Source organism: Xyrauchen texanus, chromosome 17 (genome assembly GCF_025860055.1).
Source record: "Xyrauchen texanus isolate HMW12.3.18 chromosome 17, RBS_HiC_50CHRs, whole genome shotgun sequence".
NCBI classification, from domain to species: domain Eukaryota; kingdom Metazoa; phylum Chordata; class Actinopteri; order Cypriniformes; family Catostomidae; genus Xyrauchen; species Xyrauchen texanus.
The window spans coordinates 10015410-10303767 of record NC_068292.1 but is presented as its reverse complement, the minus strand read 5'-3'; the positions used below and the strand labels follow the sequence as shown (position 1 = coordinate 10303767).

General features: G+C 42.0%; 1 protein-coding gene across 1 annotated transcript; it reads left to right on the top strand.

Annotated features, from left to right (window-relative positions):
- Positions 1-101308: 101308 nt before the first annotated feature.
- On the top strand, positions 101309-116130 carry LOC127657614 (uncharacterized). The gene is made up of 6 exons (XM_052146491.1): positions 101309-101357; positions 107058-108683; positions 109393-110028; positions 111702-111930; positions 112275-112789; positions 116042-116130. The coding sequence occupies exons 1-6, from the start codon at positions 101309-101311 to the stop codon at positions 116128-116130; spliced, it is 3144 nt and encodes a 1047-aa protein (XP_052002451.1).
- The last annotated feature ends 172228 nt before the right edge of the window (positions 116131-288358 follow it).

Sequence of the window (288358 nt, the reverse complement as noted above, 5' to 3'; positions counted from 1 at the left end):
GTCTCTGCCTGGCAACAGATTATGATAGACAATGCTGGGATGGAGAGCTCTTTGATCATTAAGGAGGAGATGGTCCAGCGAGTGTTTGAGAGGACTAACATACAGAAAAGCCCGGGGCCGGATAACATTGGAGGCAGAGTGCTGAAGCACTGTGCGGCCCAATTAAGTGGAATTTTTTGTTACCTCTTCCAGCGCTCAATGGACACCCAGGTGGTTCCACTGCTTTGGAAAACAGCAGTTGTGACCCCCCTTCCCAAAGTCTCCCACCCATCCTCACCCAAGGATTATAGGCCCATCGCCCTCAACTCTCTTTTAGTTAAATCACTTGAGCGGATCATTAAAACACACATCATGAACTCTTGTAGACACGCCCTTGACCCTCTACAATTTGCCTATAGATTTGGGAGGGGGACGGACGATGCCATTGTAGTGCTTTTAAATTATCTGTATAAACACCTGGAAGGTTGTAAAACACATGCTCGCGTTTTATTTGCTGACTTTTCATCTGCATTCAATACAATCCACCCACAAATTTTAGCAAACAGACTTGGAGACAATTTCCAGCTAAACTCAAAACTAATTAAATGGATCTTGGATTTCCTGAGTGGGCGGCCACAACGAGTATGGGTGGGGAACACATTATCTGGGGTCCGCTTCACTTCAATTGGGATACCACAAGGTAGCGTCTTGTCACCACTACTATATATATTGTACACTGACTGTTGTCGCAGTAGTTATCAAGGACGCCATATAATTAAATTTGCAGATGATACTGCTGTGATTAGTTTACTGGAGCAAGATGAAACTGAACATGGTCCAGTGTTGCATGAATTTTTTTTTGATTTTAGACATAGGGCGCCCTCACCCACTATGACTCTGATAAAAGGAGAGGAGATAGAGATGGTGACGGAGTACAAATATCTCGGTCTTATCATTGACCATAAGTTATCATGGGATAAATGTGCTGATGCCGTTTTTAAAAAGGGCCAACAACGTTTGTATTTTCTTAGGAAACGTAATTATTTTAATGTTGATAACAAAATTCTGACTTTTTTTTTTATAAGTCTTTTATTGAGAGTATTCTCTCTTACTGTATATTATGCTGGTATGGACATTCAAAAATTACCCATAGGAACAAATTGGGGAAGATTGTTAAAACCTGTGGAAAAATCATTGGTAAACAACAGGTAGACCTGTACAAACTATATCTGACCAGATTGGCACAGAAGGCAGACAAGGTTTGTATGGATACATCCCATCCACTTTCAGTGGAGTTCAAGCCGCTCCCTTCTGGTCGTAGATATAGATACCCGAAGGTTAGAACAAATCGAGCAAAAAACTCATTCATTCCTATGGCAATAACCCAATCAAATAAGGTGGGGGGAGGGGTATGATTGGAGAATATATGTGAAGTAATGTGAAGTGGTTTTATTTATTTATTTTATTTATTTATGACATTGTGCATGTGGATAATGTTTGTGTTGTGGATTATGTGTCAATATGCCTGTATTGTACAACAAATTGCCTTTCGGGGACATTAAAGTTTTCTAAGTCTAAGTCTAAGTCATGGCATCATGTCTTATTAAAAGAGTCTAGCAAAAAATGGAAATGTACTGGCTTAAAATTGGCAAATTCCCTGAGCGCACGTGTATTACTCTTTCTTTTAAGGGTTATATATATAAATATTTGAAACTGACTAGAGTAATATTGATGATATTAGCTTATATTGTTTATTAAAACAGCTGTTTTCCACCCCTGGTGTTGAGAGTTTGAATCCAGGGTGTGCTGATTGACTCCAGCCAGGTCTCTTAAGCAACCAAATTGGCCCGGTTGCTAGGGAGGAAAGAGTCACATGGGGTAGCCTCCTGTGGCCGCGATAAGGGGTTCTCGCTCTCAGTGGGGCATGTGGTAATTTGTGCGTGGATCGCGGAGAGTAGCATGAGCCTCCACATCACGTGAGTCTCTGCGGTGTCATACAAAGTGAGCCACGTGATAAGATGCATGGATTGACTGTCACAGAAGTGGAGGCAACTGAGAATTGTCCTCCACCACCCAGATTGAGGCGAGTAATCGCGCCACCATGAGGACCTAGTAAGTAGTGGGTATTGGGAATTCGAAAATTGGGGAGAAAAAGGGAGAAAAATATATAAATAAAAAAATATATAAATTAAAATCAGCTGTTTTGAGGGAGTCACATAACACCATGCAAGGTTTGGATGTGTGTACAACGAGCTCTGCGCAATTTGTTCGTTTTAATACTTTTTGTGTCATAAACTAGTGAGATTCGATACACCCTGTTCTAGAACTGTCCTATGAAGGCAATATGTCAAAGAATTAAAAATGATTGGGCTCTGGAGGCATTAAAATACACCTACATTCTCAAGCTGAATCTAGTGAGCAACAGGCCTTGGACCAGGGACACAATTTGGATGGTGCAGTGAATGAGATTCAGCGTCAACTGTCGAACATGTCGGTAATGCTGACTAAGGTCATTGCAGACTTGGAGGATCTTGCTGTAATACGTCGATCACTGCCATGGAATACGCTAATAACCCGCTAGTGACCAAGGTGGACTTGGAATGTATTTGGGAAAAGTTGGAAGACCTTGAGAATCATAACCGGCGAAACAACGTTTGAATTGTTGGAATTCCTGAGCGAGCAGAGAGTCAGAATATGGTGGAATTTCTGAATGGGCTTTTTCCGAGTCTGCTTGACATAACAGGCAAACCTGTATGCTGAAAAGCACTGATTTAATACTTTAAGTTCTGACTGTTATCAGTGAAGCTGTGTCTGCCAAGTGAAAAGACTTGCTGAAAAGCACCTTTTTAAGTTAACCTTGGAGAATAAAACACAATTATGTGTACTGCAACCCTGCTTCCTTCTTACTAAAACCTGCAACACTGGTGCTGAAACCCAAGAACTGGGAAGAAGGTTGGTCACCATGGACACCTCACTGCTGGGCGAAGTCATCCACGCCTTGGCTACCTTCCAAGAGACCATCAAGCTCTCCTCGCTCAACGATGCCGCTTCCAGGAGCTCCTCCAAGCTCAGGCCGAGGATCGGCAGGCCTTACGGAGCTGGTTAGCTCCAGGTGGATCCTCCGCTGCGACCCCGGAGACAGCGATGAAGCCGCAACTCCTGCTCACAAAAATGGGCCCCCAGGACAATCTGGAGGCATTCGTGAGCCTGTTCGAGCAGTCCGGTTGGCCGCGAACCCAATGGATCCCTGCTTTCCGGGGAGGCAAAGCTCGCGCCGCAGCAACTACCTGCTGAGGACTGCCTGGACTACACAAAACAGAAGACAGCTGTCCTGCAATGGGTTGGCCGCACACCGTAACAACACCACCAGCGGTTCCGATCCCTTACCCTGAGTGAAAGGGTTAGTTCACCCAAAAATGAAAATTATCCCATAATTTACTCACCATCAAGCCATCCTAGGTGTATATGACTTTCTTCTGTCAGCCAAACTCAATCAGTGTTATATAAAAAAATATCCTGGCTCTTCCAAGCATTATAATCGGAATGAATGGTACCTTAGATTATCCATCCATCCATCCATCCATCCATCAAAAAAGTAATCCAAATGGCTCCAGGGGTTTAATAAAGGCCTTCTAAAGCGAAATGATACATTTTTGAAAGAAAAATATCCATATTTCTAACTTTATAAACTATAATCACAGGCTTCCGGAAACGGCCGTCCACGCATTCACTGCCTTCCTCTATCCTCTGTGCTTCCGCGTTTGTCACTTCTCAACGGATCTTATACTATGCCTACGTCATATGCTGGAACTCGTCTCTCTCATGAACGCGCAGATGGCCGTTACCGGAATCCAGTGATTATAGTTTAGAAAGTTATAAAATTATGAGATCATTAAAATTTTTGGATGAACTAACCATTGAAGCCATCCGCACATTTGCATTTGCCCAGCAGCTTCATGATGCCTGCCGGAAATGGATGCTAGATGAGGAAGGCAGCGGCGTGGAAGACGTCATCGAACTGATTGTGCTGGAGCAGCTAATCGTTCGCCTGCCCTGAAGAACTGCAGAATGGGTCGAGTGCCATTGCCCCACGTCAGTGGATGACACCGTCCAGCTGACCGAAGCACACATGGCGGCCTACCCAGAAGCCGGCAAGCAGCAGTCCAGATCTCTCTGTTTCCCTCTTGCTACTCCTCTCCCTCTCCTTCCTCTCGCCCTATACCCGCTTCCTGAAAAAGGGGAGTGTTTCCACCCAAACCGGCACCCCGCCTCCACGGGCTGCACTTTGTGCTGGCCCCCTCCCCTACCCCTCTCAATCGTCCTACTTGCATTATGTTTCCACCACCATGAGTGCAGTCGGGGAGCCTGGGCCAGTCAGTTGGAGTTGCGGGGAGCCGGGATACATCTAAGACCGGTGTCTGGTAATGGAGGTGGGAAAGTGGATCCGGGTCCCGACACGCCACAGACTACCCCTGATTGAGCAGGGATGTACCACAAACCGGTAAGAATTAAGGGGCGTACATACCAAGCCCTGGTGTATTCGGGTTGAATACACTTTTAGTGTTAGAAAGGTCATATGCGAGGAGGCGTGAATTAACATAAAAATTTATATGTTTCACACCTGAGGAGACAAAGAACCTTCTTTAAACGCAGCCTACACTATATGCTTTGTCCCCACGGAATTGAATAGCGATATTCATGAACATCCCCATGCACACACCTCCCCAGATAGCAAAAAATATCCGCACGGCTTCTTTTTGCCGCCGTCCCTAAGCTGTCGGCTATAGGTGCGTCCCACTGGCGGGGATGAAACGTTTGCCACCGAATGCGTCACTCCCATTTCTTGCGAGATGCCGCCCGCGAAAAGCTGGCGGGCCGCCCGCTTCATTTTCTCTGGCGGTTGCCCTGGGCTGATCGACCGCGGGCGGCTGGCGGCAAGCCGCTTTGAAATATAAGGATTTCCCCAGATAGCAATAAGTCGGCGGGCCGCTGGCGGTGCTCCGGCGGCAGTAGAAGCGGCAGAATGGCGATATCGCAAACACGTTTGACGGCGCACCGCCGGCGGCAGCCGCTTTTTAAAAGCGGCAGCCGCCTTCCTACCGCCTTCGTTCCGCGGCCGGCCTGCTGGCTATCCGACGTTCCGCCACCGTTATATCGAAGGCGGACCGTCGGAGGCAAACGTTTTTTTCTAGCGATCTGCCGCCGCTTATTGTATATATATATATATTTTTTTTTGTATATATATATATATATATATATATATATATATATATATATTTATAGCATGCAGTTTATCAAGAATAATGATTGATCAAACCAGACAAATTTCCATTTGGCGTTTTAATTCCACATTTCAAAGTACAGTAACTGTCATTGAAACAAGATGTCAGATCACTCAAATATAAATAACAGAAAAATACAAACATTCTATATATACACACACACACACACACACACACACACACACACTAAAGAACATGCAGGTTTCCAATTCAATTTTGGTAAAAAATTTTAAATTTTTTTTAAAAACACTATTGTAACACTTACAATAATTGTTAATAATATAAAGAGGTCAGCTCTGGGATGAAAAGAATTACCAGTAAACATAAGCAATGAGGATATTTCGTACCAAATAAAGTGCAGGATACCAAATAAATTGAGGTATAACATCATATTTACAAGTCATTTCTAACAATAGGTTAAGTGGTAATAATTTAGAGTAAAGCTCTGGAGTAGAATATACCATTATAACTGCAATGCTGACCTGTGGCACAAGGATTTACAAGCTATATTTAACAATAGAATAACAGTTAAGCACTGTGACGGAATGAAAGTAGAATTTTTGGTACTAGTTAATGTGCAATATCAAATATCAGGCATGAAATAGGATTTACAAACTATAATAGAATCGATTAAGCACTGACGGAATGAAATAAGCCAATACTAAAGTCACGGTAAGTAGAATATTTGATACCAGATAATGTGCAAATATCATGTATTAGATGTATAATCTAGGATTTACAAGCTATATTTAAAAATTGAATAGTTAAGCACTGTAACAATGAAATAAGCAGCAAATTGTATATGAAATAATTGAGATCTTTGGTATCAAGGAATGTGCAGGATAACAGGTATAATATACATTTTGACATTCAACTTACACATGACAACAAGTGGGAATAAATATAATTAACAGCAGAAAATCTGGCTGTAGAGAACACAGCAAATCAGAATGTCTGGAGTGGTTGGGGACTGCGTGGCGTAGTGGGCTAAGAATCACCGGTTTTCCCCGACCTCCAGAATGAGGCAGTGCAAATTGGCATATCTTCAGTGATTCCTCGTGATTCCTCTGACACTTTTAGCAGGCTTTTTTAGGGGTCTTGATGTTACTGACTGCAGGATAAAGAAAGGGTTCCAGTTGTCAGTGATGCTGGGGTGTCAGTAGTCAGCCTAGGTTTAAGGGGTCGGCTGTGGGTCCTTCTCAGCTGTGCGGTGCCTTTTTCCACCTTCATGTTCAGATGCTCCTTTCAGGTAACGCGTAACGTGTGCCGATTTCGTTTATAACGCCATAGGGTAATCTAAAAAGTAAAATTAAGATCGTACACTGCATATTCTACAGTCTGAATCCACAGCCTGTCACATTTTAAATTTATGAGAAGCTTCAGAGAAATGTAATTTGTAACATGTTTTTTTTTGTATTTTCAGCTTCGGTTTTTGGCAATCAAATGTGGGAGGGACCTAAAGACAACCGTGTGGCGAATGCTTCAGAGTATCTTCTCTAATCACCTTTCCATCAATACAACCTGGACTGGTGTAGGGGATAAAGCATGTTTTAGAGACATGTTCCTGAACACCATTGTTCAAAGTAAGTTGGATATTTTTTTATATTTAAGTAGATGTGTATGACCTTATGCCATTCAAATGGAATGACAGATCTTTATTTTCTACAGGAGCCATCCGGAAGAACCCGGCAACCCAGGATGCCACTGATGAGGCGATCCAGGTTAACGTTACGCGTTATCTGAAAGGAGCATCTGAACATGAAGGTGGAAAAAGGCGCCGCACAGCTGAGAAGGACCCACAGCCGACCCCTTAAACCTAGGCTGACTACTGACACCCCAGCATCACTGACAACTGGAACCCTTTCTTTATCCTGCAGTCAGTAACATCAAGACCCCTAAAAAAGCCTGCTAAAAGTGTCAGACTACACTCATCCAATCCACACTGTTCACTGTGGAAATTGCTCATTTTTTTTTTTTTTCTCTTGTGACCCTGCTTTGAGGGCAGCTCTTGGATGAATATGGGATGGTTTGTCCTTTTATACAGGCGCACGAGGAATCACTGAAGATATGCCAATTTGCACTGCCTCATTCTGGAGGTCGGGGAAAACCGGTGATTCTTAGCCCACTACGCCACGCAGTCCCCAACCTCTCCAGACATACTGATTGGCTGTGTTCTCTACAGCCAGATTTTCTGCTGTGAATTATATTTCTTCCCACTTGTTGTCATATGTAAGTTGAATGTCAAAATGTATATTATACCTGTTATCCTGCACATTCCTTGATACCAAAGAGCTCAATTATTTCATATACAATTTGCTGCTTATTTCATTGTTACAGTGCTTAACTATTCTATTTTTTAAATATAGCTTGTAAATCCTAGATTATACATCTAATACTTGATATTTGCACATTATCTGGTATCAAATATTCTACTTACCGTGACTTTAGTATTGGCTTATTTCATTCCGTCAGTGCTTAACGATTCTATTATAGTTTGTAAATCCTATTTCATACCTCTGATACTTGATATTGCACATTAACTAGTACCAAAAATTCTACTTTCATTCCGTCACAGTGCTTAACTGTTATTCTATTGTTAAATATAGCTTGTAAATCCTTGTGCCACAGGTCAGCATTGCAGTTATAATGGTATATTCTACTCCAGAGCTTTACTCTAAATTATTACCACTTAACCTATTGTTAGAAATGACTTGTAAATATGATGTTATACCTCAATTTATTTGGTATCCTGCACTTTCTTTGGTACGAAATATCCTCATTGCTTATGTTTACTGGTAATTCTTTTCATCCCAGAGCTGACCTCTTTATATTATTAACAATTATTGTAAGTGTTACAATAGTGTTTTAAAAAAATAAATAATAATTTTTTACCAAAATTGAATTGGAAACCTGCATGTTCTTTTGTGTGTGTGTGTGTGTGTGTGTGTGTGTGTGTGTATATAATGTTTGTATTTTTCTGTTATTTATATTTCAGTGATCTGACATCATGTCAGATTTTGTTACTGTTTGTTTGCATTTGCTGTTGCACTACACAATAGAAACAGGAAAATGCAACAAAATGAAACTTACATCAATCAATATTTACTGTGCCAGGAACAGATAGTAAAATATTTAAAAACAATATATAGAAATATAATAAACTTATATGTATATATACAGTGAGGAAAATAAGTATTTGAACACCCTGCTATTTTGCAAGTTCTCCCACTTGGAAATCATGGAGGGGTCTGAAATTGTCATCGTAGGTGCATGTCCACTGTGAGAGACATAATCTAAAAAAAAAATCCAGAAATCACAATGTATGATTTTTTAACTATTTATTTGTATGATACAGCTGCAAATAAGTATTTGAACACCTGTCTATCAGCTAGAATTCTGACCCTCAAAGACCTGTTAGTCTGCCTTTAAAATGTCCACCTCCACTCCATTTATTATCCTAAATTAGATGCACCTGTTTGAGGTCGTTAGCTGCATAAAGACACCTGTCCACCCCATACAATCAGTAAGAATCCAACTACTAACATGGCCAAGACCAAAGAGCTGTCCAAAGACACTAGAGACAAAATTGTACACCTACACAAGGCTGGAAAGGGCTACAGGGAAATTGCCAAGCAGCTTGGTGAAAAAAGGTCCACTGTTGGAGCAATCATTAGAAAATGGAAGAAGCTAAACATGACTGTCAATCTCCCTCGGACTGGGGCTCCATGCAAGATCTCACCTCGTGGGGTCTCAATGATCCTAAGAAAGGTGAGAAATCAGCCCAGAACTACACGGGAGGAGCTGGTCAATGACCTGAAAAGAGCTGGGACCACCGTTTCCAAGGTTACTGTTGGTAATACACTAAGACGTCATGGTTTGAAATCATGCATGGCACGGAAGTTTCCCTGCTTAAACCAGCACATGTCAAGGCCCGTCTTAAGTTTGCCAATGACCATTTGGATGATCCAGAGGAGTCATGGGAGAAAGTCATGTGGTCAGATGAGACCAAAATAGAACTTTTTGGTCATAATTCCACTAACCGTGTTTGGAGGAAGAAGAATGATGAGTACCATCCCAAGAACACCATCCCTACTGTGAAGCATGGGGGTGGTAGCATCATGCTTTGGGGGTGTTTTTCTGCACATGGGACAGGGCTGACTGCACTGTATTAAGGAGAGGATGACCGGGGCCATGTATTGCGAGATTTTGGGGAACAACCTCCTTCCCTCAGTTAGAGCATTGAAGATGGGTCGAGGCTGGGTCTTCCAACATGACAATGACCCGAAGCACACAGCCAGGATAACCAAGGAGTGGCTCTGTAAGAAGCATATCAAGGTCCTGGCGTGGCCTAGCCAATCTCCAGACCTAAACCCAATAGAGAATCTTTGGAGGGAGCTCAAACTCCGTGTTTCTCAGCGACAGCCCAGAAACCTGACTGATCTAGAGAAGATCTGTGTGGAGGAGTGGGCCAAAATCCCTCCTGCAGTGTGTGCAAACCTGGTGAAAAACTACAGGAAAAGTTTGACCTCTGTAATTGCAAACAAAGGCTACTGTACCAAATATTAACATTGATTTTCTCAGGTGTTCAAATACTTATTTGCAGCTGTATCATACAAATAAATAGTTAAAAAATCATACATTGTGATTTCTGGATTTTTTTTTAGATTATGTCTCTCACAGTGGACATGCACCTACGATGACAATTTCAGACCCCTCCATGATTTCGAAGTGGGAGAACTTGCAAAATAGCAGGGTGTTCAAATACTTATTTTCCTCACTGTATCATGTCAACAAAAAGCTTTTATTGATGGCTAGCTGAACTTAATTAAACAAACAAAAAAATAAGGTCTTGAAGTAATGAACAACAACAACAACTAAAAAAAGCTTTTAAGTAGATAGACTGCTGCTTTTAGGTGTAATATATGCTATAAAACTGCCTGCAAAAAACAACCTTAGCAACCATATCTTCTCTTTCAGCTATTATGTCACTGGAGTGTGTAATCAATTCAATTGCCACTATCAATCATTTGCTATTATATGTATCCTAATTTTAATTTTTTTTGTCCCGCCTTCCACCCCACCTCTTTGGAGGACAACTTTATTTTTATTTAAATCAAACAGATTGGTTGTAAATGTAGTGGAAAGACGGGTATATATTAGAACATACAGGACAATAACATGTTTCAAAACAGACAATCGTTAGGGAAAAGATGAAAAATAAAATAACAAACAAATAAACAAAATAGTACATATGTATGTATGTATGAATGGATGTGTGCATAAGATTGGGTGGGTGTGGATGTTAACAATTTAAAGAGAGAGATAAAAGGGGGGCAAAATGAAACTACAGCATTGCTAATTCAAATAATAAGCTAAGAGATAAAAAGAGAGTAATGGAGAAGGAAGGGGAAATTATTTGTCTGTGAATGTGCTTATTGGGTATGATGTATTATATTATTTTGGAATTGGATGTTATTGCTGGGGTCTGTGGATATGTACGTGGCTTTGGTCTTGGTGTGGATTTGATTTGAAAGCGGTTAAAAATATATCCCATGTTTCATTAAAGGCTGATATATTGCTTGTTTTGTAAGTGGTTATTTTTTCTTTTGAGATATATTCTGTGAGTAGATTAATCCAGTGAGTGATGTGACAAGAATTCTTGGATTCCCAGTTTTGAAAGATTACTTTCTTGATGACAGTTATAGAAATGAGTAGTTGTTTTTTATATTTATTTGGTAGATTAATTTGTGTAGTATCCCCCAGTAGACATAGTGATGAGGACAATGGAATTCTGCAGCCCAAGATCTGAGAAAGTCTTTTAATTACTGCCGTCCAGAGGGTGTGAATTGGTTGGCAGGTCAGTGTGTCATGGAGGTAATTATCTGTGTTACCTAAAGTGCATTTTGAATAAATACCTGTATCGGCCAGTCCCATTTTAAACATTTTGTCTTGGGTGATGTGTGTTCTGTGGATAGTTTTATATTGTATGAGTTACAAGTTTGTGTTGGTGGTCATTGAGAAAGTATTATTGCAGATTTGTGTCCAGATTTCAGAGTTGGGAGAGACAGCTACATAATTTTCCCATTTTGTAGTTGGGAATGTTATGGAAATATCTATGTATAATATATGTATCCTAATTCTATTTTAACATGTGTTCTTGAAGCCTTGTCCTAGGTCGGAACTTATGATGTAGAACTAATGGGTATGCTGTTAAAAAAGAATTGCTTTCATTTTAATGCTCACATGTTGCTGTTCAGAAACAGCAAGGCATTTACCCTAGCAGTGCTAAGGAAGGTCCGACGATTCTCCAACGTGCGACCAGAGATGCTGAAAGCTGACTCACAACTCACACTTGATGCAGTCACACAAAGTATTTTTCTTGCCAGTCGGGCCATTGATGGCAACATATTTTGGTTGTGTTTCCAAAAAGTAATGATGTCTCTATCATTCTGCATTGTGGGCTTGTGCTGCAATTATCCAGTTTGTCGGGCCCTGTGTAAAGTTCAGCATTCTCTATGTCAGCCCACTGAATTTTGGCCAGGGCAGCACACCAAGCTTTTCGTGCTGTCCCTAAACTATTTGTACATCCAGAAGTCCTATGCACCTATTAAATAGAACAGAATAGAATAGAATAGAATAATCCAATAACACAACACTTATTAATAATAATAATATACAAAACTTTTTATATAGCACTTTAAAAAAACAGTTCCAAAGTGCATCACATATAGGATACAATACACACACAAATACAAATATACACGCATGCCTACATACATATTCAGGCAATGAGTTATAAATATTAGACTACATCTCACCTGCGTTTCAGTATCCTGAGTGGTACTGGATCAGCTTGGGTGAATTGGCAATGGGTCATCAGCGTGGTTTTCCAGAGGGCCACTGAGTTAATTGTTGGATAGTTTGAGCCACTGAGCTCTTCAGTTGCCTGCTTAAAAGGCTGCAGGAATTGGACAAGCAGCTGAAGAATGTCTTTGGATATGTAACTCATGCGATACATCTCTCCTCGTTCAAGCAAAATGGACTGCATGTCTTCAAATGCATCAAGCACAGATTTGACCATCTCCAGTTTAGTATTCCATCTTGTTTCACATTCATTTCAAAGACTGTTTGAGTGTTTAAAGATTGTTGTCATGGTCTTGCTTTGCTCAATATAGGCTCTAACATGTTTGCAGTTCTTCCTCCTCTCCATGATCATTCTCTTCATCACCTTCCTTAGACTTCTTGAAGGTGTGCTTCAGAACTGTATTCAGTATATGTGCTATAAAGCTGTTGTGCACCTATTGGCAGAGCGCTGCCTGCACAGTCTGTTAATCTCATTTGGGGTCAGACCAAATTCACTCTTGTGCAGTCTTTAGGTTTAAGGCAATTTTCTTTGCCCTGACTGGAAATGCACATGTTCATATGACCCTACTATTAAACTCCCAGTTGTCATCTATATAATGCAATGTGATACAGGTGTAACTGACCTTCCTATGATCATCTGTCCTCATGTCTGTGGATGCTCCACATGCCAGGCTATGCTTTCCTAACTGTTGGTAAGAGCTCTGCCCTGAGACTTTCATATTTTGTGTAAAACGTGGTACCGTCACACCAGATGGAAGAAGGTCCTTCACATTACACTGACCATGTGTTGTTCCCGTGTCTAGTATTTTCTGCCCTAACTCAGTGAAAGTGGGTGTTTCAAACATGCTAAAGGCTCTTAAATCCTTTGCGCAGTCTTTTGTGCATTTTTCCAAAATAGCTTCCTTTGGAACTGAACCCACTCTAACAAATGACGGCACTTTTGGATCAAAACATTTTTTCCACATGACCTAGTGTGCTTTAAAAGATGCAACGTGCCTGTCTTTACCGAGTCAAACTTTAACAATGCGTCACACGTTATACACTTAACGGCGCTTACTTTTTTCTCGTCTTTGTTGTAGGATATTTGGTACTGATGAATTTAGACAGGAACCGTTAATGTGCCCGCATTCTCACACCGTTATATGTAAGGGTATTTGGTATGCTAAATTTAGAAGGGAATTTAGGGTCTTGAAATATGTGAACTATGAACTAAACTAAACTGTCCTTATTGTACATTATTAGGTAATGAAATGTATCATGGAATTCGTCGCATTCAGCAACCATTATAAATATCTACATTATTTGTCTGAATACATTCTCCACCATTAAAATCGTAATACAACATCTCATTGTATCCGCTCACAATTTCTACTGCAAGGAATAAGCTTTAATACGTGAATTATGATTAATTCACTTATTGGAGTGAAATTATTCTCATGGCTTATTGAAAATAATATCACACATATTTAGGTACAGCTTTGAAGCAAAATCTTTTAGAAACAGGGATGAGATTATTTATCAAAATATACCACAGTCATTCATCTTTGAATACAGACAAACTTTATTGCTATTCTAAACATAAATATAATCTAACACATATATATATACACAAGATGATAACACAAGGTGAGAAGAGTGACAGAATATGAAATAAATTATCAATACAGTGAAAACTTTATGGTGTCTGTTGACAATGCCTTAAGAACCATTTATCCTTCTTTGAGTCTACATCGATTTGCTATCAGATTACCCAAATTATTTAACTAATACACCAGCACTTTGAGCACAATATTGGAGATGTACTTGCGTGTTGTGGTGTTTCGTTGCGTTGTGTTGCTTGGTTCTTGGCTCTAGGTCAAAAGTTTGTTACGTCAATGTTTTGGACCTCTGTAAGACCATATAGTTATTGTCTGTATGAATGATAAGGGTGGCTTTGAAGTGATTCCTTCTCATGGGTGTGTAAACCATAGAAAGTCAGAGGCTTCCTTGGACCTCACATGACATGGATCTGGTTCCAACGAGATCCAGAGGAGACCACGAGGGAAGAGTCAGAGTGAAGTCTGAGTAGTCAGCGGAGCAGAAGAGACGAGCAGAGCCTGAAGACAGAAGAGGAAGAGCGCATGTTCTTCCTGTTTGGAAACATTTGAACTGAAATTGGCTGCATCCCCAAAGGTGTCCAGCGCCAATCAAAAGTGACTTTACAGAGTCACATGGTCAACTGGGTTGTCTTTTCCGATAGTTGATTAATGGTCCTTTGTTTCAGTTTCTTACAAATCTCCCACTCAAAAATAGTGCATATTTAATCATGAACTTTTATATCTTGAGAATGGTACAAGAGACATGATATTCGTTGTCATCAGCTTCGTCCATGGAACTAAGCTAGAATTTGCATACCAAATTTGACATTCTTTCATTCATATTTGTACGTGTAGGTAACAAAACGTGAAAATCCCTGGTTACAAATCATACTGGTTAATTCCTTGGTTATACAACATGGATAAAACATTACACACATTTTAAAGAGGTACATCAGGCTATAATCATTCATTTGTTATACAAGTTATCACAGTGCAAAGCAATTGTCAGAATTACCTAGCAAGCCTAGGTATTGTATAAATCGTGAATTTAAATGCATTCTGTAAATTTTTGAAGGTTAAATCGGTAAAGTACTGTGACTTTGTGTAGAATGTTACTGGATTAAGATGAAAAGGTTAGGTTTTTCCTAGATTCAAATAATTTCGTTTCAATTCTTCTGCATGTATAATACTACATTGTCCACAATATGCATGAAGGAGGCCCAGACAGAAGAGGTGCCGGTAGGTTAACCTCTTTATATTCATTTTCTTTTAGCTTTTACTTCACGTCAGTCAAGAAGGTATCCATCACTTTGTGCTTGAGTCCACTCAGCATCTGACGGCTTCGAGTTCACGCTTTTTTTTTTATAACCGTATTTCCCAGCTCACACTATCTCATCCTAATTTTACAAAACACACACAGCACTTCCACATCATGATCCATCATCATTGGTTGTCTGACTCAATCTGATCATGGCCGGGTCTTCTCAGATCGACTCTGGTATTTCACACAATGTTAAACAGACCCGGGACCCGGAGTACAAGAATGGGACCCGACCCGGCTGACCATTTAAAATATGGACCCGAACCCGTAGGGGAACCGGGTCGGGACCCGGATCCTCGGGTTCAGGTGGACCCGTGAAGACCTCTACCAGGAATTCGCAGGGAAGTGCGCAGATGGTGTGTGGCATGTCGTGAATGTCAGTTGGTTAATCCACCGGCCACCCCAAGAATGCCATTGTGCCCATTAACATTAATCAAGTCCCCCTTCGAAAGAATTGGTATGGACCTCGTTAGGCCAATAGAGCAATCAGCATGCAGATATCAGTTTGTATTAGTTCTGGTGGATTATGCAATGTGATATCCAGAAGCAATGCTTTTATGCCACATCTCAGCACGCAGTATTGTGAAGGCACTCTTCAAAACTTTCTCCCGGGTGGGGATTCCGAAGGAAATCCTCACAGATCAAGGCACAACATTTATGTCACGTACACTACATGAACTTTATGAATTGCTGGGGATTAAATCAATTCGCACCAGCGTTTACCACCCGCAAACTGATGGGCTGGTTAAACTATTTAATCAAACCCTAAAAATATGATTTGTAAGTTTGTACACAAGGATGCTAGAAACTGGGACAAATGGCTAGAACCCCTAATATTTGCAGAGAGGTCCAGCAAGCCTCCACTGGGTTTTCCCCCTTCGAGCTCCTGTATCGATGTCAGCCCCACGGTGTAATTGACTTCATATGGGAGGTGTGGGAGAAAGGACCTTCCTGAAGCAAAAATGAAATTCAGTTTGTCCTTAATCTTTGAGCAAAGCTACACACACTAGGGTGGTTGTCACATGAACATTTGCTCCAAGCTCAAAAGAGACAAAGCAGGCTCTACAATGAGGGTGCCAAGCTACAGGAATTTGCACCGGGAGACAAATTTATTTTATTACTACCCACTTGGAGCTTGAATTTACTCACCAATGGCAAGGGCCCTTTGAGGTTACACGGCGAGTCGGAGATCTCCATTATGAGGTTAAACGAACGGATAGAGGTGGAGCACGTCAAATTTACCACCTTAACCTCCTTAAATTATGGAGAGAGGTGGTCCCCATGTCCATAGTGATGGTAGTTCCGGCGAGGGCGGAGTTCAGGCCAGAGGTGAAGATCAAAACTGATTCATTCACCCCTGTCCCTTGTCGAGACCACCTCTCACCGTCCCAACTCGCATGGGATGACCAAGTTGCTAAAGGAATTTGCGGACATGTTCTCTCCTCTTCCCGGTCATACAAACATCATACAACACCATAACAACGTACCGCTTGCCTGAACACAAGAAAAAAGTGATTCGGGACGAATTAGAGGCAATGCTCCAGATGGGGTAATATAAGAATCGTACAGTGATTGGGCCATCCCGGTTGTTCTTGTACCTAAGAGCGATGAGTCAGTCAGGTTCTGTGTGGATTACCGGAAAGTCAACATTGTGTCTAAATCTGATGCATACCCAATACCCCAAACTGCTCAATCGGTTGGGTCTAGCACAATTTTATTCGACACTGGATTTAACAAAGGGCTATTGGCAGAAACTGCATTTTCCACACTGTTTGGATTACACCATTTCATCACTCTTCCAGTTTGGTTTGTTCGGGGTTCCCGCCATATTCCAGTGCTACATGGTTAAGATTCTCTGGCCGCATGCTGCACATGCTGCTGCCTATTTGGACAACATCATTATATACAGTAACGACTGGCAGAGGCATATACAGCACCTAAGAGCCGCCATGGGGTCGCTGAGGCAGGCGGGCCTCACGGCAAACCTGAAGTGTGCAATTGTATGGGTGAAAGTATGGTATCTGGGTTTCCACTTGGGTCATGGGTAGGTATGGCCAGCAGAGAGAGAGAGAGAGAGAGAGAGAGTCTGGCACAAGCAAGGCCATGGTACTCCTGAAGCAAAGAGCTGAGCAAAGAAATCCTCACCAATCAGGGCACAACCTTCATGTCACGAACACTAAGCAAGCTTTACGAATTATTGGGCATTAAGTTAATCGCACCAGCATTTACCATCCACAAACAGATGGCCTGGTGGAGCGATTTAATAAAACCCTTAAGAACATGAATCGTAAGTTTGTGCACAAGGATGTTAGAAATTGGGACAATCCCCTGTTATTTGCAGTATGAGAGGTCCCGCAAGCCTCTAATGGGTTTATCCCATTCAAACTGCTGTATGGGCAGTGCCCATGTGGCGTGCTTGATGTCATATGCGAAGCTTGGGAGGAGGGACCTTCAACCAGTAAAAATTAAATTCAATACTCCACACTTTGGGGCATCTAACACAGGAGAAATTGCTCCAAGCTCTAGAATGACAGAGCCAACTGTATAACAGGGGAACTCGGCTGCAGGAATTTGCACAGGGAGATAAGGTACTTGTATTACTCCCTACATCAAGCTCCAAATTACACACCAAGTGGCAAGGACCCTTTGAGGTCATGTGCGAGTGGGGGATCTTGATTATTAAGTTAAACGAACCTATAGAGGGTGCGCATGTCATATATATCCTAGTTCCTAAGAGCGAAAGGTCTGTATGGTTCTGTGTGGATTATAAAAAAGTCCTGATTTCTAAATTTTATGCATACCCAATGCCTCGCGTTGATGAGTTGCTCGATCTGTTCGGCACTGCTTGAATTTATTTGACACTGGATTTGACAAAGGGTTATTGGCAGACATTATCATTTACAGTAATGATTGGCAGCGGCACATGCAGCATCTGAGGGCTGTTCTAAGAGCAGGACTCACAGCAAACCACAAGAAGTGGGCGATTGAGCGGGTAGAGGTATGGTATCTGGGGTTCCACTAGGGCCACGGGCAGGTGCGTCTCCAAATTGACAAGACTGCAGCAATTGCGACCTGTCCAAGGCCCAAAACCAAAAAGGGGGTGAGACAGTTCCTGGGGCTAGCTGGCTATTATAGGAGATTCGTGCCTAATTATGTGGATGTCACCAGCCCGCTGACTGATCTCACTAAAAAGGGAGCTTCAGACCAGGTCCAGTAAACGGAGCAGTGTCAACAGGCATTCACGCAGGTTTGCGGGAGGCTGCTTTTACATTCACTCAATTTCTCCCTAACTTTTGTCTTGCAGACAGACAACTTCAGACAGAGGGCTGGGGGTCATGCTCTCACAGATGGTGGAGGGGGAGAGCTTGCGGCTAATGTACAGCACCAAGCATTCCTCCCCTCCACCACCTGCAAGATTACGGCCCCCAGCCCTCTGTAGAAAAGGAGGTTCTCGCCGTCAAGTGGGCAGTCCTCACTCTCTGCTACTACCTGTTGGGTTGGGCCTTCACCCTCTGCTCGGATCACGCCCCACTCCAATGGCTTCACCGCATGAAAGATACCAATGCGCGGATCACCCATTGGTATCTGGCTCTTCAGCCATTTATGTTCAAGTTGGTCCACAGACAGGGAGTGCAGATAGCTGTCATGACTTCTCTTCTAGAAATGGGGATACATGGCAGCAGAGGCATGGTCAAGCGTCTGTCCGGAGAGAGAGAAAGTGGTAAGGGCAATTGTACCTGAGCTAGATCATTTTTAACATTCTAATTCAAGTGAGCATAGGGAGAGCGACATATGCCACCATGCAACAGCCATGCCACCAGGAGAGAGAGAGATAGTCAGGCACAAGCACGGCCACGGTGCTCCTGAAGTTGAAGCTGTTTAATCTGTTTAGTTTGTGAAGCTGATGTGTTGAAGTTACTACGTTCTTGTGAAGCTGATGTGTTTGTTTGACTACCTGTGGCCAATTCAAAATCCTACCTATGCCAGGAGAAATCCTGCTTCCCTGTGTTTATTTCCCTTCTGCAGTTGAGTTGTCCCACATACCTTTTTAAGTAAAACACACACATGGATTGCAACCCCAGCTCCCGCTTCCTTCTTACTGAAACATGCTACAGTCCCCAACAAGCATTGTCCTTCATAGAGTCAATGGAATGAGTAAGTCTTTGTGTGGTGCTTGCGTTGCAGCCGAGTGCACCTGACTCTTTGAAAATGTACTTGACCGTCCAAGGAAACTGTGTGCCTTTTTTGTTTCTATTTGTGTTGGTTCCACCTAGCGGCTGGAGTTTGTTTTGTTGAGCATTTTTTGCAGGACATTGGAGGGATTAGGTCATCTGCTGCACTCATGTAACAGCCAGGCTCACTGAACACTCGTTTGACTGCCCGAGGAAATGAACGGCTTTTTTTTGTGCTGGTTCTGCTAGTGGCTGTACATTGTTTTGTGGAGGAACACACCTTCGGGACAGTTATGTGGATGAATCTACACGTTCTTTGTGTTTATTCTGCCTATTGGCTATAGTTTGTTTTATAGATTTTCTTCTGTTATGTCTCACAAAATTTGTATATAACACTGGACTTGAGCAATCCATGTGATAGGGGCTCTCATAGCCATACATTGGTTGTTTGAGTTTATAAGTATGGATGCCGGTTGACACTGTCGTGGGTGCTGTTAATGCGCACGTTTTTTTTCTGTTTGTTTGGTTCTGGGGAAGTTCAGGCTTTGATTGTTGCCCTAATGTTGGAATGTGGTCTTTATAATTTTGTTTTTGACACATAATAATTTTTTTCCTAATATGTCAAATGTTAATATACTGTAAGTGGATTGTCTCTCTCCATGTGGAATGTGAATGGGTTGGGGCACCCCATGAAAAGAAGGTAGGTAATTTATTTTCTTAAACAATAAGCTGCTGGCACCCCTCATGATATAATATTGGGAGTCCTTTATCACAGTGAAGCATAAGTGTGTAAGCCCATTAGAGCAACATTGACGCTTCACAGGTCTTACAGATATATGGATACCTTTGAGCCCATCTGGTAGGGACTATACAGGGCTCCAGACTAAAAAAAATAATAAAGGAGCCATTGGCTCCAGACCTGAAACATTAAGGAGCAAAATGGCTGTTTTTAGTTGCCAACTCACAGAATTGCTCAATTTAGATTGCTGTTCAGGAACAACATAGAAATCAGAAGACAGCTGATAACCCATTAATCTAAGGTTTAATAAACAGTATACAGTACATAATTGAGAAGATAAGTTGCATTCCATTTTGTCTCATAAATGTTCATACCCCTTTCATAATTTATACAAATATAAGAGATACAAGATTTCTTTATTTAATACTGCTCTTCACAATCTACATTACAGATAATAACAAAGTATGCATACTGTAGTTTGTTGTCTTCTTGAGCATCAATTAATGTTTTCCCTCAATTGACCGAAGTGTGAAAAGCTTGATCTTATATATATAGACACACAATTGAAGTCAGAAGTTTACATACACTTTGTGGTTGAAGTCACCACTCCACAGATTTAATATTAGCAAACTATATATTTGGCAAGACTTTTAGGTCTTTTTAAAAAAAAAAAATTCTCAAGTTCTCAGGATACAGAGTCAACTCTTTATCTACTTTGTGCATGACATGAGTACTTTTTCCAAAAATTGTTTACTTTTAATTGACTATATCACAAGTCCAGTGGGTCAGAAATTTATATACACAAGTTAACTGTGCCTTTAAGCAGCTTGGAAAATTCCAGAAAATGATGTCAAGCCTTTGGACAATTAGCCAATTAGTTTATGAAAGGAGGTGTACTGAATTGGAGGTGTACCTGTGGATGTATTTTAAGGCCTCCCTTCAAACAGAGTGCCTCTTTGTGGACACCCAAAAGTCTGGTTCATCCTTGGGAGCAATTTCTAAATGCCTGAAGCTACAACGTTCATCTGTACAAACAATAGTATGCAATTATAAACAACATGGGACCACGCAGACATCGAAAAGTGCAAATCAATCCCAGATCAACAGCAAAAGACCTTGTGAAGATGCTGGAGGAAGCAGATAGACAAGTATCTATATCCATAATAAAACAAGTCCTACACTCACCTAAAGGATTATTAGGAACACCATACTAATACTGTGTTTGACCCCCTTTCGCCTTCAGAACTGCCTTAATTCTACGTGGCATTGATTCAACAAGGTGCTGAAAGCATTCTTTAGAAATGTTGGCCCATATTGATAGGATAGCATCTTGCAGTTGATGGAGATTTGTGAGATGCACATCCAGGGCACGAAGCTCCCGTTCCACCACATCCCAAAGATGCTCTATTGGGTTGAGATCTGGTGACTGTGGGGGCCATTTAAGTACAGTGAACTCATTGTCATGTTCAAGAAACCAATTTGAAATGATTCGAGCTTTGTGACATGGTGCATTATCTTGCTGGAAGTAGCCATCAGAGGATGGGTACATGGTGGCCATAAAGGGATGGACATGGTCAGAAAAAATGCTCAGGTAGGCCGTGGCATTTAAACGATGCCCAATTGGCACTAAGGGGCCTAAAGTGTGCCAAGAAAACATCCCCCACACCATTACACCACCACCACCAGCCTGCACAGTGGTAACAAGGCATGATGGATCCATGTTCTCATTCTGTTTATGCCAAATCCTGACTCTACCATCTGAATGTCTCAACAGAAATCAAGACTCATCAGACCAGGCAACATTTTTCCAGTCTTCAACTGTCCAATTTTGGTGAGCTCTTGCAAATTGTAGCCTCTTTTTCCTATTTGTAGTGGAGATGAGTGGTACCCGGTGGGGTCTTCTGCTGTTGTAGCCCATCCGCCTCAGCTTTGCTGCATACCTCGGTTGTAACGAGTGGTTATTTCAGGCAAAGTTGCTCTTCTATCAGCTTGAATCAGTCGGCCCATTCTCCTCTGACCTCTAGCATCAACAAGGCATTTTCGCCCACAGGACTGCCGCATACTGGATGTTTTTCCCTTTTCACACCATTCTTTGTAAACCCTAGAAATGGTTGTGCGTGAAAATCCCAGTAACTGAGCAGATTGTGAAATACTCAGACCGGCCCGTCTGGCACCAACAACCATGCCACGCTCAAAATGGCTTAAATCACCTTTCTTTCCCATTCTGACATTCAGTTTGGAGTTCAGGAGATTGTCTTGACCAGGACCACACCCCTAAATGCATTGAAGCAACTGCCATGTGATTGGTTGATTAGATAATTGCATTAAAGAGAAACTGAACATGTGTTCCTAATAATCCTTTAGGTGAGTGTATATCGACATAACCTGATATGGTGCTCAGCAATTAAGAATCCAATGCTCCAAAACCACAATAAAAAAGCCAGACTACAGTTTGCATGTGCACATGGGGACAAAGATCTTACTTTTTGGAGAAATGTCCTCTTGTCTGATGAAACAAAAATGTGAAGAATGACCATTGTTATGTTTGGAGGAAAAAGGGAGAGTGTAACACAGTTAAAGGATGGGCAAGGAGGAGGCGAGAACCGGCTTGTCAACATAAATGATAATTTAATTAAACTCAAAACCATAAGCACACAAACATAAACACACATGACGGACATGCCCGTAATTCTCTCTCTCTCGAACCATCGTCACCGGCCGCCTTTATCCCTCGCGTGCCTCATCAGGCCGATTGGGGACCAGGCGCACGATATTACGCCCCGGCCCGGCCCCCCTCCGCTCCACACTCCTCCCGGCATTATCTCAGGCCGGGGTGCCACCGGCATGACGTACACCCCCTCCTATCCCTGGGGCGGGGTGTATCTTGCATCCCGCGTGGTCATCCCCGCCTTCCTCACCCTGGGAGGAGACAAGAGGGGAAGAAAACAACAACAAAAAAATAGGCGAGGGAAAAGGCCAACACGGTGCGAAAGAGAGAGAGGAGAGAGAAAAAGCTCACTCACCGGTTCTCTGATGTACCGTCGAGTGGTCCTCGAACACTCCTCCACACTCAGGCGGACAACAGCCGCTCCAACCCTGGGCGAACCGGAGTGAAACCTTCGACCCCCAGAACGCGCCTCTGATTTTCTGGCAGCAAATGGGGACACTCCTCCGCCCCTGGCAGCGGCTCCCTCACTCCAGGCGATCGGGTTATCCAGTCCCCACTTGCTCCGCGGACGACGGCTGTTCCCCGCATCCGGGCGGTCGGGCTACTCCGTCACCCGGCAGATGGCAGCGGCGCTCCCCAGGGTGGACGGCAGTGTCGAGGACTCTGCGACGGGCATCCCTCCTCCTTCCCGGGGATCGGCACCAGTGTAACATGGGCAAGGAGGAGGCGAGAACCGGCTTGTCAACATAAATGATAATTTAATGAAACTCAAAACCATAAGCACACAAGCATAAACACACATGACGGACATGCCCGTAATTCTCTCTCTCTCTCGATGGAGGCCCTCTGGCTGCTTTTTCTGCCGCTCTCCCCGTGCTCACTGAAATTAGAGACAGGTGTTAGACATCATTTAGCTCAGGTGTAAGCGTCCTTACCGCTTTTCTCTCCCGGACGGGCGCTTGACCACGCCCCCGCTGCCACAGAGAGGCTTGCAAGCCGAAGATCACCATCCCAACCATGACGTACAGGGGTGGCAGCATCATGTTGTGGGGGTTATTTGCTGTAGGAGGGACTGGTGCACTTCACAAAATAGATGGCATCATGAGGAAGGAATTATATGGATATACTGATGTAACATCTCAAGACATCAGCAAATAAGTTAAAGCTTGGTCGCAAATGGGTCTTTGGACAATGACCCTAAGCATTAGGAATGAACTGATACCACTTTTTCTCTTCCGATCTGATTTCGATATAAGAAATTTCAGTATCGGCCGATACCGATCCTGATCCAATACCAGTTTTGTTTTTTTTGCATAATCAGTTTAGAATATATTGACATTATTGTGTGGAACTAATTGGGAGTACTCTTTAATACGTAAATAAACACAAACCTCAACTACACATTATTTCAATATAAATGTTTAGCTTATTAAGAAACATTTTATTATTAACTATATATATCCATATATAATGGACTTTGGGCACAATACTGGAGATGTACTTGCATGTTGTCGTGTTTCCTTGTGTTCTTTTGTGTTGCTTGGTTCTTGGCTCTTGGTCAAAAGTTTGTTCCGTTTATGTTTTGGGCTTCTGTTAGATTGTATAGTTATTGTCTGTATGAATGATGAGTTTGGCTTTGAAGCGAGGCCTTCTCTGAACCGTAGAGATTGAGAGGCTTCCTCAGAACTTCGAGTCATGAGCTTCTTTGGACCTCACATGGAATGGATCTGGTTCTGACGAGAACCAGAGGAGACCACGAGGGAAGAGTCAGAGTGAAGTCTGAGCAGTCAGAAGAGCAGAAGAAGATGATAGAGAAAAGAGAGAGAGTTCTTCCTGTTTTGGAAACATTTGAACTTAAATTGGCCGCATCCCCAAAGGTGTCCTGCGCCAATCAGAAGTGACTTTTCAGAGTCACAAGGTCGACTGGGCTGTCCTTTCCAACGGTTGATTTTATGGTCCTTTGTTTCGGAGTCATACAAATTTCCTGCTCAAAAATAGTGCATGTTTTAATTATTAACTTTTATATCTTGCAAATGGTACAAGAGGCATGATATTGTAACGGTTACCCTGTCTTGTTTCACTGTTCCCTTTTGTTTACCATTTTCATCACTTTTTGCATTCCTTAGTTTTCACTTTTGTCCCTTATGTAACTCCATAGTCTCTTTGTTTGCGTTCGTGTTTTCCGTCATTGCTTTCACCTGTCCCTCGTTAACTTGCCACTTGCCTCTGTTTCTTCCCTCGTTATCTTGTTTGGTGTTCTGTTTGTTCATTGGTCCCTTAGTTCTATGTTCATGTATATATATCCTGGTTTTTGGTTTAGTCCCTGTCTTTCGTTGATTGTATGTGACGTTTCATGTCCGTGCCTATGTTACTCCGTGTCATTCATGTTCGCTCGTGGTTACCCTGTTCCCTGTCTGTTCCGTCCGAGGTCACCCTGCTGTCTGTCGTTTCAGGTTTACCTTGCCCACTGTGGATGTTCTCTGCCCAGTCACTCCTGCACCCCTCTTGTGTTAAATCCAGTATTTCTAGTTTGTGTTTTTCACATCGTGGATCTTTTCATTTGTTCCTGAGTTTGTTTACTTTGTGTTATCACAAATAAACTGCGTTTGGATCCTAAACCCCTGTCTGCCTTCTCCTGCTTCCCGCAGTCATTACAGAACGAAAGACCAAACAATGGATCCAGCGGTTCTCCGGGCAAGCTGCCACCTCCTGGACCTAAAGCAAGGAAGCCGCCCGGTGGAGGATCACGTTAGGGACTTCCTGATCCTAGCGTGTGCCACCGACTTGCCTGACTCTTCCCTGGTGGTATTTTTTAAGAATGGCCTGTCCGTTTCGCTCAGGGAGCGATTGCCACTGGCAACATGTGGCTGGACGCTCCGTGATTTCGTGGCGGAGACGCTGCTGGTATGCGGCTCGCCAACCCCTCCGGTCAGTGAGGAAACCCCCACGCCTGTCGCCGTCAACGAGCCAGCACGGCCAACTTCGTCCGCCCAAAGCCTGCCACTGTCAGTGAGCCAGAGCCCACGCCTGCCACGGTCAGCGAGCCAGAGCCCACGCCTGCCACGGTCAGCAAGCCAGAGCCCACGCCTGCCACGGTCAGCAAGCCAGAGCCCACGCATGCCACGGTCAGCGAGCCAGAGCCCACGCCTGCCTCGGTCAGAGAGCCAGCGCCTGTAGCCTCTACCGTCCCAGAGCCAGCGCCTGTAGCCTCTACCGTCCAAGACCCAACACCTCCCAAATCTCTCAAGTCTTCCAGGGGCCCTCCTCTTGAGCCTTCCAGGGCTCTGCCTCCTGAGCCTCCCAGGGCTCCGCCTCTCAAGCCTACCAGGGCCCCGCCTCCAGAGCCTCCTATGGCTCCACCTCCCGAGCCTCCTAGGGCTCTTCTCCCCGAGCCTCCTACGGCTCCGCCTCCAGAGCCTCCTACGGCTCTGTTCCCAGAGACTCCAGAACCTCCCAGAGCTTCGCCTCTGGAGCCTCCTGCGGTGCCACCGCCCTCGGCTCCACCTCCTGAGCCATCCTCGGCTCCGTGTCCTGGGCCTTCCTCAGCTCCGTCTCCTGAGCCTCCTACGGCTTCGCCTCCTGAGCCTCCAGAGCCTCCCTCAGCTCCGCCTCCTGAGACTCCCGAGTCCCCTACGGCTCCGCCTCCAGAACCTTCCAGGCCCCTGCCTCTAAAGCATCCTACGGGGCCACCTCCAGGGCCTTCCAGGGCTCCGCCTCTAGAGCCTCCTACGGCGCCACCTTCCTCGGCTCCACCTCCAGAGCCTCCCTCAGCTTCGCCTCCTGCGCTTCCAGAGCCTCCCTCAGCTCTGCCTCCTGCTCCTCCAGAGCTTTCCATGGGTCCACCTCCCTTGGCTCCGCCTCCTGGGCCTCCAGAACCTCCCACAGCTTCGTCTCCAGAGCCCCTCTCAGCTCCGCCTCCGGGACCTGTCCCTGTCCTGAGGCTGCCTCCCAGGCCTCCTGGACCTGTCCCTGTCCGATGGCCACCTCCCAGGTCCCCTGAACCGGCCTTTGCCTTGTGGCCAGCTCCCGGGCCACCCAAACCTGTCCCCTTAGTGTGGCCTTCTCCCAGGGCCCCTGACCTAATCCCTGTCCTGTGGCCTCCTGACCCTATTCCCGACCTGTGGCCTCCTCCCAGGCCTCCTGACCCAGTCCCTGTCCTGTGGCCTCCTCCCAGGCCTCCTGACCCTGTTCCCGTCCTGTGGCCGCCTTCCAGGCCTCCTGACCCAGTCCCTGTCCTGTGGCCTCCTCCCAGGCCCCCTGAACCGGCCCCTGCTCTGCGGCCATCTCCCAGTCCACCTAAACCCGCCCCTACCCGGTGGAAGCTCCCCAGGCCACCCGACCTGTTTCCCAGCACACACCCCCAGAGACTGCTTATCTGCCCTCTCGCCCTCCTTGGTCTGTCTCCGTGTCCCTTGTGCCCCCCGTGGACTGCCTGTCTGCCCCTCGTTGCCCCCAGGACTGCCTGTCTGCCCCTCGTTGCCCCCTGGACTGCCTGTCTGCCCTTTGTGCCCCCAGTCATTGGTCATTTGTTCTTCCTGTTTTTTGTTTTTGTTGATCGTCTGGTATCCGATCCTTGAGGGGGGGCTATGTAACGGTTACCCTGTCTTGTTTCACTGTTCCCTCTTGTTTACCGTTTTCGTCACTTTTTGCATTCCTTAGTTTTCACTTTTGTCCCTTATGTAACTCCATAGTCTCTTTGTTTGCGTTCGTGTTTTCCGTCATTGCTTTCACCTGTCCCTCGTTAACTTGCCACTTGCCTCTGTTTCTTCCCTCGTTATCTTGTTTGGTGTTCTGTTTATTCATTGGCCCCTTAGTTCTATGTTCATGTATATATATCCTGGTTTTTGGTTTAGTCCCTGTCTTTCGTTGATTGTATGTGACGTTTCATGTCCGTGCCTATGTTACTCCGTGTCATTCATGTTCGCTCGTGGTTACGCTGTTCCCTGTCTGTTCCGTCCGAGGTTACCCTGCTGTCTGTCATTTCAGGTTTACCCTGCCCACTGTGGATGTTCTCTGCCCAGTCACTCCTGCACCCCTCCTGTGTTAAATCCAGTATTTCTAGTTTGTGTTTTTCCCATCGTGGATCTTTTCATTTGTTCCTGAGTTTGTTTACTTTGTGTTATCACGAATAAACTGCGTTTGGATCCTAAACCCCTGTCTGCCTTCTCCTGCTTCCCGCAGTCATTACAGATATCAAATCAAATCACTTTATTGTCACACTACTATGTACACAAGTGCAACAGAAGGTGAAAGTCTTGTGTGCAGTTCCGAGCAACATCGCAGTCATGACAGTGACGAGACATATACCAATTTACAATAAACAACATATTTACACAACACAATTTACATATCAAATGTACATATACTTACACAATACAATACTAATATAAATGTACAGTAAACAATACACACAATATAGAATACACATACAATAAAAATAAAAATAAATGAGAGATCAAGTGTTCAAAAGTCTGATCGCTTGGGGGAAGAAGTTGTCATGAAGTCGGCTGGTGTTGTCCTGATGCTGCAATACCGCCTGTCTGATGGTAGCAGTGAGAGCAGCCCATGACTCGGGTGGCTGGAGTCTCTGATGATCCTCTGAACTTTTTTCACACACCGTCTGTTATAGATGTCCTGTTGGGAGGGAAGCTCACCTCTGATGATGTTTCTGGCAGTTTGCACCACCCTTTGCAGGTCTTTGCAGTTGTGGGCTGTGCTATTGTCCTTTGGAAATCAAATTACAAATGTTTGTAGAACAGCATTCTTCCACCTAAGAAATATTGCTAAATTAAGGCATATGCTCTCGGTTGCTGATGCCGAAAAACTAATTAATGCGTTCATGACCTCAAGACTAGATTATTGTAATGCATTACTGGGAGGATGTCCAGCAAGATCAATAAATAAACTTCAATTGGTTCAAAATGCAGCAGCCAGAGTGCTGACGAGAACCAAGAAATATGATCAAATTAGCCCCATTTTATCATCGTTACATTGGCTACCTGTTAAATTCTGTATTGATTTTAAAATTCTGTTAACTACGTACAAAGCTTTGAATGGTCTAGCTCCGCAGTACTTAAGTGATCTTCTACCACGCTATATTCCAACACGTTCATTAAGATCGCAAAATTCTGGCCTATTAATAGTTCCTAGAATATCAAAATCCACTAAAGGAGGAAGATCCTTTTCATATTTGGCTCCTAAACTATGGAATAGTCTCCCAAACACTGTTCGAGATGCAGACACACTCTCTCAGATTAAGTCTAGACTAAAGACTCATCTATTTAGCCAGGCATACACCTAATTTATCCTCCAACCCACAATTAGGCTGCTTTAGTTGGGTCTGCCAGAACCAGAAACCAGAAACATTGAGCATGATCTCTAACTCTGCAATAAATTAAATGGCATCTACGCTTACATCTTTTTATTTGTTTCCCTGTCTCAATCTCGGGACTCCTATCCTGAGGTCACCAGAACCGGCTGGATCCAGCACCATTCCTGCTTCATGTTGGACTCCACTGCCACATGTCGCAGAATGATGATGACTAAATGCAGCCGGTGCCAGCCAAACATCACTTCAATCTATTATGACGGACTTCAGAGGATGAAATGATGCCAACTCCAACCTGCATCACCTCGGCCTATTTATGGACTACGATCTTGAAATGAAATGCTTAGACTAACTATTGCCAACAAAAGCCTTCATCAGCCAATTAACAAGGACAATTGCATCTATGTGAACTTCTGCAATTAATCAAGATGGACTTCAAAGACTTTGGTCATTAATCTTACAGTTCAAACACAATCAATGTTTAATCACTGACCCTTAACACTTAGTTTAATAATTTTAAACCATGATTTTACCTATACATAATTAATATTTACATTACATTCATAATGTTAGCCAGAGGGGAACTGGCCCGCACAGTGAGTCTGGTTTCTCCCAAGGTTATTTTTCTCCATTAATCTACATCTTATGGAGTTTTGTGTTCCTTGCCACAGTCGCCTACAGCTTGCTCACTGGGGTTATTAATACAATTATCATTTAATTATTTGTAAACACTATTAAAAATCGTATTTTATCTAAATTACACAATGAAGATTAATCGACTTTATAGACATTACAGTTTTATCGTCTGTTAATGCTGATATTCTGTAAAGCTGCTTTGAAACGATGTGTGTTGTGAAAGGCGCTATACAAATAAAATTGACTTGACTTGACTATTGCTGTACCAGGCGGTGATGCAGCCAGTCATGATGCTCTCTACAGTACTGGTGTATAACTGTGTGAGGGTGTGTTGGTTCATTCCAAACTTCCTCAGCCGTCTCAAGAAGAAGAGGTGCTGGTGAGCCTTCTTCACAACGGCCTCAGTGTGGACGGACCATGTGAGTTCCTCAGTAATGTGGACACCGAGGAACTTGAAGCTGCTGACTCTCTCCACCGGTGCTCCATTAATGGTGATGGGGCTGTGTTCTCTGTCTTTCTTCCTGAAGTCCACTACAAGCTCCTTGGTTTTACTGACGTTGAGGGAGAGGTTGTGCTCCAGACATCAGCATGTCAGTGTGTTCACCTCCTCTCTGTAGGCTGTTTCATCATTGTCAGTGAGCAGACCTACCACTGTCGTATCGTCAGCAAACTTAATGATGGCATTGGAGCTATGTGTTGCCACACAGTCATGTGTGTACAGGGAATACAGGAGATGGCTGAGAACACAGTGTTGAGGGTCAGTGATGAGGAGATATTGCTGCCCATTCTAACCACCTGACGTTTGCCTGACAGGAAGTCCAGGATCCAGCTGCACAGCGAGCTGTTAAAGCCCAGAGCCCGGAGTTTCTCATCAAGCTTGGAGGGCACTATGGTGTTGAATGCTAAACTGTAGTCTAAAAACAGCATTCTCACATTTGTGTTCCTTTTTCCAGGTGTGAGAGAGCAGTGGGTATTGTAGATGCAATGGCATCATCAGTGGAGCGGTTGTTGCAGTAGGCCAACTGCAATGGGTCCAAAGAGGTGGGCAGCACAGAGCAGATGTGATCTCTGATTTACCTCTCAAAGCATTTGCTGATGATGGGGGTCAGAGAAACAGGACACCAGTCATTCAGGCAAGTGATTTTGGCTTGCTTCGGTACAGGCATAATGGTTGACTTTTTGAAGCATGTGGGGACTACAGACTGGGAGAGGGACAGGTTGAAAATATCCGTAAAAACACCAGCCAGTTGGTTCACGCACGCTCTGATGACGCGGCCCGGAATGCTGTCTGGACCCGCGGCTTTACGGATGTTCACCCGTCGGAAGGATCGGGTTACATCCACAACAGAGATTGAGAGTGAACCAACCTCTGTAGCATCGGCCGTGAGTGCTCTCTCCACGAGGGCAGTGTTATTGTCCTCAAAACGAGCATAAAATGTGTTAAGCTCATCCGGGAGAGAGTCAGTGGTCTTGAACTGTCCTTCAATTTTGTGCCTGTACTGGCGTTTGACTGCACTGATAGAGTTATGGAGGGCATACTGTAGCTGGCTTGTTCACGCTCCTCCGCGTTCCCGGAATTAAAAGCGGAGGTCCGCCCATTAAGTGCCGCATGAACATCGCCGTTAACCTATGGTTTCTGGTTGATCAAAACAGTGATCAAAACAGTCTTGTAGCGCAGAGTCTGATTGGTCCGACCAGCACTGGATTGGTGTCTTCAGCATTCTCTATGTAACCAAGCAAACTGTTGCATACCAAATTTGACATTCTTTCATGACTATTATACGTGTAGGTAACAAAACATGAAAATCCCTCGTTACAAATCAGACTGGTTAAATCCTTGATTATACAACATGGATAAAACATTACACACATTTTCAAGAGGTACATCAGCATATAATCAATAATTTGTCAGTTATACAAGTTACCACAGTTCAAAGCAATTGTCAGAATTACCTAGCAAGTCTAGGTATTGTATAAATAGTGGATTTAAATGCATTCTGTACATTTTAGAAGGTTAAATCAGTAAAGTACTGTGACTGTGTAAAATGTTCCTGGATTAAGATGAAATATGTTAGTATTAGGGTCATGCAAATCTGATGGTCTTTTGGAATCCTTTCAAGGAAAAGTCTGCTTTAACTCTATGTGGAAGTTCAGAAGGTCATGCTGAGGGGCCTTTCTGACCATGACCCTTTTTGCTTTGAATTATGGTGTTTAGAATGGCTTGACCATTTTATTGTCCAAAGACAGGCCTTCAGTAGGAAGTTGATGCTTGGTCCGTTAATTTATGATGTTGAGTAATTCCAGGATTAAAATGGTTGTTTTTCCTAGATTCAAATCATGTTGTTTCAATTCTTCTGCATGTATAAAACTACATATGTTATAATGTCAGTTCAATTCACGTCTGATGTAATTATAGCATTAAAAACATGTTAATCAAAATATGTAGTATTTGTGTACATTTTATTTATTATACATGTTGCCTGCCATACAGAGAGACAATAGATCAGGCATAACCTGTATGCTTGCCTTTGAGTCACTCATATAATAGTAAATAAGTATTGTTACATATTTTGATGATCTGTGAAAAAAAAAATCTAATTACTGTTTGCTTGACCAACATGGGTGATGTGTTAAATCTTAGAATCTTTACAATGCATATACAGTTAATCTGCTGAAAAATATGAAGTGTCCCGTTTTCATAACTTGTTATAATTTAATCAATATTATGATTATATTGATTATGATTATTTACTGTACACCAAGGGTGGCACGGTGGCTCAGTGGGTAGCACTGTTGCCTCACAGCAAGGATTAGGTCCCCAGTTTGAGTCCCAGCCCACCCAGGGCCTCCCCGTGTTTGTGTGGGTTTCCTCCAGGTGCTTTGGTTTCCTCCACAGTCCAAAAACATGCAACATAAAAAAGCAGATGCTTACAAAAAGCTAAACTAATCAAAATACTATATGACATGATCACTAATCAGTGGATACAATGCATAGATTTGAGGTAGTGTCACATTTTCTCTAAGGGGGCTTTCACTCTTGAGTGCGTTTGTTCCCGGTGCCCCCCGCAGCATTGGTTTGGTTTCACACTCACTTGATTCTATTGAACCCCGGTCCATTTGTGTTCATCTTACTTCACACAAACACGCATGTGAACACAATGCGACTCAACATACTTTTTGTTTTTTTAGTCCATTATGCACAGCAGAGAGTATGCCAACTGCGTATATGCACTTCATGGCGTAACTCATCAGATGTCCAGGGGAAAATACTGTTTTTTAAGAGACAGCTGATTGTAAGGAATTCCTTTGCATCTTTGTTTACACTGCATGCTTACGCTCGTGTCCAAGGTGAAGTTATCGCCTATAACCTATATATAGTATTTATATATAATATTTATAAGGTGTATAGATAGATAGACAGACAGTTTGTATTGTGGTTGATTGTACTTGCATGTCATTGTGGTGTCATTACTTTTTTGGGACTTTCAGGAATGTGTGGATCCTCGTGTGTTGTCGAAACTAATGATACCATCCGCATAACATCTTTCACATTACCAAATTTTCATGTGAACCGTGCTCTGTTTCGAACTAAACTGCCAGTGTGAAAGCACCCTAAGAAATCTATTTTGTCATGCTGGGGTACGTCAATCACAGTTGTTAAGGTCTGTGTTGATGCACGCATTGTTCCATTTTGGAAGAGGTACTAAGGTTCTAAATTCATTCTCTATAGAGACAGAGCAAACAAATGTCTATCTAGGCACATTCTTCCGGCCTTGTGCAACAAAGCGCTCATCACATCGATCCACTGATTGTAGTATAAAAGGCTCTGGACTGCATATAAACAAAAGACAACCACCCTAGAGATGATTTCAAATAACCATTGTCCTCCTTGAACTGGAAGGTAAAGGACAGCAGCTCTTAACCAGTGCTGGCCTGACCAGAAAAAAGAAATATATCAACTAGGGTCCTTTGAATATCCTATATCAGACTTCTTCTAGAATCTAGAACCATAAATTGTCTCAAAGCATTAAAGCAATGAAAATATTTGCTATCAGGACTCTTCCTTATACAAAAGCTGGAGTAGCAACCATTTCCATCTAGATATCCTAACACAAACATTCTCTATTAAGCCCCACATGTTTTTTTTTCTTCAACTTTACCAAGGTACACTCCTAAGCATTTAAATCCTGTCTTTCCCCACTGAATGTTTTCTAGAATTTAAGGTAAATTTCTCTCTTTAAAGTCATATTACAACACCTCTGCTTTTTGCCAGTTATGTCAAGCTGATGATGCTCTCTCATAAACTCTCAGAGCATCCTTTGAATAATTGTTTTCTGTATGTTCACAGAAATATCATCTGCATAAGCTGAAGGTTTACTGGCTTCAGCTCTTATACTCCCACTAAATACCTGTTAGATTTTTCCTTAATAAAAAAAAGGAAAGGTTCTATTGCTAGGCTGTAAAATTGATGCGGGTGTATGACTTCAATCCTCTTAAGCACAAGCTTCTCTTGGCACCTGCTGATGAAGCTCCCATTGTTTCCAGTGGTGCCCGCAGCCATATGCCCGTACACACTTTGCGTACATTCAGTGGCACCTGTAAAAAAAAAATTCCATCTCTTAATTTAAAATTTAATATAATATGAAGTATTACAATCACGTTGATTAAAATACACAGAACAAAAAGTACCCCTGTAAAGGTACATAACAATTCATGGTACGCCACTTTAAGGACATTATGGTACATTCATTATGGTAATGTCTAGGGAAGCACCTGGATCGGCTCCGATACTGAAGCTTTTAGATGGATCCAAATCCGATACTGTGTGTTAGTCATGTTTGTTACTGTCAAGCTCCAAAAATGACATAAAAGAACCATTTAAACATCATTAAAGTAGTTAATAGTTAACTTGTGCATTTTATTCAAAGCCACTTGAAGACATGCAATAGCTCTGTGAATCATAAAAGGCTGTGTTTAATAAGTAAATATATAAAATGCACATGAAGCTCCAGTGCATTAACGAATGGCACTGCTCTGTTTACACCCACACTCAAGGCTATTTTTAGCCTTCACGTGGTGCGCAATATTTGAGCGCTACTCAGATGAAGATGCTCAAAAGTTCGGTTCAGTAATAATATGCATTTAGAATGGCACTGGAGGTGCTTTTTTTTTTTTTTTTTTACCAGAATTTGAATAAGAAGCTAATTAAATTATACTGTGAACTTGCCTATAAACAGAAACACTTACAGGACTTCCTGGAGAGTTCAGAATGTCAAAATAAAAGTGTTAGGGTTTAAAAGTAAAAGGTGCATGTAAAGATGTATGACAAGCAAGGAGGGAATGAAGACGTAGAGCTTTTCTCAATCAGGTTTTTTAATGGCCACAGCAAAGCTTACAATTTAAATATTCTTGGCAACAAACAGACTTCACAGTTATACATAAAGATTTCTTTGCACGCCAACACTGGATTGACGCGTCACTCTCTCCCCGTCTGGAGGTTCTGTGGCTGTTTTTATGCCACTCTCCCCATGCTCACTGAAATTAGAGACAGGTGTTAGACATAATTTGGCTCAGGTGCAAGCGCCCTTACCGCTTTCTCCCCCGGACGGGCGCTTGACCACGCCCCTGCTGCCACATACCCCCACCACCCAACTCAGGCCGGGGCACCATCCGGCCTGCCTACCACTTCCCCCCCATTTCTGGAAAGGAAGTCAGCAACAGCTATCTGCACCCCCGGTCTGCGGACCACCTCGAATTTAAAGGGCTGGAGGGCCAGATACCAACGGTTGATCCGGGTGTTAGTATCCTTCATGCGGTGGAGCCATTGGAATGGGAGGTAATCCGAGCAGAGAGTGAAGGCCCGCCCCAGCAGGTAATATCGGAGCATAAGGATCGCCCACTTGATGGCTAGACACTCCTTCTCTACAGTGCTGTACTTGGTCTCCCAATCATGATGTATAATCCACCAGGACTAATCCAAAGCAATGTCCGCGTGCTGTCCATTCTAATGGGGACCTCGACCAGTGGAAGGGGGTGCAATGGCGTTTTTGGGGTGGCCAGTGGGTTTACCAGCTGACACTCACCGCACACCACCTGCGTACGTCGCCACCAATGCCCGGCCAATAAAAACGGGCTATCAGATGGAGTAGTGTCTTCCTTTCCCCTAGGTGATTGTGATGGGATTATAATGAGCCTCCTGGAAAAGCATTTCCCGGCGGCTCCATGGGATCAAAAGCTGGGTTGCTTCCTCTTTTGTATGAGTGTCCTGCATCACTCTATACAACCGCTCATTTATAATTGTGAAGTAGGAATATGAAAGTGCGACACCTGGGCGGAGTTGTTGACCATCAATTACTCTCACTTGGTCAAAAGCGTGCTTGAGGGTTTCGCCTTGCGACTGCTCCAGAAGGAAATCACCTTCAGGGAACCCCCTGAGGATGGGCGGGGCTGCAGCCTCACTCCCCCTCACGTCATCCCGACGTGGAGCTGACGAAGACGGCCCTGGCTCCGCCTCTCCCACGAGAGAGTCGAACATAACACATCTACTTGCTTCCATGCAGGACCCATCTGCGCACATTCCCTTTAATACCTTTTTAAATTCAGGCCAATTAGTTCCCAAAATCAGCGGATGGGTGAGACGGGAACTAACCGTGGCCTCCACTCTATGCTTTGTTCCACGAAATTTAATTGCAAGGGTCACCACAGGGTATTAGGTGAACATCCCCATGCACACACTTCACCCTCACCGTTTTATGTGTACCCGATGTCCCATGTTGAACCAAGTGTTGGTGGATAGTGGTTTGATTCCAACCGGTGTCCACCAATGCTTGGTAAGTACCCCCCTTGATTCTTACCGGTATCCGGTACGCTCCGGCTCGATCGGGGGCAGCCTGCGGGGTGTCGGGGATCCGGACCACCGCCCCCAGCTCCATCACAGGGCATTGATCCCGGAAGTGCCCCGGGTCCCCGCAGTTCCAGCAAGCCGGCCAAGATGCCACGACCCCACCTGTGACTTCCACCTGAGGGGGAGGGCGGCGAGATGCTGTAGAGGCGGGGGTCGTCCACTGCCTTGCGCGGGGCAGGAACGGGCTCGTGGGAGAGGCGGAGCCAGGGCCATCTTCGTCAGCTCCACGTTGGGATGACGTGAGGGGGAGTGAGGCTGCAGCCCCGCCCATCCTCAGGGGGTTCCCTGAAGGGGATTTCCTTCTGGAGCAGTCGCAAGGCGAAACCCTCAAGCACGCTTTTGACCAAGTGAGAGTAATTGATGGTCAACAACTCCACCCAGGTGTCGCACTTTCATATTCCTACTTCACAATTAGAAATGAGCGGTTGTATAGAGTGACGCAGGACCAACTGCTCCAGCACCACCTGGTCTATCACTCCCTCACCGTCAGGATTCCCTGCCAGCAGCCATTTCCGGCATGCGTCTCGGAGCCGCTGCGAGAAAGCAAACGGGCGATCGTCTTTCCCCAGCTTCAAAGACCGGAACAGCTGGCGATACTGCTCCGGACTGTGACCCACACGCTGCAGGAAAGCTTTCTTTAGGTCCGCGTAGGATAAGAGATTAGCCACCGGCAACTGTTGGGCCGCAAGTTGTGATTCGCCGGACAGTAGCGGAAGGAGCCTCGCCGCCCATTGTTCGCGCAGCCAGCCCCAGATCTCCGCCGTCCTCCCAAAGAGATCAATAAAGGCCTCCGCATCATCTTCCGCCCCCATTTTCAGAAGCGTGGGGGGGGGGATCGCGTACCGGTCCTCTGATTGAGCCCACAGGATTTCGAAAAAACACCGGTCCTGGTCTTGGCACAGCTCAATCAGGGATTGTTAGTGCGTCTGATATAAGCTGGCAAGGGACTGGAGGATGTCGGCCAACTGGGAAGGCTCCATGGGGTGTACTTCAACCTAGTTCAAACCAGGGTTTCTGCACCAGTGTAAAGATGTATGACAAGCAAGGAGGGAACGAAGATGTAGAGCTCTTCTCAATCAGGTTTTTTAATGGCCCCTAATCGACTGTTCATTAGTAGTTACTCAATAGTTATTTCTCCTGAAGCTTAATTAGTAGATAATTAAAAATAGTTCATCAGGAGGCATGACTGAATTCAATAGTTATTGATTAGCTAATTGTTACTTAACACAACTATAAAATGCTATTACATACTGATTAGTTAACACATCTTCCTTAGTAGTTAATAGTAGTGACTTAAGTGTTAATGAAGAATTGACTATTAGTTCTGCAGTAATTCCTTATTAGTTATGCATTAAGTAAGATAAAGTATTCTAAAGTGTTACCGAACTTTCTACAAAGAGCCAAAGAACAAAGCAACACAAGTACATCTCCAGACTTTGCTGAAAGTGCTGGTGTCTCTTTAATATAATATGAGTTACCCAATTGCAAATCGAGTCAGGCTGAATTAAGTATCAATGTTTCCCAAGGCATTGTCTATAGACTCCGTAAAGTTCATTTTCTCTGTATTGATCATTTCCAGTCAAACTACCCTGCTCACTTTACTCATTAACCTGTTTCATTTTTGTATGTGCTAGATAAATATATAATTTAGGTATGTTTAGATTAACAATAAAGTCTTGTTTGTATTCAAAGATAATTTGACTAGTATATTTTGATAATCTCGTCCCTTGATTTTTTTCAAAAATCTGGTTTTAAAGACATACCTAAAATAATTGTGATATTATTTTCAATAAGCCATAAGAATAATATTGCTCCAATAAATAAATCATAATTCCCTTATTAAAGCTAATTCCTTACAATAGAAATTGTAAGCAGATATAATGAGCCATTGTATTACATTTTAATGGTGGAGAATTTTATTCAGACAAATAATCCAATTATTTGTCATTTATCTTTTTTATAATGGTTGTCAAACGCGACTAATTCCGTTATTATTCCGTCGGGCACCTTAATCTGTACCGTGTACATTTATACAACCAAAATATCCTACATTAATGGTGTAGACATGCTGACAGTTAAATTTAATTCCTAACACACATACTGTTCCCTACATGATTGAATGCTGCAGACATTTTTTTTGGACCAAATCCTATGCAAAGGCAGGGACGGGAAGTGGTACGTGGACGTGGACTCCTCTGCCCAATACTCGGTGCATGAGGATTTCTAAAAAAATATTTCCCACATCAGATACCACAAGTGAAACCTTAATACATCTTCTGCTAAATAGGCTAAAAGATTTGGGTTTGGATCCCACCCATATAGTATTCATCCATCCATCCATCCATCCATCGTCAACCGCTTATCCTGTGTACAGGGTCGCGGGGGGCTGGAGCCTATCCCAGCTAACATTGGGCGAAAGGCGGGGGACACCCTGGACAGGTCGCCAGTCCATCGCAGCCCATATAGTATTATTAATATTAATTAATACAGATGCAACAGCACGACACGGTACAAAAATAATGACTTTACAGCTCTCAAAAGATTAAACTCAACGAAACAAATGGTACAGAGTGCCTTCAATGTTGTATCTTGCAATAAAACCCTCTTAAAGAGACAGTAACCATTTTGGCCTTTAGCCAGCACATTGACATTCCAAGTAAAAAAAAGTACAAATGTGTTATTTTTAGTATTTTATTTCACTCTTAAGTTGTAAAATGCCAAGTTTCTGAATGGCATGTAAAAATTTTAAAACAATCACTCAACCTTCATTGTTTCACTGGATCTGTTGCTATTTTAATTATCTAAAATACAAAGCACTGATCAATTCAAGTGGGAGCCTGTACATCTTAAAATAATTTTAGTGAGAAACAGATCAACATTTATTTTTTAGTACTATAAATTGTCCTCCCTGCACAAAATCACAAAAAAACAGAAGAAGAACTCTTAAGAGAGAAGAGCGCTTATGTGAGTATAACACTTATTTTACTTTTAGTAAAATATTACTTAATTATAGATCTGTTTCTCACCGCTTCTCATTGACTTCATTTGAATGGACCTACAGAGCTGAAATATTCTTCTAAACATCTTCATTCATGTTCTGCAGTAGAAAGTCATACACATCTGGGATGGCATGAGGGTGAGGAAATGATCAAATATCCCTTTAACATTCACTTAAACAACACATACAATGAAGTCTTATGACTAAGTGAAAATCGTAGTGGATGCCGTATGTGGTATAATGACATGGAGAGCTTAAATAATTTTCAAATAATTGCAAATATTTCATATTTCTGCTGTGATCTTGTTTTATTGTTATCATCGAGTTCCAGTCCCGGTTCAAGGTTCGGGCTTTCTCAAGCCAACTTCAAAGTTTATTAACTTTATTCACTAGACTTTAAACTGTTATACATGCATTTAAAGCCTGATTTAAAATGCTTTGAGTGATTTAAGCATGTGTTAAATGCATAAAATGTGCATATTAAGGTGATATATTCTGAAGCATATGGGTATGCTAATGCCCTGTTTGTATTTTCATTTAACATTAGCCTCTACCGTATTTCGTTGAATCATATTTATTTTTTGTGTTTCATTACCATATTTAATTTTCTATATGTTATTTATACTTTTTCACACACACACACACACATATATATATATATATATATATATATATATATATATATATATATATATATATATATATATATATATATATATTGCCCCATCGACCACTGTCTTTTATCTTTTTTGGTGTAATTAGCTGTCACAATAAAACCCCTAAAAATATTTTTGTATCCTTTGTTGTTTCTTTACAACCCACCAACTACATGCATAATAATTTGCCAGCACCTAATTGGCAGAATCACTGCCCTCATCATGTCCTTTTAATGCGAGCTCCTGACAACCAAGCAAAGATGTTACATTAATGACAGACAACATTTTTCATGTTATAATTAATATAATAAGTCAGCTTTGTATGGTTTGACTGCAAAAATATTAAATATCTTTATCTTGTGCAATGTATGCCACAAGCACCAGCGGCATAATTATTGTGAATGAGCCTGACAAAGCAGTGCTGCTCTCAGTGCATTCGTTCTGACACATGTCACATGACTACCATTGAAAATGAATGTCTACCCGTGTACCGCCTAATGTGCCCTTCACACAATCCGTTACAGGCGCCGTCCTGTGGGTGCTCAGGATCTTACACTCACAGGGAAAGTCTACATCCATCATTCATCTGTTCATCCATCTATCATTCATTCATTAATTCATTCACATGTTAAGCTTCCTGAGGTGTGAGAAACAATGTTCATGAATGCATCTGCAGTTCTGCTCTGTGGCCTGTGTGACAGATCAGTCACATAAAGATGTCAGATATACTCGTCTACTCTGTGAGATCTTGTTATATCCTTTACAAACATCTATTTTTCATTTACACTTGACTCAGACTGCCCAGGCAGAAAATACATTTCTACACAAATCTTGCATACAGTATTAATGGTCTCAGCAGTGTTGGGCAAGCTATTCTAAAAATGTAGCTAGATAAGCTACCAACTACTCAACAGAAAAAGTTGTTAAGCTAAGATAAAAGCTCTACTTCAGAAAAAGTAGCAAGTTACACTACATGTTACATACCAAAAGTAGCTTGCTACATTTAAGCTACTTTTTTTAACTGCAGATGCACAGAGCTTACAGTCATAGACAAAGCTCCTAAAAGACATATTCACATGACGTTTATTAAAGCCTTGGTACAGTAAAAACAAACAAACATGTAAATTCATATTTATACATGCTACCTATGCAAACTTATGTGTTCAACATGTAAAGTCACTATTTTGACATTTTATTTTTCATATTTATACTACTACCTGTAAAAACCCATATCAATTTAAACATAATTCAAATAAATTTACATACAATATACTATTCATCTTATCCTGTAATTCTGTGTATAGCTGCTGTATTTACTGGAAGCTTTTGTTAAGAGGCCAAATTCCTTTTGGACTGCAACTAGAGTTATCTTTATTTTCCATGTTATAAAATACTTTGTGAACTTGTTGACAAGTGAGAGCATGCGCCAAATGATTCCTTCAGATTGAATAACGAACCAATTCGGACCGCTTTCCTATCACATGTGACCAATTAATTATAAAGAACCGACTCAAATGAGCATTTGTGATCGGACATCTTTAGTTCTGATTCAAAACTGACATTAGTAAACACCGGGTACAAGGCATGGTGTATCAACGCTATGCCACTACCATGTCAAAAATATAGCGTCACAACTAAAAAGCTACTTGATTTAAAAACTAGTGAAGCTACTGTCTTGCTACTCAGAAATCTAGTAAAGCTAAAAAGCTACTGTCCATCACTGGGTCTTAGTGATATACAGCCTGCACAGACTGAAAACAACGTGATGAGTTAACACTGAACACAAATGCTGAACGCTCATCAGATGTGTGTATTCATTCTCTGGACATGAAAGACTGAATAAACTCAAAACTATACATTTATAATACATCATAAAGCATTACACACATTTTTTTGTGTCGTTTCACCCAAGCACATTTATAAGACAACCCACCCTGCAAAAACTAATTTCAAGGATGTCTGATAAACACATCTTTATAGATATCTGTGGAGAATATTCATTAATTATGCATGAATTAATCTTGTAGTATTAATAAAAAAAATTATCCTTTTGGTTATTATCACTTGCTCAAACAGGTGTTATGAAGAAGTGATAAAAACTTCTCCTTGGGGAAGTGGAAATGATGATGTAGATGATGGTAGCATTTGAGACGTCAATCCGCGCATCTTATCAAGTGGCTTGTTGAGCTTGTTACCGTGGAGACGTAGCGTGTGTGTGGTGGCTCACGCTATTCTATGCGGCATCCATGCACAACTCACCTCGCCCCCACAGAGAGCGAGAACAACACTATAGTGACCACGAGGAGGTTAACCCAATAGGACTTATCTGATGTATAATATTCCCTCCAAGTCTGATCCACACCTCGATCTGTTGAGGGGGTGAATAGTTAAGTAATGGATTGCCTACTCGGGCTATGCCATCAGTGATGAAGGTGCTCGCACCGAAGAATCAACTTGGGTGTTACGCGAGGTGGACAGGCCTTGTAGGAACCCTGAAAATATCTGGTCAAGTGTGCTCCAATGAAGACTGCCATGGTATCTTTTGGCTACAACTCGGCATGTCATGACATTGGTGAAGACAGTACAGCAGCGGAGCAGTCGCAAGTCACTCTAAAGAGCTGTATGGTTCTCATCTTGGGATCACTTCCGGCCATCTTGCTGCGCCAGCAACCTCCAGCCTGCACGTCTCAGTTTCTTACAATTCCACTCTCCACCCATTCAAATCCCCATCATATTTTCTTGATGCACTTTGCAAAATTTCTACCCAATCTCAATCCTTTTTTGGAGCATATGCATTGAAGAAAATAAATGTAAACTGTTTAATGATTTAAATCATTTATGTCCCGCCTTGCCATAGATGACGAGGTGAAAACGGGGGTTGAAAAAATAGAAGAAAATGTTTTTTTGGCATTGATGCAGCTCTTCGTTTTTAATTAATATATATATATATATATATATATATATATATATATATATATATATATATATATATACTGTATATTTTTTATTTTGCATTACAAAAATTATAGCATAAGTTATTTACATTTTTTTAATATACAGTATATATGTGTACTTCAATAACCTTTAAATACATACGGTCTGAAATTTCGCTCCATTTGCCATTCCAGCTGCAACCCCGAAATCTTCACTATGGCAAGCACCTGAAGCAGTGTCAAGAAATGACAGGTAATTAGGTGGACTCGCAGAACAGGCATAGTCATCCAAAATGAAATATGGCGTGAACACACACTGAGTTTTTCAGCATTTCATATCCGCGTGAACACGACCACTGAAGCGCACCCATGATGTGGGCTTGATAAAGGTAAGGGTAAAAGGTGATGGAGCATTTCAATATAAACAATGGTTCCATTCACTCCAAACACCACACAACATTATGACAAGCACTATAAGTGAACTGACCAGGACTATCTTTTCTCCCCTACTGCTAGACAAAAACGGTAAAGCATTAAACAAATTCTTCATATTGGGGAGTCACGTGAAACCATTGAGACACCCTGATACGTAACTGTTCTAGGAAGACAATATGTCAAAAAAATCTAAATCCTCAAGCTCTGGAGATATTAAAATACACTTATGTGCTCGGGACGATTCCCTGGAGCAACAGACCAAAAGCCCAGGACTCAATTCGGATGGTGAACTGAAAGAATTCCGACATGAATTGATGATTATGTCTGCCATATTAAAAAAATTGGTTAGTTCTTCCTGAAATACGTCGATCGATCACTTCCATGGAGACAGAATTCACGGAGTTGGTTACAAAATTGTCGGAGGTTGAGAGACAGTTCGATTATCAGGAGTCATTGGAGAGAGAATTTTCTGCTAATCCGCTAGCGACCAAGATAGATGTGGAAAGCATTTTGGAAAATATGTAAAATATATATAAATATATATTTTTTATTATTATAATGTTATTTATTTTGTTTTTTATATGTGTGTATGTATATGTATATATGTGCGTATGTGTATCTATGTATGTATGTATGTATGTGTATTTATTGCCTCACAAAATTTGTGCACCAGACTTGAGCAATCCGATGGCAAAGTTGTCGCGGGGGCTGTCGTAGGTGTACATGGACTTTTTGAGTTAACAGGGATTGACGCTGTGGGGGGGTTTGGGGTTTGATTGTTGCACTAATGTTGGAATGTGGTCTTTTTATTATCTTAAATGTCTTACTATTTATATTTTAGATTATATCAAATTGTCAAATGTTAATATGAGTGGGCTATCTTTCCCCATATGGAATGTGAATGGATTGGGACACCCCATAAAATAAAAGAAGGTTATTTATTTTCCTAAGCATTATAAATATGATATATAATTTCATTCCTCACAGGAAGCTGAAACATTTGGGAAGATATGGGGTGGGCATGTTTTCTTTAGTGCTTGCTCAAGTAAGAGCAGGGGAGTCATTACATTGAAAAGTAAACATCTACAATTCAGGGGATCAGGGCTTTTTTATTGATCTTGAAGGGATGTTGCAAGCCACTGGCACTCATATTATATTGGGAGGAGACTTTAAACTTTTGATGGACTCAGTCCTTGATTATAGTGAAGCAAAAGTATAAGCCCCAAAGAGCAACATTGTCACTTCACGGATGTGTAAAAATCTTGGTCTTGCAGATATTTGCCGACTTTTGAACCCATCTGGTAAAGACTACACATTCTTTTCATCAGTCCATAAGATTTATTCTAGAATAGTTTTTTTTAAAAATCTAAATCCCTTATTTCATCTGTTGTGGATTGCTTAATTGGAAACATCTTAGTCTCAGATCATGCCCTGGTGAGTTTAGAAGTGTTGCCACATATGTAGAAAATAAATCATATAGTTGGTGATTTAAAGTATCTCTTTTGCAAAATCCTGATTTCCAACAAACATTAAACACTGAAAATCAATGTTTATACGGACACCAACTGGTCCTCAGTATCTTCTGTTGGTGTGGCTTGGGAGACGCTTAAGGCGGTTCTTAGGTTTCGGATCATACAGTATGCCTCATTCACCAAAAAATCCAAAGCACGAGAACTCGTGGAACTGGAAGAGAATATTAAAAGTGCAGAGGCAGAGCTTAATGTTATCTGATGGCCTCAGAGAATTGACCCGATTGAAATACAGATATAATACTATTTTGTCGTGGAAAATTTAGTTTTGGTTATTCAGGGCAAGACAGTCAACATTGAGTCAGGGGACAAATGTGGGAAGCTTTTGGCTAGATATATAAAGCAGAGAGATTTTTGTTTACCATTCCCTCAGTGAAATCTGCTGGTGGTGAAATTCTTACCCCGGCCATTGATATTAATAATGCCTTTGAAGTGTTCTATCTTGATCATATTGGTCTACTGATGAAGATATTAGAAACTTTGTAGAACCATTAGATCTACCTAAATTGCCCTAGGCTCTGGGGCCAGATGGTTTTGCCGCTGTATTTTTTAGATCTTATGATACAGAACTGGCTCCACTTTTTGATACGGAATCATTAAATAAAGGAAAACTTCCACCAACCACGCCACAAGCCCGGAGCAGTCTGATTCTTAAAAAGGACAAAGATCCAAGTGTAAAAGTTACCATCTAATTTCCCTGATCTAGTTAGAAGTAAATCATTTTGTCAAAACTTTTGGCCAACCAATTAAGTAAAGTTATGACATCTCTTATACATATAGATCAGGTGAGATTTATTCAGGGCCATAGCTCTTCTGATAAAATTAGGCGTTTCATCAATATCATGCGGTCATTGGCGAATGATCAGTCTCCGGTCGCTGCCATCTCAATTGACACTAAAAAGGTGTTTGATATGGTAGAATGGGATTATCATTTTAAGATTTTGAAAATGTATGGGTTTGGGAGTACATTTATTGGTTGGATTAAGTTACTTTACAGACACCCTATTGCTGCAGTACAAACAAATTGATTAATTTCAGATTATTTTACTCTGGATAGGGGCACTTGGCAGGGTTACAAAGTCAATTGGTCTAAATCCGCTAAACCTACCCAATATTTGGTTTTATTATTATGCGTTCGGTCTCAGCCATTTGGCTCATTGGTCGCTTCCACCTGAAAGAGCCCCTCCTTGGTTCTGTATTGAACAGGAAGTTCTTGCTCCTATTTTGCCATTGCAACGCCTTTCTATCAGTCTAACCAGAGAAGTTAAATCGCACCCCGTTATTTTGCATTTGCACTCGGTATGGACAAAAGTGCCAGAGTGTTTAATTCGGATATTCATCTAAATGTTGCCTCGAGCTTATGGCTAAACCCTACACTATGTATTACAAAATCGTCTTTCTGCTCGACAGACTGGATTACGAGGAGGGTTAATACACTCAGTGACCTGTATGAGAGTGGCATATTGAGATCTTTTGAAAATGTTATTAAATATCTCAATTCTATAGGTATTTACAGCTGCACCACCTGCTCTGCATTGTTTTTTGGAGTAGCTCACACCCCCCCTAAGTGGCAGATACTCTGGAAGTGGTGATTACTGCCTTTGTAAAAGGTCATGAGGCATCAGTGTATTATGCCCTGTTAATTCAGAGTCTGGGTGACGAAGCTACAACTTCTCTCAAGAGAGTATTGGAAAGATTTAAATTTGGGATTGAAGGAGGGAGTGTGGGCTAGGATTCTAAAAACATCAAGTCTATATCTAGAGATGCAAGGCTGTGTCTGATGCAATTTAAGATTTTACATAAATTCTATTGGACCCCCTCTAGATTGTATAGACTTGGTCTCAAAGACACACCCATCTCAGAAGATGGGGACATAACCCACGTTTTTTGTGGGTGTGTAAAGATTAAAGATTCAGGCAAGTAATCCTTAGGGGATGGAAATCAGCTGGAGTGCCCTCATTTCTGGAGTGGTGTGCGGAGATGGGCAGGGTGGCGGCTTTTGAGGGGATGGTTTGTAGAAGGCACCCTAGTGAAAAAAAGTATACTTTATTGTATTTTAAATATATAATTTTTTTCAGTTGTATATTGCAAATATACTTACCAAAATTTTACTAACTTTAAATATATTTAAAGTATATTAGCATCATGCTTTTACCAATTTTCACAATACAACTTTTAACACACTTTAAAATAATTGTACTTTAGTATATTATCTAAAAATATATTTTTGCTAAATATACTTGAAGTGAAAATTCAGTTTATTTTTTAAAAGTGTATTTATTTGCACTTTATTTAAAATATATGTTAGTATATTACGCAAGTGTAACTATGAGCATTTCAGCAAGAAAAAATAACAATGCGTATTTCGTGTGTGGCAGCTGTTCCAAAAATTATTATTTTTTGCTTGATTCTTTCTATCAGCGTTCTTTTAATTTAAAAGCAAGGTTGGTGTAACTGCCTCCCATCTGGAGTTTATATTATATATTTTTAATAGATCCTGCAATTTTTTGGTACCTATAGTAATAGTAGTTTGGAGGCGGAAATATTTTTAACCAAATTTAATCCAAATTTTGAGTTTTTGAAAATGTTGCTGACATTTTCGAATACATAGCTCCCATAACTAACTAACTGACTACTCAAAATGTTCAAGACTGGCCGTTCAGTGCGCATGCGCACCTGACGGCATTTCCCCTCCCACACACAGCGCAGAAGCACATGGACTGAGGATTTGACGCTTCTTCGGTAAATGCAAGGTAATATATTTTTATTTAAACCTCAATTTCTGCTTTATTTGTTTAATACTCTTAATAATTTACAGAGCTTTTTGTACTTTGTTGTTTTCATGCTGTTTTGTGTGACGTATTAGCTCATGTTAAGAACTTTCACAAACACGTTATTCACTACGCGTTATTCTGAGGTACTTTTCAATTGAGTTTATCAGCGAGTCTTTAGTAGACCCCATCGCCGCCACCTCTTCAAGTAGAGTATTATTATCATTATTAGTATTATGCATCTTATTTAATGCAAATCAGCACAGAAACTTCAGCAGGCTTTGTTTTTAATACTTTCTATTTTAGTCATTGTCCAACATTGTAAGTGGCCCACAATTTCAAGAAACATATGCATCTGATTTTGTTTCTTTTACTTTTGAGTGATGGATTAACTATTATTATTATTATTTGTAGAGTACCAGATGATGACCTGCTATGCAGTGGAAATGTAAGTTCTGCATTTACACATGAGTGTCCATGTCATTCTATGTATTAAAAGTATTTTTATAAAAAATCAATTTCCAATCAAAACTTGAGGAATGTATGGGCTGTTGAGAAATCTATGGACAATTTGATTTGAGTGGAAAATAAGTTCTTCAAGAAAGTGATCCGTGTTGCACAAAATTTAAAATATGTCCCCTTAATGCTGGCCAAGAAGCATCAAATGGCAATTGCCTATCACATGGATGCCATTTTTTTTTTTCAAGCCAAGAGTACAAAGGACAGAGTGTGTAGTTCACGTGTCACAGACTTTTCTGACATTGTTTATGAATATCTGCAGCTGTGGATTCCTAATTGTAGTACCACACTCGTTTCATCCAGTGTTTACATTGATAGCATTAAGTACTGCCCAGACATGGAGGTTTCAGTTGGATGTTGTTCAAGTTTGCCCAAGTTCATGCAGATTGAGAAAATCTTGGCAATCAACACTGACATAATGTTCCTCTGCAAACCACAGACTGCATGGTTGAGCATTTGCGCTCTTATGAGTTGTGCAGTTTGCATTCACTGCAAGTTGTTCAGCCTTCTCTAATAAATGACCCCTAACCTTTGGCAGCTTATAATATCCTTTTTTCTTTGTTTTGTAATTTTAGGAAATTTTAGGAAATCAGGGAAGAACACTTGATGAAATTATGCATCATGTTGACTCAAGGTATTTCTTTGTGATTGTCATCTTTAAATCATGATTTGGCTATGATTGTTACCCTCACATCTACCTGTATCTACTTTTTCATAGTCATCTGATGTAACACATGTTTGCACTGCAGTGCTTCAGGGTCTTCCAATCCTCTTGGGGATGACCCAGAGGAATTTTTCAGGATGAGTTTCGTAAGTATTTTTATCGCCGTTTATACTTCTGATTTGTGACATTGGTGATTTTAAATTAAATTGATGCAATAAAATATACTGTAAATTCAAATCTGTGTTCTTAAAGGGTTAGTTCACCCAACAATTTATTATTTAAAAAAAATTATCCCATAATTTACGCACCCTCAAGCCAATCGCTACACAATCGGTATCTCTTCCAAGCTTAAAAATGGGATTGAATGGTACCTTCGATTTTGAAGCCCAAAAAAGCGCATCCATCCATTAAAAAAATCATCCATACAGCTCTAGGGGGTTAATAAAGGCCTTCCAAAGCGAAGTGATGCATTTTTGTAAGAAAAATATCGATATTTATAACTTTATGAACTGTAATAACTGGCTTCTGGTCACGGCCGTTCACTGGCTTTCTCTATCCGCTGCGCTTTCGCATTTGTCACCGGAGCTTATGCTACGCCTACTTCATACGCCGGAACTCGACTCTCTTGTGAGCGTGCGGACGGTGTTACGGGATGCCAGTGATAATAGTTTATAAAGTTATAATAAGGATATGTTTCTTAAAAAAACGCATCACTTCAGAAGGCCTTGATTAACCCCCTGGAGTCGTATGGATTACTTCTATGATGGATGGATGTGCTTTTTTGGGCTTCAAAATTTAAGGTTCCATTCACTCCCATTATAAAGCTTGGAAGAGTCAGGATATTTTTTAATATAACTCTGTGTTTGACTGAAAGAAGAAAGTCATATACACCTAGAATTGCTTGAATTGGTGAATAAATTTTTGGTGAACTAGCCCTTTAATAATTCAGATGTAATAATGTAAAAGTACAATAAAGTATTCCATTGAACTTGTGATTTTCCAAGTCCTCTGAATACATGCAATATGATACAGTAAACTAGAAAACAAAGTTTAAAGGAATAGTTCACCCACAAATTATACTTCACCCTTATGATGAGTGATTTCATCAATGTCTTTTGAAACAATATGTTCTCTGTTTTGTAACTCTGTAAATCTTGTCCTCTCTCTCATGATTTAAAGCTTGATTACATTTCCTTGTGCTTGATGTTTGCATTGAGCACTGTACACCTGCTGTGGTTAACAAAAATTAATGAAGTTTAAAGTTTTGGTTAATGAACAGCCCATGGTCACTAGAATATATCCAGCACTGAACAGAAATTCACACTTCCTATTTTTCATTCTCTTATAGGATTCAGATGTTGATGCAGGCATTTCTGTCTTTTAAGGGTCTCCAAACCCTTAAAAATGGTCTTTTAAGCGGAACTTGTTTCTGGCATATTTTGCTGTAATTGCAGTTCAGTTTAAGAATCTTTCCAAAGACACATGCAGGTTTTTCCAAATTGTAAAGGCACTTTTTCTTTTTTTTTTTTTTTATTAAATAAATGCTCTATACCTTGTTTATGGTCCAGATATTATGTTGTCAAGCAGCAGAGTGCGGCAAGTGGTCGAAGTCTTGCGAACAGATTGTTTTTTTTATTGTTGTAACCCGCACAAGAAGAGACAGTCACAATGTAGATGAAAACTGCTTTTATTAAGAGCAGGCAAAAGTACAATAGGGAAAATCCAGAAGAAGAGTAGTCAAGGGGAGAGTAAGGTCGAAGCCGGGGAATCAGGATAAGGCAAAGGGGCAAATCTACAAATAGAGTGGTCGAGGAAAGCGTAAGGTCGAAGCCGGGTAATCAGAATCAGAATAGCGAGTAATACTAACAGGTAGAATAAACAGGGGAGCTAGGGGAACACTAGAGCTGGCAAAGTGAAGGGGTAACTAAACAATAACCAACACGAGTGAGACGAAAGTGTCGTGATAAATATAGGGGAACAAACGAGCGGTGCAGGTGAAACGAATAACTAGGTGATGGGATGAGTGCAGGTGTATACAATGAAGGGGTGATTGAGACGAGTGCAGGTGTATTCAATACTCTGGCGATTGGGAGCGGGCATGTGAGCCCGAGGGGGGAGATTGGGAACGAGCATGTGAGCTCGAGGAAGCAGAACGAGCGTGTGAGCTCGAGGGAGCAGAACGAGCGTGTGAGCTCGAGGGAGCAGAACGAGCGTGTGAGCTCGAGGGAGCGGGGCGAACCGAAGGAGCGGGGTTCGTTACAATTGTGTTGTTCTTAGAGTTTCAGCTGTTTATTACGCAAATAAACAGTTGAGAATTTCAAACTTAAGTGTGTTATTTGAACTAGAAAAATTATGTTCAGTTTACTTAAAAGAGAATGTGGAAACCAATTGCACGTAGTATTTTAAGTGTACACCACTTAAAATGATACAGTAAACTCATGTTGAGATTAGTGGTATTTCAGATGTAAAGTGAACAAATTGTATTAAATTTAAGTTAATTGACTTAATAGAGTAATCTACTAATAAATAATTTGTAAGGTTACTAATTAATTTATAGAACATTAACAAAAATTTAAGTTAACTACAAATTTACTATGAAGTTTAATAACAAGTTGACATTACTTGCATAGGAACATTAATATAACTTCATTTTAGTAAGTTTTCTTTGCAGAAATAAGGCAATAGGTTTCCTTAATTTTTAAGTAAACTGAACATGTACAATTTTACAGTATATGAAGGTAACACATTTAAAATACTGTCTTGTATAAGACGATGTAATGTTTAAACTGTATTGTACAAAGTATGGCTAAGTAATAACAGTTTGATATTGAAGACAAAGTGTGCAATTTGTAGAATTTTGAATAAGCCAAAGGTGTTACGGAGCATATACTTTTCACTCAAATATAATACACTTATGGTATATTGTTTGTATGTTTCGAATACACTTGCAATTCATTTGTAATGTACTTGTAACACAAATAAAGTATACTTTAATATCACTAATCAAGCATGGAATTACCCTACACTGGCATATACTTAAAGTATACTTGAAGTTGTTCCAATTTAGTACACAAAAGTACACTAAATACACTTAAAGTTTTGTTTTACTACAATTTAAATACATCTAAAATATACTTAGTACAAAATTAGTTGTTTGAAAATAGCACTCTTCAAGTTAACTAATTTAACACAATTGAAGCATACTTAAATTAGTCTGGCTTCAAGTATACTTAGCATATTTTTTAGTATACTTAGGGCAAGACAGGATTATTTAATAAAAAATGGGGTAGGTATTTGTATTTTGTGGAGGGCTCTCGGGGGGAGACGTTAGAGGGAGATGGGCAATATTGAATGTGTGTGTAAGTTCTTATTGCTATTTATTTTTCTTTTTTTTTTCCTGTTGATTTATTGTTTATTTTGTGTCATTATTGGTTTGATGTCAGGCCACTGGGGTGTGTGTTTGTGTTGGGTGGGATTGTTCGGAGGGAAGGATTTAGGTTTATGTAATGTGATTCCATGTTTCCTGTGATGTTTTTGGATTTGTCATTGCAATCAATAAAATGTGCAAAAAAAAAATAAACAAGGAGAGCTAAATCGCCTGCTAAGACTGGCACTGTAATATCAGCATCAGGTAAGGTACTCACCTTAATTTCTCCGCTCAATTAATTATTGTTATAATTATATAATTCACAGACAAGTCTTGTTTATTTCAGTTGGTTTATTATAAGCAGCAACTTCCATAAACTCATGTGATGTTTCTCAATAGGGATTTTATAATACGTCATATATAATGTATTATTAATACATTAAATCAATAACTTAAATATCAATATATAATTATTTTACATTTATTTTAAAAAGAAGTAGTTTTAAATTTAAATTTATAAAGTTTAAAACATAAGTTATCTGTGAAAGATCTGACATACAGGAAAAAATCTGACAAAACACCACCATCATTATCATCATCATTATTATAATCATCATTGTCAGTTTCCTCATCAGTTAATTCTGAAGGCACTGCCACTTTCAATGGAACTATCCCTCCACTTTCCAATTCAGCAGTAGAGTTCAAAACATCCATATTATTAACCCTCATCTGGCCTACAGTCTCTGAACTGCATCAATCTGCTCAGACACCAGTTCCTCACCATCTCAGTCACCAGCCACAACAGTATCAGCAGAGACAACAGTTGCATTCTCAATAGTATTCTGAGTTTGTCAATCACCAAAATTCTCTTCATTGTTAGGCGACTGAGCCTCTTACCATTCCTTCTTTCACAGCGTTTGAATTCTCATTATCAGTGTTGGGGGTAACATGTTAAAAGTAATGGATTACATATTCAAATAATTTTTTTCAAAAAACAAGTAAAGCAACACAATATTTTTATTCGACCATAATATCTGAGTTACTTTTAAAATAAAGTTAATTGTTGATTTTGTACACTTCTTTCCCCGTATTGCGAGTAAAAAGTGTGCAAACTTCGAGGAGGAGATGTAGTGCATGATGGGCATTGTAGTTCTAGGGAGTGTGAGCGAGGCTTACCTAACAGAGATGCATAGACAATGAAGACAATGAATCATAAATAAATAATGTGTGTGAATTATGTGTATTGTAGTTCTAAAGAGTATGAGCCATGCTTATCAGCGATGGGTAGAGCACAACAAGCCTTTTTTTAGCCCACCCTGAGATTTGTGTTTTAAAACTGCTAAATATTGCTGGTAAAGGAATGTAAATCTGAATGCTTTGGTGGAATCCAGTTGTACTCATCATTTGCAGTAGTGAATTTGTTGTGCGCTGGAGCTTACGTGAGCAGCCGTCATAAACTATGCCTTTGTTATGACAATCAAATCAAGAGTTAAGAAATGTGTCCTCATAAGTGAAAGTGGTAAGTGAAACTTAGTTTTTTTAATGATTGATTAATGTACGCTGCATTTAAAATTGTGTAAACACATTTTCGTGGTATAATATAGCAAAAGCATAAGCCTCAGTATATACTCAGTATATAAGTCTGCAATAGTGCACTGTTCTCTACAGCCTTGTAATTCATTGTATTTTTCTAGGCATGTTGTATTTTTAATAGGCCTATTTTTGATAAAAAACATTATGGGTCACTAGAATCACTTGGGCATAGAAAGTGGTTATAGGTCTAGTGTAACTAATGTGATCATGTTTGATTATTCACACAGCTTACCTGTGTCTTCACCAGTGAGAGCATCAATCTCTTGCATAGGCCTACAACTGGGTACTGGCTCTGCTTCTGACACTAAAATAAAATCATATTTCTCACCACAAATTCTCCCCTTTTTACAAAGCTTTCTGATCAAGTCAAGTCAATTTAATTAATGTAGTGCTGAATCATCTGGTATCATTAATTATGTCAGGGCATTTTTCATTGAGCAGGTGTACACAATAATAGGGCTGCAACTAACGATTATTTTGATAATTGATTAATCTAACGATTATTAGACTATTCGGCGATTTTTGCAATGATTAATCATTAGCTCTTAACCGATTATTCAGCTTGTGTCCTTACTTAAAAGGTTGAATTAAACGTGCTTACTAACAATAAAGAGGACAAAATCATCTTTTAAAAATATCTCTAAATGACATTTACTGAATTGAAAGGAAGAAAAACTTTTTATTAAGTTTGATTCAGTAAAGAAATTCACTGCAAAAAAACTATTACTATCAAGTGTTTTTGGCATGTTTTCCATTTAAAATAGTCTAAAAATCTTAAAACAAGATACATTTACTTGAGAAGCAACATACATATTTATCTTAAATATACAGTAAGTGTATTTTGTATATTAGTGTATTTTTTCACGGACAAAATACACTTTTTCAAGGTATATTCTCTAAAAGCAAGTCTAAATATCTTGTATGCTGCTTCTCAGGTGAATTAATCTTTTTTTTAAAGGATTATTATATATTTTTAAATATTTGTATTTTTAATATTATATTCAACATTCTCAAATAAAAAAAATTCTGAGTTTGTAGTTAACGACAACACCTGCTTCCGTATAATTGGAACTTTAATAAAGCTATAACGCATTAAATATATCTGCATTTAAGATGTAACACCAGGGTGTTTCCTTTAAAGTCCTTCGGCTCCACTTATTCCACAACGAGTTTGCTTCTGTATTTACTTATTGGATATTTTTGTATTATTCCCCAATACTTTGTGATCTACATCACCTGAAGCTGTTTGGAAAGTTTAGAGTGCCTCTGGACGGTGATCTGTGTAATTCATCCTCAGTCAGACTCAGGCGTGTACGGCAGTGCTGCTCTCGCGCGTCATCATTACACTTTATTGTGATCTCATTTTACATTTAATGATATCAAACGACAAATTATTGTCGACGTTGTCGATAACGCGACTAATCTTTTCAGCTCTACACCATACTATTCATTAAATTCCTTCTTCTAATTCTTATATTCACTCAATGAACAATAGAGGCTGCTGCTGCTGCTGAAGAACTACAAGTAAAAGTTTGATACATAAACATGAACGGTGGTTTGCAGACAACATTGTTTGCACGGCCGCTAGCATCTTGCACTGCTTCTAACTAGCTTATCGTTAGCTTACTGGCCTTCTCATCGTCTTCATTTGGTCCGCTGGTGAAAAAGCTGCTCAGTTTTGTACATTTGGCTGCATCAGTTTGAAGAGCTTTCTTTTTTTAATCTTGCCTTTTCAGCGCCGCCTTTGCGCTTTCTAATGTCAAATTTAGCCTATATCCTCCATCAACCACAACCACCACTGACTGAAGTTTACAAGTGACAATTTTTTTTTTAAGCAAGGTGCAGCTGTCGGGGGAGTCGAAAGATAATTACGTCTTTAACCTGCAGGCTGCACACTGGGAGTGTGCTGTGAAAAAATTATAAATAAAAAGAGTGGGGCTGAGGTGAAATAAAAAATTAAAAAGAGTGGGCTGCTGTGAGTGCAGGCAGCCTAGGGACAGTATCCATATTTCAACCCAGTGCCATGACAACACCGGCCCTCGCGGCCAATAAAAGAGACCGGCCCACCGGGAATTCTCCCAGTGCTCACGATTAGCCAATCCTGATTAGCCTGAGCATGAGCCTCCACATGCTGTGAGTCTCTGCAGTGTCATGCACAGCGAGCCACATAATTAGATGCGTGTATTGACTGTCTCAGAAGTGTCCTCCACCACCCGGATTGAGGTGAGTAACCGCATCACCACGAGGACCTGTTAAGTAGGGGGAATAAGCCATTCCAAATTGGGGAGAAAAGGGGATGAAATAAAAATAAATAAGAATAAGAATAAAAAATACCATAGAAACATTCCATTACACAATTTTACAATGAAATTAAATTTCAGAAATCAATTGCATGATTTACAAGTCTAAAATAGGAATATTCTATAATTATTTTTTTCTATATAAAAACACTCTACATGATCTACACATCTCCTTCTACTTTTTTTTGTTCTTGTACACCAATTTCTGCTAATTTTGCATCACCAAATATAAGGTTGAGTTGCACATCTTGTTTATTTTTCACAGAATATTTCTGACCAAAATAAACAATGCATGATTAAACTTGCCTCTAATCTGTTGGCACCAAGACTCCACTGTAAATGTAAATGTAAAATTGTATTTAAGTAGTAATCATTGTTTATGTTCGGCAACATTATAACCATAGAAATATTGCAAAAAACCAAAAGAACATATTATTGTACTGCAAATACATTGTCAGCATTATCAAATCAACATAATGCAGTTGAACAAATACAAATAAATGTGTGTGTTAGTGTTGGGTAAATTGCTCTATAAAAGTAATTAATTACATCTTCTACAGTGTAATTAGATTACTAATTACACTGTCTGCAAAGAAATTGCATTACTTATTACTAATTACTTTCTAAAACACTTATCAATCTTATTTTTTATCGATCAGATGAAAAATATTAGGATAGACATGAAAATGTTATTTTAATACTTTCAAATAAATCACATAAAATGAAAAAAATTATTCATGAAGTGGTCAAAGAATTTAAGGGGGCAGCGTTACATTAGAAAACATACATTTTAACATTAGACGTTAAATTTATATTTTAAATTCACTACTGTTTTATATAGAATTGTTCTATAGTCTATAAAGTAATTAACACAATTATATCAGAAGTAACTAATTAAATTACTGAAAAATTAAGAGTAATCATTTACTTTTTCCAATGAAAAAGTAATTTAATTACAGTAATTGATTACTTAGTAATGCATTACACCCAACACTGGTGTGTATGTGCATGCACTACACACAGTTTTGGAAGTATGTTCAGGTCTGTGTATCAGTGAAGCTATCTTTAGTGGTGAAAAGAATGGTTCTACCTCATTGATAACTTGGCATAGAATGAGTAACCTTTGCTAGGCGCGGCACACAAGAGACTACGTAATGATCTGAGATGTCATCGCTCTGCGGCTGAATTGCTTTATTATCAACATCAACTCAATATGTTAGAATTAAGTCTAGCATATGATTATGGTGACGAGTTGGTCCTGTCACATTTTGTCTGACCCCAAGAGAGTTGAGAACATTGATAAGTGCTAATCCCAGTGTATCGTTTTCATTTTCTATGTGAATGTTGATGTCACCAACAAGTAGTTACTGTGCTCTATCCACAGTAACTACTTGATCTGATAGAAAATCAGCAAATTCTCTAAAGAAATTAGAATATGGCTAAGGTGGTCTACATACTGCAGCAATAGCAAAAGAAAAGATAATTTTTATTTATATCTGATGTAACATAACGCATTATCAGTTCAAAATAATAAAACATATATCCTGACCTCTGAGTAACACCAAAAACATAACTGTAAATTCTAGCAACACCACCTCCTAGACCCTTCAGGCAAGGCTTATGTTTATAAAAATAACCTGGGGAAGTAGACTCATTTAAACTAATATTTCCATCCGGTATAAGCCAGGTTTCAGTCAAACAGCTTTGGATGAAAGCGATATAATGTTTAGTAGTTCTACCTTTTATATGATGCTTATCTTCAATATTTTTGTTATTTTCAAGTTTGACCTCGATCAATTTTTTCAAACTGACTTAATCAGTGTTTTGTGTTTGGTAGTTCGGGGAGCACAGTCTCTAAATAATGTATAGGCGATACTGCTACAGAGCCCAAGACTTGGTTTAAAACTCATCCTATCCCAAGTGATTATTTTCTCTCTAGGCCTTGAAGGATCCACCTGCCTACTACATACTCTATGTATATTGTATTTGTATGGCACATGTAAAAAAGTAAAAAAATAATAATAAATAAAATAAAAAAAACAGTATTTGTAGACATGTCCATTCTAGCAGTATTTAGTAGGGCTGAGCGATATATCTAATTTTTACATTGTAGTAGTGCTGAGCGATAAATCAAATAATTTCATTATAATCACAATGATCTTGCTGCCGACAGAATATGTCAAAATGATTTCCCAATTGTGCATCATTAGCCTAATTTCACATCAAATTTAATATCAAAAGCACAATGTGGTCAAATGTGATTTAATTATTTTAATACAAGGCCTTTGTGGTTCAGACTGAACACACAAGTTCACACATAGGGCTCATGATATGCCATTGTTAGTGCTTTCAGATCAGTTCACTTGCATGGTGGAAGAAAAGTTCTTCAGCATCATTTAAGCTTTTCCCAATATTTGTAACTGCTGTAAGTTATACAAATAGAAAGACAACTCATTCAAGAAGGATGCAGTTACTGTGCAAAATAAAGTAATGTCATGTATACCTCTGACACACAATGTTTTTATACATGCAGAAAAGGTGGTATTTGTCATGTTTTTGTGGCAGGAAAGTGAGTAGGTATATTTAAACTTTTTGAATATACGTACTATTATTTGATATTGTGATTTATTAAAATTAAAACAGAAACACTTACGCATGACATCATATCCTGTGCGTTTCAGTGTCTGAAATAATTTTGCATGCTCTAAGTCCAGGTGGCTGCTCACTCATCATGGTCTTTCGCTTTAATGGGTTGACCAGGAGAGCAGTGTTTTCAGATCAAATTCATTTTCACCTTTCTGGGCCTCTGAGTCACACTGCTTTTCTTTTAAGGCAGTGTTGACAGCCCCAATCTCCTTCATGTGGGGTTTGTTCCATATGCTTGACCCCTGGTCATGTGCATCTGGTGCGGTCACTGTGTTGGACGAATTTGTATGATATTGAATAATGTGCCAGCTATTCAATGTCATGTGAAACAAGGATTCTCCGTCTCAGTAGCAAATAGCAAAGCAGGAGATTTTAAACTGTAAATTCTGTAAAGTCAGATTTACATTCTGATTTTCTGAATGTAATTGTAATTCAACAACTATCGAAACCAAGGTGTCATTTTACAGGACATGAGTGAATGGGAATCAAAGCATTCAAAGCAGCTTAGGTGTTCCACACAATTCTGTGCTCAGCAGAGATATCTTAATGATCTCATTAATGGGTACATACATTTAGTGCAAACAAACATACAGTGGATGGACGGATATGGAGGAATGTAAACCCTTTTTTTATGTACAATTTTAGGAACAAACAAATGTTTAGGTTTATCTTAATACAATATTGAATTAAAAGATTGATTTTACTGTATTTATAATAAATGGGATTAAATATTGATAAATGGAAATTAAATATATTTAACTTAATCAAATTTATGTAATGCATTAGACACTGAAAGAGTACACAAATACAAATTGCATGGTATCAAATGCATATTTTGGTATTTATTCTAGTGCACACACCCTGAAACCTGCAACATAGATGAAAGAAAAAACATAACCACACATACAAACATGTATACACACATATACATTGCATGCTTAAAAATGCCTATTTTGGTATTCATACACAAACATTATTACACACAATTACACACTCTGAAACATGCATCATACATGAAAGAAAAAACACAACCACACATACACGTTGCATGCTTACAGATGCATATTTTGGTATTCGTACTCAAATATTATTACACACACACACACACACACGGAGCAATGCCAGCCAGTCCTCAGTAACCACAAGTGCCCTTTTTCCTGGCACTACCAATTTTCAGCTGTTGTGTCTAGACCACAGGAAATACATCATTATGGTTGTTTACAACTAAGAGGAACTTTGAGCAGAAAAGATTCTCTGATCAAAATGCGTACATACAAAGCCTGTATGCGTCTTTAACCCTGTGAAGATTGTTGTTTCTGCAATCCAATTACTTTGGATTGTATAACATGTTCACGGATTGCCCTGATACAGTATGTAGTTAAAGTGATTTCAGTCAAACTGTGAAAAACTTTGAGAAAGTGGATCACCCAGAGAGAGAGAGAGAGAGAGGTTGAACAAAATCTTTTTATATAGCATTAATTATTTTCCATTAACATCAAATGTTTCACAAAATCAGTTTACAATCCTAAAAATGCCTTTCAATTCAGTTCAAAATTATCCTTCTATTACATCATCCTAAACCTCACATAAAACATATTGTAAACTGAACAATTACCTTTTTATTCTTTTATTATTATTTATTATTATCTTATTTTTCCAAGTCTTCCATATAGCCATCTTGGGTGATCCCAACAGGAAACTTTAACTTACAACAACAACTTAAACGTTCTCCTTTCATGGAAGTTATGCTTTGGCTAACTGATAAAACATTAATGAGAATTTTTCACTCATGCTTACTAAATTCCTTTAAAAAACGACCTCTCAACCTCACACAATGAATAAACAAATGGTCAACAGTCTCTTTCACAAAAGGGAAAGTCTCTCCCCCATTGCTTCAGATGCACCCACATGTCTGTTTGTAGCTATAAAACTATGGATCAGTATCCACTGTAAATCTGCTGCACATTTCTCATTGTTAGGTTTGTACAGAGATCTCCAGCATTCTCCAAAGTCTGGTCAAACACTTTAGACCACCTCCAAGCTTTGTCTCTTCTCAGCCTAATGAGACACTTTAAAACAAATAATGTATAGTTATGGAGTTTTAAATGACAAAATTGTATCTCCATTTTCTTGGTTATCCTCCTGTGCAGCTGCAGAAACATATTGATAGAAGTCTATAGTTTATCCCCAGCCCTGCAAAGGCTGACATTTTAACATTCCTGTCAATGCTGCATGAACTTCCAACACTTGATCCAGGAGTCGTAAGGAACAAAACCTTGTATTCAGCTCAAGCAAATATGCTGTTTTCTATCCATTTCCATCTCTAAGATGCTCAATCTTAATGCATCTTAATGCTTTGATCAGACAATTCCTTATGCTACTTTAAGACAATGTTTTAATTTGAATAAACTAATTACACCCCTAATCTTCATATTTTCTGCCTGTAGTCAAAAGGTGTAAATTGGACTTCTTATGTCTACCAGGCTTTGCCCGCTTGTTGCGTTGGCAGACACAATGCAGATCCAGGAATCCAGTGCTGTCCCGACCAGTGCCAACCCCCAACTCTTCTTTGGATATCTTTTACAACATTGTCAGGTTTCTATGTTATTTATAAACAAGTCTCTACTACTCTAGAATAGCTCTGGTAATGGCCATTTCCATTTAGACAACTTAGCTGACACCTTATCCAGCATTCCTTCTCAGTTCTTCTTTCTATAACTGTCTACACACAAAAACACTCCTAGAAATTTGATACCGTCCCTTCTCAAGTGTAGTCCCCTAGGAAGTTGAGGAGGCCAATTATTTTCCCAAGGACCCACAATAAATCCCTCTCTTTTCATCTAATTTACTTTAGCAGAAGAGGCTTATTCATATCTAAACTCCTACAGAGTGTTCAGATATCCTACTGCCCAGTAATATAAATACTGACATCATCGGCACAAGTCTATCCAGAACAGCTCATAGGGTCTATGGGGTTTACAGACACTGTGATCTCCTGAAACCAGAAAATTCTTTAAATCACTTCTCAGTTTGCACAAAAGAGGCTCAATTGCTAGGCTATAGTGATGCCCTGATAGAGGGCTCCCCTGCTGAATACCTCTCCTAAAGGCACTGGGCAATTCAAACCACTCCCCATTTTGAGAAGTACTGAAGTCCCTGTACAGAACAGCCATATCCATGGAATGAAAGTTTTTCCAAAGTCAACTGCTTTGGCAATCATGACTCTCACAATCAAAAGCTTTCTGTTGATCAATAGATAAAAAAGCCTATATTACAATCACTGATAATATAACATCTCTTATTAAAACTGATATCCATACATACCCCTTTTCCACTGATGGTTCCATGGTTTGGTAGTGGGTTCCTGGGCAGGTGTGAATTGTCTAAATGTTACGCACATTTCCACCACAGAAAAGGCTGTTCCAGGGCCAAAAACTGGTTCCGCACCAGCTCCGTATGCTTGCTGGTCTCCACACAGGAACCAATTATGTCATGGGGTGGAAGGCAGGATAATGTTTCGTCACCAGGTAAAGTTTTCCCAAACAACAATAATAGCTACTGTCTGCAGCTAGGAGTACTTCTTCAATCAATTACAACAATAAAAAAAAAAAACATAAAATTATCACACATCAAAAATGTTAAGTGAATGCTGACAAAACAAGCATTCTACTTGCGATTTGGTCTTTTCAAAGATCAAAGTTAAACAAGAGAGGCTGCAAAGGGAAAAAAAATTAGAATGAAGATACAGCACAAAATGATGCACACCACTTCAATTGATCAAATCATAAACAAATTGAAAAAAAAAACATAAGGGAGTACAGGGACCATAAGAAGGACCTAAGCAAAAGTGACAGTGGACAGAGCAACAATGTTGTGGACTGAATCACTAGAGTCCTTAGCAGCTGATCTCTGTTAGTTTTATTTCATTTGCCAACTTTGTTAGCTTTCTTTACACGGTTCCTTACACATCTTATTTTGTGCATTGTTTTGTTCAGTAAGGAGATTTTTTACCTGCTACTCACTAAGTTTGGGCTTTCTGTTAAGTAAACCTGTGGGATTCTCAATCAAGACGTAAACATAATATTATATGCTATGACAAAAATCCAAATATAACCTGCTGGTATGCCAATGTTTATAATAATTCTATTGATACAGTTTATAGAACTTAGCAGGTTAAGTCATATTTCAAAGAAAATAATGTATTAACTGTCGTCTTTAGCATATATGTCATCTCTGACAATCTATTGAACAATGTAATAACATTAGATTGCATCAAGTTTAAATATGTCCTCTAAAACAAGAGTACAAATACTGTGACTTGTCATGTTTGTTTGTGGGCAGGTAGTCAAGTGTGCTGGTCGCTTCGTTCAGGAGTGGGTTTGGTTATTAGCAATAATTAATAATTATCAAAGATAATTATGAATTATAATTATCAATAGAACTTTGATTAGAATCAACATTAAGTATTAATCCTTAAAATCAACAATTATCAAAGAAAACGTCTCGGGTTACATGTGTAACCCTTGTTCCCTGAAAAAAGCGGAACGAGATGCTGCGCTTTTGCTAAGCGCTAGGGGGAACAATCCTAGTTGTGACCGAGCTGTGAATAATGTGTGTAACACGTTAATGAACATTGACCAGAATTTATAGCCTCGGCTGATGTAATCATTAGATGCACCTGAGGCCAGGCTATAAATGGATACGTCACCAGGTGTTGTCAGATACTTCTTTTTGAAGAGCAGTCCTGGGACGTCCCAGGCAAAGAAGTAAAGCATCTTGTTCCGCTTCTTTCAGGGAACAAGGGTTACACATGTAACCCGAGACGTTCCCTTTACAAAAAGCTTCACTATGATGCTGCGCTTTTGCTAAGCGCTATGGGGAACACAATACCCATGCCGCCGCACTGGGGGCTGTCTGGACCCCTACAGATGTGCAGTGTACTCACAAAAATGCGAGAGGTCTCAGACATGAGCTTGAAATGTCGACTCAAGGGCATAAGAGCCCGGAGTAGCATAAACATCTAAACCATAAAATTTTGATGAATGTGTGCGGATAGGACCAGCCTGCTGCATCACAAACTTGTTCAGGCATGAGCGGAGATGTCGACTCAAGGGCATAAGAGCCCGGAGTGGCAGAACAATGAATGTGTGCGGAGAGGACAACCTGCCGCATCACAAACTTGCTGCAAAGGGAAACCTCTAGCCAAGGTTTTAGAGGTGGAGAGCCCTCTGGTAGAGTGCGCCCTAAAACCTACTGGCGAAGCTTGACCGCGCGCCTCGTAGGCCCGGGCAATAATGAGGATGCCTCTTAGAGGGCACTCCGCCCACCAAGCCATAGCAAACCGCAGTGGCCATATAGAACCTGGCAGTGGTGAGGCAGGTGCCTGCTGACAGTTCTTTCTACAGAAAATCCAGAACTAAAGCAAACAGGCAGTTAGCTGGTTCTGTAAGATGAACTTTATGCTATGTCTGCGTCACCACGATCAGCCCCACCCCGAGGGGGGGGGGGGCTGGGTGACTTGGGGAGAAGTAGAGGAGACATTGCGCGAAGAGGCGAAGAAAGCTTCTGCACTGAAAAATCTACCCAGATCAGTTCCAAGTGGAGGGAGCCCTAGCACTTTAAATGGTCTCGATAACCTCAAGATAAAACCCTGTGAACCTCATTTGGTACCCTTACGGGCCAGACATGAATGGTTTCACAATTCGGGCCAAGGATGAGAAGGTCCTCCGTGTTCGGAATCGCCAAAGGCTAGCCGTCGAGGAGAGGTATTAACTCCGAGAAACATATCCTGTTCGGCCAACACAGCGCCATTAAAAGGAGGCAAGACCCTTTCTGGTGAACACTGCCAAGACTCCCGGGAGCAGAGAAACCGGGGAAAGAAATGCATACAGATGCATTCTGGGTCATGTATGTGTCTTAACGTCCAGACCCAAGGGGGCTGGGTGATTTCAGGGAGAAGTAGAGGAGACATTGTGCTATTCATAGAAGCAAAGAGGTCCTCTTCTGCCCTAAGATCTCACCCAAACTTGTTCCAAGTGGAAAAAGCCTGGCATTTAAAAAGGTCTCGATAACCTCAGGAGAGAGCCCTGTGTCCTTCAGTTGGTACCCTTAGGGGCCAAACATGAAAGATTCCACAATTCGGGGCAGGGATGAAATATTGCCCTGTGCCTGAGATAGAAGATCCTTCCTGTTCGGTATCGCCCAAGGCAAGCCATCGAGGGAAGAGATTAGCTCCGAGAACCAAGCCCTGTTCGGCCAGCGCGGTGCTATCAGTAAGAGGCAAAAACCCTTGCTGGCAAACTCTGGGCAACTACTACCTTAGGGTGGAGTTCTTAACTCCCCCGTTGGTATTTTCTGTCTGGACAGTAAATCTGCTCCCACATATGGGCATCCAGGGATATAACTGACCTGAGTGACAGGAGCTTGCCCTGGGCCCTAAGGAGAATCCGACACGTCAGAAATACAGCTGACAAGAACGTGGGTCTCCTTGATGATTTATGTAAGAGGCTACCGCTGTATTGTCCACCAGCACCAAGATATGGCAGCCTCAGGAGGAGGTATTTCAGGGCCAGAAATACAGCCATCAACCCGAGACAGTGACTGTGACAACCGAGCTGACGACCCTCCTATCCCCTTAAGCCGGACGACCACTTAAGGCCGCTACCCTGCCCGTAAGGGACGCGTCTGTTGTTAGCAGCCTGCGACAACAAGACGCACCTAGAGTGGGACCCAAGGCAGAAAACCGGGGTCTGAACCACATAGAAAGGGAACGAAGCCTGAGGCGCGTAACCCTTTTTAGCCTAGGGGTGTTGACCCTTGGAAGAAATCCCCTGGCTTTGGGCCACACCAAAAATGGTCTCATGAGCAGAAGGTCCAGAGGGATCACCGAGGACGCGGTCGCCCTGAGACCTAGAAATCGTTGATACTGATAACAGTGCAACCTTGACCTAGCCTGACTTTGCTCAGGGTGATCTGAATGGACTCAATCCTAGCGGGAGACAGTTGTGCCCACATTGTGATTGAACTCCATACGATGCCCCGATAGACTGTGTTCTGAGTGGGAGAGAGGATGCTTTTCTTGCCGTTGAGCCTCAACCCCAGAGAAACAGATGAGCTAAGACGATATCCCTGTGCTGAACTGCCAGTTCCTGGCAACGGTCACTGTTGGAAGAGAGAGTGGGATTGGTTACACAAGCTTCTCCCACTATAATCCATTCATTGTGATGGTATGTCTCAGATGCTAAGTCCTGCGGTGATGGGTGCAGGTGGAGGATACCACTGGGAGCACTTAGTCATAGTCCTGCATGTAGGCGGCCTGGGTGTGATGGTCGTTTGATGCTGACCTGGAACGATTGTAACCTTCCATATCCTGCCCTTGAGACAGAGCAGTCCTTTTTAGGGACGGTGCTGCTCTCTTCCATGGAAGAAGGGGATAGAAATGGTTCCTCAAACATCGCTCGTTTCGGCCTCTATTCACATCGTAGGAGCACCAACAACAACTGTGACGAGATCTGTCATGTCGACAGCTCAGACCATGATAAAATCTGCAAATATTAACCCTATAAAGCAATGCGTATCATATTTCATAAACAATTTTATAAAAAATCTGCATCATCAAAATTATAAATATTTAGCTGAAACCCTGTTGTATGCAATGTGTTAGATGTCTACTGCCTCCTGGTGAAAGTTTCTGTACTTCTGGAAGTAGAAGACCTTGAAAAATGTTTGCCTAAAATGATTGCCTTCATATTTTTATTCACATGTCTTTTTTAGGTGAAATCTCTGCTGATTTTGTTCAAATAAAAGTAACAATAATGTTTATTAACCCTTAGAGAGAGAGCGAGAGAGAGATCTTGTGGCACTCTTCACTCAAGAGAAGCTTCACAGCTGCATTGAAAACCAGCACTATTTACCCCCAGGTAAGATTTGACCCGAACATAATAGGTGTAGGCAAAAAGATTATAAGCATTAAATAGATTAAATATAAACAAAACCTAAAAAACTATGTTTTACATATTCATTTTGGTAATGTTGAGGATAACCCAAAAGCATTTTAACCAAACTTAAGACTAAGTATAATAAAAATTACCCAAATATAACTAGGGATTCAACAATACCACATTTTCTCTTCCGATTACGATATCGGAAATCTCAGTATCGGCCAATACTGATCCGATACCAGTATTGTTGTTTTGCATAATCAGTTTAGAAAATATTTACATTATTGTGTGGAACTAATTGGGTGTGCTCTTTAATATGTAAAGAAACACAAACCTCTAACTACAGATTAATTCAATATAAATGTATAGCTTATTAAGAAACACTTTATTATTATCTAGTTTACTGGATAATATAGCAGTAATTCCAAAATTAACAGTAATTCCAGTCTTCAAGTCTAGAGGTAGAATTTTTTTTTTTCAACTTGTATCTGGATGGGAAAGGATTCAGATCTCTTTTTGTGTTCAATTTGGTTATAAGATATCAGCTCACTTTTCATTCACACAGTTATTTTTTGGAACCCATTCAATTTAAAAATTATTTTAAAAGTTATTGATAATTAATATATTATAATAGTAATAAATCTCAATAGTGCACCTTTAATTTTAAACCCCTCACTCTTTTATATCTTTTAAATGGCACGACTGTACTCTGTAAAGGGTGGATTCTGTCGCTGGCCTGTAGCTGTGTTTTACCATGTCTTGGATCTGGCTGAAATTAATGCACAAATTCTGTACAAACAGTGCATGAACATAACTACCAGATCAAGAATAAATTGCTTTCTACTGATGAAGGAGCTTTGGGTGCATCAAAAATGGCAAAGGCAGTGGCTGTAGTATCACAGAAACACCTTTTTCCTCTAACCCCTTCCCTGCCTGCCAAAAGGAGACAAGGTCAAGTCGGCAGATGTTCAGGGAACAAAACTTTTGAGACCTGCCAGGCATTTAAGCGACTAGTCTGTGGCACATGCTCCAAGAAGCCACCAAAGGTGTGTTTGGAATGTTGACAAAGTTGGTCGGTTTGGAAAATGACGCATGACGCGTTCATTGAGGGGGAGTGCACTCTAGATATCGGCTATCGGTTTAGTATACTAGCACATAGCACTAATATAGCACTAATATATTATTTTTTAAGTTATTGTTTTTTATCAGGTTTTTTTTCCTCTTTTTTTCGGGTAGAATATATCAAAATCAGATCAAATCAAATCAAATCAAATCAAATCACTTTATTGTCACACTACTGTGTACACAAGTGCTGTTCCGAATAACATAGCAGTACCATTTACAATAAACAACATATTTACACAACACAATTTACATAACAAATGTACACATACTTACACAACACAATATACAATGTACAGTAAACAATACACACAATATAGAATACACATACAATACAAATAAAAAATAAGGGTGAGGGTATATAAAATATATATATAGTAGTTGAATTGGGGAGAACATATTTGACAGTCCAGTGTGAGATTATAGATTAATAAAGTGCAGTGCTAATTATTGATCCTGATAAATCAAGTGTTCAAAAGTCTTATTGCTTGGGGGAAGAAGCTATCATGTAGCCGGCTGGTGCGGGTCCTGATGCTGCGATACCGCCTGCCTGATGGAAGCAGTGAGAGCAGCCCATGACTCGGGTGGCTGGAGTCTCTGATGATCCTCCAAGCTTTTTTCACACACCGCCTGTTATAGATGTCCTGGAGGGAGGGAAGCTCACCTCCGATTATGTTTCTGGCAGTTCGCACCACCCTTTGCAGGTCTTTGCAGTTGTGAGCGGTGCTATTGCCGTACCAGGCGGTGATGCAGCCAGTCAGGATGCTCTCTACAGTGCTGGTGTAGAACCGTGTGAGGATGTGGTGGTTCATTCCAAACTTCCTCAGCCGTCTCAGGAAGAAGAGGTGCTGGTGAGCCTTCTTCACAACGGCCTCAGTGTGAACGGACCATGTGAGTTCCTCAGTGATGTGGACACCGAGGAACTTGAAACTGCTGACTCTCTCCACCGGTGCTCCATTAATGGTGATGGGGCTGTGTTCTCTGTCTTTCCTCCTGAAGTCCACTACAAGCTCCTTGGTCTTACTGACGTTGAGGGAGATGTTGTGCTCCTGACACCAGCATGTCAGAGTGTGCACCTCCTCTCTGTAGGCAGTTTCATCATGGTCAGTGATCAGACCTACCACTGTCATATCGTCAGCAAACTTAATGATGGCATTGGAGCTATGTGTTGCCACACAGTCATGTGTGTATAGGGAATACAGGAGTGGGCTGAGAACACAGCCCTGCGGGGCTCCAGTGTTGAGGGTCAGTGATGAGATGTTGCTGCCCATTCTAACCACCTGACGTCTGCCTGACAGGAAATCCAGAATCCAGCTGCACAGTGAGCTGTTTAAGCCCATAGCCTGGAGTTTCTCATCAAGCTTGGAGGGCACTATGGTGTTGAATGCTGAGCTGTAGTCTACAAACAGCATTCTCACATATGTGTTCCTTTTTTCCAGATAGGAGAGAGCAGTGTGTGTTGTAGATGGTACTAGAAAATCACTTCCCATTATATCAAACACTGTTGAAATATATTTGGTTAGACAAATAAAGCTTAACATTGTCTATGGGTTTGTTTTTGAGCCACAGAATGCAATAGACTGACATGTCTTAAGGTCAATATAAGGTCAAAAATGGCAAAAAACAAACAAACTAATCAGTCAATCGTTGTTTTGAAGAATGAAGGCTATACAATTCTTGAAATTTTATACAAAGGTGTACACTACAGTCTTCAAAGACCAAGGACAACTGGCTCTAACAAGGACAGAAAGTGATGCGGAAGGCCAGATGTACAACTAAACAAGAGGATAAGTACATCAGAGTCTAGTTTGAGAATTAGGCACCTTACATGTCCTCAGCTGACAGCTTCATTGAACTCTACACGCTGAACACTAGTTTCATGTACAGTACAACATTAAAGAGAAGACTCATGGGTGCAGGCCTTATGGGAAGAATTGCAAAGAGAAAAACGAAAAGAAAAGGTTAGAGTGGGCAAAGAAACAGACATTGGACAACAGATAATTGGAAAAGAGTGTTATGGATCTTAACCCCATTGAGCTTTTGTGGCATCAGCTAGACTGTAAGGTGCATGAGAAGTGCCCTACAAGACAGCCACATCTATGGCAAGTGCTACAGGAAGCGTGGGGTGAAATGTCACAAAATAACAACTAGAAAGCCAAGGACCTGCAAAGCTGTCATTGCTGCGCGTGGGGGATTTTTTTTAATGAAAACTCTTTGAAGTAGTTTAAGAAGTTCTGATAAAATCATTCAAATTGTAATGGCAATTTTTCACGTTATTAATATCCTATACCATGTGATCAGTTGAATGCCACTTTGGTAAATAAAAGTACCAATTTCTTTCCATAGAGCAAAATCTGTACATTACTCCAAACTTTTGGCCGCAAATATATATATGTATATATTCATCCAGATCAGTCACAACATAAAACCACCTGCCTAATATTGTCTAGGTCCCTCTTGTGCTGCCATAACAGAGCCAACCCGCATGTCAGAATAGCATTCTGATATGATAATCTTCTCACCACAATTGTACAGATCGGTTAGAGTTACTGTAGACTTTATCAGTTCGAACCAGTCTGGCCATTCTTGGTGGTCCTCTCTCATCAACAAGGCGTTTCCATCCACAGAACTGACCCTCACTGGATGTTTTTTTTTGTTTATGGCACCATTCAGAGTAAATTCTAGAGATTGTTTAGTGTGAAAATCCCAGGAGATCAGCAGTTACAGAAATATTCAAACCAGCCTGTCTGGCCACTCTGGCATTAATCCCAGATTGGTGGAGTGTTGCAGTGATGGTTGTCCTTCTGCAAGTTTCTCCCATCTCCACACATGATTTTTGGAGCTCAACCAGAGTGACCATCAGATTCTTGGTCATCTCTCTTACCAAGGCTCTTCTCCACTGATTGCTCAGTTTAGCTGGGCAGCCAGCTCTAGTAAAAGTCCTTATTGTTCCAAACTTCTTCCATTTAAGAATTATGGAGGCAACTCTGCTCTTGGGAACCTTCAGCACAGCCAACATTTGTAGCCTTCCCCAGATCTGTGCCTCAAAAATATCCTGTCTTTGAGCTTTGCAGCCAGATCCTTTGAACTCATGGGTTAGTTTTTGCTCTGATATGCATTTTCAGCTGTGAAACTTTATATAGACAGGTGTGTGAGTTGGTACAACAATTGCAGTCTGAAAATGCCAGGCTTAGAGAAGAAACCACTCAAAGAGTGGCAGCTGCCCCTGCTCATAATTTGTTGGAGAGTCCTTCCTCTGTGCCTATTCCATTGACTAATTCTCTACCAACTCCTGTGTCTATGCTGTCTCTTCCTGTGGTAACCGAGCGATACGTTTATGTCCCAAGAGAAAGAAAGTGTCCTTGTTTTTCAGGCAAGGCTTTCCAGGATTCTTTGAGAGTAGAGGACTGGATAGAGGAGGTACATAGCTCTTTGACCTTACGCCATATGTCAGATATTTAACAAGCTTTTTTTGTCTTTGATTTATTGGAATTTGAGGCAAAGGCTGAGATGAAGTTTAGGGCCCCTGTAGAATGAAATACATCAGAAAATATTTTTTCCATCCTTCAGGAAAACAATGGTTGTTCTAAATCTTACATAGGGCTACATACTAAGTTCTTTCAATGAAAACGTAGGGAGAATCGCTGTGAGAATATTCTCATGCCCTTATGTCTCTTATTGAAGCAGTTAAGCGAATAGATCCACAATGTTTTGCTATTTCTGATTCTGTGCTTAGGAATCAGTTCATCAAACATGCTAGGGGTAACATGTTGAGACGAGAGTTAAAGCGACGGGTACATATGGACCCCTCTGTCTCCTCCTTAGATATTCGTACTGAAGCTATCCAGTGGGTAGAAGGAGAATGCATTGTTAGTCAAAGGCCCCGTGTTTGTGTTAAAGAATTGCCTTCATAAACAACAAGCACAATTAGATACCATTATGAGACATTTTGAACTTCTAGTGTTTCATAAGAGGTATGATGTTCGTACACGTTGCACTACCAGCCAGATAGTAAACCTATATGTATTCGTTGCAATAAACCAGGTCATATTGATAGGTTTTGCAATGTAGATTTAAAGTCATCTCAAGGGTGTTGCTAGAAGGGACAGTCCACAAAGTTCAAGCCAGTCCATTGTTACAGCTAGATCTACAGTTGATCAATCGGAAAACTAGAACCCGCCGGAGCGGGTGTCCAGGCATCGGAAGGGGAGTTTTCGGGCTATAAAAGACATGGTACTAAGCTTATAGGGAATTGTCCTACAGTGGAAATTATACCTGTAGCTTGTTTGCTAGACACCGGTTCCATGGTGACCACTATTACTGAACAGTTTTTTTAACATCTTCAGCCAGCTTTGGGAACAGAGTAGCTTGTTTGCTAGACAACGGTTCCATGGTGACCACTATTACTGAACAGTTTTTTTTTACATCTTCAGCCAGCTTTGGGAACAGAGTTGCAGTCTTGTAACTGGTTAAAGTTAAAGTATGCTAATGGTCTCACTATCACATATTTGGGTTACTTGTAGGTAGATGTCCAAGTATTGGGTAGATTGCTTCTTAGTAGTGAAGAATCCAGTGGGAGTGCGGGGTCAGGGGCAGTATAGCCGAATTCCCGGCTTGTTGGGAATGAATGTGATCAATCAGTGTTATCAAGAGTTATTTATACAGCATGGAGATTCATATATACAGCATGGAGATGCTTTGTTTCAATCTCCAGGCATACAAGCTTCAGAAAAATAATGGAAGAAGGCACTGGCGTAATGCAGACAGCTTGACCGTGTCCGGGACACAGGGTTAGTTGGTCGTGTGTGGGTTCGTCCTGGACCTGCTGATCTGGTTCCAGCTGGTACTCTAAAGTTTGTTTCTGCTATTTGTCACACTGGGTTAGGATCTACATTTTCTTCAGGTTTGTTGGAGCCTTTGCTGCTGGAGAATTGTCACTTACCCTGTGATTTGATTATATCTTCTGCCTTTCTGCTAGTAACCCAGGGGAGGTTTACATCTTCAGCCAGCTTTGGGAACAGAGTTGCAGTCTTGTAACTGGTTAAAGTTAAAGTATGCTAATGGTCTCACTATCACATATTTGGGTTACTTGTAGGTAGATGTCCAAGTATTGGGTAGATTGCTTCTTAGTAGTGAAGAATCCAGTGGGAGTGCGGGGTCAGGGGCAGTATAGCCGAATTCCCGGCTTGTTGGGAATGAATGTGATCAATCAGTGTTATCAAGAGTTATTTATACAGCATGGAGATTCATATATACAGCATGGAGATGCTTTGTTTCAATCTCCAGGCATACAAGCTTCAGAAAAATAATGGAAGAAGGCACTGGCGTAATGCAGACAGCTTGACCGTGTCCGGGACACAGGGTTAGTTGGTCGTGTGTGGGTTCGTCCTGGACCTGCTGATCTGGTTCCAGCTGGTACTCTAAAGTTTGTTTCTGCTATTTGTCACACTGGGTTAGGATCTACATTTTCTTCAGGTTTGTTGGAGCCTTTGCTGCTGGAGAATTGTCACTTACCCTGTGATTTGATTATATCTTCTGCCTTTCTGCTAGTAACTCAGGGGAGGTTGGAAGTACCTGTCGTAAATGTAGGTACTCAGGATGGTTGGATTCGGCCTAAGGTAGTTCTTGGAGAATTACATCTAGTTACATTGCAGCCAACAACACAACTAGAGTTCAATTCACAGAGATCCACTGGAGAGCAGGTAGCTATAGTTCAAGCTGTGGCAGTAGAAGAATTCCCTTCAGTGGATTCACAGTTAGTTTGGCCTAATTTGTCTTCACAGGAAGAATTGGAGGCCCGAAATGTTCTTGAGAGGTATAAGGACATCTTTAGTCATAGGGAAGGTGATTCGGGCTGTACTACTTTGGTCGAGCATACAATACCTTTGCTGGATAACACTCCAGAGCAACAGCGTTATCGTAGGTTACTTCCTCAGTACGATCATGTAAAGATGCATATTCAAGAATCGAGGTAGATCAAGGGATAGTAAAGCAAAGTTGCAGTCCATATGCTTCTCCAATTGTCATTGTGCAAAAGAAGGATGGTTCAATTAGGCTGTGTGTAGACTATCGACAGCTGAATTTGAGAACTCGTAAGGATGCTTTTCCTCTCCCATGGATTGAGGAATCCTTGGACACTTTGGCTGGGGCTAGGTTGTTCAGCACCTTGGATCTAGCTAGTGGATACAACCAGGTTCCCGTAGCCAGTCAAGATCAGGAGAAGACTGTGTTTTGCACTCTCTTTGGGCTTGAGTTTACTAGGATACCCTTTGGGTTGTGCCCAGGTACCTTTCAGCGCCTTATGGAAAGGATATTTGGTGACCAGCGAATTCATGCTCTGCTTTTATAGCTTGATAATATAGTGGTCTTTTCAACTTCCTTCCAGCAGCACTTGGAGAGGTTACAAATGGTGTTGGGACATCACCAGCAATACCACTTGAAATTGAAGCTTCAAAAGTGCCATCTGTTCCAGACTGAGGTGAAATATCTGGGGCATATTATTTCAGCAGAGGGGATAGCTACTGACCCTGAAAAGGTTAGTGTCATTGCCCAGTGGCGATGGCCTACTAATGTGATGGAATTGCATTCCTTTTTAGGTTTTGCTTCATATTATCATCGATTCGTTGAAGGGCGAAGTTGGTGGGAGCTTTGCAAGGTGGTAGGAAGCCTTTTCTTAGAACTCCAGTCTCCTTTGAACAACATTGGATGGATAATTGTGAGAGAGCCTTTGTGACCCTTAAAGAGAAGTTGGTGCATACACCGGTGTTGGGGTATGCAGTCTTTGCGAAACCTTTTATTTTTGAAATTGACGTGAGTCACCGTGGTCTTGGAGCAGTTTTGTCTCAAGATCAGGGGGGACAGATTAGGCCTATAAAATTTGCAAGTAGAAGTTTGCACCCCCTGAAACCAATGTCAAATTATAGCTTGAAATAATTGGAGCTTTTGCCTTTAAAATGTAGAACAGTCCTGGGCTTCTCAGCTGGGTTCTCAGCTGGCTCTTTTTGACTTCAAACTTCGGTATCGACCAAGGACAGCTAATCATAATGTGGACACATTGTTACGCCTTCCCTCACCCACTAGGAGTAGTCAGATGATAAGTAATGCTGGGACTATAGTTCCAGCTGAGGTGATTGTCAAATCCTGATGTTCTTAGAGCCTCAGCTGTAAATGCAGTACTGATGCGAGAGAAAGGTGATCTCTCTGCACTGCAGGTTTCTGATCCGGTGATTCTTGAAACACTGGAGGAGGGGAACACCACCCTCGAAGGGAGAAGTAGCCCAGGGTCCTGAAGGTCTTAGGGAGTTAGTTAGGCAGTGGCCTCCGATTAGGAAGGATAAAGGATTATTCTATAGAAAAGTACAGCTTCCACCCGTAGGAGAGACTGTCTTGCAGCTACAGTATTACTTCCTAATGCTTTGCGGGCTGAGGTTCTTAACAACATGCACAATAATCACGGCCATCAGGGTGTTGAGCGAACCATGACCTTGCTAAGGGAAAGATGTTATTGGCCAGGAATGTGGAAGGATGTTAAACATTGGTGTAGCGGATATGAGCAGTGTGTACTGGCTAAGGCCATCCAGCCTAAATTTCGCACCTATATGGGAAGTCTTACTGTATCAAGACCTTTAGAAATCATCGCCATTGATTACACTCTCATGGAACGAGCTAGTAATGGTCAGGAGAATGTTTTGGTGGTGACTGATGTGTTCTCCAAATTTACCCAATCCTTTGCCACCTCAGATCAGAGAGCAAGGACGGTGGCTAAAATACTTGTAGAAAAGTGGTTTTGTGTGTATGGTGTACCCAAGCGTATACAATCTGACCAAGTCTGTAGCTTTGAGAGTGAGTTGTTTAAGTTTAGTTTAGTTTATTGTAGGTGTCATCCTTTGGGGCGAAATAAGATCCAAGATGCATGGGCTTCTAACGTGTCTGAAGTCGTGGAATGTAAAGATGGCCTTGGGAATGTGTATGAAGTGTGACGTTGAGATGGTGCAGGTCCTTCTAAGTGCCTTCATAGATCTGATTTAAAGCCGGTCCCTACTTCACATGTCAGCAGGGCTTCAGTGGCTGAGGAAGGAGTAGAGGAGGAGATTGAGTCTAAGGAAAATGATGGATTGGTTGTGGAATCACTGTTTCCCACAAAAGTGCTTTAGGTCAGATAAGTGAAGGACAAATTGAAAGGGGAATACAAGGTCAGGTAGATTGTGTAAGGGGACTGAGGACCAGAATCTGGCTACATCAGGTGAAAGTTTGGCTTCACCTGAAACTACAGGGAGGGGGTGGGGGGGGTTGTCTGCTGTAATTGGTAGTGGATTATGTAGAGGGGATATGATCCCTCCCTCAGTTAGGCGTACTACACGTCCCACTTCTGGATGTCACTCAAACCCATTTCGGTTACCTCAAGGGTTGGGTCCTAGTGATGTGGTGGTGTATTCTCATTTTACTGGATTTAGACCTTGTCTAAAGTAGTAGTTATGAGGTATTCACCGGGACAGTGAATTTTTTCAAATAGGGGTATGTGTAGTGGGTACGTTTATTTATTTTTAGGGGACGTCATGGCAAAATGTGTATTACATAACTTCCGCCCAAATGAGTTAAAGGTGTGAGACACGCATATGGTTGTTTGGCATTGTACTAGTGTGAGTGTAGAGAGCTGCTGCACATCATCGTTCTTCCCTGTTCATGCTGCTGATAATAACCGGGTAGGTCATTTGATTTATTATGTGCAAAAAGCAGAGTGTTGTTGTTCTTGAGCATGTATGTTTTGTTTTTGTTGTAGTAACAAATCTGACATTGCGGTCACCGATTGGGAGCTTTACGTCTTGTATCGTTGTTGCTTCTCTGTTCATGTTGCTGATAATACCCTGGTAGGTCAGTTGATTTATTATGTGCCATAAGCAGTGCGTTGTTTGTTTTAAGCGTGTGTTCTGGTTGTTTCGTTGTAGTAACAAACTAGGCAGTGTGGTCGCTGAACTTGTGATATGATGTTGTCAGTCTAACATAGGAAACATTGTGAAGGTAATTGAATGTTTTATGTGTTTTTCTATATTTTGTAAAAAAGAACAATTAACTGAAATGTATGGTCTAAATGCAATTTGTATATTTTAATAGTATATGAATGTAGGTGTATTTAAAGGTGTAATGGTGTTTTGGCAGATTTACCTGGGAGCTGATTGTATACTAGACCACTGTTTTTCCCATTAATCAAAGTTTATGTATAATTGTGTTTTAGTTTTCTTTATTTTCATTTGGCCACCTTAGGGAACCTTATACTTGGGGGGTCAGTATCCCAGCTATTAGGTTGTGGTGTGATGCAGTGATAACACTATCCATTGATTTGTTTGATGGCTGTGTATTATATTGCACGTGTGGACTTATGTCACAAGTTTTGTGGATGTACTTGAAATAGACTGTTACCTCAGTCTAAGACTTTCAGTCCAAGTGAATCAATCTGGTCCCCTTATCGCTGCCATTTTTGCTTGTGTTTTGTTAATAGGTTGATGTTGTCGTTTATGTCTGGTTGTGTAATTTTAAGAATTGTTTTTTAAAGAAATAAAGAGACCGTGTATTGCAGCAATGCCCATATTCATTTAGTTGAATAACTTGCACAGGTCTACTACCCTATTGGTTATAGACGGGCGGGTAATACCCGGTTACACTTAATTACCGAAATAATCGATAGTGACAGCCCCAATAGGATGTATCTTGAAAGAAAAGTGCATGAAAGTAAAACCCCAAATTTAAAAACATACCATAATTTAACTTAGTTAAATATACAGTCTTTATTGTACAAAGCCGTTTTTATAACTTTCACAAAACCTGTTCTGCTTGTGTACTTATTTTAAGTAGGGCTGTCAATTTAACATGTTAATTCAGTCCAATTAATTTAATAAAATATTATGTGCAAAAACATTAACACAATTATTCATGTCCCTGGACTGTAATAAGGAAAATTTCAACCATCTGAGCAATTTAAGCTTGAAGTACCACCAGTTTTCAGCTAAACTCCAGCTGTATAGGCAGCATGCAGCTGTACAGACAATAAAAACCGCAAGAAGAGATGCATATGGACCCTTTTCACATATGTGGGTGTGCAGAGCAGTAGAAGAAACATAGTTGGGTAAACTTGCATGTCGGTGAATGTAATACATGTAAAACAAATGTAATTTTTGCAGACCCGTTTGCTCCAACAGCAAAAGAAAATATCAACGATTTCAGCTATAATGGGTTTTCAAAGAAGGATATAATAATAACAAATAATATTTTGTAATTGTTTTATTTTTAAATACTGGCTACTATCCTTCCAGCAACAATAAAATCATGCAGCTTTGTAGTGTTGTCACAGTACCACAATTTCAGTAGTCGGTAACAATACCACAGACAGACAGACAGACAGACAAACATACAGAAACACACGCATACACACACACATATATACACACTGTATATATACACATACGGTACATATATATACATACACACATATGTGTGTGTGTGAATATATATATATATATATATATATTAGGGCTGTCAATCGATTACAAATTTTAATAGAATTAATTACATGGTTTCCCAATTAATTAATCGTGATTAATCGCATATACAATTATTTGCTGAGAAAGCCCCTCATATAACAATAACTCAATAAATAATGAATATACATATTTATATCAATATATAATTATACATAGTTATCTTTAAATATTAAAAAATGTATATATACACTCACCTAAAGGATTATTAGGAACACCATACTAATACTGTGTTTGACCCCCTTTCGCCTTCAGAACTGCCTTAATTCTACATGGCATTGATTCAACAATGTGCTGAAAGCATTCTTTAGAAATGTTGGCCCATATTGATAGGATAGCATCTTGCAGTTGATGGAGATTTGTGGGATGCACATCCAGGGCACGAAGCTCCCGTTCCACCACATCCCAAAGATGCTCTATTGGGTTGAGATCTGGTGACTGTGGGGGCCATTTTAGTATAGTGAACTCATTGTCATGTTCAAGAAACCAATTTGAAATGATTCGAGCTTTGTGACATGGTGCATTATCCTGCTGGAAGTAGCCATCAGAGGATGGGTACATGGTGGCCATAAAGGGATGGACATGGTCAGAAACAATGCTCAGGTAGGCCGTGACATTTAAATGATGCCCAATTGGCACTAAGGGGCCTAAAGTGTGCCAAGAAAACATCCCCCACACCATTACACCACCACCAGCAGCCTGCACAGTGGTAACAAGGCATGATGGATCCATGTTCTCATTCTGTTTATGCCAAATTCTGACTCTACCATCTGAATGTCTCAACAGAAATCGAGACTCATCAGACCAGGCAACATTTTTCTAGTCTTCAACTGTCCAATTTTGGTGAGCTCTTGCAAATTCTAGCCTCTTTTTCCTATTTGTAGTGGAGAAGAGTGGTACCCGGTGGGGTCTTCTGCTGTTGTAGCCCATCAGCCTCAAGGTTGTGCGTGTTGTGGCTTCACAAATACTTTGCTGCATACCTCGGTTGTAACGAGTGGTTATTTCAGGCAAAGTTGCTCTTCTATCAGCTTGAATCAGTCAGCCCATTCTCCTCTGACCTCTAGCATCAACAAGGCATTTTCGCCCACAGGACTGCCGCATACTGGATGTTTTTCCCTTTTCACACCATTCTTTGTAAACCCTAGAAATGGTTGTGCGTGAAAATCCCAGTAACTGAGCAGATTGTGAAATACTCAGACCGGCCCGTCTGGCACCAACAACCATGCCACACTCAAAATTGCTTAAATCACCTTTCTTTCCCATTCTGACATTCAGTTTGGAGTTCAGGAGATTGTCTTGACCAGGACCACACCCCTAAATGCATTGAAGCAACTGCCATGTGAATGGTTGATTAGATAATTGCATTAATGAGAAATTGAACAGGTGTTCCTAATAATCCTTTAGGTGAGTATATATATATTGCTGTTGCTTAAAGTCCCTATTATTTTGTTTCCATTCCATTCTGTAAACTCCTTTAAGGACAACTCACTTAATTTCTTTACTTTTTACTCCCATCCAGAGATGCCTGTGGTTATATTAGAGGAGAATGTACAGGAGGCAAATATTTGGTTAAGTCAGACGGGGTATATTAGATGCTGCTTCTAATTCTTTGTTTTCCGAGTAGAGTGAGTAACATAAGAAGAAAGCTTTTCTGGCATATTTTTTTTTTATATCTCAAAAGCAAAAAAGCCAATTTCGGACTTTAGTGCCATTCTCAATTTCTCAGCTTCTTCAGAACACAACAACTGATGCTCTTCGCATGCGCATTTATTCAGATTGACGAAAATGAGTGCATGAAAACTAAATTATCATTTAATTATTTTTAAACACTATTAAAAATCGTATTTTATCTAAATTACACAATGATGATTAATCGACTTTATAGACATTACAGTTTTATCGTCTGTTAATGCTGATATTCTGTAAAGCTGCTTTGAAACGATGTGTGTTGTGAAAGGCGCTATACAAATAAAATTAACTTGACTTGACTTGACTTGTAAACATAGCCAGTGTGATCAGATCATGACTGTAACCACATTCGGAGTTGGTTTCACAAACGGAATCTGACCACATTCAAAGGTGTAAAGGCAAATGTGTTTTCATTATACAGATACAACAAAGCAAGTAACTAATTATGTGAGGAGGTTTCTCTACAGTCTTCCATTGTTAAATTGCTGTGTTGTGTGTTCTTTCCTTTTTCCTGTTAATTCAGCCATCACAATGTGAAGAACACAACAGACACTGCCATCTTGCACACTTGTCACCCAAACAATGAACAAAATATTTCATGTCTCTCCTCAAATCCCCATGCTTGCGTTTCTCTCATGTTTTGTCGTCATGCACGTCACACGTGAAACCAGACTTCACTTGCGCAGCATGCGAGCTGATGAATATCATTACATTTGCTTGAGTGACTCGAAATGTAGCTTTTCTGGCTGACCAAAAAATTATATGAGGGAAATCCCTGACTGTTAAAACTGATAGAATGCATTTTAATTATCCATTAGTGTTTTTAAAATTTGCTAAAACACTTTTCAGTTACCACAGCCTCTGATGTAATATTTAAGTAGCATTTTGCATGGGTAACTTTGATTGGATCTCAATCCAATCACAGTGGAGACTAGGGCATAATTTATGTCTTAAATTATATCTCTATTTTTCAGCCTATTTACGATATTCAATATATATCTCAATAATTATGTATTTGCTCTAAAATTGCTCAAATGTTGTTGTTGTTTTTTTAATCAGAGGAATCACAATTCCGATGGCTTTCCAAACATTTTATACATTGCCATTGTAGCAAAGAAGATTCAGTATTTTAAAGACATGGAAAATATAATAATTCATTTTTCATTAAATAAACAAGTGAGAATGAAATTTAATAAATCATTTTCATTGGTATGCACTTTATATTTATATTTCATATACAATGATACATAGTAGATTATTAAAAAGCACTATTTACCTTCAAATGTTTTTACTAATATATTGTGAGAATGAACAAGGTGTGCTTCAACTTATTTTTTAAACTCCAGGTGAAAATTGCATAATACTTATTAAAATTATTACTGTGGGGCACATCAGGATTATTATTATAATATAATGCTGAATTATCATTAGGGTTCAAGCCCCTTAATTGTTTTGGATTAATAGCCTTTTTATGACATAGCCTAGGTGGGAGCAAGTCACGAGCAAGTCTCAAGTCTAAACCATTAAGTCTGGAGTCAAGATAGTATGCCCAGATAGTACTTAAGCAGTTTGAGAACAGTGCCACATACATGATAAAAATTCTAATAACTAGAAATCTTTAGTTATTTTAAAATAAATGTTTTTTTATGATTGATAGTTTACTTTTTCTCTATCCTCATACTCTGTTCATCAGACTCTAACAAAAAACATGTCACAAAGCTTCTTTTGCTGCTCTTGGTGCTGATAATTGGCTTGACCCTGGTATCGTTGCTTGCAGCTATATTTATTATACTGATAATTAGATTTGCGTTATACAAAAGTCATATATTTCTGTCCTGTTTACTTCACCTTCACCTGTGACTTATTTTGACACCGAAAGTGCGGTCGTATTTACTTCAACTTTACAGAAAAGGACATTTCGATACAGAAAAGGCAATACGTGCGTCCCAAACCGCAAACTTCTACACTACTTTACATCATTTTGAAGTGCAAGTAGTATGTTTACACAAAAATTTTTACAAAAAGAAGTGTACAAGTACCCGGATGATGCACTTTTTCAAGTCAAAACAGAGTGTGGAATGTTGGACACTTCACGCACTCAGCACTCGTGGCTTGCCGTACATAGTGGAAGGAGCAGTGTTACTGGCAGCACGATGGTGATTTGACAAAACAATTGTAAATAGTGGAGAATGACAACTAGCAAAATTTCTGTGAAGACAGCACCTTATAAAAGTGAGTTAAATGCTTTACCACCATACCACATGTGAATATGTATATTATTGAGATATAAGTGTTGAAATAAGGGTGGGTAGCGTGCTAAAGCTAGCGGCAACACAATGTTTGGATTTGAAATGTCACTTCCATCAGCTGTTAAACAGCGAAAGCTTCCGTGTAGTAAAAATGTTTAGTGTTCCATTTGGGACGATAATACACTTTGAAAATTCATACACTACATGGCTGAGTGCATAGTAAATTTTGTAAGTGTAGTATATAGTGTGTCATTTGGGACACAGCTACAGTGTATTTGACAGTTTACAAAAAAATTTCCCACATTTCCTGAAATGCTGTACTCTCCTATTCTATTATACAGTGCTGCTTTTGTAGATTTGTATATTATCAAAGATATCAAATCACTTTGTCACACGAACATATACACAAGTGCAACAGTAGGTGAATGTCTTATGTGCACTCATGACAGTGACGAGACATATACCAATTTACAATAAACAACATATTTACAAAACACAATTTACATATATAATGTACACATAATTGCACTACACAATAAGAATATACAATGTACAGTAAACAATACACACAATATAGAATACACATAAAATCAAAATAAAAAAATAAAGAGTATATATAAAAAATATATATATATATATATATATAAAACGCCTGTTATAGGTGTCCTGGAGGGAGGGAAGCTCACCTCCGATTATGTTTCTGGCAGTTCGCACCACCCTTTGCAGGTCTTTGCAGTTGTGGGCGGTGCTATTGCTGTACCAGGTGGTGATGCAGCCAGTCAGGATGCTCTCTACTGTACTGGTGTAGAACCGTGTGAGGATGTGGTGATTCATTCTAAACTTCCTCAGCCGTCTCAGGAAGAAGAGGCACTGGTGAGCCTTATTCACAACGGCCTCAGTGTGGACGGACCATGTGAGTTCCTCAGTGATGTGGACACAGAGGAACTTGAAACTGCTGACTCTCTCCACTGGTGCTCCATTAATGGTGATGGGGCTGTGTACTCTGCCTTTCCTCCTGAAATCCACTACAAACTCCATGGTCTTACTGATGTTGAGGGAGAGGTTGTGCTCCTGACACCAGCATGACAGAGTGTGCACCTCCTCTCTGTAGGGGGTTTCATCATTTTCAGTGATAAGACCTACCACCATCGTATCATCAGCAAACTTAATGATGGCATTGGAGCTTTGTGTTGCCACACAGTCATGTGTGTATAGGAATAAAGGAGTGGGCTGAGAACATAGCCCTTAGGGGCTCCAGTGTTGAGGGTCAGTGATGAGATGTTGCTGCCCATTCTAACCACCTGATGTCTGCCTGACAGGAAGTCCAGGATCCAGTTGCACAGGAAGCTTTTTAAGCCCAGAGCCCGGAGTTTCACATCAAGCTTGGTGGGCACTATGGTGTTAAATGCTGAGCAGTAATCTACAAACAGCATTCTCACATATGTGTTCCTTTTTTCCAGGTGGGAGAGAGCAGTGTGTATTGTAGATGCAATGGCATCATCAGTGGAGCAGTTGTTGTAGTAGGCAAACTGCAATGGTCCAGAGAGGTAGGCAGCACAGAGCAGATGTGATCTCTGATCAGCCTCTCAAAGTATTTGCTGATGATGGGGGTCAGAGCAACAGGACGGCAGTCTTTTAAACAAGACTTGATTGCTTTTGTACAGGCACAATGGTGGACGTTTTGAAGCATGTGGGGACTATAGACAGGGAGAGGGATAGGTTGAAAATGTCCATAAAAACACCAGCCAGTTGGTTCATACACACTCCGATGACACGTCTCGGTATGCCGTCTGGATCCGCGGCTTTACGGATGTTCACCCATCGGAAGGATCGGGTTACATCCGCTACAGAGACGGAGAGTGAACCAACCTCTGTAGCATCGGCCGCGAGTGCTCTCTCTGCGAGGGCGGTGTTATTTTCCTCAAACGAGCATATCGAGCATCCGGGAGAGAGGCAGCGGTGTTCACGGTGGAGTTATTCCCTTTGTAGTCCGTCATGTTAATTCCCTGCTACATACTTCTAGAGTCGGTGGTGTTGAACTGTCCTTCAATTTTGTGCCTGTACTGGTGTTTGGCTGCTCTGATAGTGTTCTCGGAATTAAAAGCGGAGGTCCGCGCATTAAGTGCCGCGCGAAAATCGCCGTTAACCCATGGTTTCTGGTTGGGGTAGATCCTTATTGTTTTTGTCGGAACAACATCCTCTATGCACTTCCTGATGAAACATATTACGCTATCAGCGTAAACCACAATATCGTCATCAGAGGCGGACCGGAACATCTCTCAGTCCGCGTGATCAAAACAGTCTTGTAGCATAGAGTCTGATTGGTCCGACCAGCACTGGATCGTTCTAAGGGTGGGTGCTTCCTGTTTCAGTTTCTGCCTGTAAGCAGGCAGAAGCAGAACGGAAGAGTGGTCTGATTTGCCAAATAGTGGGTGGGATTTGTAGCCATCCCGGAAAGGAGAATAACAATGGTCCAAAACCCAGTCCCCTCGTGTGTTGAAGCTGATGTGTTTGTGGTATTTTGGTGCGATTGTTTTAAAATTGGCTTTGTTAAAGTCCCCGGAGGTCTTTCGCTCTGTCCGCTCGGTGCATGGAGAACTGGAATCATGGCCGAATCTGGAATCTCCGCAGACATCCAAGTTTCCGTAAGGCAGATAACGCAGCAGTCCCTCGTCTCTTGTCGGAAAGAGATCCGCACTCTCAGCTTGCAGATCTTGTTGTCCAGAGACTGAACATTTGACAGTAGTATACTGAGTAGCAGAGGTTGATTTGCGTGATGTCTTACTCGGATGAGAACGTCGGCTCTTTTTCCCCTTTTCCTTCTGCGTTTCCGTGGCCGGGCAGCCCAGACAAAGGGCTCCGCTGGCGTGTTTGTAAACAGCGGGTCGGCATTGAGGAATTTGAAGTCCGGTTTTCGGTGTGTAATTGCAGACCCAATGTCCAAAAACGTTTGTCTGTCGTATACAATAAGGCAGACAACATCCAAGACAAAAAACCGTACACAAAACAAACAATAAACTGCAGTGTTATGTCGGAGCTCATAACGCAGCAGCCATACTCGGCGCCATATTGAGTCCAATTATTATCTTGTAGTGGTTACATATTTTTAGAACTGCATGAATGCTTGAACTTGCTTAACTTTGATTTCACAATGCACGTGAACTGATCTGAGAGTGCTGCGATGCGTATGCACACAGGTCAGCGCGTCACTGGTTTGTTCCGATTCACACACAGACCATGTTTAGCAGTCTTTAAATCACAGCTTTAAATCACAGACCAACTCATCATTTTGATGTTATTTTGATTAATTGTGCAGCCCTGAATGATTGTGAAAGTAGTCATTTAATTAGTGCTCATTATGAAACTTAAATGGCCAAATGAAAGCACATTCAATTTGTGATAATCACGACATTGGTCAATTTGACATCATCAGCTTAATTATCTAGATTATATCACTAATAGTGTTGTCAAAAGTACTGGTACTTCGGTACCAAGTCAGTAATAAAATAAAAAACAAAATGCCGGTGTTTGTGCAGTACCGAGCCTCAACTTAATTCAACTTGTCTGACAGACACACAACTGCTTTTAAATGCTCACTCGCATTGTTACTCCTTTTACACTGAAATGCACAATTCATCAAATTAAAATCATGATATGTCCTAGTGTGATTATTAAACTGCTATCTTAGCTCTGCATTCGAGCTGCATGAGCTTTAAAGGAATGTGGGAAGCAGACAGCTCATGCACTAGAAACTACACCGACAATCATTCATGTTGTAAGAGAAAAAAAAACTACTCAAGAGTAAAAGAATAGCTTTTTAAAAGTACTCATGAGTAGTGAGTTTGAGAACAGAGTTGCAAAACCTATGCCCCATTATAATGAACACTGTATGGCAACTTTTAAAATACATCACTTATTTATGATAAACACTACATGAATCTGATTCCAAAAAATAAAAGGGAGACATAACAGAAATTAAAAGATTTTACATTTATTTTAAATACAATGATCACCATTTTAACAATTACATTTAAATCAGTTCATGTGTAAGGTCTCAATTTCCCTTAATGCCGACAGAGCGATATTGTTGAGCATAAAACATGTTCAAACAATGCAAAGAATGCAAAAAAATGCTAAATAAGCAGGATTGTCTCGGAGTGACACATGACAAGAAATGCTGTTGCGATTGCAGAAACACACTTTATTATAATTTTTAAGAACAGACAAAAGAAAGCCATCAATGCTTGTGTCTGATTCACTGTTTGTTCAGAGGTGTGCAACGGGACCCTGTCTGTGGAACAAGCCCATTTAAAGAGTTATCACACCTTTTTCTCTGAAAACTGTTTGGAAGAATAATGTTGTCTATGAGAATGCTGCACATGATCACTGATCATCTCGTGAGGAGCAGTTTGCTCTTACACATTGTGAACGCAACTCTGCAGGTTCAGTAGGTATCTTTGTATTAAAGAAACAAAGGCTAAAATTATTCAATCAAAATGTTCACGTGAACCTAAAATTGAGTTCTATATTGTATCTTTGTATTAAAGAAACAAAGGCTAAAATTATTAAATCAAAATGTTCACGTGAACCTAAAATTGAGTTCTATATTATTTTCTTTAGGCAGCATTAACTGTATTAACAAACGCAATAAAAACACATTCAATAAGAACACATATTTGGCAGCATTTATGGGGAACACAATGGAATTTATAAAGCTTATTTATTATGATGATTATTATAATTATTTTACAGTTATAATTGTCTTTAGTTCTTAATTTGTATGCTGTTTGTAATTTTTCACCTGGTGTTGTTGACGTATGCTTGCGTGATAGCAAATGGGACCATTGGAGATGGTAAATGTTTGTATTTGAGGAGGTGGTTTTATATATAGGGGCTCCAGCCCCCCGCGACCCTGTACACAGGATAAGCGGTTGACGATGGATGGATGGATGGATGGTTATATATAGGATTCTTTAATCACTTCCTTTTTTAATTGCTTTTTTCATTTGTTTAAAGTGCAATTTGAATTTAGAATTGAAGTTTTTCGTGTTTCAATATATTAATAACATTTTTAAAACAAAAATCAATCAAGCAAAAATATTCACCATGTAATCGGATATAGCGATATTTTAAAAGCAATTATCATTAAAATATTTTTTTACATATCGCTCAGCCCAAAAGTGAAGTTACAGTTTTCATGAACAATTGTAAAATGAAGTAATTATATGTAGACCCACACAAACACGTGTACTCATTTCCATATACAACATGTTACCTATTAATGTTTGCATATTTGTTTGTTTTTGAGTAGTCTATGTGCAATATACATTTTATTTTATTTAAAAACATTATTGAAAATAGTAAATTATTCGTTTGTGATATGGCTCTTTCAAAAAAAATGCATCAACCAAATTTTTAATAATTGTCTCCTAAGTTAAAAAAGGTTCTTAACCCCTGCTATATACGGAGGTAAGATGAAAAGAAAATGCCATCAAAACGTTTCTGAAGACAGTCAGTTCCCTTCAGAGATACATTTATATTAAATAAAGGTATTGTATTCAAGGGGTTTAGTTAAAGACTTCAGAAGTCATAATCACTATGACAGCACATGGATTTCGTCATGAGTCATTGTGACAAAAACTTCCAGTTATGTTTTTATATTGCCAACAAGTGGTCTTTAAATCGACTAAAGGAGTGCATTCAAAAACACATTACCATATTTTTGTTGTGATATCGAAATTGGTATGAAGAATCTAGAAATTTCACTGGATTCAGTACCGACTACTGAAATATTAGTATCGTGACAACACTTATCTCTAATATTCAATATATCCCCCAGCCCTAGTAGAGACGGATTTGACTACAGAATATGCAGATACTATCCAGATATGAAATGCATGTTCATGCAATGTGTAAATGAGTGTGTCACAAATCTGCCTTAGACTCCCACTGAAGCAGATTGAACTCTGATGGACATAATCATGCAGATTACATCAATTAAATGAACATTGCATGCCATTGCACACTTTTGTTACCTACAATATTGAACTATGACGATCCTTATCTGAACTGAGAGATCATGTGCAATTTGATTAACATGCCACTGTGCAATTTAAGTGCATGCATGCTTACCGTGTGGTCTTAAGGCATTCAACTCTGGTAGAAATTACTGTAGTAGCAGTGGAGAATATAGTAAAGATAGCCTCAAACCGCTGCTCTTATTCATTCCGGCAAAGCAAATGTTCTGCAAACTTGCTCAAATGCCTCTTGGTGCTCAATATAGGTAATTTTATTCTTTGTTAGTCATAGGCCCATCCAAAGCAAAATGCTACTGGCAGTAGTATTCTGAAATTAAAATGGTCAGTTGTTAAATATGACAGGTGTATACTGCTATACTATAAATCAATTTGACATATTTTGAATGTATATATAAAAAATATAAAAAATAAAGAATTCTCATTGTACGTTGTATGTTTAACACCAGCTAACATTTGTTTCAAATGCTGCCTTCATGTGCTATCGGAATTATCGTAAAGACTAGTTTCCCCCTCGGAAGTTACACATAAATGACCCCTCAAGTCATAATTACAACTGGGAAACTCAAGAGATAATTTGATACCAGATTTTCCGACTGTTCTAAACTTTCAGCATGGAGGAAAGTATAGTCTCTGTAGTGAATGACAGGTTTTGTTTATTTTTCTAAATACGGCTAATTGTTAGGGCTTGCCATTTTGGTCAATTTCATTTATGTATATCAGCAACCATTCTATGCAAGTGGCAGTGGCAGATTTAGGCATGGACAACATGGGCAGTCACCCAGGGTCAAGTCAAGTGGTTTTTATTGTCGTTTCAACCATATACAGTTAGTACAGTACACAGCAAAAGGAGACAACGTTCCTCCAGGACCATGGTGCTACATAAAAACAACAAAGGACCAACACAGGACCACATGAGACAACACAACGAAATAAAATACCTATATAAAAAAACCTACATATACCTATATAAAGTGCACGTGCAAACATGTGCAAAAAGTACGGGACAGTACAACAAATTTCTGACAATGAACAGGACAATAGACAGTGCAGCGCCGACCAGTACTCAGTAGTGCAAAAAGATGACAGTTTCTAAAATGTAAACATAACATACTATGAGATAATGTTCTATGCACATAGCAGTTATTGAGGTAGCAGACAGTTATAAAGTGACAGTAATTAAAGTGCAACTCAGGACACGTGTGTGTCAAACCAGTCTCTGAGTACTGAGGAGTCTGATGGCTTGGGGGAAGAAGCTGTTACACAGTCTGGCCGTGAGGGCCCGAATGCTTCGGTACCTCTTGCCAGACGGGAGGAGGGTAAAGAGTTTGTGTGAGGGGTGTGTGGGGTCATCCACAATGCTGGTTGCTTTGCGGATACAGTGTTTTTTGGAAATGTCTTTGATGGAGGGAAGAGAGACCCCAATGATCTTCTCAGCTGTCCTCACTATCCTCTGCAGGGCTTTGCGGTCCGAAACGGTGCAAGTCCTAAACCAGGCAGTGATGCAGCTGCTCAGGATGCTCTCAATAGTCCCTCTATAGAATGTAGTGAGGATGGGGGTTGGGAGATGTGCTTTCCACAGCCTTCGAAGAAAGTAGAGACGCTGCTGGGCTTTCTTGGTGATAGAGCTGGTGTTGAGGGACCAGGTGAGGTTCTCCGCCAAGTGAACACCAAGGAATTTGGTGCTTTTGACGATCTCCACAGAGGAGCCGTCGATGTTCAGCGGAGTGTGTTCACCTTGTGCTCTCCTAAAGTCAACAACCATCTCTTTTGTTTTGTCGACATTCAGGGACAGGTTGTTGGCTCTACACCAGTTCGTCAGCCGCTGCACCTCGTCTCTGTATGCTGACTCGTCGTTCTTGCTGATGAGACCCACCACGGTCGTGTCATCGGCGAACTTGATGATGTGATTCGAGCTGTGCATTGCTGCACAGTCGTGAGTCAGCAGAGTGAACAGCAGTGGACTGAGCACACAGCCCTGGGGGCCCCAGTGCTCAGTGTGGTGGTGGTGGAGATGCTGTTCCCGATCTGGACTGACTGAGGTCTCCCAGTCAGGAAGTCCAGGATCCAGTTGCAGAGGGAGGTGTCCAGGCCCAGCAGGTTCAGCTTTCCAATCAGGTGCTGGGGAATGATTGTGTTGAATGCTGAGCTGAAATCTATGAACAGCATTCGAACGTATGAGTCCTTATTGTCTAGGTGGGTGAGGGCCAGATGGAGGGTTGTGGTGATGGCATCCTCCGTTGAACGGTTTGAACGATACGCAAACTGCAGTGGGTCTAGTGAGGGGCAGCTGGGTCTTAATCTGCCTCATGACGAGCCTCTCGAAGCACTTCATGATGATGGGTGTAAGTGCGACGGGACGGTAGTCGTTGAGGCAGGACACTGAAGACTTCTTTGGCATGGGGATGATGGTGGTGGCCTTGAAGCACGTTGGAACGACGGCGCTGCTCAGAGAGATGTTGAAGATGTCAGTAAGAACATCTGCTAGCTGGTCTGCACATCCTCTGAGCACTCTGCCAGGAATGTTGTCTGGTCCAGCAGCCTTCCGTGGGTTGACTCTACGTAGAGTTTTCCTCACATCTGCCGTGGTAAGACAGAGCACCTGGTCGTTGGGAGGAGGGGTGGACTTCCTCGCCATCACGTCGTTCTGCACTTCAAATCGAGCGTAGAAGTCGTTCAGCGCATCTAGAAGGGAGGCATCTTTGTCACAGGCAACTGATGTTGTCCTGTAGTTGGTGATGGCCTGGATGCCCTGCCACATGCGCCGCGTGTCACCGCTGTCCTGGAAGTGACTGTGGATTCTCTGGGCGTGTGCGCGCTTTGCCTCTCTGATTGCCCGTGACAGTTTGGCCCTAGCTGTTCTTAGGGCTGCCTTATCGCCTGCTCTGAAGGCGGAGTCTCGGGACCTCAGCAGCGTGCGTACCTCCGCAGTCATCCACGGCTTCTGGTTGGAGCGTGTGGTGATGGTCTTGGAGAAAGTGACATCATCAATGCACTTGCTGATGTAGCTGGTCACTGATGCTGTGTATTCCTCCAAGTTGGTAGAATCGCCATATGTTGCAGCCTCCCTGAACATGTGCCAGTCAGTACACTCAAAACAGTCCTGAAGAGCAGAGATGGCTCCTGCTGGCCAGGTTTTCACCTGCTTCTGAAGCGGTTTTGTGCGTCTGACGAGCGGTCTGTATGCTGGAATTAACATAACAGAGATGTGGTCTGAGTAGCCGAGGTGGGGGCGGGGCTCCACCCGGTACGTGCCTGGGATGTTTGTGTAAACAAGATCAAGCGCGTTTGCCCCTCTCGTTGCAAAGTCCACATACTGATGGAATTTAGGGAGCACTGTCTTGAGATTTGCATGGTTGAAATCTCCGGCGACAATAAACAGTCCGTCGGTACCAAGTTCTGCAGTTCGCTCATAGCCCCATACAGTTCACAGAGCGCTGGGGGGAATGTAAACTCCGGTTATGCAAACAGTGGTGAATTCCCATGGTAGATAAAAAGGTCTGCATCTAACAGTCACAAGCTCCAACAGCGATGAACAGTAACTAGAGACTAGCATAGAGTTCTTGCACCATTCCGTGTTGATGTAAACACACAAGCCACCACCGCGAGTCTTACCGCAGAGAGCTGTATTTCTGTCGGCACGAAACGAGGCGAGCCCGTCTAGCTGAATGGCGCATCCGGAACTCTGTCACTGAGCCACGCCTCCGTGAAAACAAAGACGCAGCAGTCTCTAAACTCACGCCGCGTAGCCTGCTGGAGTCGGATATAGTCCAGTTTATTGTCCAGGGAGCAAACATTTGAGAGCAGGATAGACGGAGAGCCGGCCGGCTAGGGTTTGTTTTTAGCCTAGCATGGACCCCCGCCCTCTTCCGCGCTTCGCTCTCGCACACCGCCTACGACGCCCTCTCCCCGCCACCGGCATCAGGCGACGCCGAGGGCTGGAGGCCTGGTCTCCGCAGCAAGCCGAGTACGCGTAGCGCCTCATGCAGGTCATCATGCAGCTTGGTTTTTGCATGAGTCTTATATTTCAGTAGTGTCTGGCGATGGTAGACACGAACACCGGTTGCTCCGATGTCCATGTGTTGCAAAAGTCGGGCTTTTTTTAAAAAATAGCACCATTGTGGATCCGGAGTGGCCGCTGCGTGCTACCGCGCCGCCATCTTGGATCAGATGGGTGGCAAGGGTGGCATCTTGCGGTGGGTGGCACGAGGCGGCAAAGTTACTTGCTATGTACAGGCTTAAAAAAAGTTTGTCAGGAACACCTGAAGGAATACAGCCCACATTTGATTTAGGAAAAAACTTGAAAACCTGTAAAGTTCAGCCACATTGTCTGGGCTACATAAGATAAAGAGGGTCAGATGCTAAGTGTGGGGTGATGAAGTGTGAAAATAAAGAAATCAAACAATGAAATGTAATTCAACTGAAGTGTATTAACAATATATACTGTATATACAATGAACAAAAGACTTTACAAAATATGCAAATGTATCTCGGTCTATACAAGGATTAGAGTCTCTTTACTGAACCCCACAGTTCTTGAGAGTCCAAGTGCAATTCTAAGTGTTCAGTACAAAGTGTTTACTAGTGCTGTGAATTCCAACGGTGTTAAAATCCACTAGAAGCATACTCCACAACAAAAGACATGCAAGCTCATTGACCAAACACAAGCAAGAGTAGTAAACCATGCTGCTGCCTTATATACAATGGTATGGTAATAAACACTTCCTACTTCCTGTCACGTGACCTCCAGGGACAGGAAGTTAAAGTTTTAACATTTTAAAACCAGGAGTTAAATAGAAAACAGAAGCTTGTAAAAACAATATATAAATCACTAGTACATTTTAAATATATTTTTTATACATAGCATTAATATTAAAACATATTCCTTATGTGGCTTTGCTACCAACTTTTGTGCTTTTAAAAACACATTCGCTTCATCACTGTGATGTAGTTAACTAGCTACACAGGATAATCTGCAGAATATACATGTACCTTACAGTATATTGAAGTATTTTGCAAGAGAGGGCCTTTAAATATTTTTTTATTTTTAATTCTGCATGTTTAGACTCACATTAACCAATACAGGATTTGTTTTGGTTGTCTGTGTTTATGAGTCTTTTTTAACTAACTTAACCAGTAGGACTTCCTGGGTCATCCAGCTTTATCTTTTTGGTGTACAGCATGGTTCTTTTGGTTCACAGCTAGACCAGCACCGAACCAGCATGGACCACCATTCATGGTAGTGTAGCAGGGTACGGCCGGTCGAGGATAGATAGGGCGGCGGCACCAGCCGAGGGGGGAAGCTCGCTGCCGATGCCGCCACGAAAGCGACAATAAAAGAGCAGACTACACCACCCTGTATTTAACAGGGAAATAATAACCCAAATTGAAAAGGGCACACAGGTTTGTTGTTTCAAGACAAGAGGGCAAGAGATGTGAATACCAAAGTACAAAATATTTTATTCATCTATACAGATTAATCATAATGGGCACTGAATGCTCATTTCGTCCTTTAAAAGTGTATTAAAATTATGAGTACCACAATCAGCTGTGTGGTTTGTAGTAGGCTTCACACACCCATTAAACATATACACTGACGCAAAAGGCTGAGGCTTACCAGGAGCAGCAAGGCCAGCCGGGGGCAGCAATTCCCCGATAAAGACACGTTGCCCCTAAGTGTACACTCTCTCTCACACACACACACACACACACACACACACACAAACACAGGTGAGTCAGATGTAGACACACAGCACTCCACTGGTGAAAGGGGCACTACCACCATTTAGCGCAGGGAACAGCTAACCCCCTGCACTGGGCCTTCAGCTCCTGAGAACACAGAAGAGAAAATTAACTAAATACACGTAAAAAACAAAAAGACAAACTAATTTTCAACATACAACACATGTCGGTGAAGGCAGAGATAATGACAAGTCACCATAACAGAACCAACTTCACACAAACAATAACAAATTAAAATGGTTTCAATAAATACAAAATAACACCATCTCCAAACTCTAATGATCTCTGGGGCTCAGGATACACACAGAGGATGGATCTCACTTCTCTGTGAGGGAGTAAACAGCACTTCTGAAGCCAGAGACAGAGTTGATAATGTAAACATACAAAACAAAAATATATAACAAAACAGAAAACAAAACAGAAGCGTAGTTCAGCCCTGCAGCTTCAATCCAGACAGACACCTTCTGGTGAGCAGATTAGATCATCTATAGAAGAACAAACAATTAAACATGAAATCCACATGAGTTTCACTCACCATCATATTTAAGGCATTCACTTACCAAAAGTGTTGAAGCTACAGCCATAATTACAGCCGCACACACACACGGCTGTATGGAACAGCTGACTGAAGGAAGGCAGCAATTGGCCAGCGGAGCTCCATACGAGCCTCGTGCAAACAAACGCTGAATCACATATAACGAAACTAACATTAACACAAGGTACCAGAGCCAGGCAGTTAGCCTAACGTTGAACATGAAAACAATCAATGACGACAACACATACCTATTGAGCGGAAACGCCCAATACCGGAAAAAAGGGGGAGGTCATTAGACCATGACGCGCATATACCCCAGGAATGCCGCATAATACAAAATCGCATTAAAAAGTTAATATTATGCATAACCGGGAAAATCACGGTTACACACAAATTACAACATTAGGAAGGGGGAAACTGCTACAAGACATTAGTCTGTCTCACTACAGTAGTATAAGCTGGTCTTCTCTGAAGAGGTGAATAAGGGTCTTGGCTGGTATGAAATGCTATTCAAGAGCTCGTCTGCTGCATGGGCTTATTTCAGAGAACTCTCAAACAGGAATGGGGACCTTCATCTTTTTCTTTGAAAGTCTGAAAGTCTCCCCTCTTTTCTGCGAGCCAAGACAACAGTAGCCTGCCATCATCAATAATACAGCTTTTATTTCATTTCTATTTTTTTAGTAATAATAATAATAATAATATTAATATTATAAATAAACACATTTTATAATTGTAAATGGTTTTATAGTGCACCTTTGTCTTCTTGTTATGCTCAGCTACACAGGAAAAAGAGGATTAAGCAGAGGAGCAAAGGAGACCAAACAGAAATTATTATTGATTTAATCACATAATCAGCAGCCAGCACCTCAGGCCCAGATAGTAAATCCATAATAGCCTCTCCACGTAACCAGCCCAACAAATTTACCATCAAAGCCATTTGCGCACAAACTCTAAACACCGGAGCCAAGGGTCACCTTCAGCGCTTGAGAAAATATCGACAAAGCCAATACTTCAATGTGTTTAGCACTTATCGATCAACAATAAATATTTGTAAGGAAAAAACTAAAACAAATACTGCAATCTTACAAAAGCAGTGTGGTGTTCAAACCTCAGCAGGGGCGGAAGGGGCACTTATATTTTTTTGAACGTGTAGTACCTAAATATTAAAAGGACTTCAGTATTGATCTGTTTCTCACCCTCACCTTTCATATCGCTTCTGAAGACATGGATTTAAGCACTGGATTTGTATGGGTTACATTTCTGTCGCCTTTATTTGCTTTTTGGAGTGTCAAAATATTGGTCACTATTCACTTGCATTGTATGGACCTACAGAGCTGAAATAGTCTTCTAAACATTTTTGTTTGTGTTGTGCAGAAGACAGAAATTCATACACATCTGGGATGGCATGAGGGTGAGTAAATGATGAGAGAATCTTCATTATTGGGTCAACAATCCCTTTAAATTGGAAAGCACACAAATTAGGCTTATTCTTTAAATGTCAGCTAATGTTACTATATTGATCCAACGTTTGAAGAGAACAACATACCAATCAATAATCAATGTGTCGATATTTTATGATATTCCTTGTCTGATGGCTTATTCATTTGAAAAAAAGTAAACTGGTTTTAGCTAAATCAGACCATCCCATATTTTACAGGATGCCTACTGAAGGGGCCTCACAACAGTTTATGGACTCAAGATGGCAACGAGTATGGCTGCTGCATTGCGAGCTCCGACACAACACAGCAGTTTATTGTTTGTTTTGTTTACAGTTTTTAGTTTTTTTGTCCTGGATGTTGTCTGCCTTATTGCATATAATAGACAAATGCTTTTGGACTTCAAATTCCTCAATGCTGACCCGCTGTTTACAAACACGCCAGCGGAGCCCTTTGTCTGGGCTGCATGGCCACGGAAACACAGAAGGAAAAGGGGAAAATGAGCCGCCGTTCTCTTCCGAGTAAGACGTCAGGCAAATCGACCCTCGCTACCCAGTATACTACTGGCAAACGTTCAGTCTCTGGACAACAACCTCTGCGAGCTGAGAGCACGGATCTCTTTCCGACGAGGGATTGCTGCGTTATCTGCCTTACAGAAACCTGGATGTCTGCGGAGATTCCAGACTCGGACATCAAACCCGCGGGGTTCTCCGTGCACTGAGCGGACAGAGCGAAAGACCTCTCAGGTAAAAGCAGAGGTGGTGGTGTATGTTTTATGATCAAAAAATCATGGTGTGATCAGAGGAACGTACATTTTATTAAGTCTTTCTGCTCTCCTGATCTGAAATTTCTCATGCTTCTGTGTCGACCATTCTGGCTACCAAGGGAATTCATAGCAGTCATTATCACAGCTGTGTACATCCCCCCCAACAAGCCAACACAGACCGGGCACTCAAGGAACTGTTATGCGAGCATAAGTGAGCAGGAAACTGCGCACCCTGAGGCCACGTTCATTGTTACCGGGAACTTTAACAAAGCCAATTTTAAAACAATCACACCAAAATACCACCAACACATCAGCTTCAATACACGAGGGGACCGGGTTTTGGACCATTGCTATTCTCCTTTCCGGGATGGCTACAAATCCCTCCCCCACCCACCATTTGGCAAATCAGACCACTCTTCCGTTCTGCTTCTGCCCACTTACAGGCAGAAACTAAAACAGGAAGCACCCACCCTCAGAACGATCCAGTGCTGGTTGGACCAATCAGACTCTATTCTCAATCAGATGTTCCGGTCCGCATCTGATGACTACATCGAGGTTTACGCTGATAGCGTAACGTATTTCATCAGGAAGTGCGTAGAGGACGTTGTTCCAACCAAAACAATATGGATCTACCCCAACCAGAAACCATGGGTTAACGGCGATATTCATGCGGCACTTAATCCGCAGACCTCCGCTTTTAATTCCGGGAACGCGGAGGAGCATAAACAAGCCAGTTATGCCCTCCCATACAGGCACAAAATTGAAGGACAGTTCAACACCACTGACTCTAGAAGTATGTGGCAGGGAATTAACATCATCACAGACTACAAGGGAATAAAAACTCTGCCATGAACACCGCTGCCTCTCTCCCGGATGAGCTTAATAAATGTTATGCTCCTTTCGAGGACAATAACACCGTCCTCGTGGAGAGAGGTTGGTTCGCTCTCTGTCACTGTTGCGGATGTAACCCCATCCTTCCGACGGGTGAACATCCGTAAAGCCGCGGGTCCAGACGACATTCCGGGCTGTGTCATCAGAGCATGCCCAAACCAACTGGCTGGTGTTTTTACAAACATTTTCAACCTGTCCCTCTCCCTGTCTGTAGTCCCCACATGCTTCAAAACTTCCACCATTGTGCCTGTACAAAAGTATTAAAAATCACTTGTTTAAATGACTGGCGTCCTGTTGCTCTGACCCCCATCATCAGCAAATGCTTTGAGAGGCTAATCAGAGATCACATCTGCTCTGTGCTGCCCACCTCTCTGGACCCATTGCAGTTTGACTACCACAACAACCGCTCCACTGATGATGCCATTTCATCTACAATACACACTGCTCTCTCCCACCAGCAAAAAAGAACACATATGTGAGAATGCTGTTTGTAGACTACAGCTCAGCATTCAACACCATAGTGCCCTCCAAGCTTGATGAGAAACTCCGACGCTGTGCAGCTGGATCCTGGACTTCCTGTCAGGCTAACATCACTAACATCCTCATCACTAACCCTCAACACTAGAGGCCCGCAGGGCTGTGTTCTCAGCCCACTCCTGTATTCCCTGTACACACATGACTGTGTGGCAACACATAGCTCCAATACACAGCCACACTTCTGTAGGTATACAGTTTATACGCTGGTAGAATGAACATTGCTATATCGATAAATATAAGCAAAATACAGCTATGTGCAGGAACGATTTCTCTCCTATCTTGATATTTGAGATTCAAGCATTGCAAAATCCTCTTTGAAACAACAATAACAAATGTTTAGTGTTAGGTTACTTACTTTTGTGAACATAAAGCTTCCCCAATAAAAACTATTCATTAAAAACTAAAAAGAGTAATTCCATATCTCTGGAAAACTAAATAAAAGAACACACAAGAGTGCTAAAAACTCAAATGGAACACACCCATTTGTGGACTTTGCGAGAATGTACAAATGAGACCGCAAGTCCACATGAAGTATGCCATATGAGACAGGGCCAGTGTCACCAGAGCACTGGTTACAATTAGCAAAGGAACCAGGGACAACACAAAAACCCTAAAACAGTATTTCAAAATAAAAGTCACAACCTCCTAAAATTGTGAATTTTAAATATAACCAAGCTATAGAAATTATGATTTCTTTTTTAAATCAAATAGTTTATGTTTCTAGGTGTGTTGGTTATTCATGTTTCTGAGACATTACAGACATTGGAGCTGCCTAAATAAAAGCACAAATAACACACTATAGAAATAAACATTATTTGACTCGGTTTGACTTTTATGTTACAATGTTTAGTTTTTTTTACTTTGGCAACAAAATCTCAATGTTCTTTCTTTGCACTGTCAACTAAACAAAGTAATGGCCAGCATTGTCTCTAAATGACATCAATGTGATAATGCACAGTGAATAAAGAATTTCTAGAGGAAAAATAGTCCTATGGTCCTCGTCTGTGGTCATTGTGTTTAAGAGTGTGTCGTTTCCCGATAAATCTATGACATTTTAAAAATGATATATCAGATGAAATTAGCGACTCTTGCTTTTTTTACTTTTGACTCAAACAGGTTTCCATTTAAAAACTTAATGAGGTTTCTTACCTAGGAAGGTTTGTTGGCTTTTCACCCAAAGACAAAATCTGCTGTGATCAGCACCATGTTGTTTTGTCACATGACTCTGTATGTCAAAAGTTTAACCCTTTACTGACAGCTCAGATTGTCCTGAAAGGAGGTGAAAGGAGGAAGTGGGAAACGTGAGGCTTCAACTGAAATTGTTTGTCTTTAATAATGTGCAAGTTTTTCATCTTCAACATAAACAGACAACTTTGGCGGCTGAAGCGTGTCTATATCTCTCCGTACGAACACCTGACCATGCCGCCACATACCCCCACCGCCCAACTCAGGCCGGAGCGCCTGACTATCACCCCCCCCCCCATTTCAGGAGAGGAAGTCTGTGACAGCCATAGGTCCCCCGGCCTGTGGACCATCTCGAACTTAAATGGCTGAAGAGTCAGATACCACCGGGTGATCCGCACATTGGTAGCAGGGCGTGATCTGAACTGAGGGTGAAGGCGTGCCCTAACAGTGAGTGAGGACAGCCCACTTGATGGCCAGACAGTGGTGCTGTATTTAGTCTACAGCATATACAGCACCGGCCTTTCCTCCCCCTCCACCACCTGCGAAAGCACCACCGCCAGCCCCCGTCTTAAGTGTCCATCTGTAAAATGAAAGGGAGAGAGAAATCAGTTGAAAGTAAAAGTGGTCTGCCACAAAGTGCAGCCTTCACCTGCGTAAATGTCTGTTGACACTGCTCCAAATCAGGTCTGGAGCTCCCTTTTTAGTGAGATCAGTCAGCAGGCTGGTGATGTCCGAGTATTTAGGCACAAACCTTCTATAATAGCCAGCCAGCCCCAACTGTCTCACCAACTTTTTGGTCTTGGGTCTTGGGCAGGTTGCAATTGCTGCGGTCTTATAAATTTGGGGATGCACCTGCCCATGACCCAATTGGAACCCCAGATACTGTACTTCCACCCACCCAATTGCACACTTCTTGGGGTTTGCCATGAGTCCCGCTCATCGCAGCGACCTCAAAACATCCCTCAGATGCTGCACATAAACCGAGTATGGTCTGAGGACCATAAGGTGCTGAAACCGTTTTTTCATGAGACATTAAGGGGACATTAAGGAGATCTGCAAATTACCCTTTGTCAAATCCAGTGTCAAGTAAAAGCGAGCGGTGCCTAACCGATCAAGCAACTCACCAATACAAGGCATTGGGTATGCATCAAATTTAGACACCGCATTGACTTTCCTATAATTCACACAGAACCGTACTGACCCGTTGCTCTTTGTGACTAGAACGTCCAGGCTGGACCAGTCACTGTGGGATTCTTCTATTACTCCCATATCAAGCATTGAATCTAATTCTTCCCAAACTAAATTTTCTTGTGCTCGGGAAGCCGGTAAGCATGGCTATGTACAACTACCCTGGGCATAGTTTGGAGGTAGTATTTTATGAGGTTTGTCGACCAGGCAGAGGCGAGAACACGTCTGCAAATACTTTTTGCAACATGGCAACCTCTGTGACTAGGCAATCATCAGCTGACATTCACTGCATGCCAAACACCACTTCTGAGCAAATAACACAAATGCCCGGCCAATAGAAATAGGCCATTAGTCGGTTTAGTGTCTTTTCTTGCCCTAAGTGACCTGCCATTGGATTAGAATTAACCTTCTAGAATTCTCGACAGCTCTGCGGTATTAACAATTGGGTTGCCTCCTCTATTGTCTGAATGTCCTGCTTCATTTGATACAACCGATCCTTGATAATTGAAAAATACAGATATGAAAGTGCAGCATTTGGCTTGAGCTTCAGACCATCAATAACTTACATTTGGTCATAGGCATGCCTAAGGGTATCGTCTCTCGACTGGTCAAGAGGAAAATCCCCCACGGTAAATCCTCAAAGGATGGGAGGGGCCAAAGCCCCTCTGCGCCTCTGGGGAACCGGCATTGGCTGTAAAAAAGGGACAGAGTGAGAGGGGAGAGAGAGTGGGAGGGCTCTTTCACCCTCTGATATGCCGACATATAGTCCTCAGCCAGTTGGACAGCCTCCTCCAGCGACGCTGGGTTGTGGCACTGGACCCACTCCACCATTCATTTTCGGCAGATGACAGATAAGCTGCTGTATGTGTGTGTGTGTTATATATATATATATATAAATAAAAGTTTGCACAGTCTTCATGGTTCCAAAAATTTGTGCGCGAACCCAAAGAGACCTGGAAATGTACTACTCGAACCGGACCTGTCTATTATTTGAAAGCTGGGACACGGACCTGGCCAGGAGACACAGACCCGATCAAAACCGATTTCACTTTATATGCTGTGACGCATATAATCCATCCTTCTTGCCAATAAAGTTGGTAAAATACGTCCAGGTTTTCTGTGATTCCTCTCTTGCTGATTGAAACAGCATAGCTAATCTACTCATTATTTCAGCTTCAAAAGTCCACTTGTTGTCATGGTGACAGATGACACATGCAACTTGTTTAAAATCAGCTTTGCAGTTTTTTTGTATCATGCATAATATAACTTTGACTGTTTGCCCATTTGAACTATAATAACGTTTGCTCGTTCACTGCCTCTGGCTCTTAGCTCGTTGTGGCTCCACTCTGTTTTTCGCATTATTTCCTGGCCTGCACTTTCTCATCCTAATTTTACAATGTTGCAAGTTACAACACACACACAGCACCATCATCATCAGCGCTGTCTGATCATAGCCGGGTCTTTTTGGATCGACTCGGGTATTACACATAATGTTAAACAGACCCGGGACCCAAAGCAATAGAATGGGACCCGATCCCGATCCGTACGAGTCCTGGGTCAGGTCTCGGGTTAGGGTGGACACATGAAGACTAGTTGACAATAACTAATGTAGTAAACACTGTCAGCCTGAGGTCAACTCCATGCTAACTAAATGATTTATAAAATGGTGGAAATATAGCAAGTGTAGAGTGAAGTGGCTCTGTGCTCAAAAAACAAATTGGCTCAAATGTATTTTGAAAAAGATGACACAAATGCTATGGTGACCAGCCATATATGCAAATTCATCTTTAAATAAAACAGAAATACTAGTGCTATCCATAATAATTAAAAAAAGGCACCCACAGTCACTAGCTAGTGATTACTGATAGCGCAGAATGTGTTACATTTAAATATTTTCCATAGAATAAAATATAATAAAATAAACATAAAATAACTAGATAAAAAAATCAGATGCCATAAAATATTTTTTACACTACTACTCAATTTACAGTTCTCAGTCATTAATGAAAAACTCTCATTTGGCTGACATTTTGTGCTTGTCACATTTAGTATTGATAGTATGTGAATAAAGATGTAGAGTTTTTTCCTCTTAACATGGCCAAACATGTGTGCTGATTTTTTTTTGCCACTAACACATTAGTGCCAGCTTTACAGGTCACATACAAAGGTTGCCATACTCATTTGTGAAATCACAAATTATTTTCTGTGTTGCCTCAAAAGATGTGCATTTAACAGTTTCTCAAAGTGAATATTGAATTTTAATGTAGAAAAACAGACTGACAGACAGACAGACTCCATGAGAGCTATGAAGACGGAATTGTTTACCAAAAGGTTGCGCCTCATTGGCTGCTGGATATTGGCTCCTAATTAGGGTTTTCTGAACAAGCCAGAATCATGTCCACTCCGCTTTCATCTAATCTCTACTCTTTCAAAAAAAAAAAAAAAAAAACTAATGAGATAATTTACACCTCATTAACATAGCCTGTAATGTCTGTGCATTTATCATAATGATTGCTTATCATTTCACTTTGCATTATTATCTCCTCTAATGAAACTGCTCACATAACTGTCAAGAGAGCTTTAATTGGTGATATAAAATCACAGACAGTTGGCGGTTATGTGTGTGAAGATTTAATTTGCATTAGGTGACACCCTCCCAATGTAAATTATAACTTGCCTGTGTTCAACACACCATGTTTCAACAAGACGTACTGCACATTCAGACCAAAATAGGAGAGAACTTCCTTATAGAAAACTTCTGCAAACTCACAATAATTTCAGAAGTTAACTCAGAGTTTCAGAAACACACACAGAAGGCATGTGTTCAGTGTGTGTTTTCTGGACTGGGACTAATGGTAGTCATATGAGAAGTCCTTTATCCGACAGACATGGCTGTCGAGCTGATCCATTTGAGACCAGCGCGAAGTGTGAAAGGCCGTTCATCCCATATTGCATTTTTCTGCTTTATGAACTAGCGTGAACACTCATAACCACAGTCTCTAATATAGGATAAAATGCATTAAGTCCAATGACTGGTCCGACAGGGACAGGCCATGCCTGACTAGAGCTGGGAGAGTGAGGTGGGCTTGGCTGGCTTAGAGGGGCTTAGACTGGGATATTCTCCACCCTTCTTCCCTCACGATAGCTGGCTGCTAATTGTGGTGTGTGCACTGTGAGGTGAGCAGTGGAAGGGCTTCTCGAAATTAAAATCTCACTAGCGTGTCAGATCGGCCCACCAGAAATGCAAGAGCTCACTGCTCACTCCACTTTGACCCCAGCTAAACTCACACGCTGCATCCGCATCCATAATAATTTTTGTCTTGTTGAATTTCTCTTCTGCTTTCCCTGTGAAAATGCATTATGCAATATCAGAGCAGTTTATATGACCCTGAGTGTGGTCTAATGGACACAGATCTACAGTATACTAAACATCCCCTACAAACACGAACAAATGAAGTGGGGGGTTAACCCACTGTAATATGATAACTGTCCCATCAATTGCCCCTGTCGTATGCTAATAGACTTCTCGGCAAGTGCCCGGGGCTGCTGTACTTATTTATGAGTAATAATCGGCTTTAGGCTGAACGCACTCAACCCCGAGAGTGTGAGTGCCAGAGATTAATGCCTCTTACACTCTGCAGCTCTGAAATTGCCCATCTCTCATGGCATGAAATGAGAGATTTATGTAAACAGTGCTGTGTGCATTTTTGTTTGCGTGTTTGTCAGGTCCACCTATCAACATGCTAATCATTAAAGTAAAGACAAATCTGATCAAGCTGTGAGAGGCTGTCATTAAATTCAGGATATTTCCTTTCATTACAAACATACATACTCTGAGCATTGATCATCAGTGCCCTTTAACGGACTCAAATATTATTACTTAAATATATTTTATTTTAATTAAATATGTGTAATCCTGTCAGTTCTTTTGAAAAATACTAATAAATGTGTTAGGCCATGTAATAAATCACATGCTGGATTTAACCAGGCTTCCCTCGATATTTAGGCACAGATCACAAAATGTTATATGCAAAATTTTAAATTTTACACAGATTGTTCTATTTTTACGCAGTGCGATTAAAGCTTTCGTGCAAGTGTAACGGAACCAGCTCACGCAACAACCGGGCTTCCCTCTATATTGCGGCACATCGACCTCAAAACTGATATTACCCATTTAAATTCTAGTGAGACTGTGGCAGCGGGGCGTGGTCAAGCGCCCGTCCGGGAGAGAAAAGCGGTAAGGGCGCTTACACCTGACCTAAATTAAGCCTAACACCTGTGTTTAATTGCAGTAATGTGAGGAGAGCGGATAAAAACAGCAGCCACAGCACATTGAAGGGAGAGAACCCGACACGAAGGCCAAGAAGCTGCCGTGTTAAGATTGTGTGTAACCTCTTTGATTTATAATTAAAAAGAAACCTTACCTGAAATCGGTCGTTGTTTCCGTCCTTTCCTCAGTGGAAAACGCTACAGAGACTTTTCAAGTTTAAAGCGCTATGGAGGAAGTCAAGTCGAACCTCTCAAACAGTTGGCAGCTCTGACATGCCAAACAGCACTGAGGAGGAAAAGAGCAACATTGTGTTATGCTCTATTTTTTTTTCCATTATACATCAACACCTTTACAAAATTGTTTCACGAGTAAAAGTAACTGTTGTATTTTTACAAAATGCAATATAAAATAATCGATTGGTAGAATAAGACAACATCAACGGTGGCAGTTGTAGTTACATTTTCTAAATGTGTTTCGGCTAGTATTTTTTCATAATTACTATATTTAGGGTTCAAGCCCGAAGGGCTAGAAACCTATTGTATTTGTAAGGATTTGTATTATTATTATTATTATTATTATTCTGCCCTAAAACTGGTTGTGCAGAGCAAACCGTAAGTCGTAGAGAGCTGAAACTTTGAGAGAAGGTATTCCCCCAGAACACAACAGCGTATCAAAAGTTCCGGCCCGATAGCGCTATAGTGATCATGTTTACATTTTGGCCCATAAATCCGAAACCATTTGTCGCACACTCAATCACAGATTTAATTTCTGACTTAATTTCGCGTTAATTTTTATAATTTGAAAAACCTACTTTGTATGTCCGATTCAAGATATAAGGAATTGTCTGGCATCGTCCATGTTGTACGTATTGACCAATATCTACCAAACAAAAAGGCCAAATGTTACGAAACTTGATAAACATAGACAACAGGACATTCTGAGGATGCACGCAAAGTTGCAAAACGTTTCACCTATAGGGGGCACTACAACTAAATGCTAATAACTCCGCAACCGTATGATCAATGAAGTTGAAAATTGGTTTGTGTCTTGTAGGAGCCAAAGGCTAACATATACTACAATATCAGTCGGACAAATAAAAAAACATGGCCACCAGCAGCCAATCAATTTTCAGCAGCTAATAACATCCAATCTGAATGGCGATCATTACGAAACTTGAGATATTTGTACACAGTGTTAGAATGAAGTTTTATGAAAATCAGCCACAATTTGGTGCTATAACAAGGACATTTACGTTTTCACCAATAACTCCACAACTGAGTTGAATAATCTCAAAATAAATTTTTACTAATGGCATTTTATAAAATGTTTCCGCTATTCTAATTTTCTAAAAAAGCTACTTTTTCTAACTTCTCCTAGGCCGTATATCTGATTCTCAAAAAATTGGTGTGTTTCTACAATAAACCCTCCTGACGAAAAGTTATCAAAGGAATTTTGACTCGTCAAAGCGTTGCGAAGATATTAAGCCAACGAATTGGTCAGGAGTCATCCGTTTTGGGCATATTGACCAATATCTGCCAAACGAAAAGGCCAAATGTTACGAAACTTGATACACATGTACAACAACACATTTTGAGTCTGCATACAAAATTGCAAAAACATTAGCTTATAGGAGGCGCTACAACAAAAAAAATGCTCATAACTCTGCAACTGTATTATCAATGAAGTTGAAAATTTGTAAGCTTCTTGTAGGGGCCAAATGCTTACATATTCTACAATATGACTCAGACAAATAAAAAAAAACATGGCCGCCTGCTGTCAATAGTTTTCAGCAAATTGGCTGTATAAATGGTGTGTAAATTATTGTACATTATTCAAACTTTTCTGCTATTGTGAACTACATCTAGGACTCCCTAGGTCAATAATTATCAAAGAAAAGTTTAACTTTAGTTATTTATTTAGGTATTTAGGGGTTGCATTTATCATGTGGGTTTGACCAAGTGTATCCAAAAGCCTATTTAATCCTAAAATAAATATTCTTACTTCTAAAACCCACTCAAGAGTCAGGTTCCCCTTCTGCCTCTCACCCGCACTATCACAGTTCAAGCTCTCAACAGCCAAGCGCTTCACACCATTTCATTCACCACTGGACCCATCACACTCAGTGTATCTGGCAACCACACTGAAACCATCTCCTTCTATATTCTGGACTCCCCCCTCGCATCCATTGTTTTAGGACACTCCTGGCTCATTAAACACAATCCCAAGATAGACTGGCGGCAGAGATCAGTATCAGAGTGGAGCAGTAAATGTCATGAGTCCTGTCTTGTGTCTGCTTGTCCGTTTGTTTCTGTCTCTTCGTTTCAGGAGGAAGCAGTGGATTTGTCAAACGTGCCCACGGAGTACCTAGACCTGAAGGAAGTGTTCAGTAAGTCTCGTGCTGCTTCCCTCCCTCCGCATCGTCCCTATGACTGTACTATAGAGTTACTGCCAGGTACGTCTCCGCCTAAGGGCAAGTTATATTCACTTTCTGTTCCAGAAAGAGAGGCTATGGAGAAATATATTTCTGATTCTCTAGCAGCGGGGTTCATCCGTCCTTCCTCTTCTCCAGCGGGGGCGGGGTTCTTTTTTGTGGGGAAGAAGGACGGATCCCTGCGACCTTGTATTGACTACCGGGGGCTGAACAGCATCACGGTAAAGAATACTTATCCTTTGCCACTGATGTCTTCAGCCTTCGAGAGGTTGCAGGGAGCGTCGATCTTCACAAAATTGGATTTACGTAATGCTTATCATTTGGTCCGCATTAGGAAGGGGGATGAATGGAAGACTGCTTTTAATACCCCCAGGGGGCACTTTGAATACTTGGTCATGCCTTTCAGCTTGTCCAACTCCCCAGCAGTCTTCCAGGCACTCGTCAATGACGTGCTGCGAGATATGGTCGACCAGTTCATGTATGTCTACCTGGATGACATTTTGATTTTTTCTTCTTCTCTCCAGGAACACGTGCAGCACGTTCGACGAGTGCTTCAGAGGCTTTTGGAGAATGGGCTTTTTGTCAAGGCGGAGAAATGCGCTTTTCATGCACAGTCGGTTCCTTTCTTAGGGTACATTGTGTCGTCAGAGGGGATGCGTATGGATCCTGAGAAGGTTAAGGCTGTGGTGGATTGGCCAAGTCCGGATTCCCGTAAGGCCCTACAGAGGTTTCTGGGGTTCGCCAATTTTTACCGGCGGTTTATTCGCAATTTCAGCCAACTAGCCTCGCCTCTGATCGCCTTGACCTCTCCCAGAACTACGTTCAGGTGGTCAGACGCAGCTGAGGCTGCGTTTGCCAAACTGAAAGGCCGCTTTGTTTCAGCCCCCATCCTGGTTACCCCTGATTTTTCACGTCAGTTCGTGGTGGAGGTCGATGCGTCAGAGGTGGGGGTAGGTGCAGTGTTATCCCAACGTTCTCCTTCTGACGACAGAATGCATCCGTGCGCGTTTTTGTCTCACCGTTTGTCACCCGCCGAACGTAATTATGATATTGGTAATAGAGAGTTGTTGGCAGTCAAGTTAGCGTTGGAGGAATGGCGTCACTGGTTAGAAGGGTCGGGGGTACCCTTTATCGTCTGGACCGACCATAAGAATCTGGAATACATTAGAACCGCTAAAAGATTGAACTCTAGGCAGGCTCGGTGGGCACTTTTTTTCGGACATTTTCGGACATTTACTCTCTCGTACCGCCCGGGTTCCAAGAACATCAAACCTGATTCTTTATCACGCATTTTTGACCATTCCGATCGCCCGTCTACTCCCGAGTGCATTTTTCCAGAGACCTTAATTATCTCTACACTCACATGGGAGGTCGAATCGAAGGTCAAGACGGCCTTACAAGGGTAACGCCTCCGGTCGGCTGTCCACCGAACCGTTTATTCGTGCCGGAGGGATTATGGTCCGACGTCATTCAGTGGGGGCATTGTTCCAATGTGGCCTGTCACCCAGGAGTTAGTCGCACTACATCTTTAGTCAAACAACGATTTTGGTGGCCACGTATGGCTCGCGACGTTCACAGTTTTGTTTTGGCTTGCTCAGTTTGTGCCACTGGTAAGACCTCCAATCGACCCCCAGACGGGCTCCTCCAACCGCTGCCGGTCCCTTCGAGACCCTGGTCCCATATCGTGCTAGATTTCGTCACCGCCCTCCCACCCTCTCAGGGTAACACGGTAGTTTTGACCGTGGTGGACCGGTTCTCGAAGGCGGCCCACTTCATTCCCTTGCCCAAATTACCCTCAGCTAAGGAGACAGTGGTTACAGTCCTCAACCACGTCTTTCGGCTACATGGCCTCCCGAAGGATGTGGTTTCCGACAGAGGACCCCAGTTTGTGTCCAAATTTTGGCAAGAGTTTTGTAGATTACTGGGTGTGACTGTTAGTCTGTCCTCAGGGTTTCATCCCCAGAGCAATGGTCAAACAGAGAGCGCCAACCAGGATCTGGAGAGAGCGTTGCGATGTCTGGTCTCCAAGAATCCTTCCTCATGGAGCCAACAACTGTCAATGGTGGAGTACGCCCACAATTCGTTACCAGTATCATCCACGGGCCACCAATTTTTCCTAGTCTGGAGTCCGAAGTCGCGGTCTCCTCCGCTCACGCTTTCGTCCAGAGGTGTCGTCACACTTGGACTAGAGTCCGTGAGACTCTACTCCAAGCGGGAGCGCGCACCAAGGCCAAGGCCGATCGCCACCGGTCGAGACCTCCCGTATACGTCGTCGGTTCCAAAGTGTGGCTTTCTACCAAGAACATTCCTCTCCGCTCCATTTCTAATAAACTTGCTCCCAAATTCATTGGCCCGTTCACTGTCACCAAGATCATTTGTCCGGTGGCAGTCCACCTCAATCTTCCTCCAGTGTACAGGAGAATTCATCCCGTGTTTCATGTATCCAAAATCAAACCCGTATTTCATTCTCGCATTAATCCGCCAGCCCCGGTTCCCCCACCGCCGCGACTCGTAGAAGGGGAACCCACTTATTCGGTTGACCGTATTCTGGACTCTAGGCGGAGGGGACGCGGAATCCAGTACTTGGTGGACTGGGAAGGTTACGGTCCGGAGGAGAGAAGTTGGGTGCCTGCTAGAGACATCCTGGATCATTCCCTTATTGATGATTACAATCGACAGGTAAGGGAGTCTGGGGACGCCAGGAGGCGTCCTTAGGAGGGGGGGTACGGTCACGATTCCTGAATTCGCTGTTTCTTTCATGTCCCGTGTTATTGTTGTTCTGTGTGTGTGAGCGTGTGTTAGTGGGCGTTACCGCTCGTTCCATTGATCAGCGTGCCAGCTGATCTAATTCCCTGCACCAGCTGCTGCCTATTTATTCATATGCATTTATACTCATCTCAATCTCCTCTCTTTGTCAGATCGTTGGTTTGATGTCCTCAGTGTTTGTCCGTTGTATGCCTGTCCGCTATCATTCTGATTCGTGTTCCTGTTCGGTGTCTGCATGGTTCGTCTCATCTGGATATTCACCTGCACAGGATTCACTCCTTCACTCTTCACCAGCCCCCCCCCCCCGTATTTCTGAACTGTTTTGTGTATTCTGACCTCCCATATTAAAGGAGTTACTTGCATTCTTGCTTCCGCCGTATTCCTGTGACAATATTAGGGCTGTCAATTGAATAAAAATTGTAATGGAATTAATTACATGGTGTCCCAATTAATTAATCGCGATTAATCGCACATACATATTTGCTGAGAAAGCCCCTCATATAAAAATAATTCAATATGTAATGATGAAATAATTATACATATTTATCTTTAAATATTTAAAAATTATATATATATATGTATGTTGCCTGGTCTGATGAGTCTTGATTTCTGTTGAGACATTCAGATGGTAGAGTCAGAATTTGGCGTAAACAGAATGAGAACATGGATCCATCATGCCTTGTTACCACTGTGCAGGCTGGTGGTGGTGGTAATTGGGCATCGTTTAAATGCCACGGCCTACCTGAGCATTGTTTCTGACCATGTCCATCCCTTTATGGCCACCATGTACCCATCCTCTGATGGCTACTTCCAGCAGGATAATGCACCATGTCACAAAGCTCGAATCATTTCAAATTGGTTTCTTGAACATGACAATGAGTTCACTGTACTAAAATGGCCCCCACAGTCACCAGATCTCAACCCAATAGAGCATCTTTGGGATGTGGTGGAACAGGAGCTTCGTGCCCTGGATGTGCATCCCACAAATCTCCATCAACTGCAAGATGCTATCCTATCAATATGGGCCAACATTTCTAAAGAATGCTTTCAGCACCTTGTTGAATCAATGCCACGTAGAATTAAGGCAGTTCTGAAGGCGAAAGGGGGTCAAACACAGTATTAGTATGGTGTTCCTAATAATCCTTTAGGTGAGTGTGTATATATATAAATATATATAAAAAAAATGGCGCCGCAGACGGCCGCCTCTGGATTACACTCTGTAGTGTTTTTCGTGTTTTTGTTTATTAACGCTGTTTTCTGCCGTCCCTCTCTGGACTTTCAACTGCTCATACTATTCCACCGCTCTTTATCGAACCCGGAACTTTCCCGGAGTTATTAGTTGGAGGAGACGCTGGCCCATTGACACCCTGTCAACCCCCATCTCTGACCCCTCATCTACACTCAAGATCTGTGAAGAAGGTGTGAGCCACCTCTTCCAAAGGCAGAATATCAGGAAGGCTCCTGGCCCTGACGGTGTGTCACCATTCTGCTTGAAAATCTGTGCAGACCAACTGGCCCCCATCATCACACAGATCTTTAACAGATCACTGGAGCTGTGTGAAGTTCCAGCCTGCTTCAAACGCTCCACAATCATCCCGGTCCCCAAAAAACCCTCCATCTCTGGACTAAATGACTACAGGCCTGTCGCCCTGACATCTGTAGTCATGAAATCCTTTGAAAGACTGATTTTGGCCCACCTGAAGGACATTACAGGCCCCTTGCTGGGCCCCCTGCAGTTTGCCTACAGGGCTAACAGATCAGTAGATGATGCAGTCAACTTGGGACTGCATTACATTCTGCAACACCTCGACACTCCAGGGACATATGCAAGGATCCTGTTCATAGACTTTAGCTCGGCGTTCAACACCATCATCCCAGACATCCTCAGCACCAAACTCACCCAGCTCACTGTGCCGCCTCCACCTGTCAGTGGATCACAAACTTTCTGACTGAAAGGAGTCAGCAGGTGAGACTGCAAAACATCACATCCAGCATCCGGACTATCAGCACTGGCGCCCCCCAGGGGTGTGTGCTCTCCCCACTGCTCTTCTCCCTCTACACCAATGACTGCTCCTCAAGAGACCCATCTGACAAACTCCTGAAGTTCGCTGACAACACAACTGTCATCGGCCTCATCCGGGACGGTGATGAGTCGGCCTTCAGATGGGAGGTTGATCAGCTGGCTCTCTGGTGTGGTCAGAACAACCTGGAGCTTAACAAGCTCAAAACTGTGGAGATAACCGTGGACTTCAGGAGGAGCCCCCCCACTCAGCCCCCCATCACCATACTCAACAGCCCTGTGTCTGCTGTGGAATCCTTCAGGTTTCTGGGTTCCACTATATTCCAGGACCTGAAGTGGGAGCCCAACACTGACACCATCATCAAGAAGGCCCAGCAGAGGATGTACTTCCTGCTCAACCTACCTACGGAGCTGCTGATACACTTTTACACAGCCATCATCCAGTCAGTTCTCTGCACCTCCATCACTGTCTGGTTTGGATCTGCCACCAAAAAGGACAGGAGCAGACTACAACGGACAGTCAAGACTGCAGAAAAGATCATTGGTGATCATCTGCCAAACGCTGACTCTAGTGGTTTGAAGGGGGTCTCAACCAGACCCTCCAGGGCTATTGCTAAGTCCCATGAAGAGGTCCTGTACCTAGCAGGAGGCCACAGTCGCATGGCTCCACGAATGAAGCGTGCGAGTCTTTCCTGCAGAAAGTCCAGAACTGAAGTTATCTGGTAGTTAACTGGATCTGCATTACGTGCACTGCACCATCATTCAAAGACACCCCATTTATTGACGTAACTTCTAGTAGAGGGAAACACATACAGGCACATTCTGGGCCATGAAGTAGGGGAGACATTGCTGAGTTTGTTTGTTGAGGCGAAGAGGTCCACTTCTGCCCTGTAAAATCTCACCGAGATTTGTTCCAAGTTGAGGGAGCCTTAGCACTTAAAATGGTCTCGATAACCTCAGGAGAAAGCTCTGTGTCCCTCAGCTGGCCAAACATGAAGGTTCCACAATTCGGGCTGGGGATGAAATATTGTTCCCTGTGCCGGAGACAGAAGGTCCCTCCTGTCCAGAATCTCCCAAGGTGAGCCGTCCAGGAGAGATATTATCTCCGAGAACCATACCCTGTTCGGCCAGCGCGGCGATATCAGTAAGAGGCAAGACCCTTGCTGGCGAACTCTGGCCAAGACTCCCGGAAGAAGAGAAACCGGGGGGGAAATCATACAGGTGCATTCTGGGCCATGTATGTCCCATCGCGTCCAGACCCCAAGGGGGGATGGGTGACTTAGAGAGAAGTAGAGAGGACATTGCTGTGTCTATTAGGAGGCAAAGAGGTCCACTTCTGCTCTTGTAAAATCTCAACCAGATTTGTTCCACTACCTCAGGGTGGAGTTCCCACTTCCCCATCTGTATTTTCTGTCTGGACAGTAAATCTGCTCCCATTCAGGCATCCAGGGATACAAGCTGCTCTGATTAACAGGAGCTTGCCCTGGGCCCAAAGGAGAATCTGCCGTGCCAGTCTGTTCAGCTGGCGTGAACGTAGACCTCCTAGATGGTTTATGCAAGAGACTACCGCAGTGTTTTCAACCCGCACCAAGACATGGCAGCCTCTGGAGGAAGTATTTCAGGGCCAGAAATACAGCCATCAACTCGAGACTGTTAATGTGACAATCGAGCTGAGGACCCTCCCATTCCCCTTGAGCTGGACAACCACTTAAGACCGCTACCCAGCCCGTCAGGGAGGCGTCTGTCATTAGCAACATGCGACGACAAGACGCACCTAGAGTGGGACCCAAGGTAAGAAACCGGGGTCTGAACCACATAGAAAGGGAACGAAGCGCACGGCGCGTAACCCTTATTTGCCTTAGAGGGACTAGCCCTTGGCCTGCATCGTGATCGAATTCCATATAACCCCCAGATAGGTGATTTCCTGAGTGGGAGAGAGTCTCAGACCCAGAGAAACCAGACAATATCCCTGTGCTGAACTGCCAGTTCTTGAGACTGTGCTAGAACCTCAGGAACTTCCTGTGCTGTGGTAGAATTTCTATATGGAAATATGCGTCAATGAGATCGATTGTGACCAGCCAATCGTGATGTTGGATTTGAGACATGACCGTCTTGACGGTTAGCGTCTTGAACTTGAACACCCTGACTGAGCGATTCAAGCCTCGAAGATCTAAGATCGGACGCAACCCCCCACCCTTCTCGGGAACCAGGAAGTATTTGCTGTAATAACCTGACTCTCTCTTTGGTAGGGAAGCACGTTCTATGGTCCCTTTGACAAAGAGATTTTGTAGTTCTTTCCACAGTAGACATGCCTGTTTTACGGTAGTGGAGACCATGGCATTGAAACACGGAGGGCGGTGAGCGAATTTAATTCTGTATCCTTTTTCTACTGTTCTTAGGACCCACAGAGAAATACCTGGTAGAAGTTTCCACGCTGAGATGGGCATTAATTTTGACACTTCCTGTTGAGGGGATGAAGGGTGTTCCGCATCCTGGACTAAGGCAGGAAGCAACGGTACACCCAACTTTTTGTTGGAAGCCTCTAACTCCCGAAACACCAGATGCGGCAGGAATGGAGAGGTTTCGTGGAGGTACCGGGAGGGCCGAAGTGGATGATACACGCACTACCCCCACAAGGCTGGGCGCAAGACCGTCAGGGTTTCTTCCTCTTAGAAATTACTCCCCTGAGGGCTTGCTTTGGGGGCTGTCCCCAGTCTTTACGAGGGGGAGCACGACTCACCATGCTTTGTTTCTGAGCCTCCCTTTTAGCAGGACCGGGGCGAGTCTGGGTGGCTGACAGCCTCGCCCCCTGAGATTCGGCGAGGAAAAAACTGCCCAAATGCTTCCTCGTGGCTTTTTGCCTCCTGGAACCTGGAGATAACTGTATTTATAGCATCTACAAACAGGCCAGAACACGAAACCGGGCATCAATGAGGAAAACTTTGTCCTTATCTCTGATGCCCGAAGGTTGGAGCCATAGGTGTCTCTCTCTGTGCTAACTAAAGCAATGGCACGGGCTGTCTGCTTGGTTGCACGGAGAGATAGATCCGTGGCTCGACAAAGCTCAGAGAAAGCTTCATCATTGAGCGAGGTACCCGCACTCAGGTCCTTCAGCAGATCAGCCTGACCTGCTGCTTGTTAACCTTCCCCACTAGCGTGGATGTAAATCGTTCTCTGTAAATCGTTGGAAGCATACAGAGAAAAATTAAGGCTCAGTCTGTCAAATTCAACACAATCTCCAACGACACTGCTCAGCTATTATGAATGAAACTACGCCGCATTTTTAAAAATAGACTTTGGAGATGGGCTCGTTTTGTTTATATGACTCTAATATATAAGATAATATACAGTTTTACAACATGAATGCTGCTCAGATTGCATAGTTTGTCGAAGAACGACGACGAAGGATAATTCTTCCAGGCGAGATCTCATGTATCAATATTTCTCAGATTTATCAATTTTATGGACAAAAAGTGCTAGTGGATGTTATACAATGAACCTTTGTCATGGACAATTGACCCAAGTGTGGTGAATTGGATTCATCTGGCAATCGCGATTTCATAATAAAGGTATGTGTTATGAACGCCGGTGAAGGCGCCCCTCCTACCGGCCACCGGAGATCGGTCTCACCCGAGTATTGACTAGTTAAACTCCATTTCCCATAAACCCACATACCTGACATGATTATTGCTTCAGCTGACTGTCATTATCTCCCCTCTATTTAACCAGTGTCTTCATGTTCATTCATTGCGAAGTCTTGTTTTGCCCCGGCAGCATTTCTGAGCGTTATTCCTATGATTCCTGATTCTCTGTGTTCTGACCCAAGTCTGTTTACCCGTTTACGCCTGTCTGCCGCCTGTATTCACTGACCTCACGCCTGTCCCGCTACTATTGTTTGTTTACTGCCTGCCCTGACTCTCTGCCTGTTGACTACGATCCTGCCTGTCTGCATATACCTGTCTGCCTGCCTATTACCTTGCCTGTACCTTACGTTGCTTCCTAATAAATCGCAAATGGATCCCAATCAACCTGAGTCATCATTACAGAAGACTTCGCCACTTACCGATCCAGCGATCTTCTCTCGGGTGACGGAGGAACTGTCCGCTCAAGCAATCCAGCTGGCAACGCATCAACATCAGCTCAGCCATCTCACCTCGCTGATGGAGGAAGCCATGAGGTCCATACAGGCTCTGCACCAACCTGCACCTGAGTCCTTGCCCGCAACTTCTCAACCCAGTCAAATGACCACCACGCTGTCTCAATACGGTGCAGCCGCTAGCCCTCGTCTAGCCTTCCCCGAAAAGTTTGACGGCACTCCCTCTAAATGCAAAGGCTTTGTGATGCAGTGTACTATTTTCTTGAAGCAACAACCTGCTCACTACCCCTCTGACGAGAGTAAAGTCCTCTTGGTGTGCTCTTTGCTCACGGGAAGAGCTCTGGAATGGGCTACAGCTGTTTGGACCAATCAGGGTTTACACCGCGTCACGTTCGATTCTTTCATTCAACGCTTATCCGAGGTGTTTGATCATCCTGAGTGCGGTAAAAGCGCCGGTGAACAATTGCTCTCACTTCGTCAAGGAAGTCGGACAGCGGCAGACTTTGCGCTGTCATTCTGCACTCTTGCCACGCAAACTGTGTGGGTGGAAGACACACTTAAACTCCTCTTCTGCCAGGGCTTGAACATTGAGGTGCAATCCGAGTTGGCGTGCCGCGACGAGGGCATTTCGCTGGACCAATTTATCATGCTGGCCATTCGTATCGATAATCTCATCCGTTCCAGACGCCCAGCTCTATGGTCCAAACCCACGCTTTCAGTAACCCAACCCAGTGAGGAGCCAGAGGCCATGCAAATCGGCCGCACACACCTCTCTCAGGAGGAGCGAGAACGCCGCATTGCCAACCACCTCTGCCTTTACTGCGGTCAAGCTGGACACCTAAGAGCCACCTGCCCTGCACGACCAGCACGTGAGCAACGTGAGGTGAGTCTGCTAATTTCCTCTACATTTTCCATTACCAGCTTTGAAGTGCCCGTAAGGCTCATTCATCTAAGAACTGATTTTAATATCGATGCCATGATTGACTCAGGAGCAGCAGGCAATTTCATTGATGAAACTCTAGTGAAACGATATAAAATTCCTCTCATTCCCTGTAATCCCCCTTTGGCAGTGGCGGCGTTAGATGGACGTCCCTCGGGATCTGGATGAGTGCTTTACACCACCAGCGACATCACCTTACAGGTTGGGGTGTTGCACTCAGAGACTACCCAGTTTTTTGTCATTCACTCACCTCACAACCCAGTCATTCTCGGCCTTCCATGGCTACAAGAGCACAATCCGTTAATTTCCTGGCAGAATAATCAGATCATGCGGTGGGGCACCGATTGCTTGCACAAATGCTTAAAAACCATTATTCCTACCTCTGTGGGGGTTACTCGGACCCAGAAAGAGCCTGTTGAAACCCCCTCAATTCCCTCTGAATACTCCGACTTAAGTGAAGCTTTTAGTAAAGCCAGGGCATCTCAACTGCCGCCCCATCGCGACAACGACTGCGCCATCGAGCTTTTAACTGGCTCCACACCACCCCGAGGCAGGATTTTCCCACTATCAGAACCAGAATCACACGCTATGAACTCATATGTTAAGGAGGAGCTAGCTAAGGGTTTCATCCGCCCGTCCACCTCACCTGCAGCCGCCGGGTTCTTTTTCGTGGGCAAGAAAGATGGGACCCTCCGTCCCTGTATTGATTATCGTGGTTTGAACGACGTCACAGTCAAGTTCCGTTACCCACTACCCTTAGTTCCCTCTGCCCTTGAACAATTAAGAACAGCTAAAATCTACAATCTAATCCGCATTCGGGAGGGGGACGAATGGAAGACTGCCTTCTCCACCACTAGTGGGCACTATGAGTACCTCGTGATGCCGTTCGGATTATCTAACAGCCCCTCCGTATTCCAGTCTTTCATTAATGACGTCTTTAGAGACATGCTGAACCGGTGTCTGATAGTGTACATTGATGACATCTTAATCTACTCAAACTCTCTCGAAGAACACATCGTGCAGGTCAGAGCAGTTCTTAAATGACTCATCAAACACCAGTTGTATGCCAAGGCCGAGAAATGCGAGTTCCACCTGTCGTCAGTTGCCTTTCTTGGTTACATCATCAGCCCAGAGGGGTGGCTATGGATGACAGTAAGGTGCACGCCGTCCTGAAGTGGCCACAACCGACCACTGTGAAGGAACTACAACGCTTTCTTGGGTTCGCCAATTTCTATCACAGATTTATCAGAAACTTCAGCACCGTCGCCGCACCACTCACTGCCTTGGTTAAAGGGGGGCACACCCAACTTCAGTGGACCACCGACGCATTCCGAGCTTTCAGCCAGCTAAAAGAACGCTTCACCTCAGCCCCAATTCTCCATAATCCAGACCCTAACATCCCCTTCGTGGTAGAGGTTGATGCTTCCAATACCGGTATTGGCGCCATTCTCTCCCAACGTCAGGGCAGCCCTCCTAAGATGTTCCCGTGTGCCTTCTATTCACGCAAACTATCTCCTGCCGAACAAAACTATGATGTGGGTAACCGTGAACTTCTGGCCATGAAGTCAGCTCTGGAGGAGTGGCGTCACTGGCTTGAGGGGGCTAGACACCCATTCCTAGTTCTTACTGACCACCGCAACCAGGAATACCTATGCTCCGCCAAGAGGCTCAATCCCAGACAAGCCAGATGGGCCCTGTTTTTTACTCGTTTCGACTTCTCCATTTCTTATCTCCCCGGCTCAAAAAATGTCAAGGCCGACTCGCTCTCCCGCCAGTATGACCTCTCGCCTCAGCATTCAGTCTCCGAACCCATCATCCCACCCACCCTGATTGTAGCCCCGGTCCTGTGGGACATTATGTCAGAAATTTCCCAGGCCAATACTAATAATCCCACCCCGCCAGGATGTCCACCAGACCGTGTGTATGTTCCGCTCAGCTTGAGGGAGAAGGTAATTCGTTGGGTGCACTCCTCCACGAACTCTGGACACCCCGGTATCACCTCTACCACACGCCTGCTCAGGAATCGGTTTTGGTGGGAAACTCTGCAGGACGACACGTCCATATTCGTGAACAATTGCCACACCTGTAATAAGGCTAAGACCCCTAAACAACTCCCAGCAGGCTTACTCCAACCTCTCCCTATTCCTCGACGACCCTGGTCCCACATCGCCGTGGATTTCGTGACTGACCTACCAGTTTCACAAGGGCACACCACTATCCTAACCATCGTAGACCGGTTCTCCAAGGCATGCCGCCTAATCTCCCTAGCCAAACTCCCATCTGCTTTCGAGACAGCAGAACAGCTCTTCCACTATGTCTTCCGCTATTATGGGCTCCCCGAAGATATCGTCTCAGACCGGGGTCCTCAGTTCACCTCTAAGTTGTGGACCGCCTTCTTCCGTCTTCTTAACGTTAACATCAGCCTCACTTCAGGTTACCATCCCCAATCCAATGGTCAAACTGAACGACTCAACCAAGAGATCACCAAGTTCCTACGCATGTACTGCCAAAATAACCAAACCGACTGGAGTCGCTTTCTCCCTTGGGCTGAGTATGCCCAGAATTCCATCCTCAAACCTTCCACCAAGTTAACTCCATTTCAGTGTGTGTTAGGGTATCAACCCCTTTGTTTCCCTGGTCCGGTGAACCATCCGAGGTCCCCTCTGTGAACAGCTGGATTCAACGCAGCGAGGCGGTTTGGGACCAGGCTCACGTCCACCTGCAACGAGCCCTGGACAGTTCTAGGGGACAAGCCAACAGACATCGTCACCCTTGCCCTGACTATGGTCCCGGACAGTGGGTCTGGCTCTCCACTCGTGACCTTCGGCTCCGCTTACCTTGCAAGAAACTCAGTCCCAGGTATGTGGGTCCCTTCAAAATCATTAAAAAAATTAATCCTGTATCATTTCGGCTCCAACTACCAGCTAATTATCGTATTTCTCCCACTTTTCATGTCTCGTTGCTGAAACCGGCCGGTGGTCCGGGGTCTGAGGAGGTGGAGACGAACCCTGCCCCCCCCCATTACTGTGGACGGTGAGGAGGCTTTGCTGGTTCGAGGTTTGCTGGACTCCAGACGTCTCCGAGGTCAAATCCAGTACCTGGTGGACTGGGAGGGGTACGGTCCGGAGAAGAGATCCTGGGTCCGAGCCAACGATATTCTCGATCCCAACCTCATCTCAGATTTCCACAGGAACAACCCGGAAAAACCGGCCCCTCGGCCTCGAGGGAGACCCCGACGTCGGTCGCATCCTCGCTTCAGGAGCCGCTCACAGGGGGGGCTCTGTTATGAACGCCAGTGAAGGCGCCCCTCCTACCGGCCACCGGAGATCGGTCTCACCCGAGTATTGACTAGTTAAACTCCATTTCCCATAAACCCACATACCTGGCATGATTATTGCTTCAGCTGACTGTCATTATCTCCCCTCTATTTAAACAGTGTCTTCATGTTCATTCATTGCGAAGTCTTGTTTTGCCCCGGCAGCATTTCTGAGCGTTATTCCTATGATTCCTGATTCTCTGTGTTCTGACCCAAGTCTGTTTACCCGTTTACGCCTGTCTGCCACCTGTATTCACTGACCTCACGCCTGTCCCGCTACTATTGTTTGTTTACTGCCTGCCCTGACTCTCTGCCTGTTGACTACGATCCTGCCTGTCTGCATATACCTGTCTGCCTGCCTATTACCTTGCCTGTACCTTACATTGCTTCCTAATAAATCGCAAATGGATCCCAATCAACCTGAGTCATCATTACAGTATGAAGTCCCGTTTTGATATTGCATCTTTTCATTTGTACTCCTGGCACAAATAAACAAATTGCTGTTTCTGGAGCATTGCTATCATGAAACAGAGAGCACATATCGATGTTGAAACCTTAAACCTTTGAAAAGATGTATAAATTGTAAACATTAATTACATATATAGACGGTAAATATATATTAAACGTAAGCAGAGTGACGTCACTCCGGATTGCGAACAAATGCGTATCAACAGGTTTAAATATGCCCTTCTCTTTGTGTGTTATTCCTGGGTGCGATCGCTATCTCTCACCTTAAGATGGCCACGATCGTCTTTTGTGCCTGGGCATTGCCCAAGCGGAGACATCCTTCGTGGATGCGTCATGACCTCAGTGCAAGGACATGACCATGGCAACGTTGTGGTCACGACTCACTTTCCGCCTCGTCCTTCTACCTACGGGTATGAGGCCAGCGTGGCTAGCACTGGGGGCGATTTGGGGACCCCAATGGGACCACCTCCGCCGGGTTATTCGCCAGGGACCTCCCATTCCTCAGCACGCTCATTTGCTCTGTTTAGGCTTCCGGATGAGTGCACCAGCTCGTCTCAGGGTGAGTTCAACCTCTTGTTCGGTGCCCACGTAGGTGATGAGCTCTCACCTTGGAGAGCGGGCTCGTCCAGTCAGAAGCAAAAGCCTCGGCCGGGATTTCCCCCTTCGGGTGAGGTCGCCCAGTCACAAGCTGGCGCGTAAATGATGGACGTACTTTCTCGGGCAGCTGCAAGCATCGGGCTAGAGTGGACTACTCCACTCTCCCCTGAAGCCTTGCGGCTCGATGATTGGTTCCTGAGCCCACAGAGCGTTCACAGCCACGCCCCGCCACAGTTCCTTTCTTCCCAGAAGTAAATGAGGAGCTGACAAGATTGTGAACGGCACCTTTTTCTGCCTGATCCAAATATTTTTTTATGCTCCCCCGCCTTCACTACCCTCAATGGTGTGGCGGCCAAGGGCTACTCGGCAATGACCCCAGTGGATAAAGCGCTTGCGGTGCACCTATGTCCGCAAAGTGCTGCCACTTGGCGCGGGGGCCCGGTGCTCCCATCTAGAACCTGTAGGTTTATGTCATCCCTGGTGGCCAAAGCCTATGTTGCCGCTGGACAAGCCGCCTCCGCCCTACACCCATGGCTCTCCTGCAAGACCACCAAGCAAATGCACTGAAAGAGCTGCATGAGGGTAGTTCCGCCGCAGAATTGATGCAGGAATTGCTGTCGGCGACCAACCTTGCCCTCCGGGAGATGAAGGTCTATCGGGCAGGCGATGTTCACCATGTTGGTCCAGGAGTCCCACCATTCTCTCAACCTGGTCGAGATGAGAGAGGTCGACAAGGCACGGTTTCTAATACCCCATTTCCCAGGCTGGCCTATTCTATGACACCGTCGAGGAATATGCCCAGCAGTTCTCGGCAGTGAAGCAGAAGACGCAGACCATCAAACACCTTAAGACCCCGGACCCCAGCTGCTTGTCGCCAAGGGCCTCCCCCTGCAGTGGCTGCACCGGCATCTCTGCGGCCAACCCCCATGGCCCCGCACCGGCGTCGAGCCTGCAGCAGGAAGCAGACGCCAACCATCTCACGGCCGGTCGCCAAGAAGGCTTCGAAGCGCCCCAGAGACGGGCGACCCAGGGACCAGGAGACCTGCTGTTACAAAGCTGTTGAACAGACCACTCCATCCCCCAGTGGAGGGCCGGTAGGAGAAACTTTTGTTCCTTTTTCATTTAATTTCGCTGCATGCTCCAGTAGCTGCGGTACCCAAAATTTTAACAAAAGAGAGGTTTCCTTATTCCCTGGGTGACATAATGGGTATGTATGGCCGTCATTATGACCACCGTCCACCATTCCTTTTTGGCAGGTTCGGCACTCCAGCTGTGGTCCCCCCGCCCCTGCGCACCCATCTGTGGCACAAACTTTCCCACGCCCAGATGGTTTCGACGGACCATGGGGACAAGGTACCTCCTCCCCCCTCGACCGATCCGCTGGTGGGTATCAGGAGTCAGGTAAGTGCTTCAATGCCTCATGACTCAGCTTAGCTCAAGCCCCACCAATGTGGCCTCTCTGGCTACACCCCGCCGCGAGGCTCCACCTGCCAGTACATCCGTCGAGATTGCCCCCTTGGTTCCCTTCACCTGGAACTTGGACGCGTGGCTTGCGCCTGTATGCCTTGAAGTGGCGTCTGTTTAATAAGTGGTGTTCTTCCCAACGTGAAGACCCCCAGAGGTGCACAGTCAGATTGGTGCTTTCCTTCCTGCAGGAGAGGTTGGAGGGACGGCTGTCCCCCTCCACCTTGAAGGTGTATGTAGCCGCTATAGCAGCACACCATGACACAGGTGTCCTGTACGTCCTAATAATCAGGTTCCTGAGAGGCACCAGGAAGTTGAATCCCCCCAGACCATGCCTCATTCCCTCATGGGACCTCTCTGTAGTCCTTTGGGGTCTACAGGGAGCCCCCTTTGAGCTTAAGGCACTCTTTTAAAAAACTGCCCTCCTGACTACGCTCACTTCCGTCAAGAGCCTGGAAGCGTGCTCTGTCAGCGAAATGTGCGTGGAGTTTGGTCCGGGCTACTCTCACATGATCCTGAGACCCCGACCGGGCTATGTGCCAAGGTTCCCATGACCCATTCAGGGATCAGGTGGTGAACCTGCAAGCGTTGCCTTAGGAGGAGGCAGACCCAGCCTTGATGTTGATGTGTCCGGTGCGCGCTTTATGCATCTATTTGGACTGTACGCAGAGCTTTAGAGTCTCTGAGCAGCTCTTTGTCTGCTTTGTTGGACAGCGGAAAGGAAGTGTTTGATTCCAAGCAGAGGATCGCCCAATGGATCATTGACACCATAGCTATGGCATACCATGCTCAGCACGTGCCGCCTCCTGCAGGGCTACAAGCCCATTCTACCAAGAATGTGGCAGCCTCCTGGGCCCTGACCAGTGGCACCTCTATAACAGACATTTGCAGAGTAGCGGGCTGGGCAACACCCAACACATTTGCGAGGTTCAATCTCCAAGTTGAGCCGGTTTCGTCCTGTGTCTTAGCTGGAAAGAAACATGTAAGTCCGGGACAGTTGGCCGGGTGTATCGCTTGCGCATACTGCCTTTCACCTCCACTGAGTTGAAGATGTGCGCTGTTGACACCCAGTAGTGTTCATAAGATATGTTGCCTGGAGGACTTCCTCCTAGCCCTGTGGCAGACAAGTTTGCGGAGAAAATCGCTGCCAGCTAATTACATGTGCTAACTAAGCCCTGTACACGGGTTGGTGCTCCGTATGTGCTGGGTCCCCGTAGGTAACCCCATGCAACTTATATCTTCTGCTAAATCGTTAAACTGTGTCTTCCATGGGCAGAGGGCCCCAGTCACCATATTTGTAGAAACTCCTCCCCATTGGGTAGGACCTACTATGGGACTTCTCCACATGACTCACTTCCAATGAAAATGTGTTCGCAAGACCATGTGACGTATTTCCATTCAAAATAACCCACTCTCTCTGGACGGGGTGTGGTCTCTGCGGTGTCTTCCCCTTGGGAGTGACCTCCCAACGTGGACACAGATGGTCCCAGTCAGTTGAAAAATGTTCACTCTTTTCGGGGAGAAAAACGAAAAAAGAGGGAAAAGGCACGACTGGGCTAGCCTGCCCCTATTCTTTCTTTGGGCAGTCGACTTGCCCGAATGGCTGTTCGACGCTCATAACAGCGTAGGGGGATGTTACGTGTCTTCCTGGTGCGCTGGCTACGAAGCACACAGAAGTCTGCCCATCTTGCACTGCCAGTTCACAGTCCAGCTAGTTGTGGCATTTTTGTAGGGGACCCCTAGTGTCACTTCATCGACACAAAGTCGAGTCCTGGTTATTTCCGTAACCTCCATTCCCTGATGGAGGGAATGAGACGTTGTGTTCCTCCTACCACAACGCTGGACTACCTGCTGAAATGGCCGAATGAGCAGTATGCACGCCCCTCCTTTATACCCATATGTTTGGGGGAGTGGCATGCAAATACCACTTTCCAAATCCCATTATAAAATATCAGAAGGTGTGTCGGGCTCACTTCATCGAGTGAGACACAACGACTCGTTCCCTCCTTCAGGGAATGGAGGTTACAGAAGTAACCAGGACATTATTTACTCACTGTTTACTCATCATGATATCCCAAGTGTGTATGACTTTCTTTCTTCACCAGAACACATTTGAAGAAAATAGAAAATATCTTCCTTAAAATGCAAGTGAATGGAGGTTTTTTGAAGGTCCAAAAATCACAGACAATTAGCATAAACGTCATCCATACAACTCCAGGTGTTTAATGTCTCACGATCACTTTTGGTGTGAAAAAGATACACTTTTAAGTACTTTTTAACTATAATCCAACGCTTCAGTGGAGTCCAAGCGGGCTCTTGTGTGACATATTTGCATTGCCATGGATACCAAGGTAATCTCACATTCTCCACTCAGTTGAGACATCCAGGATAAGCACAGTAACACACCATTGTGAGTAAAGAAACAGATAATAACAGATCTAAACCAAAATCAATCAGTGTTCCTCCTTCTCATTTGTAAACAGCACAGCTCTTCCAGCTGTGATGCAAGTGCGTCAGTTCTCGTGTGTTTCAAATGCCAATGCAATTACATCACATGCGAGTACCACTGCCAAACAGAAGCATGATTTAGAGTTTAAAAAAGTACTTACATATTTCTCTTTTTAGCACCAAAATGATCATGGCGCTTTAGAAGACATTAATTTAACCACTGGAGTCGTGTAGATGAAGTTTATGCTGTCTGTCTGTGAATTTCTTAGCTTTAAATGACAAATCTCCATTCACTTGCATTTTAAGTTCCTACTGAGCTAAGATATTATCCTATTTTTCTTCAAATGTGTTCAGGTGAAGAAAGAAAGTCATACACACCCGGGATGTCATGAGGGTGAGTAAATAATGAGATAATCTTGATTTTTGGATTAACTATCCCTTTAAATCCATGTTTCTAGATCTGTTGAGGCTATTCGTTTTTTCATAAATACTATAGTTTATTTTTTAGAAGGACTATCTACATTGACCAAACCTTAGTTATGAGGAGCCATCTATGGTCTTACCTGTTATGGCCTTATTATTACCAATGCCACTATTAAACATGGAAGAACAATGGTAAACAATCATAAGAGCAAGTCCTGTACAAGTTTTAATAAAGGGGTTTAAAGTCTGGACTTCCATGAATTATGGACAAAGTTTTCCTCCTGTTCTATCTTGTTCTGACTTGTTATGTTTGCTTTCATATATTCCAAGAGATAACTTAAATCACTATGCCTATGTTTTATATGTATGTGTGTGTGTGTGTGTGTGTGTGTGAGGGATATCCTCGGCTAGGTGTGCGTTAAATTATTTTAAATGCACGACATGGAGGCAAAGAACCACCCGACGTTAAATGCATTTAATATAGTTTAACGCACACCTGGCTGTGGATTATCCTACTTCTAACTAGGTAATTTTAATATATATATTTTTTGCAGTGCAAATTTTGACTGGAAATAAAAAAATAACAGTTAATTTTATCTAAGGGTCATTAGATCTACAGCTCTACCTATTGAGACACAGAGACAAAGTAGCGCGGCAACACACATGTAAAAAATATTTTAGCGATAATTGGCATAAAAAATATTGTGATATCAGATTACATTGTTATTTTTTAATTTTTACATGAACAATTTTAAAAAAAATGTAACTTTATTGATTTTGCTTTAAAAATGTAATTAATTTACTGAAACACAAAAACATAAACAAAAGACATTTCTAAATTAAAATTGCACTTTAAATGAAAACAAAGTGACCAAAAAAAATATTTAATATTTAACCACCTCCCCAAGTCCAAACATATATTGTCTCCAACAGCTCCATTTGCATTAGGAATCCATCAAAAACAACAGATGGAAAATTACTAATAGCCTACAGATTATGAACTAAAGACAATTATACATTTAAAGATAATAATTATAAATTATAAATATTCTGTAATAAATTACCAAAATAATGCTGCCAAATGTGTGACTTATCGAATTTATGTTTGTATTACATTTTGGTAATACAGTTAATGCTGTAAGAAAATAAAATTAAACTCAATATTAGGTACAAGGTGAACATGTCTTGTATTATTTTATGATTTAATCACTTTTGTCAAGTCGTCATTTTTATTTGTATAGTGCTTTTCACACACATCTTTTATATAAATGTTGTTTAATTGCCCTCTGGCTAAACATGAATAGTCAAGTCATTTTTATTTGTATAGCGCTTTTAACATCACACATCGTTTCAAAGAAGCTTTACAGAAATGTGTGCATTAACAACATTGTTTACTATAATATCTATACAGTCTTAGAGTGATCATTGTGTAGTTTGAATAAATACGATTGTAAATTGTATATAAAAATGTATTAATTCAATAAGAATTGTATTTAGAACCCCTGTGAGCAAGCTGAAGGTAACTGTGGCAATGTACACAAAACTCCATTAGATGTTGGTTAATTGGAGTAAAATAACCTTGGGATAAACCATCCTCACTTTTGGGGCCAGTTCCCCTCTGGCTAAAAAAACATAAATATAATGCCAATATTAGTTATTTGTGTGCAGTCATGGTTTCAAATTTGTAGATTAAATAAGTGTTAAGGTCCAGTGTTTAAAAATGTTTTTTTTTTTTTTTATGAACTGTAAGGTTAATGTTAATGTCTTTGAAGTCCATCCTGGATTAACTGCTAAAGTTCACTTAGATGCATTGTCCTTTGTTAGTTGGATGATGAAGGGTTTTGTTGGCAATTAAATGATAGTCTATGTATTCCATTTCAAGAGAGCGGTCCATCAATAGACAAAGGTGATGCAGGCAGAGATCAATGAGGTGCATCGCAGTTCAACCGGCAGGTAATTTCGGTGAGGTTCGGTGGGGTCCATCCTGTATCCAAGTTTCAGGCAGTGGCATATGAATGTCTTACATTTGCAGTTGGCATCAGTTCATCCTCTGAAGTCAAAAGTCTGAAGCGTGTCTGTAGTTTGTCTTCATCACTCAGTGACACCTAGCTGTGGAGTCTGACACCAAGCAGGAACTGAGCTGGAGGGCTCTGGTAACCTGGGGGGGGATTCTCTTTTTTCAATTTGGAATGGCCAATTCCAAATGCATGATGGCCTCTTGACTTGCCTCAATCCGGGTGACGGAGGAGAAATCTCAGCTGCCTCTGCATCTGAGACCATCAACCCGTGCATCATATCTCGTGGCTTGTTGAGCGTGTTACCGTGGAGATATAGCGCATGTGGAGGCTTCACACCATCCACGTGACATCCACACACAACTCACCACGCGCCCCACCAAGAGCGAACGACATTATAGTGATCACGAGGAGGTTACCCCATGTGACTCTACCCTCCCTGGCAACCAGGCCAATTTGGTTGCTTAGGAGACCTGGCTGGAGTCATTAAGCACACCCTGGGATTGGAACAAGTGATTGGTAGCAAGCGACTTTACTACTGAGCTACCCAGGCCCCCACAAATAGATTAATATTAGCGTAGATGCCATTCAATTTTATGCACAGTTATAGATCATGATAGATGTTTCTGGTTCTGGCAGACCTAACTAAAGCATCCTAATTAAAAAGATGAGTCTTTAGTCTAGATTTAAACTGAGAGAGTGTGTCTGCATCCCATACAGTGTTAGGGAGACTATTCCATTGTTTAGGAGTCAAATATGAAAAGGATCTACCTCCTTTTGTAGATTTTGATATTCTTGGAATTACTAACAAGCCAGAATTTTGTGATTGTAATGAACGTGATGGAATATAGCTTGTCAGAAGGTCACTTAAGTAATGTGGAGCTAGACTATTCAAAGCCTAATAGGTAGTTAACATAATTTTAAATTAATACGAAATTAAACAGGTAACTAATGTACGATGATAAAATTGGGCTAATATCATCATATTTCTTGGTTGTAGTCAGCACTCTGGCAGCTCGATTTTGAACCATTTGAAGTTTATTTATTGAACTTGCTGGGCATACTCCCAGTAATACATTACAATAATCTAGTCTTGAGGTCATGAATGCAGGAATTAGTTTTTCGGCATGTTCGGCATGTATGTGTCGTAACTTAGCAATATGTCTGAGGTGGAAGAATGCTGTTCTACAAACATTGGAAATTTTATTTTCAAAGGACAGATTGGTATCAAATATAATGTAGGAGCCATTTGTATTAACTTGTATTTCTTTAGTTGTGTGCCCTCTGCAGGTGAGGTGAGGTGAGGCCTTAAAAGCCCAGTTGTTGCTTGTTGAGGGGTGTTCTGCTGGGAGCACACGGTCTTTAGACCTTCACCTTTGTTTGTGTGCTGGATGTTTGTTTAATTTGTTGTTTGGCAAACATTGCATTTTTCTTTCAATTCAATTTGTTGCTTCAAGAAATGAATAAACAGCATGGAATTCAACTTAAACCTTGTGGACAATGGATTATAAACAAAGGAAGAGTCTAAAATCACTCAGCAGACCCAAGGAGTGACCAAATGGACAATTTGTTTAAGGATGGTCACTACCATAGTCTAAAGACCTGGCTCTTGAAGCACTCGGATTTGGAATTATTTGGATTATCTTGGACTGAGTGCAAGAGAGAGAACTAAACGCTGATGATGTCGGAGCACACTGCATAGTGCGGTATGTAAAGTTTAATATTGTATTTCAAGCAATCAACAAGCTGAATGAAAAGGATTTTAAGGAATTCGTTTGAAGTGGGTTTAAACGTAATTTAGAAGCACAATTGGAATGATTTTGTCAAAAAAAAGCAAGCATGATAAATTTTACACATGCTGCGCCATAGAGTTTATTGAACAACCTGCTTCGGCCAGTATTAGCTTTTTATTTTTATTACAAGTTTAAAGTTTTTTCCGACTTGATACAAATGCCTGTTGAAACCACTGATAAAGAAAATATGGAACGTCAGGATTTGAGTAGCCATGAAGACTCTCCAAAAATCATGAAGGAAATTAATCAGATGCGTGCAAACAGAAAAATAAGATTAGCACAGCTAACACGTACAACGAACATAATTAAAGAATTGTTGGAAGATGAAATGAACAGCCATGAAGTAAGACAAAATTTGGCGAAATACAGAAAATTACTAAATGAATTCAAGGATGCGCATGAGGCTTTCCAGAGTTTATTGAGTGATGATGAGCTTAACAATGATAACGAAAAAGAGTATCAGCCAAAAATGCATGCAATTCAAGATTTTCTGTCATGTGTAACTTCCTGGTTGTTGAAATCCTCAGTAACGAAAGATATTGAAGATGGTGTCACTCCAGCCGACAGCGTTTCTGCAGTGTCTCGTAGATCAAGAGGGAGCTCACGAAGTTCATGCTCATCAGCCTTAATAGCGGCGGAGGCGGAACAAGCGGCTCTAAAGGCAAAGTATGCTGCGCTAAAGAAGAAGCATGTATTAGAGGAGAAAGAGCAGATGCTCAACCTGCAGAAGGAGCAAATAAAAAAGCAAAAGGAAGCATTGGAAAAAGTGGCTGAATTGTCAGCTGCTACTGCTAGAATCAGTGTTTTGAAAGAAGTAGATTCACTGGTAGATCCTGCCGATGGAATGAATGAATATTTTGAAAATGGTCAGGAAGCCTCTGTTTTGAAAACCTTCCAAACAACTCAAGATGAAGTAGTAAAGGATAAAATGGAGATCCTAAGTGTGCGTCCCAAAGTGCCCTTTTCCACAAAGGATTCAATGGTCCCAAAGCTTAAGGATTCTCAAGGGATATCAAGTTAGGCCCAGACATTTTTTATCCAAGCTCAGTCATGCCTGCACAAATAGAAACTCACACTGTCCGTGCAGACACACATAAACCTGTATACAGTTTTGAACAAGCATCTGAATCTGACATGCAGCATCATCCATCTCTTGGGAAAACTCATGCAAGAAAGGGAGAAAAACCCTCAGTGAAGCCAACACCTTTGCAAGGCACAACACTGTATAATATCCTACAAAAGCAAAATGATATCACATCTTTTCTTGTCAAACAGACACTTTTCTCATCTTTGCCTCCCAAGGAAGTGAAAGTGTTTGATGGAATTTAGAGCATTTATGAGATCGTATGAACATGTAATGCAAAATTGACAATGCTCAAGACTGACTGCATTTACTAGAGCAGTACACCAGGGGGCAACCTAAAGAGCTCATTAAAACTTGCCTTCATGTGGATCCTGTAAGGGGTTATCAAAGAGCCAAAACCCTTCTCAAAGAACATTTTGGTAATGAATTTAAGATCTCTAATGCTTACATAGAAAAGGACTTGTCTTGGCCAGCCATCAAACCAGAAGATCCAAAGGCTTTGCAATCATTTGCTCTGTACCTTAGAGGATGCTGTAATGTCATGGAGGAGATGTCATTCATGGAAGAGTAGGATCTTGCTTCCAATCTAAGGTTTCTGATATACAAGTTGCCTTACAAACTTGGAGAAAGATGGCGAACAGTCGTCTACGACCTACAAGACAGAGGAAATTACAAGGCCAGATTTTGTGACCTTGTCAGGTTCATTTAAAAGCAAGTCAAAATATTGAACCAACCCGGTGTTTGGTAATATACAAGATCTTACAAGCCGAAACATAACTAACCCTAAGTCTGGTGTAAAATTTTTTAAGCCAAAATCCTCCAGCAGCTTTGCTACCAGTGTGGACAGTATAATGAAATTCACTGAAAGTCCACAAAGTGAAATTATGAACTCCAAGGTGCCTGTCTGCTTATTTTGCTCAAATGAGAATTTATTGGATATGTGTTCTCAGTTTGAAATGAAACCACACATAAATAAACTCCAATTCATTAAGGAAAAAGGAATATGTTTTGGGTGTCTAGTTCAAGGTCACATGAGTAAGACCTGCACAAAACGCCAAACATCTACAATCTGCAATCAAAACCACCCCACAGTACTACACATAAGAAAAGCAGACAAAGGAACAATAACTGTGAATATCCGGAAACCACACCCTGACTGTGACAAACAAGCAGTTTCGTCAAACACTTGTGGTCATATTGGGGCCGGTGAACAGGAAGGCATATTAGCAATCATGCCTGTGAAAGTGAAAGCAAGCAAAGGAAACAAAGTAATACAAACGTATGCATTTCTGGATCCTGGCAGTTCTGCCACGTTCTGCACCACAACTGTCATGAATCAACTTGGCATGACTGCAAAAAGAACCAACATTTTACTGCGAACCACAAATCAAGAAATGACAATGGTTAGTAATATGGTATCTGGTTTGGAGGTGAGTGCACAACTTCATTAGTCTTTCAGGTGCGTATACACAAACTTCCATGCCTGTCAGTAGATGCAACATTCCAACCCATAATGAATGATCAAAGTGACTTATCTGAAAAGAGTGTCTCTTCCCATCATTGATGCAGATGTTGGCCTATTAATTGGCACTAATGCTTCAAAAGTTCTAGAACATTAGGAGATCATCAACAGCCAGGGAAATTTTAAGTAAGGACTTTGCTTGGATGGGTAGTCAATGGTCCACTAAGAGGAAACAGCCATGTATGTGATGCCACTACTTCTGTTCAAGCCAATCGGCTATCACTGGTAAGTCTGCATGACTTAATGGTATCACAATATAACACTGACTTCATTGAGAAAGCATATGAAGAGGTCAAAGAAATGTCTGTGGAGGACAAGCAATTCATGAAAAATGTTGATGATTCTGCCAAAATTGTAAACGGATATTACAAGCTCAAATTACCCTTCAAGAAAGATGACGTCTCACTACCAAATAACTGACAAGTTGCAGAGCAACGTCTTGAGAGTCTAAAGAGGAAGTTAAAAATAAACCCTGTGCTTCATGAGGGATACACCAGCTTCCTTACTGACGTTATTAATAAAGAATTTGCAGAAATCGTACCAAAGCAACAGCTGAATGTAGAAGGTGGCAAAGTTTGGTATCTACCTCACCATGGAGTATACCATCCAAAGAAAAAGAAGTTAAGAGTAGTTTTTGATTGTGGAGCATCATTCAAGGGTACCTCTCTTAATTCAAATTTGCTGCAAGGTCCTTATCTTACAAATAGACTCACAGGAGTGTTAATGAGATTCCGGCAAGAACCAATTGGTTTGATGGGAGCCACTGAATCAATGTTTCACCAAGTCAAAGTATCAGAGGAACACGTTGACTTCTTAAGATTTCTGTGGTGGCCAGGAGGTGATGTATGTCTTACTCCCATAGAGTACCGCATGACTGTACATATTTTTGGAGCCGTATCCTCACCTAGCTGTGCAAGTTTTGCACTTAGAAAAACAGCTGAAGACAATAAGCAATATTACAGGCCTGAAGTGATGGACATGATCTTATCTAACTTCTATGTGGATGACTGTTTGAAGTCTGTAGCCACAGAAGAGGAAGCAATATTGCTTATCAAGGAATTGACAGCTGCTTGTAAAAGAGGAGGATTTCATTTTTCCAAATGGATAAGCAACAGTCGATTGGTGTTGTCCAGCATCCCAGAACCTGATCAAGCCAAGGAGATAAGAAACCTACACCTGGACCAAGACAAACTTCCAATATAATGAGCACTCGGAGTACAATGGTGCATGGAAAGTGATGAATTAATATTCAATGTCACAATCCAGCCACAACCTAACACCAGACGAGGAATGCTGTCCACTGTAAGTTCCATTTATGACCCTCTAGGATTTCTTGCTCCTTTTACTCTATCAACTAAGCTGTTGCTGCAAGAACTTTGCAGAATGAATGTTGGTTGGGATGAGAAGATACCAAAGAGCCTAGGTGATAAGTGGATTAAATGAAAAAATGATCTTAGGCAAATAACCAATTTCCAAGTAAGAAGATGCATAAAATCCAAGCACTTTGGCACTCAAACACAAGCACAACTTCACCACTTTTCAGATGCAAGCGAGCAAGGGTATGGAATTGTAAGCTATTTGAGACCTGTAAATGAACATAATGCAGCGCACGTTACCTTTCTGATGGGGAAATCTAGGGTAGCCCCTCTGAAAAAGATAACAATTCCCAGACTTGAGCTATCTGCAGTGGTTCTAGTCACTAAAGTAGACAAGATAATCAAATCCGAGTTGCAGTTGAACTTGGAAAGTTCTATTTTTTGGACAGACAGTGAATCTGTGCTAAAATATATAGCCAATGATCATACAAGATTCCATACCTTCATGGCAAACAGAGTCTCCTTGATCAGAGAAGCAACAGAACTGTCACAATGGAAACTTGTAGATTCAAAGACCAATCCTGCTGATGAAGCCTCCAGAGGTCAGAAGGCAGAAAAGTTTATACAAAACAAAAGATAGATTTATGGTCCAGATATCCTTTGGAGAACAGAGCGGGATTGGCCCTCCGTAGCACATATAGAAACCCACTACCTGTCTGACGAGGATCCCAAGATTAAAAAAAGGCAAACCGTAAATGTAATTGTGAAAGACAAAATTAACGCTACAGACAAACTGATGTTTAATTAAATTTTTCAAGTTGGACTAAGCTCAAAGTCACAGTAGCCTGGTACCTGAACCTCAAAGAAACCTTGAGATGCTTGGCTTTCAAAAGAAAAGATCTACTGCCCACAATCAGTCCTTCAAAACCAGTTACACGAATCATGGAAAAAGAAATACAGCAAAATGTGAACCATGCTGGGCAGGCAAAGCTTAAATGTTTCAGACTTGGAGATGGCTGAACAGTCTATAATCAAGTACATTAAAAAAAAGCACTTTGCAAAAGAAATTACCATGTTGAAATCTAACATCAGGAAGGCAAGTACCATTTACAAGCTTGATCCATTTATAAAGATTGTTCTTCGAGTGGGAGGGCGTCTATCCAAAGCAGCTCTTCCTGAGGAGGTTAAGTATCCTGTTATATTGCCTAAACATAATCACGTATCTACACTAATTCTCAGGCACATTCATGAGAAATTGGGGCACGCAGGAAAGAAATCACATGCTCTCTGAACTTCGCAAGAGATTTTGGATCATCAATGCCAATTCTGCTACCCGTAAAATAATGGCTGATTGTATTGTGTGCAGAAGAAACAGAGCAAAAATAGGACAGCAGAAGATGGCTGATTTACCGCAGGAAAGATTGGTTGCTGATTTACCCCCTTTCACCAATGTGGGCGTGGATTATTTTGGGCCTATAGACATAAAAAGAGGTTGAGCCACAGTCAAACGTTATGGAGTATTGTTCACTTGAATGACCAGTAGAGCTGTACATTTGGAAGTCTCTCATTCACTTGATACAGACTCGTGCATCCAGGCCATTAGGCGTTTCATCTGTAGAAGAGGCTAAGTAAAACACATAAGGTCCGATAATGGCACAAACTTCGTGGGTGCAGAGAGAGAAATGAGAGAGGCCTTTGCTCTTCTCAATCAAAATCACGTTCAAAAGGTTTTACTTCATCGTGGAATAGGCTGGAGTTTTAATCCCCCAGGAGCATCTCACCATGGAGGAGTATGGGAGCGCCTGATAAGATCAACTAGACAAGTACTTCACTCGGTTTTAAAACAGCAAGATTTGACTGAAGAAGGACTGCAAACCTTGTTTTGTGAAGTAGAGGCTATTTTGAATTGTCGCCCAATAACTACTGTCTCTTATGACCCTCAGGATTTGGAGCCTCTCTCGCCAAACCATATTCTACTTTTGAAATCTCAACCCATAGTTTCACCTGGATTATTTGACAATGCAGACTTGTACATAAGACGCCGTTGGAGGCAAGTACAGTACATTGCAAATATATTTAGGAAACGCTGGATTCATGAATTTTTGCCTCTAATGCAAGAAAGACAAAAATGGAACAAACAAAGAAAGAACTTTGCAGTTGGTAATGTGGTATTGGTGGTAGACTCCACTGCCCCTCGTGGCTCTTGGATCCTAGGAAGAACTGAGGAGGTCATGCCTGATAGAAATGGACTGGTATGCTCTGTCAAGGTAAAAACACAGACCAGCATCCTCGAAAGACCCATTACCAAGATATGTCTACTACTAGAAAGTTCAAAATAAGTATTCATTTAATTTGTATTCATATATATACACTGTTTATGGCGTGGGTATACAAAGGCTCCTTTTGATACATTTTGTAATTGTTTTGGTTATATTCCAAATAAAATTAGGGGCCGGTTTTGTTGGAGCCATTTATTATTATTTTTTTATTAACTTTAACACACTTAGTTGTGTGCCCTCTGCAGGTGAGGTGAGGCCTTAAAAGCCCAGGTGTTGCTTGTTGAGGGGTGGCCTGCTGGGAGCACACGGTCTTTAGACCTTCACCTTTGTTTGTGTGCTGGATGTTTGTTTAATTTTTTGTTTTGCAAACATTGCATTTTTCTTTCAATTCAATTTGTTGCTTCAAGAAATGAATAAACAGCATGGAATCAATCAATCAATCAATCAAATTTTATTTGTAGAGCGCCTTACAACAGCCAAAAGTTGCACAAGGCGCTTTCCAGTAAAAACATCAATAGACAACAGTATATAAAAAACATAAGTGTACATAAAAATAGCAATCGAGTCAAGTCGGAGGCTACGTGTTAAAAGCTTGTCTAAATAGATGTGTTTTCAACTGCGATTTAAAAACACTCAACATGGTGATACTTCGTAAGTGTGGTTGAAGTGCGTTCCACAGTTTTGGGCCTTGAACGGCAAATGACCGACCTCCAAACTTTATATATTTAAACTTTGGAATCACCAGAGAGGTGTGTCAGAGGAGCGCGAGGTTCTGGCTGGTTGGTGGACCGTTAGTAATTCTGTGAGATAGGCCGGGGCCAAACCATTAATGGCCTTGAACACGAACAGCAGGACCTTATACTCCACCCTAAACCGCACCAGGAGCCAGTGGAGCGAGCGGAGGATCGGGGTGATATGTGAGCGTTTGGTGGCATTGCTGAGGAGATGTGCTGCTGCGTTTTGTACCAGTTGAAGCCTATTGAGAAGTGATTGATTAAATCCAATGTAGAGGGCATTGCAGTAGTCTATCCTCGAACTGATGAAGGCATGAATGGCTTTTTCAAGGTCAGCTCTGGACAGAAATGGTTTGACCTTACTCAGGAGCCTTAACTGGTAAAAGCTCGCCTTCACAACTGCACTAATCTGTTTATCGTACTGCATACCTTTGTCAAAAATAACTCCCAGGTTACGCACATTGGGTGCAAACTGAGGTGTTAGAGGACCAAAACTGAGAGACCTATTGGATGAGTCCGGATTGAACAGAATGTACTCAGTCTTTCCTTCATTCAGATGAAGGAAATTCTGGGAAAGCCACTGTTTGATGTCCTGAAGGCAGTTATGCAGAGGATCCAGTGCAGAACGATTGCTCAGAATCACAGGATGGTAGATCTGGAGGTCGTCAGCATAGAAATGGAAATGAACATTGTGATTGGAAATGAGTTTACCAAGTGGCAGCATATACAGTGAAAATAGAATCGGACCGAGAATGGATCCTTGAGGCACACCGGAAGACAGAGGGGCAGCTGAGGAGGAAAAGTCATTAAGCATAACTGAAAAGGTTCTGTTAGTGAGATAAGAAGAGAACCAATTGAGCACCGCGCCCTGCAGACCGACAACATGTTGAAGATGGGAGATAAGAATGGCATGATCCATGGTGTCAAATGCAGCGGTCAGATCCAGTAACACCAAAACCACAGAGCTTTTACAGTCCAGTGCTCCAAGAATGTCATTATGGACCCTCAATAGTGCCGATTCTGTGCTATGTCTAGACCTGAAACCGGACTGAAATTTATCACCAATGACGTGCAGTTGGAGATGAGACTGAAGCTGAGAGAAAACCAGCTTCTCCATCAACTTGGACAGAAATGACAGGTGAGATATTGGACGGAAGTTGGAAAGTATGGCGGGATCAAGGTTGGGTTTCTTGAGCAGCGGTCTAACAATGGCGTGTTTGAGAGCAGCGGGCACAGTGCCCAAACTAAGACAGGTGTTTATGAAGGAGACGAGGAAGGGACCTATGATGTCAATAACCTCCTTCAAAATCTTAGCAGGAACAGCATCTAGAGTGCAGGTGGTAGGCTTCAACTCATGGACAGCTTTTTTGAGGTCCACAAGAGAAACAGCCTCAAAGTTCTCCAGCACACATTGCGCCGCTCGGGTGGACATGGCAACAGCAGGGTCTTGTGTGATGGTTTGCCTGACAGACAAAACCTTGTCCAAAAAGTATTGTTTAAATGCATTGCATGTATTTGCAGATACATCATTCAAAGCAACAGACTTTTTTAATTGGATACTTTCTTACTCTTACTCAAGTAATTATTTATGTTCGTACTTTTACTTCTACTTGAGTAATAACTTTTTTGAAGTAATTTTACTTTTACTTGAGTACAGTTTTTGGCTACTCTACCCACCTCTGCACAGTATACTGTGTATATACTGTATATATACATATTTCAAACCCACTTGTCTGATGGAGCATAATACTTCTGTCTAGTTTATGTCAGTTTGATGATAAATATTTAAATTCTGAAGAAATAATGACACATGTCTTCTTCCACTTGCTCATTTTCAGTTTTATATATAAAAGAATCATTCATCAATCACAAGTGCCATGCCAGAGAATGAGAATGTGCTGCATGTATTATCTCTTACTCATGATTAACTGTATAATGTAACTGTATGAGGTTATAGAGCAATGTGTGTTTTTTGATTGTTTATTGAAATGGAATGACCTCAAAAATATATAAAAAAATATAAGGATAGACATGAAACTGTTATTTTAATACTTTCAAATAAATCACATAAAATCAAATAAATTATTCATGAACTGGCCAAAGAATTTAAAGGGGCAGTGTTAAATTAGAAAATACTAATTTTAACATTAGATGTTACATTTTTATTTTAAATTCACTATTATTTTATATAGAATTGTTATACAGTTTTTAACATAATCACATCATAAGTAACTAATTAAATTACTGTACAATTAAGAGTAATCCCTTACTTTTCAATGAAAAAGTCATTTAATTACATTAATTAATTACTTAGTAATGCATTACACCCAACACTGGACATTTGCCATTTAGGAACTTTGAATATTGTCACGTTTTAGCTGAAGCAATCGGCCTGGGAAAGGGTTTTATAAATGACACATGCCTGAGAGGGAAACAAAGCTGTGTTTGTGTGCCTCTAACACCCACACTCACAAAAAGCTTATTCTGAAAAACAAACAAACAAATAAAAAAAACTCTAGAGCAACAATCTGCCTCTAAATGTGTACAATCTAGTGCAGGATAGTGATGTGGGAGGAATACATATGCCTTCAGCGATACAGCTAATGTGCAATAAATCCACAAAAGGGGCTTGAGTGTTGCAAATGAGTGGAGCAAAGCCCCTCTTATTACAAGCATCTTCTCTCTTACAGTGCAGAGTAGGGGAAAAAACTGCTCTCTCCACTTACACTTTTGAAATTTTAAACCTGCACCTCACTCCCTTTTAGAAAACTTAAGGCAAGAGCGATGAGGAATTTCTTTATTAAAGGAGAATAAGGTCACAAGTGTGTGCTGTAGAAGTTTTTTTCCATGGTTGAAAGGAAGTGTGGGAAAAGCTGTGTTGGCAAAGGAAACGGGTCAGCACTGAGCCCCCACACATCTCGAAGCCATGACACCAGGTGTCTGGAACACTCAAAGGATGCTCTTATTCATGGATCGGACCAGAGTATTAAACCACAAAATTTGCAACTGAATGCTGATATAATCCTTGAAATATATTGCTACATTAAGAGAGCTCGCCCATTAACAGAACAACTAGGCCTTTGTCTCAGGCTTTATGTATATTTATCAAGAATGCTGGGCTCTGAATGGGCCAGGGGAGTGTGTGTCTGTGTGTTTGTGAGGGGGGAGGGGGCTTCCCAACTGTTTACATGTTAATTTCAAACTTAACAGCCCTTGTCCTGCCCTATTTGTACATAGAATGCTAATAATTTTTCTTCACCCTTTAAAACGTACTCTTTTTTTTTCACTGGTTGTTTTTTCACACTTGGCCATAAATATGCAAATGTACATGTGTGAGTGTGTATTGGGAGAGAGCTTAGCATTAATAACGTGAAAGTCTAGAGGAATTCCACGACTTGAACTTCAGACTAAAAGACTCTTTTTGTTGATTTTTCTCCCAGAATAGTTTATTTTGAACAACAAAAGAATGTCATGAAACGTTCACCCTCACATTCAAACAAACATCTGAGTGCTTTACCTGAGCAGGTGCTTTGAGCAGACTGTCTAGCAAGCCAGAGAAAAGACAAACTTTAGAAGAAAAGAAGTGAAGCATAGAAGCATAGAACACAAAAACAAGGACAAAGACGACAAATTACTAAATGTTCTTCTCTCAGTGATGAACACCATAGCAGCAGCTGAGGGATGTAGAGTGGAATGATGGTTATAAAATTGTGCACACTTTCTCTTTGTAGTGCAGCAACACCAGATTTTTGATGTCTCCTTAGCATAAACAAATTTGACTACATTTTTAACATTAAAATGAAAGCAAAGCAAGGCATATTTGTAGGTTACAGAACCACATTCAAGGCTGATGAGAGCACTCATTGAGTGAAGATGAACACCTGGACCACAGCATTCTCTTGATTTTAATAGTCCCCTTTATCCTCACTACATTTTCTGTGACGATAAAGGCTTTTTTAAAATAAATGTCTCTTTTGAGAGGAATGCTTTAGAGTTTTTCCTTTCTCTTTGCTGAATTCATCTCTGTTTCATAAGAGCACATACATGCAGCATTGATTTACTTTTCACGCTCAAAAGAATTGCTGTATATATGACAAATATAAAAGTATGTTAATTTATTAACTGTCAGTGTCATCTTCAAGTGCCTTTATATGGTTTTGCGGTAGCACCATTCAAAGTTTTTTTTTTTAATTATATTTTGACCTGTTGCTGCCTGTAGTTTGTAGTTCTTATCAGTGAGAGAGCATTATTATCACAGCCTAAAGTAACTCTATTTCTCACCCTTCTTCTTCTTTACTCTAGTTCAATGCTTTCAACAAATAGTTCACCCTCAAATAAAACTTTTGTCTCCTTTTGTCACAAAGAATGTATGAAGAAACTTCACTCAATGACAATAGTGAACATGTTTATCAAGCTTCAAAGACAACCAAAAATAAATAAATAAAAATTGCACACACCTCTCACCAACTATTCCTACTCATATATGATACCTTTGTGTCAGGAAAAGACCAAAATGTCATTATTCACTATATAATCTTCTACACCGTAGCGCTCAAATCTCATTTGAGTTATATGGTAGTCAACATTGTGTAAGGAACAGACCAAAATGTTTAATGTAAAAGCTATTGTATGGCTGCAGAAGATTTTAAATATAGTACACAAGTCGTACTTTCTGGCAGTGGCATCAGTTCACCAAAAGCCAAGGTATGGCAAGTTCTGATGACGTCATCCAATCTTACTACATCACAGACAGCATCAACTATAGTCCCCCTTATTTTCATTAATTCCTGACAATTAATATGTGCTGCAGCAGTCAACCACAAATATCACATTAAAACACCTTGTAAAGGAGTTTAATGGAAAGGAGGAAGCGATTACCGGCCCGGCGATATAAACAATATTTTAATGATTAACTTAAACAAAAGACAAACACACACACATGACGGACATGTCCGTAAACAATCTCTCTCTCGTCGCACCACTGTCCGCAATCGACCTTTATCCCTCTCTCAGAGGCTTAATTAGCCTGATTAGGAACCCGGTGTATATAATCACAACCCGGCCCCGCCTTCCGCCCTGTCAGACACATATATACACACCTTATATGGTTCCATTGTTTACAAACATTGCAGTGCATGAATATAGTTTCATTGTATACAAACATTGCAGCGCATGTATATAAAGTTGTGGCAGAAAGCTGGCAAACTGTTTGATAGATTAGACAGCTAGTGCTAGTTAGATAATGTAGAAAAAAGTCATTTTTATTTGTATAGCGCCTTTCACAACACACATCACTTTAAAGTAGCTTTACAGAAGATTAGGCATTAACAGAAGATAAAACTGTAATATCTATAATGTCTTAGAATCATCGTTGTGTAGTTTGATAAAATATGATTGTGAATTGTGTTTTAAAATAAGTAATTAAATAATAATAGTATTTATAACCCCAGTGAGAAAGCCAAAGTTTACTGAGGCAAGGAAAACAAATCTCCATAAGATGTTGGTTAATGGAGAAAAATAACCCTGGGCAAAACCAGACTCACTGTGGGGGCCAGTTCCCCTTTGGCTAACATCCTGAATATAATGCCAATATTACTTCTGTATAGTGCACGTCATGGTCTCTATGAGATATCTAGGTGATACAGTCTCTATGCATTGTAGTGTATGTGACCTGTGTGAAATCTCAAAGCAGCTAGCAGACCTTTGGATTAACCAGTTTGTCTGCTTCCTGACCTGGGTCCCAGTTAGTCAAATACTATCATTATTAAGTCTACCCCAAAAACACTTTCCATTGTCTATAAATCCTATTTTATTCTTCAGACACCACTCAGACATCCAGCCATTCAGTGACACTAATCTACTATAACCATAACCGAATTCATGGCATCACCAGAAGGCGAAACCAGGGCATCGAGGAGGAAAACTTTGTCCTTATCTCTGATGCCCGACAGGTTCAGCCATAAGTGTCTCTCAGTGCTGACCAAGGCAGCCATAGACCGGCCTATGGTTGGTCGCGCGGAGAGACGGATCTGTGGCTCGACGAAGCTCTGAGAAAGCCTCCTTGTCGACCGTGGTGCCCGAACTCAGGTCCTTCAACAGGTCAGCCTGGTAAGCCTGTAACACTGCCATAGTGTGCAGGGCAGCACCAGCCTGACCTGCTGCCTGATAAACCTTCCCCACAAGCGTAGAGGGTGTCCTGCATGGCTTTGTGGGGAGAGTAGGTCTTTTTGGACTACGATCCTGAAATGAAATGCTTAGACTAACAATTGCCAACAAAAGCCTTCATCAGCCAATTAACAAGGACAATTGCATCTATGTGAACTTCTGCAATTAATCAAGATGGACTTCAAAGACTTTGGTCATTAATCTTACAGTTCAAACACAATCTATGTTTAATCAATGACCCTTATCACTTAGTTTAATAATTTTAAACCATGATTTTACCTATACATAATTAATATTTACATTACATTCATAATGTTAGCCAGAGGGGAACTTGCCCCCACAGTGAGTCTGGTTTCTCCCAAGGTTATTTTTCTCCATTAATCTACATCTTATGGAGTATTGCCACAGTCGCCTACAGCTTGCTCACTGGGGTTATTAATACAATTATCATTTAATTATTTATAAACACTATTAAAATGATTATTTTATCTAAATTACACAATGATGATTAATCGACTTTATAGACATTACAGTTCTTATCGTCTGTTAATGCTAATATTCTGTAAAGCTGCTTTGAAACGATGTGTGTTGTGAAAGGCGCTATACAAATAAAATTGACTTGACTTGACTTGACTTTTTAGCGATGATGCCGAGCCAGGCGAGAGATAACCCACAAGTGTCTCTTCTAACGGTGGCATCACTGAATACACCCATGCCTCAGCACCCATGATAGTCAAATATGTCAACGTCGAGGGCACAAAGACACGGGAAGTATACATTTTCCTCCATGAACGAGAGAGCTCGTCATGGAGGTCATCAAAGAAGGGAAGGGACTGATGAGGCGTTCCCTTCCTTTGGCCACCAGACAGAATTCTGTCCTCCAGTTTGGAGCGCTTGGGGGTCTCTTGTTCGCATGGCCAGTCTAACTGAAGCCTGGCCACTGCACGAGTAACCATCTCGAGTAATTCCTTCGTTGCTTTATTATCATGCACAGAATGCTTAGAGGTGGGTAGCTTGAAGTCCGCAGACTCAAGAAATTCATGGTCCCCCTCATGAACCGAAGAGGCACTGGAGCGTGCTTCAGGATCACAGGAGGACCAGCTGGATCTGGAGAGAGAGCGAGGGATAGAGATGGACCCAGATCCATACGAGAGCCCCACGATGTAAGGGTGGGTGCTGTCTCTCGGAAGTAAGCAAGACCAGTGCGAAGCATTTTGACTGAGAACAGATCGTAATGCTCGCAACAGCCCCGCCCCAACGCAAGAGCAGCATGCTCTTCCCCCAAACACACAAAATAAAACTGGTGTGTGTCCCTCTCAGCCATAGAGCATAAACATGGGAACACACACCGCTTGCTTTGTTTATCAGTCATTCTTTTTCTTCTTCTTTTTTTTTTTAAAGCTCCTAACAGAGGAAAGTAGAAAGTTCTGACAGTCAAGAAGCACAACACACACAGAATGATCTGAAGACAAAAGATCTGACGATGCACCTGTGGCGCATCTATTTTGTAGCCCCTTTACCTGCGCATCCTGATGATGTCACCGGCGGAGGCTATACATTTTGTCAATTTCATTGACGTGTTGCACACATATTCACAGCTGGTCACTCAATTTGACCTGCGCATCTTGATGATGTCACCGGCGGAGACTATACATTTTGTCAATTTCATTGACGTGTTGCACACATATTCACAGCTGGTCACTCAAAAGACGTTCCCAAAATCAGCGCAGCATCAAAATGTAGCTTTTTGATAGGGAACAGGAACATTACCCTCATGCCTTCGACATTCCAGCATGGGTTTGGTGGCATGAATGAGGCTCAACCATGAAGACAGATAAGTCTTCCCCAAAGGAGCTTATATTTTACAACCCCGATTCCGAAAAAGCTGGGACAGTAAGAAAAATGCTAATAAAAACACAAATTATTTGTAAATTATACTCCACCTTTGCTATATTGAAAGCACTACAACTACACATTACATGAAGTTTTACCATGTGAATTCTTCCAATAACATTTATTAAGCATTGCGGCACTGAAAACACAAGTTTGTTAAGTTTAAAAAGTAGAATTTTCCCCCATTCATCATTTATGCAGGTCTTCAGCAGCTCAATTGTACATGGTCTTCATTGCCATATGGTGTGCTTCATAATGCGCCACACATTCTCAGGTCAAGACTGCAGACAGGCCAATCTAGTACCCACACTCTCTGCTTACACAGCCATGCACTAATAATCTGGGCAGTGTATGCTTTGAAGTTGTCCTGCTGGAAAATGCAGGGAAGTCCCTGGAAAAGACAGTGCTGGATGGCAGTATATGTTGCTCCAAAATTCTGTCATATCTGTCTACATTAATAGTACCCTCACAGATGTGTGAGTTACCCATGCCATAGGCACTGACACATCCTTGGCCCATACAGATACTGGCTTTTGACAGTGGTTGATTACAGCTTGGATGGTTCTTTTGACCCTGAGAACATGATGGCTGTGTTTTTCAAAAACTTGAAATGTAAACTCATCGGACCAAAAAACATGGTTGAACTGTCCCTCTTTACATCTAAGAAGAGACCGAACCCTGAAATGTTGGTAGCGCTTCTGTACAGTGTTGATGTATGGCTTATGCTTTGTATAGTTAAGTCTTGCATCTGTGGATACAGCGGCAAGTGGTGTTGGCCGACAAAAGTTTACTTAAGTAATCCCAAACCCATGTTCATGAGATCCATTACAGATGAATGACGTCCGAGGGATCGGACATCATGCACATTCATAAGTGGTTTTCATCTTGCCCTTTACTCTCCAAGATTTTATCAGATTCCTGGAAACATTTAAATATATTGTGCACTGTAGAGGGTGAAATGCCCAAAATCCTTTCAATTTGTCTTTGGGGAACATCGTTCCCAAAGTGCTGGATTATTTGTTGAAGCATCTGTTGGCAAACTGACATGTCTCGAATGATCCTTGCTCTTGGAGGACAAGGCTGTTTATGGAGGCTCCTTATATACTATGACATGATTGCCACACCTGTTAATGTCACGATTCACTGTTGTCTGCCTTGTGTTTTGCCTCTGTCATCAGTTCCCCGTGGACTACACTTCCCATAATTCCCTGCCCTCATAACTGCCATCTGTCTTCTATTGTCCTTACCTTTGTTTAATTTACTCATTAGTCTTTTTGTATATAATGCCCTGTTGGTTGCTTGTTCTTTGTCAGTTGTTGAATGTATCTAGACCAACCGTGTTTTGCCCGTGCCCTTCGTGGATGTTTTCTCCTGTTTATGTAATTGTTTCCCATCGTGGGTGTTTTATTTGTCCCTGTGTTTACCTGTTATTTTGTACTTGTTTATTTATTTTCATTAAACTCATTTGCCGCACCTAGATCCAGCTCCTGAACTTCCTTCCTATACGTTACAGTTAAACATCTCCTTTTTCACATCGCCTTGTTATTTCAACTTTTCAAATTGTTATTAGTCTTATACTGCTCCTGTATCAACTTTTTTGGAGTGAGATTAGAAATGACTGTACAACTGTAGTTTTCAATAAAGCAAAGGGTGAATGTAATTGACAAATCACTCCTTTTTGTTTTTATTAACATTTTTCATTCTGTCCCAACTTTTTTTTTTAATTGGGGTTGTATATCAACATCCATCTTGGTTGATCTGATTACAAATGCTTAGCCAAGACAGTTACCTGGTATTAATATGGGCTTCAAATGCATCTGCAGTGACAACTTGTAATTCGAGTTTTCTTGGGGAGGGTCTCAAACAGCGATAAGGCACCTTCAATCACTGTGGTCCAGCCACAAAGATCCATGTTCTACTAATAAAGAAGTAACTAGCTGGCAAAGCTAACAACCTTTATTTTGTCATGTTTTAACCCCAACACATCTTACAGTGGTTAATATTACGTGAAAAGGGGGTCCTTTACTGTGTGATCTCCTGAGGCAGATGTTAATACCTGCAAATAGACTTTGTAAGACTCCTAACATACCTATGAGCTGGAATAAAAAAATAGCTGGAATTTCTCACCATTCACACTTACCTACCATTAGATATTTCACTTTTGCATTTTGAGCTGTTAGCACTAAATTACTTTGACAGAAAAAAAACACATAAATGCTGGACAATAATATTTTGAAGAGCATTTCTTACACATTTTCATAGCATGGAGTTTTTAGATAAAGGACCCATAAGACAAAGCTGTAGGAACATGTATAAAATACTGTTTGTATTATTCTCCCTGTAATTATGATTCTAATATTGACACTCTAAACAAAGTAGCAATTTTATTGACTGATGTGTGAGAATAAGGCCATCGTCTACAAAAGAGACTGAGATAGTGTTTGCTATTGTAAGAGATATAAAACTGTGCTGTGAGAAGCCAGAAATTATTGTGCATGATTTCATAACCGCATTAGTACCATCACCTGAATTATGTGCAGCCCACTATGTTCAAATATCATAACTTGATGTGTGAAAGCTCTCATACAAACCTCCTTACAATGCTCCCCAAAATTACCATTTGTGCAACATTGCAAATGCGTTATAACAATTAGCCATGTTCGTATGCAGAAATTAATTGAGATTGAGACACAGGAGATGGGACACCAGAACAAAAGGCGGCTTTTTGTGGCATCTTTTGTCTGACAGGGATAATTAGATATATGAAATTGAAATTCCTCTGTGGGGGGTCGTGTTGACAAAGCTGTTTTTGTAGTGTTCGGACACGGCCTGATCCTTTTGTGTGTGGGTTTATGCTGCTGTGTTTCCTACCCTTTCTGAAAGCTAAAAGCATTTACACACACAAGCACACACACACACACACACACACACTGGTGCATACTTATGAGGACTCTCCATTGACATAATGATTTTTATACTGTATGAACTATAGACTATATCCTCTAAACCTACCCCTAAGCCTAACCCTCACAAGAAAACTTTCTGCATTTTTAAATAAAAAATAAAAGAAAAAAACATTGTTTAGTATGTTTTTAAGTGATTTGAATTATGGGGATATTAGAAATGTCCTCATAAACCACATTTATTGCATAATACCCTTGTAATTACCAGTTTGTGACCTAAAAAACTGTCCTTGTGAACCACCCAAAACACCTTACCCACATACACAGAGAGAGGTTTGTTTTTCTAAGTGAACATCTCATACACTTCCACTGATTTCATAGTAGGCTAATGATATTTTCTATTTCCTAACCCTACCCCTAAACCTATGAATGTATCTCATAACTCGAGAGCTTGCATATTTGGATTTGAGTAGTGATGGGTCGTTCACGAGTCGGCTCTAAGAGTGAACATTGGGAGCCGGCTCACGTATCAGAAGAGCAGAATCTATTTATAAAAATATATAAGATATGAATAATCAAAAGAATTCAATGAATAGAACTAACTAATTCAAAGAACGAAAAAATAAATAAAATAATATAGGCCTAAATACTCAAGCGCACACACATTCGTTCTGACTGTCTGCTCAGACTAAGAGCCTCGCCTGTTGTTCCTGTCAATCAGACATGCAGTGTCAACCAATGAACCAAAGATGCGTGATGGAGGGCGGAGCCAACTTACTATGTTGTTCAGATTCTATTCATTTTGAATGGTTACATTTATATGCATTTTGTTTATATACATTAAAAAGTTATACTTTAAATGCACATGTGAAATAGCATTCTTATTTTTTTACATTTATTTCAATTTGTGGGATGCTGCAGTTTTGCAAATTGTTATTCATTTTTCTTTGATATGGTACAATATTCTATTATGCTGTTCAGACTGTATTAGTTTTGAATGGTTAGATTTATATGCACTTTGATGTTTACAATAAAAAGTTATAATTTAAATGCAAATTTTTAACTGCATTCTTTTTAATAATTTTTATAAACAATGTGTCAATTATAAAACATTTGTAAATACATTGTGGTTAAGGTAGAGTATTATTTAATTTAATACTTTAATTAAAATTATAGTAAAACTTTCGCAAACTGTTTGACTTGGAAAAAAAAAAATACAAAACATATATTTTTTAAAGAGACGTATGGGAGCCAAAAGAGACGTCTCTTTTTTGTAAGCTGAGCCGAACGAGCCGGCTCACTGAAAAGAGACAGAATGCCCATCACTTGATTTGAGAACTTGTGCAATAAATATTTGTACTCATAAGTTGAAATTTACTCTTACAGAACCGATGTGAAAAATGTAATAATTGTTTTTTTACATTTTAAGTTGAATGTTGCAATCTGTACTCACAGACAATAATTCAAAGCTTGTGTTTTGAATTCACAATTGCAGACAAGCAGTCAGAAATGTGTAAAATGACATTCACATAAATAAAACTACAGACACACTTGTATTACACATAAATTTTTGTACTTTAATTCATTTTCGCAGTACAACCACAAATTGGCACTTAAAACCTCTGAAATCTGGCACTGCAGCTTCAAACCTTCATGCCTTGACTTTTGCGGAAAAACCTGTAGCAAAACTCACTTGTGCACTTGTAAATACTGATGCGAGACAGCAAGACCAGTGTTCTGCAGGGGAGGGGTCAATTAAGTTTTTTTGATTGACGCCTAGCCAATGAAATTGGACATTTTTGTACACGATGATATCACACCACAATGCCAGCCAGCCAGTGTTACGGATCAATTGGGGATCATGTTAAATGGGGATGTGTGCGTGCACGTGAATAATTTCACTTGCCTTTTAAGCAGATTCGTTCAATGTGAATTGCCAAGGAGCAAAGAAAAGACGTTTTGCACTTTGTAAAAAAATATTGGTAAGATTATGTGACAGGGCGGAGGGCGGGGCCGTGATTATACACAACCGGTCCCTTATAAGGCTAATTAAGCCTCCGAGAGGGATAAAGGCCGATTGTGGACGGTGGTGCGACGAGAGAGAGATTGTTTACAGACATGTCCGTCATGTGTGTGTGTTTGTCTTTTGTTTAAGTTAACCATTAAAATATTGTTTATATTGCCAGGCCGGTTCTCGCCTCCTCCTTTCCATTGAACTGCTTTACACATTATTAACCAGCTTTGTTTAATTGATGTCTGTTCTAATGAATTTTAGTTAGTTTAAGAGCGATTTTAACGGTTTCACAGGGTAACATCTGGTTTCCCGTGTTAACGTGGGGCTTTGTTTTGAATGGGAACTGATGATTACAGAGCATTAAAGCATCATGGGCTAATATGTGTCAATAATATACTTTCAGCTGCACTATGGCATGACATCATCAGGTAAATAAACGTCCCATTTCATTGGCTAGGCATCAACAAATAAAACAATTCACTGACCCCTCCCTCTCCCCAGCTAAACACTGGTCTTGCTCTCTCGCATCAGTATTTAAAAGTGAGTTTTGCTTGAGGTTTTTTGCAAAAGTAGTTGCAATAGTTAAGGCGTGAAGATTTAAAGTTTTTGATTTGCAAGGTTGTAAGTGACAATTTATAGTTGTACTGCGAAAATGAATTAAAGTACAAAAGTTAATGTGTAATACAAGTTTGTGTCTGTAGTTGTATTTATGTGAAAGTCATTTTACACATTTCTGACTACTTATCTGCAATTGTGAATTCAGAACACAAAGCTTTGAACTATTGACTGTTAGTGCATATTGCAACATTCAACTTCACATTTTTATTTTTACACATTTTCACATTGGTGCTGTGACTGTAAATTTAAATTTCAGGTAAAAATTATGTATTTTTTGTGTTATTGTCTCTCCTTTTTCTACCCAATTTGGAATGCCCAATTCCCATTGTGCTCTAAGTCCTCATGGTGGCGTAGGGCCTCGCCTCAATCCGGGTGGCGGAGGACAAATCTCAGTTGCCTCCGCAACTGAGACTGTCAATCCACGCATCTTATCACGTGGCTTGTTGAGCGTGTTACTGTGGAGACGTAGCACGCGGAGGCTTCACGCTATTCTCCACGCATCCACGCACAACAATTGTACATATCTGTCTGCAACAGCTTTAAGCGAACTTGTTTATTTTCTGTAAAAAAAAATCCTGAGTTGGAATCACCATCTCCCGCTTCCTCATTTTGACCCAAATATGAATGTCTGCTACATGCACATACATAGATTTTCCAAAACAAACTAATATTTCTTTATTTAATTTTGCACAATTAAACTTAAAGTCAGCATGTTATGGAAGTTGCGACTGACTTTACTTCAGTATCGTTACGTATTTCCAATTTAAACGGTATATTGAATGAGAAAAAATAGAGGGAGGGGCTGGATTTTATCCACTGGGAATTGATTGGATCTAGAAATGAAGGCATTCCATACAGAAATGGAGGCAGATTTGAACGCAAGTTTACAACCAGTTGTGGAGGACTACTCACCGCCTGACACACCACAAGCAATTGATTTCGATTGGGAAGAAGTTTATTTGTGTGGAGGTTTTCTAGGATTTTTAATTTGAAAGGGTTATTTTTTTTAAACTGGGACCGGAAGGGGAAGTGAGTGAAACAAGCGGGAGCGCGAGTGAAGCGGGAAGTGAAGGAGGGAAAAAAAGTTTTCTCTTGACTTCTTAACTTTTACATGGACAACATTTGACAAGTGTCAAGGTGAGCTGATGAGAAGCTGGACCGAGCTTGTGCTGTCGTGAGTTTTAGCAGAGCATGATTGCTGTGGATCTGAACTGCACGTCTGTGTGATACGAAGAGGGGCATTGCTCATCATGCTTGCTGAGACGCTGTGTTGACCTGAGTGTTTGTCTGCGATTGAAGGGAGCTGAGGTACTGTGAGTTTTCTTCATTGTTGTTTAACTACAGTTGACATCTGGAAGAAATACATGGACAAAATGGATAAAAATCCTTGCACGTCATTTTGACATATTAGTGCCGCTGTGTGGACGCAAACGGCATTGCGAACTCTTTGACACTTTTTCTTTCGACAGTATTTTCCTTGCTATTTTGAGTATTCAGCCATTGCCCTGGGAATATATTTTTTTTACACTTAGCAGTGTTTCCATTTGATGATTTGGAAATCCTGCATAAACTTACTGAACTGGTAACAGAGTTTTGTTTGTAATGAATCGGCATTACTGTGTTTTTTTCCTTGGAAAAATCTGCCTTGTCTATTGGAAATGCTCACGAGGATGATTTTTTTTTATTTTCACTGAACTGTTCATCTTTTGTTTGAAAGGGAAAAGTCTTGCTGTTGTTGAACAGGTCGCTGTTAGTTGATCTGATTACCCTGCTTTATCTGGACAGTCCAACGCCAGCCCAGTTCTGCAGTGAGATAAAATTCAAATCTTGGGTTGTCAATCTAACTCAGGTATGTTGATTGGCATGAGTAAAAGTATTTGTTGTGAAATGCAACATTTATTGTGTACTGTTGAGTGAACTGGGTCTCATTTGTCTATTCTGTTGTTTTTGTGTTTTTGTTTTAAGTATTACTGCAGAAAGAAAAGAGCATGAACAAAAACTTGAAGCTAAAATAAGCTTTATTTCTTTGTTTGTATGTGGAATCACAAGTGAGGTGAAACAAGGGTTTATTTCTGGTTCTCATTACTATTCTTTGTTTTATTTTTATTTTATTGAACATTAAGAAAAATAAATCTAAAACTTCTGTCATCTTGGAGTAGGGGCATTCCTCCTGTCTTGTAGGCTGGTAGAGGGGAAGAGGGGTTAATTAATTTCATCACACTCTGAGAAGCTACAATGTACACTTTTTTAGTCCTGGAGCCTCCTCCTCTCCAGTCGTTGCTAAAAAAGAAAACAGATTATCAAGGCAGATAAAAACATACTTCGATAATAAGTACATTAATTAATCATACTAGGAGTGGGGACTTATATTGGAGGACTAGGAAAATTACAGGATCTATTGCAGAAGAAATACTAATAACTAATTGTTATTTTCTATTAGTGCTGCAACCTTTATTCAATTAACCTGTGTTTAATTAATGTGTTTTGGCAAGGTTTTAAAAAAGGTGCATTGCTTAGTCAGTAGCCTAAAACTATGTCTAAATATATAACTGCCAGATAATGCAGCTAGCAATGAAAACCGTTTCTGACAAGCTTGCTAGCTAGTTTAACTTACCGTCAAACTTCCTGAGGTACAATGGTGTACAAACCCCATTTTGTGTTCTGTCCAATCTTTGAAGCATTTATAGGTGAAATGCTTTGAACACAACAGCGACCTCTCCCTCCTTCTTCGAAATGCAAAAAATCAAGCCATCGGGCATGCAACCATGGTATTTGGGGTATTGGGAAAAGGGTTTTGGGAGAGCCACAACCTAAAATGCACCACCTCGCCACTTCTGCTTGTTACGTGTCTTTTTTACTCGCTGTCAAATCTCAAAGCAGACTGCCGATTGGAGAGTAGTGGTTAAAGGATGTTCTGCCCAAGCCGTCAAATTGATGTCATCAGAGAAGGAATTTAATTCCTGAGAGTGGATTAACTTGCACAGATAATTTGTTCACCACAAGACTAGTAATGTACGCAAACAAAGTAAATAGGGTCCATTTTGATGATAAACACTTTTGTGCAAAATTTTGCATATATTACTTTTTGTTTGTTTAATTTTCCTATTAAAAGTATATATATATATATATATATATATATATATATATATATATATATATATTAAGACATTCTCTGTGACAAAACACTATGGCATGAATCCACTTTAGTCTAGTCTATATGTGTCGTTGTCTGCGAATAGTCCTGTATGTGTTTGACAGGGAAGTCTTGTATAGGGAAATGAATCTCGCTCTGATACCACTGTGTTTTAAATGCAATTATAAATTTTCAGTTGTCACCACTTATAAATGTATTTATTTATTTTTACACGAGAAAGAGATTTACATTTTCAGTCTGAAAAGTTTGTATAAGAATGAATATACAGTTTGTTTAAAAATTATGTATAAGTGAACAACAATGTGTAATCAAATGACATAATAAATAATAAAATGCTAACTCTTAAAGCATAATTATGCTTTAAGAGTTTAATCTTTAATGCTTTAATCACCTGATTGTTGTATTTCAGCATGAAGGAAACTTTTCTGTAGTATTTGTACCCCTGCTGAGGATGGACAAGGCTCTTTTTATCAATTGCCCTACTCCACCCATTTCTCCAAAACAGATCACCTGTGTCATGTTTAAATGTGTTTTTGTTCATGTTATGTTTTCAAGCCTTTTATTTTTAAATTAGTTTATTTCCTGTCCCTGTTTCTGGTCATGTGTCCTTGTCATGTGATTTCCTGTTCCCCTCATTTGTTCCTGTTATTGTGAGTATCTGGGGCACATTCAGCCCCAACAAAACATAGCAAAACATTTATTTAAACAGAAACGGTGGTGCTTTGAACACCCTGTTGTGTTATGCAAGCATTGCAACTATGGCAGCTGAGAAGGCCATTCGTTCTTTTCGAAGAATTTTCGGAGCCTGATGAAATCGGTTAAAATACGTGTTTAGTACTACAAAATACACTCGATGCTACAGTCACTGATCTTGCCATCCAGAATAGCAGAGAACATCCCAAGTGAGAGAAGGGATATGTGGAAACTGTGGTTCCTAATTATAGTGATCCAACATTTGCCTCGCATTTCAGGATGACAAGGAAAACATTTCTTCTAATACTTCAACTGTTGCATACACCAAGCTGCAGTGGACACATTTGTAAAGGACTTTGGTTGGATCCATTGTGCACACTGCCTTTTCAGAAAATGTACCTCTTTATCCCGGCAGTCTGGTGCAGATACGGATCAAATTTAAGAATCTTAGCTACACTGTGCCATGTGCCTAATGGTAAACGCATAATGGTAAAAAAGCAAGTTGGGCACACCTAATCCTCCTTTGTCCACTGGCCTCTGCAGCTTTCTCAGGTTCATCCTAGGGCGATTATTATTCCATAAAAATTGATTACAAAGTTGATCAAATTGTTTGAAATAGCGCAAAGGAATTCGGACTGGCATAGCCTGTAGCAAGTAATTGAATTTCGGAGCACAAATCATTTTAATGACGTTTGCCTTCCCCCACATAGAGAGATACAATGGAGACCGCCGCTCTAAGTCAGCCCTCAGTTTGTCCAGTAGGGGGTCAAAGTTTGTTTTAATCAGATCCGTCAATATGGGGGGGGGAATGTTAAACCAAGATATTTAATGCCTTTCTTAGGCCAGGCAAAAGTGCCTGACTGGAAGAGGGATTTGGGACAATATAGAGTGAGAGGAAGAGCCTCAGATTTTGTCCAGTTGACTTTATAGCCCGAAATGGATGAGAACTTGTCAATAATTTTGAATAGTGATTCAAGAGATTGTTCGGGATCTGTGACAAACAAAAGGATATCGTCTGCATACATCATCAATTTATGACATTTTTCACCGATTTGTATGCCTGGAAATGCAGATTCTTTACGTATAGCAACAGCTAGCAGTTCAAGTGCAACTGCAAAAAGTAGAGGAGAGAGAGGGTCTCCCTGCCTTGTGCCACTTTCCAGTTCAAATGGGAGGGAGATGATACCGTTAGTAAGCACTGACGCTGAGGGATGAGTATATATGAGCCTAATCCAAGCTATGAACTTTTTGCCGAAGCCAAAACATTCAAGGGTGGAGAGCAGATAATGCCACTCCACCCTGTCAAACGCCTTTTCGGCGTCCAGCGAGATAGCAGCCATGGGAGAGGCATTATCCTGAGTGGCCCACATAATATCAAGAAGTCTTCTGATGTTGTCAGCCGAGGAGCGTGAACGCATAAAGCCGACCTGGTCAGGATGGATCAAGGAGGTTATTACCTTGTCCAGACGGTTAGCTACAATTTTAGATAGTATTTTACTGTCACAGGAGGTCAAACTAATAGGCCTAAAATTCTTACAGTCTAGAGGGTCTTTTCCTTCCTTCAAGATAAGGGTGATAATGGCCTCGGATAATGAGGGAGGGAGTTTACCCTTCTCGAAAGCTTCATTATAGGTGTCTAAGAGTAATGGTGCAAGTTCCTCAGCATAAGCTTTATAAAACTCAGCTGTAAAGCCATCTAAACCTGGTGCTTTACTTGAAGGAAGGTGTTTAATAACATCCCTTATCTCCTCAATAGTAACAGGTGATTCAAGACGTTCGAGCTGGTCCCCCGACAACACCGGCAGATCAAGAGTTGACAGAAAAGATGTAATGTCCTCCCTGTCCCCCCCTGCCTCTGAAGTATAGAGTTTTACATAAAAGTCAGGACAGACCCATTGTCCCTCCTAATAGCAGGAATAGTACTCATTGCTTCTTTTTGTTTAATGTACCTGGCAAGTAGTCTATCAGCCTTATCACCCTCCTCAAAGTATTTCTGCCTTGCCCGAAAGAGAGAGAATTCTGCCCTCTGGGTCATAATTGAATTAAAATCATATTTTAGTCTAGTCAACCTGGTAAGATTTTCAGAGGACATATTTTTTTTAAAGTTAGATTCTGCCGTTATGATCTGTTTTTCAAGCTCCTGGAGCTTAGTATTGTTTTCCTTCTTCCTGAATGACGAGTATTGAATTATGTGGCCTCTCAAAAAGGCTTTCAAAGCCTCCCATGCTACCTCTGCTGACGGAGCCGTTGGGAGATTGGTCTCTATATAGAGGTTGATTTGTGATCTAAGTGATTCCTTAAAGGTCTCATCTAATAGAAGGCTAGAGTTTAGTCTCCATCTAGTTGACCTAGCCGGCTTATTACAGGACAGAATATGGAGAAATATTGGACTATGGTCTGAAATAATTATATTACCAATGTCACTCGCCCCCATAGCTGATACCAGCGAATGAGACACCAAAAAAAAATCTATTCTGGAAAACGAGCTATGTGGTGAAGAGAAGAATATAAAATCTCTCGAAGATGGGTTTTGTAGCCGCCAAATGTCTACTAGACCGGATGCTTTGGACATATCTTTGAGCACCAGTGGTGCGGACAGATGGAGAGCTACGATCTAATATAGGGTCCATTACCTCATTAAAATCCACCCCCATGATAATTGGATAGTCTCCCATATCATTTAGTTTCTTCTCAAGTAGCCCAAAAAATGCTGGATCGTCTCTATTTGGGGCGTACACATTCGCAAGTATAATACTATTTCCCTGGATCTCACAAAGCATCAACAGTATTCTCCCTTCCTCATCTGCACTCTCTTTTAAGCATTTAAATTGTAGCCGCTTGTTAACTAGAGTAGCCACTCCTCTGCTCTTGCTACTGCCACAGGCAGCCGCCACAAATCCCACCCAATCACCCTCCGGAGCTTTTGAGATTCTTGTGGTAATAAGTGGGTCTCCTGCATAAATACCACATCACATTTTTTAGATCTAATGAAAGTTAATACCTTCCTCTTCTTCACTATGTTGTGGAGGCCTCTGACGTTCCAGCTCATAAGTTTCAACCCTTTTGTACTACTAGCTGAAATATTGTAAAATGAGTGTTAAACAAGTTTTGCTGTACTATCCAAACTGACTTATTTATGAATAACATTACTAAATAATAAAGAGACAAAAAACACATTAAATTTAAACATACAGATAACAAAAGCAACGAAAACGCATCTGTACAGCCAGACGCAAACACTAATCTCAGTTTGGTCCGTGACTCTCTAACTTAAAGACGCTATGACCGTGCCCCACCCACCCTGCACCTGTTGTCCTGCCCAGAATCAGGCAGTAACAACCACCCAACCTCCTACCTGCCCGACACGAACGTAACCATTAACCTTATAATAACAAAGAGGAAGATATTTCAAACTTAGACAACGAGTTACACATTAAACAGAAGTCTGCATAAAGAAAAAAACCGATTGTGTGACCCATGACGCCCCTATGCATAAACCAGAAAATGGGCGAACATTGAAAGAACAAGGCTTGGGCTGCCTCACCAATAAAGCCTCACTTTACACCATGAAATTAAGCAGCAGTGTTGCCTTGCACAATAAAGTGATTTTACTAACCTCCAGGTGAGTCCTCTCTTGATTGAAATGAGAAAAAAAAAAAAAAAAAAAAGGGATAAAAAATAAATAAAAAATAACATAAACAACGCACGAAGAGACCCTGAACTGGTCTACAGAAACAACCTCTGAATACCCCCACAGAACAAGGATCCAACAACCCACCACTTGTCCATATAGTCTGTAAAGGATCGGTGATATTCTTTGTATGACCAGATAACATTGTCCATTTGTCAGAAAAAAAAAAAATAAAAAAATAAAAAAATATATATATATATATATATATATATATATATATATATATATATATATATATATATATATATACATGATAATAATAATATCCTTTTTTTCTTTCCCTCCTTTTAAATATGTATATATAATTAAAAAATAATAATATAACATATATATATTCAAAATAAATAAATAATAATAAATAAAAAATAAAATAAAAAAGAGTGCGAGTGCACCTGTGTTCATGCGCGTCCGAGCTAGTGATAGACCCACTGAAAGGCTCAGCCCTCTCATGAGGGGAAACAAACCAAACCTCCCCGTGAATCAAGTCCTTTAAGGAGTTTTTTTTCCTTCTCTTTTCCCTCTCCCCTCCCTTTTTTTAAATTACAATTCAGCGCCAATAATTAAACCTCCTGACATAATGAGTGAGAGAAAATAATAATAAACAAAAAATAAACAAAGGATCAGAGGACCCGCCATTAGTCCATATAGCCAGAAAACCTCCAGAAATATTATCCACTTATGCTCAGACAAAAAAGAAGACGACGAAATGTCTGTTTGAAAGTCAAAAATGGAACATTTAGTGGATTCATCTTTACCCTCATACACTCCGGGACCAAAGGAAGACCAACAGAAAAAGAATCCGCAAAGGGCTCAGCCCCCCACAATTTAAGGCCATGATACTGTGGCACGAAATACCATTACACCAAAACACAGTAACGCCGAGTTAACCAAGGGAATGAATGTAAGCCAGGGCTTTTTTATGGTCATCAAATCGGCGGGGGCCCTGCGCTGATCTCACGGTGAGCACTGCCAGGTAATCAAGAGAAAATCTTGTGCGTTTTTCATGGAGCATCTTCTTACACTTGTTGAACTTTATGCGCTTCTCATTAACCAACTTGGAATAGTCGGTGAAGACCATTATACGATGCTCCTTCCAGGTAACTTTACCCATCTTGCGTGCAGCCTCCGCGATGCGGTTTCGGTCCCGGAATCTGAGAAATCTGGCGATGATGGGTCTTGCTGGCGAGGGATGTTCCGGACCTGAGCTCTTGTGCAATCCTCCAATCCTGTGCGCTCTGTCAATTTCCAGTCCTCCGGGGAAATCGAGGTTCAGGATCTCCGGTAAAACTTTTATGAGGAATGACAAGGTGTCTCCGTCCTCAGAAAACCCGATGAACCGTAAATTATTCCTTCGCTCCCGATTCTCAATGTCGTCCAGTTTTTGGCGGAGGGCTTCCACCTCTGTAACTGTGGCTGGAGGGTTCGCCTGCTGTCTCTCATTAGCCTCCTCGAGGAAGCCCAAACGGCTCTCGACTTGAGAAATTCAATTTGTAATTTCAGCAAGTTTGCTATCTGTAGCACTTGTTGTCACCCATATAGCCTCCAGCTTCTTGTCGTGGGCGTCTGACTTTTCCAGGATTAATGCAGTAAGTTTAGCAAACTCTTTGGCTACATTACCGGGGATGGTGCTAGCGTCCGGTTCATCAGCGCTGGGCTCGTCATGAGGCTGCGGTTTCTTTTGGTTAGCTTGTCTAGCGTTAGCCACTTCGTTAGCCTTCGTTCCACCCGAGCCAGTTCTCGGAGGATTAGTGGTACTTCTGGTATTGTTTGGCATTATTGTCAAATAACTTCAACTTTTCATATGGTAACTCACATAACGTTGGACTCTTTGTCAAGTTTTAAAGTTAATATCATGCTGGGATGGGCGCAGCTCTTCCTCACGCAGCCATTCTCGTCAACCACGTCACGTGACTCCAAATACATTGAGAATTGAGTATGCAGTAAATACTGTACATTGATAAATAAAATGTCTGTTTCTGAAGTGTTATGACATGTTGTTGTTTTTTTTTAAAATCTGAATAAAATATTTTTTTTATGACAATGACAATTTTTATGACAGTGTGTAAACTGCTGCTTAGTGTGTACAACATGAATGCTTTTCTGAGTGATTCTGACAAAATTTGCTTTTGGTTTTTCAGCATATAGTGTGTTTTTCCTTGAGTGTTTTTTACTAGATTTTGGAAATGTGGTATTCTATAATGGGCTTTGTGTATGTAATTTGAGGAAATGGGTCTATGATTCTGTGAAATGTGTGTATCCAATTTAAAAAAATAAATAAAAAGCTGTAATAGCTGACACTATGGGATCTCCTTCCAGGAGTGATTATCTCTGAAGCCTGCATGGAAAGTTTTTTCAAGATGGCGTTTCGCAAATATTTCCCTCTATGTGAGAGATATATCCCTCTTTCTGATGTGCACAAGCACTGTTTTATTTGCCTTTATACAGGCCAAGCAACACTTGTACACTAGTTTGCTAATTGCTAATTGCTAATTACACTAATTGCTAATTGCTGTGAGCTCATGAAATGTAAGATGCTTTGCTCTATGCTCGTTTTCTTTCTGAAAGCTGACACTGGTCCCCTCTTCTCCCAATATCTGACCTCTGTGGCTGCCTATGAACCACATGAGGGGGTAAGGGAGGACAGAATACAGAGATATTGAAGATGATTTGTCAGAAGCTCAGGCCTTGTGTCTCTCTTCTCAATTTTAAGCAGCTTCGCCTGTTCAGTTCCCCACTGACTATTGGCATGCATGGTGAGACCATGTTCAGTGAAGGTGATGACAGGGGGATGCTATATCATTGGTGGCCTCTGAGCTAGAGGTCTGCAAGGGACTGCATTATCTCAAAATAGCATTAACAGAAAAATAAAAACGTTATTTGTGTACACTTGTTGTCTATTTGCATGGCGTTTGCCCTATGTAGAAAACAATGTGGGGTTGCAGGAACGGGAGCTGACAAGAACAAAATTTTCCATCCCATTTACGCCCGCTCCCACAAATTTCTATCCCGCAACGAATGCTCCCACTGAATTTGACTCGATGTTCAACCCTCAGTGATTTTGTTCTTGTCAGCTTAAAAATTTAGTCCATGAACAAAGGGGGAAACTAAACTTCTTGATCTTAACTGAAGGTGAGGGAAAAAACACGAGGCAGTTCATGACAAAAATCCTCAGATGAAGTGCGGACTCCGATGAATGTTTGTATTTTGAAGAGAGACTTGATCCAGCCGAGGATACAATTTCGGATGAGTAAGTCATTTAGTTTTACATACTTATTAGTTGACATGCTATTTTATATAAACATGTACATATTTTACTAGTGGGACTGTTTCCAGACTTGCCAGCCAGGATTCAGAGTATTGAAATTTGAAATATGTCTCCTAATAAGCAAGATTTAGTTACATTTAAATGCTGTTTCGGCTAAAGCAGGCATTTCAATTGTATGCTGTATGATATAAATATGATATGTAAAATGATATAAAATAATATGAATGTTTAGATTATATTTTATCTAGTGTTTATGCTGCCTCATTATCATCAACGAAGCTTGCTTGCAAATATCTGTTCAGGTGTAAATGTGTCAAATGTGAGGTAAATATGCCCATATTAGAAAATCAGCATATTATAATGATTTCTGAAGGATCATGTGACACAGAAGACTGCAGTAATGATGCTGAAAATACAGCTTTGATCACAAATTGCATTTTACAATACATTAAAATAGAAAACTGTTCTTGTTGAGAGGTGACAACTAAACAGTTATTGAACTGAACTGAAGGTGAGGGAAAAACACGAGGCAGTTCATTACAATAACATGAAATAAACATGATGTACTGTTATAAAATCACAGATTTGTGAGTTTTCATCAAACAGGAGGTGTCAGAATAAACCCCTTGGTATTGGCATACTACAATACTACTCCTATTTCTACCATAGACCGACATGGCAGAAGTAGTAAGAGTTATTTGTGAAATATGCCAGCATGTGTGCCAGCTGGCTGCTCTCAGATTCGCTCGCAGTACTTTGATGGCATACGCGGTGGTGGTGCCATTTCAAGTTGGACAAAATTTCGAACAGGCAAGTCCAGTTAGTGTCCGGTTAGTGTCTTCTTTTTTCTTTATCAATGCCAAATAAAGCCTTAAAGATTTCTCCCAAGATTATCTTTCTCCATAAACTAACATCTCATGGATTTCTTTCTTTGACAAAATAAACAACCAAAGGCAAGCCTGTAATCTAACATCTGTTAACATAGTGACAGTGACTAGGGATGACACGATTATGCGGTTTCACTATTAACCGTGATTAAAAATGTCACAGTTTATTAAACCGCAAGATTTTAGAATCTGCAGTTAAAAACAGTTAAATGTTTTATTTACACATGGCAAAAAATATTATGTATATAATATATAAATATATAATATAAAATAGTATTTTGGTGTGGAGTTTTTTGGTCTTTTTTGCTTGTGCTTGGGTGGTTAGAACAGCTGTTACTATGATTAAAGATGGTGGCCACGTGGTGCTTGGCCAGGTGTCGTGGAGTGAATGTGAAACACTCAGTTATGGGATGCAGATAAGCTGTGTTGTGTCTCTTATTATATACCTTCTATTTATTTATTGTTGTAGTGGTTTCAACTCAGTTCACTGATGACTTAGTGATTTTTTTGTGTATCAGATGACCCCTCCCACCTTTTCAATATGGGGCACCAGTTAAGAATACAATTTTTAACAATTTAAGAACACTCCCAAAAGAGCTGTTTGATCATTTGAATTTATATAAACTAGAGGGAGTTGGTCAGCTGATTTATCTGAAGGATAGGAAACCCCCACAATGCAATCAGAGTTACGAGCTAAATTCAACATCTGAAATGCGTAAGGGTTTAGGGGTTCAGAGTGTAAAATTGTTCAGGGATGCCCAGTTATAGTCTTCATAGGGGAAGAGCTAACTAACTAGATTCATTGCACATACTTTAATGAGAGATTGAAGTAATCTGGTTTAGCTCGACTCGCAAGGTGCATTGTGGGATTGACACTGGAGCGAAGCAAGTGTGGACAGCGGCTGAAAGCACCAGAAAAAGTCGAAAATGTTTGGCTTTATGCAAATGAGGAACTGAAACTGCCAGGCGTCAGTCACTTTGAGCTGAATGCAATGACGTCTGTCATAGGTCCTTCAAAATCTGCTGATAATGAGTTCAAACAGACTTCAAATGATGACTGCAAGCATTATTTTTGTAAAAAGCAAATGTGTAAAAAAAATCAACACTGGGCTTTGGGAAATAAAGCTGGCATCTTTCCAACTGTAATCACACAATATAAACACTGATAGACAATACACACTCACTTTACTACTACAAAAATGCCTGAAAGCGCCAGCTCCCAAGAGTTGTGAGCGATGTTGAGTGTCCGCTCCTTATGACATGTCCAGACACTATCTGCAGAATCAGCTTCAATTGCTATTTAACAGAATATTAAATAACAGGCCATTGGCCCTCTTTATGTGCACTTAAGGAAATAGCATATTCCAGAAGGCTGCAGAAGGATTCTAGAACTGTTTAAGGGACATTAGAAGAAAGCTGTTTAACACACCTACATTTCTGCCAGAGAACATGGCTTAAAATCATGCAATGAAGCTGCGTTCTTACTGGTTAAGAGTGGACATGTGTAGGAGCGCTGGGGAAATCCTGGCGCATAATGCAAGAGAGGAAACCCCTAGGATAGCAGCGCAAGTTTGCAACAAGTTGCAAAGTAATTTAAAACAGCAGAAATTGTGGAACATCTGGGAATAAGCTTAAGCAACGGAGAACAAAAATGGTGAGTTTGTGAATTGATTCGTTTAATTGTCATATTAATAGTTCTTCCATCATACAAGAAATAAAGCATATTATTTATTATTGTTTACTCCTTCTTTGATATGGAAATTATCACATATGTTATATAGCAAATAATCCAATTAAACAATAACATCAATACACTAAATATATAGTACTGTGCAAATGTTTTAGGCACTTGTGAAAAATGTTGCATAGTGAGGAGGTCTTCAAAAATAATTACATAAATAGTTTTCATTTATCACTTAATGTCATACAAAGTCCAGAAAACATAAAAAAGCTAAATCAATATTTGACGTGACCACCTTTCCCTTTAAAACAGCACCAATTCTCCTAGGTACACCTGGACACAGTTTTTCTTGGATGTTGACAGATATGATGTTCCAAGCTTCTTGGAGAATTTGCCACAGTCCTTCTATCTATTTAGGCTGTCTCAATTGCTTCTGTCTCTTCAGGTAATCATAGACTGACATGATGTTCAGTGGGGGGCTTTGTGGGGGCCATGACATTTGTTGCAGTGCTCCCTGTTCTTCTATTCTAATCTTTTCTATTTGCAAAATTAATGTTTGTGAGTCTAATATTTATGTTTCATATTGACACACTAAAGCTGAAGATATAAATAACCATCTTAAGACAAATGATTTCGTGAAACATCTTACGTGTATGTGCTTTAGCACAGACTTTTGCACAGTCCTGTATATATATATTAGCCTATTTTTAAGAAACACGTTTAAATATCAGAACAATAATTTATAATAAGTTATAAGTAATTAAAAAATGTATGATAATAAAACTTATATATATATATATATTTTTTTTTTTTTTAATTTTTTTTTTCACACAGCATGAGTGTCATTTCGGTTATAGAATGCAGTCCCTGATAGCACACGTACAAACAGTTTTTATCACTCAAATACAGGACAAACAAAAGTATTCTGCTGCTGTATGAATGTGGCCAAAGTGTCTCCTTATATAGACAATTAAATATGACTCATCCTGTGCCAGAGGCCCACATTTCACTTCTGTTTGTTCTGTCAGGTTTCTGTGGCAAGTGAGGTGCAGGGAAAAGAAATTAACACTTATACTTATTAAACTTACATAGATCTATCTGTGGTGATTGAATGGATTTACGATATATAATTAGAAAGGGGTTTATTTTGAAGCATATTATGTTATTATCCATAAAATTCTACATAACATATGGAAACAACAAACACACTGTTAATGTCTAAAGATTTTCATGATTTTCCTTGATTTTTATTTGATAACAACAACAACAACAAAAATCAATAAACTAGTGCTGCATTGCACTAGTGCTGTTACATGCAAGAACAGCACAGATTATAGGCTTTCTCTCATGACATAAGAAAGCCGCGACCGCAATGCTGTCATGGCTATGTTTTCGCACTGAGAACATAGACCATTCATAAAACGCTGCCTGCGTGTAATCGCAGCCCAGGCACGCAAGGCAGCTTTTATGACCGTCAGAGGAGGGGAGAAATCAACCGCAACCAGAATCTACACAGAGGCGGAAACACGTCTTTAAAAAGACGCGTCCTGAAAAGGACGTTCAATGCCAGCTGTGTATTTGAGAGAAAATAACTCTTTTAACTGCGCTGTCGATGCGCCTAGGGGCAAACTGCACTGCCGTGCAGAGAAGCAGAAAGCCTCGGGTGGCGGAGCCGTGGAAGGCGACGCCTCGGAAGGCTCAGGAGGCGGAGCCGAGGGCGATTCAGGAGACGGAGCCGTGGGAGGCGGTACCATGGAAGGCTCTGGAGGCTCAGGAGGCAGAGCTGAGGGAGACTCAGGAGGCGGAGCCAAGGAAGGCTTGGGTGGCGAAGTCGAGGGAGGTGGCACCGTAGGAGGCTCTAGAGGCGGGGCCCTGGAGGGCTCTGGAGGCGGAGCTGAGGGAGGTGGTGCCATAGGAGGCTCTAGAGGCAGAGGCCTGGAAGGCTCTGGAGGTGGAGCCGAGGGAGGTGGCGCCGTAGGAGGCTCTAGAGGCGGAGCCCTGGAAGGCTCTGGAGGCGGAGCCGTAAGAGGCTTGGGAGGCCTAGCCATGGGAGGCTCGGGAAGCGGAGCCCTGGGAGGCTCTGGAGGCGGAGCCGTGGGAGGCTCAGGAGGCGGAGCCCTGGGAGGCTCGGGAAGCAGAGCCCCGGGAGGCTCGAGAGGCGGAGCCGTGGAAGGCTCAGGAATTGAAGCCATGGGAGGCTCGAGGGACGGAGCCCTGGGTGGTGGAGCCCTGGGAAGCTCGGGAGGCGGAGCCCTGGGAGGCTCGAGAGGCGAAGCCCTGGGAGGCAGAGCCGTGGAAGGCTCAGGAATTGAAGCCATGGGAGGCTCGAGGGGCGGAGCCGAGGAAGGCTCGAGGGGCAGAGCCCTGGATGGCTCGAGAGGAGGAGCCCTGGGAGGTCCGAGAGGCGGAGCCCTGGGAGGCTCGAGAGGTGGTGGCTCTTGGACGGTCCTGGCTACAGGCGCTGGCTCTGGGATGGTCGAGGCTACTGGCACTGGCTCTGGGATGGTCGAGGCTACAGGCGCTGGCTCTGGGACGGTCGAGGCTACAGGCGCTGGCTCTGGGATGTTCGAGGCTGCAGGCACTGGCTCACCAACTTTCAGGGCTGCAGGCATTGGCTGGTTGGCCGTGGCAGGCGGAGGCTGGAGAGCAGAGGTCTTTCCTTTTCTCCTCCTCCTCCAGGCGGACGAGCCTGGAAAGCTGGATCACTGACCGTGGCTGGCATGGGCTCAGGCTCACTGACCGTGGCTGGCGTGGGCTCAGGCTCGCTGACCGTGGCTGGCGTGGGCTCTGGCTCGCAGACCGTGGCTGGCGTGGGCTCTGGTTCGCTGACCGTGGCAGGCGTTGGCTCTGGGTCCTGACCGTGGCAGGTGTGAGCTGGGGAGCGGATGCCGTGGACTCGGCTCCTCCTCTTCCGGGCGGACGAAGTTGGCAGCGCTGACTCGTTAACCAAGGCAGGCGTGGGGGTTGGCTTGTTGGCAGGTGGGACAGGCGTGAAAGGACGAGCCATGGATGACTGGAGGGTCACCACTGTGGGAGGAGGGGCAGGGTCCTCCTCAACAACGCCCACAGTGAACGGCGAGCCGCATGCCAGCAGAGTCTCCTCCACGAAATCGCGGAGCGTCCAGCCGCGTGTCCCGGTGGCAACCGCTCCTTGAGCGAACGGGTCAGGTTGTCCCGGGAAGAAAAACACCAGGGAGGAGTCTGGGACATCCAGACAAAACAAACAGGAACAAATGAAACATCCACGGTGGGAAAACAAAACATGAAAAAACATCAAAAGAATAAACAGGCTGGGGAAACGGACAAAGGTAACATAGAAACATCTGAAACATTCACATTCAGTGAAACATACAACGATCAACAAGGAGTGGAGAAACAGCAGGGTTTAAATACACAGGAGACATGATGATAACAAACGACAATCAGGTGAGAACAATGACACAGGGCTGGCAGTGATGAGGGCCGGGAATTGTGGGAAGTGTAGTTTTTGACAAAGACTAGTGAAACACAGGGCAGACAACAAGGGAATTGTGACAGTGATTATGTACTGTTGTCCTAGCGACCCTGATTCAGTTCCGCCTTTTGTCCCACGTTTTATTTCCATCCGATTTCCTGTATACACTCTTAATATTTATTTTAGTACGACTTACAATAATAAATAAATGTTGATTTCAATCTCAGTTATTTGGTCAGGTTGAATGTTCGTGAGTGCAGAGAAGTGTCTGATCGGGAGGCGGAGTCTGTCACTTGCACTTGGTCCCTTCCTCTTACTCTCAGCGTTACTTTTTTGTAGAATACATCACTGTATTACTATCATAATATTGTCGTAACCATGTTTTTTGGCATAAGCCATAGTTTTAATGCAATTAACCATGGTGTTACTACAGTAATATGGTGGTAATACAGTAACCATGGTTCATTTCCTGGTTAATATAATTTTACAACAAAATACCATGGTGAAAGCATGCTTACTGTAGTAAAACCTAAGTGAAGGTTAGGGTTAAGTTTAGGGGTGTGGGTTGTTGTAGGTTGTCTGTAAGACTCTAAATAAACACAATAAACATGCTGCAATGATGCCCAAATACTCTATATTAGTATTTAAATATGGGAGAAAATAGTATCTCACACCAGGGTGCAAATTGTATCTACTGTACCACTATTTGCAGCAGGGTTGGGGTGCAAATAACATCTTCAACTATTTGCACTGGGGTGTAAATAGCATCTGCCTTACTTTTATGCTGGCTTTATATGATTTTTGGAGATTCAAAGTCCTGGCTACAATTCACTTGCATTGTATGGACCAACAAAGCTGAGATATTCTTTTAAATATAAATATAAATTAACTATCCCTTTAAAAGCTTTAAAGCATCCTAAATTTGTTTCTGCCTTTTTCGTCACAGCTCAGGATAGTTAATAGTGAAGGGCAAAGGAGTGTGAACGATCAGCGTTGTCATGATTTTCATAAGGCTCCAGAGTGATTAGTCACATGACAATTGAAAAATACCTGAGTGCCTATGAGCAAGATGGCAGCATGCCTGGTCACATCCTTAATCCAGAATGACCTGCACTAGCCAAGCAACAGCCTTAGAGATGAATGGGAATGCTTTTGTATAGCTCTGTTTGGTTTGAGCTAACATGACTTCAACATTTCTGTTGTCTCTGGATGGATATACGAGAGCTGTCAGTAATTGGTGATGTTGTAATGTCACATGTCTGTCTGTTTAGACTTCCTCTCTCAGTCTAGACACTCACACAATCACTTGTTTTTCTGCTGGTTTGAGTCTAAAATCTAGTGAAAGTTATGTATTTAAGGAAGTTCAACATTGTTGCTTTCTGTTGAATTAATTCAGACATTAAGAAATCTTATTGTAGTTAAAATAAGAACAGACAAATACTCAAATGCTCACTTCTGCTTTCTAAAACTCTAGATTTGACCCAGCCTCTCTGAATTAGTGTGTCTTTAGCTGTTTTTTACTGTTAAGAAGAAGAGTGCTGTTCTTTTACTCCCACATAGCAAAGTTTTTTGGTAAAACCCCGGTCCACAAAACCAATTTTCCCTTAATCCACATACAGCGAAGTGTAACAGCAGTTGGACGGCCCAAACCCAGTTTGCAGACAAGGACCACATATATGCCAAATCTCAACTAATCAAAAGTTCTTAACAGACCTGCACTGGGTAAGAAAAACTATCAAAACAGTTACTGAGTCTTAGTATTTACCCCCACATATATTATCTTTCAAATCATTCAAATGTGTACATGTCGAATAAATCACTAATCCTAAACAAATTTTAATAAATAAATAATAATTAAAAAAAAAAATATATATATATATATATATATATATATATATATATATATATATATATATATATATATATATATATATATATATTACATACAATTTTAAATAATATATAAATATAATATGTATAGAAACTTCTTGCCCAGTGCAAGGCTTTTAATAAGCTTTTGATCTGTTGAGATTTAGCTGGGCCATAAAAACATTGTGGTGGCTGTAAATCAGATAATTTCTCAAATGAACACTAAAAATGTATTTGGTTTATGTATGTATGTATATTACGGCAATGTATAGTCAGGACATCAAGAACGTGAAAAATTACTATTGCTACTTCAAAGAGTAGGACGTGAAGCAATGACAGCTTTGCAGATTCTTGGCATTCTAGCTGTTATTTTGTCCAGATACTCAGGCGACATTTCACCCCACACTTCCTGTAGCACTTGCCGTAGATGTGCCGTCTTGTCAGGCACTTCTCACACAGCCTTACAGTCTAGCTGATCCCACAAAAGCTCAATGGGGTTAATTATCTGTTGTCCAATGTCTGTGTTTCTTTGTCCACTTAAACCTTCTCTTTGTTTTTCTGTTTCAAAAGTTGCTTTTTCTTTGCAATTCTTCCCATAAGGCATGCACCCCCGAGTCTTCTCTTTACTGTTATACATTAAACTGGTGTTGAGCAGGTAGAATTCCACAGAGCTGTCAGCTGACATGTGAAGCATCTATTTCTCAAACTAGAGACTCTGATGTACTTATTCTCTTGTTTACATTTACATTTATTCATTTGGCAGACGCTTTTATCCAAAGCGAGTCATCTTAAGGAGACAGTGGTACAAAAAGTGCCATATTACAAAGTTTCACTATCATCATAATTGTATACAAAACAGATTTAAGTGCAACAAGAAATGTAAATAATTATATATATTTTTCCTTTTTTTTTTTTGTGACCGGTAAAGTGCTTTTGGAAAAGATGTGTTTTTAGCAATTTTTTTGAAGATAGAGAGTGCGTTAGCTTCCCGGATTGTGTTGGGAAGGTCATTCCACCACCGTGGTATGATGAAACTGAATGTCCGGGAAAGTGTTTTGGTGCCTCTTTGTTTTGGTACGACAAGGCGACGTTCCTTAGCCGACCGCAGGCTTCTGGTGGGAACGTAGCTCTGCATAAATGTTTTTAGGTATGCTGGAGCAGACCCATTGACTGTTTTGTATGCCTGCATCAGGGCCTTGAATTTAGTACGTGCATGAACCGGCAGCCACTGGAGAGAGACAAAGAGTGGTGTAACATGTGCTCTCTTAGGTTCATTAAAGACCAGACGTGCTGCTGCATTCTGGATCATTTGGAGAGGTCTAATAGCACATGCAGGGAGGCCTGCGATGAGAGCGTTACAGTAGTCCAGTCTAGTTATGACAAGTGACTGAACGAGCAGTTGTGTGGCATGTACAGAGAGGAAGGGTCTTATCTTCCTGATATTGTAGAGTGTAAATCTACATGATCTTGCAGTCTTTGAAATGTGGTCATTGAAATTTAGCTCATCATCAATGGTTACCCCTAGATTTCTGACCGTTTTGGAAAGTGAAACTGTAGTTGGACCCAGCAGCATGGTGATGTTGTGTTCAACAGCAGGGTTGGCTGGAAAGACAAGGAGTTCGGTCTTGGCTGGGTTGAGTTGAAGGTGGTGTTCCTTCATCCAGGCTGAGATGTCTGCCAGACAGGCAGCGATTCGAGCGGTCACTGTGGTGTCGTTGGGCTGGAAAGACAAGTAGAGTTGCGTGTCATCAGCGTAGCAGTGGTAAGAGAAACCATGTGACTGGATGATGGGTCCCAGTGATGTTGTGTATATGGAGAAGAGAAGTGGCCCAACACTGATCCCTGAGGTACCCCAGTAAGTAACTGATGTGGCTTGGATACCTCCCCTTTCCAGGCTATCTCAAAGGACCTTTCTGAGAGGTAAGAGTTGAACCAGTCAAGCACAGTTCCAGTGATGCCCAGTTTAAAGAGGGTGGAGAGTAGGATCTGATGGTTGACTGTGTCAAAGGCAGCAGAAAGGTCCAGCAGAATCAGAACGGATGATCTGGATTCAGCTTTCGCCTGTCTCAGTGACTCAGTGACAGACAGCAGGGCAGTCTCAGTGGAGTGTCCACTTTTGAAGCCTGACTGATTGTCATCCAGCAGCTTGTTTTGTGAGAGATAGGCAGAGATCTGATTGAAAACTGCCCTTTCAAGTGTTTTTGCCATGAATGGGATGAGAGAGACTGGTCTGTAGTGTTCTATCTGTGTGGGGTTAAGTGCAGGTTTTTTCAGCAGTGGGGTTACTCGAGCCTGCTTAAATGTAGTGGGAAAAGTGCCTGCAAGAAAGGATGTGTTAATTATGTGCATAAGTGCCGGTAGGATGGACGAAGAGATGGCCTGGAGAAGGTGTGATGGAATGGGGTCAAGGGAACAGGTTGTGGGGTGGTTGGAGAGGAGGAGTTTAGAGACCTCAGTGTCAGTTAAAGGAGAGAACATAGATAAAGAACTCTTGCATACAGGAGCCAGGTGTTTGACAGGGTGTGGTGCAGTGAATGTATTGCTGATGGCTGTAACCTTATTAGTAAAAATGTGGCGAAGATATCTGCTGTCAGTGATGTGTCAGGTGGTGGAGGGGGAGGGCAGAGAAGTGTGTTGAATGTTCTAAACAAGCTACGAGTGTCTGTGGTGCTGTTGATCTTGGTCTGGTAATATGAAGTTTTTGCAGTTTTAACGTTATCTGTAAAAGTTGCAAGCAGAAGCTGATATTTACCTAGATCAGCTTGATCTTTAGATTTCCGCCATCTCCTCTCAGCTGCCCTGAGATCAGTCCGATGTTCACGAAGGACGTCAGACAGCCAGGGGCTGGGTTTAGCTGTTCATCTGGCCTTCCACATCTCTTTCTGTCCTTGTTAGAGCCAGTTGTCCTTTGTCTTTGAAGACAAAGTGTACACCTTTGTATGAAATATTTGTATTCAAAAGCATTGTATATATCAAAACAATGATTGACTGACAAGTTTCTAGAGAAAGCTGTTTCTTTTTTGCCATTTGTGACCTTATATTGACCTTAAGACATGCCAGACTATTGCATACTGTGGCAACTCAAAAACAAACACAAAGACAGTGTTAAGCTTCATTTAACAAACAAAATAGATTTCAGGGTTTGATATAATGACACGTGATTTTCTAGTACCAAATTACCATGATTACGGAAGAATAAGGTGTTGGAGTGATGGGTGCTGGAAATGGGCCTGTCTAGATTTGATCAAAAATGACTTTTTTTTTAAATAGTGATGGTGCTGTTTTTTTACATCAGTAATGTCCTGACTTTTTCAATAACTGTCCCAAAAGTGAAAGTATGGTATTTGAGGTATTTAAAAAAAACAATACCAGGGGCTAAAGGCCCCTATTAAACACATTGTTTTTTTAAGTGGTTCAAATAGATTTGTTATGAAAAATGTCCAAAGTGGGCTCACATTGACTCCAATGTGACTCCAATTACAATGGAGATTAATTTGTTTATTGAATAATTTAGATGTAATAAAATGACAAATTTGTTTGGAAATAACAGGAAATTGCTGTCTTTTTCATTTTGTTACTCAAAAACACATCTTGGTGTCTCAAAATAGTTTGCATTAGTTGACAAATTGTGCCCTATAACTATTGCCCTTGTATCCACACAATATCATGTTAAACCCCCAAGGTGCCTTTTACCCCAAGTGAGTGAGCCGTTTACCCCTAGTGTGTGGTAAAAGTCTCCTTCACCACTTTTTTTTAACTGATTTTAACAACCTTTTGTTATTATTTATTTTCACACGAATTATGTTGCTCCATCAATATTCAATAAATTGAAATATATTTTTTTTAGCTTGATACATCAAGTAATTTGATTTGTATAGCACTTTTCACAACACTTTTCAGTTTCAAGAAATATTGCTGTGGCATGGGGGGCATGGTCATGTGTGGGCCAAGGGAAGGAATGAAGGCCTGGGCCGGTCTGCTGGAGCTGTTGGGAAGCCAGACACAGTCAGGATCAGTGTCCGGTGATGGAGGTGGGGACATTGGTCCGGAACCTTGACGCTCCACAGGCCGCTCCCAATCGGGCAGGGGTGTATCATATACCGGTAAGAGTAAAAGGGGATACACATCAAACTTTGGTGGATAGGGGTTTTTCTCAAACCTCGATCCAAGGCAGTGCATTGGATGAGAATAAGCGGGTGAGGGTGAGGCATGTGCATGGTGACCTTCACAAGTATCCAGCGGTTACCACTGAGGTACGTTTCAGGGGAAAATGTAGAGTTGAGGCTGCGGTTAATTCCAGCCTCACCCATCCACTAATTCTGGGGACCAATTGGCCTGGTTTTAAAAATGTATTGAGGGTAATGTGTGTGGATGGGTCCTGCAAAATAGTGTTGCAGTGTGTTACGTGTGATGCTATGGTGGGGAGGCAGTGCCAGTGCCGTCGATGTCTGCTCCGCATCCTGATGACGCAGGTGGGGTAATTCCCATACTCAGGGGTATCCCTGAGGGGGATTTCCTTCTGGAGCAGTCGCATGATGAGTCCCTCAAACACGCCTTCAACCAGGTGAAATTGATGGTCAACAGCTCTGGCTTGATGTTACGCTCACATAAATGTACTTTACTATTATTAAAGAGTGGTCGTATTGAATGATGCAGGACACTCAGACCAATGAGAATACAGTGCAGCTATTAGTACAAAAGAGCCGCCGGGAAACACTCTTCCAGGCGCTCAATATATCCCAATGGCTGGTCACTTAGATCATGAAAAAACTTTGAACTGTATAATGGCCCATTTTTTTTTATCCGGGCATTCATGGCGATGTATGCAAATGGTGTGTGGTCTGCCGTGAATGCCAGTTGGTGAATCCATCGGCCACCCTAAAAGCGCCACTGTACCCTTTGCCATTGACCGAGGTCCCCTTTGAGAGAATTGGCATGGACCTCATCGAGCCATTAGAGTGGACTGCATGTGGGCATCACTTTGTATTAGTTCTGATGGAATATGCAACGCGAAATCCAGAAGCAGTGCCTCATCGCAACATCTCAGCACGTAGTTTTGCGGAGGCACTTTTCAAAATTATCTCCTGAGTGGGGATTCCAAAGGAAATCCTCACTGATCAAGGCACAACATTCATGTCATGATCACTATGCAAACTGTATAGGCATTAAGTCGATTCACACCAGTTTTTAGCACATGCAAACCGATGGGTTGGTCGAGCGCTGCGGCAGGCGGGACTCACGGCCAACCAAAGGAATTCCACAGTTGGGTGGGTGGAAGTATCTGGAGTGACTTGGATCATGGGCAGGTGAGTCCACAGGTTAACAAAACTGCAGCGATCACATCCTGCTCGGTGCCCAAAACTAAAATGTAGGTACGGCAGTTTTTGGGGCTGGCTGGCTACAACCGGAAGTTTGTGTCGAAACTTTGATCGATTCTCTTCGCCGAAATGACACAACCAGTGCATTCTGCGATAAAAAATGAGCTTGAAAATACTTTGTCTCCAGTGAATACCACACTGGAGCAAGTGAAGTCTTACTACGAATTACACGACGAACGCATTTGTGGGGTTGAAGATAACCTAAGTGAATACAGTGACCGTCTGGTGAGTGCTGAGACTGCCAGAGCAGCATTGCAGGGTGAGAACACGTCGTTGAAAAGGAAGTTAGATGACCTGGACAATCGGTCACGGAGATCCAACTTGAGAGTGGTCGGCATCCCTGAAAATTTGGAAGGTTCTGACCCTGTTCAATTCATGACTGAGTTTTTCCATGAGGTACTGGGGCAGATTTATTCTCGGGATCTCTCCTGCTTTCCCGTGCACACAGAATAGGAGCTAAACTAACCGATGAAAGCCAGCGTTCGAGACCAAGAGTATTCCTGGTTCACTTTCACTACATTAAGGATAAACATTGCGTCAGTAGACAGAGGCTAGTCTTCCGTGGAAGTTGTGTGTTCTTCCATGAAGCTTTCAGCACTGAGCTGGGGAGAAAACGAGCAGTGTTCAGGAATGTTTAATCCCTGCACTATGAGAAAGGGATCAGGTTCGGCCTATTGTACCTTGCCTGGCTCCAGGTCACCCATAAAGGTAAAAAACACTATTTTGACTCACCAGAGGCAGTCAAAGAGTTTTACGACTTGCACTGGGGAGAACAATGACAGGATAAATGACTTCACAGACAACATACTTTCATGTAACCTAATGCTGGCGCTGTTAATGTTAATCTACTGTATCGAGGTAGCCTGCTGAAATTGTTTTGGTCACTGCATCTCATTTAGTTTACCTTACAGTCTTATATAGGCTATGGAACTTGAGTAGGACTGTGATATGCTGACTATGAAGCCTACTTTCAATCAGCAGAAAGTAATGTTTTTTATTTAAATGCAAAACTGATTTAGTATTTAGCTAGAAGGCCTGTCCTTTGAAGGTGGTACAAATGTACATGTTCTAGGAAGAGAGCCACCCTCGATAAAAATGTAAGTTTTAGTTGCACAGGGAGTGATTTTGGAAGTTTTCAGTTGTGCAATGCCTGCAATCATCTTCAGTTGGGGAAGAAGATCTAGGTTTTGGGGGGTATATGTTAATTCTTGTCCTTTTAAGAAGATAAAGGGGTGTTCTAGGGAATCACCATGGCAGCTTATTTTATTTAATGTTATGAATGGACCGTTTTTAGTTTTTCTCACTGTCTGTTCTAAAACGCAGCATATACTTTCATTGTTAATAAGTCTTTCAATGTGTCCAACATAGATGACACTGATGAAGGCCATCCTGTGAAGTTTATATCTTGGAATGTCAAGGGGCTTAATGGTCCTATAAAAGTTTTTTTCTCACCTAAAACAATTAAAACCGGATATATTACTTTTACAAGAAACACATCTCAGATTGGAGGATCATAATAGGATTAGTCAGATCTTTCATTCCAGATTTACTAACAGGTCCAGAGGTGTGGCTATATAAGTTGCCAAAAGTACTCAAATTACACCCTCTAATGTCATTAGTGACCCCAATGGCCATTTTCTCATAATTTTTGGTTCCCTTTTTCAGAAGCCTGTTATACTTGGGAATGTTTATGCCCCTAACTGGGACGATGTCCACTTCGCAAACAAGATATTGTCACTAATACCCAATCTAAATACTCACCAGTTAATTTTCTCAGGATACTTGAATTGTACTATTGATCCATTGCTCGACATGTCCACTCCCAAGCAAATATCTTCTGGTATGGCCAAATCCTTTTCACTTTTCATGCAACAGAGTGGTTGTGTAGATCCTTGGAGTGCTATGAACCCACTCAGTAAGCAATTCTGTTTTTTTCTCCTTTTCCCGATTAGACTATTTCTATATAGATAGCTCCTTTATTTCAATGATTAAATGGATTGAATATACCGCTATTGTTATATCTGATCACTCACCTGTGTTATTGGATCTGGGCTTTCCCTTAAACATCAGAGAATGACCCCCATGGAGATTTGACCCACTTCTGCTTTCTAGTGAGGAATTTTGTAGTTTTATCTCAACTAACAGAGATACATTGTTGGCGATTAATGAAACTGATTCTGTAAGGGAAACCTTAAAAGAGGTCATACGAGGTCAGGTAATATCCTATAGATTGTATGTAAGTAAGGAACATAAGAAGAAAATTCAAGCTCTAACGCAGTCCATTTTAGAATTGGATAGGAAATATTCAGGGACTTCCTCTGCTAAATGATATAAGGAGCGGGCTGATTTGCAAGCGAAATTAAATTATCTCACTACCAAAAAATCAGAACAACTCATTCTTAAGACACGTGGTCTCTACTATGAATATGGTGACAATTCAAGCCAGTTAATGGCTCACCAATTGAAAGGTCAAGCGCATCTCGACTTATACCCCTGATAAAAGATACCCATCAAAACATCACAAGTAAGCCAAAAGAAATTAATAATATTTTTAAAAACTTTTATTAATCTCTTTACACTTCTGAATTTCCCTCTTATACAACAGATATGGAACATTACTTAGATCGTTTGGAAATACCAACTCTTAATTCTGAGGCAGCAGAAAATTTAGATCAAGCCCTCACGCAAGACGAGTTTAAAAATTCCATACTGGCAATAAAGAGCAGTAAATCCCCAGGCCCTGATGGCTACCCAACTGAATTTTATAAGAAATTTAAATAGGAGCTCACACCAATTCTTATGTAAATATTTCAGGAATCCCTGAAAAATGGTTCCTTACCCCCCACCCTTTCACAGGCATCCATCTACCTTCTTCTTAAAAAAGATAAGGATCTGACCCAGTGTGGATCTTATCACCCCATCTCACTTTTGAACATAGATGTAAAAAATGTGCTTAAGTATTAGCATGCCGCCTAGAGTGCTCTAGGCGGCATGCTAATACTTCTCCCTAAAATAATTTGATGACCAAACAGGTTTTATTAAAAAATCACCATTCTTTCTCTAATGTTCAGCAGCTGGCTGATATAGTTTATTTGCCCAGTGCTTCTCCGTGTTCTCTGGACGCGGAGAAGGCATTTGATCGAGTGGAATGGTCTTACTTGATTCATGTTTTGAAGAGATTTGGATTTGGTAATATATTTATGGAATGGGTTAAGCTCTTATACCATTCACCTTTACTCCTTTACTCTAGATCTGATTATATCCCACTAACACGAGGTACCCGCCAGGGCTGCCCATTGTGCCCCCTTCTTTTCGCCATTGCAATTGAGCCACTCTCTATTGCACTTAAATCAACATCTCTATTTCAGGGCATTAGGAGGGGGGACATGGAACATTGTGTATCTTTATATGCTGTTGACCTCCTGCTTTATATTAATGACCCTGTGGCTAGTGGTCCCAGAATTATGTAACTTTTAAATCAGTTTGGAGCTTTCTCCAGTTATAAATACAATTTTCAAAAAAGCATATGCTTCCCCATTAACGACTCAGCTCTACATATTCAACCAGGATTGTTTCCCTTTCCCTTATCTCGAGATGGTTTCAAATATGAAAGCTGACTTTGAAAGATGGCACAGTTTACCACTTACCATGGCAGGGAAAGTACAATCAGTGAAGATGACAATACTTCCCATATTTCTTTATTTATTACAATGCCTGCTGGTATTCTTACCCTAGTAATTTTTTTAATCAGTTAATCAATCTATAACCTCATTTATTTGGGGAAATAAGTTTCCGAGGGTTAATAAGACCATTCTCCAAAGAGATTGCAAGGTGGGTGGATTAAATCTTCCAAGCTTTATCCATTACTATTGGGCATCCAACATACAAAAAATATTATTTTGGCTCCATCGACCAGATACAAACTGGTGTCTACTTGAGGCACAGTTTTGCCACTCCACGTTTCTCTTAGCTTTAGTGTATTCCACCTTGACAGTGCAGCTCTCTAGATTTACATCCAATCCTGTTGTGTTGTCCACTCTCAAAATCTTCAATTAATTTTGCTGTCACTATAAGCTCACATCAGCGTCGGTTCTGGGCCCTATTTATAGGAACCATCTATTCTGCCCCTCAACACTCGACTCAACATTTAGACAATGGGGCTTGAATGGCCTCATATACATTAAAGATCTATATACGGATAACTTATATGACAGTTTTGATAATCTGTGTAGACGGTATAACCTTCCCCATAGTTTTTTTAAGTACCTACAGATGCGCCACTTTGTTAGGAGAAAATTTGCTCCTTTTCCTGATCTCCCACCTGTCATAGTGTTGGACAAACTTACTCTCACCTTTGTGAATAAAGGACTGATCTTTTGTGAACACACTAGCTGCCAAGGGGTGTATGGGAAGGGTGGGTGAGGGTAACCTTATTCTTGTTTAAAAAAACTGTACTGTTTAATGTAACCTGTACTGTGTAATTCCTTAATAAATATATATATATAAAAAAAGAAATGGGATGCACCTGAGCTAAATTTCAAGTGTCATAGCAAAGGGTCTAATGTCAATACTTAATTGTTGACTTATGTCAGTATTATATTTATATTATATATTTTGTTTTAATTTTAATACATTTGCAAAGTTATTAAAAATCAGTATTTTGCTTTGACATTATGGGGTATGGAGTATAGATTGATGTGAAAATAAAAGAAGCATTTTAGCATTTTATATATATATATACTGTAGATTTCTGCAAACTTCTGTGTTTCTACCAGACTATTGGGGTGCAAATCCCTGCTCTGTGTGGCAGGTGCTATTACCCACGGAGTGCAACAATGATAGATGCTTAAACACTTGTGCCTTAGGTTCTCTGATGGTGCTTGAGTCTCAGTAGAGGAGCGTTTGTGACATTACATGACACGTCGCCAAATTGCATCACTTGTGCCTCTGTGTTGCAGGACAAACAATGAGCCACCATATGCCGACCAGAAGAAATGAATAGGGCTCATTTGCAGTGGCCTGCGTGGGACCGACGGTGGCACACACTTTGACACAGACAGATTAGTGGCGGTCTCATGCTCCACATCAATAATAACACACCTCTACAGGCAGCACATTAGATACATGTTAATAACAGATAAACATTACATGAGAGTGTGTGTGCAGCCATTGAAGAGCTCCTGCACTTGATTTCATATGTTTGACATGTCGAGGGCAGGTTATGGTTATGTCTGCAACGTGTATGTTTATATTTGTGTAAGGGATATTTAGGAGCAGTTTGTGTGTTTGAACCAGGGCCAGTGATGATAGCAGATGATTAAGGAGCCACTGTTTTGTTGACATGAGATACTAATGAGGATGGAATGAGAAGGTCAGGGGATGTACTGCCCCCCTCTTCAGGACTGCCGGCTAATCCTCACACACACACACACACACACACACACACACACACACACACACACACTTGCCCCGAAACAAATTAACACAGTGCTCTTTAATGTCCCACATTATAATAATTGCAGTAATTAGTAGCACAAGATGTCCATCTTAACCAGCACACATCATGTCTGTCTCTGTCTTAGTTCAATTCATTTAAGAATGCCTTCAAAAAAAAACTTTTTTGTGAATAATTCCAGAACCGTATAGGCTAGAATAAAAAATTGCAATTTCTCTGACTCCTTCAGTGCCCCCAAATCATATGGTCACATGGATGTCCATTTCCACTTCCACGGATGTCCATTTATTTGTTATATCATTCAGAAGATATAAGCCACTATGTTTTTGGGTGTTGCTTATAATGAGTTCCCCTTCTGTCACTCACTCGAAGTTGTGTCGATGTAGTGACACTAGGGGTCTCTCTTGAGAGCCTCAGTTACCTCTTATCTTTGAGAAAAGGCCAATGAGAATTGGCGAACAGAATTTGCATGTCCCTCCCCCGGACATAAGGGTATAAAAGGAGGGAAGCGTGCATCTGTTCAGACAGATTTCTTCGGAGCCGAGCGGTTGTGTTTCAGCAAGCTGAGTAAAACCTACTGCTGTTCCACTCTAAACTTTCCTCTAAACGAGCATATGCTGTTGGAAATACGGCACATTTCAGTGGCTTTTCTCTTCTTCTGCAGGCCAGTGCAGACTATGCCCCTGGGTGCTTCGACAGCTTTATCTAAAAGAGTTAGACAAATTGACGTTGAGCATCTTTTTCAAGACCTTCCGTCTTTGTGTTATTCCTGGATGCGGTCGTTACCTCTCCGCTTTTGACAGCCTTGTGCGCTGCCTCACGTGTCTGGGCAGAGATCACACGAAGCAGCGTTTGTGGATGGTTCATGTTCTCACTGCGAGAACATGACCATGGCAACATTGCGGTCTAGCTGTACCCCGCGTCACACCTTCTACCTATGGGTATAGGGCCGGCGCCACTGGCAGCGATTTTGGTAATTTAACGGGTGCGATTTCGCCTGGTAAATCCCCGCCGACCACCCGTTCCCCAGCATGCTCGTCTTCCCCAGTCCGGTCCACATATGAGACTGGCTCGCCTTACAGCCAGTCTGATGTCTCTTTCGGAGCCCCCGAGCTGGATGAGAGTTTCGCTCCTGCATCAGAGAGTGTCTTGGCGGACTACGGCGCTTGAGACTCGACTGGGCTAGCGCCTTCGGGTGTGCTGGCCCAGTCTGAGGCTGACGCCGAGCTGTCCGCTATGCTTGCCCGGGCTGCAACGAGTGTGGGGCTGGACTGGAATCCTCTGTCCTCCCCTCAGCCCTCATGGCTAGATGATTGGTTCCTGGGTTCAGGGTGCCGCTCACAGCCACGCCCCCCCAGTTCCTTTTTCCTCCCAGAGGTGCATGACGAGCTGACGAAGTCATGGAGGGCATCTTTCACTGCCTGAAACCGACTTCCTCGCTCGTCCGTTCTCACTACTCTTGATGGCGCGGCGGTCCATGGGTACAAAGAGCTGCCCCAGGTGGATAAGGCGGCTGCGGTCTGCCATGGAGCTGGTGTTCATCCCCCGGTGGAGGACCGGGTGGAGAATCTTTTGCTTCCTCACTCCCTTGGGTCACTTGGCCAGTGTCCACAACCGCCATTCTCAACAATCAAACACCGAGAACTGGCATTCGGGCCCCCATGTATGGTGACCTCCTGCCTTCACGTGCCCAACTGCACCACACTCACACCCCAGGCCGGCAGGTGGTGAGGAATCTAGATGTCATCACTACAGAACCTCCTCCAAGGTCGCCTACCCACTCCAGGCCGGGTACACAGAGCAAGGTAAGTGTTTCGAGCCTCTCCTCAGCACATCCCTGGCTGTGCAAGTATGCATTACCCCCAGTGAGCAAGGTCGGGGAAGACGAAGAACAAGTCACTCTCGTGGCCCCCTACTGGCCCACTCTGACTTGGTTCTCGGATCTCACGCTCCTCACGACAGCACCTCCCTGGCGAATTCCCCTAAGGAAGGACCTTCTTTCTCAGGGATGGGGCACCATCTGGCATCCGCGCCTGGACCTCTGGAACCTCCATGTCTGGCCCTTGGATGGGATGCAGAAGATCTAAGTCTACCACCAGCCATCGTAGACACGATCACTCAAGGCAGAGCTCCCTCTACCAGGGCGCTAATTCGCAAATTGGTGTTCTTCCTGATCTGAAGACCTACAGAGGTGCGCAGTCAGGTCAGTGCTCTCATTCCTGCAGGAGAGGCTGGAGGGGCGGCGGTCCCCCTCCACCTTGAATGTTTGTGTAGCCACCATAGCGGTTCACCACAACACAGTGGACGGTATGTCATTAGCACGACCTGATCATCAGGTTCCTTAGAGGCGCCCGGAGGCTGAACCCTCCTAGGCTATGCCTGTTCCCCTCATGGGATCTCTCCGTGGTCCTCTTGGGCCTTCAGAGAGCCCCGTTTGAGCTGCTAGATTCAGTTGAACTAAAGGCTCTCTCCTTGAAGACAGCCATCCTGATTGCGCTCACTTTCATCAAGAGGGTTGGTACCTGCAAGCATACTCTGTCAGCGACACTTGCCTGGAGTTCGGTCTCGCAGATTCTCACGTTATCGTGAGACCCTGACTGGGCTATGTGCCCAAGGTTCCTAGGACCCCTTTCAGGGATCAGGTAGTGAAGCTGCAAGTGCTGCCCCAGGAGGAAGCAGACCAAGCCTTAGCATTGCTGTGTCCGGTGCGTGCTTTACGCACCTATTTGGATCGCAAGCAGAGTTTTTAGATACGGACCCCTAGTGTCACTACATCGACACAACGTCAATTGAGTAACAGAAGGGGAACGTCCCTCTGATGGAGGGAACAAGACGTTGTGTCCCTCTTGCCACAACAATGTACTAGCCGCTGAAATGGCCGGGAACTTACTCTCAGCTCCTCAGCTCAAAACCTGTCTGAACAGATGCACGCTTCCCTCCTTTTATACCCGTATGTCTGGGGAAGGGGCATGCAAATTCTGTTTGCCAATTCTCATTGGCCTTTTCTCAAAGATAAGATGTGCTTGTGTAAGCTGACATCGCATATCAGCAGCATCTTTAATATAACTGCATTTTGTGCTTTTAGGATGAGTTAGTTGTTCTTATCCTTGATTACTCCACCTCTTTTATACCTGTTTTATTCAAGAAGTATGACAACATTAAATATTAACAGTATTACTTCATTGCTAGATTGTTCTGTTAGTTTGTACAAATATTTATTATGCTTATTTTAGTTTTTCTCACAAAAAATATACGCACACCAGAGAACATCTCAATGAGCACAAAATGCAGTCATATTAAGCCCAAGGTATACTTAGATTTTTATGTGAATGTTCAGAGTCTGCGTACAGCCAAACGTGAGCCTGTCAAAATATACTCCATTTGATTGTGCACATACACACTATGACTGTACAAGACACTGGATTATTCATCTGCAGGAGTTTATACCTATAAGGATGTCATTATAGACCTTCAGACTCTAGTAATATCACATGAGCAAGATATGGCCTTACATCAGTGATTCGGTCGCAGTAGTTAATCACAGTAGTGCTGATTTAGGGCATGATTGTGAGTGTGATATTACTAATATACCAACAGTTCAATGAAGAAAAAAAACAAATAATGATGGAAAATCAATATTTTGTGTGACAAATTTCGCTTTCAAAACAGCACCAATTCTCCTAGGTTTTTCTTAGTTGTTGGCAGATAGGATGTTCCAAGCTTCTTGGAGAACTTGCCACAGTTATTCTATATATTTAAGCTGTCTCAATTCTGTCTCTTCATGTATTCCAAGACTGACTCATTGAAGTTGATATCCGGCCTCAGTGGCGACCACACCATCTGTTGAAACCTAAAAGTTATATTTCCTAATGATACACTAAAAGCAGAATATATCAAATAAAAATGTTAAAATAAATTTTCTCGTAAAAAAACTATTATGTACCTTGTATGCGTATATACAGTATATACTGTATTTACTGCATACATATATACATACATTCTACATATATGCACACAGTATACATATATACATACAGCATATATAGCTGGATGGATGGATAGATAGATATGTAGTATATGTATAATATTCATAAATGATGCATCCAATCCTCTCAAAAACATATATTTAGAACTAGTATCATGGCTTGGGATATTTCTAACAAGTTATTGGAGAAACAAGAATGTATGTGTGTGTGTGTGTGTGTGTGAGAGAGAGAGAGAGAGAGAGAGAGAGAGAGTGAGCGAGAGCGTTGCCACTCCCAAGCAAAGATGTGTGTCTCAGCTTTCTGAAGATAATGTCATTTTTGTCAAATACATCCTATTTTCTCTGTGGAAAAATATATTTTCCTCCCTATTTCACGGTATCCGGTGCCCAAGAGTCATTCACTATAGAAACCGCAATCTCTTCCACCAATTTGAACAGTATGTCCTCTCCAATGTAGAAACTCTGGTAAGAGGTAAGTGTCTTGAGTTTGTGTAATTAATCAGACTGTTGTGTCTCTTAGCTGTGATAAGCCTTAATGCTGAAGTTGTTACTTTAAAGCTTTTTTCCCCAGCTTAAGTAGTGTAGTATAATCAGAGAAATCAAGGAGTGCTGATGAATGAAATTACTGACTGACTGGCAAACACTTAACCTCAGTGGAATCATTTACAATCATCTCTCTCTCTCTCTCTCTCTCTCTCTCTCTATATATATATATATATATATATATATATATATATATATATATATTGTATGTATATATGTATGCAGTATATATACACATATAAACATACAAGGCACGTTATAGTTTTTCACAAGAACATTTGACTTAAAATGTTATTTTATATATTCTGTTTTTAGTGTATCATTAGGAAATATAACTTTTAGGTTTCAACATTCCTTTTGCAAATAGAATTGAATGGAAGAAGAACAAGGAGCCCTACAACAGATGGTATTTCCCCCACTGAGCCCAGATTTCAACTGTCAGTCTGTCTGGGATTACACGAAGAGACAGAATTGAGGCAGCTTAAATATATAGAATAACTGTGGCAAGTTCTCCAAGAAGCTTGGAACATCCTATCTGCCAACAACCCCAAAAGAACCTTGGAGAATCAGTGCAGTTTTGAAGGTGAAGTTTGTCACACAAAATATTGATTTTGCTTTTTTTATGTTTACTGTACTTTGTATGATGTTACTTGATAAAAAATGCAATAAATTGTTTCCATTTAAGACATCCTCACTGTTCAACATTTTTCCGAAGTGCCTAAAATTTTTGCACAGTTTTGTATATATACTGTATATATAATCTTTAAAAGTTATTGTTCAAGTACTGAGTATTGTTTCTGTAACGTTTAGGCAGGCAGTACACAGGAGCAGACAATGATGAAGTGAACCCAAGTGCAGTTTATTTACAGTGGTATCTAAACGTGGCACATAAACAAACACATGAACTTGAGTATAAATAAACTAGACTTGACTTGATCAATATATGACGCTACACAAACAATACTCGACAATGGCAACACGAGTGCTTTAATACATGGACATGGACATGGACAACATCGACCAATGAACAGACCGAACTATAAACAAGATAACAAGACACTGACCATGGATCAATTACATAATAGAACTAATGTACTAAAACCAATGACAAACTAGAACTAATAATAACATAATGAAACAATACACCAATGCAAACAAGACACATGAACATGGAGGGAAAACAGGAACTAAACTTTCATAATAAAAGACATGAATCAAAACATGAACCGACAGGAGAAAGATGGCAAAAGAAGAAACCGCAGTGGGTTTGGCGATGACTGTGATGTAAATGAAGAAAATGAAGGAAGTAATGTAGATGGAGAGGAGGATGTTGAAGACGTGAATAGCGAAGAGAGGTCTCAGGTAGGGCAGATATCGCAAATACGGAAAGAAAGAGGATCAGATTCCAAGGAAATCGTAGGAGGAGGAGGAAGGAGTAAAATAATGAGGATGAGTACAAAGTTATATTAACATTTGCAACAATGGGTTAAATGAGTAATCCTATGCGGCTAACAAAAGTACTCAAAAAAGCAGTAGGAAACATTAAATCAACAAGATACTTAACTAACAATGGGGTGCTTGTGTTTTGGTTGAACAAAAAACAACAAGAGGTGGCTATCAAAAAGAAGGAATTAGGGGGAATAGAAGTGAAATGCCATGTACCAGTTGAATTGAATGGTATTAAAGGGGTGATAACTGGGGTTCCAGTATCATTAACAGATGAGGTACTAAAAAAATCAGATAACAAATGAAAAGGTAACAGATGTGAAAAGATTGACATCAAATAGAAATGGGAAAAGAGAAGCGAGTACAACAGTGATGATAGTAGTGAATGGTAAAATACTACCAGAAAATGTAAAAATTGGATATGTGTGCTATCCAGTACGTCCTGTAGGGTATTACATATCTAATTTAGAGATGTGGACGGGATCAGTTAAAATGCCTGCATTCTCACACAATAATACGTAGGATACTTTGCATGCATTCTACCACCATTATATGTAGGGAATAAAGGATATGCGACATTTAGGAGGGAACTTTAAATTGATTTTCTTTCTCACACCATTATAAGTAATATATTTGGTATGCTAAATTTAGAAGGCTATCCTTATTAAACTGTCCTTATTGTACCTTATTAAGTAATGAAATGTATAATGGAATTAGTTCCTTTCAACAACCATTATAAATTAGATAAATGACAAATAACTAGATTATTTGTCTTAATAGATTCTCCACCATTGAAATCGTAATACAACTTCTAGTTGTATCAGCTCATAATATCTACTGTAAGGAATTAGCTTGAATAAGTGAATTATGATTAATTCACTAATTGGAGTGATATTATTCTCATGGCTAATTGAAAATAATATCACACGTATTTAGGTACAGCTTTGAAGCTAAATCTTTTAGAAACAGGGATGAGATTATTTATCAAAATATACCACAGTAACTTCGTCTTTGAACACAGACAAACTTTATTACTATTCTAAACATACATATACATAAGACAGGTTGGTGAAAAGAGTGATCAGTACAGTGAAAATGAACTTTATGGAGTCTGCTGACAATATTTTAAGAACCATTTATCCTTGTTTGAGTCTACATCGATTTGCTATCGGATTACCCAAATTATTTAATTAATACACCAGCACTTTGAGCACATTATTGGAGATGTACTTGCGTGTCTTTATGGTGTTGCTTGGTTCTTAGTCAAAAGTTAATTCCGTCGATGTTTTGACATGATCGAATTTATTGTCTGTATGAATGATGATTTTGGTTTTGAAGCGAGGCCTTCTCATTCCTTCTCGGGACCTCACATGGTCACATGCAGGCAGAAGAGCGGAGAGCCGAAGAGCATCAAGAGGATGAAAATACGCAAGAGGCAAGAGAAGAAGTTCAGAAGAGCACGTGTTCTTCCTGTTTGGAACTATTTGAACTGAAATTGGCCGCATCCCCAAAGGTGTCTTGCGCCAATCAGAAGTGACTTTTCAGAGTCACATGGTTGACTGGGCTCTCCTTTCTGATTTATAAATCTTTGATAGAGATTCTCACTATTTTCCTGCATATTTATAATGCATATTTAATCATGAACTTTATATCTTGCAAATGGTACAAGAGACATGATATGCATTGTCATCAGCTTTCTCTATGTAACCAAACAAATGCTTGCATACCAAATATGACATTTTTTCATGGATATTATATGTGTAGGTAACAAACATGAAAATCCCTGGTTAAAAAATCATATTGGTTTTACACATCATTGCATTTTATCCAGTTAAGCCTTATAGTTACCATTCTTAGTAGAATGAGATGAATCATACAAAATTAAAGATTATATTTAACAATTATAGGTGATTCCATATCGTTACACACATTTTAAAGAGGTCCATCAGTAATATAATCATTAATTTGTCAGGTACATACGTTACCACAGTTCAAAGTAATTTTCAGCATTATCTAGCAAGGCTAGATTTAGATGAAATGTCTTAGAGTTGTGCAAATCTGATGGTCCTTGTAACCTTACACAGAACAGCCTGGTTTAACTGTGTGGGGGTCCTGGCTGAAGGCCTGTGATTTATGACATTGACACATTCCAAACTGTTAGGCTGGGGTTTTCCTGTTTCAAATCATGTTGCTGGAATTATTCTGCATATATAATCTTACAGTCCATACATAAAACCTGCATATATTTTGATAAATAATCTCATCCCTGTCACTTAAGATTTCGCTTCTACACGGTACTTAAATACATGTGATATTTTTTTCAATAAGACATGAGAATAATATCACTCCAATAAGTGAATTAATCATAATTCATTTATTAAAGCTAATTCCTTACAGTAGAAATTGTGAGCTGAAACAAGTAGACGTTGTATTACGATTTCAAAGGTGGAAAATCTATTAAAGGCAAATAATGTAGTTATTTGTCATTTATCTAATTTATAATGGATATCGAATGCGACTAATTCCATTATATATTTAATTGCCTAATAATGTATGACAAGAACAGTTTAATCTAGTCCATAGCTCACATATTTCGAGACTCTAAATTCCCTACTAAATATAGCATGCGTGCAAAATACACATTAAGTGTACACATCTCTAAATAATATATGTAATATCCTACATATTATGGTGTGAAATTGCATGCACTTATCAAGTCCACGTCTCTAAATTATATATGTAATACCCTACATATGTATCCAAGAAACATGGCTTAAAACACAATTAAACTTTGTTATTCCAGGGTACTTATCCTTGAGAAAATATAGAATAGAAACAAATGGTGGGTGTGTGCAATGTTTATAAAGAATGGGGTGGCTTATAGGGAAGTAAATATAGAAATACAATATGAAGGTACTAAGGTGGAGATACCTCCATCGGACACAGTTAGGAAAATTAACAATAATAAACTATTACAATCCTTGTGAACAGTTATCCTTAATAGAATTAAACAAAATTTGGAGTAAAGAAGAAGGTATGGTGATCTGGTGTGGTGATTTTAATGCGCACACTGTTTCATGGGGAAGTTTAAGCACAAATAAAAATGGCATAGTAGTGGAAAAATATATGGAGGAGAATTTATTGGAATGCTTAAATGATGGGAGTGAAACAAGGTTCAATATCAGAGATTCAACTAAGTCATGTATATATCTAACAATAGTATCAGCAATAATAGCAGTAAAATGTCAATGGGAAATACTAGACAAATCAACAATTGGTAGTGATCATTATTCAGTAACCTGCACAATTGGATTGGAAATGCAAAGGAGTGTAGTAACAAAACAACAAAGATGGAAATTTGAGAAAGCAGATTGGAAGATGACATTGATGAGTGTACAGATACAGTGAGGAAAATAAGTATTTGAACACCCTGCTATTTTGCAAGTTCTCCCACTTGGAAATCATGGAGGGGTCTGAAATTGTCATCATAGGTGCATGTCCACTGTGAGAGACATAATCTAAAAATAAAAATCCAGAAATCACAATGTATGATTTTTTAACTATTTATTTGTATGATACAGCTGCAAATAAGTATTTGAACACCTGTCTATCAGCTAGAATTCTGACCCTCAAAGACCTGTTAGTCTGCCTTTAAAATGTCCACCTCCACTCCATTTATTATCCTAAATTAGATGCACCTGTTTGAGGCCGTTAGCTGCATAAAGACACCTGTCCACCCCATACAATCAGTAAGAATCCAACTACTAACATGGCCAAGACCAAAGAGCTGTCCAAAGACACTAGAGACAAAATTGTACACCTCCACAAGGCTGGAAAGGGCTACGGGGAAATTGCCAAGCAGCTTGGTGAAAAAAGGTCCACTGTTGGAGCAATCATTAGAAAATGGAAGAAGCTAAACATGACTGTCAATCTCCCTCGGACTGGGGCTCCATGCAAGATCTCACTTCGTGGGGTCTCAATGATCCTAAGAAAGGTGAGAAATCAGCCCAGAACTACAGGGGAGGAGCTGGTCAATGAACTGAAAAGAGCTGGGACCACCGTTTCCAAGGTTACTGTTGGTAATACACTAAGACGTCATGGTTTTAAATCTTGCATGGCACGGATGGTTCCCCTGCTTAAACCAGCACATGTCAAGGCCCGTCTTAAGTTTGCCAATGACCATTTGGATGATCCAGAGGAGTCATGGGAGAAAGTCATGTGGTCAGATGAGACCAAAATAGAACTTTTTGGTCATAATTCCACTAACCGTGTTTGGAGGAAGAAGAATGATGAGTACCATCCCAAGAACACCATCCCTACTGTGAAGCATGGGGGTGGTAGCATCATGCTTTGGGGGTGTTTTTCTGCACATGGGACAGGGCGACTGCACTGTATTAAGGAGAGGATGACCGGGGCCATGTATTGCGAGATTTTGGGGAACAACCTCCTTCCCTCAGTTAGAGCATTGAAGATGGGTCAAGGCTGGGTCTTCCAACATGACAATGACCCGAAGCACACAGCCAGGATAACCAAGGAGTGGCTCTGTAAGAAGCATATCAAGGTTCTGGCGTGGCCTAGCCAGTCTCCAGACCTAAACCCAATAGAGAATCTTTGGAGGGAGCTCAAACTCCGTGTTTCTCAGCGACAGCCCAGAAACCTGACTGATCTAGAGAAGATCTGTGTGGAGGAGTGGGCCAAAATCCCTCCTGCAGTGTGTGCAAACCTGGTGAAAAACTACAGAAAACGTTTAATTGCAAACAAAGGCTACTGTACCAAATATTAACATTGATTTTCTCAGGTGTTCAAATACTTATTTGCAGCTGTATCATACAAATAAATAGTTAAAAAATCATACATTGTGATTTCTGGATTTTTTTTTTTAGATTATGTCTCTCACAGTGGACATGCACCTACGATGACAATTTCAGACCCCTCCATGATTTCTAAGTGGGAGAACTTGCAAAATAGCAGGGTGTTCAAATACTTATTTTCCTCACTGTAAATTAAGCTCAGTATTAATCAGAGCAGCAGAAGAATCAATCCATATGGGGAAAGGAAAAGGAAGGGAGAAAGTTGTTCTATGGTGGAATGATGATTGTCCCAATGCAATTAAAAAAAGAAATATGGCATTTAGAATATTAAAAAGAACACTGACACCAAAAACAGTACAAGAATATCAGATGGAAAGAGCACAGGCAAGGAGTAAAATTAAACAGTCAAAAAAGAGATACTGGCAAGGTTATTGTTCTTTTACAGGTAAAGAAACATGATTGGGTGAGGTATGGGGTATGTTAAAGAAAATGGTTGAGATAAATAAAACCAGAAATATACCGGTATTAACAGGCGAAGGAAGAATAGCTATTACAGAAAAAGACAAGGCAGAACTATTACTTAAAACATTTCAGAAGGCACATAGTAAAGAAACTCTCAATGAGAATTATAGAAGGAAAAGACAAGAAATTTTGCAGCAACACCAATATATGTATAATAAAAAATCTGATGGGAGAGGAGCAATAGACGTTGCATTTGAAATATGGGAACTTAAAAGAGAATTATATCAAATTAAACAAACAGTGCCAGGAAAATATTTGGTATGTAATATAATGCTAAAATATTTAGACAGTATAATACTTAAAGCAGTACTGGACTTATTTAATACGATTTGGGTAGAAGGGAGGCTGCCAAGATCATTGAAAGATGTAATAATTCCGATAGCTAAGCCGGGGAAAGATGTATCAATAGTTGGGAATTATAGACCAATAGCACTTACATCTAACCTATGTAAATTGATGGAGAAAATGATTGTAAATAGGCTGTATTATGTGTTGGAGAGTAAGGGATTGTCAACGCCTTATCAAAATGGTTTTAGAAAAGGTAGATCAACATTGGATGCATTAATAAAATTGGAAACAGATGTTAAGAAAGCAATAGCTATGAAAGAGGGGTTAGTGGCAGTTTATTTTGATATTGAGAAGGCATACGACATGATGTGGAAAGAAGGTTATTTATTAAAATTGAAGAAAATTGGAATAGAGGAAAGAATCTATAATTGTGTTTTAAGTATTTTATTCAAAAGAACAATCCAAGTTCGAGTAGGTAATGAATAGTCTCAAACTGTAAGAGTGGAGAACGGAACAACTCAGGGAAGTGTGATAAGCCCTATATTATTTAATATTATGATTAATGACATATTTGAAGGAGTGTTATCAGGAATTAACACAGCTTTATATGCAGATGATGGAATAATGTGGAAAAGAGGGAGGAATATATCCTTTAATATGGAGAGAATTCAAGAAGCAATAGGAATAGTTGAAAAATGGTCTCTAGAATGGGGGTTCAAATTTTCAATATCCAAAACATGTTATCAGATATTTACAAAGAAGAAAAAAATTTAAGAGAACAAACAACTTAAATTATATTGGACATCATTAGAAAAAATATCTAAGTTTAAATATCTGGGAATTACAAGGGTATTACGCTATAAATGTGGTTTATGAGGACATTTTTAGTGTCCCCATAATTAAAATCACTTAAAAAACATACTAAACTGTAAAAGTGTTTTGTGAGGGTTAGGTTTAGGGGTAGGGAATAGAATCTATAGTTTCTGTATTATAGTATATCGAATTGTAGTATAATGATTCTATACAGTGTAAAAATAATTTTGTCTATGGAGAGTCCTCATAAGGATAGCCGCACCAATATGTGTGTGTGTGTGTGTGTGTGTGTGTGTGTGTGTGTGTGTGTGTGTGTGTGTGTGTGTGTGTGTAGAGAGAGAGAGAGAGAGAGAGATGATACTGTCAGTGTTTAATTGAGCATAGAGATTGCTGTGGCCCTACAGATGAGCGATGACACTCTAAGATTAATCTTCCTTTGTCTCCTCCCATCCACTAATGAGCACACACACACGCACCTCAGTCCCCATTCACAAAAAAAATCTGCATGTGTCATTAGGAGAGAGACCTCACCTTTACAACATACACACACATATCTGTATTTTCATGATGTTGTGCTTTTGTCATGATACTTCACTGATTTGTGAGGTCACCCGAGTTTCATGCCATGAACACATTGAGTAAGAGAGAATATGTTTGACAGCATATATTTTGCTCATTAAGGATGTGAGTGTTTGTGCCTTTCACACAGGTGGTAAAGGCACAATGTGCAAATGAAGTGCTGAATTATGAAATAGAAAAAATGCAACTGGACTCTGTCTTTCTGTGCATTAATTATATATATGTATTTTGTAGTGTAGTTTGAGGTCTTCCAGTGCAGAACTTTTGACATACTGTAATGTAAGCCTTAAGAGATCACGGGCCGGTTGCTCCAGCTATACATACTTTACAACTTAGCCTAGTTGTGGCGTGAATGGGCACTAAGTCACAATTTATGCACTACTAAATATTTGAGGATTGCACCATTAAAATTTGGTAGAATGTAACCCTATTTCCCCTTCTGTCGCTCTCTCCACGTTGTGTCGGAGAAGCGACACTAGGGGTCTCTCTTGAGCGCCGATATCCACCTCTGATCTATGAAAAAAGGCCAATGAGAGTTGGCAGCCGGTATTTGCATGTCCCGCCCCCGGACATACGGGTATTTAAGCGCCGCAAATACGGGAGTTCATTCAGAAAATTTCTTCGGAGCCGATGGTCTGTTTGCAGTCTGCTGCGAGAATACACACCCTGAACTCCTGTATCTCTGACGATCTGCTTGCTGTTGGATTTGACGGCGCACAACAGCGGCTTTCTCCTACTTTGCACGGCGTGCATTGTTGCCCCTGAGCGCTTCGACAGCGCAGACACACACACACACACACACACTGTGTATTAAAAGAGCAATTTCCTTTAAAAGAGTAAATTCCTCTAAAAGAGCAAACACAGCGGCGTTGAATGTCTTTTTTCAAGATGCCCTTCCGCCCCTGTGTCGTTCCTGGATGCGGTAGAAGCCTCTCCGCTTCAGACGGCCACAGGCGCTGTCTCGTGTGTTTGGGCCGCGATCACACCGAGGCGGCGTTTGTGGATGGTTCATGTTCTCACTGCGAGAACATGACCATGACCACGTTGCGGTCGCGGCTTGCTTTCAACAGGAAGCTCCTTCTTCCCACGGGATTGAGGACGATGCGGTTGGCGCTGGGGGCGATTTGGGGGCGGTAGCGGGTGCAGTTTCGCCGGGTAGCCCCCCGCGAACCTCCCGTTCCCCGACATGCTCGCTAGTCCCCGTCCATGCTCGCGGCGATAGCGGCTCGCCTCACGGCCTGGCTGTCTATCCTCCTGAGCCCGAAGCAGATGAGCTCGCCACTGCATCGGAGAGTGTGATGTCTGATGCCGAGGACTCCCCTGGACTGCCGCCTTCGGGCCAGCAGGCCCAGGCTGAGGCCAACGCTCAGATGTCTGACATGCTTTCCCGGGCCGCCGTGAGCGTGGGGTTGGATTGGAACCCTCCATTCTCCCCACAGCCTTCATGGTTGGATGACTGGTTCCTGGGGACAGCGCGCCGTTCGCGGCCTCGCATCTCCCCTGTCCCGTTTTTCCCGGAGGTGCATGACGAGCTGACGTCTACATGGAGAGCCCCGCTCTCCACTCGTCTAGGTGCCACCCGCTCCACTCTCACCACCCTCGATGGCGGAGAGCGCCACGGATACGGGGCGATTCCCCAGGTCGATAGGGCAGTTGCGTACCATCTATGCCCCGGTAGCCCTACCTCCTGGCGTGGCCGCCCCGTACTCCCATCCAAGCCCTGTAGGACAACATCCTCGCTCAACGTGAAGGCCTACAGTGCGGCTGGACGCGCTGCCTCCACCCTGCATGCGATGGCCCTCCTGCAAGTCCACCAGGCCAAAGCACATGCACGGGGGTGGACCTGATCCTGATGTGCTACAGGAACTGCGCTCAGCGACCGACCTCGCCCTGAGAGCGACGAAGGCCACAGCGCAGGCACTCGGACAGGCGATGGCCACCCTAGTGGTCCAGGAACGCCATCTCTGGCTCAATCTGGCCGAGATGCGTGAGGCCGACAAGAACCGCTTCCTGGACGCACCTGTCTCCCAGATTGGCCTTTTCGGCGACACCGTCGAGGACTTCGCCCAACAGTTCTCCGCGGTGAAGAAGCGGACGGAGGCCATCTCTCACATCGTGCCCCGCCGCACACCTGCCGCTACGGGCCCTGCCCCGTCTTTTCCGCAGTACACGGCGAGCATGCCAGTTCCCTGCGCACGGAAATTGCGACCCTCTTAGCCAAGGGCGCGGTAGAGCCCGTCCCTCCAACCGAAATGAGGAAGGGTTTCTACAGCCCTTACTTCATTGTACCCAAGAAAGGCGGCGGCTTACGACCAATCCTGGACCTGCAAGTTTTCAATCGGGCCTTGTTAAAACTCCCGTTCAAAATCCTCACGCAGAGAAATATTCTGGCTTGTGTTCAGCATCTAGATTGGTTCGCAGCGGTAGACCTGAAGAACGCGTACTTCCACGTCTCAATTCTGCCACGACACCGACCCTTCTTACGGTTCGCGTTCGACGGCCAGGCGTTTCAGTACAAAGTCCTCCCCTTCGGCCTGTCTCTGTCCCCTCGCGTCTTCACGAAGGTCGCAGAGGCGGCCCTTGCCCCGCTACGAGTAGCCGGCATCCGCATTCTCAACTACCTCGATGACTGGCTCATCCTAGCACACTCTCGAGAGTTACTATGCACACACAGAGACCAGGTGTTCCAGCACCTCAGCCGCTTGGGGCTTCAGGTCAACTGGGAAAAGAGCAAGCTCACTCAGGTTCAGAGCATCTCTATTCTCGGGTTGGAGTTAGACTCAGTCTCAATGACAGCACGTCTCACGAGCGAGCGGTGCTGGACTGCCTCGCTTCCTTCAAGCCAGGCACAGTGGTCCCTCGGAAACTTTTCCAGAGGCTCCTGGGGCATATGGCGTCCTCCGCGGCGGTCGCGCCGCTGGGGTTGATGCATATGAGACCACTCCAGCACTGGCTCCAGACTGGAGCCCCGAGACAAGCATGGCACCACGGCACGCATCGGGTAAGGATCACCCCCGCCTGCCTCAAAACACTCCGACCCTGGACAGACCTCTGCTTTTTCCGGGCAGGAGTGCCCCTGCAGCAGGTGTCCCGACGCGTTCTGGTCACAACCGACGCCTCCCGGTCCGGGTGGAAAAGGGGCCCCGCTGCGTTGGCACATCAACTGTCTGGAGTTGCTGACCGTCCTTCTTGCTCTCAGGAAGTTCCTCCCTTTAGTTCGGGACAAACATGTCCTCGTGAGATCGGACAGCACCACAGTGGTGGTGTACATAAATCGCCAAGGCGGCGTACGCTCCCGCCACATGTCACAACTCGCCCGCCGTCTCCTCCTATGGAGCCAGCAGCGACTCAAGTCGCTGCGTGCCACTCACATCCCCGGCAAGCTCAACATTGTAGTGGACGCGCTATCATGACAACGCCTGCCCGGCGGGGAGTGGAGGCTTCACCCCCAGTCGGTCCAGCTGATTTGGGAACGGTTTGGCAAGGCCAAGGTAGACCTGTTTGCCTCCCAGGAAACCTCCCACTGTCCGCTCTGGTACGCCCTAACAGAGGCTCCCCTCGGGACAGACGCGCTGGCACACAGCTGGCCCTCGGGGCTGCGCAAGTACGCATTTCCCCCAGTGAGCCTTCTTGCACCGGTGCTGTGCAAGGTCAGGGAGGACGAGGAGCAAGTCACGTTAGTGGCCCCCTACTGGCCCACTCGAACTTGGTTCTCGGAACTCAGACTTCTCGCGACAGCTCCTCCCTGGCAAATTCCCCTGAGAAAGGACCTCCTCTCTCAGGGACGGGGCACGCTCTGGCACCCGCGCCCAGACCTCTGGAACCTCCACGTCTGGTCCCTGGACAGGATGCGGAAGAGCTAGCCGGCTTACCGGTGACCATTGTGAATACAATCAACCAAGCCAGAGCCCCCTCTACCAGGCACCTTTACGCCCTAAAGTGGCGCTTGTTCGCAGATTGGTGTTCTTCCCGAACTGAAGACCCGCAGAGATGTGCGATCAAGTCAGTGCTCCTGTTCCTACAGGAGAGGCTGGACAGGAGGCTGTCCCCGTCCACCCTCAAGGTGTATGTTGCCGCCATTGCCGCCCACCACGATCCTGTAGACGGCAAGTCTTAGGGTAAGCATGACCTGATCCTCAGGTTCCTGAGAGGCGCCCGGAGGTTGAATCCCTCTCGGCCAGGCCTAGTTCCCTCCTGGGATCTCTCCGTAGTTTTGGCAGGACTCCAGAGACCTCCCTTCGAGCCGCTTGAATCAATTGGACTCAGGGCCCTCTCTCTTAAGACGGCCCTGCTGATCGCGCTCGCCTCTATCAAGAGGGTCGGGGACCTGCAAGCGTTCTCTGTCAGCGACACTTGCCTGGAGTTCGGTCCAGCAGATACGTCTGTGACCCTAAGACCGCGACCGGGCTATGTGCCCAAGGTTCCTACCACACCCTTCCGAGATCAGGTAGTGAACCTGCAAGCGCTGCCCTGGGAGGAGGCAGACACAGCCCTTTCGTTGCTATGTCCAGTGTGCGCCCTGCGCATTTACCTGGACCGCAGACAGAGCACCAGACGCTCTGAGCAGCTCTTTGTCTGCTTTGGGGGACGGCAGAAAGGGAATGCCGTCTCCAAACAGAGGCTCGCCCACTGGGTTGTAGATGCCATCACACTGGCTTATCACACCCAGGCCGTGCCCCTACACTTGCGGGTCCGAGCTCACTCAACAAGGGGTGTTGCGTCCTCGTGGGCACTGGCCAAGGGCACCTCCCTAGCAGACATCTGTAGAGCCGCGGGTTGGGCAACACCCAACACCTTCGCAAGGTTTTACAACCTCCGCGTTGAGTCGGTTGCGTCTCGTGTTTTGTCAGGTCCGAGCCCGTAGAACTCGGTAACATGTAGACCGACCGGCCGGGTGGATCGCTTGCGCCCAGTGTCCTTTTCCTGACGTCAAGGTAAAGTAGTGCGCCTTCTTCCCAGGGCGCCCCACTCCGAGTCGGGACCCTGGTCGATTCCTCCCCAGCCCTCCGGGTCCGCGGTTCAGCGGAGGAACTTGCTGACCCAAGCCACTGCGGGTACCCTGATGGCTACCCTGTACTAGTATAGGTGCTCCACAGGTAAGGCCTCCTGCTCGGACTCCCCCTGTGTGTAATTCCACGGTTCTGTCCCCTTACAAGCAGACCCCTGTGTCTCCCTTTACAGTTACAGTGCTGTAGCAACTCCCCCCTTTCGAGGCTGGATCTACCACCGCACCATACTTTCCACAAGAGCCCTAAGACGGCAATGTGACGTGTCTACCACTTTTCCTCCCCAAGAAAAAGGGCAGGTGTGGTCTCCGCAGGGTCTGGGTAAGACCCCCTTCCCTATATGCGTGTAAGGGCCCTGGCCGCGATTGCTCTATGCAAGAAACATAGAGAGAAAAGAGGCCCAGCCAGGCTGGCCCGTTCCCATGTTGGCAAACATCGCCTTGTTCCCCTCCCAGGGTAACTAGAAGGATTCAGATGTTCTTATGGGGCATTGGGGAAGGGTATGTGCAGCCAGGTACAGACGATGCGCGGCACTGGATGAAATCCCTGCCCGCCTCTGTATTGGCGGTTCACGTACACGGTTCAGCGCATGGCAAGATTGGAATGGGTCCCCTCAAGTCAAGTCAAGTCAAGTGGTTTTTATTGTTGTTTCAACCATATACAGTTAGTACAGTACACAGCAAAACGAGACAACGTTCCTCCAGGACCATGGTGCTACATAAAAACAACAAAGGACCAACATAGGACCACATGAGACTACACAACGGAATAAAATACCTATATAAACTACCTATATATACCTATATAAGTGCACGTGCAAACATGTGCAAAAAGTACAGGACAGTACAACAAATTACTGACAATGAACAGGACAATAGACAGTGCAGCGCCGACCAGTACTCAGTAGTGCAAAATGATGACAGTTTCTAAAAATGTAAACATAACATACTATGAGATAATGTTCTATGCACATACGTAGCAGTTATTGAGGTAGCAGACAGTTATAAAGTGACAGTTATTAAAGTGCAACTCAGGACACGTGTGTGTCAAACCAGTCTCTGAGTATTGAGGAGTCTGATGGCTTGGGGGAAGAAGCTGTTACACAGTCTGGCCGTGAGGGCCCGAATGCTTCGGTACCTCTTGCCAGACGGGAGGAGGGTAAAGAGTTTGTGTGAGGGGTGTGTGGGGTCGTCCACAATGCTGGTTGCTTTGCGGATACAGTGTTTTTTGTAAATGTCTTTGATGGAGGGAAGAGAGACCCCAGTGATCTTCTCAGCTGTCCTCACTATCCTCTGCAGGGCTTTGCGGTCCGAAGCGGTGCAAGTCCCAAACCAGGCAGTGATGCAGCTGCTCAGGATGCTCTCAATAGTCCCTCTATAGAATGTAGTGAGGATGGGGGTTGGGAGATGTGCTTTCCTCAGCCTTCGAAGAAAGTAGAGACGCTGCTGGGCTTTCTTGGTGATAGAGCTGGTGTTGAGGGACCAGGTGAGGTTCTCCGCCAGGTGAACACCAAGAAATTTGGTGCTCTTGACGATCTCCACAGAGGAGCCGTCGATGTTCAGCGGAGTGTGTTCACCTTGTGCTCTCCTAAAGTCAACAACCATCTCTTTTGTTTTGTCGACATTCAGGGACAGGTTGTTGGCTCTACACCAGTTCGTCAGCCGCTGCACCTCCTCTCTGTATGCTGACTCGTTGTTCTTGCTGATGAGACCCACCACGGTCGTGTCATCGGCGAACGTGATGATGTGATTCGAGCTGTGCATTACTGCACAGTCGTGAGTCAGCAGAGTGAACAGCAGTGGATTGAGCACACAGCCCTGGGGGGCCCCAGTGCTCAGTGTGGTGGTGGTGGAGATGCTGTTCCCGATCCGGACTGACTGAGGTCTCCCAGTCAGGAAGTCCAGGATCCAGTTGCAGAGGGAGGTGTCCAGGCCCAGCAGGTTCAGCTTTCCAATCAGGTGCTGGGGAATGATTGTGTTGAACGCTGAGCTGAAATCTATGAACAGCATTCGAACGTATGAGTCCTTATTGTCTAGGTGGGTGAGGGCCAGATGGAGGGTTGTGGTGATGGCATCGTCCGTTGAACGGTTTGAACGATACGCAAACTGCAGTGGGTCTAGTGAGGGGGGCAGCTGGGTCTTAATCTGCCTCATGACGAGCCTCTCGAAGCACTTCATGATGATGGGTGTAAGTGCGACGGGACGGTAGTTGTTGAGGCAGGACACTGAAGACTTCTTTGGCATGGGGATGATGGTGGTGGCCTTGAAGCACGTAGTGTCCTATAAATATAAATAAAGCCCTAGTGTCGCTTCTCCGACACAACGTGGAGAGAGCGACAGAAGGGGAACGTTTGGTTACGTATGTAACCTCCGTTCCCCGAGGGAGGGAATGACAAGTTGTGTCTTTCCTCCGCCATGTTGCTGAACCGAGCCACTGTTGTGGCCGGATCATTTTCGGCTCCTCAGAAAAATCCTGAATGAACTCCCGTATTTGCGCCGCTTAAATACCCGTATGTCCGGGGGCGGGACATGCAAATACCGTACAGAACAGTACAACTCTTAAGTTGTACTGTATTTTTTTTTTTTTTTCACTGGGTGCTGCCCCATCTACCTAACTTTCTCATTTTCTGTACCTTCACTGTTATCTACCTGCTGTTGTTTTGTCTGCTGTCTTTGTCCTCTGCCTTTATTGTTGCTTGTCTATTGTAAAGCGTCCTTGAGCTCTGGAAAGGCGCTATATAAATAAAACTTATTATTATTATTATTATACCGGCTGCCAACTCTCATTGGCCTTTTTTCATAGATCAGAGGTGGATATCGGCGCTCAAGAGACCCCTAGTGTCGCTTCTCTGACACAACGTGTCGTTCCCTCCCTCGGGGAACGGAGGTTACATACGTAACCAAACGGTATAAACTAATATTTACGGCAGCCTCTGACCAGGAGTAACTGATGGAATAAAAAGCAGACTGATATTTAATGACATCAATGAGTTCATGTTTTGCATGACAGGCTTCAATCCTTTCGACATACATGATGATGATGATGTTGGAATTTACACTTGTTTATATTTACGAGAGAGAAAAAAAACTTACTTTTCAGCATGAAACTGATCTAAAGTTGCATTTTTCAGGGTGTGTCACCCGGTGTCAAGTTTCAACATATACAAAATATATAAGATATTAAAATGTATAAATGGCTATTTTTCCAGCCTGTTGTATTAGTATTTATTTATCACTCCTTAATTATTTTAGATACAGTTCCTATTTATTGTTATTTACACAGGGCTAATATATTATTTATCAAATTGTATTTTATTACGTATCATTTTTTAATGGGGATATGATTTATTACAGCTAACAGTTAAGTGAGCAAACAAGGTTTGAATTCAAGGCTGTTTAAAACTTTGTACAAATTTGAAGGCTGCTTATTGGATAGATACAGGTAAACATCATATTATACGACTACGCTTTACTTTATGGACAGCTTACGACCTACTAGTTAAGACTTGCCTTAAGAACAGGTGGTGCAACCAAATTATGCACTGACTTAGTTATAAACTAACTAGTAGTTACTAAGCCCTTAGTGTGAACTTTACATCCTAACTTAAGTGAGAACTTACAACTCTACCCAGCTTTGCATAAATTCTCAAAAAATGACAAGAAAATCCATTCTGACAGGCTGGCATGATTCATAACTCTTGTGTAATAGGTGTGCAGGTTTTTATCAGTTCATCAGGTTACAAAGTTTTGCTTAAATGTTCCCAGACTGCTACAATGAGCACCTCGGATGAACTAGTCTAAAATCTTTATTAGATTTGCCAAAGCTTGCCAAGTTTATGTCATTAAATCTTTGAAAGATATTAAAGAAAAGATACTGTTTGAAGCAGATTAAGTGATTATTTGAATGAGCTCTGCCCTGGTTTCCTGGTCCGCCTTGGTTTCCAAATTCTCCGCCAGTTCCGCCCTGGTCATCTGGACCAACCTGGTCTGTAACACCCTCTGGTCCCCCTTGGCCTGCAGTGCCCTCTGGTCCCCTGCCCTGTCTGGTTCCCTTCCAATTGTTGGGTATCGGTAGCTACCCATAGATAAGGGGATCTGTCACGTTCTGTCACGTGAGGTGACAATGGGGGTACTAAATTCTGAGATTTACCATTCTTTTAATTTCATCACCGTCTAAAACAACATTCAAACCCATATATTTCTCACTGGCAAAAATTATTTTGTGTGCCCCCTAGTGCAGAAACAAAATGGTTGTATCACAAAGGTCAGATAAATATGCAATGAAATAACCCTATCTTTTGCGGTTAAAAAAATGATTCTTAAGCTTTGATGACAGGTGTCAGACATCCGGTGCGTGAATTTTCACTCACATTTGCTCGCATGTTAGAGACCTGTTTTCCCATTGTTGCATGATGTTTTTTAGCAAATAAGCTCAATCTTGCAAAATGGTCAAATGTGACATAAAAAAGCACCTTGAGCTGACCATGCAATTGCACAGATACTTAACCACAATGCTCAAAGTTGGTAATGCACAATTTCAGGCACAGAACTGAACGCTATTCTTGTGTACCGTGATGCAATGATTTTCAAGTTATGCAATTATATCATGTCTTGCATACCCATCTCAATTGGTAAGCTATTTATACAAAATATATATGATTAATATAACATGTAAAAATTAGGGCTGTCAATCGATTACAAATTTTAATCGAATTAATTACATGGTGTCCCGAGTTAATTAATCGCGATTAATCGCATATACAAATATTTTCTGAGAAAGCCCCTCATATAACAATAATTCAATATAATGATGAAATAATTATACATATCTATCTTTAAATATAAAGATAGATATCTAAATATTTACGGCAGCCTCTGACCAGGAGTAACTGATGGAATAAAAAGCAGACTGATATTTAATGACATCAATGAGCTCATGTTTTGCATGACAGGCTTCAATCCTTTCGACATATATGATGATGATGATGTTGGAATTTACACTTGTTTACATTTACGAGAGAGAAACAAAACTTACTTTTCAGCAGGAAACTGATCTAAAGTTGCATTTTTCAGGGTGTGTCACCCGGTGTCAAGTTTCAACATATACAAAACAAGAATGTAATGCATTTTAATTATCTGAATATTCTTTTATTTTATATATATAAATATATAAAATAAAAGAATATTCAGATAAATAAAATGCATTACATTCTTGTGGCAGAAGAGTTAATCATTGATAAGACAATACAAAAAGTGGCTTTAGAATACAATGTATTGTTTACTACCATATTATTGATTATAAGTCAATAATTTCCATACAGTTCACAGCAATCCATTTCACAAGTGAATTTGTCAATCAGTTGGAGATTTATTATAAGGGCTTGTTTAAGGACCCGTCAATGTACATCTGCGTCAAGACATTTTATTTTTTTTTTTTTAAACAAGCCAGGTGTATACATAGTACACAATACTACAGATATATTTTACAATAATGCCAAGACATTATATTCATTACATAGTGCAATGGTTTTCAATGCTTTGGAGTTGTTGGAGGTACAAAGAGTATTTTGAGAGAGAGAGTTACGGGAGGCTGCCCGAAACCTGTGTGTGTTTCTTTTGGTTCAGTTAATCATTAAACTATTATTTATATTGTCAAGCAGGTTCTCGCCTCCTCCTTTACACTGACATATGTTAAAGCCATCCCCAGATCTCACTCCTTGTCAAGGGCATTCACAATCCCAACACACCAGGACAGATACTAGGCTACCCCTCACCATCAACCTGCTCATCTGATGTCCAAATACCCTCCGCCAGGGCTATATATCTCCAAACACCTCAAAAACACTAGATGCAATATTCATCCCCACCTTCTTCGGCTTCCTCCGATGTTCAGAACTCACTACCATTGCAAAATTTACCTAAGAATCCATCCCACCATTTCAGACCTCCATATCATAGACCATGAGCAAATCAGATACCTCATCAAACAGATTAAAATAGATCAGACCCAAAGAGGGCATCCAATTTTCATTTTCAACCTGCCCACTCCCATCCAGCCCTTTTTCAATCGCTAGAGGTAAAAGAATCCCTATCTGAATGCAACATGAGCCTTTCACGATCATATTGTATCATGGGCTCCCTCATTCGTGAATCAGGATTGCAGTGAGGGCCCTTCCCGTTCAGCTGCAGCTGAGCTAGCCTGCTCGAGCGGCACCTTTTTCCGCACAAGCCCACCCATTGAACAACCTGGAGGGAAACTTAAAGTCAGTCTGGCCAGTTGGGATTCACGCCTCAGTCCGTGCGACCTTGTGGTAAGAAACACACGGCCACATTTCCCTGTGGCCGATACCGTCACTGTCCCTTGACTGTATAATGTCCTCTTATCCCACACCTCCCAATTATATATTCTCGACCCGGACCCTAGCATGAGGCTGCCTCAGCTAGCGGCCCAGCTCGAGTCTATCTTCTTTTGGATCTTCCCACCTCACATAAAATAAGCAAAGCAATGTTTTTTACATTATTCTGGGTGGCACAAGAGACTTCGAAATATGTTTCATCTCATCTCAGACACAAGGATCCTTAGATAACAGCTTGCTTTCCCATTTTGCTGGCATCTTTTGGGGGCATTCGAGCTCAGATCAAGCCATTTACACTCCTCTAAGCAGGATTACATTAACTTGCAAACTACTGTAATGAAGTTTTATAAACTAGGTTCGGGAGGAACAAGATCATTTAATCCAAACAATCACATCACCAGAGTAAGCGTATACAAACAGCCGCTTACCTCTGCACTAAAAAATATAATTCCCACAAAATAATGGGGCTCTGTAAGGTATTATTTTGAATGCAGCACCTCGCTGGGACAAACCACTGTAACCTGACCCACAGGGATCCAATCTATCCAATAATTAGCCGCTTGGAGGACAAAGGTTGTATTTGCAGGAATTTCCTACAGCTTGGATTGGATAATTATGTGTTTTTGTGTGTGTGTGTGTGTGTGTGTGTGTGTGTGTGTGTTGTGGTGGTCATTGGAACATCTCTGACTTGTGCCTATAAAAGACACCAAATGATAATGAGAAAGAAGCTTTTAATTGAAGTCTCACTCCATCATACACCCGCTCTAGTTATTGGAGATTTTTTATGTATGAGATTTTCTGTACATATCACTAGATTTTTTTAGACTAGACAAGAAGATAAATAATTAATCAAAAATATTTGAATTTGTGTGAGTATTCCTTTGAAAATATATTTGACTTTACACAAAGATAAAAATAAATATAATATAATAAATTAAATAATTTAATAATATAAATAAAATATTTATTGGTTGAATGGTACAAACATTCATCCATTGCATCTACACATATGTGTTTTATATTTACACAATTCTGTGTATCCAGTGCAAAAGTATATAATGTGAATGTACTTAATATCTGGCCAGCACAGAACAAAGCACAAGGGAAACACATAAAAATGTCCAGTAGGTTTTTCTATTTGACACGTGACATTTTACCTATTTGTGGTGTGGCGGTGTTGAGAAGGATTGATTTTTTTTATTTGCTTTGACTCATGTCTATTAGAGACAGCACTAATCAGCAATGATGCTATTAAAATCATTCTCACTCTGACAGCTTACCAACACTAATGTTCAAGAAACATACAGACATACATGCGTATTAATAGAGCTATAATCAAATGATTGAGTTTATGCATATATATATCATGAATGCCTGCTGATGAGATTAATTCAGATTTGTATTGTTTATGGAATTTTATGAATGAAATGAGGGTTGGGAGGGTTACTTTTGTTATGTATTCCTTTAGATTACTCAAGATCAGCAATGTTTTCTAAATACTTTGGATTACTTCTTCAGCACTGGTAGATTTTTTTCACTTGTTTTGACTATAGAAACTCTGCCAGTACAGTTAGACAAAATAGACTATCTGAAAAACCTTAATATCTTATGCAGTGTTGTTTCTAAAACAAGATCAATTTAATTGATCTGGTTTTACTGTAAAAATATCTAAAATTATCATCAAGAATTATTATGCCGAATTCTCAATGTGCTTTTTAAGTCCTCATAGATGTGTAGTGATTTGCCTCAATCCGGGTGGCAGAGGATGAATCCCAGCTGTCTCTGCGTCTGAGACATCAACCCGCACATCTATTCACATGGCTTGTGAGCACATTGCCATGGAGACATAGCATGTGTAGAGGCTTCACGCCATCCACCGCGGCATCCACGCTCAACTCGCCACAGGCCCCACCGAGAACGAACCACATTATAGCGACCACGAGGAGGTTACCCCATGTGACTCTACCCTCCCTAGCAACTGGGCCAATTTGGTTGCTTAGGAGACCTGGCTGGAGTCACTCAGCACGCCCTGGGATTCAAACTAGCGAACTCCAGGGGTGTACATTACTTTTTAACCCTCTGGGGTCTGAGGGTATTTTGGGCCCTGGAGAAGTTTTGATATGCCTTGACATTTGTGCTTTTTTCAGTTACTTAAAAACATATTAATGGCTAAAGTCTGATAACACTGTATTCAGCACAAACTGGGCTACAATAATATGTGAGCAACATGTATGTACAGGTTTGTATTTTTGAGAAAATACTGTTTATGTGTGGTTTTTGAAAAAACAAAAATTTTAAGTCACTGAAATAAGGTCATATAACACATACTAAAAATTTTTCCACAAGACTTTTGAGAACTAGATCTTGTAGCCTGTAGTTTTTGCTACAAAATGATGTGAAAACCATCCTGATCACTCATTCATACAAAACAATATAGTAATTTAACTTTTGTATGACAATTTTAGTGTTGAAAGGTAATATGCGAGGAGACGTGAACGATAATGAATATTCATTGTAATTCAGACATGAGAGACAAAGACTGGGCCTATCAATGAGGGATAGAGAATGAATGTGAGGAGACTTAATGATCCAAATCAAGTTTTAAGTTAAAAGAAGTAATCTGACTACCGTAATTTCCGGACTATTGAGCGCACCTGAATATAAGCCGCACCCACTGATTTTTAAATAAAATATTATTTTTAACATAAATAAGCCGCACCTGTCTATAAGCCGCAGGTGCCTACCGGTACATTGAAACAAATGAACTTTACTCAGGCTTTAACGAAACACGGCTTGTGACAAAAATAAATAGGCTTTAACGAAACACGGCTTGTAACAAAAATAAATAGGCTTTAACGAAACACGGTGTGGCAGCGGAGGCGTGGTCATGCGCCCGTCCGGGAGAGAAAAGCGGTAAGGGCACTTACACCTGAGCTAAATTATGTCTAACACCGGTGTCTAATTTCAGTAAGCATGGGGAGAGCAGCATAAAAACGCAGCAGCCACAGAGTTGAGAGAGTGACACACGTCAGTCTAGTGTTGGCGCATAGAAGAATTGAGAAACTTTATAAAATTGATTGTAAACATTGCTGTGGCCATTAAAAGCCTTACCTGGAACGTCAAGTGCCCTGCTGAAAACTGTCACACTGGTGCCCGCGTGACAGTTTTCCCAAGAAGGACACGTGAAGCAGGGCACTTGAAATTAGACATCAGTGTTAGACATAATTTAGCGCAGGTGTAAGCGCCCTTACAGCTTTTCTCTCCCGGACGGGCGCTTGACCACGCCCCCGCTGCCACACACGGCTTGTAATAAAACATTTGCAGTAAACAGTAGCCTACCAAGAAAGTCATTGGTCACTATCTTCCTCGTCCTGTGCACTGAAACCACTGAAGTCATCTCCTTCGGTGTCGGAGTCGGAGTCAATTCCTCACGCTGCTGTTTCCAACGTCTTATCATCGACTCATTAAGACCAAGCTCCCATGCAGCAGCTCTATTTCCTTTTCCAACAGCCAGATCAATCGCCTTCAACTTGAAAGCAGCATCATATGCCTTTCTCCATGTCTTTGCCATGGTGAGGGTGACAAAATTACTACCGTAATCAGAATGATGGGAAGTTTGAGCGCGCTCGATTTAATCTAAACGGTAAACAAAAAAAGGTTTTTTGACCTTAACCCGTTCGGCAATTTCATTGGTCTAATGAAAGCTTCACGCCGCTAAAAAACTGAGCACGTCACAAAATGTTTTTTTTTTATAAAATTTGAAAGTGGGAAAAATCCATATATTAGCCGCGTCATTGTATAAGCCGCGAGGTTCAAAGCGTGGGAAAAAAGTTGCGGCTTATAGTCCGGAAATTACGGTATATATTTTCTTTACATAAAGACTTTACTTAATTTTAGACCTACACTACCATTAAAAGAAGTCTCTTCTGCTCACCAAGAATGGATTTATTTGATCCAAAATACAGAAACAACATTGACATTCTGAACTCTTTTTACAATTTAAAAAAACAGTTTTCTATTTAAATATATTGTAAAATGAAATTTGTGATCAAAGCTGAATTTTCTGTTTGTTCATTGGCCCCTTTGTCCCATGTTTTTGTATTTATATCCTGGTTTTTGGTTCAGTCCTTGTCTGTCGTTGAATGTTTGTGAATGTTGTTACCCTGGTCTGTGTTCCCTGCCCGAGTTCTCTATTTATGTTTATTTCCCCACTGAGGGTTTTCCTTTGTGTTTTTGTTAACAATAAAGTAAGCTGCATTTGGATCCTCAACCTTCGTCTGCCTTCATTGCCTTACATTCGTGACAGAACGACTGACCACCATGGATCCAGCAGTCTTACGTGCCAGATACCACCTGCTCTGCCTGAGGCAAGAGGACCGTCCGATTGAGGCCCACGTCCGCGACTTCCTTGGTCTTGTGGCTGTTGCGGACTTCCCGGACACCTCCCTTGTGGTCTTCTTCAGGGAAAACCTGAGTGGCTGGCTGAAGGAACGGCTGCCGCCGGCATCACGTGGCTGGACTCTCCGCGACTTCCTGGAGTTGACCTTATTGTTGTGCGGCTCCCCGTTCACTGTGGGCCATGCTGGGAAGGACCCTACCTCCCCACCTACTGTGGAGACTCTTCAGCCGTCCCAGGCTCTCCCTGCTACGCCTGCCCCGGTCTGCGAGCCAGAGCCCACGCATGTCACGGTGAGCGAGCCAGAGCCCTTGCCAGCCACGGCCAGCGAACCTGAAGCCACGCTGAACAGGAACAGCGTCCCAGCTTCGCCAGTCGCATCAGCCCGGAGGAAGAGGAGAAGGGGAAAGGTCTCTGCTCTCCAGCCTCCGCCTGCTGCAGCCCCGTGCCCTAAACCCCTCTTGGCTCTGCCCTCAGCGCCCAGCGAACCCAAGCCGGCGCATACCACGGTAACCCAGCCAGAGCCTGTCGCCTCAGAAGTCAGTGAGCCAGCGCCTGTAGCCTCGACCGTCCCTGAGCCAGCGCCTGTAGCCTCGACCGTCCCTGAGCCAGCGCCTGTAGCCTCGACCGTCCCTGAGCCAGCGCCTGTAGCCATGACCGTCCTTGAGCCAGCACCAGTAGCCACGACCGTCCAAGAGCCAGTGCCAGTAGCCACGACCGTCCAAGAGCTAGCGCCAGTAGCCATGACCATCCAAAGGCCAGCGCCAGTGGTCGCGCCCGTCCAAGAGTCAGCTCCTCTCGAGCTTCCCAGTGCTCCGCCTTCCGAGCTTCCTAGTACTCTGCCTTCCGAGCCTTCCGAGCTTTCCAGAGCTCCGCCTTCCGAGCTTCCTAGTACTCTGCCTTCCGAGCCTTCAGAGCTTTCCAGAGCTCCGCCTTCCGAGCTTCCTAGTACTCTGCCTTCCGAGCCACCCGAGCTTTCCAGAGCTCCGCCTCCCGAGCGTCCTAGAGCTCTGTCCTCCGAGCTTCCCGAGTTTTCCAGAGCTCCACCTCCCGAGACTCCTATGGCTCCGCCTCTCAAGTCTCTCAAGCCCTCCAGGGCTCCGCCTCCCAAGTCTCTCGAGTCTTCTAGGGCTCCGCACCTCATGCTTCTCGAGCCTACCAGGGCTCCGCCCCTCGGGCCTCTCGAGCCTTCCAGGGCTCCGCCTCTCAAGTCTCCCGAGCTTTCCAGAGCTCCTCCTCCCGAGCCCCCTAGGGCTCCGCCTCTCAAGTCTCTCAAGCCCTCCAGGGCTCCGCCTCCCAAGTCTCTCGAGTCTTCTAGGGCTCCGCACCTCATGCTTCTCGAGCCTACCAGGGCTCCGCCCCTCAGGCCTCTCGAGCCTTCCAGGGCTCCGCCTCCTATGGCTCAGCCACCTACGGCTCCGCCTTCTGAGCCTCCCACAGCTCTGCCTCCCGAGCCTCCTATGGCTCTGCCTCCTATGGCTCAGCCTCCTACGGATCCGCCTCCTGAGCCTCCTACGGCTCTGCCTCCTATGGCTCAGCCTCCTACGGCTCCGCCTCCCAAGCCTCCTACGGCTCCGCCTCCTGCGGCTCCGCCTCCCGAGCTTCTTACGGCTCCGCCTCCTGCGGCTCCACCACCCGAGCCTCCTACGGCTCCGCCTCTTACTGCACCGCCTCCCGAGCCTCTTACGGCTCCGCCTCCCGAGCCTCCTACGGCTCCGCCTCCCACGGCCCTGCCGCAAGAGCCACTCCCGGCTCCGCCTCCGAAGCCTCCCTCAGCCTCCCCTCCGACGCCTCCTAGTTCCTTCCCGGCTCCACCTCTCCCGGCTCGGCCTCCTGGGCCTCCCTCGGCCCCGCCTCCTGGGCCTCCCTCGGCTCCGCCCCCTGGGCCTCCCTCGGCTCTGCTGCCCCCCACGGTCCTGCCTACGCCTCCTTCGGCGCCGCCTCCCAAGTCTTCTATGACTCCGCCTCCGAAGTCCTCCTTGGCTCCGCCTCACGCGGCACCGCCGGCACCTATCCTGCAGCCACCACCCAGGACCCCCAAGCCTACCCACATCCCATGGTCAACTCCCAGACCTCCTGCACCTGTCCTTGCCCTGAGGCCAGCTCCCAGACCTCCTGAACCGGTCCTTGCCCCATGGCCATCTCCTAGGCCACCAAAACCGGCCTCTGTCCTATGGCCACGTCCCAGGTCCCCTGAACCGGCCCTTGGCTCACAGCCATCTCCCAGGCCACCAAAACCGGCCTCTATCCTGTGGCCTCCTCCTAGGCCCCCTGAGCCGGCCCTTGCCTTATGGCCAGCCCCCGGGCCATCTAAACCTGTCCCTGCCCGGTCGATACCTCCCTGGCCCCCTAAACCTGTCCCTTTGTGCCCCCATAGACTGCTTGCCTGTCCTCTCTGCCTCCTTGGACTGCCTGTCTGCCAATCTTTGCCCCCCTGGACTGCCTGTCTGCCACTCGTTGCCCCCTTGGACTTCCTGCCTGCCCTCTGTGCCCCTTGGACTGCCCTCTTGCTCTTGTGCCCCCCTGGTCTGCCTGTCTGCCCCTGGTGCCCTCATTTTGTTTTTTGTGAGTTTTTGTCCTTGGTTTTTTTCTTTAGGATCATCTGGAATCCGATCCTTTGAGGGGGGGCTCTGTTATGTATACCTTGTCTTGTTTCACTGTTGCCCTTTTGTTTGCCATTTTTGTCACTTTTGCACTCCTTAGTTTTCACTTTTGTCCCTTGTTTAACTCCATAGTCTCCTTGTTAGCGTTCGTGTTCCCTGTCATTGTTTTCACCTGCCCTTGTTAATTTGCCTTTGGTTTCTGTTAATCACCTTGTCATCTAGTTTGTGTTCTGTTTGTTCATTGGCCCCTTTGTCCCATGTTTTTGTATTTATATCCTGGTTTTTGGTTCAGTCCTTGTCTGTCGTTGAATGTTTGTGAATGTTGTTACCCTGGTCTGTGTTCCCTGCCCGAGTTCTCTATTTATGTTTATTTCCCCACTGAGGGTTTTCCTTTGTGTTTTTGTTAACAATAAAGTAAGCTGCATTTGGATCCTCAACCTTCATTGCCTTACATTCGTGAAAGCTTTAGTTTATCATTTAGTTTATTCCACAATTTAACCCCGCAAATTGATAAACATAATCTTTTCCTTGTTGTTCTAAATCTATTATTCTTAAAATTTCCCCTTCCTCTTAAATTGTACTCTCCCTCCCTCTCAGAAAACATCTTTTGTATATTCCCAGGCAATAGGCTATTTCTTGCTTTGAACATGAATACTGCAATTTGGTATTCGATTAGATCTTGAATTTTTAACAATTTAGACTGCAAAAATAATAAATTTGTGTGATCATGAAATCCAACGTTGTGAAAGATTCTCATGACTCTTTTTTGCATTATAACTAGTGGCTGTAGTGAATGTAGATAAGTGCTTCCCCATACCTCTACACAATAATTCAAATAAGGTAACAATAATGAACAGTACAAAATGCGAAGTGATTTAAGCTCCAGTATGTGCTTAGCTCTTGCTAGGACTGCAGTAGTTTTGGACAGTTTGGTTTTGATGTATTTTATGTGAGGCTTCCAGCAAATCTTCTCATCTATGATCACTCCAAGGAATTTATTTTCATGTACTCTTTCTATTTTAACACCCTCTATCTGTATCTGTGCTTGATGATTTGACTTACTATTTCCGAATACCATGAATGTAGTTTTACTCAAATTTATTGATAACCTATTTATGTCAAACCATTGTTTTATTTTCTTGATTTCTGAAGTGATTAATTCCAAGAGTTGCTGTAAGCTGTCCCCTGAACCAAATATATTTGTATCATCAGCAAATAATACAAAATTCAATACTTCAGATACTTTACAAATATCATTGATGTATAATAAAAACAACTTTGGTCCCAACACTGACCCCTGGGGGACACCACAAGTCATGCCCAGACATTCAGATGAATAATCTCCCATCTTCACAAATTGTTGTCTGTCTCTCAATTATTTCTTTTTCATCAACTGCTGTCAGAAATATTGAACTGGGATTTCTTTCTATTAAGTTATTATATCTACTTTCTAATGTTTGTGGAACTGGGATTTGTTTAGCTAAGTTTGGTCCCACGTTTGCAAAAGAATTATTGAAATCATTAACCACATCCTCCATATTATTGATATTTTTATCATTATCAATAAAGTAATGGGGATAAGTAGCCTGTCTTGTATTATTTTTAATAATTTTATTTAAAATGTTCCACATACCTTTAATATTGTTTTATTATTAATTTATTATTAAATATAGCTTAATTTATTTTGAACGTGGAATATTCCTTTAAGAATGGTTATATTTCTCATTCCATTTGAATTGTACTTCATTAAATTCTAATTTGAACTGTAACTCTTCATCCTGTTTGCTACCTTAATTCAAATTAAATTTGTAATCAGTAATTGAACTCAAATTTAATTGGCATTCTTCATTTAATTCTGAATGGTGCACAACCGTGATTCATACAAGGATCTGTTTGCAAGGATTTGGAATTGTGAATCTAATCCAGCGATAAACATATCAATTTGTAAAGTCCCATCTGTCCTGTGGCCCTCCCTGACGCCCAGCTTTGTCACTGCTCGGCTTCCCATGTCAATCACATTGTGATGGATGAGGTTAGGGGTCACCAGACCCTCTCCCTAGAGTTCACATTTCTGACCTCCAGAGACTATGTTATAAAATGGATCCTTCAAAGCATGAAATCATATTCACAACCACATAGGATCATCAGATACACAGATTTCTACATACACCTCCGTATGAACACCAGAATTTACCCTTTAAATTAAAATGATGTCATTATTTACTCACCTTTACTCACATCAATAAAAACCTGAATACTGTTTTTCTTTTTGTTACACACAAAAGAAGAGTTTTAGAATTTGTTTTGCATCTATTCAATACAAATTTTGTTCATAGAGGCTAGGGTCTGTCAAGACCAAAATTAAAGTTTATCACTTAAAATCTTACCTTATGCTGCAGCTCAACACATGTGAGACACAACGTGAATTTCAGTGCTTTCACGGAGGGGAAGATTATCAGTGAATAATGAAAAAAATTTGGGTCTATTTCTCACACAATCCTCACATAATCATTGTACAGTGCACAAGGCATATCATCGCAGTCTGATGAAAAGCACGTATCTCCAAAAAAAGAAAATTCCAAGAGCATGGAAAAACTATTTTTCTCCTAAACAATCTTACAAAATGAATCTAAAATAACATAATTAATCACCTTTAGCACCATAAATAGAATTCTATGTTTACACATCTGTTAGTGAAATGTTCAATATTTTTTTACTTATATGGATTTTTGTTTGTGAATGTGGACATGCATGGTTTTAGTCATCATGGATTCCAATGACGCATGTTCAGTTACAGACTAGTCTTACTGTTCGTGTTCACAGAACTCAGTTGGTAGGATATCGATTGCTACACAATTTACTTTTGGATATACTGTAATCTAAGCTTTCACTTACTATTTTAGATCAAAATCAGTATTATGACTTGGGTTTCTAGTCTGGGTGATGAGTGAGTGGACAATTTGGTTTCGTCCAACGCATATATTGAATTAGCTTTCATTTGCAGTTTCGCGAAGATGGAAATCTGGCAACCGAATATGGCTGTTATAGTCTACTTTTTAAAGCCACCTGAAATTGTGCATGCATGAATGGTTTGGTTGTCAGGGAAATCACAGAGCCAGCACAATGTATGCAATCTCTTCTCTACAATGTAGCAGGACAGATGAGGTAAATAATTTGATGCTCTTCAAAACATTAGGGTAGGACATATGTGGTTTTGTTGGTTACTTCTCAAGTCCAATGGAGATAATTGTTAAACAGATAGCCTGATTAAACTTATTTTCATTGGTCATTTCAATGCACAAGTCAAAGAGTGGGAAGAGGCCATTCAGCGCATTCTGTCTATGGTAAAAATTGCCAAAATTAGAAATACATGTTTTTCATCGGACAGCGACAATATGCATTATTGTATATCTTTAATGGTGTTTTTTTCTGTCCTTTTTGGAGCTTGACAGATGTGGACACTGGTGAATAAAAAGCATTTGGTTTGGACTTAAGGGTAAATAATGATAGAATTTTCATTTTGGGTAAACTATCCTAATGTGTTACATGCTGCTGGGAGCCATTTCAATGCGTTCTCACTCCTAAGACATCAAATACTGCCATCATGAAATCATCATGAAACATGATGGGGTGCAATCAGGGCAGGATTTACTTCTTATTGTGACATGAGCAAGAGCGATTCTTTGGCCCCCCTAAAAAGTATCTTTGCAAGTATTTTGTTGTTGTTGTTATTACTGAAAAAGCCAACCTACTGATATACTATTTTTTTCCCCCTTTTCTCCCAAATTTGGAATGCCCAATTCCCAATGCACTCTAAGTCCTCGTGGTGGAGTAGTGACTTGCCTCAATTCGGGTGGCGGAGCATGAAGCTCAGTCGCCTCCATGTCTGAGACCGTCAATCCACACATCTTATCACGTGGCATGTTGAGCCTGTTACCGCAGATATGTAGCGAGTGTGGAGGCTTCATGGCAAAAATGACATTGTTAAGAAATAAAACTGAATAAAATATATTTAGGGTAATCAGAATAGCAGCTTTTTAAAAGATAAAAAAATAAAAAATTATAAAATGGCTTAAACCAGAACCCCAAAAATTTCAAAGACGTAGAGAAACGATTTCAGAAATATACCAAATGGAGAAAGTAACATTTAAAATTAATAATAAAAGTCTGGAATGTGAACATAAATGGGATTTACTTAAACATATTATAAATAAATTTAGATAGATTGTTTCCTTCAGATTCTTGATTTTTTAACAAAATGTTAAAAAAATTGGAGGTATTATGTCCATATTATGATAATTAATTATCATCTAATTTAATATATATAAAAATGGTGATGCCTTAACTTTATTGATTTACCCTTTAATTGAAATGAAATATAACATGCACATGAATGTTATTTATAGAATATGTTGTGAATGGTTATTATTTGATATGGTTTTTCAAATGATTATGGTTATTATTTTTACCAAAGCATAAAAAGGCTACTATTGATTAATTAAAAAGTGAGCACTTGGAATACTGAAAGCAAATACTTGGTATGCAATAATATGACTTATTTGTTCATTTTATAAAAGATGTATTTTGTGTACTGTTTATATTGCTTATATTATTGTAACTTCAATTAAAATACTGTATGTTCATCTCAAGTCCACGAAAGAAAGAAGTTTGGGTGGCATTCACCCCTTTCCATAGCAATCTTGAGCTTTTAATATTTAAAAAATATATATATTTTGTAGGTATCATATTAATCCATGTTCCTGGTTGTTTTATAGTTAGCCTAATATATTATGTTTATATTGTCAAATATATTTTTTTGCTATGGTGAAAGAGGGTAAATGAAAAGAAATAATATTTTAAATAAAATACACCACTATCTGATGATAATCTACATTTAGATTCTCAAATAAATAATTTATAGTTGATTTTGTGGATTTTTATTTGTGAAGTGTGCTTTAAGAGACACAAGGGAGATGTAACAATGTTATTCAGAGATTGGATCATTTTACTGACTTGAATCTTTGAGTCTCGTTCAGCAAAATTAACGAATCTTTATTCAAGTAATTTAGTTAACTTTGATTATATGTCCCAATAAGGAAAAATTGATAATGCAGCCAAGCACAAAATATGAGAAACAGATATTATTAATTCACCTCTGAAATATTCTTGTTCATGTCGTTCCTTCTTTTGTCACGTGACAGCCATATGTGCATAGCATATACGCTGTCACATGACAAAAGAACGAATGACTCGTACCAGATGACTCGAGAGGTGAACTAATAATTTATGTTTCCTGTGTGAGCAATGCATAGCATATACAGCTGTAACTTGACACAAGAACAAATGACTCAGACCAGAAGACTCAAGAGGTGAACAAATAATTTCTGTTTCCTGTGTTAGCGATGCTTAGCGTATATGGCTGTCACGTGACCAAAAGTGTTGAAAGGTGAACTAATCATTTCTGTTTCCTGTACAGCGCCCATGCGGTTGTGCAATGCACATCGCGGCCAACACAAAATTAATGAATCACTCTCCGAGACTACTCGTGCTGCTGAGTCACATAAAAGATCTATTAAAAATGAAAAAATCATTCATGAATGACCCATCACTATTAGCGATCTGTAATTATAGAACAAAACCTGCTACAGAGCACGTTAGCCATGTAGCGTAAGTTGCTATGATGATAAACACAGCTAAAAGCTGGCCAACTTCCATGGTACCTAAAACCTGTGTTTGAGGCAAACTAAACAAAAATTTACCTGGCTAGCCACCAAAACTGGATTCATGGTACAGACCTCAGATCTCCTGATATGGATATACTGTACATCACTGTTATTTTCCACTTTTACAGAAAACCTTGAATTCACTGAATCAGAGCGACTTACATTCCTGCAGATTTATGCTTGCTGCTGCCTTTATTACTACCTTTTTCTTTTTCTTGCCTCCACCCTGACATATAATGTGATGTTTTATGCTTTTGATAAGCCTAAGAGTTTCACTTTGCAGTAGTGATTCTTAGCGCTGTCACACGGCTGTCAGTAAGACAGAGAGACATCCACTCAGTGCAAGGCTTTGTACTGACTTATTAGAGGTCAATACAACAGACTCTTTTAACTGAATTAGCTTTAAATATTAAAACATATAATCTAAAATAAATAAATATAAGATATAATCTTACTGAGAGATTTGATTCTTGGTTTTCATTAAAAATGTTCATAGTTCCCCATCTGTCACTCATTTCGACGTTGTGTCGAAGAATCGACACTAGGGGTCTCTCTTGAGCGCTGAATATGCCTCTGATCTATGAAAAAAGGCCAATGGGAATTAGGCAGACAGTATTTCCTTCCCCCGCCCCGGACATACGGGTATAAAATTTACCATCAGAGTGGCTAAAAGAAGCTACTCTGAGAAGCTGAAAAACAAGTTTTCAGCTAACGACCCTGCATCAGTGTGGAGTGGCCTGAAACAATTTACTAATTACAGGACTCCTACCCCCAACCCTGTGGCGGACCAACGACTGGCTGACGACCTGAATGTGTTTTATTGCAGATTTGAAAGGCCCAATTTCACACCCCACATGCACTCGGACCTTCATTTCACACAACCATTAACACCTCCTGCAACCCCCCTCCTACCCCCTCCTGCTACACTACCTGCACTCAAGATCTGTGAGGATGATGTGTGCCGTGTCTTTCGGAAGCATAGGTCAAGGAAGGCTCCAGGTCCAGATGGCATCTCACCAGCGTGCCTTCATTCCTGTGCTAACCAACTGGCCCCATCTTCACTTAGATCTTCAATAGATCACTGGAGCAGTGTAAGAAACCTAAAATCACAGGACTTAATGACTACAGACTTAATGACTACAGGCCCAACTGAAGGACATCACTGGACCCTTTCTGGACCCCCTTCAATTTGCTTATCGAGCAAACAGGTCTGTGGATGATGCAGTCAACATGGGTTTGCATCACGTCCTGCAACATCTGGACAGACCGGGGACATACGTAAGGATCCTTTTTGTGGACTTCAGCTCGGCTTTCAACACAATCATACCAGATATACACCGGACTTATTTAAACCAACTCCCTGTTCCCACCTCTACCTGTCAGTGGATTACCAGCTTTCTGACGGACAGGCAGCAGCTTGTGAGGCAGGGAAAATTAACTTCCACCACCTGTACCATCAGCACTGGTGCCCCCCAGGGATGTGTGCTCTCCCCACTACTCTTCTCCCTGTACACCAATGACTGCACCACCAAGGACCCCTCTGTCAAGCTCCTGAAGTTTGCAGACGACACCACTGTCATCTGCCTTATCCGAGATGATGATGAGTCTGCATATAGAAAGGAGGTTGAACGGCTGGCTTTCTGGTGCAGTCAAAACAACCTGGAGCTGAACACGCTCAAAACAGTGGAGATGATTGTGGACTTAAGGAGGAACACCCCATCATTGTCCCCCCTCACCATTCTAAACAGCACTGTGGCAGCAGTGGAGTCATTCAGGTTCCTGGGCACTACCATCTCACAGGACCTGAATTGGGAGATACACATCGACTCCATTGTGAAAAAGGCCCAGCAGAGGTTGTACTTCCTTCGCCAGCTGAGGAAGTTCAACCTGCCACCAGTGCTGCTGAAACAGTTCTACTCAGCAGTCATTGAGTCTGTCCTCTGCACTTCAATAACTGTCTGGTTTGGTGCAGCTACGAAATCAGACATCAGAAGACTACAAAGGACAGTTAGGTCAGCTGAGAGGATTATTGGTTGCCCCCTGCCCCCCCTTCAAGAACTATACACTTCCAGAGTGAGGAAAAAGGCTGGTAAAATCACTCTGGACACCACTCACCCTGCCCACTACCTTTTTGAACTGTTGCCTTCTGGCCGGTGCTTCAGAGCTCTGAACACCAGAACCGTCAGACACAGGAACAGTTTTTTCCCTCAGGCCATCCATCTAATGAACAATTAAATTGCCCCATTGAGCAATAATGATGTGCAATACACAGTTTAATTTTAATTTATATCCAACATATCCACTTCTGCCATTACTTACATTGCTCTGTACATAATATACTGTTTTTTGTTCTTTATATACAGATTGTATTAGATTTGCACTATGTGTGTGTATGTGGGTATGTATGAAGGTGAGTGTATGTACGTATATGTATAATTATTTATTTTGTGTTCTTTTTTGTTTTTAATTACCTATGTCTTGCTGCTGTTTTTGGTATTGTTTGTATTGTTGTAGACTGGAAGCTCCTGTCACCAAAACAAATTCCTTGTATGTGTAAGCATACTTGGCAATAAAGCTGATTCTGATTCTGATTCTGATAAAAGCGGGCAAATACGTCAAGTTCATTCAGAAATCTTCTTCGGAGCTGATGGTCGTGTTGCAGTCAGCTGCGAGTCACACACCTGTTCCTGTTTTCCTCTGACGCTTGCCTGTTGGATTCAACGGCGCATTACAGCGGCCTTCTCCTTCTCTGCACGGCAGTGCAGTTTGCCCCTGGGCGCTTCGACAGCACAAGAAACTTAAAAGAGTTATAAAAGAGTGATTTTCTCAGAAAGAGTTATTTCCTCTAAAAGAGCAAATAAGCAGCTGGCGTTGAATGTCCTTTTCAGGATGCGTCTTTATAAAGATGCCCTTCCGCCCCTGCGTAGTTCCTGGATGTGGTAAAGGGCTTTCCGCTTCAGATGGCCACAGGCGTTGTCTCGCGTGTCTGGGTTGCGATCACACCGAGGCAGCATTTGTGGATGGTTCATGTTCTCACTGCGAGAGTATGACCATGGCAACGTTGCGGTCACCGCTTGCTTTCAACAGAAGGTGCAGGTGCAGCTCCACCAGGTACGCCCCCTCGGACCACCCACCCCTCAGCACGCTCGAGGCAACAGTGACTCGCCTCACGGCCAGTCTGCCTATCCTCTAGAGCAGCCTTTCTCAAAGTGGGTGCCGCGGCACACTGGGGTGCCCCCTGACTGTGTCAGGGGTGCCGCCAAAAAATTACGTAGGCTAAAAAAAAAACAAAAAAAAAAAAACAAATCTGACATTTCATATATAAATATATTTGAATTTACATAAATACATTCTTCTTCTTTTTAAACATATGAACGTATTAATAAAATTGTAAATTCATTTTAGATAAATATATATATATATAAAATTAACCATAAAAATCCGTCTCACAAGACCGAAGCAAGACACACACACAACTTGACGCAAGTGACGCAACCCATAGCAACGCGTTATAGCAACAACACCTCAGACTGACAGAAACGTAAAAATAAACTCTCCCTTTCTCGTTGTGGATTATTGTTTGTGTGTGTGGGTGTATGTGTATGTGGGTGTGTGTGCATGCGCATGGCACGGATGAAAACAAGCACTATATGGAAAAACATTCCTGCTTATCTCTGGTGCATTTTTTAACATGCATCTTTTTCTTATCGTATTGTATATATTTTTTTTTCATGTCTGCCCCTTTTCATTTTATTTTAACTGCATCCTGCACTTCATTTTAGTTCTCCTGGTCTGGATTTGTTGTTGGGTTCTTGTATTGGGCGGTCCACCTCTTACGGTTTTATGGCATTTGTGTCTCTGATTAATTATTTTGTGAATTACTTTGCAAACCTGTGTTTTTAAAGGTGCTATAAAGTTGTTATTATTATTGTTATTGTTATTTACAGTTTGTATTATGCTCTGTTCATTACTGTTCTGTCTAAATAAACAGGACATTTGCATTTACATTTGGGTTATGCAGTGTTTTTAAATTATATTTTACACTGGGGTGCCTTGAGATTTTATGCACTTTTGAAAGGTGCCCTGACTGAAAAAAGTTTGAGAAAGGCTGCTCTAGAGCTCGAGGTGGATGAGCTTGTGGCGTCTGACGCTGAGGACTCCCCTGGGCTGCCGCCTTCGGGCCTGCATGCCCAGGCTGAGGCTGACGCGCAGATGTCATTGCTTTCCTGGGCCGCATCCAGCGTGGGGCTGGACTGGAACCCTCCGTCCTCCTCACAGCCATCGCGGATGAATGATTGGTTCCTGGGGGCTCCGCGCTGCTCACAGAAGAGCTGACGTCTGCATGGAGAGCACCCCTCTCCACACGTCACAAAGCCATTCGCTCATCCGCTCTCACTACCCTCGACGGCGGAGCGGCCCACGCATGCACGGCGAATCCTGGTGGATAGGGCTGTTGCGCTTCACCTATGCCCGAAAACCCTACCACCTGGCGGGGTCGCCCTGTACTCCCCTCCAAGGCCTGTAGGACAACATCGTCACTGACAGCCAAAGCCTACAGCACCGCCGGACACGCCACTTCCGCCCTGCATGCCATGGCTATTTCACATATTCTGCCACACCGCAAGCCTGCCGCCATGGGCCATGGCCCGTCTGCTCGCCGAGGGCGTCGCCTGAACCGATTGATCCAGGGACCAAGATGTTAGCTCCGGAGCAGGTAAGCAGACTGCTCCGTCCCCCGGTGGAGGGCCGGGAGGAGAATCTTTTGTTGGATTTATTTCATTTGCCGCACCTCCTACATGGGTCTGTGGTACCCACAGTCAATAAAAGAGCTATTTCCTTTGTCTCTGGGTCACTCTGGGAACATGCCGAATCCCTGCGCACAGAAATCACTACTCTTCTACTCAAAGACATGATAGAGCCTGTCCCTCCAACCGAGATGAAGAAGGGTTTCTACAGCCCTTACTTCATCGTACCCAAGAAAGGAGGTGGCTTACGACCGATCTTGGACTTGCGAGTTTTCAACTGGGCCTTGAACAAACTCCCGTTCAAAATGCTCCACATCCTAACTTGCGTCCGGCATCTAGATTGGTTTTGCCTCGACACCGACCCTTCCTATGGTTCGCGTTCGACGGCCAAGCGTATCAGTACAAAGTCCTCCCCTTCAGCATGTCTCTGTCACCTCTCACGAAAGTCGCAGAGGCAGCTCTTGCCCCGCTCAGAGAAGCCGGCATCCGCATACTCAATTACCTCGACGACTGGCTCAAACTGGCCCACTCCCGAGAGTTACTATGCACTCACAGAGACCAGGTGCTCAGGCACCTCAGCCGTTTGGGGCTTCAGGTCAACCGAGAAAAGAACAAACTCACCCCGATTCAGAGTATCTCTTTTCTCGGCATGGAGTTGTCGATTGATGTTAGCACGTCTCACCAACGAGCGTGTGCAGTCAGTGCTGGACTGCCTCGCCACCTTCAGGCCAGGCACAATGGTCCCTTTAAAACTTTTCCAGAGGCTCCAGGGGCATATGGCATCCTCCGCGGTGGTCGCGCCACTGGGGTTGATGCATATGAGACCGCTTCAGCACTGGCTTCAGACTCGAGTCCCGAGACGAGCATGGTGCCACGGCACACACCGGGTAACAATCACCCCCACCTGCCGCCAAACGTTCAAACCCTGGACAGACCTCTGCTTTTTACGGGCAGGAGTGCCCCTGCAGCAGGTGTCCCGATGTATCCTTGTCACGTCCGACGCCTCCAGATCGGGTTGGGGTGCCATGTGCAACGGGCACGCAGCCACGGGGCATTGGAAAGGGGCCCCGCTGCGCTGGAACATCAACTGCCTAGAGTTGCTGACTGAACTTTTTGCCATGCGGAAGTTTCTCCCATTAGATTGAGACAAACATGTCCTAGTCAGGTCAGACAGCACCACCGCGGTAGCATACATAAATCGCCAAGGCGGCATATGCCCCCGCCACATGTCGCGACTCGCCCGTCGTCTCGTCCTTTGGAGCCAGCCGCGACTCAAGTCGCTGCGCGCCACTCACATACCCAGCAACCTCAATGCAATGGTGAACGCGCTGTCATGACAACACTGGCCCGGTGGAGAGTGGCGGCTTCATGCCCAGTTGGATCAGCTGATTTGGGAACAATTCGGCAAGGCCCAGGTAGACCTGTTTGCCTCCTATTGCCCGCTCTGGTATGCCCGAACAGAGGCTCTCCTCGGGGTAGACATGCTGGCACACAGCTGGCCTTCGGGGCTGTGCAAGTACGCATTTCCCCCAGTGAGCCTTCTTGCACAAGTGCTGTGCAAGGTCAGGGAGGACGAGGAGCAAGTCACCCTAGTGGCTCCTTACTGGCCCACCTGGGCCTGGTTCTCGGACCTCGTACTCAACAGCCCCTCCCTGGCAAATTCCCCTGAGGAAGGACCTTCTTTCTCAGGGACGGGGCACGCTCTGGCACCCGCATCCAGACCTCTGGAACCTCCACGTCTGGCCCCTGCATGGGACGCGGGATCTAGCTGGTCTACCACCTGCTGTCATAGACACAATCAGCCAAGCCAGAGCCCCCTCTACCAGGCAACTTTAAGCCCTGAAGTGGCGCTTGTTCACGAATTGGTGTTCTTCCCGGGCTGAAGACCCACAGAGGTGCGTGTTTAGGTTAGTGCTCCTATTCCTGCAGGAGAGGTTGGAGGGGAGGCTGTCCCCATCCACCTTGAAGGTGTATGTTGCTGCTATCACGGCCCACCATGACGTAGTAGATGGCAAGTCTTTGGGTAAGCACGACTTAATCATCAGGTTCCTTAACTGGAGGTTAAATCCCTACCAGCCAAGCCTGTTCCCCTCCGGGGATCTCTCAGTGGTCCTCACAGGCCTTCAGAGACCCCCCTTCGAGCCGCTAGAATCAGCTGGACTCAGGGCCCTCTCTCTAAAAACGCCCCTGCTGATCACGCTTGCCTCAATCAAGAGGGTCGGGGACCTGCAAGCATTCACTGTTAGCGATGCCTGCCTGGAGTTCGGTCCGGCAGACACCCATGTGATCCTAAGACCGCAACTGGGCTATGTGCCCAAGGTTCCTACCACGCCATTCATAGACACAATCAGCCAAGCCAGAGCCCCCTCTACAAGGCAACTTTAAGCCCTGAAGTGGTGCTTGTCTTCTCATGTCCGAGCCGGTAGAACTCGGTAACATGCTGATGAACTGACCGGGTGGATCGCTTGCACCTTGCGCCCTTTCCCTCGGTCAAGGTAAAACTGTGCGCTTTCTCTCCCAGGAGATTCCATATATTCGGATCCCTGGATAATTCCTCCCTAGCCCTCTGGGTCTGCAATTCGGCAGAGGAATTCACTGACCCAATCTACTACGGGTACTTAATCTACCCGTACTGGTATAGGTGCTCCACAGGTCCGGACTCCTGCGCGGACTCCTCCTGTGTGTATATTCTGCGGTACAGTCCCCTTGCGAGTGGACCCGCCTCTCCCTTAGGCAGTGCCAGCTGCCCTCCGGTCGCTGTGCTGTAGCAACTCCCCCCTCCTTGAGGCTGGATCTACCACCGCGCCAATTTTTCCACATGTGACCTGAGGGGCCTGTGTGATGTATCTCGCCACTTACCTCCACGTTCCTGGGCAGGTGTGGTCTCCGCAGGGTCTTTTCCCCCTGAAAGAATAGGAAACTGGGTAAGACCCTCTTCCCACGATACGTGTAAGGGCCCTAGCCACTTTGGCTCTATGAGAGAAACATAGAGAGATAAGAGGCCCGGCTAGGCTCGGCCCGTTCCCAGATTGGCAAGCGTCGCCTTGTTCCCCTGCTTAGGGTAATCAAAAGGGTTCCGACATTTTTTATGGGGCATTGGGGAAGGGTACGTGCAGTCTGACACAACTGGTCACCTTTGCACGTAAATATACCTGCCCGCTCTTGTGTCAGCAGTACACGTACACGCCTCTACGCATGGCGTGATTTGAATTGGACCCCTAACATCGCTTCTTCAACATAACATTGAAGTGAGCAACAGAAGGGGATGTCTAGGTTACGGATGTAACCTCCATTCTCTGATGGAGGGAACGAGACGTTGTGTCCTCCCGGCCACATCGCTGAGCCGAGCCACTGTTGTGGCCGGACCATTCCGGCTCCTCAAAAAATTCCTGAATGAACTCAACGTATTTGCCTGCTTTTATACCTGTATGTCCGGGGCGGGGTATGCAAATACTGTCTGCCTAATTCCTATTGGCCTTTTTTCATAGATCAGAGGCATATTCGGCGCTAAAGAGAGACCCCTAGTGTCGCTTCTTCGACACAACGTCTCGTTCCCTCCATCAGGGAATGGAGGTTACATCTGTAACCTAGACGTTTTTTGCACAACAGCATCATCACGCTCAGTGAAATACAGCACAGCCAAACAGCAAGGCAACTTCCTTTTACTCTTTACCCTTCATTTTTGAGAGACTAGTACATTAAAATCCTTATCCAAAGGTAATCCCCATTTATATAAGGTGTTTTCAAATATATATATATATATATATATATATATATATGGGCTTTTTGCCCTTTATTTAAAGTATATAGATGGGTAGGAACAAAAGGGAGAGACAGAGAACAGGATCAGGACATGACCCAGGCCAGATTCAAACTTGGCTCCCCATGAGCCAACAGCTCTGATATACAGTATGTAGGGGCAGGCGCACTACCTTCTGTGCCACAGCTCCGGCACAAAATAGGTGTCTTTACTAAAATTGTGTACATGTTGTTCTACTAAACCCACTTTCATATTTGACATTTGGGTTATGGTAGGGTAAACAATGTAACATCATGTATCTACACAATTGCTTAATATTTTTTAATGTAAGTACATTGTGGTTAATGTCATCTAACATAAAGTAGGTCCTATAATGCTTATTACAATGGTGTAGGGTTCTAGACAGCACAGATATAGGCCTAAAACTGCTTGATGCATGTACTGCACATGAATCTTGCTGAACAAGGTAACTTAAACTGCCAGCTTGAGTTCTGCGGGTTTGTTGCCTAAAGAACAACGTAAGTGTGGAAATTTTGTTCAATGGCACTTGCTTGCAATGTGCTTGGGTACCTGTGTAGAGGATGTTTCTGGACTGCACATTTCTTTAACATAGTATGTCCTAATTTGGTATTATTGCCTGAGACCCGCTAGTTACCTCGGAGATGACATTAAACTGTGGTAAAATGCCTTATTATGAGCCAGAAATTCAAACAAAGATGACTAGTATATCTAAGACATGGAGAGGAAATGTCAAGCATTTCAAAAGGAAGCGGCTATACAAAAAGTTGAAATTGGGAATATAACATATTTCTGTGTCTGCTAAAGATATCTTTGTTCAAAGCTTGTTGGTGTGTGAGGTAGAATAAAAATGAAGGCTGTGTGTGTCTGTATGTATGTGTGTGTGTGTGTGTGTGTGTGTGTGTGTGTGTGTGTGTGTGTGTGTGTGTGTGTGTGTGTGTGTGTGTGTGTGTGTGTGCGCGCGTGCTGCCATGGTCACCTGACTTCCACTTGAGGTATGTAGAATCTGGCAGGGTTGTTTTGTTTACCCCTGATACACATATGAGTCATCAGTACATAACCCACCACATGACCAAAAAAAGAAAAATAATAACTTTTGTGCAGTTCCTGTAACACTAAATAAACTCAGGGTTTTATACATTATATTGAGTGTCTGTAGAGGGAGTCATGACAAATGAAAATACCGTACAGCTCCACACAAAAACACACAGATTGATCAGCATTTTCAAATAACTGAGCTTCCACACATTGAACCACATGTAAACAATTGTTTGTTTGTTTTTTCCTATGAAAGTGTTCATATTTGGAGCATCACTCATTTAACAGCTCGGCCCTAAACATCCCTGGAGTCATTTTTCACTTTTACTCTTAATTGAGAGTGTTCTGGGAAAATCATTACATGTACATGTAGTATTATTATTTCAGTAATAATAAGTAATAAATGCAGAGGATTTGATCTTGCTTCTCTTTTTTTTATCACACACATCATGTCAGCATGCTCATAGTGGTTCTCAACTGATGGGACACAATCCCAAAATTAGTTTCAGGTCTGTTCTGATAGGTTCACAGACAGCAGGTCACAAAATCTGATTACATAACAATTATATTCAACAACTAGCTCCAGTCCACTTATTTGACTGGACAAACAATGGTCCAAGAGTGCTGATATTTCTTGTAACCCCCACCTAAAAACAGCTACATCGGGAGTCACATGATGCTATTTGAGAGTTGGTTGCTTAAAGATAAGCTCCCCTTAACCCTCTGGGGTTGACGGATGCGTCCTGCTGTTTTTTTCATCATTACAGTGGAAACAACATAAAATACTCTGTCATTTTGGGGCATACAGATAAATTTAAGATATCATTAGAGACTATCTATGTGCCCTCACAATAACAACAAAACCTTGTGCTTTTGTAAAATAAAGAAAATAAAAAGGGTGAGCTTATAGCAGTCTTTGTGTTCATGAGAATATATCTGAAACACGCCACAAAAATGAACTGAAACTCTGTGAATACTTATCACACAAACATGAAACATATGTCTAAAGAAAGCTTAAAATGTCTACTTTTAAATAAAACAATTAAAATTTAAAACAAATATTCTCCTGCAATGTAGTCTGTATGAAACAAAGCGATGTACAGTTTCTCCTGGGCACCCACGGGCAGAGGGCGCTACTTATAGGTAACATATATAATGTGCTGAGGTGATCGATGCAAATGGTAAACGCCCCCGACTGTGCCTTAAAAACAACAAGTTCATTCCTTTTCTGCATGCTTGAAAGATCGCTAGATCCACAGGTAAGGAAACATCTGGATAGTGACGAAGGCTTCTTGATTCTTCAAGATTCCTGCGGTCGGCTGATAGAGACTTTGTTCTACGAGCGGTGAGGAGAAAAGGCATGTTGGCTGGGAGGACCACAAAATCATGGTTTTTGCAGACAAATTCAAAGAATGTAAAAAATTGCTGCTCCAACAAAAGGTAATCTATAAGCTGAGAATTGACAGCAAGGATGAGCGTAAAACTTTTACATGCCACTACAAGCTATGGCCTTCATTAAATCAGTGGAGTGGGTGGGTAACTTTGCCTGCACTTGATCAACAGTACAGACTACAGGGGGCCTGGGTAGCTCAGCGAGTATTGACGCTGACTACCACCCCTGGAGTCACAAGTTTGAATCTAGGGGATGCTGAGTGACTCAAGCCAGGTCTCCAAAGCAACCAAATTGCCCCAATTGCTAGGCAGGGTAGTCACATGGGGTAACGATTAGGGGTTCTCGCTCTCAGTGGGGCTCATGGAAAATTGTGTGTGGATTGCGGAGGGTAGCATGATCCTCCACGTGCTGTGAGTCTCCATGGTGTCATGCACAGTGAGTCATGTGATAAGATGTGCGGATTGACTGTCTCAGAAACAGAGGCAACTAATTGAGTTGAGTAACCGCGCCACCACGAGAACCAAATTGGGAGTAAAGGAGATAAAATACAAACAATGTAAAAAATAAAATAAAACAATACAGACTACACATTTTGCATTTTACTGAGGCAGCCTGAGAGAGTTTCACACATTTTTTATCCATGAGTTTCATGCCGGTTTGGTGTCTAGGGCAGTGCTCCATCCATTTTCAGACTTTGGTTCTGAGAATTCCTCAAAGATTGCTTGTTTTAGCTGTTGGTAGTCTGATTGGAAGTTTCCTGGCTGCCGTGCCAGAAAGCGTCACAACTCTGGGCTGGAAGTGATCCATAGCAGATAGATTGTATCTGGGTGGTTCACACTGGCCAAAGGCTGCAGGTGAAAGTCAATATGTCACATGTAAGCGTGGACGTCATTGTCTCCTGTGAGATCTGGTGAGAAGGTGGGGATATTTTTAGCCATTCAGTTGAGGTCTTTGAGCATCACTACAGGTGTTTTTTCAGGGTTTGTCTGATTAAATCCTTTTTCTTCTGCGGCTGCAGAAGCTTTCAGGAAACTTGCAGGTGTAGTGTTAAGCAGAGGGCTGTGGCTCCTCCCCCCTTTGTGCCTGTGTGCAGGACTGGGGGAGTTTGCACTGCTGATGTGAAGTTCAGCAGGGTACCTTTGTGGGGTCCATTTGCAGTTGATCGGACTGTTTTAGTAATTTTTGGACAGTGAAGCTCCTTGTTGATGCTGCAGAATTGCTGAGTCTGGGTTTGGACTTCAGCTCTGGCTGCACGCAGATGGCCTTCAAAGGCTTTAGCTTTTGCTTTAGGGTCTCTTTCTTTAAGTTCCACATAGGCTGTTTTTAACAGTGTCCTTGTATGAAACAGTTCTCTTTACAACTCCTGTCTGGTGGCTGTCTCCAGCTGCTCTTGGTGTTCAGCAGCTGTCAGAGCCTCCTGAAGGCTGGTGATCTCCTTCTGTTGCTCCACTCTGTCAGGGTTCTTGCATCTGTGCTGTGTTTTCTCTTGTTGAGTGGGGATTGGATCCCTGTTGAAACTGTAGTTCATTTACCTCCAGTCTGAGGTCCGTGAGAGCGTGGACCAAGGAGAAGATGGTGCTTGTCAGCTCTTTGTGGCTCAGGCTGGGTGTCAGGTGTCCACTTGTGTTGCCATCTCGCTGTTCCTTTCTCTGCTATTGCAGGTCGTTCACTGCTTTGGGCTGAAGGATGTCCATCACACTGCTCTGCCGGATCTCCAATGGGTCCTGGCTGGTGGCAGGGCTGGATGTCTGAGGCATGCTGGCACACTTGTGGGAACACAAGAGAGAAATTAACACATTACACTAACAAGTGTTAGTCGAATGCTAACAGCTAATGGTTGATGTAAAAGGCTTTAACTTTTATGCATATAGGGCTGCTAAAGATCTTGCTTTTGGCTACATGCGGTTCCGTTTGTTTACATGCAGGTCTGTGACGTGTTGCGCTTTTATCAAATTGAACTGGAAAAGTATGTTCGCACCTTCTGGGGTCATGCGTTGCTAAGAGACCACTGCACGCCCACAGCACAGCAAATGGAGCAGCATGTGAGCCACTGTAAACTTGCTGTAAACTGTAAACTTTCATTCCACTTATCTGAGATTTCTTCGTCTTGAACATTTAAAGCTGATAGTGGGGATTTCTTCACCCAAGATCAGGTTAATTTATTCTGGTACAATTTACAAGTGCTGCTTATCTGAGATTTCTTCATCGGAGTAGATTTACGCTATATTAACACCTGAAATTGGGATTTCATCACTAAAATCAGGTTAATTTCTTATTGTTCGATTAGACATGCATTATAGCATTGAAAAACATTTTACGTTCATAGGAAGGCACTTTCAAGCTATAGTTCTATCTGATTTTATCAGAAACGGGTATGCATGTGTAAGATGTTAATAAAACTTATGGTAGGGTGACCAAACATCCTGTTTTACCAGGACATGTCCTGTTTTCACGTCCTGTCCTGGCCGTCCTGGCTGTTTTTTATAAAGTGATGAAAATGTCCTGGTTTTCATTATTTTTCATTGGGCCATTAAATTGACCGGCACTAGGGCAATCTTCACCTGCTGTGCTGCATGTGACGTAATCCCTGAGAGGCTGCCGTGTGGGCGGCTCTCTTTACACTCACAACGAGCGGGCAGACAGCCGTCCGAGCACTTCTGCCTGCAACATGCCGAAGCGCAAATGCACATTTACCAATGAGTTACAGATCACAGAAGAAATTCCCCACTTACTCTCCCGGTCGGGACAAGTGGGAGGTTGCATGCACCGTGTGCAAACCTGGCACATATGTTTCGGTGTCCAATGGGGGTGCCACAGATCTCAAAGCTCACATGGACACCAAAAAACATAAAAAAGCTTTGCGAGGTGAGAGTAGTTCAACAAAGTTGACGGAGTTCTTTGTGAGACCCTGGAAATCTGAGGATGCTGTGAATGCAGCAGAGGGTGCATTGTCATTTCATACAATGAAACACCACAACAGCTACAGGTCCATGGATTGCACTAGTGCATTGCTAAAAAAGGTATTCCCAGATTCTGACACCGCCAAAAAGTTTAATAATGCCTGCACTAAGACCGAAGCCATTGTGAATGGTGTTTTAGTGCCCCACTCTGTTGAAGTCACACGTGAAGCACTGAAAGAAATCCAGTATTGTGGTATTTGTACAGATGGGAGTAACCACGGAGCAGTGAAAATATTCCCGATCATAATCCAGAACTTTGATTGGAAGAAGGGCGGTGTGCAAACAAAATTAATTGAGGTGAAAGACACACCTAATGAAAAAGCAGAAACACTGCAAATTATCTCACTGAAACACTGGCAAAAAACAATTTGTCTGAAAAATGCATTGCATTTACTGGAGACAATTGCAACACAAATTTTGGTGGAATCCGACGTGATGAAGGGGGAAACAATGTGTTTGCAAATTTGAAGAGGTTGCTGCAGAACAAGACTCTGATTGGTGTGGGTTGCCCTGCACACATATTGAATAATTGTGTTCATCATGGGGCAGACACAATAGAGGTTGACCTTGAGAATATCATGTTTAAAATCTACCAGTACTTCCACATTTACACTGTGCGCACTGAGAACCTGAAGGAGTACTGTGATTTTGTTGACATTGAGTACAGGAGGATGCTTTCTCACAGCAAGACAAGGTGGCTGTCATTGTTCCCAGGCATTGAGAGGTTGCTACAGATGTTTCCAGCTTTAAAGGCATTCTTTCTGTCACAGCAAAAGCCACCCATAGTGATCAAGAAGTTTTTTGAAAACGAATTCAGTGAGATCTACCTGTGGCACATGCACTCACTCATGTCTGTGTTCCACACCTACATTCAACAAATGGAAAAGGAGAACAACTCCATCATGGAGGTGAAGAAAATATTGAACAGCATCCACAACATTCTTCTTGAACGTAAGAGCAACAATTTCATGTCCCTTAAAGTTAAGGGACTACTGGCAGAAAATCTCAGAGATGGATTTGGTGAGGGCTGCGACAAGTTCTGTGCTGATGTACAAGGCCTGTACAGTGCATGTCTGGGGTATTTGGAGAAGTGGATGACTCCCATGGAAGAGTTCTCAACATTTATGTGGATGGATATGAGTGAGCCACCAGATTGGAATGATGTGGAGGCCTGCATCAAGTACCTAAGAGAGAAGGGGGTGCCAATTGATGATGTCAAGTGTTTTGACCATGTCGCCAATCTGAAGAAATTCATAGAAAGGTGCAAAAGTAATAAGGAGTTCATTGGCCTGCAGGTGCACCAGAAGCGGACCAAATACTTTGAGAAGGCCAAAAGCATTGCATGCTACTCAGAACTACTGAAGATTTCACAGTTTGTCTTTGCACTTCCCTCTCACAATGCAAATGTTGAGAGGGTTTTCTCACTGATGCAGAGCCAGTGGACAAAGGAGAGGAACCAGCTCTCTGTTGAGTCACTGAAAGGGATTCTATTTGTGCATTACAACTTCAAAGACACTTCTTGCAAAGACTTTCATGCTTATTTGTTAAGCAACAAAAAACTGCTGGGAAAGATCACCTCTACAGCTAAATATAGATGGGCAAACAAGGAGGATGAGGAAGAAAAACAGGATAAAGAGGAAGAAGAAAACTAAATATATAAATATATAAATATATTTTGTTAGTGAGTTTTTGTAAGTTTGTGAGAGCTATTTTTGTTCAATTTGGAGGTATTTCTTTGTTATTTATTATTTATTTATTTTTCTAAAACAGAAGAGACATTATTTCTATCATTATTTCATTCATTATTTTTGAACCCTTTCATAATAAAACATGTTGAGTAACCTCTGAGAAGCCTATCTGAATTTGTGTCTTTGATAGATAGTAGTATTTTGTAACAGAGGCATAGCCTACTTTAAATGTATTGAAATTAACAAGGCATCTTTGAATAAAATTCGAGTATCATTTGAGTATCTCATTGCCGGGCCGAGTGTCCTGGTTTTTGGTAATCAAAATATGGTCACCCTAACTTATGGGACAAACACACAAGACTGATTACTGGGTTGCTTGCAAACAATGTTTAAAACTATGCCATTTTCTACAATGCACAAATAACAGCCGTCACGTCTAGCTCAACGTGGCGCTTGCGATCTCAATGCATTTAAGTTAAATCTTTAATGCACAAATAAACCTGCAGTTTGCAGCATGGTATTATCACTCACGTAATTGTTTTACGGTGTGGCGCTTATACTTTCAACTCGTTCGGGCGAGATTAATCTATATTTGCGTGGCAGGTTATCTGTGGCAGTATCAATAACAACGTAATCAGAGCGCATTTTGTGTCCGTTTATGGATACGCAACAGGGTCTTTCACTGAAGTTAAACCACATTTACTACAAATCTTTAGCGATTAAACATTTACACTCCCATTCAAAATTACACTCGGAAAATGCTGCACATTACCCAAGTTATTTTCACATTCGCTCCGTGAGCAGACACAAAAATGTGAACAATTATTTCAATGATTAAACCACAGACAGTTAAGATATTATTTATTAAGTCTAGTTGAATGCACTGGAACATTGCAATGTTATCAATCTAGCTATTAAATAAGGCAATTAAGAAAGTGATAGAGGAACATCGCTCGTATCTTTTCTTTAGATTCCTTTGTGGAGTTTTAGTTTAACTGGAACTTATTCCAAAAGGGTGTCTGGGCATGTTTAATCAGAGAGTTCAGTTAAATTTCAGTGCTCTTTTCAGGAGCACTGAAGGTGGCGTTCAGCCTAACATATAACAGAGGTAAATACAGCTCTAAGTTTCTCGTTGTCATGACAAACAACAGGCACATAATATATACATCACAGGCGCAAACTTTAGTTTCTTTGTTTCCTGATTCAAAGGAAATAATGACCGTGTATAAAACGACAAATAACTCATTTAGATTCTTGCCCCCACATTCCAACACCATAATATGTAGCATATTTAGGGGTTTCAACGAAAGTTCGCTTACTGGTTAGTTTAGCGGTGTTGTGTTATGTTGTTAGCTTAGTTGTACTGTTTTTCCAATATGCTGTCGGCAGTTTGTGCATGTGCGGTAAATTGACCCAGAAGGGTTTCTTTAGGACTTCCCGTGAACTTTTCGTCGCCATAGCAATCAGCACCAGTGATTGGTTATCTGGGTCAACACTAGGCACAGTTTCATCTATGCCTAGGAACGTCAGCGCTTTCCACAGTGTACAAACAAACAGTAATCAGTTAAAGTGCCCAGATTCTCACACCAATATATGTAGCGAATTTGGGATGACAAATGTTCACTGCATGGGTTAAAGTGTCATGTACATTACTATTATTTGTAAGGGAAACAGTATGTGTGAGCTAGGAAATAAATTAAATGGTCCTATGTCTACATTACTATGCAAGGAAATTTATAATGGAATTTTAACGTTTGACAACCGTTATAATAACTAGATTATTTGTCTGAATAAAATCTCCACCATTAAAATACAACGTCTCGTTGTATCAGCTCACAATTTCTACTGTAGGGAATTAGCTTTAATAAGAGAATTATGATTAATTCTCTTATTGGAGTATTATTATTCTCATTGCTTATTGACAATAATATTACAAATATAGGTATAGCTTTGAAGCGAAATCCCACAGTCAACATATCATTAAAAGGGAAACATGAGTAATTAATCATTACTCGTTATAATTCATTATGAACATTTGAACATTTATTGAATCAACTTAAGGTAGCTGAATTAACATTACAATCAATGTATCTGTTTGTCCAGCGAACACTCTTTTGATTGTCTATCAATTCTCAGAAAGGTTATTTATTGTGCCCACACAAAAATAACTCTTTCTTAGCATGGAGCTGAGATCGAATCGTTCAATTTACATTTATTTTACAAGCAGCCCAGAATCAACTCGCAAGAATGTACACAAAAGTTGATTTAACTAAAATACAAACACATAACTAATCTAACAAAGACATACACACAAATCACTCATACATGGGAAAGGTAAACATTAAATTAATCTGGAACATAATAGGGGAAATCGAAAAATTAAATTAAACTGGAACAGAATAGGGGAAATTAAGTTTTGAAAAGAGTCACTTAACCATCTGAGGGAACCATCCGTTTCTTAATTTAAAAGCACTTTTGTTACAAATGGGTTTTCATGTCTGATACTAATCCTACGTTCAGTTAGCTACTGGTACGATTCTTGCAATTGCCTTGGCTGTTGAGAGAGTGCCCAGATGCAGTCGCAGGAGGAAGGCTTGATGAATTCTCGAGTCGATGGTGTTAAAGTTGCAATCAATTAGTGTTGAATAAAGCAAACTGGAAGGCAACCACACACCTGAGACGTGGGCAGAGACGGACAACCAAACAGATACATGAGAAAAAACGCAGGAAAAACAAGGGACAGGTGTCGCTCGCCAGCTGAAAGTTGGCATGATCAGCGTTCCCATGGAAACAATCAGGGTTCCCATTGAAATGCTGATTCTGCATGCCAGCGGCATCTGAAACTCATAAGGAAGAAATGTCAACACAATTAGACCAAAACAAATAGAACATGAAGCATGAGTGTCCGGATCCTGACACAGATTGCAACTAAACCCTACAGGAAGTCCGGATCCAGAGACCATGCTCCAGACATGAAACAAGACTGACCGAAGAGTGCACAGCGGTAACTCACAACTGGAACCATGTGCTCACACAAATAATGTTCACGAAACACAATACATGTGGGGCGGCTGTGACTCAGGTGGCAGATCGCCGGCCCACAGGACTCCACATGCCGAAGTGTCCTTGGGCAAGACACTGAACCCCAAGTTGCTCCCAATGGAAGTCTAGTGCCTTGCATGGTAGCTCTGCCATTATTGATGTGTGAATGGGTTAATGAGACACAGTGTAAAGTGCTTTGAATACCGCTAAGGTTAAAAAGTGCAGACCATTTACCATATTTACCAGCAGCTTGCCTCCATGGAATTATTCATTCATTCTCCAAATTTTTGCTCTTGCTCTGACAGCATATTGCCTTGCCACAGCTTTCCAACCTGGTGCCTTTCAATAGCCCAAGCAAGGCATTAGGTATTTAAGCATTTTATTTCCAGCAATTTTGAGAGAATTTAGTGTGATGTGGATAGGTGGGCTTCATTACATCTGTCTATTGTAGGTAAGGTCAATGTTATAAAATGAATTGTATCCCCAGATTCAATTATCTACTACAGTATCTCCTCTAGGAGTTCATCTTTCTTATGTTAAACAGTTTGATAGAATATCTAAGTTTTTATTTGGAAAGGTAAACGACCTTGGTTGCGTTTCAGTAAGTTACATAGACCAATTGACAAGGGAGCCTTAGGCCTCCCCAAAATGTTGTTTTATTAAGGTGCGTACACACTGCCAGCGACTTTATCGCTGCAGGTCGCCAGTGGCTGGCGGTGAAGTCGCTAGTGGGTGTTCCCACTACTGGTTGCCTAGTAACGTTTATAAATGACATTCACGGATGTCATTCCATTGCTGTTGACAGCGAATCTGTTTTCTTGCCACTAAAAACAAACATTTTGGAGGGAAAAGACTAAATATAAATGGAATCAGTACATAAAATGCTTTATATCAAAGATGAATGAGAAACCAGGCGTGCTGTTTGCCAGAGCGGCTGTTTATCTGCGGCGAAAATGCAAATGCCGTTCTGTCTGGGTCCATAAAATCCCCGCGATCTCAGATACACCTTTCCATGCAGTATTTTTCTTAAAAATGTCCTTGTACGTGGGAAGAGACATATCATAGAGCACTGGAAAATTTCTAACAGCAAGAGTTAGCCTTTCATCCATCTTTCCGTTACTGCAGGAGCTGAGAGAGAGAGAGAGAGAAGGATCACGTGAGCTCTCCCGTTGTCTCTCCTATTGGCTGTCGCTTCCGTTAGTCGCTCCAAAGTTGAACTTTTCTCAACTTTGTCACGTCGCTGGACACGCCCACATCTAGCGCCAACGGTCGTGACAGCTCGTGTCGCCGGAAGTCGCTGTGCTCGCATTGAAAATGAATGATATTGAGTCGCTGTCGCTGGCAGTGTGTACGCACCTTTACTATGCTTTTAATGTCAGACACCAGGCCCATTGGTCTCTTCCACCTGAGAGAGCCCGTCCCTGGTACAACATTGAACATGTGGTCCTTGCCTCAATCTCACCTTTGCAAAGTCTCTCTATTAAATTGCCAAGAGAAGCAAAAATGCATCCTATTATTTCACATTTACATTCAGTATGGACAAAGGTTTCTATCATGTTCAATTCTGATACTTACCTAAATGTTTCCTCAAGTATATGACTGAACCTCAAATTATGTATTAACAAGTCCCCTTTTTGCAGGAAAAAAATGGATTGAGAGGGGTGTTGCTACACTTGGTGACTTTTATGAAAATGGAGCTTGAGATCATTTGGAAATATAAGCCAGCAATTTGGGATTTCTAGGTCTCAATTAGAGCCCCCTAAAGCAGCAGACACCCTCTGTATGGTGCTCACAGCCTTTGGAAAGGGTCATGAAGCATCAGTGTATTATTACTCGTTTATTCAGAGTCTTGGTTACACAGCCTTAACAGCTCTTTGGAGATTATGGGAAATAGATTTGAACTTGGTATTGGAGGATGGGGAGTGGGAAATTTTTTTTTTAAATGTTAAAAATATGTCTAGGAATGCAAGACTATGCCTTATTCAGTTTAAGATTTTGCATTTTTCTTCTGGACTCCCTCTAGATTGTTTAGGCTTGGTCTAAAAGACACACCTACCTGCTGGCGATGTCAGTTGGAGGATAGAGACATGGCCCATGCTCTGTGGTTCTGCGCTAAGATTCAAGAATTCTGGGTGAGTCCAGAATTTTATCTGTGAGGTTTTAGATACTAAAATTTCATTCTGCCCCATACTATGTATATTATGGTGATTGGGCAGTCATTAAAGTAGGTGACAAATATACAAAAAGCTGGGTCCAAACTAGTGTAGTGATTGACAGACAGATAATTCTTAGAGGATGGAAGTAAATTGGCTCTCCCTCATTTAAAGAATGGTTCACCAAATTGGGTATGATGGCAGCATTTTAAAATATGTCATATAATCAGCTTGGCAAAATAGAAATGTATGGTAAGAAATGAGACAGGTATTTAGCCTTTCTGGAGGGCTCTAAGTGAGGACCTTGTGGAGAGAAACAGACCTGTGCTGGTAATTGTAAATTCTATTCTTTTTGAATTCTTTCTTTTCTTTTTGTTTTTTGATTTTTACATTTGTTATGCTCTTAAATTGTTTCTTTTGTTTGATTGTTTGTATGTGTGCATGGTTTAATTTGGGCTTCAACCACAGGGATATTGTGATGAATCAGGACGAGATGGATTCAAATGCAGAAGAGGTTTTTAATGACAGACTTAATACAGAGGGCAAATCCAGAGAAGCGTCGTAAAAACAGGGTACAGGTCAAAAGCTAGGCGATCAGGTTAAATAAACAAACAGGCGGAACAGGGCTGGGAAAACAAACACGAGAGAAAGCAGAGCTAGAACTATAAGAGTATACGGGAGCTGGTAAGGAAAGCTAACGTGCAAACAATAACCAACAAATTAAAGGGGAACTGGGCAGGTATAAATAGAGTCCCAAAACAGCGCAGGTGAAACTAATATTCTGGGGATTGTGAGCGAGTGTGGGAACTGGAAGACGTGGGGTGGATTGTGGAACTGGATTGTGAGCGAGTGTGGGAACTGGAAGACGTGGGGTGGATTGTGGAACTAGATTCTATGACAGTACTTCCCCCTCTTCTGCGGGTGGCTCCAGACGACCGTGCTCGGTGACGAGGATTTCGGTCCCTAGGAAGCGGTGCAGGTCGATCCGGATGCTGAAGGTGGAAATTTTCTTTCAGCTCATGGTCTAAGATGTCCCTCGACAGCACCCAAGATTGCTCCTCGGGTCCGTAGCCCTCCCAGTCTACCAAGTACTGCAACTGGCCGCCGCGACGTCTGGAGTCTAGCGGAGCCCGGACAGCATAGGCTGGTTGACCACCTATGTCTAGTGGAGGAGGTGGTATCTGAGGGGCCATAGGCGGAACCATCGGGCTGTAGAACACTGGCTTGAGCAGGGAAACATGAAACACAGGACATATTTTGTAGGGGGATGGAAGTAAAAGTTTATAAGTAACAGGGTTAATTCTTTTGACTATCTTAAATGGACCGATATACCTGGGACTTAATTTTCTGGAAGGGAGCCGGAGACGGATGTCACGGGTAGATAACCACACCCGCTGGCCTGGATGGAAGATGGGTGTGGGTCTGCGTCGCCTGTCAGCTTTAGTTTTCTGAGTTTGAGTGGCTTGCTGCAGACGATCATGGGTCTCTCTCCAGACTTGAGTGCATCTTTGGGCCCAGGCATCCACGGCAGGAACATCACTGGGCTCGGCCTCCCACGGGAACAAAGGTGGTTGATAACCCAGGACACATTGAAACGGGGTGAGTCGGGTGGATGAACTGACAAGAGAGTTTTGGGCATACTCAGCCCAAGGGAGGTATGTATTCCAGGTTGTCTGGTTCTGTGAGCAATGGGCTCTGAGATACTTGCCGATTTCTTGGTTCAGCCGTTCTGTTTGACCGTTGGTTTGTGGGTGGTATCCAGAGGAGAACTTGAGTTGGATTCCCAGTCGATCACAAAAGGCGCGCCAGAATCTGGACGTGAACTGGGTTCCCCTGTCGGAAGTAATCTCTTCTGGAATGCCAAAATTTCGGAATATGTGGTTAACTATAATATCTGCAAGTTGGGTGGCGTTGGGTAGTCCGGACAAAGGAACCAAACGGCTCATTTTGGAGAATCTGTCGATAACTACTAGGATGGTAGTGCAATTGTCTGAAGGCGGCAAATCAGTGATGAAGTCCATGGAGATGTGTGACCACGGCCGGTTAGGGATGGGTAATGGCTGAAGGAGTCCAGCTGGCAGGCTGCGAGGCGTTTTGGATTGGGCACAGATAGGACAAGACAGAATATAGTCACGAACATCGTCAGCCACAGAGGGCCACCAGAATTTTCTAGAGAGCAGTTCTAGAGTATGAGTGATACCCGGATGACCAGAACAAAGCGATGTATGCACCCATTGCATCAACTGGGGACGAACCACTGCTGGCACATACGTCTTGTCTGGGGGAGTCTGAGGTGGTGCCGGTTCATTCCTTTGGGCACGTTGTATAGTCTCCAATAGTTCCCATCTAACTGGGGCCACTAGGCATGAAGCAGAAAGGATGGTGTCAGGCACTGTAGGTTGGGAGTCATTGTAATAAAGCCTGGAGAGGGCATCGGCCTTGGTATTCTTAGACCCTGGGTGGTAGGTGACTGAAAAGTTGAAACGAGCAAAGAACATTGCCCATCGGGCCTGTCTGGAGTTTAACCTTTTAGCAGAGCGAAGATATTCCAGGTTCTTGTGATCGGTAAATACGACAAAAGGATACCTAGAGCCCTCCAACCAATGACGCCACTCTTCTCAGGCCAACTTGATGGCCAGCAGCTCTCGGTTACCAACATCATAATTTTGTTCAGGGGGAGACAGCTTATGGGAGTAAAATGCACAGGGGTATAATTTTGCAGGTTCACCGTGCCTTTGTGAGAGAACGGCTCCCACGCCAGATTCTGAGGCGTCGACCTCTACAACGAAGGGTAGAGAAGGATCAGGCTGTTTCAACACCGGGGAACAGGTAAATGCATCCTTGAAGGCCTGAAAAGACTGTTGGGCTGATGGGGTACACAATAAAGTTTTGGGTTTACCTCGTGTCAGAGCTGTGAGGGGCGCGGCTATCGTTCCGAAGTTTCTGATGAAACGTCTATAGTAGTTAGCAAACCCCAGGAAACGTTGAAGCTCCTTCAGCGTTTTGGGTTCAGGCCAGGACTGGACCGCTGAGACCTTGTTGGTCTCCATTTTCATGGTGCTGGCAGACAAGACATAGCCCAGAATAGAGACAGACGAACGATGAAACTCACATTTTTCAGCTTTGACGAACAAGGAATGTTCCCTGAGCCTTTGTAGCACCCGAGACACATGATCCATGTGTTCAGACAGGTTAGAGGAGAAAATTAGTAGGTCATCAATGTATATGATTAGGAACCGATCGATCATGTCTCGAAAAATCTCATTCATGAAGGATTGGAATACTGAGGGGGCGTTAGCGAGGCCATACGGCATAACCAAGTATTCATAGTGCCCCCTGGTGGTGACGAAAGCAGTTTTCCATTCGTCAAGTTTGGAAAAAATCTGGGCCTTACTGACAAGTTCTAGTGTCGGGTGGATAATAGGCAAGGGATACGTGAATTTCACAGTGACATCATTCAAGGCGCGGTAGTCAATACAAGGACGGAGTGAACCAAATGTTCATCAATGAAATTCCCGGCCGCTCCGGAATCGACTAAGGCTGGAGTACAGAAACAGACATCGTTAACTGACAACATGACGGGAAGCGTAACTTGCTTTTGAGTAATGCCCAAAATGACAGAGGTTCTGACCTGGCTCATGGAGGACGAAGACTGGGGCCGCAGAGGGCATGAAACAATACGATGTCCTGGCTGACCGCAGTATAAGCAGAGGTGCTGCTTTAAACGTCTCCTTCGCTCAGCGGGAGTTAGTGGAGAGCGACCAAGTTGGGTTCAAGTTGAGCAACAACTTCCACAGATGAGGCTTGTAACGGGTAAGGGCATACGGTTTGTTCGGAACTGCTAGAAGAATGTCTGTATGTGCGATCGCGCAACAGGTTATCAACCGAGATGGAAAGCTGGATATACTCCTCCAAACTCAATGACTCTCTGCGGCAGGCTAGTTCCATTTGTAACTGCGGTTTTAAACCACGGCGATAAGCAGTTAATAGCGCTGGTTCGCTCCATCTGCTCCCTGCGGAAAGGGTGCGAAAGTCTAAAGCATAGTCAGCTGCTGTACGTGACCCCTGCTTGATATCCATAAGGCGACTACCTATATCTCTCCCGGCTGCCGGGTGATCAAATACCCTGGCAATTTGGTCACAGAATTAAACATACGAGGATAGAACAGGGCTATTAGCCGTCCATAGAGCAGTGGCCCACTGTCTAGCTCTGCCAACAAGCAGGGAGATCATAAAATGAACCTTCTCACTGTCCAAACGTAGATGGGGATGATATTGCAGAAAGACGCTACACTACATAAGAAAGCCCCGGCAATTATCTGAAGAGCCATCAAACCTCTCAGGAGGTAAAAAACTAGCAGCGCTCGGCAGCGTGTCAGGAATTTCTACAGGTACTGGGGACAGGTGCGGATTGAACAGGAGCGGAGGGCTGAACGGGGTCTAATTGATCAGATAAAGCACATACCGTCTGTAATATCTCCTGGATCTGCTGTCCTTGAGCGGTCAATGCCTGGTCATGCCTTCCAACTGTAGATCCTTGAGCTGAAATCGCCGCACACATCCGTTCAAGGGAGCTTTGTAGGTTTTCCGCTGAATCCATGATAGCGGTTGGTTATTCTGTGATGAATCAGGACGAGATGGATTCAAATGCAGAAGAGGTTTTTAATGACAGACTTAATACAGAGGGCAAATCCAGAGAAGCGTCGTAAAAACAGGGTACAGGTCAAAAGCCAGGCGATCAGGTTAAATAAACAAACAGGCGGAACAGGGCTGGGAAAACAAACACGAGAGAAAACAGAGCTAGAACTATAAGAGTATACGGGAGCTGGTAAGGAAAGCTAACGTGCAAACAATAACCAACAAATTAAAGGGGAACTGGGCAGGTATAAATAGAGTCCCAAAACAGCGCAGGTGAAACTAATATTCTGGGGATTGTGAGCGAGTGTGGGAACTGGAAGACGTGGGGTGGATTGTGGAACTGGATTGTGAGCGAGTGTAGGAACTGGAAGACGTGGGGTGGATTGTGGAACTGGATTCTATGACAGATATTTGTTTAGGGACAGGGTGGGAGTTAAGTTTATTCTGTGTGTATATGTTCTGTTTATTCCATATAAGATTAATTACAAATATTAATAAAAAATATCTGCATAACATAATAACATAAATTTCTTCTGAGACGTCAATCCGTGCATCTTATTGAGTAGCTCGTTGCATGATACCGCGAAGACCCCTACCCTCATGCTACCCTCCGTGATCCACGCACAACTTACTGCACGCCCCATTGAGAGCGAGAACCACTAATCACAACCACGAGGAGGTTACCCCATATGACTATACCTTCCCTATCAACCGGGTCAATTTGGTTGCTTAAGAGACCTGGAAGGAGTCACTCAGCACACCCTGGATTCAAACTTGTGACTCCATGGGTGGTAGTTAGTGTCAATACTCGCTGAGCTACACAGGCCCTACATAAATATAATAATTTAAACTGACATTTGATTACAGTCTGGTATCTCCATCATGCACTGTTGACATTTGATGCACATATCAAAAGTTATTTCAAAAAGAGCATTCTATCTGTCACGATTCCCTTGTTGTCTGCCCTGTGTTTCACTTGTCTTTGTCTCAAACTACACTTCCCACAATTCCCGGATCTCATCACTGCCAGCACTCTGTCATTGTTCGCACCTGATTGTCGTTTGTGATCATCCTGTGTCTGTGTATATAAACCCTGTTTGTTCTCCACTCCTTGTCGATCCTTGAATGTTGATGTTCCTATGTTTGCTCCGTTGCCTGTCTTGCCGTGTTTTCTTCCTGCCATGTTTCCCTAGTTCCGTGTTCCTCCCTTGTGTTCGTGTTTTAGTTTCAGTTTTGTCCCCCCGTGGAAGTTTTCTTTTGTTCCTGCTTGTTTAGTGTTTACTCATTTCAGTTAATAAAGAACCCGCATTTAGATCCCACTCCTTGTCTGCCCTCGTCTGCATTCATAACAGAACAATCAACCTCAATGGATCTAGCGGTTCTTCAGGCGAACTGTCGACTATTGAATTTGAGGCAAGGAAGCTGTCCGGTGGAGGATCATGTCAGAGACTTTCTGGACCTAGCGAGTGCCACCGACTTCCCTGACTCCTCCCTGGTGGTCTTCTTCTGGGATAACCTGACCAGTTCGCTCAAGGAGCGGTTGCCACTGGCGACGCGCGGCTGGACGCTCCGCGATTTTGTGGAGGAGACGCTTCTGGCATGCTGCCTCTCCTCCCACAGTGGTGACCCTCCAGTCCTGTTTCACCTGCCTCACCTGCCAGCAAGCCAACCCCCACGCCTGCCATGATCAACGAGCCAGCGCTGCCAACTTCGTCCGCCCGGAGGAGGAGGAGGAGAAGAAAGGCTTCCGCTCCCCAGCTCACGCCTGCCACGGTCAGCAAGCCTGAGCCTACGCCAGCCACGGTCAGCGATCTAGCGCCTACACCAGCCACGGTCAGCGAGCCAGCGCCTACGCCTGCCACGGTCAGCAAGCCAGTGCCTACGCCTGCCACGGTCAGCGAGCCAGCACCTGCAGCCCCTACCGTCAGTGAGCCAGCGCCTGCAGCCCCTACCGTCAGAGACCCAGTGCCTGCAGCCCCTACCGTCAGCGAGCCAGCGCCTGCAGCCTTGACTGTCCCTGCGCCAGCGCCTGTAGCCTCGAACGTCAATGAGCCAGTGCCTGTAGCCTCGTACGTCAGTGAGCCAGTGCCTGTAGCCTCGTACGTCAGTGAGCCAGCGCCTGTAGCCTCGACCGTCCCAGAGCCAGCGCCTGTAGCCTCGACCGTTACAGCGCCTGTAGCCTCGACCGTCCCAGAGCCAGCGCCTGAAGCCTCGACCGTCCCAGAGCCAGCGCCAGTAGCCTCGACCGTCCCAGAGCCAGCGCCAGTAGCCTCGAACGTCAGTGAGCCAGCGCCTGTAGCCTCGTACGTCAGTGAGCCAGCACCTGTAGCCTCGACCGTCCCAGAGCCAGCGCCAGTAGCCTCGAACGTCAGTGAGCCAGCGCCTGTAGCCTCGTACGTCAGTGAGCCAGCGCCTGTAGCCTCGACCGTCCCAGAGCCAGCGCCTGTAGCCTCGACCGTCCCAGAGCCAGCGCCTGTAGCCTCGACCGTCCCAGAGCCAGCGCCAGTAGCCTCGACCGTCCCAGAGCCAGCACCAGTAGCCTCGACCGTCCAAGAGCCAGCGCATCTCGAACCTCCCAGCGCTCCGCCTCTCGAACCTCTCGAGCCTCCCAGGGCTCCGCCTCCCGAGCCTCCACTATCACCTTAGAATAGATTTAAAATAAATGCCTCACCAAGGCCTGATATCACAGTGATTCAATGCTTTATTCATTCATGTTTAATTAGAGCAAGAAAAAAAATGTTTATAGCGGTTTAATGACACTATTTTATTATGCTATAATTAATAATACTGATTATAATGAAGACAGGTGTCATGTCTAATAATGCATTAAGGTTATTTGCTGATTAGCATATACAGAATTATCTGGTCCTACATTTGTACTCTACATTATTTTACATTCTGGATAAGCATGTGCTGAGGTTAAATTGTCTTTTAATAATGTTATTGTGGAGGATTACGTAGTGAGGACACGGGAGGCAGGTTGCTCCAAACAAAGGTAACACTCTTTAATTTGTCACTCAGCAGTTTTAATGTTTTACAACGTAATTCAGCTCTTTACAACTTCAGAATTTAACTCGGCTTCACAACAGGGCTCTCTCAGTCTCTGGCTCTCTCCCCGTCTGGAGGTTCTGTGGCTGTTTATATGCCGCTCTCCCCATGCTCACTGAAATTAGAGACAGGTCTTATATTTATATAATATATTAGCTCAGGATATATATTAGCATAATTTAGCTCAGGTGCAAGCAAGCGCCCTTACTGCTTTCTCTCCCCGGACAGGCACTTGACCACGCCCCCGCTGCCACAGTTATTATAAATTAATTCTAAATATTATAAATGAATGTAATCAGTAATCAGTGTCAAATTCTATGGTAGAATTGACAATGTTAATTTAAAACATGTCCATTGTAGGTTACAGTATGTAATCATTGACAGTGTGTAAGCATCGGTGTCTAACACAATTTTGTATTTTCAGAAATGCAGAATTATGAATATATCTACTTGTGTCACCATTGCCCTCTACATGGAAGATTAGGACCACAACTTATTTCAAAAGGCCTATTCATTGACTAGCCTACAAATAGATGCACTTGCTTTTAAAGAGGTCTAATTGTGTCAACTAGCAAAGAGAATGTAAAAGTCAAATACAGCTAATTCTATTATCATGATAGTCTACTATCAGCTAAAATCTAAAACCAAAAAGGCTGCAGTTAACTGTGACAAGTGGAGCAATTAGTAAATACCATTACAACCATCAACAACCCAAACACAGCAATAAAATCACAGTTTGAATCATAGTTCTCTTAACCATGATCAAACCACAGTAACATAAATTAATATGACAATTAAGCTGAGTATCAATAAGCTCCCATCTGTTATCTCTCAGTGGAAAAGTGACCCCTCTTGAAAGAACACACACACACACACTGAAGGGAGGGCTTCAGAGCTCTGGAATGTGTGGTTGGCACTCTCGCAGTCAAGCTGATTGTGTAAGCCAAGAGTGCTGCCTGGTTACTGGTCTACACCCTCCATGAGCTCTGGAGGACACAGTGGCAGATTGCAGACTCAATTATTCCCCTGTCAGGTGATTATCTGGGGGTCTTAATATAATCTGCTGTTCACACGTAGCACATTTCAATTATGCCTGCCGTTGCCAAACAAGCTGCATATTCAAATGGCCATTCACCCCATTGCCGCTGAACAATGTCAACTGTAAAAGAACGCCAGCTGAAGGCAATTACACACGTGTTCAGAGCCAATTATGATCACTCTTGTGGCTGCATTTTTGCTGCACGCAAGGGAGTGTTCAGGAAAAACATTTATTTAATGACAATATGCTTTCTGTCTGATGCCCAACCCCCAAACCCACCCCTCCCTTCAATCGTCACTCCCTGCTGCTGTTCTCTGTTTGTCCAAGCTAAGAACCATTAAACCTGATAGCAGCCCTTTATCAGCCTGGGGAAGGGTTGCGCTGGGCCCGTTAAGAGAGGGGAATCTTACTGCACTTTCACTGATACTGCCAACCGAGGTGTCATTGCGTTACAACAGCACCTGGAGCGACGAATGTCCTGAGTGTCCATGAATTACAGGCTCAGGTGGAGCTTAACTCTTCAAAATAAAACAAAATTGTTTTTGCAAACTTGCTGCAAATTCACCACTCATTATTTCCACATGCAAATGAGTTTTGCGGCAAACTCTTTTTTGTCACAAAAGGTTTGCTGCAGGTTCACCAATACCACTGAAGAGCTGCAAACTTCTTGCAAACATTTGCAGCAAATATCAAGCTTATATTTGCGAATTTAAAGCAAGTTTGTGCCAACTCTAGATTTTTGTGGTATGTGGTTTATATGTGTGAGGAATGGCAGTGGAGTTTCTGGTGCCCCCTTAGGGTAAAATGGTGTCCCCGTAGGGAGTAGGTGCACTACACAGACTGCATAATATGCGTATAGGGAGCGGGAGTACCAGTCAGTAATACTACATTGAAGATGAATAATACCAAGAAATGTATTCAGATGGTTCCTTACCACATCTTTCACAATTTTAGCAATGAATGTTTTTCAAGTTATTAATAATAAAACGTGTATATCCTATCTTATATGCTGATAACTTACCTGAAACATGACTAAAAAATATATTATTTTTATTTCTTCGATTATTTATCTTCTTTATCGAAGATATCTGTGTTGGTTTATATGTATTTTTTAATTTGCTATATTCTAATTATAAATTTTTTTCCTTCATCTGTACTTCTTGTTCCCTTTACAAAAAGCTACACTTCTGATGCTGCGCTGAGAGCGCTTTGGGAACACCCTTTAGGTGTGAGCAGCTGTGAATATGTGTGCAACATGTCAATGAACAATGACCGGAATTTATAGCCTCTGCCGGTGTAATCATTGGATGCACCTGCAGCAGGGCTATAAATAGACGCGTCACTGGCGCGTCGACAGATATTTTTTCTTCAGAGCTCTCTGTGTGTGTGTGTGTTTCATGAGCCTGTCAGAACTTTCTTTCCTCTGTTAGGAGTTAGAATTGGTTAGGCAGTGCGCAGAAGACCTTTTCTCATTTCTTTTTTCTTAAAATAAAAAGAAGAAAAAGAATGATTGATAAACAAAGCAAGCTGTGTGTGTTCCCGTGTTTACGCTCTATGGCTGAAACGGACACACACCAGTTTTTGTTTTGTGTGTTGGGGGAAGAGCATGCTGCTCTTGCGTTGTGGCAGAGTGGGTGCAGGCATTGCAATCTGTTTACAGTAAACTTCCAAGAGCCAGCGCCCACTTTTTCGTCGTGGGGCTCTTGCATGGATCTGGCTGAGAAGCGAGAGACGGGTCCGTCCCTATCGCTTGCTCTCTCCCCAGATACAGCTGATCCTTCTCGTTAGCTTGAAGTGCGCCTCGGCGCGTCTTCGGTTCACGAGGGGGACACTGAACCTCTGTACGCTCCACGCACAATAATAAAGCGGCTAACAACAGACCCCCCCACAGACACTCCAAACTAGAAGACAAGTTTCTGTCTGGTGGCCAAAATAAATAAATAAAAGAGGGAAGGGAACACTATATCAGTCCCTTCCTTTCCTCTATGACCTCCATAACAAATATTCTCATTCATGGAGGAATCCTTATACTTCCCGTGTCTTTGTGCCCTCAACGTAGATATATTCGACTATCGTGGGTGCTGAAGCTCGGGGGTATTCGGTGATGCTACCGGTAGAATAGACACTTGCGGGTTATCTCTTGCCTTGCTCGGCATCATCGCTAAAGAGACCCAGAAAGCTGTGCAGGACCACCTCCACGCTTCTGGGGAAAGCTTATCAGGCAGCAGGTCAGGCTGGTGCTGCCCTGCACACTATGGCAGAGTTATAGGCGCACTAGGCTAATCTGTTGAAGGACCTGAGTGTGGGCACCACAGTCAATGAAGAGGCTTTCTCTGAGCTTCGTCGAACCATGGATCTGTCTCTCTGCATGACCAAGCAGACGGCTCACACCATTGGCCGGTCTATGTCTGCTTTAGTCAGCACGTAGAGACACTTATGGCTTAACCTATCGGAAATCAGAGACAAGGACAAAACTTTCCTTCACGATGCCCCGGTTTCACCTTCTGGATTACGCTATGAACATAGTTATCACCAGGTTCCATGAGGCAAAGAATCATGAGGAAGCCTTCGGGCAATTCCTTCAGGAGGAGGGGCCGTCGGCCACCCAGCCCCGCCACGGTCCTTCTAGATGGGAGGCTCAAAAACAAAGGGTGGCAAATCGTGCTCCCCCTCGTAAAGACTGGGGTCCGGTTCGTCGCCCTCAGCAGCCCCCAAAGCAAGACCTCAGGGCAGTTATTTCTAAAAGGAAAAAACCCTGACGGTTTTGCCGCCAGCCTTGTGGGGCTAGCCCCCCTCGGGACGGGGCACATGTATCATCCACTTCCGGCCCTCCCGGTACCTCCACGAAACCTCTCCACTCCCACCGCCTCTGGTGTTTCGGGAGTTAGAGGCTTCCAACGAAAAGTTGGGTGTACCGTTGCTTCCTGCCTTAGTCCAGGACGCGGAACACTCGACATCCCCTCAACAGGAAGTGTCAAAATGAATACCCATCTCAGAGAACCTGGCAGCGTGGAAACTTCTGCCAGGTATTTCTATGTGGGTCCTAAGAACAGTAGAAAATGGCTACAGAATAAAATTTGCTCGCCGCCCTCCGTATTTCAATGGCGTGGTCCCCACTAACGTAAAACCGGAGCAGGGATGTCTACTGTGGAAAGAACTGCAAAATCTCTTGGTCAAAGGGGCCATAGAATGTGTTCCCCTTCCAGAGAAAGAGTCAGGTTTTTACAGCAAATACTTCCTGGTTCCCAAGAAGGGTGGGGGGTTGCGTCCGATCTTAGATCTTCGAGGCTTGAATCACTCAGTCAGGGTGTTCAAGTTCAAGATGCTAACTATCAAGATGGTTGTGTCACAAATCCAATATCACGATTGGCTGGTCATGATCGATCTCATGGACGCATATTTTCATATAGAAATTTTGCCACAACACAGGAAGTTCCTGAGGTTCGCTTTTGGGGGCGAAGCCTTCCAGTATCTTGTTCTTCCATTCGGCCTAGCCCTATCACCCCGCACATTCACAAAATGCTTGGATGCAGCACTGGCTGATACTAGCACAGTCTCAAGATCTGGCAGTTCAGCACAGGGATATTGTCTTAGCTCATCTGGTTTCTCTGGGTCTCAGACTCAGCGTCAAAAAGAGCGTTCTCTCTCCCACTCAGGAAATTACCTATCTGGGGGTTATATGGAATTCGATCACGATGCGGGCACAATTGTCTCCCGCTCGAATCATGTCCATTCAGAACACCCTGAGCAAAGTCAGGCTAGGTCAAGGTTGCACTGTTCGTCAGTATCAACGAATACTAGGTCTCATGGCGGCTGCGTCCACGGTGATCCCTTTGGGCCTTCTGTACATGAGACCATTTCAGCTGTGGCTAAAGCCAGGGGATTTCATCCAAGGGCCAGTCCCCTAAGGCAAATAAGGGTTATGCGCTGCACGCTTCATTCCATTTCTATGTTCAAAACCCCGGTTTCTTACCTTGGGTCCCACTCTAGGTGCATTTTGTCGTCGCAGATTGCTAATGTCTTTCAGATTGCTTTACTGTCCAGACAGAAAATACCGACGGGGGAGTGGAAACTCCACCCCGAGGTAGTGAACAAATCTGGTTGAGATTTTACAAGAGCAGAAGTGGACCTCTTCGCCTCCTAACAGACAGTGCAATGTCCCCTCTACTTCTCACCCATCCCCCCTGGGTCTGGACGCAATGGGACATACATGGCCCAGAATGCGCCTGTATGATTTTCCCCGGTTTCTCTGCTATCAGTAAGAGGTCTTGCCCCCCCCCCCCCCGGCGCATACATGGCCCAGAATGCGCCTGTATGCGTTTCCCTCTACTAGAAGTTACGCCAATAAATGGGGTGTCTTTGAAAGATGGTGCAGTGCACGTAATGCAGATCCAGTTAACTGCAAGATTGTTTCAGTTCTGGACTTTCTGCAGGAAAGACTGTCAGCAGGCATATGCCCCGCTACTCTCAGGGTCTATGTGGCCACCATTTCGGCTTGCCACGCCTTGATGGACAGGGTGCCCTTTGGGAGGCATCCTCTACTCGCTCGCTTCATTCGTGGAGCCATGCGACTGTGGCCTCCTGCTAGGAACAGGACCTCTTCATGGGACTTAGCAATAGTCCTTGAGGATCTGGTTGAGACCCCCTTCGAACCTCTAGAGTCAGCGTCTGGCAGACTTCTGACTCTCAAGATGGTTTCTTATGGCGATTACATCTCTAAAGAGAATTGGGGGTCTACAAGCTCTGTCTGTTTTGCCAGCTCGTTTAGAGTTTGCCCCTGGAATGACCAAAAGCAATTTTGCACCCTGACCCTGACTACCTGCCTAAGGTATCTTTCTCGGCCTTACATTCAGTCACTTTCGAAACCTTCTGCTCTCCGCCGTTTGCAACGCCGGAGCAGGAAGGACTTCACAGACTTTGTCCAGTCTGTGCCCTTCAGATTTATGTCTACCACAATAGCCAGTGGCGTATGTCGGGGCAACAATTCTTTGCCATGGAGGCCGCTACAGGGGGGCGGCCGCCACCAAGCAGATTGTAAGGGACGCTACTGCCCTGGCCTACGAGGTTTGTGGTTAAGCTTCGCCAGTAGGTATCAGGGCTCACTCTACCAGAAGGCTCGCCTCCCCTAAAGCCTTGGCTAGAGGTCTCTCTCCCTCAGCAGCATGTTTGTGATGCGGCAAGCTGGTCCTCTCCGCACACATTCATCAGTCTTATAATTTGGATGTTGCTGCCACTCCGGGCCATTATGTCCTTGAGTCGACATCTCAAGCTCATGTCTGGGACCTCTCACGTTCTTGTGAGCACACTACACAACCGTAGGGGGTCCGGACAGCCTCAATGCGGCGGTGTGGGTATTCTTGTTCCCAAAGCGCTCTCATCGCAGCATCAGAAGTGTAGCTTTTTGTAAAGGGAATGTCTCGGGTTACTTAAGTGTAACCCTTGTTCCCTGAAAAAAGCGGAACGAGATGCTGTGCTTTATTGCTGCACTGGGATGCCCCAGGACTGCGCTTCAGACAAAGTACCTGATGACGTGCCGGTGAGGCGTCTATTTATAGCCCTGCTGCAGGTGCATCCAGTGATTACATCGGCAGAGGCTATAAATTCCGGTCAATGTTCATTGACATGTTGTACACATATTCACAGCTGCTCACACCTAAAGGGTGTTCCCAAAGTGTTCTCAGCGCAGCATCTGCTTTTTTCAGGGAACAAGGGTTACTCTTAAGTAACCTGAGACATTTTAATGACTCAGTGATTGTATTGATACATTGTTTGATCTGTGTAATTTTTTAAATCTTATTGAACATGTTTTTTAATAGTTGTCACACTCTACATTTCTCCACCACAAGAGGTGCTATCTCAAAAATCAAATAGCTTCTTAGTGTGACAACATGTTATATGGTTAATTTCCTGTTCACATGTTGTCAAAGTCACTCTATTCTGAGGTGAGCAAAAGTTTCTTATTTTTAACCTTCAAAAGTAAAAATAAATGAAACCACATTTTATGTAATAAATCTTTGTTTGATATGAATGTTCAAAATTATATTTTTGTACAGAGGAAAAATTAGAATGACTTTTGATACTTTAGCTGCAGTCCTATTTTGAGCTAACTTTAAGATTTAGCTAACATTAGCACACATGTCAGTTTGGGGCAAGTTGTCACATGTGATAGCTTGCCCCAGTACATAATAGGCAGTGTTGGGGAGTAACGGAATACATGTAACAGGATTACGTATTTAAAATACAAACTATTAGTAACTGTATTCCACTACAGTTACAATTTAAATCATAACATTCAAAACATATTTTGATAACTAAAGAGATTACTTTACATTTTATTGTCATTTGTTTCATTTAATATTTAGTCCTTTCAAATGTAAAACATTTCAAAGTGCATTTGAACAGCGGTGAAACACTTTCTTATGATGTGAATAGAAATAAACCTTGTTTAAATTGTCAGCTTTATGCTAAGCTAAAATGCTATTTCTAGACATTTTACATCCATGTTACCAGGCATGATCATATTTGTTTATCAAGAAAATTCACGTTGGATCATAATTTCTTTTTTTTCCTAGTAAGACCTTTTATATTAGGGCAAAAATCTTATTCTTTATAATAATTTTGGTATTTTTATCTGGTAAAAATATCTAAAAATCCTTAAAACAAGATCAATTAGATTGATCTTTTTTTGGAAACAACACTGCATAAGATATTTAGGTTTTTCAGAGAATGTATTTTTAACATGTGTATTTTGTCTTACTGTACTGGCAGAGTTTCTTGAGTCAAAACAAGTGAAAAAAAGCTAACAGTGCTGAAGAAGTAATCCAAAGTATTTAGAATACATTACTGACCTTACGTAATCTAATGGAATATGTTACAAAATTAAATTTTACCGCATGCATTCTGTAATCTGCAGTGGAATACATTTAAAAAGTAACCCTCCCAACCCTGCATATAGGCTCAAAAACACTGTGATATTATGATATTTTGAAGGAAGGAAGGAAAGAAGAAAGAAAAATAAAGAAAGATGGTTAGAAACTATAAAAGAACGATGAAGAAAGGCAGCACACCACCTGATATTATGTTAAAGGCAGTGAGGTTGGTGATGTTGCAAAATAAATCAATCAGGAATGCAGTGGGGGATTTTGGCATAATTTATCACACTCTTTTCTGTATTGTAAAAAGGATCCCACAGAAGAAGTAGAAAGTCAGGCAGCTATGCCAACAACAGTTTGCACCATCCCATGTTATGGATTGCCCAATTCAGAATCCAGCCACGCCAGGGCCCAGCACCAACCCAACCCAGCCATGCCAAGCCCCAACACCAAACCAGTCAGGCACCAGCCCAGCCCTTCCTGCAACAAGCTCAGACTCAGACCTGCCCAATCCCTATGCTAAAGTCAGCTCACCCTTTTCCAGCAGTGTCAGTGCTGACACAACTCTGCCAACTCCAGAGGACATCTGGCCCTATCCAAAAACTGGTCCCCCAAAAAAAAAATTTGCAAAGGAGGAAATGGCACAAAACAGCAATTCTAACTGGCACACCAGTGAAACGGCACAATTTAGCAAAAGTCTGTTTCAGAAGAAAGGGAAGCAAAGGGGTGAGTCAAAATCTGGATCTGTAAAGATAAAAGGCTGTTAAAAACAGAAAAATCAGATGAAGAGTGCTACTGCCTCATCTGAGTGGAGCCATTCTCAAACAGCCCACCAAAGGAGACTTGAGTGCAGTCACTGAGGTGCAACAAATGAGCCCATGATGCTTGCACCTCAGGCCAGGCAATCTATGTGTGCCAGAACTGTAACTCCGAAGATGAGTTTGATTAGTCATATAAGGATGTTGTTTTTTGTTATTTACAGATGATTGATTGTTGTTTTGAGTTCTTTAATGATGTTGAATTTGATTTTGAACTTGAAATAATAAAACAAATCAATATTCACAATTAAGTAGTGGTGTTTTTATTTGTTGATAATCGAATGTGACAACTTACCCAACATAGTATGACAATATACCCGCTGATGGGGCAAGTTGTCACAAATGCACACACTGTATTTAACTGTCTACAACTCTGTACTAAAATAAGATATGAAGTTGTAATGAATAAAACATATGAAAATATCTTTCTTTCATTTGGTATGACATTTATACCATTGTGATGTATTGTGCCCAGTCAATGTAAGAAAGAATGAAAAGTGTGACAACATACCCCGCTCTCCGCTAATCTGAAATTATACTTAAATGAAAGTATGGATATTGAATGAAAATTTTACTGAATTAAAAGTCCAAATTCAACTGGTTTGTTAAGTCCCCTTTTTACTGTCTCTGACATTCACAACCTGGTCAAAGAATCATGTTACAATAGCTATATTTTTGCTAAATTATTTTTATGTGGTCTTTTGTAAGTAACACTGCAATTTTTTGGAGTAATGAACAGTAGAGGCGCTAAAACAACAATTACTTCTATTCACTTTCACACAAATCACAAGTAAAATGGCAGATTATCAGTTCATAAACACGATGGTATCTTACAACATCTAAACACTTTCACTATAGCCAGAGGTGTGTAGAGTAGCCAAAACTAACTTTTTTTGAATTACTTCAAAAACATAATTAATCAAGTAGAAGTAAAAGTACTAACATAAATAATTGAGTAAGAGTAAGAAAGTATCCAATTAAAAGAGTACTCAAGTAGTGAGTAACTCGGTACTTTCACAAATTAATAATAATACATTTTATTTGGCCGACGCCTTTCTAAATACCCAAGGACATCTTACATGTTTCGGAGGACTTAAAAATACAAATACATTTAAATTCATATTATGCTAATACATGTTACAAATATGACAAATCAGCAAAATGCTAAGAACGCCCGAAGAAAGCACTATAAAGAGTGTCAGTAGGGTAACTATGGCAATATAGAAAAAATGTTTTAAAGATTAAAAGCTTTCTTAAAAAGATAGGTCTTTAACAATTTTTTAAATGAATTGACTGTGTCTGCCTGTCGAATGTAAGAGGGAAGGGCATTCCAGAGTCTTGGAGCAGCGCAACTGAAGGCCCTGGCCCCCATGGTGGATAGACGGAATTTGGGGGTGACAAGTAGGCCAGTTGAGGAAGAGCGAATGGAGCGTGTAGGAACATATCCTGATAGGAGGCCATAAATATAGCTGGGTGCAAGATTATGGAGTGCTTTGTAGGTGATGACGAGGATCTTAAAGCCAATACGGTAGTGCACAGGGAGCCAATGTAGAGTGATAAGGATAGGTGTGATATGATCAGATGGTCTGGAACCAGTGAGGATTCGAGCGGCAGAATTCTGAATAAGTTGAAGTCTATTTAACAGCTTTGAAGGAAGACCGATGAGTAGGGAGTTGCAATAATCCAGACGAGACGTGACAAGTGCATGAATTAATGTTTCAGTACTGGCTTGTGTCAATGAGGGTCTAAGCCTAGAGATATTTCGAAGATGAAAGAACGAAGCCTGGGTAAGTGATTTAATCTGAAATTTAAATGAAAGGAAACTGTCCAGAATGACACCAAGGCTTTTGACTTGTGTTGACAGAGGGACCGTGGTCTCATCTATGGTTGAATTTAGATTTTGCTGTTTTGAAAGAGTAGATTTGGAGCCGATAAGCATGACTTCGGTCTTATTGGCGTTAAGTTTTAAAAAGTTTGTGTTCATCCAAGTTTGAATGTCTTGAAGACAGTTGGTGAGTGAGGTTGGTGGAAAGGGAGAAGAAGGTTTAGTTGAAATATAAAGCTGGGTGTCGTCAGCATAACAGTGAAAATGAATTTTGTGGTGTCTCATGATCATGCCCAACGGAAGCAGATATATAATGAAGAGTAGTGGACCCAACACTGACCCCTGGGGGACACCCTGAGGCACAGGCGCACAGGCCGATTTAAAATGTTTGAGTTGTACGAACTGCTGACGATCCGTGAGGTATGAACAGAACCAGGAAAGTGCATCCCCCATGATACCAATGCTGGCCAGACGTTCAATGAGGAGAGGATGTGAAATGGTGTCAAAAGCAGCGCTCAAGTCAAGTAGGATCAGGATGGACAATAGACCAGAGTCAGCAGCACAGAGTAGATCATTGGTGATTTTAACCAATGCTGTTTCGGAAACCAGACTGGAAATGTTCATACAGATCATTATAGATGAGATGGTGATGTAGTCGATGTGCCACGACCCGCTCCAGTATCTTGGAGACAAAAGGAAGATTGGAGATGGGACGGTAGCTGTTCAGGTCATCGGGATCCGCGTTTGGCTTTTTAAGGACAGGAGTGACAGCAGCAGTTTTAAGGGTGGACGGTACAATGCCTGTAGTGAGGGAGGAATTAACTAATGTAGTGAGTAATGGTGCAATGGAGGACAAGCATGCTTTAAGAAGACTGGTAGGGATAGGGTCTAATTGTGAAGTAGATGATTTTGATTTACTGACAAGTTCATTGATCTGGTTCTCTGAGACCAAGGTAAAGTTTGAGAGGGAGATGATTGAAGCAGAGCCTTGCAGGGCAGTTATGTAGGTCAGGTTATGAGCTGGAATGCTAGGAATATTAAGCAGATGGTGATGAATTCCTTGAATTTTTGCATGAAAAAAGTTTAAAAACTTGTTGCAGAGATCCGTTGAGGGGTCAGAAAGTACATTTTCAGGTGGTTTAAGGAGCTGGTTTACCGTAGAAAACAGGAGCTTAAAATTGTTATTTCCAGAGGTTATAATGTTCGAATAGTAAGATGTTCTAGCAGCAGAAATGGTGTTATTATATTGCAAAAGGTGATCTATATAGGCCTGTTCATGAGATACAAGGCCTGGCCGTTTATACAGGCGCTCGAGACGTCTCCCACATCTTTTTAACTGGCGGAGGTCAGGCGTATACCACGGTGCCGAGCGGTTGAAGGAAACAGAACGAGTGTGAATGGGAGCAAGGTCATCAAGAGAGGAAGATAGGCAGTCATTGTAATGAGTGATGAGGCTGGAGGGACAGAGGGAGTCAGTAGTCGAGTATGTATTTATGAGGCTCATAAGGTCCGAAGGAGTGATGTGTTTTATGTTTCTGTAGGCTATAGTGCGTTGATGTTTATACCTGGAAACTGGGACAGAAACTTCAAATAAAACAACTTTGTGATCAGAGATATGTAAATCAGCATGTGTTACATTACAGGGAACAATACCAGATGAACAAACTAAATCTAGAGTATGACCTTTGTTGTGAGAAAATGGACATTTTGGGAAACATCCAGACCATCAAGTAATGACATAAAATCAGCAGCAAAGGAACAAGTAGTATTGGCATCAACATGGATATTAAAATCACCAACAAGTAATACATTGGGAGAATAGACATTTAGCTAAGTCATTAATGCAGATGGTTTAGGTGGCCTATAAAGTGTTAAAATTATCAATGGTTGAATGCCATAGAGCAGACATGGGGACTTGTGACTTGGTGACTTGGACTCGAGTCGACTCGAGTCGCTATTTTTATGACTTGTGACTTGACTTGACAAAAAATAAAATACTTGAGACTTGACTCGGACTTGGAAGTTAAAGACTCGGGACTTGACTTGACTTGAGAGACGAAGACTTGAATGACTTGAGTGTTAATCACATCATGTTTTCAGTTTGAATATAAAATATATAAATTATTTTAAAAATAAAGTTGATCCAGCTGGAGCGCAGACTGAGAATAGTTTTGTCATGACTGGATCACGACACTATAGGCTATCATCAGCCATGCCCTCTCGTACCTTACGCACACCACGCCCACTTAGATCAGATAACCCATCAACATGTCAGCCGGAGGGGTAACGTTACCGAGGGTCATCGTTTTCGGCTTCAAAAATGATTATCAAGATGGTAAAAGACGAACAGCGCTTTGCAAGACATGCAACGTTAAGATCGCGGACAGCCAGACGACAACCTCCAATTTAGTCCGCCATTTGAAGAGCCATTCTGCCCAGTAAGTGCTTGTCAATTTGTTAATTTTATCTGGTTAGTTGGTAGTTAGCTAATGTAATAATAGCAGGGTTCCCACGGGTCCTTGAAATCCTTGAAAGTTTGTGAATCTGAAAAATAAAATTCAAGGCCCTGGAAAGTTCTTGAAAATAAACATACATATACAGGTCCTTGAAAGTGCTTGAATTTATTTTGTGCAAGAAGTTTTCTGGAAAAAAAAATCTGTCCATTAATTTTTTATTTCGCCAACACTTCGTGGCTTATGCTGCATACTAGCCTGCTTGATTTACGTTAGTTACTGCGCATTTAAGTGTTTCCCGCGAGGTACTTTGTTTTGTACGTTGCCATGACGTTCACGCGGCTGGTACCTCAACGTTTCCCACTCACAGACATTGCAAAAATAGGCTTATGGATATACTCTGAGTGTGTGTGTGTGGGAGTGTGAGAGCGCTAGAGTGAGTGTGTGTGTGTGTGTGTGTGTGTGTGTGAGTGAGTGAGTGAGTGTGGGTGTGGGAGTGTGGGAGAGAGAGTGTGTGAGAGAGTGAGTGAGTGTGTGTGTGTGAGCGCGAGCGCGAGAGTGAGTGAGTGAGTGTGGGTGTGGGAGAGAGAGTGTGTGTGAGTGGTTGTGTGAGAGAGAGAGTGTGTGAGAGAGAGTGTGTGCATTATAGAGAGAAGAGAGAGTTTGTGGATGAGAGAAGCTATGATCTCCATGAGCTCTTAGATTTTCTTTTTTGTTCGCTATTTTGAGAAAAGAAATATACCAAAAATCTACAAAATCTAGAAGACTACCACATACAGACGTGAACTTTGATGAAAAGAACCCAGAAAACACTGCATTTATATTTTTAAACACAAATAATCAACGCAGAGGATCAGAAGATCAGACTTCTAGCAACTGGCCTGCTGGAAAATTGGAGGGAAAGTTTAAAACTGGAAAAGAACCACCGATTCACAGAGGGAGAAGCAGTGAGTACAACTAAAACTGCACTGGAAATATTTTTTTGGCTTGTTTGCTCATTTTTTCCAAATATAAGGGCATAAAATTGATCTTTTTATATTTTTATAAGCTAAAAATGCTAAAAAGCTAAAGCTATGGCTAGCCCACACTCTAGCACTCAATGTATCAATTCAACTGAGGCAGAGAGAATCAGCCAATCAGAGCAGCAGCTGCAATCAGCCCACTGCCATATGCAGATGAGCTCCCCCCTCACCACCATACAGTATCCCTCTGAGGTGAAATCAACAGCGCAAGAAAAAGCTATAAGCAGAAACTTCTGACAAACAACCCTGAGACCCTGTATGCAGATCTGTTCAAAACTGGAGAAATCTGCAACCTCATTTTCTTCTCTGATCACCCCAGTGCCTGGCATAAAGCCATCATCAACCATTACCCCTCGGTAAAGAAAGAAGGCATCTGTAATGGCTGGAAAGTCAAAATCAGGGAACCACATGACCCTGACAGCACAGTAATAACTGTGAACATTTATAAAAATGGCACAGTCATGATACAGGGGGACCTGAAAACATTTCAGGCAGACTACAGAACAATAGTGGAAATTGTGAAACATGAGAAAGCTGTACTATCTGAAAGCTCGTCATCTGATCAGAATCCACCGAACAGCACCTCGGATCTCAGACCCACTCCTGCAGAAACTGTTGAGCACATCTCACCCTCCCTGCTCAAAACTATACCTCTTCTACAGGAGCACTTCACCAAGCTGGAGATGGGGATGGTGCAGCTCAGAGAAACTGTGCTGAAACAGCAGCAGTCAGACACATGCGCAGCTCATACTGAACTCCAGCAGAACATCGAGCACTTAACACAGAGACTGTCAGCCCTCACACAGCAGACGAGAAAGCTCCAGACTGAGAAGGACAGCTATCAGTGTGAGCTGACCGCACTGAGACTGCAGCTAGAGGACAGAGAACAGTCCACAGCAGCGATGAGGCAGCAGCTGAGAGAGATACAGGAGGAAAGAGAGCAGCAGAGCAGTGAGATCCAGGCCCTGAGAGAGCAGCTGAGAGAGCTCCTCCCGGCCAGAGAAGAACCAGAGCAGACCCACAGAGCTCAAATACTGCCCTCCACCCCAGAGTCGCCGAACACAGGGAGTCAACACCCATCCGTCAGCGCAAAGAGACCCGACCCAGACCGCTCACAGCCATCACAGCGCCCCCTGTCAGGCTCCTCAGCACAGCAGCATCAGCCCTCGTCTCACAGCAGCCCAGCACCAGCCAGCACAGAGGAACCTGAAATAGCTCTACTCATCGATTCAAACGGCAAATTCATCGATGTAAAGAAACTTTTCCCACAACACAGAGCAGTTAAATTCTGGTGTCCCACCACTGACAAAGCCCTGGAGCTCCTGACAAAGTCCCAGCTAGGCCGGCCCAGCCACATCATTATCCACACGGGCACCAACGACCTACGGAGCCAGCAGGACCGAGTGTCTGACTCCCTCAGAGCTGTGGTGGAAAAAGCCAGAAAAACTTTCCCCAACTCCAAAATCATCCTGTCCACTTTACTTCAGAGGAGAGATTTCCATCCCAACACAATAAATAAAATAAATTCCAGCATCTCTAGACACTGTGCCCTCCTGCCCAACGTCCACTTGGCCCATCATCCAGACCTGGACACTGAATGTCTATACGACCACATCCACCTTTATAAGAACCTGGTACACATCCTCGCAAAGAGACTCAAAGATGTCACTCTAAACAGGACCAACCAGACCAGCCCCAGGTGGAGCAGAACCAGCCCTAACCCAGTCTATCCATCGAGACACACTCCAGCAAACTACATCCCAGCCCACAGCTCATCTAGAGCCCCGAGTGGAGCACCACCCTGTAGCGACTGGGGGAATCAATGAAGGAATCATTAACTCGGCAGGTTCCGAACAAACAAGAACTTACTGTTGAAACTCCCCTAATTACTGAAATAGCGCCAACTAGTCTCCACAAGCACAATAAATGTATTGACAAAGAGACAATGAACCATTGACAGAGAACCGCATGTGACATCCGCATGCTCACCACGTGCTTATCGTGTGGACTGGAAGGGGGAAACTTTTGAACGTAAAAATGTGTGTCTTTCTTATAAAGCCTAAAAGGGCTTAGTTTTAATGAAATATGTTGTAATCCCTGTGTGCTATGTATTTTGGTGTAGATCAAAATTAGTAGAATTGTTTAGTAGTGTAGGAGAACTCATTATATCTAATAAGAGGCTTTATATTTAATAGCCTGAGTGTAAGAATGTTAAACCCACTTTTAAAGGTACCAAATATACCTTTCTTGGTATCAAATTAAACCTTACGATTTGTCCGAGCTGAATTCGAATATAAGATCTCTGTAGAATGATATTACGCGATGTTTTACTATCTTTTGAGTCATTCAGCCCAAAATCTCTTACTGTCATAAACATGCAAATGAGCCTTGACAAAGGAATCATTCTCCTGTCCCAATGGAAGGAGAATTTTACGACCTCCAAAGAAATGTTCAGAGAAGTGCTGACCCTCACTTCATTCTCTTACTGAGAAAGAGAAATGAACCCTGTTAATCCTATATATATATTATATATATCCATGTGATAAATATTGACATGTATCTAATGTGCCATCTCACATTTTCCCTTAAATGTGCTTGATCTATGTTTTCTTGCAAACTAATGGGTTAATGTTTCAGACTTTGCATACTATGGTTAGGGTTAGGGTTAGACTAGGGTATAACTTGGTATTTTGAAGATTGAAATGACTGTGTACATGATATGTCGATAACAACAACATATTAGTATTACAAGTATATTTCCTATTTTCTTTCTTGCACATGCAATGGGCAATTTTACAACAAAGAGCAATAAACCAAATTCCCGCCTAGAACTCAAACCCTTCTTATTGGTCGAGCCAATGAGAGGTGGGACATGTTTCTAAGGGTATAAAATTGCTGCGCCCACTTAGCCCTCGCTCTTAGCCCTCTCTCCTCTCTCTTGTCTCTTATCTCTTGCTTTCTGGTTCTCTGAGCCTTGTGCTCTCTTACTCTCTTGGGCCTTCCGGAGAAGTCCTAATGAAGATGATGCTGAACTAGAAGGCCCCCAAGGACTCCTAAGCATGTGCCAGGCTACGGCCTTGACTTTCCATTCACCAAAGATTCTCTGACTCCCACTGGTTCTCTCTCATCAAGACAACATCATCAAAGATCAACTCAAGCCATCAACAAATTGCATCAGGACAGTTTAATTCAAATGGGACATGCAAGTATCAAACTTAGTCTCATTATTTGATACATTAAGTATCCTTAACCCCTTTCTAAAAAGGGCGTGTCAGAACTAATATGATGGTTTGCTCAGGCTGTTGATCTGCTGAACTTCAAACAATGCTATAACTTCTTGCCTTCCTGTATTCTGCTTCAGCCCTCTTTCCCTTGGTAAACTGTATGAATGTATGTATATGTATGTTAGAGTAGTTTAAATGTTTAGTCTAGTTAATAAAGTCTTGTTCATGTCACATGTAAAGTTGTCTGTGTCTCAAGCTCATATCTAAAGTCACTAATCATAGATTTTGACTACTTGCTCTTAATACTTAGTAAGAAAGACATTTCCCATGCCCCGGAAATGTACCTTTCTATTAATTAATTAATTAATAACCAATATTGAGTGTTCACAGGATGAACCGAGTATTTGGTTGTAATGTTAATGTAGCTACATCAAGTTAACCCGATTAACTGATCCAAATATTCATAATCGATTATAACAAGTTATGATTGATTATTAATATTTCATAGAGCTGATTCGCTACCTAATGGTGGAAGAATGCGAGCTGATTCGCTACAACCCAGAGCACCAGCACCCAGACAGGATCCCTACAGACTGTCCTACAACAGTCCCACAGCTCCAGCAGCTGAAGCCCGTGCACAGCAGAGCCCGGCCCAGCCCGGCAGACCGAGCTACGCCCAAGCTGTCAGCAGAGGAGCAGACCGAGCTAACACTGAACTCCACGACATCCAACACATGCTGAGTATCATCTGCTCTCACCTACTAACACACAGTGGACAGTGGTAAAAAAAAAAAAAAAAAAAAAAAATTAAATAAAAAAATAATAATAAAAAAAAAAATTCATAATAATACACACCTACCTAAGTCTGTGGTATTAATGTACATTTAATATGGAATTGTTAATGTTTTGAGTTCCTGACATAACTTTACTTCCATCATTCATTGTTTTAATTTAATCTATTGTAATTTTGCATCATTTCTCTTTTCTCAAGATAGCAAACAAACCATACACATTATTTTAAAAGTTTATGATGAAATCACTTAGTTTTTCTACGTGGAATATTCAAGGTCTTAACTCCTCAGTCTTTGGCCTAAAAAGTAGAAATTCTGATTTTATGAAAGAACTTCAAGACCTAGATATCATCGTCTAACAGGAAACCTGGTGTAGAGGAGATGCGTTCACTGGCTGTCCCTCAGGATACAGAGAGATCATATTACCGTCAGTCAAACTCACATCAGTCACACAAGGGAGAGACTCGGGAGGGATGATAATATGGATCAAATCTGAACTGTCCATAGAATTAATCCAAAGAGAACAGCACCACCTGTGGCTAAAAATACAAAAAGGAATGATATCAGCATCTAAGCCTGTTTTCCTTTGTGCAATTTACATTCCACCCCTCGAGTCTCCGTATTTCCAAGAGGAAACTTTCCAAAACATAGAAAGAGAAATCAGCCATTTCCAGGCCCAGGGAAATGTGCTGCTTATGGGTGATTTAAACGCGAGAACAGGAGAAGAATTCGATTTCTTAGAATCGCACGGTACCATATTCATCACAGGCAATAACGATCTGTACCCTTCTTACCCCAGCAGACATAACTGCGATGAAACCGTGAACGCTCACGGACGGCAGCTTCTGCAGCTCTGCCGAGGACTGGCTCTGTACATCGTCAACGGAAGACTGCGAGGAGACTCGCTCGGCTGATACACCTACAGCTCAGCTCTTGGTAACAGCACTGTAGACTATACCATCACAGATCTAGACCTTTCCTCTCTGAGAGCATTCACAGTCAAACCCCTAAAACCTTTCTCAGAACACAGCCAAATCATCCTCTATATAAAGCAATCGGAAACATCCCCCAAACCTATTAGGACCCCATATCAAATGAACAAAATAATGTCATTCAAATGGACTGAAAACAGTGCCAGTAATTATAGCACTGCTGTTGAATCTCCAGAAATACAATCCCTCATACATTCATTCCAAATACAGGAATACCCGAAAAATCAATTCGGCATCAATCAAGAAGTACAAGATTTAAACAACATAGTCTACAAAACAGCACAAAAAAGTAATTTGTCAATTGTTAAACCAAAGAAAAAATATTTAGATACAGACAAATGGTTTGATTTGGACTGTAAGGCTTTGAGAAAAAACCTCAGAAAATTATCAAACCAAAAACACAGACAACCAGATAATTCGGACCTCCGCCTTCTTTATTGTGAGGCATTAAAACAATACAAAGCCACACTCCGGCGGAAAAAAGCACAGTTTTTGCAAAGCCAGTTTGAAGAAATTGAAAAATCTATAAACTCACACAAATTTTGGGATAAATGGAAATTGTTATACAAACCAAACCAAGAGGTTCTGGCAATTCAAGACGGGAGAAGTGGAAAAACCACTTCCAAGAATTATACAGCCCAACTGAAATTCAAAATTATAAACAAAATGAAATAATTAATAAACTAGACAATTTGGAAAGATCAATTAAAGAAAATCAAAACCCTTTAGATTTCCCCATAACAATGAAAGAATTGGAAGAAAAATTAGGAGTCCTTGAGCACAAGAAAGCGTGTGGTGTAGACAGCATCCTGAACAAGATGCTGAAACACACAGACCAAAGCTTCAAACTGGCCATGCTGAAACTGTTCAATGATGTTCTGTGTGTAGGGTTCTTCCCTGAGATCTGGAACAAGGGCCTCATCAGCCCCATCCACAAGAACGGAGACAAATTAGACCCCAACAACTACCGAGGCATCTGTGTGAACAGTAACCTGGGGAAGGTTCTCTGCAGCGTCTTAAACGCCAGACTTTTACACTTCCTTATGAAGCACAATGCCTTGAGTAAATGCCAAATTGGCTTTCTTCCAAAATGCCGCACATCCGACCACATTTTTACATTACAAACATTAATTGACAAATATGTACATCAAAACAAAGAACACATTTTTGCTTGTTTCATTGATTTCAAAAAAGCATTTGATTCAATCTGGCACAAAGGATTATACCTGAAACTTCTCGACAGTGGAATAGGGGGGAAATTCTATGATTTGATCAAATCGATGTACACAGCCAGCCAATGCGCTGTTAAAATTGGAAACCAAAGAACCGAATTTTTCCCCAGGGGCTGGAGTGAGACAGGGCTGCAGTTTAAGCCCCACCCTCTTCAACATTTACATCAACCAATTAGCCGTTACATTAGAACATGCTCCCTCTCAAGGTCTCACTCTACACGCACACCGAGATCAAGTGTCTTCTCTACGCAGATGACCTGGTTCTCCTGTCGCCCACTAAAGAGGGGCTTCAGGACAGCCTGGATCTGCTGGAGGATTACTGTCAGTCCTGGGCCCTGACCGTCAACCTCCAGAAAACTAGAGTCATGATGTTCCAGAAACGCTCCAGATCTCAGGGACCAAAACACACATTCACACTCTCACACAGAACCATTGAGAGCACAAACACATACACTTACCTCGGCCTGAAAATAACTCCAACTGGCAACTTTACTTTGGCTGTGAATGAACTCAAAGAGAAAGCTCAAAGGGCTTTCTATGCCATAAAAAGATCAATCAAATTTGACGTCCCAATCAAAATTTGGCTCAAACTTTTCAAATCAATAATTGAACCAATTGTTTTATATGGCAGTGAAGTGTGGGGTCCACCTATCAAATTTGATTTTGCAAATTGGGAAAAACATCCGATTGAAACTCTACATTTAGATTTCTGTAAACGAATTCTCAAAGTCCAAAGAAAAACACCAAACAACGGATGCAGGGCAGAATTAGGCCAATACCCTCTCCTTCTAAACATCCAAAAAAGAGCCATCAAATTCTGGAAACACCTAAAAACAAGCGACCCCAACACATACCATTACAAAGCCCTAAAACACCAAGAGCTGAGCGGGGCGAGGAGTCCCCTGTGCCAGCTGGTGCTGAGACTGACTGAGCTCACTCCTGCAGAGATCACCACACTTCAGCACACACACACACTCACACACATTCGGCCCGCACAAATTATCAACACAGAACAAGACAAGTACATCACCCATTGGACAAACACCAATCAAAACCAACACAAACTGGAATGTTATTCGGCACTAAATCGAGAGTACACTGTTGCGAACTACCTGAGCACAGTGAGTGATGTGAAACTCAGGAAAACCCTGACGATGTACAGACTCAGCGAGCACAGTCTGGCCGTGGAGACGGGCCGGCGCAGACAGACCTGGCTCTCCCGTGAGGACAGGCTCTGCTCGCACTGCATCCTGGGAGTGACGGAGACCGAGCTGCACTTCCTCACAGAATGCCCAAAATATAAACGCATCAGAGACCACTATTACCCCAAAATTAATCAAATATTTCCCCAATTTAACACCTGTAATCCAACCCAAAAACTCCGTTTCATTCTTGGCGAAGAAGCCAAATGTTCAAATATAGCTGCAAAATTTGTTGCATCTTGCCACATCCTGAGGGACGACCAGAGACCTGCAAACATCCCATAAACACACACTCACTCACAGCCGAACACACACTCACTCACAGCCCAACACACACTCACTCACAGCCCAACACACACTCACTCACAGCCCAACACACACTCACTCACAGCCCAACACACACTCACTCACAGCCCAACACACTGCATCAGACCTACACACATTATATAATGTTCAATTCCAAGTTCACTGTTCCTTTGTGTTTTTTATATAGATTTCTAAATCCTTTTTATTTTATTTATTAATCTTTGTATATTTTATTATTAATGTTTTATGCTATCAGTATTATTTTGTGTACTAAATGTTCTAAATCATTTTCTATGTTGTTTTGATGCTTTGGCAATACAAAATGTATTTTTTTTGTCATGCCAATAAAGCTTTCTGAATTGAATTGAATTGTGTGTGAGAGAGGGTGTGGGAGAGAGAGTGTGTGAGAGAGAGAGAGAGTGTGTGAGAGAGAGAGAGAGTGTGTGTGTGTGTGAGAGAGAGAGGAGAAATGTAACAAAGTTTAATGTATGTAACTGTGTTTGAGAGGGAGAGAGGGAGGTGTTCAGAGAGGAGTCTGTTGGATGTTAAGCTGTTATATGTTTTATGGACTCAATGTTGAAAATTTAAAACATTTCAAACACTGTTGGCAGAAGTGAAAAATAAATAATTTTATGAAGTTACAATTTTGTTTGATTCCATGATGTATTTTACTGAACATGAGTATTGTAATTTACTGACAGTTACTTATATCTTGTCTTTTCACTTTATTATGATCAGATTCTGCAGGTAAAATTACAATAATAAGGTGACTTGACTTGGACTTGACTTGACATAGCCTGTGACTTGACTTGGACTTGACTTGACTTGACATAGCCTGTGACTTGACTTGGACTTGACTTGCCCAAGAAAAAAATACTTGGGACTTACTTGAGACTTGAAGGTTAAGACTTGAGACTTACTTGAGACTTGCACATGTGTGACTTGGTCCCATCTCTGCCATAGAGTTTAACAGCCAAACATTCAAAAGAAGAACCATGAGGTATACTGATTGTTTTCACTTTGATCGTGTCACGATAGACAACAGCAACCCCACCCCCCCGCCCACTAGAGCGAGGTTGGCTGATGTAAGTATAACCAGTAGGGGTTGTTTGATTAAGATGAAAATAGTCATTGGGCAGTTGCCAGGTTTCAGTGAGGCACAGAATGTCCAGTTTACCATCACTAATAAACTCACTTAGCATCAGACCTTTATTTGTAAGAGATCGAACATTAAAAAGACCACATGTAAAACAGTCAATAAAACTAGCATTTGATGTTGCCTTGGTAACTGGAATCAGATGATTTGGATTAACTCCACGGCCGGTGGAGGGAACGGGACGAACTTTAGACCAAATCAAACTAATAGTAGAGGATGACTTACTGGATGTATAAGATCGTCCCGATCCACGGTGAATGTATCTCGGTCAGAGAAGAAAATCACGGTGGGCAAACAGAGCCAGCGGAGTCCTGAAGATCATTGAGTTCAGACGCAAATTACATAATAGACGTTTACTCCCCTATATTCCATTACATAATACACATTGAACATGTCCTTCATAATTATGATTATTATTAATGGAAATTCTGTCATCATTCACCATCATGTTGTTCCAAATCTGTATATGACTTTCTTTCTTCCATGCAAAACAATAAGGAGATATTACTTTTTTTAAAGTGAATGGTGAATGAGACTGTCAGTCCCTAACATTCTGTCTAACATATTTTGTGTTCCACATAATACAAAGCCTCACACTGGTTTGGAACAACATGAGGGTAGAGAAATGATGACAGAATATTAAATTATGACTGAGCTATCACTTTAAAGAGATTTTACCCAAAAATTAAAATTCTCTCATGCCATCCCAGATGTGCATGACTTCCTTTCTTCTGCAGAACACAAATTCAGATTTTTAAAAGATTATTTTAGCTCTGTAGCCCACATTTTTGATACTCCATAAAGCACATAAAGGCAGTATAAAGGTAATCCATAAACTCCAGTGGTTTAATCCATGTCGTCAGAAATTATTTGAAAAATAATTGTCATATTTTGCTAGACAGCAGTGGGCGATATGCAGAGAAGAATGTGAATCACCAAAAACAAAAGAAGAATGTCAAAGTGAAAAGTTTCTCTGTTTCTCGTCCACACCTATCACATCACTTCACACCACTAGAGTCTTATGGATTATTTTTATACTGACTTGTGTTTGTTTGTTTGTTTAGCTTTAAAATGTTGCCTTGCCACCCATTCACTTGAATTGTATGGACCTACAGATCTGAAACATTCTTCTAAAAATCTTAATTTAAGTTCAGCAAAAGAAAGAAAGTCATACACATCTGAAGTTGCATGAGGGTGAGTAAATAATGAGAATTGTAATTTTTGGGTGAACTATCCCTTTAAGGGCTCTTGTCAGATCTGGATAAATTTGTCAATAAGAAGAGAGGTTTGGAAACATTTCTAGTAATTATTACAGTGAAAACGTGAAAATGTCCAAGGGCTTTTTATATAATGCTGAAATATAATGCCTTCTTTTGCTATTTCATAGCTTTTAAAGTCCTGTGTGGATTCTTATTTCAGTGTAGTTTCAGTTTTCAGTGTCGTAAGTATTTAGATCATTAGTTCTCTACAGCATTACTGCCACTCTCTAAATGCAGAGTACACAACCTACGTAGGGCACCAACCCTGATCGTGGAACACTCGCTGTGTCTGAAACCACACCCTATCCACTATATATTATCCTATCCTATTTTGTAGGAGTGTCTGAATTCTGAGTGAGCCACTCTTTCCCTACTTTTGTTCACTCATTCCTACCCACAATGCACTCTAATTTCAAGCGTACATTTCAAGTACACTCGATCACGGATAATTTCCCACAATCCACCACAGGGAAGACGTACAAGCTGGAACTTTACTGCTTCCTTCACTCCTGCAATGTTTTATTTCATGCTGAATGTAGTAAATTACTTTTTGATTAATCTGTATGTTTTGAGAGACAAAACATACAGGTACATTTTAAAATGTACTTTTTTTTTTATCAAATGTGTTTACTCTTTATATTAACACACAGTATTTATTAAAAATTACAAAAAGATTAAAGATTTATTGTATAAATTTATGATTTAATAAGAATAACAAATAAGGCACAAGTATTTAAAAATTTCATATGTGACGTTTCTGCACCAGCCCCAGAGCTCCGACACTCTCGTCCGAATTCACTCATTTCGTTCACTTACTGCTGAGATATAGTGCACTGACTGCCATTCACTATATAGAAAATAGTGAATGAGTGAACGATTGCGGACACAGCCACTCTCATTGCAACGATTGCCTTGTGCACTTCACATGCACGTGCCCCGCGCACCTCGCTGTGCACGTGCAGAAATGCTGTCCGTTCATGCTCTAGTTGTCGATCACGCAAATGGGAGAAATTTACACTTAACTTGGATGTTTACATGGATTTATACAGTTAATCCGCCTGAAATAGCTGTGATAGTTTCCAGTACCCCCACGAGGGCACGGAGTAAATGCATAAATACTGCTTAAGTCATGCGGGACAAAGCACACTGATATATTGCTGCACTGATTTAAAAATTTATACTTAAAAAATGATGTCATAAGAGCCCAGTTACAGAATCACCCTGAAATTGATCTCATTACACAACAAAGCCTGTGTTAGAATTTGAGCCAAAATTTACCTCAGCGTGCTGCCTGAAGTTGGAGCTGTGACTTTAATCTTGAAATATCAGTTTGTCTTGGTGTTAAATGAAGGTATTGCATGATGGAACTATTCTTTATTTCACTGTGTGGAGCGAAAAAGGTGCTCAGTCTCATCACTCAAGTGGGAGCGTCTCATCGTCCGCAGCTGTGAATTTCCACTCTGGAAAAATCCCATTAAATAATCTCAATAAATTACACATTCATTCAAATTAAACTCAGTAATGTAATGACAGTAACGCCACACATTGTAATGAAGTAAAAGTTAAAAAAAATTATTAGAAATTTACTTGAGAGTAAAAAGTACCCACTTTTAAATCTACTCTAAAAGTAACATTTTCCCCAAAATGTTACTCGAGTAAATGTAACGATGTGCTACCCACCTCTGACTATAGCACATGACTAATTTTTACGTTTGCATAACATAACCAACTACATTTACAAGCTTGTTTTTTTAGCAAAAACACTGCCAGTCACACAATGTTCATTGCATGGGACAAGGCACTCATGAATTGCAATGTCAGAGCACCCAGCCCCTTGAGACATAGAGAAAGACTGAAAAAAAAAAGATTTTAAGGAAGTTAGTAATGTTGGTTTTGTGGAAGTCGGGTGGCACCATGTGAGTGTTGGATGTGTGAACGGCAAGTTCTGTGCACTTTGTTAGTTTTTCATTCTTTTTATTTTATAATCCGGTGAGATTCGTTACACCCTGCTACATAAATGTTCTAAAAAGTCAACATTTAACAAATAATTCAAAATGCTCGGGCTTTGGAAACATAAAAAGACACTTGCGTGCTCGTGCTTATACCTCAGACCAGGGATCGGTTAGGACTGTGCGGTGAGAGAAATCCAGCGGCAACTGGCAAGTATTAAATAATGCTGAGGAAAGTCGTAGCAGACCTGGAAGATCTTGCTGTAATACATCGATCGATATCGGTGATGGAGGCAAAATTCTCTGAATTGGTTACAAGAATCGGGGATGATGAGAAACGGATCAATTATCTGGAGTCATCGGAGAGGGAATTAGCTGCTAATCTGCTAACAACCAAAGTAGATTTTCAGCGCATTGGAAAAGCTGGAAGACCTTGAGAATCATAATACATGAAACAATATCCAAATTGTTGGAATTCCTGAGCATGAAGAAGGTCGAGATATGGTGAAGTTCCTGGATGAGCTCTTCCCAAGTCTGCTTGACATAACAGGCCATAAGCTGGATATCGAGCGAGCTCACAGAGACCCAGCTCGGAGATCCACGGAGGGAGACTTTATGAGATCATCCAATAAAGATCTTGTGTTACGTGAGGCGAAGAGTAAAGGAAAGCTTTCTTGGAAAAACCACAGAATTTTCTTGTTCCCAGATTTTGCGAATTCAACAAGAGAGAAACGTGATTGTTTCAAGGATCGCAAGAAACTCTTACATCAACGGAAGACCGCTTTTGCACTGATGTTTCTGGCCAAAGTGAGAATAGATACTAAGGATGGACACAAAAGATTTACATGCCCACAGCAAGCCTTATCTTTCATAGAGACAAGGGGGTGAGTAAGCCATTTGCTGTTTCTCATGTGGCCCCAAGTGAACTTGACTTACTAAACATACACTTGACTGTCTGAGAAAGCTGGGCGTCATTTTGTTTCTTTTTGTGTTGGTTCCACCCAGCGGCTGGAGTTTGTTTTGTAGAGTAACACTCCTTCGGGACAATTGTGGATGAATCTGCTTGTTCTTTGTGCTTATGCCTCCTATTGGCTGGAGTTTGTTTTGTGGAGGATTTTTTGAAGGGCATTGGAATGATTAGGTCATCTGCTGCATTCATGAACAGCCAGCTCACTGAACATTCGTTTGACTGTCCGAGGAAACTGAACGGCATGTTTTTGTGTGGGCTGGTTCCGCAAGCGGCTGGAGTTTGTTTTGTGGAGGAACACACCTTCAAAACAGTTTTGTGAATTAATCTACATGTTCTTTGTGTTTATTCTACCTATTGGCTGGAGTTTGTTTTATAGATTATTTTCTGTTATGCAATTCTGTCTCACAAAAGTTGTACAGAAGCACCCGAATTGAGCAATCTGATGGCAAAGTTGTTGCGGGGACTCTCATAGGCGTACATGGACTGTTTGAGTATAGAGAGATGGACACTGGCGCAGGGTCAATGCACACATTTTTTTGTCTTTTGTTTAAGTTTATAATTAAAATATTATTTATATTATCAAGCAGGTAACGTAATTTAGATGGAAAGGAGGAGGCGAGAACCGTTTAATATAAAACTGAAGCAAACATGACGGACATGTCTGTAAACTATCTCTCTCTCGTCGCACCACCTTCTGCCATTGGCCTTTATCCCTCTCGGAGGCTTAATTAGCCTGATAAGGGACCTGGTGTGTATAATCACAACCCGGCCCTGCCCTCCGCCCTGCCACACTGTTTATTTTGGTTCTGGGGGAAGTTCAAGGTTTGATTGTTACACTAATAGGGAATGTGGTCTTTATAGGTTTTTTTTTACACACAATCTATTTTTTCTCATATGTCAATATGTCAGATATAATATAAATGTATTGTCTCTCTCCATGTGGGGCACCCCATAAAAAGAAGGAAGGTTATTTATTTTCTTAAACGTAAGAAATATAATAAAATGTTTCTTCAAGAAACATATCTTTCCCCACAGGAAGCTGAAAAATTTGGTGATATGGGGTGGACATGTTTTCTCTCAGGGTTTTTGGTCACTCTTGTGATTGTGAAGAGCAATGATTAATGTGCAAAAGTGACTGATATTTATACGCGTTAAGGGTCTTTCACATGACTCGCGTCAGCGCTGCAGAATACATTGGTGAAAAGTGGCGTCACTTCATAGATTTCAAAGTGTATTTCACACATGTTTCTGCTTCACTAATAATGCCTTTGAAAGCACTAAGCAGCAAGAAATATTTAGAAACTGTCCAAATTTGTGAAGAGGCATCGAATGTCTCTTAATTTATTTTAATTAAATATTACCTTATCTTTTACAAATATCAGAAACCCCAGATATTGAAGTAATTTAAATTAGAAAAAGAAAACGCTTAGACCTAAACATAAACGAGACCTTTTATGACTTTATGCTATCAAAGCAACTGCAAGCTTTTCTCTCCATTTTTTACATGAAAAACTCATAAAATCGCACCTCTGTGAAGGTTTCTGCAACTATTGTCATGTAGAGGCAATGTGGCGCTTGACTCTGGCATTGAATGGAGCATTGACATTCATCTGTTCATAAGATTTATTCTAGAATAGATTTTTTTATATCTAAATCCCCCATTTCATCTGTTGTTGATTGTTCAATTGGAAACATCCTAGTCTCAGATCACGCCCTAGAGAGTTTAGAGATGTTGCCACATATGGAGAAAAATAAATCATATAGTTGGTGCTTTAATGTATCCCTTCAGATTTTCAACAAATGATAATGGCTGAACTCTATGTTTATATGGAGACCAACTGGTCCTTAGTTTCCTCTGTGGGCATAGCTTTCTTAGGGGTCGGATCATACAGTATGCCTCATTCATCAAAAAATCCAAAACACTATAACTTGTGCAGTTGGAAGGGAATATTAAAAGTGCAGAGGCAGAGCTGAAGCGCCGAATGTCATCTGATGGCATTGAAATACAGATATAATACTATTTTGTCTGGAAGGTGGAGATTTAGCTATTCAGGGCAAGACAGTCATACTTTGAGTCAGGGGACAAATCAGGGAAGCTTTTGGCTAGATATAAAGCAGAGAGAGTCTTTTTCTTCCATTCCCTCATTGAAATCTGTGTGTGGTGAAATATTGACCTCAGCAATTGATATTAATAATGCTTTTAAAGAATTCTATCTTGATCTTTACAGTTCCACATCTTCGTCTAGCGATTTAGATATTCAAAATTTTGTGGAACCATTAGAACTAAACTGACGAATGAGCAAAAAGCAAAAAATGTATCTTGATTCTGCGATAACCTTGGAGGAGCTTTACGAGGTAATTAAGGCCTTGCCAACAGACAAGGCTCCGGGGCCAGATGGTTTTGCCTCAGAATTGTTTATATCTTGTGCTACAGTATTGGCTCCACTTTTGTTAGAAATTTATACAGAATCATTAAAAAATGGAAAGCTTCGACCAACCATGACACAAATCCGGATCAGTCTGATTCTTAAAAAGGACAAAGATCCAAGCGAGTGTAAGAGCTACCGTCCACTTTCCCTGATCCAGCTAGACGTAAAAATATTGTCAAATTCTGGCTAACCGATTAAGTAAAGTTATGAAAACTCTTATACTTATAGTTCGGGTGGGGTTTATTTGAGGCCGCAGCTCTTCTGATAACGTTAGGCGTATCATAAATCTCATGTGTTCAGTGGCGAATGATCAGATTGTGGTCACTGCCATTTCACTTGACATACCAAAAAGGTGTTCAATATGGTAGAATGGGATTATCTTTTTAAGATTTTGGAAATATACAGGTTTTGGGAATACTTTTATTGGATGGATCAAGTTACTTTGTAGACACCTGGTAGCGGCGGTACAAACAAATTGATTAATTTGAGATTGTTTTACTCTGTATAGGGGCACCCGCCAGAGTTGCTCTCTTTCCCCATTATTGTTCTGTCTTGCCCTGGAACCATTAGCAGCAGCGATAAGAAAGGAGAATGATTTTCCAAGGTTGGTGGCGGGAGGTGTGGCGCATAAGCTTTTGCTTTAGGCAGATGATATTTCATTCTTTGAATCCGATCCTTCTAGATCTATGTCTTGCCTCCACAGAATTATTAATTTATTTTCTAAGTTCTCGGGATACAGAGTCAATTGGTGTAAATCTGCAGCTTTTGCTCTGATAGCTTACCTCCCAGTAACGGCTTTCGAGCCGGCCAGCTTCCAGTGGCCCAAACAGGGCATTAAGTATTTGGGCACTCTAATTAAATCAGACACATTTTCTGGGAATAGAGTAAATTTGTCATGTCGGGCACGCACCTTACAGTCTAGCTGATCCCACAAAAGCTCAATGGGGTTAATATCTATGTGATAGGGCAGAGGGCAGGGCCGGGTTGTGATTATACACACCCAGTCCTTATCAGGCTAATTAAGCATCCAAGAGGGATAAAGGCCGATTGCGGACGGTGGTGCGACGAGAGAGAGATCGTTTACGGACATGTCCGTCATGTGTGTGTTTGTTTTATGTTTAAGTTAATCATTAAAATGTTGTTTATATTGCCAGGCCGGTTCTCGCCTCCTCCTTTCCATTGAACTGCTTTACAATCTATAACACTCTTTTCCAATTATCTGTTGCAATCATCTGTTGTCCAATGTCTGTGTTTCTTTACCCACTCTAACCTTTTCTTTTAGATTGTCTGTTTCAAAAGTGGCTTTTTATTTGCAATTCATCCCATAAGGCCTGCACCCCTGAGGCTTCTCTTTACTGTTGTACATGAAACTGGGGTTGAGTGGGTAGAATTCAATGAAGCTGTCAGCTGAGGACATGTGAGGCATCTATTTCTCAAACTAGAGACTGCTGTACGTATCATCTTGTTTAGTTGTACATATGGCCTTTCAGATATCTTTCTGTCCTTGTTAGAGCCAGTTGTCCTTTGTCTTTGAAGACTGTAGCGTATACCTTTGTATGAAATCTTCAGTTTCTTTGGCAATTTCAAGCATTGTATAGCCTTCATTCCTCAAAACAATTATTGACTGATGAGTTTCTAGATAAAGCTGTTCTTTTTGGCCATTTTTGACCTAATATCGACCTTAAGACATGACAGTCTATTGCATGCTGTGGCAACTCAAAAACAAACACAAAGACAATGTTAAGCTTCATTTAACAGATAGCATTCAACTGTGTTTTATATAATGGCAAGTTTTTTTTCTAGTACCAAATTAGCAATTTAGCATGACTACTCAATGATAAGGTGTTGGAGGTATGGCTGCTGGAAATGGGGGCTGTCCAGATTTGATCAAAAATGACTTTTTTCAAATAGTGATGGTGCTGTTTTTTACATCAGTAATGTCATTACTATACTTTGTGATCAGTTGAATGCCACTTTGGTGAAGTACCAATTTCCTTCCAAAACAGCAAAATCTGTTCATTATTTGGCCACCAGTGTGTATATATGTATATATAACAGTTATATACGATTGGAGGAGGATTGGACGAGAGACATTCCATGAGCACTGATGGTCTAACACCATCAGCACTTGGAGGCTTCACTGTGTGTGTGTGTATCACTCCGCTTGTGTTCATGCCATTCTAAACTAAAGTGTAAGAGCAGTGTATATGTGTTAAGAGCTACTGTTTGTCTTTTTTTTTACATTACATATGTTAGCCAGCAGGTGGTGGCAAAAGATAATTTTTATGTGTAAAATGAGCCAGTTAGGTGATGTGAAGTGAAACTGCTTCAGCCAGTGTTTACATACAGCACAATATGATCACTTATTACTAATAAATAGTTTTAAACGACTTTAACATGTTGATACGCACCCCCTTTTTGAGCACAAACCATAAAAATGGTTAAATGGTTGAATTTACTGGACCATTTGGAGTATGGACACAGTTGTGGTATCTTTTGAAAGAAGACACTTTGGGCTTTATTTCCCAAGTTTCAGAATTAATATATGTTGTTAAAAAAGCCAAAGATACCACCAGAGCTGTCATGTTTAGGGCACTGAAATGCTTCAGCAGAGCTCTCAGTGAAACTTCGGTGGCATACATTGCTCTGTCCTATTTTAGGGTCACCTGTAACTGGTTTTAAACTTGTATATTTTTTCTCCCATTTATTATACAAACAAATGTTTTTTTCTTCTTTGTATCTCTGGATAGATTTTTTTTCCTCCAGTGTTTTCCCGCTCTGGGCAGAACCAAAACTGGCTGCGCTGCACATGTTCAGTGTTTTCTTTTTAACTTTTTTTTTATAGTGGAATTGTAATTTAAAGGAAAATGAAATAAAATTATGCAGAAATAATAATAATAATAATAAATAATAATACAGACAAAATTTTACACTGCTTATGACTTGCGGGACGCAGGACAAGAGATGCAGACACATTCACTCAGTTTAAGTCTAGACTAAGGCATACATCTAATTTATACTTCAACTCACAATTAGGCTGCTTTTTTTAGGTCTATTGGAATCAGAAACTATAATCATGATCTATAACTCTGCAATAAATTGAATGGCATCTTTGCTAATATTATTTTATTTGTTTCCCTCTCTCAACCTCGGGACTTCTATCCTGAGGTCACCAGGACTGGCTGGCTCCAGCACCATTCCTGCTTCATGTTGGACTCAACTTCTACGTGCCGCTGTGTGATTATGACTAATAGCAGCCGGTGCCAGCAAAACATAACTTCAGTCTATTACAATGGACTTCAGAGGATGAAATGATGCCAACTCAAACCATAAGACATGGGATACTTCATATGCCATTGTCTGAACCTTGGATTTAGGATAGACCTCATGCATCTAACTGATCTCTGCCTGCATCACCTCGGTCTATTAATGGACTACACTCTTGGAATGGAATACATACTATCAATTAATTGCCAACAAAACCCTTCATCAGCCAACTAACAAGGACAATTGCATCTATGTGAACTTCTGCAGTTAATCCAGGATGGACTTCAAAGACATTAGTCATTAATCTTACAGTTCATACAAAATCTTTGTTTTAAACACTGACCCTTAACAGTTAATTAGTTTAATAATTTTAAACCATAACTTGCACCATACATAAGTAATATTGGCATTATATTTATGATGTTAGCTAGAGGGGAACTGGCCCCAACAGTGAGCCTGGTTTCTCCCAGTGTTTCGTTTTCTCCATTAACCAACATCTTATGGAGTTTTGTGTTCCTTGCCACAGTCGCCTTTAGCTTACTAACTGGGATTATAAATACAATTATTATTTAATTACTTATTTTTAAACACAATTCACAATCGTATTTGATCAAACGACACAATGATGACTCTTTATAGACATTATAGATATTACAGTTTTATCTTTTGTATATGCAGGATCTTCTGTAAAGCTGCTTTGAAACGATGTGTGTTGAAACGATGTGTGTTACGCTAAACAAATACAAATGACTTGACTTTTACAGGATGGAAGTTTGGTAAGGGAGAAATTGCCTGTACCTGAAAACCCAGCGGGTTGTGAGCAGTCGAAGTGTTTGCGAGTTGGAGCGTCGCATCTAGAGAAACAAGTAGAAGGTAAGGATTTGTCTATCACGTTTTCAGGGGTTTTAGAGGTAGAAGGAATTTCATGTTGGGAAGAGATTTATAAATCATATAATTGGATTTTACATAACTTGAGAGATAATTGGAGGTGAGAACCGGCTTGACAATATAAATAATAGTTTAATATAAAACTGAAACAAAAATACAAACACACAAAGGTGTCGGACATCTGTCCTAAAATCTTTCTCTCTCACACAGAATCACGACCCGGCCCGGCCCTGCGCCCTGTCACATTCCTCCCTTGTTTTCTCAGGCCAGAGAGACCCCGGCATGACGTACATATGCCCTCTACCTGACTGAGGGAGGGAAACAAAAAAAAAGTGTGGCACCTACACTCCATAATGGCGATCGCGCTAAATTAACAAAACATTTTAAAAAGAGAGGGAAAGGCCAACACGGAGCGGCAAAAACACTTACTTGCCGATTCTCTGATCTGCTGTAGCTTGGTCCTCGGCCACTTCTCCACCCTCTAATGGATGACTGCCGCACCTCCCCGGACAGATCGGAGCAGACCTCCGGCCCCTGGTGAATGGAACACCCGCTGGGGTTTTGGTGGATGGCCCCTGGCAGCGGTAACTGATACAGGCAGTTGGTTGGTAGCCCCTCCTCCCCTCGTGGTCGGCGGCTGTTCCTCCACTTCTAGGTGGCCGGGCTCCTCCGTCCTCCAACGGATGGCCGTGGCTGCTCAGTTGGGCTGAATGGTAGTGGCGAGGCCTCTACTGCGGTGCATCCCTCCTCCTTCCTGGATTTCGGCACAAGTGTAAAGGGGTTACAGGGAAAGGAGGAGGCGAGAACCGGCTTGACAATATAAATAATAGTTTAATATAAAACTTAACCTAACAAACACACACAAACAGGTGTCGGACAGATGTCCGTAAATCTCTCTCTCTCCCGCACTGCAGTCTCAAGTCAGCCTTTATCCCTCTCGGAGGCTTGATTATTCTGATTAGGGGCTGGATGTGCGGAATCACGACCCGGCCCCACCCTCTGGCCCTCCGGCCCTGCCACACTGTTCATTTTGAAATGACAGGTATAGTTGGGCAGTCAGCGGAGGTTGAAGATCTGAGTGATCTGGATGGCAGAGGAGAGGGTTGATTCCTACGTCTTTGTGTGCAGGTTGCTGAGCAAGAAGCTCTGCATCCTTGGCTTGGAGCAGCCGGATTGATAACTGCATTGGGCGGAGAAGTGTCTTTGCCGGGATCGGATGGCTGCGATGAAGCATTGAAGGGAGAGTTGAAGAGTCCTTCATAGGAGGGAAAGATATCTTGTTGGCTTGAGGGTGGGACTCACTTATCAGGAGAGTTGTCATAGGAAGCAGAGGCTTATATATTCCTGCATGCTTGCTGTGATTTGTCAGATTAAAATGAACATGCTCCTCCTGAAACTCTGTTAATTAATTCCATTAATCAGTAACAACCCTATAATAGCCATCTATTTCCCAGTCATCCTCTTTGTGAGAACCACTAAGGATACTCTCCTGAGCACCACCCACTCATTTACATATAATTAACATGTTGGCTTTGAAAATGAAAATTGAAATTGAATATTAAAAGCTAAAATTAAAAAATAAAATAAAAAATTAACTTAACATTTTAATTACGTCACTTTTATTGCACTAACATTGAGAAAATGCTTTTTAATAAAAAAAAATTTCAAATTGTTTTTTATTTGCTTTTTCATTTTAATATTGGCAGTCAATATTAAACCTCAAGATTGCAGTGAAAATGGAATTTAAAATCAGCTATTGCATTTTAGTTTTTAATTTAACAGGGACGAAGAATTGTCACTGAAAATTATAATGTAATCATTTAAAAGAGAGGGTGGCTAAATCTATTTCTTCAGAAGTGATGTGATAGGTGTGGTGAAAATTAAACTGATATTTAAGTCCTTTTTTACTATAAATTACCCTACCTGCACAGAAGTGACGATATGCATGAAGAATGTGAATCACCAAAAACAAAAGAACAAGAATGTAAAAGTGGAGATTAGCGGTCTCTCGTTTCGAAGGCTGGTGCTGGTTAGGATGCATCCTTTGTAGGCAGAAGTATACAGAACATCCTCAACTTGAATTAGCTTCATTTAAATGAGACACCCTTCATAGGACAAACAGAAAGAGAAAGCATCATGGTTGTTATATTAGATAGAGACCAAGGCAGTCACAAGGAGAATCACAACGAAGAGAAGGAATAGCGTTGCAAAAAGACGTTTATTCCGTCAGAGGTGCAAAATGTGCAAGTGAATAGTGTTTAAACGCAATCATAAAAACAAGGTAACATAAAAAAAATTACTAAAAACAGGTCTAAAAACAGCAGTGCCTACTCCCGTCCCTCAACATTGGAGGCCAGAGTTTCGTTGCATTGAAGCAGTGCTAGCATAACCTTGTCCATGTGCTCAAACAATCATCATCCATCTTTTTCTTCCACCTAGAGGTGGCTGGGTTAAATAGGGACATTTTCACACCTTTACCAACTAGAACATGCCATTACTTTAAATACAATTAACCCTCACTTCTCCATTGTTAAATACAATATCATTGAATAAATACATAAGAACAAGATTGATGAGAGTTAAAACACCAATAGACACAATAAGAAAGATCTAATCATCATTTGCACATTATAACTAAAATGAACAAATCCCCAATACATATTCTAAAATGATGAGTAAAACAAGAAACAAGTCCTTTAGACACTTTAGAATCCAGTGATGGAGACTCTCCATCACACTATGACACACATCGCTCACAACCTGCACGAGCACTCTGTGTGAGAAGGAAATATCTGAGATAAACTTTAGGAGAGTTATAATGATATAGAAAGAAATAAAAATTTATTTTGGGCTGTACTTTTGTATTTACTTTATAATACTGTCCTACATGCTTTTCTGAAACAAGACCTCTGTGATGCATGCGGCTGACAAATATGACATACGGAGCACACAGCCTTTGAAACAAGACACAGTCATTGATATTTAAGGGATAGTTCACCCAAAAATTACAATGATCTCATTATTTAATCACCCTCATGTTATCCCATATATATTTGAAGAGAATAAGAAAAATATCCCAGCAGATTACTTAGAGTGAAAGGAGATTTCTCTTTTGAAACTCAAAAAAATCACAGACAGTCATTTCATCCAAATGACGAGTGGTTAAATTAATGTCTTCTAAAGTGACACTATCACTTTTGGTGTGAAAAAGATAAATATTTAAGTCCTTTTTTAACCCTAAATCATGTTTCCATTCTGCAGTGGTAAGCGTGTCACGCAATTGCATTGGCATTTGAAACACGGGAGAATTGACACACGTGCATCACAGCTTGAAGAGCAGTGCTGTTTACAAGTGAGAACGAGGAACACTGTACAGTAGCTCGGTTTGTTTTGGTTTAGATCTGTACTTGTCTGTTTCTTTACTCACAATGTTGCACTTGTGTGCTTATCCTGGATGTCTCAACTGAGTGGAGAATGTGAAATTACCTCTGTATTATGGAAACGCGAATAAGTTACACGAGAGACCACTTGAACTCCACCCTCTCGTGAAAATTACCAGAAGCGATGATAAAGCAATCGTCTTGCTTTAGAAGACGTTCATTTAACCGCTGGAGTCGTATTGATGACGTTTATGCTGACTCTCTGTGATTTTTGGAGCATCCACTTGCATTTTAAGATTCTACTGAGCTGAGATATTTTTCTAATTTTCTTCAGATGTGTTCTGGTGAAGAAAGAAATTCATAGACACCTGGGATATCATGAGGGTGAGTAAATAATGAGAGAATTTAAATTTTTTGGTGAAATATCCCTTTAAAAAAGGACTTAAAAATGTATCTGTTTCTCACCCACACTTATTATTTCGCTTCTGAAGATATAGATTTAACAACTGGAGTCTAATGGATCACTTTAATGCAGCCTTTATTTGCTTTTGGTGCTTCAAAATGTTGGTACCCTGTAGAGGTGAGGGCATGGTCAAGCACCCATCTGGGGAGAGAGAAAGAGGTAAGGACATCTACCTGTGATGAATTCTGACTAATTACCATCTCTATGTTCACAGTGACAGTTGGGGGAGATAAAAAGATGGCCAGTTCACAGAGAGAGGAGAGAGAGACAGACAGACCAGAGTTTTCGTGTCTGCCCCCTGAGAGTGAGTCTTGTCTTGTGTTGTGTTAAGCTGAAAAGCAGACTGTTTATTTTAGTGACACTGAAAAGCCGTCTTATGTTTTGAGTGAAGTTGTACAGTTATTTGTGAATAAAATGGACTCACGTGAACTGTGGAAACCGGTTCCTGCTTCCTCCTTTATTTGCCCAACCTGAACCTTTGTTACATACCCATTCACTTGCATTGTATGGACCAGCTGAGATATTCTTCATTTGTGCTCTGCAAAAAAAGTCATATTCTGTATATCTGGGATGGCATGAGGGTGAGTAAATAATGAGATAATTTTCATTATTGGGTAAAATATTCCTTTAAGAGAAACAGATTAAAACACCCAGTTTTAACCTGGAGAAAGTGGCTTATGTGGCCATGTAAAGGCATAAGCAACATTCTTACAGGTTTTTGTGGAGTGAGCAGGCATAAACAGACCGGATAATAAACGTCATAAGATGAACAAAAACAAGTGAACACAGTGGGAAGAATTCAACATTTATGGGAGAACAGTACAAAAAGCACTTGTAAGCAACTGTACCCATTTATGTACAACCACATAAAATATCGATGTTCCCTCAAGTTTGCATATATGCAGCTCATACATTGGGGGGAATCCCCGAGTTAAATAAGAGGGAAAGCCCCCTATTGAGATATAAAGTTAAAGAAACAAATGCAGCAACAACAAATAAAGTGAAGCAACAGAGAATAAAATAAAATAAAAGAGTCTTTCTTGGATCCCATGTTTGTTATTTACAAAAGGATCAAGGGGAAATTATGTTGCTGTGGAGAAAGCTGCATGTATATTGGAGTAAAGGGTATACCATTTTTGCAGTGCATGAAACGGGAATGCCACATTCTTGCGATAAGCCTGATTTCTAGTGTAAACACAGCCAAAGTATTGTGTTATAATAAACAATACATTCATTAAAATTAATTTGACACGGATCATTTGCTAAATCACTGAAGACAAATTGACAGCCCCTGTGTGATTGTTCACCTGAGTAAATACAATACAATACTGATAGATTTGTGGCGGCAACACTTGTGAGCCACTAATTGCGGTTGTGATGTATTGTAAGGTATCGCCTGTCGATACCTTACAATACAGGTCGCTGGTCGGCAAAATTACAACCTTCGCAAAGAGAGATGAGGGATGGGTGTCTTGTAAACATGTGACAAGGAACTCGGATGACAATTCCTAATCCATCATTGTGCTGTCAGAGCCATTGACCAACAGGACCTGAGAGAGACATGCTGGGAAACATCTGCTGCAGTTCAGTCCACATCATAATTTGAGCAGCAGCCAGAGAAAACACGTTCACTCAAGCAGAGCTTCTCAACTGGTGGGTAGCAAGTCAAGTTATTTTTATTTGTATAGCATTTTTCACAACATACTGTACATAGTTTCAATGCAGCTTTACTGGAAATAATGCTTTAACAGGAAAAAAGTTGTAATGTCTAAGATTCATCATTATGCGGTTTGATAAAAACATGATTGTAGATTGTGCGTAAGTAATATTTGTATTTAGACCCCCAGTGTGCAAGCGAAAGGTGACTTTGGCAAGGAACTAAAAACTCCATAAGATGTTGATTAATGGGGAATTAAATGAATGAGTGATGATTGCAGCGAACAGCCAATCACTTGAAACATGGAGAGAAAGAGCGTGATTTATATTTACTTATAGCAAGAGAGTAAAGGGTTAGTTCATCCAAAAATGAAAATTCTTTCATGATTTACTCACCCTCATGCCATCCCAGATGTGTATGACTTTCTTTTATCTGCTGAACACAAACAAAGATTTTTTAAAGAATATCTCAGCTCTGTAGGTTCATATAATGCAAGTGATTAGGTGGCAACATTTTGAATGGCAACATAAAAGAACTCCAGACGACTCTGGTGGTTAAATCCATCTTCCGATATCTTCTTAAGCGATAAGGTCTTGTTAAGGTATAAGTGAAGAAAAATATAAATATTTAAGTAATTTTTCCTTCACTTTCACTTTCTCCTTCTTCTGTTTTGGTGATTCACATTCTTCAGGCATATCGCCCCCTATTGGGCAGGGAGGAGAATTTATGATAAAAAAAAGGACATATATTGATCTTTTAACTAACACCTATCATATTATTTCTGAACACATGGATTTTACCACTGGAATCATATTTTATTCTCCCTTTATGTGGATTTTGGAGCTTTAAAAATTTGGCACTCACTTGCATTGTATGGACCTACAGAACTGAGATATTTCTATAAAAATCTTCTGCAGAAGATGCCAGGAAAATGCCATTTTTTGGTGAACTAACCTTTTAACTCTCCGCTGTAGGCCAATCATTGTGAAGAATTGAAATACATTTAAACAGCACAACAAGAGATTGTTATAAAAATATGAAAGAATGGACCCATGGGACTGTGCTATAGACCTCCTACCCGGTGAGTCAGTGCCCCATGTTAAGATATATCCTCTCTACAACCCAGAGCAAAAGGCCATGGAGGAATATATTGAGGAGGCCCTCAACCAGGGCTACATCCGGCCATCCACATCCCCTGCTGCTTCTAGCTTTTTCTTCATAGCAAAAATGAAGGAGGCCTGTGGCCCTGCATAAATTATCCTCCCTCAACAGGATAACTGTCAAAATGGATTTTAGACTGTACAATAGATTATGAAATAATGAAGAATTAAAACTAGGGATGTTAATCGATTAACATTTTTAATCAAATTAATTACATGGTGTCCCGATTAATCGCATATACAAATCTTTGCTGAGAAACCCCTCATATAACAATAATTCAATATATAATGATGAAATAATTATACATAGTTATCTTTAAATATTAAAAATTATATATATATGTTATTATATAATTATTGATAAGACCATTCAAAAACCGGCTTCAGAATACAATGTATTGTTTACTACCTTATTATTGATCATAATCCAATCATTGGCAAACAGTTAACAGAAATCCATTTCACAAGTGAATTTGTCAATCAGTTGGAGATTTATTATGAGGGCTTGTTTAAGGACCCGTCAATTTACACCTGCGTCCGAATTTTTCTTTTTTTTTAAACAACCCAGGTGTATACATAGTACACAATACTACAGATATATTTTACAATAATGCCTTCAACTGTTTTGAATGCAAGAATGTAACGCATGTTTATGTTGTTTGTCCGCTGAAGGGTTGTTAATGTTTTGTTCACTGTATAAACTTCGCATTGCTCACACAGCTGAAATTTCACTTACTGCCCTCTGGAGTAAACAGATGGTACTACAATCTTGCATTTCTCAGGAATTTCTCAGGAAAGCATTGCGATTAATTGCGTAATTTTTTTAACGCGTTATTTTTTTGTACAATTAATCGCACGTTATTAACACGCTAAATCGACAGCCCTAATTAAAACACATTTGAGCAGATCTACGGTAACTTCAATCTCAGCAAAGAAAAAGAGGGAGGAATGGCATTGTTCTGCATGCCTCAATCAATGTCCACAATTACTGTACCATCTGTGCGTACAGTGCTGTTTTATGTACACATGTCCATACAATATATCAAGACTGCTTTTGACAGTAAACTTCCTCATTCTCTTTATAGAGGAGGAGCAGGAACAACTACATTTAGAGAAAGTTTAGGAAAACACATGGAAAAAGGTCTTTATTGTGGATTTTTGTGATAGCCTAAATGCTTTATTTCAATACTAGAGTTGTATATCTTTAACTGAATATGTTATGAATCCAATAGATAACACATCTGTAGGTTATGAATCCAATAGATAACACATCTGTAGGTTTGATGTTAGTAATTAGTGTTAATGAGTTGTTCAGCAAAATTAAGTGTCTGTTTTTTTGTCTATGGGAATTGTTTTGATTCAGAGAATACTGACTAAATACATTTAATAAAAAGTATTTTACTCCTGCTGTGCCCAGGTGTTGTCACGGATACACCAGGCTCTCTCGCCACACACACACAGCCTTCCCTCTCCCCTGAAAACGAATCACCTGCTCCTGTCTCCCATCACCATGCTAATCAGCTCCCTAATATAAGCATCACTCACTCCTCAATGTGTCTGGTCTCCAATGGAATACAGACTCACTTACCTGTCCTCCAGCTATCCTCCAATATTCCACTACAGTGGTGTTAAGCGATTTCTCCAAGGTACCTGATGCTTGTGTGTTTGGCTCTTCAAGTACTCTCACTCCCTACATCAATACAAACTGTTATCAGGTTACTGCTCATCATTACTGCTCAACATCTTCTGATTGATACTCACCTGTTTCCTTAAACTGTGTTTTTAATAAATACCTGCCTTAGGGTTCAGTCGCTGCTGTCTCTGCCCCACCAAAAACCTTCTGTCCACTCTCCAGAACCAGAAAGTGTACCCATGCAAATGGATGCCTTTCGGTTGTCCTCGGCAGAGCACCAATGGCGGCTGACCAAGTGGCTATGCTTGTATTGCGGTGGAGGGGGACACAACATCTTGGCGTGTTCCATTTGTTCTCCACGTACACTGGTGAGTCACGTTAACACTCCTAATGTCAGTTATTTGCCATTATTAAAAAGTGTGATGCTTACTGCCTCTTGTCTGTCAATCAAAGTTTCCACTCTCCTCCACTCTGGGTCAGCTGGCAACTTCATCTCCTGTGTGCTCTGCCGACAGCTTCAACTCCAAAAGAGACCCTGTGATCCCAACTTCAATATTCACTCCATAATCGGCAAACATCTGGGCATAGGAGTCATCCGTCACTGTGTGGGTCCTGTCAAACTTCAAATTGGATGTTTGCACTACGAGGAGATCATTCTACTGGTTCTGGAGAGCTCTACAGCCGAAATCATATTAGGACATCCCTGGCTCATTCATCACTCTCCCATTATCTCCTGGACCACTGGAAACATCCTATCACGGAATCGCCTCCGCTCCATCTCAATACCACCTCAATAGTACCAACTAGTCAAACTTCTGTGAAGATAACACCCTGCTACTCCCACTTTCAGAACGTCTTTTGTCCCCTACAAGCCTCTCAACTAACTACTCATAGGGATCCCATGGGACTGTGCTATAGACCTCCTACGGTGAGAGGATTAAGATATATCCTCTCTACATCCCAGAGAATATAGCCATGGAGGAATATA

What these genes read in the sequence shown, in the direction of transcription:
- LOC127657614 (XM_052146491.1), top strand. Translation starts at nt 101,309, where the DNA reads ATGCCTAAGGGTATCGTCTCTCGACTGGTCAAGAGGAAAATCCCCCAC. An exon ending in TACTCTCTCGTACCGCCCGG is followed by an intron (nt 108,684 to 109,392) that starts GTTCCAAGAACA and finishes TTTCATCCCCAG; the next exon opens with AGCAATGGTCAAACAGAGAG. An exon ending in CCCTTGCTGGGCCCCCTGCA is followed by an intron (nt 111,931 to 112,274) that starts GTTTGCCTACAG and finishes CTGCTCCTCAAG; the next exon opens with AGACCCATCTGACAAACTCC.